Here is a 276,533-nt window from a genome sequence, read left to right as displayed (position 1 = left end):
TTTATATCTTTAAAAAACAAGGGAATTACCTTATAAACTATTACAATCAAATAGATACTTCAGTAAGATGGCTGAAATATTTATATACAACAATGATGGCCTTCCTATATAGAATTAACCACCAGTTAGAATTTAAAGTAGAAGTTGATCCATCTTACAGTAGTACCAGAATGAATTTTAATAGCTATGAATAAATTTAACAAGAAATGTACAAGAGTTCTATAAACAAAATATTAAAATGCTATTGTGAGAACCTAACCTTGGACAGAAACACTGAACATCATGATAATGTAAATTCTCTCTAAAGTAAGGGTATGCACTTATTATAATAATAACAAAATAACAGCATGTCAATTTTTGAAATAGACTAGGTAAATTGATGAAACGAAACAGACTCCAAACACAGAGAGCAATATGGGAGTAGTATATCATATTAAGGTAGTATTGCAGATCAGTGTGTAAGAACAGGTATTATTCAATAAATATTGTTGAAAAATTGGAATAGGCATTTAAAAAATAAACAACTTTACTTGCTTACTCTTCACACTAAAACAAGTTTTTAGATGGATCAAGCATTTACATTTTAAAATGAAGCTATGAAAGTATAAAAGTATTATGGAAAAGATGGTTGTATTCAACTACATGAAACATTGTAGGCATCAAAAAGCAGCATAAATAATTCAAAAGACAATATTTGCAAAGCATCTCTAAAGCAAAGAACATTCTTTTCTTTATATAAATGGTGCCTTATTTCTAACTAATGGCATGGGCCCTTGGGTTGATAAAGAAATGGAAATATTAACATTTTAAATACAGAAAAGAGACGTGTCTTTGAAACAGCAACCCCATGTTTAGGAACTAGCAGTCCTATTTCTAAGGACTTACCCTTATAGATATATTTTCATATCTGCAACCTGATGTACATGTAACAGTGTACTCCTGACAGTCTTGTTCGTTGTAATTAGAGACTGGAAGCAATGTAAATCTACCAAGTAAAGACCAATCAATTAATATGGTGCATGGAGCAAGGCAATACTATGCAAATCTAAAATAAATGATGCAGCCTGGATGCACTTGCATTAAAAAAACCTACAAAAATATAACATTAGGTAAAAAACAAAAGCTAGTGTATATAGTATAATAAAGTTTGGGGGCAAACAAGCTTATAAATGATTATATTAGTTTACGTATAGAATATCTCTGAAGTGGTACAAAATAATTGTTACCTCTGAAAACTGTAAGTGGTGGTTGAGAAACAATAACGGAAAAAATAATTACTAGTCTCAATTTTTTTTTAGTTCTCTATATCGTGTTTATATAAAACATTAAAAGTTGTTTTTTCAAAAGCTTAATCTGGAGAAATAAGCAAGAATAGCCAATACAATTTTGAAAAATCAGCTTTATAATGAGGTTCTAACTTTACCTGATCTTTAAGCATATTATATAGCTACAATTATTAAATATATGTGTTATACTGGTGCTAGAAGAGGAAAAGAGATCAAATGAAATAGAATTGTAGTTTGGAAATATAAATAAATATTAATTATATATATATATAATATATATAACTTTTGTATTATATACAATAACTTGATAAATGATGAAAGACTCATCACAAATTAGAAAAAGAACAACTAAGATTTTCAGCATTCTGTACAAAGAATCTCTAAAAATAAAAAGTTACTTCTTGTGTGAATGAGAAACTTTCTCAAGTGAAAACAACTTTAATGTAGAGAAGATCTTCAGATATGAAAAATCACATTTCAAGTTCCGTATTTCAAAGAGAAATATAGACAAAATAAAAATGGAAAACAACTTGGAATAAACGTTTGCAACCCAAATGATAAACGGTTAGTATTTGAACTTTTTTACATTTTCTATATGTCAATAAGAAACTGAAACAGCCTAATTAAAAAAAATGGGTTATGAAGATGAATAGGAATTTCACAAAAGTAGAATTACAAATGATCAGTAAACATATAAAAATATTCAGTCTTACTCGTAATGAAAAAAGCTAATTTTGTTCCAGCCTGAGATGGCAATTTCACTTCGTTTTTCCAGTCTATAATCTTGCAACATAGATATGAAGAAACAATTCTCATGAATGTTTCGATTTTATGACCAATATTTTTCGTGGTAAATTAGCTAGTTATTACACCCAGTGCATGCCTTGATGTAAATCACTCCCTCTGAACCCATTTCCTCTCTGAACAGCTTGGGCTCAGGGCTGCTCTCAAGCAGTGAATTTATGTCACATATCAGCAATTTAGGGTAGGCAGGGAAAGGAAGCTGGGCACATCCATGGTCACATAATCTGTGGAGGAAATTACTCAGATGGGTCAGGGTTTGCCTGCCCCAGTCCAGTTCCTGGTTTGGAATTGTTTATCTCTTCTTAGATACTGATTTTGGTAACCCAGCACATCACATATATAGCCTGGTATACCTCAGATTTTAATTTAATCTGTAATGTCTTTCACAACATTTTACCACTTGAGTAGATTTAATGAGATTCTTATTTGCAAAACCACCTCACCAGTTTTTGTGGGATTCTGTTTTCCTGTGTGTTTTCTTTTATTACTTGTAACCTCTACCTCTCTGTCAGGGAAATTGGCCGATTATTTTAATGTATTCTTTACTTTCACAGTAAAGTTCTCCTGTAATGGGAACTGAAATACTTTGAGTCTGCAGGATAAGTGTCTGAAGAGAGACAGAGCCCAGGGGTCCAAGTGAACTTGGCTACAACACTTACTAATTGTCCATTGTAGACAAATTACTTCATTTCACTGGGCCTCTAAGACCTCATCTTGTAAAACGGGGTAATAACTCATACTATTATTGTAAGAATTAAATGATTAATATATGTAAATCATTTAGAACAGAACCTAGCACAGATTGAATGCTCAGTAAATATTATATGTTGTAATTTCATGCAATATGCATTTCAGCAAGCATGTTCTACATCATTTCAAGTCTTTTTTTTCCTACAGTTGCAATTGTACTCTATGAATGTCTTTCATAGCAATAAGCTCACAACATGTCTGTCTCCAGGTATGAATGACTAAAATAATATACCACAAAATCTAACTTTAGATATGTTTTTCTATTTTTCAAAATTATTGATAAGTAGCAGTAAGAATATTGATTAAATATGAATTGTACCTGCATTCATAATAACACTAAGAGAAAATACCTTTTTAATGTTTGAAAAAATATATATAAATTCTTCTTAATTTTAATTTTTTTAAAGATTTATTAATTTTATTTATTTTTGGCTCAGTCAGGTCTTAGTTGTGGCACGCGGGATCTTTGTTGAGGCACGCAGGCTTCTCTCTAGTTGTGGCGTGCGGGTTTTTTCTCTAGTTCTGGCGCACAGGCTCCAGGGTGCATGGGCTCTGTAGTTTGTGGCACGTGGGCTCTAGTTGAGGCGCGAGAGCTCAGTACTTGTGATGCATGGGCTTAGTTGCCCCACGGCATTTGGGATCTTAGTTCCTTGACCAGGCATCAAACCCGTGTCCCTTGCATTGTAAGGCAGATTCTTTACCACCAGGGAAGTCCCCTTAATTTTAATTTAAAATAATTTTAGCTTCATCTGACTAAGATACTCAACTACCTGAAATCTTTTTCTGAAACAAGGTGCAGTTTAAATAAATTCTTAAAAACAGACTCTGAATTTCTTCAAGAAATAATAACCCTGTGATACTTTCTGAAATTAAAAAGTAGCCCCTGATGATTTGTTTCAAGTTTTCCTTATAAAAATTTGAAAATTGTCTCTGTTAGAACTACGTTACTTATGCTATACTTGTAAACGGGGAAACAAATACAGTGAACTTGCTTTGAAGCCCTTGTTCATTCATTCCTTCATTTGCAAGTATTTATTGAGGTCCTACTATTTGTACCAGGCACTGTTCTAGGTGTTGAGAAGAATCAGTGAAAAAAATAGACAAAACCCATATGCTCTGAATTTACAGTCTTGCAGAGGGAAAGATAAACAATAGACATCATAAATAATTAAATTGCATAGTATGTTTGAGTATTATAAACACTATGGAAAAAGAAAAAATATGATACAGGGTAAGGGTGATAGAGGGTGAAGACATGGGTTGAATTTTATGAATTTGAAGTGTGTTGTTGCATAACTTCCTCTGAATGAAGAGAATGGCCTGATACTTTCATTCAATTTAAGAGCAAAAGTTTTAAGAGACAGGTAACTATAATTGGACATTCCTAGGTGATTATTCTCCATTTGGCAATATTCTCCTTACAACTGTTACTTAATTATGTTAATATATTTGTATTTTATTTAAAGATAATCTGCATTTTACTAGACCTCAACAGATTTTAGGCTACAGGGAAAAGATTATCTCCTGTCTTTTGCTCCTTCTGCCTTGCCACCTGAAGTTTTCCTTTCCCATTTTTCCTAGTCCTGTTTTCATTCTTTCTTCCTTCCTTCCTTTCTTTCTCCCTTCCCTCTTCCCTTCTTCCCTTCCTTCCTTCCTACAATTTTTTAAAATAAACCTTAAAAATTTATTATTTTTCCCCATTTTTTTAACATCTTTATTAGAGTATAATTGCTTTACAATGGTGTGTCAGTTTCTGCTTTATAACAAATTGAATCAGTTATACATATACATATGTCCCCATATCTCTTCCCTCTTGCATCTCCCTCCCTCCCACCCTCCCTATCCCGCCCCTCTAGGTGGTCACAAAGAAGTGAACTGATCTCCCTGTGCTATGCGGCTGCTTCCCACTAGCTATCTATTTTACATTTGGTAGTGTATATATGTCCATGTCACTCTCTCACTTTGTCCCAGCTTACCCTTCCCCCTCCCTGAATCCTCATGTCCATTCTCTAGTAGGGCTGCATTTTTATTCCCGTCTGGCCCCTAGGTTCTTCTGACCATTTTCTTTCTTTTTTTTTTTTTTTTTTTTTTACATTCCGTATATATGTATTAGCACACGGTATTTGTTTTTCTGTTTCTGACTTACTTCACTTTGTATTGACAGTCTCTAGGACCATCCCCCTCACTACAAATAACTCAGTTTCTTTCCTTTTTATGGCTGAGTAATATTCCATTGTATATATGTGCCACATCTTCTTTATCCATGCATCTGTTGATGGACACTTAGGTTGCTTCCATGTCCTGGCTATTGTAAATAGAGCTGCAATGAACATTTTGGTACATGACTCTTTTTGACTTATGGTTTTCTCAGGGTATATGCCCAGTAGTGGGATTGCTGGGTCATATGGTAGTTCTATTTTTAGTTTTTTAAGGAACCTCCATTGTTCTCCATAGTGGCTGTATCAATTTACATTCCCGCCAACAGTGCAAGAGGGTTCCCTTTTCTCCACACCCTCTCCAGCATTTATTGGTAGATTTTTTGATGGTGGCCATTTTGACTGGTGTGAGATCATATCTCATTGTAGTTTTGATTTGCATTTCCCTAATGCTTAATGATGTTGAGCATTCTTACATGTGTTTATTGGCAGTCTGTATATCTTCTTTGGAGAAATGTCTGTTTAGGTCTTCTGCCCATTTTTGGATTGGGTTGTTTGTTTTTTAGATATTGAGCTGCATGAGTTGCTTGTAGGTTTTGGAGATTAATCCTTTGTCACTTGCTTCATCTGCAAATATTTTGTCCCATTCTGAGGGTTGTCTTTTCGTCTTGTTTATGGTTTCCTTTGCTGTGCAAAAGGTTTGGAGTTTCATTAGGTCCAATTTGTTTATTTTTGTTTTTATTTCCATTTCTCAAGGAGATGGGTCAAAAAGGATCTTGCTGTGATTTATGTCATGGAGTGTTTTGCCTATGTTTCCTGTAAGAGTTTGATGGTGTCTGGCCTTACATTTAGGTCTTTAATTCATTTTGAATCTATTTTTGTGTATGGTGTTTGTTAGGGAGTGTTCTAATTTCATTCTTTTACATGTAGCTGTCCAGTTCTCCAAGCAACATTTATTGAAGAGGCTCTCTTTTCTCCACTGTATATTCTTGCCTCCTTAATCAAAGATAAGGTGACCATATGTGCATTGGTTTATCTCTGGGCTTTCTATCCTGTTCCATTGATCTATATTTCTGTTTTTGTGCCAGTACCATATTGTCTTGATTACTGTACCTTTGTAGTATTGTCTGAACTCAGGGAGCCTGATTCCTCCAACTCTGTTTATTTTTCTCAAGATTGCTTTAGCTATTCAGCGTCTTTTGTGTTTCCATACAAATTGTGAAATTTTTTGTTCTAGTTCTGTGAAAAATGCCAGTGGTAGTTTGATAGGGATTGAATTGAATCTGTAGATTGCTTTGAGTAGTAGAGTCATTTTCACAATGTTGATTCTTCCAGTCCAAGAACATGGTATATCTCTCCAACTATTTGTATCATCTTTAATTTCTTTCATCAGTGTCTTATAATTTTCTGCATACAGGTCTTTTGTCTCCTTAGGTAGGTTTATTCCTAGATATATTATTCTTTTTGTAGCAGTGGTAAATGGGAGTGTTTTCTTAATTTCACTTTCAGATTTTTCATCATTAGTGTATAGGAATGCCAGAGATTTCTGTGCATTAATTTTGTATCCTGCTACTTTACCAAATATATTGATTAGCTCTGGTAGTTTTCTGGTAGCATCTTTAGGATTCTCTATGTATAGTATCATGTGATCTGCAAACAGTTACAGCTTTTCTTCTTCTTTTTCTCTTTGGATTCCTTTTATTTCTTTTTCTTCTCTGATTGCTGTGGCTAAAACTTCCAAAACAATGTTGAATAAGAGTGGTGAGAGTGGGCAACCTTGTCTTGTTCCTGATCTTAGTGGAAATAGTTTCAGTTTTTTCATTGAGGACGATGTTGGCTGTGGGTTTGTCTTTTTTTTTTTTCTTTTTTTCTGGTAGGCAGGCCTCTCACTGTTGTGGCCTCTCCCCTTGCGGAGCACAGGCTCCAGATGCGCAGGCTCAGTGGCCATGGCTCATGGGCCCAGCCGCTCCGAGGCATGTGGGATCTTCCCGGACCAGGGCACGAACCTGCGTCCCCTGCATCGGCAGGTGGACTCTCAACCACTGTGCTACCAGGGAAGCCCTGTGGCTTCCTGTGACTTCTCTATGCCTACTTTCTGGAGGTTTTATCATAAATGTGTGTTGAATTTTGTCAAAAGCATTCTCTGCATCTATTGAGATAATCATATAGTTTTTCTCCTTAAATTTGTTAATATTTTGTATCACATTGACTGATTGGCATATATTGAAGAATCCTTGTATTCCTGGGATAAATCTCACTTGATCATAGTCTATGATCCTTTTAATGTGTTGTTGGATTCTGTTCGCTAGTATTTTGTTGAGGATTTTTGCATCTATGTTCATCAGTGATATTGGCCTGTAGTTTTCTTTCTTTGTGATATCTTGGTTTTGATATCAGAGTGATGGTAGCCTTGTAGAATGAGTTGGGGAGTGTTCCTCCCTCTGCTATATTTTGGAAGAGTTTGAGAAGAATAGGTGTTAGCTCTTCTCTAAATGTTTGATAGAATTTGCCTGTGAAGCCATCTGGTCCTGGGTTTTTGTTTGTTGGAAGATTTTTAATCACAGTTTCAATTTCAGTGCTTGTGATTGGTCTGTTCATATTTTCTATTTCTTGTGGATTCAGTATCAGAAGGTTGTGTATTTCTACGAATGTGTCCATTTCTTCCAGGTTGTCCATTTTATTGGCATAGAGTTGCTTGTAGTAATCTCTCATGATCCTTTGTATTTCTGCAGTGTCAGTTGTTACTTCTTCTTTTTCATTTTAATTCTATTGATTTGAGTCTTTTCCCTTTTTTTCTTGATATGTCTGGCTTATGGTTTATCAATTTTGTTTATCTTCTCAAAGAATCAGCTTTTAGTTTTATTGATCTTTGCTATTGTTTCCTTCATTTCTTTTTCATTTATTTCTGATCTGATCTTTATGATTTCTTTCCTTCTGCTAACTTTGGGGGTTTTTTTGTTCTTCTTTCTCTAATTGCTTTAGGTGTAAGGTTAGGGTGTGTATTTGAGATGTTTCTTGTTTCTTGAGGTAGGATTGTATTGCTATAAACTTCCCTCTTAGAACTGCTTTTGCTGCATCCCATAGATTTTGGATTGCTGTGTTTTCATTTTCATTTCTGTATGGGCATTTTTTGATTTCCTCCTAGATTTCTTCAGTGACCTCTTGGTTATTAAGTAGTGTGTTGTTTAGCCTTCATGTGTTTATATTTCTTACAGATTTTTTTCCTGTAATTGATATCTAGTCTCATAGCATTGTGATTGGAAAAGATACTTGAAACGATTTCAATTTTCTTAAATTTACCAAGGCTTGATTTGTGACCCAAGATGTGATCTATCCTGGAGAATGTTCCTTGCACACTTGAGAAGAAAGTGTAATCTGCTGTTTCTGGATGGAATATCCTATAAATATCAACTAAATCTATCTGGTCTATTGTGTCATTTAAAGCTTCTGTTTCCTGATTTATTTTCATTTTTGATGATCTGTCCATTGGTGTAACTGAGTTGTTAAAATCCCCCACTATTGTGTTACTGTCAATTTCCTCTTTTAGAGCTGTTAGCAGTTGCCTTATGTATTGAGGTGCTCCTATGTTTGGTGCATATATATTTATAATAGTTATATCTTCTTCTTGGATAGATCTCTTGATCATTATGTAGTGTCCTTCCTTCTCTCTTGTAACATTCTTTATTTTGAAGTCTATTTTGTCTGATATGAGTATTGCTACTCCAGCTTTCTTTTGATTTCCATTTGCATGGAATATCTTTTTCCATCCCCTCACTTTCAGTCTGTATGTGTCCCTAGGTCTGAAGTGGGTCTCTTGTAGACAGCATATATATGGGTCTTGTTTTTGTATCCATTCAGCAAGCCTGTGTCTTTTGGTTGGAGCATTTAATCCATTCACGTTTAAGGTAATTGTTGATATGAATGTTCCTATGACCATTTTCTTAATTGTTTTGGGTTTGTTTTTGTAGGTCCTTTTCTTGTCTTGTGTTTCCCACTTTGAGAAGTTCCTTTAGCATTTGTTGTTGAGCTGGTTTGGTGGTGCTGACTTCTCTTAGCTTTTGCTTGTCTGCAACGCTTTTGATTTCTCTGTCAAATGTGAATGAGATCCTTGTAGAGTAATCTTGTTTTTAGGTTCTTCCCTTTCATCACTTTAAGTATATCATACCACTCCCTTCTGACTTGTAGCGTTTCTGCTGAGAAATCAGCTGTTAACCTTATGGGATTTCCCTTGTATGTTATTTGTAGTTTTTCCCTTGCTGCTTTCAATAAATTTTCTTTATCTTTAATTTTTGCTTATTTGATTACTGTGTGTCTCAGCATGTTTCTCCTTGGGTTTATCCCGTATTGGACTCTCTGCGCTTCCTTGACTTGGGTGGCTATTTCCTTTCTCATGTTAGGGAAATTTTCAACTATAATCTCTTCAAATATTTTCTCGGGTCCTTTCTCTCTCTCTTCTCCTTCTGGGATCCCTATAATGCGAATGTTGTTGCATTTAATGTTGTCCCAGAGGTCTCTTAGGATGTCTTCATTTCTTTTCATTCTTTTTTCTTTATTCTGTTCCACAGCAGTGAATTCCACCATTCTGTCTCTAGGTCACTTAGCCATTCTTCTGCCTCAGTTATTCTGCTATTGATTCCTTGTAGTGTATTTTTCATTTCAGTTATTGTATTGTTCATCTCTGTTTGTTTGTTTGTTTGTTCTTTAATTCTTATAGGTCTCTGTTAAACATTTCTTGCATCTTCTCGATCTTTGCCTCCATTCTTTTTCCACAGTCCTGGATCATCTTCACTTTCATTATTCTGAATTCTTTTTCTGGAAGGTTGCCTATCTCCACTTCATTTAGTTGTTTTTTCTGGGGTTTTATCTTATTCCTTCATCTGGTACATAGCCCTCTGTCTTTTCATCTTGTCTTTCTGTGAATGTGGTTTTTGTTCCACAGGCTGCAGGATTGTAGCTCTTCTTGCTGCTGCTGTCTGCCCTGTGGTCTGGAATTGCATATTTTTAGTATTTGCTACCAACTCTTCTTACTAAAATTAATAAGATATGATAGATAAAAATAGCTGACCTTGTTTAGCATTTCTTTTGTGTTAGATGCTGTTCAGTGTGCTTTCTGTATATTAACTCAGAATTTCTTATGTTAACTAATATGAACTCATCTGTTAACTAATCCTCACAACAATCCTATGAGTTAGCTTTTACTATTACTCCTATTTTACGGATGAAGAAACTGAGGTATAGAGGGATTACGTAGCCTGCCTAAGGTTACATAGCTGGTTACCTAAGTAACCCAGGGTGCCTGGCACTGGGGTTCATGCTCTTACCCCCAAAGCCATATGCTTTGTTTCATTCTCAGCTTTTTGCTGTTAATTTCTCATTCATTGCTTTTTAATCAAAGGACATTTGTATAATTTCCCTTTTAAGATTCTCATTGAGGAGTCCTGTTGTGGTGGACTCTTATAAACATTCCTAATGTGTTTGAAAAGAATGTCTGGACCTTCTTTATGGGATAGTGTGCATATCTTTTACATTGAATTTACTAATTGTGCTATTCAACTCTTCTTATTCATATTAAGTTTTCGTTTGCTTGTACAAGAAGTTGTTGAGAGACATTTTAAATTCTCCACCTATGAGCATATACTTGTCCATTTCTCCTGGTAATTCTGCCAACTTTCGTTTTATAGATTTCAGGTTATTATGTAGATACGTGTTCAGGATTATTACAGCGTTAAATGCATCATTATTTGTATCTATATCTCAATTCAAGCTTTTTGCCTTAAACTTTATTCCAATTAATATTTTATGTCAGCTCTCTTTTCATGAGAGGCTTCTGTCATTTGGTTTTATGTGTATCTTTTGAAAGTAACTGAATGCCTGCGTTTCATTTTTTATCCCAGTTTCAAAGTCTCCAACTGTTTACAATTATTATAATTCATAATATATTCCACCTTATCATTACTATCTCATTTTGTTTTCTATTTAGTATGATTTTTTCCATCTTTTACTTTTCCCTCTCTGACTTTTATTGGTGAAAGTTTTCTCTGGTATATTTTTATTTGTTCTCCTATTTTAAGAGTAATACATTGTGTTCATCCTTATGCTATAAATATTTAATATTATTAATGGTTTACCATATTCTTTTCCACTCATTTTTTTTGGATAGTATAATGATTCCATATATACTCATCATTCAGCTACAAAAATTACCACCATTATCAACATTTTGCCAGTATTGTTTTATCCATCCCCCCTGCTATTTGCACTGAATTCTTCTATTTTTTAACTTTTTTTAAAATTTCATTTTATTTTTTCCACTTATTCTTAATTTTTATAATTTTATAACATAGTCTCTTTTTAGTCAATATTTCTATCCTTGTTTGAACAGACGAGGACCTTAGTACAGTTTAACTTCTTTCTAAATTCCTTCTCCAATATCCTTGTTGTGCTCTAGTGTTGAAGTTTTACATCATTTTCTAACTGTTGCCCCAGGTTAATTGTAACCAGAACTCAACATTTATCTCTGTTTACCAAAACATATCTCTGATTTTCTTGCTCATCATTGCTACTTGCCTGACATTTTCTCCTGTGCGATCTTTTTTCATCTTGTTAAAATATATTCATTGGCAGTTCTTTCAGTGATAATTTAGAGATAGGAAACTCCTAGTATTTTGCAGAAATAGAAAATTCTAAGCCCAATTTCTTTAATTTAGACTTTCCTAAAAAGAATGGTCATAGGTTTTAAGCCTTTATTGAGTTTAATTAGAAATCTTGAGAATGAGAAGATAGTTACCATGGTCTTTAGAATGGTAGATCTCTGATTAAATCATAGATCGCAGAAATAACAGGTTAGCAAATAATAACTGGTGAGTTACTACAAAATTGCATTAAACTTCAGTTTTTTTATCTTATCATCATAAAGTTGAGTATCTCTTTAAGTTTGTTTGCTAAAGACAGAGAAACTTGCAGCTTGACTTGTAACCTAGAAACCAAACATGTTTGTTTTAAAAAACTGTATTTGTTAAAATATTTGCTTCATCAAACTGTTCACATGAAGTTGTAAACTATGTATGTAATAGGAAAAAAATGTGAAATGAAACCATTATGTAGGATTTCACTGAATTTCTGTAATCTCAATTATATATCAGTGGTTTGAGTACTTTTGTTGTAAAGTATTAATATCGTTTTTGACTGAATGTCTTTATTTTGTTTTGCTCTTAAATGGAGGTAGAATTCTATAGTAACATTGACTTTACTTAAATATTTTGAAAATTATTCGTTTGTATAATAATAATGTGTTTTTGCTAAGAGGAAATATGCTGTCATTCTGACTGATTTTTTTTAGAAGATATATATTTTTTTCTTGACAAATCTTAAACGTTTTTAATCCTTCATGTTCTTCAGTGTCATTGTGATTTATTTAGGTGTAGACTTCTTTTCACTCTCTTTCTCAACACTAAGTATATATCTTCAATTTGAAGATTCATGTCTTACTTCAGTTCTGAAAGTTCTTAGCTATTTTTTCTTGAATATTTCCTCTAACCTATTCTTTCCTTCTGGAACTCATATTACACTTATTTTGGAAGTTTTCATGCTTTACATCTCTTTATTTCTCTGAGCTACATTCTAGATGATTTCTTCAGATCTTCCTTTCATTTCTCTAATTCTCTCTTTGTTGTGCCTAAGCTACTGTTTAATCTATCTAGAGGATTTATTTAATCCTAAAGCCTGTCTATTTTCCAATTCACTGCTCTTATTTTATGATTCCTTCTCTTATCACTTTGAACATTTTAAGCTACATATTTTAAAAAGTGTTTTAGATCACACTTCCTCTAATTATTTAGGTGTCAATTCCACATTTCTTGGGTCTGTGGACTCTCTCCTATCTGAGATTCTTTATGTGTTTTATAATTTTTGTTTATGAGACCATCTTCAGTGGGAAATATGTTCTCTGGAAAGCTGTCACATGCCATTGGTTATGGAGACCTCTCTATAAGGCGTTATGATGAACTCTGTTTACGTACAATGAGGACCATAGGTTCTGAATCTTTCTTTTGTCTTACACTCAATTTGCCAGCTTGAGATGCTTATGCAATATGAATAATGTGATTTCAGGCCCCTACGTCTTTGCTTGGTATATCTTCAAGCTCTGCTTTCTTGAAGTTGATTGTGTTTCTATTCACAGCCTGGGTTGGGTATTTTTCCATCTACTGAGATCTTGACTATCTGGTGGAGATTTTCTAGTCCTTGTGCATAAATAGAGTAGAGCTTTCCTAGTTCAGGGCTCTAAACATGTGCCCATGAGATCTTAACATCCTAAGCCCTAAGACATACATCTATTACACATCCAACCACCTATCCCTTTCTTCTCATTATAGCTTCACCTTCTGCTCTATGACTCTGGGATCACTCTTTTTGATACCTGGTGAGATCCATTTCTTTCTTCTGAGTTTAGTCATGCAGTAGCAATTTGTGACACAAAAATCATTTTCCAAGTTAAATTGTACACATTAAATGGTGCAATTATGATGACATCAGAAAGCATAGGAAAAGAACTTTGCAAAGCTATGTTTTGAACCCCATCAGATGATGGCATCTGATTCTGCTGCTGTGCTAAGCAAATCTATAGTACATAGTTTTTCTGTGACAGAGTTGTGTTAGTGGTAAGTGAACATTCTCACTGATGTGATATTATTGAATTTCAACCTGTCTCACTTTGAACTTCAAAGTTTTCAAAGTATTTCAAAATAGAACTGATAGTTGAATAGTCATTTGTACTATTGAAGATACAGCTTGGATAGCATGATAGGCAATGAAAGGCAAATTACAGAAATAACTGTGTTGAAAAGGTACTAATGCAGCATGAATGAAAGTGTAGAACATTCCTAGTGCCAGCACAAAAGGATTTGACATCAGTTGACATGTCAAAACATTTTAGACCTATACTGAAACAGACTTTTTTTTCCTCATTTATTCTGGTGAGAGTGACTCTAATCACATTTTTACTTTTGCCTGACAGTTTCACGTTAATAAGAATTAACATATGAAAAACTTTACATGGATAACACATAAGAAAAGCCATGACACATGATTTAGCAGCAATTAGATTTGTGTTTCCTGTTTTATTCATGCTGCTGCTCAACAAGCTAGAACAAATGTACTCACATAATTTTGAAGCCAAAAAAAATCTTGTGGCTAAATCCTACATCAACATCTCTATCCATGTACTCTAAATAAGAGGTTTTAAAAGCAATCTGTTTGAATATCTCTGGTGCTGAATATTTCAGGGTTTTTTCCCCCATCTTTTAAAAGCATAAAGAAAACAAACAAACAAACAGCAGAGTTAGGAGCAATATTCTCCTTGCAGAGAAAATTATTGTATTGCTTACTTTTCATCTCTGCCAACAAAGATCTCCAATGGTGTGTTTCTATGACTTTGGGATTGGAGGAGGTGTATATTACTATTTAAAATATCAATTCCTATGCACTGACTCTTGGAATTCTGATTCTCTTGATCTGTGTTGGAGTCCAGTAATCTGCATTTTAATAAACACCCCCTCCACATGATTCCAATGCATACTAAATGTTGAGAACCATTGATACAGAGGCTAAATTAAGAGCATGGTAGTACATACACCAAGACAGGTATTCAGAGTACTGGATTTCTGTGGAAGTTGGTCATTTTCTTTGATTACTGCCAGGCCGTGCTAATTTATAGAAGAACTACTGATACTAACAACTCTGCAAACAGTTCATCCAAGCTACATATAGCAAAGGCAAGTGGAATTGAAAATATGTCATCCTGTGGTTTGGAATTCATACACTAGATCTGCTGGATTAAATTAAGAAAAGACCAAGAAGAGTTTTCAGAAAGAAATGGCACCAGAGGGAAGTGATTAAAATGTGAACAAATATAAAGAAGAATTTTCAACCCATAGGGATTTCGATAATGGAGCCACTCTAATATATCTGATGGGAATAACTTACAATTTTCTGAGGGATTAGGTAAGAAATACACAAATTACTAGAATTTGTAATTCAAGTAAACTGATCACTAGAATATCATTAGTAGAAATAAGCCATAAAATAATTGGCTAAAATTACACAAAATCAAATTTATTATTCCTGGCAGCATTTATATTAGTTGGTTGAGCAGTCTTAAAAATATTACTTGTTATAAGTAAGCCAACTTTTAAACTTTATGTTATTAAGATAAGCCATGGACTCATTTTCATTTTTTAATCGAAAAAAATCAGTGTTGCAATATTATTACTTTTTAATAATTATTTTTCATATAGAAAACAGTTATCCAGTTCTCGGTTTGAAGCTTGATGAGCACCTATGCTTCTCTGTACTATCATATCAGTAAAACAAGTTTTTAAAGTCTTCTTATTTTTTTACTTCTTAATTACTTGTTATTTTATCACACATTTGTCTAAAACAAAACATTTCAAACTACTGTAATTTTTATTTTGTTTTCTTTTAATAAATGTTAACATTTGTACCAACCCGTATGACAGACTGAGAAAATCATGAAGCAAATTTTTGAGGTAAGGAGAACCCAAATACAGCGCACAGTAGCTCTGATGTAGGCTACACCCATCAGAAATTTTGTGTCATAAATTTTACACATACATGTAAATATTGCACTTTAAAAAATATCAGTACCAAGGATACCAAAAACTCTTTAAAATGTCTTCAGTCGTTTTATCGTAAAGCAGTTCACAAATTTATGTTATCACAAACATTGTCTATAAATTCAATAAAAACAGAATATTCAACAACAAAATTCTCTACTTTCATCCAATTTTAAGGTTAAATAAAATTGAATTGAGTTCAATCTTTCAATCATTTGTTTAATATTAAAATGTAACTTGTTTTATAAAGACACATACTTCAGCTTGGCTTCAACTTGTGGTTGCATGAGCAATTCAGGACTTCATAAAATATTCTCTAGTTATATCCAGTTTACCCTCTAAGATGATTCTAAAATTGACTCTGAAGGAAACTTTGAACAATTTTAATTTGGTCCTGTGATTGGGTTCTCCATTCTACCTACTTAAGACATCTCTGTTTGAAGTTGCAAAATAGACTGGTGATTTTCTTTCAAATGTGTAAGATAGTTTTTAAATATACTTTAACACTGATGATTTCACGCTTTATATCTTGGCGGTTTCTCATCAATGAAACACCACTATTTTGGATCACTTGCAGCTTCACAACAATAAAACTGATCTTTAATTAAGCATCTAAGTATCTCTGAAAATTTGTAGATCTGCTGCTCCTGTTTGCCACTACTGGTCCACTATGTGTGGTTGAGAGCCTGCTCTCAACTGCTTTACTTTCAAGTTCAGTTCAGGGGACCTAAAGGACAATTACTTTATTTCAACACGCTTCATGATTTTAGGTTGTTCTGAATTTATCTCACCATGAACATTTTCTCTATAAGCATATGAGTAAGATTTCTTATTTTAAGTAAATGAAGAACAATATTTTTAAAAAATGGAATTTTCAATTATTTGTGTTATTTGGGAACTTATTGCAGAACAATGGAGCTGTGTATATAGAATAGGAGAATAGCTCAACTCTGACGGTGAAACTGATTTATGGAAGCCAGTGGTTTATGTAATCAAAAGAGTTAAATTTCCACGAATTTATGAAGTTATAAACTAATTTTTCAGAAAAGCTCTCTGTGCAGGACTCCTGAATACATCTAGGAAACACACTTTCCAGCATAGCCATATGGGTTACTGGCTGTAATGTTAAAATCCAGATCCTCCCAAGCTTTAAAAAAATGTCATATTTTTCTGTCTCTCTCTGCATGCACAAATTTTTGTCTTTGAACTTTCATTTCTTAAAGAATGAGTTGGTACTGTATGGAAAAGTGAGACAACATAATGTCTTATAAAAACCCTAAAGGAGAAAAAATTCAGAACTTTCTACTTTAATCTTGGAGTAAATTTCATAGTTTAGGAAGATGGTCAATAATGCTTAAGCTAGCAATGACATGTATTGATTAGCTTTATTTTAAAAAGTCTAGGGACAGAGTTGGAACTCCAAACATGGCTAAAATCAGGGCCTCAAAAACTGTCATCAGGAGTTAGAATCTCTTCCATGCTTCTCATGTTTTTCTCTGTTGTAATTTCATTCTCAGGCAGGCCATTGTCTTGTGGTGGCATTGATGACCTTTAGAAAAATCTAAGATTTCATTGTGCTAATTTAGCAAGGCAATCTGAAAAAGAGAACTTTTCCTCCCAGACAATTCCCATAAAAATCCCAGGGCTGATTTTTATTGGTCTGACTTAGATAGCATGCCTGCCTCTCAGTTAATAGCTAGTATTGGATGTGGAATGCTCTGATTGCCCCTGGGGTTAGAGGTGAGGTAAGTACACCTAAACCAGGTACAATGAAGGTGAAGGAGGATGATATTCCAAAGCAAAAGTGAAGTGCTATTTTCAGAAGGGGCATGGATGCTGGCAAGGCAAACAAATGAATTGTTACTGCATTTTACTACATACCATATATTTCCCTAGCCATGCAAACACAAACTGTCTGAAGGCTAAATCAATTTTGATCAGGTGTGAGAAGCACCTGAATGTGTGCTCACTCAGAGAAGGCTCCTTAGTCCCTCAAGCAAATGGACTTCAATCTATCCAAGGCACCAATCTGGAGACACACGTTTTTGTCCAGTCCACCTAGACAGGCCTGAACCCTGATGGTAACATGTGTTAGGCTCAAGCTGGGAACCCTAGTATATACCAAGTTTGACTCATCTTTCTTATTGACTTCTTTTTGCTTAATGGCCCATTTTTTCTATTAAATGCTTTGTTAATTCCTAAGTAAGTTCTTGCTGCTCAAAGGTCTGCAGTTTGGCATAATTTATTGCCTAATATAGACTGCTGAAGGAAGCCAAATTTTTTTTCTGCTGCACCACTTAAAGACTTTTGACCCTCAGAGAGTAAAAATAAGAGGAAGGGAATAAATCATGATGAAAGAAAGAAGAATTGGGACCCTTCACATTAGATGGTAAGTCGATAATATTTGGAAGAAATCCATCTTAGTGTGATTATGATTTAACAAGGAAAATATAATCATGAGGTTTTCTGTCCATTTATAGTTTGATAAAGAAAAGAACAAACACGATGATAACAAGTCTGCCTGAGAGAACTCGAAAGCCCAGTATCGTGGGTCCTTGGAAATATGTCCTTGACACCCCTGTTAAAATTTAGACTGAGAAATAAGGGTCGTCATAACCCCCAGCCCTCAAGGTCTTGAGTGTCTAATATAATCAGAATACTTCAAGTGCCTAATAATAATAATTAAGGTTTAGGTTGAGATACAAGGGTTATGATCATTTCAAGACACAGTCAGTTTTATTTGAATGCTTGTTTTGAAAATGTGCATTTATTCCAACATAAAGGAACAGTTTGAGCATAATAAGAATTCTGTTTCCTTACACATGATTTCACTCTAGAGAAGCACTAGATGAATGCACAAAGCTGTTGATCTGAACTTAGTAGACTACACCAAACACACACACATGCCCAAATCTCAAATGTGTAGCTACATTGGTTCAGGTTGGTGTTAAGAGCATCTGCTGTTACAACTTTCTATCCAGTTTCTATAATCCTTCCCCTATCATTTCACAAGCAAACTTCAGGTGTTTTTTGAGATAATGTACCCTACATACTGAACTATTTACATATTTAATTATTTCTTTGTGTATCTTTAATCATTTAAAATGTACAATAAGACTATGCTACTGTTTATATTGAAGTATAATTAACTTACAATATTATATTGGCTTCAGGTGTGCAACACAGTGATTTGATATTTTTGTACATTATGAGATGATCACTGTGATAAGTCTACTTACCATTTGTCACCATAAAAAGTAATTACAATATTATTAACTATATTCCCTATGCGCATTACATCTCTGTGACATTTATTTTGTAACTGGAGGTTTGTACCTCTTAGTTCCCTTCCCCCCCACAATGCCCATTCCCCCACCCACCTCCCCTCTGGAAACCACTCATTTGTTCTCTGTATCTATCAGTCTGTTTCTGTTTTGTTGTTTGTTGATTTCTTTTGTTTTTAAGATTCCACATAAAAGTGAAATCATATGGTGTTTGTCTTTCTCTATCTGACTTATTTCACTTAGCATAATACCCTCTAGGTCTATTCATGTTGTCACAGATGACAAAATTTCATTCTTATTTATGGCTGAGTAATATTCCATTGTATGTGTGTGTGTGTGTGTGTGTGTGTATATATATATATATATACCACATCTTCTTTATCCATTCATCTATCCATGATCACTTAGGTTACTTCTATATCTTGGCTCTTATACATAATGCTGCAGTGAACATCAGAGTTCATATATGATTTCCAATTAGTGTTTTCATTTTCTTTGGATAAATACCCAGAAGTGGAATTTCTGGATCATATCGTAGTTCTACTGTAAAATTTTGAGGAACCTCTATACTGTTTTCAATAGTGGCTGCACCAATTTACATTCCCACCGACAGTGCACAAGGGTACCCTTTTCTCCACTTCCTCACCAATACTTGTTATTTGTTTTCTTTTTGATGGTAGCTATTCTGACAGGTGTGAGGTGATATCTCATTGTGGTTTTGATTTGCTTTTCCCTGAAGATTAATGATGTTGAGCATCTTTTCATGTGCCTGTTTGGCCACCTGTGTGTCTTCTTTGGAAAAATGCCTATTTAGATCCTCTGCCCATTTTTAATCTAATTCTTTTTCTTTTTGCTATTGAGTTGTATGTGTTCTTTATATATGTTGGATATCAGACATATCATTTGCAAGTATCTTCTCCCCTTCAGTAGATTACCTTTTCGTTTTGTTAATGGTTTCCTTCCCTTTTAGTTTGATGTAGTCCCATTTGTTTATTTTTTCTTTTGTTGCTTTGCCTGAAGAGACAGATACAAAAAAAAAAAAAATACTGCCAAGATTGATGTCAAAGAGTGCCTATATTTTCTTCTAGGAGTTTTATGATTTTAGGTCTTACATTAAAGCATTTAATCCAGTTTTAGTTTATTTTTGTTTATGATGTAAGAAAAATTGTTTCATTCTTTTTCAGGTAATGGTCTAGTTTTCTCAACACCATTTATTGAAGAGACTGTCTTTTCCCCATAGTGTACTCTTGCCTCCTTTGTCATAGATTAACTGACCACATAAATGTGGGTTTATTTCTGGGTGCTCTATTCTGTTCCACTGATCTATGTGTCTGTTTTTGTGCCAGTACTATACTATTTTGATCACTATAGCTTTGTAGTATAGTTTGAAACCAGAGAATGTGATGCTTCAAGTCTTATTCTTCTTTCTCAAGAACACTTTGGCTATTTGGGGTCTTTTGTGGTTCATACAAATTTTAGGATTATTTGTTCTAGTTCTGTGAAAAATGCCATGGGTATTTTGATAGGGATTGCATTGAATCTGTAAATTGCTTTGGGTAGTATGGACATTTTAACCATAATTCTTCCAACCAATGAGCAAAAAATATCTTTCTGTTTGTTTGTATCTTATTCAATTTTTTTTCATTAGTGTCTTATAGTTTTCAGAGTACAAGTCTTTCAACTCTTTGGTTAAATTTCTTCCTAGGTATTTTGTTCTTCTTGAGGCAATTGTAAGTAGGATTGTTTTCCTAATTTGTCTTTCTGATAGTTTGTTATTAATGTATAGAAATGCAACAGATTTCTTCATATTAATTTTGTATCCTACAACTTTAGTGAATTCATTTATTATTGTTAATTGTTTTTTGGTGGAGTTTTTAGGTTTTCTATATAGAATATCATGCCATCTGCAAATAGTGACAGTTTTACTTCTTCCCTTCCATTTCAGATGGATTTATTTTGTTTTCTTGTCTGATTGTTATGGCTAGGAAATCCAGTACCACGTGAATAAAAGTGGTGAGAGTGGGCATCCTTGTCTTGTTCCTGATCTCAGAGGAAAAGATTTCAGCATTTCACCATTGAGTATGATGTTACTTGTGGGCTTGTCATATACAGTCTTTATTATGTTTAGTTGTGTTCCCTCTACACCAACTTTGTTGAGAGTTTTTATCACATCTTGATGTTGACTTTCGTCAAATGCTTTTTCTGCATCTATGGACATAATCATATGATTTTATCCTTTGTTTTGTTAATGTGGTGTTTCACAATAACTGATATGCAGATATTAAATCATCCTTGCATCCCTGGAATAAATTCCACTTGATCATGGTGTATGATCCTTTTTATATATTGTTGAATTCGGTTTGCTGATATTTTGTTGAGGGTTTTTGCATCTATGTTCACCAGGGATATTGGCCTGTAATTTTTCTTTTGAATTTTATTTACTTATTTTTTATACAGCAGGTTCTTATTAATTATCTATTTTATATATATTAGTGTATATATGTCAATCCCAATCTCCCAATTCATCCCACCACCACCACCCTGCCAGCCTGTAATGTTCTTTCTCTTTTTCTTTCTTTTTCTTTCCTCCTTTCTTTCTTTCCTCCTTTCTTTCCTCCTTTCTTTCTTTCTTTCTTTCTTTCTTTCTTTCTTTCTTTCTTTCTTTCTTTCTTTCTTTCTTTCTTTCTTTCCTTCCTTCCTTCCTTCCTTCCTTTCTTTCTTTCATCTTTCTTTCTTTCTTCATTTTTGTGTGTCTTTGATTTTTGTATCAGGGTAATTCTGGCCTCATAGAATGAGTTTGAAAGCACTCCCTCCTCTACAGTTTTTTGGAATAGTTGTAAAAGGGTAGATATTAACTTTTCTTTAAATGTGTGGTAGAATTTTCCTGTGAATCGATCTGATCCTAGACTTTTGTTGGGAGGTTTTGATTACTGATTCAGTATCATTACTACTAATCGTCTGTTCATATTTTCTATTTCTTCCTGATTTAATCTTTGAAAACTGTATGTTTCTAGGAATTTATTCATTTCTTCTAGCCTGTCCAATTTGTTGTTGTATAGTTGTTTGTAGTAGTCTCTTGTGATTGTTTATATTTTTGTGGTATAAGTTGTAACTTCTCTTTCATTTCTGATTTTATTTGTTTGGGCTCTTTTTTTTTCTTGATGAGTCTGGCTAAAGTCTGGCTAAAAATTTACCAATTTTGTTTATCTTTTCAAAAAACCAGCCCTTAATTTCGTTGATCTTTTCTACTGTTTTTTTATTGTCTCTATTTCTATTATCTTCACTTTGATCTTTATTATTCCATTCCTTATGCTAACTTTGGGCTTTGCTTGTTCTTCATTTTCTAGTTCCTTTAGGTGTAAAGTTAGACTGCTTGTTTGAAAATTTTCTTGTTTCTTGAGTAAACCTGTATTGCTCTGATATTGCCTCTTACAATTGCTTTTGCTGCATCCTGTAGATTTTGCAAAGTTGTATTTCCATTTTCATTTGTCTCAAAGTAGTTTTTAAATTTCTTATTTGGTTTCTTTGTTGACCCATTCGTTGTTTAGTAGCATGTGGTTTAATCTCCATGTGTTTGTGTTTTTTCCAGTTTTTTCTTGTAATTGATTTCTAGTTTCATAATGTTTTGGTTGGAAAAGAAGCTTGATATGATATTAATCTTCTTAAATTTATTGAGATTTATTTTGTGACCTAATGTGATCTATCCTGGAGAATGTTCCATGTGCACTTGAAAAGGAAGTGTATTCTGTAGTTTGCGGATGCAGTGTTCTGTATGCATCTATTAAGCTCGTCTGATCTAATATGTTATTTAAGGCCAGTGTTTCCTCATAGATTTTTTTGTCTGGTTTATCTATCCTTTGATGTAAGTGGGGCGTTAAAGTCCTTACTATCATTGCATTACTGTTGATTTTTCCTTTATATCTGTTAATATTTGCTTTATATATTTACATGCTCCTATGTTGGATGCATAATTATTTACAAATGTTACATCCTCTTCTTGGATTGATCCCTTTATGATTATGTAATGCCCTTCTTTGTCTTTTGCTGCAGCTTTTTTTTTAACTTTATCATATATGAGATTGCTGCCCCCGGCTCTCTTTTTGTTTTAATTTGCATGGAATATCTTTTTTTATCCCTTAACTTTAAGTCTGTGTGTATTTAGATCTCGTAGGCAGCATATAGATAGGTCTTGTTTTTTTATACATTCAGCCACTCTAAGATTTTTGATTGGAGAATTTAGTACATTTATATTTAAAGTGATCATTAATAGGTATGTTCTTATTGCCATTTTGTTAACTGCTTTCTGTTTTATAGTTTTTCTCTATTCCTTCTTCTTCTCTTTGTCTCTTCCCTTGTGGCTTGATGATTTTCTTTAGTGTTTCTTTTTTTTAATGCGTCACTGACAAAGTTTTTGAGTATTATACCCTTAGCCTTAGTTATCTCATAAGACTTGTGGTTTTTATTGCTTAAATTTGCAGTGTGATAACTTTTTTAGGAAGGCATATGTCATGTTATAAAAAAGAAAACTGTGACTGTATTAAGTATCGATAAGAATTTCAACAGGAGTTTCAAATGTTTAATAATTGTAAGTAAAATTTATTGAATGAGTACCGTGTTCTAAATATTTTACATACTTAGCTATCAAATTTAACTTAATCCTAAAATGACCATATGGGTTAGATGTAATTATTATCTCCATTTTATAAGGGAGGCAACTGAGATTTAGAGGGGTTAAATAATTTATTCTCCATCGCATAGCTAACAAACAGTTGGGACTCAAAACCCAGCCCTCTGAGATTTCAGATCCTGCTTTAGACATTAACCAAGTGACAGCCATGGTCAAAGTACTGTGCTAAGTGAAGTAGGCCTCAGAACTGGACAGCCTTGTGGAAAAATCCAGGTTCCACCACCTACTAGCTGCATATCACTGAACAAGTTACTTAAACTTTCTAAATTTCAGTTTCCTGATCTGAAAAATAATCATAAAATAGCTAATATTCATTAAACACTCACTATTACTCTCCAAACAGCTCTAGCAGATAAATATTATCCTTTTTCTACAAATGACAAAACTCAGGCTTAGAAAAGTTAAGAAACTTGGTCAAGGCAGCACAGCTGGTAGGGGGTGGAGCTGGGATCTAAGCCACAGACTTTTCAACTCCAAAGACTGGTATTTTTAACTGCTATTCATCACAGTTCCCAATAAAACCTTCCTCCAGGCTGTCTTTGAGGACTGAAAGAGATGCTGTATAGAAGTAACTTAGCACTGTGCCCAGTCTATGGTATGAACTTAATGAAGTCTATTATTATTATTATTATTATTACCACCACTGGAACTTAGCCAAGAACAAAAATCATTATAACACAAGGCAGAATGTAAGCACTATTTGAGAGGTTAAAGAAAATAATAATCAAGAAGTTCAAAGGAAAGGAGAGATATTTGTAAATAACATAATTCTTCAAGGAGAAGGCAGGATTTGAAAAAAATTGCATAGGATCTTGACACACAGAGATGGAGGAGGGTAATACATGTGGAGGGAAAAGCAGAGACCCTAACACAGAGATAGGAACTGTGAGGTCTGTTCAGAGAGCAGAGGGCAGCTGGTGGCTGCAGCTGATGGTCTGAGTAGGGAGCCCTTGGAGGGTACATGAGAGAGACCACCAGAGCCTCCCTGTGGAAGGCCTCACACTACTGGGAGGGGAGCCTTTGTTAAACATGGTGCGCAATGGGGAATCAGGTTTGTTTTTGAGCAGGGAGTTAACATAAGCAGGATTGAACACTGAGAAAACAAATCTGACAAAGATTGTAGCAGAGAGTGACTGAGGGCATGGGCAGGGCAGAGAGTCTGAGTCATTGGATGCTGCCCCTGCCAGCTTCCAGGTGAGTGTGGGTTCTCCTAAAGAATCTGAGATTCTTTTATGGCTTGAGTGGTTTTCAGTACAACAAGGCCCTCTGCAGGTTCTCTGATGACTAGACTCAGAGGAATTTAGATGAGGCAGGATCTTAAAATTAATCCAGTCAAAGAACCATGGAGGCAGACTTTAAGGTCTATAGGAACTCTGAATGGGAAGCATAGTGACAGAAGCAGGCTGCATGTCAAGGGCTCACTCCTTCTGATCAAAGCTATGTAAGAATACAGGGTCAGAGCTCTATCTCCTATTTTTCTAGGACATCCCCTATATCTCCTATTTTTCTAGAATCTAGAAAAGCTGGATTTTTATACTAAAACATCTTGATTTCTAAATATGGGCTTGATTTAAAACAAACATCATGAAAGCCAAAGGAAATATGCCTGTGGACTGGATCTGCCTTTTAGGCTGCACATTTTCAACATATGACTTTCGACTAGGAAGGGAGTGTGGAGGTCATCTCTAGAGTGTAACTTCTTCACTTAACAGACAAGGATAGCCTGTCCAAAGGGCCCCAGCAAAATTAGACAATCATACAGCCAGACTAGATCACAGGTCCTTGAAGTGTCCATCCATTGCAGATTTTTTTTAATGTTGCTTCCAGTTTTTGCCCCAAGCTGGACCACTACCATTGACTGTTTTTCTCTAAGGTATATATGGCACTAGGGTAGGATTGAGAGTGATGTGTTGGAAGGAGGTTGATGAGATTTTCCTATAGATGTGAAAAACACTCACTCGTCATCTCATTACCAAACTGAACCAAGAGTGTCCCAGTTAGGATAACACTGGTACCAGCAAACCCTTGTCCACAAACAGGGATCAAGTGTTCCCAAATGACCACCTCATTCTCTATGTCCTGAGGATAAACCAGGGTTCATTTACAGTCTAAAGTCTCTCCCCAGACTGTACATTCAACTGTCAACAGGTACTTGACGCTTGTTCTGGCCCCACCCTAAGGAAGATCTGCTGCATATTTTAATAATCTTCAGATGACAGCAGGGAATTTTTGTGGTTGATCCATGACAAAGGTCATTATTTTATATATTTTAAAGAAAAGAACTTTTTTTCATTTGTATACAAATCTCTTGGGTGTATCTCCAAGCTCATCAAGAAACCAACCCCCAACACTAGTATTTCTCATAAAATATTGGGAAGCATTATCATCTAGGGTTTAGATGAGGGACTTTGGCATTAGATCTATCTGGTTCATGTCTAGGCTCTGCCACTTAAAGGCTATGTGACCTTGAAAAAGTGAATTGCCTTCTCTAAGCCTCAATTACATATAGGTGTGGATTAATTAAAACAAAGCTAGGGCTTCCCTGGTGGCACAGTGGTTGAGAGTCCGCCTGCCGATGCAGGGGACGCGGGTTCGTGCCCCGGTCCGGGAGGATCCCACATGCCGCGGAGCGGCTGGGCCCGTGAGCCATGGCCGCTGGGCCTGCGCGTCTGGAGTCTGTGCTCCGCGGTGGGAGAGGCCACAATGGTGAGAGGCCAGCGTACCGCAAAAAAAAAAAAAAAAACCCAAAGCTAACAATGCTTTTCAAATATTATAAGTGTTTATAAATGATAGCCATATTACACTATTACTTTAACTTGCTTTGTGAAGGGACTTAATATTGAATCAATATTTTTGTGCAATTAAAAAAATCTGTATATGCCATTTTTTTCCAGAAAATGGGAAGCCTAATTAACACCCTCTTAACACTGCTAGTTTGATACCTGCTTGCTTATGGTCTTAACGGAATTTCAATCTAAATGACTTCTGCTCCAGTATTATCTGAGACATAAAAATTACCAAGAAAGGCCATGAAGTATAGAGATAAGACCCGATTAAACAACTGAAGTCTTCTTGTTACCATATCATCACATTCCTAATCTTTAGGAGATGCTTCTCTGGAAGCTGTGGGTGTTGTCCACAATCTATAACAGCCCTCGTGTTCAGTTTTGGCAGAGGAGTGAAATGTCCAGATGGGACACATTTATTCATGTGGGTATTCTCAAGGAGTCTAGCCTTTGAATTCTTAGGATATTGACTACTTAGGCCCTTGCACTCTGAGTCGTGCATTCATTGAACATCTCACAGAAATTTGGAGCTGAAGTTGGAAGATATGCTTCTGAATATGCTACTGACTAGAGCTGTGCCAAAAGGTTGGACAGAAATGTGGACTCATGCAGATTAGCAGCGCCAGGCTCACAAATTAAATTTCAACACTTCCAGCTCATCTTGGCAACTGCTAATATCCTGATGTCATGCAATCATGATGTAAGCCAGAAAGAGTGGTATTTTGCAACAGAGAGATTCTGGTAACCCTTCCCATGAGTATGAGTTGTAGGATATCAATATTTATATCATACCATAGAATGTGTTACAGTTTGTAAGACAGAGAAGTTAAATTGTTTACTCATGTCCTCTGTGGCAAATCATCCTATGTTCAACATCAAAAGGTTAAATTAGTCAGACTTTTTTTTTCAATTACGTGTAATGAATAGAAATCTTCTTGACATCATCAAAATAGATGTTTCATAATTAAGGGTTGTACTGTGCCAGGAAACACTAAAAGATGGAATGTGTTATGATTTCATCTACTTTCCAACATTATAAAAACATAATTATACAAAAAAGTAATTTGGAGAAAGAAGATACAATAACAAGCAGTTATAATTCCCTTTTTGTAAATTTACTCACTCAAGCACGACTGAAGTTATAGTGTTTGCTCCCACAGCCATTATGCTCCAAAAGGCTAACTAATGACTCACTCATGAATATCGATGACCTAAGAATGTGTTCTCAAGAACTGAAGGGCAGAAACAGGAAGGAGACAAAATGGGAAATAAAAGAAATTGATGAACCCCTTGGCCCGTTTGATTTAGTCAAAGATGGCAGAAACATGTTCTCATTTCTTTCCTAAATGACCCACCTCACCTAATAGCTGAAAATGTAGTTCTGATGCCAGGGCTTCACTAGTAGGCTTTTTTCAGGGTCTTATTGCATATAGGAAAAAATAGAAAATGAAAAATTTGCAGAACATCTTATACTTATGCATTTTCCTACTTAAGGCCTGCTTACATGTGTAAATATTACCATAGGAATGCCAGGGATTCCTTCCCGGAAAATGAACTCTAGGAGTTTATCACAAGATTCTTTTGTATGACGGACCATAAACAGATAGCTTCTCGTTAGCTACACTGTAAATTTCCGTATACTTAGGGACTTCCCTGGTGGCGCAGTGGTTAAGAATTTACCTGCCAATGCAGGGGACACTGGTTCGAGCCCTGGCCCAGGAAGATCCCACATGCCATGGATCAACTAAGCCCCTGAGCCACAAGTACTGAGCCTGCAGTCTAGAGCCCACGAGCCACAACTACTGAGCCCATGTGCCACAACTACTGAAGCCTGCACACCTAGAGCCTGTGCTCTGCAACAAGAGAAGCCACTGCAATGAGAAGCCCGTGCACCTCAATGAAGAGTAGCCCCTGCTCACTGCAACTGGAGAAAGCCCGTGGGCAGCAACGAAGACCCAACACAGCCAAAAATAAATAAATAAATTTATAAAAATAAATAGATAAATAAATAAATTTCCATATATGTGGTCTCACTGGGTGGATTTTATAATGTTAATGTATACTCTTCCACAGGTGAAAAAAATTGAATTTCTATTGGTTTTATGTTTTGGTTTGGCATTCTGGGAATTTTAATTTGTTGATTAATATCAATTCAATTAGTTTACATTTTAGAAATATTTATAGACAGCAAATGTTATAACTTTTTAGGTTATCACCTCCCCAGACTCTACCCTTACTTCCTCTTCTTTTCATCGGGAGGCAGTCCTTAATTAAGCTTTAGTGTTTCTTCTTGGACTCTACCCAGCTTTTTAACACCTTTTTGAAATGCTCAGGAAAAGCCCGGCTTTCTAGGTGCGGTCACTGGAGTCACTGGGAGGAACCTTCATCTCCCCACTCCTTGGTATGATGTAACCTCTGCATACTTTGAGAGGTCATGCAGAAAGTGCTGACATGCAATTCATCTGCATTAAATTCCTTCTGAAGGAAAAACAAAGCAAGTGAAATGCCTTCTATTCAAAGGAAAGCAGAATGTAGTTTTGTTTAGAAGTGAATGAAAAGTCACAACTTGATATAAGAGAAAGGCTTGCTACTAGGCTACCATTGTAAGAATATTCATGTTTGATCTTTTTTTAACCCATCTCATGATCAAAATTATTTTGCTTATCTACACCACAATAGAAAAAAAAGTCCATAGTCTTAGATTGAATCTAAAAGAAAAATGGTAGATATTATTATTTTTAATTTCATGTTTTACTTCCTTTAAAAACAAATTCTTAAATTATTATTTTACAAACCAAATAATAAAATATACACCTAAGATGATATCCAGTGGGGTGAGAGGTGAGATCAGGGACAGAGATGGAGTTGAGAGGTGGAAAATATTCTCTCTTCTGTCACAATCAAATTTTAGAGTTAGAAGGACATTGTACAAACTGATCAAAGCCCAAAGAAATTAAGGGACCTGAACAAGACTATTCGAATTAGGTGGAAGAAATATGATTAGAGAGGAAGGACCCTAATTCTCAAATTGTTATTTCTACCAATATTCCGTTTTCTCTCCCTCTGTGCAAATCTTCTCTCCGGTACCCAGAAATGGTAAAGAAAATGTCCTCCCGCTGTTGGCTGGTGAAAAATTCTTATGTCAAGTTCTTCAGTTTCTATTTCAGAGCCAATTGTAGAATTTTATTTGTTAGTAGAATTTTAGAATTTCAGTCCAAATAGATAATCACCAGGTAATTCCACTAACAATAGGAGAAAGTGATGAACATAAGCATTCGGGGACCAGTGAGTCCAACACAAAATTTTATAATCCATGCAGAAACAAAAGCTTTTTGCCTCCTCAGGGCTCAATATCCAGGTAGCTTTCAGTCATCAGAAACTCTTTAGCTTATTCCATATTTCACAGTGTTGTCACAAGTTGGGTATCATTATGTTTGCCTTGGATATTCCATTTCTTTTCTCTAGCTTAGACTTTAATCATAAGTTTGGTTCACTGGAGGTGCCATAATACGAATGTCGTCTGAATAGCTGACATCGCATTCTTTTAGACACCATGAAAGCATCATGTTTGGGATTTGGTCCGTAGAGCAGTGGTCCAGAATCCTGGTAGCAAGCATAGTGAAGGATCCAAGCTTGGCATTGCTTTGGCTGGCTGCAAGGTTGATAATTATTCCCATGAAAATTCACATCTGACGTAGTCAGAAGCACAAAACTCAGTCTCTCTGCAGTGAGAACAATAATCATGCAACAGCAACAAACCCAGAGTAGGACTGTGAACTTGACCTCTGTCACTGTACCTTGTTTCCTTGGCTCCCGTGGCACTTTAAAAATGGCAAAGCCAAAGGACCAATGTTGAAATTTATTCTCTTGTTTCATCGTGATCCCAACTTTCTAGTCAGCTTAGGAAGTTTTGTTGTTTCACTTGAAAATTTCAGTTTTGGGCCCACTGATTTTCACCAATGACTCATGAAAATTTCTTACAAAGGCCTCATAGTGGTCTTCCTCCGGAACAGACATTGTAAGGTGATTTCAGTTTTAGACACCTGAAACAGAGTATTGGTTTTCATATGAATTTGCTGTTTGTATAGCTTATTGAGGATTATATAAATGCTCTGGTGTAGCAATTGCTCTTGGTATCCCACCCATATCCTCTTTACCCACTGGTATACCCATCCCCCAGCAGTTGTGGGTGTTAGTTAATAAGGCTCACAGTACCATCCTTCTCTAGAAGATTGTCCTCAGCCAAGAGAGGACTTTGCCTGAAGATTCCTAGGAGATTCCAAGCCCCTGCCAGGAGCACTCTGACACCCATGCCTGATGATGCTGGGTACTACAACCAAGATCCCTCACCTTCTTGGGATGGGTCAGCGATGCCAGTCATGTTCTAGGTCTCCCTTTGGAATCAGGCTGAGGATAGACTTCAGCTAAACTACATCTTTGCTTACCTTCTTCCTCTGTTCTAGCTTTCCTACTTCATTACAGATTTCACCTTTGAGCATTCCCTTGACCAGTCATCACTCAGTCAGGAGTCTCTATCTTAGGTTCAGCTTTTAGGGAACCTGATCCCAGACAGCTATCTTGTTAATATTAAAAGGTCTTACTTCCTTTTTCATTTTCTTTCTTGGTCTCTTAGGCAACTGATATAACAGATTTTATATCAATTGATCCACAATTGATATTAACAGATTTTATTCTAAGATGCAATTTTTTTGTTGTTGTTGTTTTTTGTTTTTGCGGTACGCAGGCCTCACTGCTGTGGCCTCTCCCGTTGCGGAGCACAGATTCCGGACACGCAGGCTCAGCGGCCATGGCGCACAGGCTTAGTTGCTCCGCGGCGTGTGGGATCTTCCCGGACCGGGGCACGAACCCGTGTCCCCTGCATCGGCAGGCGGACTCTCAACCACTGCGCCACCAGGGAAGCCCTCTAAGATGCAATTATTAAGCAATTTTTTTTTAATGTTGTATAATAATTTTTGGTCATTTTAAAAATGACAACTTAGTTAATGGAGTACAGCAAGGGAAATGTATTTATACCTTTTCTTTAATGTATATCACATTATTTCTTGACTTTTCCCTATACATGGATTAAAGGAAAAATTGCCAGTGTGGAAAAGCCAGAAATAATGATAATAATTAATAATTAGTGCATGAGTAATTTATACTTAGTGGATCAAATTTATCTTGTTTAGCTTTTAACAGTAGACAGTATCTCCTGAATATACCCTCAACTAATGTCTGGGAAGAAGATGGCCCACATTTATCACACATTTTCATTAATTTAACACTCATGTTTTGATTTGTCCATTCAACAAATAATTACTGAGTGTCTATGGTGTGCCAGACATGGTATTCGACACTTCATATAATTGTGCACAAAACACATTAGTCTTTACCCTTGTGGGCCGACTGTCCTACACATTTGTAACTTTGATGTAGGCAGACAGAGTTGGGGATGAAGGGAAACTGTAAATTGGAACTATCCTATTGCAACTGTGGGTAAATTTTTACCTCTTGTCTGGGTTTATGAGAAAAGGCATCAAAACAGATATGCAGAAACTTGCCAGATTTACAGCCATATTTTCACTAAAAAATTACATATGTCGGGCTTCCCTGGTGGCGCAGTGGTTGGGGGTCCGCCTGCCGATGCAGGGGACGCGGGTTCGTGCCCCGGTCCGGGAGGATCCCACATGCCGCGGAGCGGCTGGGCCCGTGGGCCATGGCCGCTGAGCCTGCGCGTCCGGAGCCTGTTGCTCCGCGATGGGAGAGGCCACGGTGGTGAGAGGCCCACGTACTGCAAAAAAAAAAAAAAAATTACATATGTCAGTGCCTGGTACATTGTAGGGGCTCAGTGAATATTTCTCAAATGAATGAGTATCTAGTGACTTCATAATTTGTATTTTTTTCATACCTCTTTTTTATGTAGCAGTAAAAAATAACAAGAAAACCACTTAATAATAATCCAACGCCAATCCCAATTGCAATGTATTTTTCATAAGGATCCACAGCATATGAAGTTAAGGTCAAGTGCTCACACCTTTCTCCAGTATAACCAGCAAAACACCTTTAAAAAAAGAAAAGAATGTATAATTTTAAAACTCATGATAGAAACACAAATGACAAATTTCAAAGAATGAAAAAATTTAATAAAAAGTGATTTTAATTAAAGAGGCCAATACCAAATGAAAGCCAATCTATTAAATGTATTGAAGAAGCCATGTATTTTACAATAATCATTTGATTAAGACCCCATATTAATGCAACTTCCCTCATTGGTAGGAGGGAAAGGTAGGACCCTTGCATGAGCTGATCTAGAAAATTGTTAACCTACTCTTTCATAGGAGGATGCTGAGCCAGTCAACGATCATAAAAATGGTATCTCAGTTGATCTAGAACTTTATATTCCTGAAGTGTTTTTGCCATAGTCTGTTTCATTTTATCCTATAATCTATCCATAAAAACTTGGAAACTTCTTAGCATGTTGTTAAAAGTTGATTTGGATTCAGTAGTTTTGAGGTACGGTGTGAGCTTCTTCATTTTCAACAAGCTCCCAGGTTATACAGATGCTGCTAATCTAGGAACCATATTTTTGAGTAATGAAAACTAGGTAGGTTAGAAAAAGACCCCTTAGATATTCAAATACAAAGAGAATTGGTGAATCACGTTCAGATCATGTACCTTTTTTACTAGATAAGATGGAGGCGTGGGGAAATGTACTATGTGAAACACCATGTGAAACGAGGCATACCTTCTCCTTCTCCCATCTCTAGGGCTTGGGAAGTTCTTTGCAATTACCTGCAGATGGCTTTCTCCAGCTCATCGTGGAATGCACAAACACCATTGATGCAGTAACTATGGTGGTCTTCCAGGCAAGGATGTGAGACCCTCAACGCTATGGGTCCTTCTGTGTAGCCAGCTAGAAAAAGGAGATACAGTATTAACAGATGAGGTGGGTCACACTTCCACAGTAGATTTGTAACACATATACAGAAAGGCCTTTAATTTTAGGAATATTCTTTGAGTGCTCTGTCATTTGAACTATTGATTGATTCCTTTGACAGGTTATATTTACAAAGGTTGGGTTAATATCATCTAAGACATATTAATGAATTAGGGGCTGGAGGTAGATTGATGATCATTCCATTCTTTGGAAACTATGTAATAAGATATAGATACAAGTTTGCCAAAAGGTGGCAGCATTGATTCTAGTCTTAGCATGCTGTCCTGGGCAAGGCTTTCTAAATATATGCCTGGATACAAATATATGCCTGGAAACAAATGAAATAATACAATTTTTTTCATTCTCCCCTTTACACCTGAGAAGTAAGCACTTAGGAAGATTTGGATTTATGGTTGGGAGATAATGAACTTGATTTCTTTTCATTCCCCAGAGAAGAGTGAGATGAGAATCCCCCCTTCTTCTTATGCAGACTACCTTAAGTAGCTAATGGAAAAGGGATTGTTTTCCCTTGTTATGAAGAGGTATTGTTATGACCTATACAGAAGAGGTATTGTTATGACCTATACATGAAGCCAGAAACAACTTATGGCTCAGGCTTAACATAGCTAAGACAATAACTTCAGATGTTAATTAGAAAATTTACTCAGTTAAGAGGCATTATGAGATTGTGGGAAAAGCCATGGAGTTGGAATTAGAAAACCTGGGTTTTGATTTCTAGCTTTAACACTATGCAAATGACCACACTTGGCGAAACCTTTGTGGTCAAGTGTGCAGAAGCCTCTTTATGGGAAACTTCCCTTTGGGAAGCTGTACTGTGGCAAAATACTTAGATTTCAGGATGCTTATCCTTCATTCCTTGATGTACTAAAGACATATACCTATACTATCCTTGAGGTTTATGCAGTGGGAATGACAAAACAGCATAAATGAGTCCTTTTTAGTATACTTTAATTACTGATTCTTAAATTCTTCTCAAGAAGAATTAGTGGCATTTTATTTTTGTCACTGTTATGAATAAACATATCTCCTCAACCTTAGTTATCATATTATATTCACCTTGCTAAGTAGATTAAGAGAATCATACTTATTTGTTTTCAGGAGAAAAAGATCTAAAAAGGCATACTTATTTATATTGAAAATACTAAATCTTTAGGTACTAAGTCACCAACAACATACTGTTATATAACTTCATTTTGGCTGAGAAGACACAACATTACCTTAAAATTCATATTCATTTTGTTAACTGTGGTATGGTAAATCTAATTTCTCATCTTGATAATTAATTCTAAGGGAGTGGGAATTTCTCATTATAAACTGTGGTAGATTCTTCCTACTTCAAGATTAAATAAGTTCAATTAACCAAGCCTGAACCAGGACTTACTAGAAAATGTGAGAATTGAAAGAAGACATTTCCAAAGAAAGAATATACTAGAGACTCATCTTTCCTCTAAGGAGAAGAATATTAGTTATAACTTCATGAAACTTTCCTGAGATACTGGATTCAGATTTTTAAGTTAAATGAAAAGCAGGGAACTAAAATTCACCCATCAAGAAAGCAAAGAAAAAACTACTGAAGTGATATATTCAATCCCTTTTGTCCATAATTATTACCTGTAACTTGGAGAATTTGACTTGCAGTTCACTATTAGGGAAGAGAAAAGGTGGTGATGGACACACTGTTATGTCACTGAGAGGAAACTGTACTTCTTTAATTCTCTACAGTATTATCTCTCAACAAAGATGTTTCCTCTTTGTTTAAAGGCTCAAGACATGAAGAATTTGGCTAAAAGTTACTCTAAAAGCCTCACTAATTTTATTTTGCAAATTGATATATATGCAAAAACTCAAATGAGCAAAGTATTTTAAGCAAATTTTTTTTTTTTTGTGGTACGCGGGCCTCTCACTGTTGTGGCCTCTCCGGTTGCGGAGCACAGGCTCCGGACGCGCAGGCTCAGCGGCCATGGCTCACGGGCCCAGCCGCTCCGCGGCATGTGGGATCTTCCCGGACCGGGGCACGAACCCGTGTCCCCTGCATCGGCAGGCGGACTCTCAACCACTGCGCCACCAGGGAAGCCCCACCAATAATTTTAAATTAAAAAAAATTTGCTTAGGGCTTCTTGGGGCTTGATCCCACATGCCGCGGAGCGGCTGGGCCCGTGAGCCATGGCCGCTGAGCCTGCGCGTCCGGAGCCTGTGCTCCGCAACCGGAGAGGCCACAACAGTGAGAGGCCCGCGTACCACAAAAAAAAAAAAAAAAAAATTATTGGTGAAATGAAGAATACTTAAATATTACTACCTTTCATATTCAGAAACAAAATATTTAACTTGATCTTCTTTTACTTGCGTGGCTCTGAGAGCAAGATATGGTGTTTCTTTGGTCCTAAGTCACAAAGCCCATCTTCACATCAGGGGGTGGTATGTGATTTGTGTGAGAATCACAACCACCTGATACACAGGTCTTGGCAGGTAAGTTTCCCAAGGTCACCTCTAAGAGTTCAAAGAGTTTGGGAAAATGCTGATGCTCAACAGTGGCCAGAAGCTATTTTAATAACAATAATAAAATATATCATCACCATCAACAACAAAAATTGGATACAAGTGGTTGGGAGGTATAGCATATACTAAAGCAACAACAAAAGCTCCCAATGACAAGAAGAAAGATCTTTCCAAAAATGAGGGAAAGTGGATTAAGGCTTCATCTGGTAACCATAATTTATTTGGCTGCAAAGCTCACAGTCACAGATCAAACTATAACGTCACTCATCAAGAATGCCAAAATAGGGACAAACTGCCTCTGGAAGCACATGGGTTATTGGGAATCCAGCAGGAATCAAGCAGAAAGGGTGGCATGTTTCACATCCAGGACAGTAACTGAAAACAACGTTTTCTCATTTGCTTCACTTCCTCCTTTTAAAAAGAGAATTCTTTGCTGACACATTTACCCGTCACTTCCATTTAACAGCATCCTGATAAAAGATCGTCTAATAATAAAATATATATTTAAAAATTTCCAGTGTTGCTTTTATCACAATCCAAATTTCTCTCAAACATTAAAAAAAAAGTCACTTAAAAAAAAAAAGTCACTTGAAATACAAAAGTGTGAAGAAAATACCTTCTGTTTTGTTAATGGTCCAGTCACTTTGCTGGGTTGTGATTGGGGGTGTTACAGTCCTGGCTGCCTCTTCAGTCAATGCTGTCACAGCTGTGTGAAGGGGGGGGGGGAGGGAAGGCATCTTTAGCAGGTGAGCCTCCTTCTACATACCAGCAACAGATCAAAAGTTATTCTATCTAGTCCCACATCTGTTCTATTTTTAATTCATTTACATTTGAAATCCATAACCTGACAAGGGCAGTTTCTTGATAGTTTCTCTTGCATATCAATTCCACTCACTACATTATAGTTAGAGAAAGTAGAAACACATTAATTATTAAGAGGAAATAAATTTTATAAACTCAAAAGATAAATTTTATTACATTTTATAAACTCATTCAATCACAAGGACACTATCATATCATATGTATCAACTACTCTTCAATTGTGTACAACAAACAATATAAAGATCTCAGAAAAGGAGGTGTCAAAATATGTTAAAAGAGGAACATACATTACATAAGAAACTAAATTAATTCACAAATTCCTTGCTTGGATCTTTGTCATGAAGAACAACTGCTAAAAGCCAACTCCTCACTAATTCAGATAAAACAAATCCTATTCACATTTTACAATGACACAAAATTAACACAGCAAAAAGAAATGACCTACCATTGAATAAGATATAGACTGATATTGAAACTCCGAAAGCCATTTCCTGCACTTGTTAACAGTATCTTGCTGTTATCCTCCTAGAATGACGGGTGGAAGGCTTTTATTGAGCTCTCTCGGAGGCTTTCTTGCATTTATATTTCATGAAGCGTCATCTGGCAGTTCTTACCAATCAAAAAAATATGTCTTTCTGGCAGCAGCTTGAAGCCTTGAGGCATTCGTGTACTTGTTTAGGTTACCTGTGTTATCTAGCAGTGTGATCGAATTTTCTTTTGAAACACTGGTTTCCTGTTACCTGTGGGCATAATCGTGTCTGTAAACATACTGAAAACAACAAAAAAGAATCTGAATTCAGGAAAAGCCCCCTTGGTGTGAACAGAATTATCCCAGCTACAAAGTTGATAGTGACCTATAAATGATTCCAAGAAAGGGGAGTTTTGATATTTCCAAAGTCGGAAACATCTTAACCTGTTCGTAAAAGAAATATCCCTGAAGCTGCAGTCAGTTACACTACTTTTCAGTACAGATTGGGTTCCACTGCAAATCAAGATATTTTGTAATTTATGGGCAGGAGAGAACAATTAAATGTGTGTAAAAATAAAGGTTTAATATTCCATTTTGGGTTTTGCTACTTAGTTTTACTATTTCAATTTCTGTAAAAATAATTGTTTTTAAGAGCATAAGATTTACATTTATGTCATTCTTCCATTTATTATTTTTCTGAGTAAATGGAATAGGCTACCAAGTTCTAGGAACTACAGTTCTTAAGTATATGCCCTAATGATTAGGCTCTAGAGAGAACCAGTAAAGCACTAAAATAATGATGATGATAATGATAATAATAATAGTAATAATAATAATAATGTCATCTCCATTAAGATAAAATTAAAATATTTATGTTTGGTACACCTAATGAATAGAAAGCTTTTAGTTTAATACAACATTCAAATTTTTCTTACTATTAATCTACTTATGATTATTAAAGTACCACTTTTAAGGCCAAAATATATAATTATTGCTATTACTTTTTGTGACTATAGGAACTTCCATAAATTTTTCACTTGCCCCAAGTTATTATAAATAATTTATAAATATGTTTTGCTGAAGTATTGCAACTTTCGACCAGTAATTTCAATTGCTAATATTTTCTGTACCTTAAAAACCTGTTTAAGTCAAGATAGGTTGTCATTTGCATCATGTCCACCCAGAAAATTCAGTTTACCGGAAAGGATCCCTTTCACTATTCAAATATGAAGTTGGCTTTAGAAATCACACAAGAATGAGCTTGTTGAACTCATTATACCTTGGGCAATCACTTGCCACAGAGTCATCCTTTTAAAGTTAAAAGACTATCCTTGGCTTCCTTTAAATGTGCCTACAGTTCATATTCCTACTTTTGTAGAGTTTTAAACAACTATTTATTATTAAGACAAATTCTGGATACTGTTTTTCCCAAGCAAATCATATTTGAATTATAAGTCAAATAATCATCTCTGTATCACTGGTAAGAATTTAAGGAAAAATCATTTACAAAGGATTAGATAAACCACAGCCAACTGCAGTTTCAGGAGGAAGATGCTAGGTCTAATGTTAAATATGTTTATTTCTAAGACTGGGACATAGTACCACGACCATCTTTATAGTGACTGTTAACTGGCACTTGACAGTGCTTTGCATTTTGCAGAAGGTTTTCATACATATCTCAATTCTGTCTTCAGTAATCCCGGCCCCAACAAATCCAGTGCCTAATATATAGTGTAGAGTATACTCAATCAATCTGTCTTGAGTGAATAAAGAAATAAACAACAGGCCTTATTTTTATTTCCATATGACAAATAAAGAATGAAGACTCAAAAGAATTAAGTGACTTGCCAGAGGACACACCCTAGAGTCAGGACTTGAGCCCATGTTCAGATTCCAGATCATACGCCCTCTCCAGTTCCCCAGCTGTGTCCTCTGGTAGGAGTCAGTATACTGACCTTAGAGAAATTCAGATTATCTCCTAAGATCAAGATTTTAGTAAATTACCTTACCATAAGAATCTAAACAAATGAATTATGGCTTTTACACATGTTTGGGCTGAAAGAAGTGGACCACTGTCTCTCTAGATGTTTCTCCACTCTGGTGAATTAAGCCATATAATATAGAAACTCACCTACCACTTGAGCTTAAGAAAATAGCTCCAAGTCATCCCATATGTTTCTTTTCCTCTGGGACTCATCATGATGGATCCCACTTACACTCTATATAGGAAAACCTCCTATCTTCACATCTTCAATCCTCTCATCAGGGAGTCCTTCCGCAATCCTGAAGAATGGGAGAGGTGGGTACTGTAACATGGCCTCACGGATACTCGTATTCATTCTTGATACATGTTAGAGTCAAAAAGAAGGCTAAGAGCTGCAGCACCCCACTATCATTTTTCCCTCCGACCATTTTTCATCTTTTTAATTTATTCATCTCTCTATAGTTATAAGCATCTCTGGAAGTGTCTTCTCTTCCCTTCCCTTGCTGTTAAGTTTATTTTTTTCCTTCCCTTCTCCTACTTTCCCTTTCTTTCCCCTCCTTTCCTTTCTTCATCTCTCCTCTCTTTTCCTTCCTTTTTTCTTTTCTTTTTTTTTTTTTACTTATTTATTTTATTTATTTATTTTATTTTTGGCTGCATTGGGTCTTTGTTGCTGTGCGCAGGCTTTCTCTAGTTGCAGCGAGCGGGGGCTACTCTTCCTTGTGGTGCGCAGGCTTCTCATTGTGGTGGCTTTTCTTGTTACAGAGCATGGGCTCTGGGGCGCATGGGCTTCAGTAGTTGTGGCACGTGGGCTTAGTAGTTGTGCCTCTCGGGCTCTAGAGTGCAGGCTCAGTAGTTGTGATGCACAGGGTTAGCTGCTCTGCAGCATGTGGGATCTTCCCGGATCAGGGCTTGAACCCGTGTCCCCTGCATTGGCAGGCGGATTCTTAACCACTGCGCCACCAGGGAAGCCCCCTTTTTCTTTCTTGCTCTTTCACTAATAGCCAAAACTTGTTGCTGGACATTGGCAGGAAATGGTCATCAGCCCATTGCTTATCTCTCTCTAAACTTATTCTGTAATTCTCATGAATTCAGTTGCCTTTCATCCATTCATAAACCATTTTATGCCTGTAACATGTAATGTTTGTAAGACAAATAGAAAAGTCCTGCATAGACTCTGACCTCAAAGAACTAGAGGGGGCTAAGGAAAGTACATACATAACTACAGTGCTGGGTAGAGACGGATGACTGCCATGAATGTGTACATAAATGTGTATAAGAGTTCAGGGGTGGGACTTGGTCAAACTCTCACAGCATTTCTCATGGATGAGTTTCATTTGAAGTGAATCTTAAATAGCAAGTAGAATTTAGACATACAGTGATAAGAGAAAGGATTCTAGGTGGCAGGGGAGGTGGGCACTGAGGGGAGGTAGCGTGATAGAATGAAAAGAGAGTGGGTTCCAGTTCACATCATCCTAACAGAACTTTCTTTGAATTCCAGTTCTACCTTTGCTATCCATTTGGCCTTTGCTGAGACTTTTTAATAACCTCAAGGGTTGATTTCCTCATATATCAAATGTGGATCGTCAGTAACAACAATAACAAAAAAGTAAAGCATTTAGCACACGATAGGTGCTCAATTAAAGATAGCTGTTACTATCAAACAAGTGTAGAAAGATGCAGGGTGTATATAGTGGTCAATCAAGGTTAGGAATTTAGCGGTTAACACATGTTGATGCATCTTCAGTTTTCATCATTAGCCATGAATTATTCTCATACCAGACTGATACTATGTCAGGACTTTTATTTATGTATTATGCCATCATCACCTCAAACTCAACATGTCAAACTGAACATATTATCTCTTCTCCAAAATAAGCTCCTCTTTACAACTTCCTCATGATAATCAGTGATAACGTCTTCTAGGCTTTAACTACAACTCTCATCACTGACTAAATATCGTCTAAATTCTGATTTATCCAGGCTTTCTCTAATCTACTTCTGCTGTTTTCCAGCTGTATTTCCACCACTCTGCAACACACACTTTTCATTTCAGTCTGACTGTAGCCCTTGCTTTCATATATATATATATATATATGCTAAGCTCATTCTCACCTCCATATCTTCATGTTATTGTTCAGTCCTCATTAATTCTTCGGGGTCCTTTTTACAGATACGTGTAGAAGAGAACTTACTTCTCCAAACCTCCTCCACAAGACAATCATATGTCTTTTATAGACCCCAAATATGCATAAGTAAAGTCATGATAACAATGAACCAACTTTATTTCCTTTATGTGTTGACAAAGGCTCCCTTCTTGACCAAGCTTTAGACTTCTCCTACTCCTTTTCTCAACTAGGCATCAACTTAGCCTGTTGAGCCCAGTTTTAGCAAAGAAATCTGCTAAGTTTCTGGAGAATCCCCCTGCCCTGCTCCTTGCACCCTTGTCCCTGCCATATCTGATCAAGTTCCCTATCTCCCACCCTTGGTATCTGGCCTAACTGTAACAAGAATCCTGGTAAGCTAGTTTACAAGAATCCCTCTAGTCTTGTTATCTAATCAAGTTCCTCTCAGTAATTTTCTATCTACTGATCCCCTCACTCTCTTCATTGCCTATAAATCCATTGCTGTCTCAGCTATATTTAGAGTTTTCAATCTCTTCTATTGTGATAGTCTCGACCCCATTGCAATAGTCCTGAATAAAGTTGTCCTTATATTTTTAACAAATGTTAGATAATTTTTCCTTTATAGTGTTTTAATTGGTCTCTGGAAAGGCTCACTCCTGAATTTTAGCCTCATCAAAGGGGAAAAATATTTCCAAAAAATAACTCCTCCTGCATTTGGGGGTGGGGGAGGAGGAAGCTCAAAATTACAGACTTCACCTGTTCCATGTAAATGTATTTTGGGTCATTATGTTTGTTTTGCGAACGTGGGGCACTTAAATATTAAAAAGAGGGTCTTTCTGAAGTGTTTGCTTGGGAGCTTTAAATTTAAACTTTTATCAGGGTTATTAGACAAAGATTGATCTGGAATGGGCTATAGAACCTTTTCTTTCATGTTTGAGGAACTTGTACATTTCCCCAGCATGCTCTGAAGAAACAGATAACAAATATATGAACAAAGAAACTTACAGATAGCTTAAAGAAAAAGAAGACAGGTATTCCTTTCCAAACTGGTTTTATTATACAGTTGAAATATTAATTATAAACATCTAGTCTATTTTCACACAGATGATCAAGAGTATACACTAATAACAACATGCATTGGGTAAGAATCATTACTGGTACATAAACAGACTGGGATTTGGGCCTGAAAGCAATACAATTATATGCCCAGGGTAGTCTCAAAATAGCCTCCAACGGACAGTCACATGTTTTTTCTAATTTAAATTGTGTTAGAAACATGGCATCTACTTTGAGAACCAAATGCTATAAGAGAAGAAGGAAGAACTGTGAGTAACAAAGCAATAGATTTTTAGTCATATCCTAAGGCTTAGCTTGGGCACATTGTGTCATATTTTTCTATTAGATTTCTAGATTTGTGAACAAACATAACTTCTATTCTTTAATGAAGTCCTCATTCATACTATATTGTGTTTTCCTGATATTTGTGGGAAAATACAACCTTAGTTTTGTTTTGTATATTTGTTTGGTTTTGGAGTTTCCACTATTCTTCAAGGAAGGTATTATCCAAATATTTTTCTAGAAGAACAAAGAAATTGCATGTAAACCTAACACATTCTTATTGCATTTTTACTTGGCAAGTAGTAATTCACCATTTGAAATAATCAAAACCTTTCCAAGTAGCACTGCATTTTTTGCCTTCCTTGCATGTTTTTCTTTCTTCGAATGGAGCATCATTTCTCATTAGTATGCCTCGTAGGATGCATTTGGGAAGTGTATGAGATCAAAATTTTATTTTTAATATTTTATCTTTCCTTTAGCAAATAAACTCTTTTTCATCATATGATATAGTACATAAAATATATAAAAATTGGCCATAATTATGGCAAAACCTAAATTACATTTTACAAGGGAGCTTATTTGTCTGACAAAATGTTTGTTGAAAACACACTATTTGTGTCAAAAATATATGCATTTATTATGAGCCCTTTATTAGTTTTAACGTTATGAACAAATATCACAAAATAAACAATTGTTACCAAAGTTTTCATTGCAGTTGTTTTGTTTTCCTAAAACTCAATATCCATTCAAAATATTCAGTAAATTATTAGCAGGAAATGCATAAGATTGTGTGAATCATCTGATCCACAATGATTCCATCTGTGAAAAAATAAATACAATGTAGAAATCGCTTTGTAGTAAAATATAAAGGTTTTTGCCTTTTGTCAAATAGATACGTAGCATGACTTCAGTTTGCTTTATTCTTTCATGTGATCTAGTAAATGATTTTTTTAGCTGCCAGAAGGGTGTTCTTGAGAAGCATTGCCACTGTCATGGGTCCCACGCCTCCTGGAACTGGAGTGATAAAGCTAGCCTTCTTCTTAACAGCTGATGGAGGAAACAGAAAGGATTCTTTATTTTTTTCTGAGAATTTCATATTTTTAAACATACTGAACTGTTAAACCTGAAGCATTTTAAAAATTTAAGAGTTTATCTGAGCAAAAATGGAGTCTAATCGGGCAGTGCCAAACCTGAAGTATAGCTAGGAAGGCTTCCACCGACAGGAGAGACCTACAGAGAAAAGGTGGAAGCAAAGCAAGGAAATCATTGATTGGTTATAGCTTTAAGCCTAGTTGGCTGTTTGTGATTGGTTGTCCTTGGGTTTTGATTTTGTAACCTTGAGGCAAAATCTACAAGCCAGATTTTGGTTTGCTTACATAGGCAGCCAGGGCATTAGAGCCATCTCAGTCGAATGGCTCCCTTGTTTAATTAACAGAATACAGTGGATTTTTCTGCATTACACATATAACCCTAACATCCTCAAATCATTTTTAGAATGAAGTAGGCTATAACACACACACACACACACACACACACACACACACACACACACACACACATTTCTGTGTATGATATCTAATGTGTATAGAAAGAACACAAAGAGGCCAACGCTGTAGGATGAATCTCTACGCAGCTCAGTTAGTTTTACATAATGAAAATCTATAGCCCATGATTTATCCAACTACATGTAATTCCAGTTAACTACTTCTAAAATACATGATATTGGTCACAAAGGGGATACAGGATATAGATAGTTCAACACACATCATCCGTTAAATTAGAATAGTCCTGTTATAAAAGCAGTATCACGTATATGTGGATAATACATTCCACTGCAAGTCTAATAAAAATCATTAAACATATTAAAATTAACTGAGCAAATACACATAGTCCTGTTCTAAGGTATGAATGAAGACTTCGTATTCAGTGAATATACTCAAAGAAAATGGCAGAGAATTTTTATCAAGTTTTATTTAAGAATGTGCTCACACCCACAATATTACAGGTGAATGGTTTCATGAATTGACCTACTGGTTTAGTGTTTCACCGTGTGCTTAAGAATAATGAACTTTTCCCAGATAACTCTTTTAGTACAAAGTTAGCATAGACAATACTTCTTTAATGCATACTCTGACCTTATCAATCACATGCTATTTAGATGTATTGCCTTTACAAGTTTGCTCGTATATGCTTCTACATAAATGAAATCAGTAGATGTTCCCTAAATCTTAATTAAGCATTACTTTTGTACAATTTATATTGCCTTCTTGAAATATGGTTTGTAAAATTTACATTTACCTTATTTTAAGTGTATTGGTATAATGCAGTATTTTTTAATAATAGGAAAAGCAAAGGAATAATATTCTTTTACTTGAAGAAAACTCCAGATAAGCTTGAAGGCATCACACACACACAAAATCCAGCTAGTGTATATTCATGAATCTTCTCATGGCATATAACAAAGAAAAGATAAGAATGCTGTGATCTAGAAGGTAATATGTTAGTTTTCCAAAATGTGCCTCTATACATGAAGCATGTCCTTTTCCCGCCATACTTCTATCCAATGTACTCTATGCTGTAGAAACACTAGGCTAGGTCAACAGCTATTTCATAAATAGCTACAAATTATCATTCCTTTCTTCCTTTGCTCTCGTTATTCCTTCCACCTGGAATACGCTGCTACCTTATCCAAATAAGAAATTCCTTATTATTCTTTAAAAGCCAATAAAATGTTACCTGTCCATCATTTTTCTCAAAAATTCACCCCTCCAGCATTGAATTAAAAGTGCCACCATCTATGTTTCCAGTCATTTTGTACCAAACTCTGTTATGGAATTTACCACACTGTGCTGTTCCTTTAATTAGACACGGGCACCAAGAAGGCAGAAACTAAGTCTCGTGGTGATTATTGTTGTCATTTTTAATCTGAGAACTTCTCCATACACAGGTGAGGCATTCAGTAAATTATGATAATGTGAACTAAATAGCCCTTGAAATTTAAAATCTAAAATCAATTTGCAGGAATGTGTCAGTGCTTTTGACTAGATACAAACAACATCAAAACAATTTAGTTCAAGTTAATTTACTGAAATTCTCAAACTACATATTTTGCATGATGGTGACAAACTGCATTTTTCATTTTCCAATAAGCTGACTTGATGGCATGAACAATGCCTTCCAGAACCTTTTCTATAGGATTAGAGAAGTAATGCCTTTAAAAATTTCAGCAGATCTCTAGAAGAAATATACTATACTACTATTATTTACACTGATAGTATGTAAAATCATATATTTGTAGAGCACTTTGAAATATTAATAGATAAAAATAGAATACTACTGAATAATATGGCAAATTAAGAAGTACAAACTAAATCTTCAATGAAAAATAAAATGGTTTATTTCACAATCAAAAGTTAGATAAAATTGGGAATCCATTCTGGGTATACCATAATTTTTTCTATAATTTGGTTTTCAACTTTGAAAAATGAAGTGGCTTGGAATTATGTATATATGGAAAAATAGTCGTAACCATAGCCACTATCAGTTGACTACTTGCCACGAACTTTATACACATCATTTTAATAATATTTAATTATTATTTCATTTTAATAGCTGAAGAAAGTGGGGGGGGGAGTTCTAATATAGTAATTTTCCTACAATTTTACTGTGAGTACTCATAGTTCATCATCTTTGAATTATATCCAGCACTTCAAATTTCAGCTGGCTGAGCAGTTTTTTTTTCTGTTTGTTTGTTTTTTGCTGTACGCGGGCCTCTCACTGTTGTGGCCTCTCCCGTTGTGGAGCACAGGCTCCGGACGCGCGGGCCCAGCCGCTCCGCGGCACGCGGGATCCTCCCGGACCGGGCACGAACCCATGTCCCCTGCATCGGCAAGCGGACTCTCAACAACTGCGCCACCAGGGAAGCCCTGGATGAGCAGTTTGAGTTGCTTTCTTTTTTGGGTGAGATTCAGATCAGATAAACCACTGATCCGGTATTATACCCTCCTCTTTCAAATGATGTTTTTCACAACATGCTTACTATTGCATTCTTTTGCTCAAAAAGTGAGGTTTGAGGTGGAGGAATAGGGAATGAGAATAAGCTGTTGCATGAAATAATACCTACCCGAAATTTGTAGCTCTGTGTCTGTAGTTTTGCATACTTTACTGTGGAAGCTAACACACATTTATCCTGTCCTGTCTATCACTTCATAGAATTAGACTATGTGATAGTCTTTACCTGACCTGGGCGAGGACTTCTCTGGACATTCATAAGCATTTAGTTGCATCAACAGAGCCCTGTAAATTACTCACTAGGCAGAAGTTTATGACATCACTGTGAACACACCTGGTTATATAAATACTTGTTTCAAATATTTTTATCTTTGAAATAAACTGGGCAGATGTGAAGGAGAAGTTTGTACACAGTCATGAGAGGCAGGTTGTGATGAATCTGATTTAAAAAATATAAGATCTCTATTCCTTTTAATTTGATTTTCATTAGGTTCTACATCTGAGAAAGAAATGTTACATTTTTCTGCTGCTGGCTAGTGTTAAATGTATTCTTCGTCTATTTACATAAGGACCAAGATATGGAAGTGACTTCTCAAGAGAGATGAGAAATTATCATTGGCCAATACCAATGGGTACAGATGCCAATGCTTAAAAGAAATTCTCTAGTCTAAGGATTTTGCATAACTATTTGAAGGCTGTCCTAAGTGACATGTTTATGAAGTACCAGAAGTGGCTTATGAGCTAAACTCAGTCATGTGAGAGTTAAATTCAATACATGTTTGATGCTCTGAAGAGCATCTTCCCCAGTCATGTCCGAGAGATAGTTAACAAGCATTACATCACCAGAATAACTTCTCATTGGCTGGTCTTTCCCGAGGGCAGACAAGGGTTTGCACCTGTTTGTTGAAGATGATGCTATTAAAGATTAAACCTATTATGTGTGAGGAAAAGGTGTACTACATGCTCCACTGAAAACAATTACAGAAGAATTTTTAGGCAGTAGTTTCATTCAGAAATTTATTTACTGTGAGGGAGTGTGTGTGGGTTTTAAGGAAAATACTAACAATTCTGTATATATGAGAATCAGGTATTAGATCTTGATTGATATCAATGCTTTCAAGAGAGACTCATGAACAGGTATCTCAAAACCAGAGTTAGATTAAATTTCATAAAGTCCACATGATTTTAGAGTTACTGAAACTGACAATGGAGGCAAGTAAAATAATCACCAACTCCTATTGTTACCTGCGTGGAACTTACTCTAGGGAATGAGATTTAGATGGAAATGACTTGATAATGTTTAAAGCAGTTACCTGATAATAAGAATATTTTGAGGAAAGGTGACAATCATGATAATTTATCTGAATGACCTCTCTGTAAACTCTTGACCCTGCAAAGTATATTCTATAGATTTACTTAAAAATAATGCTCTACCAGCCAGATTTAGACATTAGAGAGTGTATGTTCAATTGTATAGAAAGGAAAGAAATTACCATTTAAAATCAGTCATTTTGGACACAAGATTTGCCTTTGTACATACTATTTTCTTTGACATATACTCCCTGCACTTCTCCATCTGATGAATACTTATTCTTCCTTTTCAGATCTGGCTAAATGTCACTTTCTGAGTGGTACTTGTTAGCTCCCCAGGCTGTGTAAACTGTTCATTCATTGATCCATGAAACTTGGTAGAGTGATTTTCACTTTGTAGTCATAGAGTATGTTGGAATCTCCTGAGAACTGTAGTCAAATTAGATATGCCCCCTCCCACCACATGATTCCAGTACACACCACTGAGAATCACTGCTGAAATGAGAGATGCTTCTAACTGGTGGGGGTAGGGGGGAGTATTATACATATAAACTGTGTAGAGTAGATTTAAAACAAGGTTAAAATTCACTGCTTCAGTGAAGGCTACTTCACATGGTGGCCTCAGTTTTCCCAGTCAGGTCCCAGGCAAACCCCAGTGTGCAATACTTGAATGCCCCATTGGTCAAAGCAAGTCACATGGTCAAGCTCAAATTTAAAGGCCTGGAATAGGAAGAATGGCAAAGTCACATTGCCAAGAGGATGTGCTTATGAGAACAGAAGATAGTATAGTCATTTTTTATAATCTACTATAATCACTCTCTTGGATTTCAGTCTCTACCTTATTAGCCATATAACCTGCTGCCAGATTTATTCTTTAAAACACAGATTAGATCATTTCAGCTTATAAACATTTGATGAATCTTGACTGTCATGGCAATTAGGACCTTTTATGATATGGCCCTACATCCACGTTTGCATTATTGCCTAACTCTGGCATATTTTCCTAACCTCATTATTCACTGTTCCCACACATGCTAAGAACTGCCCTGGATAAATTTACAGCAAAAGTTTCATGAGAAAGACAGCCATAGTCACTGTCCCTTGGAACTTACAGTCTAGTTGGGGGCTATATATTACAAATATGATTACCTAAGTAGTAACTGAGCTAAGGCTATGAAATATCCTACAAACAAAATGTTTCCTACAGTTGTGAACGTGTTGGGAGGACCTAACTGAGCCTGAGCACATGTGGTATATCTCTGCCAAGTCCAGAAATCAGAGGATGAACCAATCTTTTCCGCGTGAAATGGAGAGGTGAGGAGTAGACAGTGTTCTTGGCCGGGGAACAATGTTTGCAAGGAGGTGGAAATAACCTTTCCCCCAGGCAGAAAATGGCGTGAACTCCTGGAAACACTACAAGAAGGCCAGCAGGGCTGACATGTAGAAGTGAAGAGTGCAGAAGATGACGTGAGTCTAGCTCATGTAGAGCCCAGCAGACAATGCTAAAAATTTGGGGCATTTAACCTAAGAGCAATGGCTAAAGTATTTTTATTTTTATTTATTGAAGTATAGTTGATTTACAATGTTGTATTAATTACTGCTATACAGCAATACAAAAGTGATTCAGTTATACATATATACATACTTTTAAAAAATATATTCTTGGGGCTTCCCTCGTGGCGCAGTGGTTGGGAGTCTGCCTGCCAATGCAGGGGACATGGGTTCGCGCCCTGGTCTGGGAAAGACCCCACATGCCGCGGAGTGACTGGGCCCGTGAGCCACAACTACTGAGCCTGCGCGTCTGGAGCCTGTGCTCCGCAACAAGAGAGGCCGCGGTAGTGAGAGGCCCGCGCACCACGATGAAGAGTGGCCCCCACTTGCCACAACTAGAGAAAGCCCTCGCACAGAAACGAAGACCCAACACAGCCATAAATAAATAAAATTCTTTTCTATTATGGTTTATCATAGGATATTGAATATAGTTCTCTGTGCTTTACAGTAGGACCTTGTTTATAAAGTATTTTTAAAATTTGGAAAAAAAATATTCTGAGGCAGGATAAGTCAAATGGGGAAACTACCTATTCTGTGTACATTTTTCTAATGAGATCAGTTTATCACCTGGGACAGAGAAGGGAGAACACAAAAGTATCAATAGCAACATAAAGTGAGACGTGCTAAGATGGGAATAAATTCTGGTTCTTGTGGGAGCACCCCAAATCAAATGGGTGTCAGAGAAATATCTGTAAAGTGACAGAAAATCTTCAAGATTTTATGGATGTGTGAGGGGGTAAGAAAGAAGGAGAGAATGCAATGCAAACATCAGGAATAATAAAAGCAAAGGAACTTTGGATTTGACAATGAAGCTGATGCAATGGAGGAGCTCAAAGAAGTTCATTATGACCAAAGCACATGGTGGAAACAGAGAGTAGAAAGAGATGAGGATAGGAAGGTGGTCAGGGGCTGCATGACCCCGAAGTGAGGGGTCAGGAAACTTAGATTGGGTGATGGCAGCTGTAGTTACTGTGTTCAGGGTGAAAGAGCTTTTAAAAAAATATCTTTTGTGAATGAACCTAGGCATTTATATATTTAAGAATAACCAGTTTTGCAAGATAAGAAATTGGAGAGAAAAATGTATGCTACTAAATAATTTTCAGAAGGAAATATAAAGGAAAAATTTATGTTATATTTTCATAAAGTTTCAGGTTCTTGAATGCTATTAAATTATCATTAAAGAAATCCTTTTTCAGCCTGGAATATCTATCTAATCTGCTGTGCTCCCTTTTCTCCACTATAGAGACATCTACTTTTTATCATGTTATTGGCTTCAGATTCCTAAAGGGAAGAATTAACACAGGTTTCGCTTGACATAATTTCCAACATTTCTTACTTGAAGTCAACCATCTTTCAATGTCATGATAAGAAGAATAGGTATGGAGCAGAAGATATTCAAGTTTAAAATTTGAGGTGATGAGAGGGACGATGAAAGAAACTGTGTTCAGTGTATGTGTGTACCTCAAAAAAATCCAGGGGTCACACAAGGTATGGAAATATTACTAATGAAGGATACTTATAACAACATAAGACATTAAAATGCCTTTTAACAATTAAGGTAGGAATAAAGGAAGAAGTATGTGATCATTAACCTTTTGGCACCAGCAACCCATGCTTCACTACAGGATGTCTCTGGCTTGTGTGTTCTGTGTCATTATTTCCTCTGGAAAATTTACGTTCCCAGGTTCCCAGGGCCTGAGCTTAATAACTCTCATCTAAAATACTTTGTTAGGAAGACTCACTAATTCTTAGGCAGATAGTGAATTTCTGCTATCGTACATGATATACTACTCCAAAGTTCCCAAATAATGGAATCTCCATATGTACCTAAACAGAATTTAATTTTGCTAATACAGTTTGGAAATTGTATATTCTGGCAAAGTTAAAGAATATATTTGTGCTTTATAAATCTGTTTTTGGGTGGAAGAGGAGGAATTGCTATCTCAAGTTCCTGTAGTATTGTTTTATTTCCCTTTATATTTTGTCCATTTCTCTGTCTGTTTCAAGGAAGTACTCTATAGCCCATGTCAGATTTCCAACAATGCTACAACTAATTTTTAAAACCAACCCTCTTCTCCAAAAGGAAAAAGGGATGATTCCTTATCTGTGGCAACTGAGCAGCAGAGGAAAAACTCCTCATTCCTTTCATGTGAATTTCAGCCTCCTCCTATACATGTGCAATTGCCTAAATTAAATGCTTGGAGATTCCCCCTTGCGTCTAAATGCAATCCATTTAGGCATGACGTCTCAAACATATCCACTGTAATGAAGGGGAGACACGCTTCAGGAAAATGAAGCGCATGAATAACAACCAGAAAAACCTGACTGGCATAAGACTGGAGAAATAGTATGACTCAGGAGATAGTATGGAAAACACTCTACTTTCTCATATGGTTGATAAAAAAATGGCACTTGAGAGCATGATGAGCCAGACAGAGTAAAGGGCTCCTTGAGAAGTGAATGGCTCGCCACTGACTTCTTGCAAGGCAGCGAGGAATCAGGTGCCCCACAGACAATTTACTATGCTTTCTCTTGCAATTACCTAGCTGCCTGATTCCTGGGGTTTCTACGAGGTTTTTTTTTTTTTTTTTTTTACATATATTAAGATATTCATTATCATGGCACCCAGTGGGGGTGTTAATGGGACAGACAGGGTTAACGCCCTACTGGGGACAAGAATATGAGACTCTGGTCACATTTCTGTAAGTTGTACTTACAAAGACTTCCTTCACCTGTTTACTGTATTACCTGAATGGGTAAGGTGGCTAAGCCTTTTCTTTCTTTTTTGTTTTTGCTTTAGTTACTTTTCTCCTATGTTAAATCAAATCTACGTATATCCAGCTACTGTATCATAGATAGGAATATCCAAAACTGCCACTCATACAACTCGGAAGGCTTTCCATGGAGCCAAATAGCAAATCAATCACCCGATATGAAAATTTGAAATTGTTTTCTACAAACTCTGTCTATGACCCACCAGAGGAACCTCCTTTCTGACCATGAATGGTATCAGCCACCACTGCCAGTTTCTATTTTGGTGGGCAGGAGTAGGGAATCACTGCTAGGATATTTCTAGTACTCTATCAACATAACTAAAAATATCTTCCTTTCATGACTTCCTTTACAAAAGATTATCATTTACTCCTGTCATTCTCCCCAATCCTTTTACTTTCCTCCCCAATCCTTTTCCTCAAGCTTCTGAACATCTGTACAATAGAGTGGCAAATCTATAAACTAGATAGGCTGTTTGGAGTCTTCTCAAAATCTCTTGGCAGGGTCTTGATCCCAGTAGTCTGTCATGATCAACCCAAGACACTAGGAGATAAAATTTCCCTTCCATAGATACTTTTATTTTTAAAAGGTCCTGAGAAACAACTACAAAAAAAAAAAAAAAGAAGAAAGAAATCTCATCCTTCAGTATAAAAGAAGAAGAAAGACTTGCAGAGGCATCAGGCACTTCTCCTGTTCTGGTAGACGGCCTTTTTGTGCTTCAACTTTCACTCTTCTCTAAAAAGATAGATCATTCAATGTCAAATACGTTCTACTAAAAAGTATGTCTCTAAAGGTTGACCTGATTTCAAAGACATAGACTTCACAGTAAGCATCTTGCCCATGTTGTAAGTAACAAGGTGGCAACTGGCTCACTGGTAGGGGTTTCATAGTGACCATCAGTGGCTCTACCTGCTTTCTGAAATGACATATGTAGCACTATCACCACAGTATTAGTAATAGTCTCTCTAACAGAGGCTTTTGCCAATTTCCATCAGCTTTTTAAAAAATGACTGGAAGAGATCACCTCTGGGCTACAGTGTTAGATCTTCTTTTATACTAAAGCTGAACTTTTGAGCTACCTTGTAATCATTTACCACAAAAAGCTGATATTTTGAGTGGGACTGATCAACCGTATTGTTATTGACTGAATATTTGTGTTCCTCAAAATTCATATGTTGAAATCCTACCCTCCAGTGTGATGGTATTAGGAGGCGGGGCCTTTGGGAGATGATTAGGGGTCATGAGGGTTCCAACCTCATGAATGGAATTAATACTCTTTAGAAAAAAAGACCCCAGAGAACTCTAGCTTTTTGTGCCATGTGAAGATACAATGAGAAATTAGCTGTCTGTAATTCAGAAGGGTTCTCACCAGAACCTGACTGTGATGACACTCTGATCTTGGACTTCCAGTGTCCAGAAGTGTAAGAAATAAATGCTTGTTGGTTATGCCACCCAGTCTATGGTCATTTGTTATAGCAGCCCAAACTGACTAAGACACATATCATCAAATTAAAATGATTAACACAGAAGCTGAGTTGGTAGAGAGCCAGTCTAATTCTGGTTCTTTACAATGTCATCACAGATTAATAGTTCTCTAAAAGTGATGTCATTCCAAAACAGTCTTACTTCCTTAGAAACTGGTAACATGCTCTTACTTTCCCATCTTGTAGAACAGCGGTCCCCAATCTTTTTGGCACCAGGGACCAGTTTTGTGGAAGACAATTTTTCCACAGGGTGGGGGATGAGTGTGGGGGCGGGGAATGGTTCAGGTGGTAATGGGGGTGATGATTCAGGTGGTAATGTGAGCAATGGGGAGCGATGGGGAGCGGCAGATGAAGCTTCGCTCCCCCGCCCGCCGCTCACCTCCTGCTGTGAGGCCCGGTTCCTAACAGGCCGGAGGACTGCTACCAGTCCACAGCCCAGGGGTTGGGACCCCTGTTGTAGAACACACATTTGGAATAAGTGGTACCAAAACCACTTCCAAAAGAAGCTTACCTTGACATATAATCTAGAGAATATAAGTTCCGTGAGAGCAGGGACTTTGTCTCTCTGTGCATGGCTATATCCCTAGTACCTGGAAGGTGTGTTGAGTGAGAAATATGTGCTGACCAAATCAATGTATGACTCAATGGATGTATCACTACTGAATCTGGGTTGCTGTAGATTAATAATGTGTTGGATGCCACCTTGAGTGGGAGATTTTGTTCCCATTAGGGCAACTATAAGGAATTGCTTCTGTAATGTACGAGTGACACAAGAGATTTATAAGTATCGAGGATGATCATACAAATGACCAATGATATGACTAAGAAGGCTGAGACCTGGTATGGGATGGAGGAGACAAAAAGAAATGTAGGACAAGAAGCTTACGTTACAGAGGCATACAATTTAGTAGGGAACAACTAAATAAAAGTGCAAGGTAGTATAGGATTAAAAGCAAAAAGAATAGAGGCAGACTGAGATCTACTACAGGAGTTTGGAGAAGATGGGGATAAGCATGAGTGCTTTAAAGTTATTCATATGACTGCTGGGTGAAAACATACCTGATCAGAAGAGAGCTGAGGCCAGAAAAGTAATGAGGAGCTGGGTGGTAATTGAAATGTGAAGTTACATTTTTCTGGATTAGTGCTCTAGTGAAGGGGTCCCCAATCCCTGGGCCGCAGACCGGTCCATGGCCTGTTAGGAACCAGGCCGCACAGCAGGAGATGAGCGGTGGGCGAGTGAGTGAAGCTTCATCTGCCGCTCCCCATCGCTCGAGTTACCGCCTGAACCATCTTCCTCCCTTGTCCATGGAAAAACTGTCTTCCACAAAACTGGAACTGGTCCCTGGTGCCAAAAAAGTTGGGGACTGCTGCTCTAGTGGGAATGGAGAGAAAGGCTGAACAATGTGCATGTACACAAACACAAACATACACTGTTTTCTGCCAGGTATTATGCTCAGCAAGTCACATACATGAGCTCAGGTGAGGTGATTATTTCATTTGATCTTCATAACAACTCTATAAGATAGGTATTATTTATCTCAGTTTTTCAGATGATAAAATCAAGTCTCAGAGAGGTGAAGTGATTTGCCAAGATCATAATTGTTTTAAGCAACAGAGCTAGAATTCAAACCTAAATCACCCTAACTCCAAATCATAATCTTTTATGAAAGGTTGTATATAATATAAAAACAGCATGGAGTAAAAGGTAACTCTCAGGTTTTGAATGTACAGTACTGTGCATAAATAAGACATCTGCAAGCAAGTGTAGTAAAAGAAGCGAAAATACAGACGAAAAGCTGCTTTAAAAGCACTCTGGGAGGGCTTCCCTGGTGGCGCAGTGGTTGAGAGTCCGCCTGCCGATGCAGGGGACACGGGTTTCGTGCCCTGGTCCGGGAAGATCCCACATGCCACAGAGCGGCTGGGCCCGTGAGCCATGGCCGCTGAGCCTGCGCGTCCGGAGCCTGTGCTCCGCAGCGGGAGAGGCCACAACAGTGAGAGGCCCGCGTACCCCCCCCCCCCAAAAAAAAAAGCACTCTGGGAGTTTTATACTAGTTTCCTTTATAGTAGTTTCTCAGAAGAATGGTACCTTCTATGTAATTCTAGATCCTCTTCTGTCCTCATATTTGACTGTTGGGTTGGAATTTTGAGGAATAATTCTGACCAGATGGAAGTCCCAAATTATAAGGTTCTTTTTGCTCTAGGAGAGATTTGTCCAGTGGAGATTCTTTTGAAGAAATCATGGTAAAGCTACAGCTATTCGGGGCCAAATCACAGTTATTTAGAATATCATCCCCTTACTTTCAGTCTGTATGTGTCTCTAGGTCTGAATAGACATTTCTCCAAAGAAGATATACTGACTGCCAAAAAACACATGAAGAATGCTCAACATCATTAATCATTAGAGAAATGCAAATCAAAACTACAATGAGATATCATCTCACACCAGGTAAGAATGGCCATCATCCAAAAAATCTGGAAAGAATAAATGCTGGAGAGGGTGTGGAGAAAAGGGAACACTCCTGCACTGCTGGTGGGACTGTGAATTGGTAGAGCCACTATGGAGAACAGTATGTAGGTTCCTTAAAAAACTACAAATAGAACTACCATTTGACCCAGCAATCCCACTCCTGGGCATATACCCTGAGAAAACCATAATTCAAAAAGAGTCATGTACCAAAATGTTCATCGCAGCTCTATTTACGATAGCCCGGAGATGGAGACAACCTAAGTGCCCATCATCGGATAAATGGATAAAGAAGATGTGGTACATGTATACAATGGAATATTACTCAGCCATAAAAGGAAACGAAATTGAGCTATTTGTAATGAGGTGGATGGACCCAGAGTCTGTCATACACAGTGAAGTAAGTCAGAAAGAGAAAGACAGATACCGTATGCTAACACATATATATGGAATTTAAGAAAAAAAAATGTCATGAAGAACCTAGGGGTAAGACAGGAATAAAGACACAGACCTACTGGAGAACGGACTTGAGGATATGGGGAGAGGGAAGGGTGAGCTGTGACAAAGCGAGAGATAGGCATGGACATATATACACTACCAAAAGTAAGGTATATAGCTAGTGGGAAGCAGCCGCATAGCACAGGGATATCAGCTCGGTGCTTTGTGACTGCCTGGAGGGGTGGGATAGGGAGGGTGGGGGGGAGGGGAGACGCAAGAGGGAAGAGATATGGGAACATATGTATATGTATAACTGATTCACTTTGTTATAAAGCAGAAACTAACACACCATTGTAAAGCAATTATACCCCAATAAAGATGTTAAAAAAAAAAAAGAATATCATACTTTCCTCATTCAACAATGTTGGACCTATTATTGAGTACATAAGGCCTTTTGTAATTTTTCCTCCTTGCCTTTGATCTGCTGTTCCCTCCACGTGGAAAGAGCCCCTTTTTCTTCTCCCACTTTCTGCCCTATATACACATAAATAGATGAAATTCATTGATCCTTTCAGACTTATCTCAAAAGGATTCTAGAACAGGTACCTTCACTCTTACCTATTTGAAAACTCTTAGAGTCATAAATAATTCTCCTCTTCCTTTTATATCTAATCATTTAGCCAACCATTCTAACTCTCCTTTTAAATTTTATCCACGATCTAACTACCTCTTAATACTTTCACCCATTACCACCATGGGCCACACCCCATCTTGGATAATTTCTTACCTGGATAATTACAATGGGCTCTTAACAGGCACCCAATTTATATCCTCACTTCTCTAAGGTCTATTTGCCATTCAGAAAACCAGGGTTATCCTGTTAAAATGCAAAAATACCATGTCTTTGGCCCAAATCCTCCAATGGCTTTCCATTGCACTTAAAGTAAAATTCAAATTCCTTTCCATGGTCTGTAAGGCTGGTCATGATGTGGCACCCCTACTGCTACCTCGTTGAGTTTATATCTGAGCATTCTTCCCCCTATTTATTCTGTCCCAGTTACAGTGGCCTTCTTCAGCTTATTAAAACCAGCAGCCACACTGCACCTCAAGGTGTTCCATGCGTCTGGATTGTTTCTCCCCTATATATCCACATGGCTCTCTCCCTCACTTTGTCCAGGTCAGCAGTTAGCTTTCTCTGACGACCCTTTCTAAACAACCTCACTCCATAAATCTATAGCCCCCCTTTTCTTGTTTTATTTTTGTAACATTAAATGCTGCCTAATATAGTATATGTATAATTTGTTTATTATCTGTCTTCTCCAACCAGAATGTAAGCTACTTTTGGGGAAGGACTTGGCCTATTTCTGCCACTGTTGCATCCCAAGTGCCTATGACAATGCCTGACACATAGCATCTCCCACCCCCTCCTGTATCCCATCCCACAGTTCCTCTCTGGCCTCCAGGAATTCCTGAGAGGACCCTGAGCAGCCCCTCCTCTTCCCACTGTCCTCCTCAGCATTTTTTAGAAAGGGTCATTGTGAGGGGCCAGAGAACCCCTACGCCTCTACTGTGCAGGGAATTGTGGGCCAGAGAGAAATCACTGCCAGGGGTGGGCTCAGCTGTTGTCTCCCCTCCAAGGCTGGACGTGTCTCGTTCCTGGGGCAGTTTAAGAAACGAGTGGGTTATAGGCCTGGAGTAGATGGACAGGCCAGCTCAAGGTTTGGCCTTCTCTTTCTTCTTACTTTCCCAGGGTGGCTGGGCTAGATACCCCCTCTTCCCTCCCTCCCTAGGACCAACCACTCTTCATCCACAAATCCCTCCCCGAGTTCAAGCACAGACTCCATCATGAAAAATGTTTTCCTTGGTAGCTTAGTGAGCTGGTGCTGGTCCTGCCTCCCTGTGAAGCTAACCCAGCCGCAGGAGGGCACTTGGCCCCACTGCCTTCCCAGACTGTTCACAGGAGGGTGCCCAGCAGGGTAGCACACAGGACCCCAAAGGAGGATCCGAAGGGCGAGCAGCGCACTGAGGAGCAGAAGCCCAGGTATGAGAGTCCCTGTCCCCATCCCTGCCTGCACTGTGCCTCAGGCCGAACCTAAGATCCTGCATGCCGTGTTCTTTTAAACAAAAATGTATTGAGATATGGTTGACATTGTGTAAGTTTAATGTGTACAAACCTGTTAATTTGATACATTTATATATTGCAATATGATTACCACTGTAAGTTTAGTTAACACCTTTATCACGTCACAGAATTATAATTTCTTTTTTTGTGGCGAGAACAACTGGTCTTTTAGCAAGTTTGAAGTTTATAATGTAGTATTGTTGACTATATCATTATGCTGTGCATTAGATCTTCAGAACTTACTTATCTTCTAGTTGCAAGTTTGTATCCTTTAACATCTCCCCAATTCTCCCACCCAGCCCCTAGTAACCACCATCCAACTCTGTGTCTATAGTTCAGCTTTTTTAGATTCCACATATAAGTGAGAGCATAGAGTATTTTTCTTTCTCTGTCTGGCTTATCTCACTAGCATAACGCCTTCAAGATCTATCCATGTTGTTGCAAATGGCCGGATTTCCTTCTTATGGTTATATAATAATTCCATTGTATATATATCACATCTTCTTTATCCATTAACCTATTAAGGGACACAGGTTATTTCCATATCTTTTGTGAATAAAACTGCAATAAACATGACATATCTTTTTGATATCCTATTTTCATTTCCTTTGGATATATACCAGAAGTGGGATTGCTCATAAAATAAACATACAGAAATCAGTTATGTTTCTATACAATAACAATGAAATATCTTAAAATGAAATAATGAAACTATTCTGCTCACAATAGCTTCATAAAACAATAAAATACTTAGGAATAAACTTAACCAAGGAAATGAAAGATCTGTACAATGAAAACTGCAAGACTTTGAGGAAAGAAATTGAAGAAGACGCAAATAAACAGAAAGATATTCCATGTTCATGGACTGGAGGAATTAATATTTTTTAAATGTCCATACTACCCAAAGCCATTTATATATTTGGTTAAATCTCTACCAAAATTTCAATGGCATTTTTCACAGAAATAGAAAAAAAAATCCTAAAATTTGTATGAAAACACAGAAGACCCTGAATAGCTAAAGCAGTGCTGAGAACAAAGATGGGGGCATCACACGCCCTGACTTCACACTATATTACAAAGCTACAGTCATGAAAGCAGTACTGTACCAGCATAAAAATAGACACACAGACCAACGGAAGAGAATTGAGAAGTCGGAAATAAACCCCACATACAGGGTCAACTAATATTTGACAAGGGAGACAAGAATACTCAATGGGAAAAGGATAGTCTCTTCAACAAACAATGCTAGGAAAACGGGATAACCACATGAAGAAAAATGAAATTGGGGCCCTTTCTCGCAGCCTCACAAAAATTAACTTGAAATGGATTAAAGTCTATTTAAGACCTGATACCATAAAACTCCCAGAAGAAAACATAGGGAAGAAGCTCCTTAACATTGGTCTTAGCAAGAATTTTTTGGATATGACACCAAAGCACAAGCAACAAAAGTAAAAATCAACAAGTGGGACAACATTAAACTAAAAACCTCCAGTACAGAAAAAGTAACAACAAAATGAAAAGGCAGGGCTTCCCTGGTGGCGCAGTGGTTGAGAATCTGCCTGCTAATGCAGGGGACACGGATTCGAGCCCTGGTCTGGGAGGATCCCACATGCCGCGGAGCAACTGGGCCTGTAAGCCACAACTACTGAGCCTGCACATCTGGAGCCTGTGCTTCACAACAAGAGAGGCCGCGACAGTGAGAGGCCTGTGCACCGCGATGAAGAGTGGCCCCTGCTTGCCACAACTAGAGAAAGCCCTCACATAGAAACGAAGACCCAACACAGCAAAAATAAATAAAATGAAATTAATATACTCCTAACCCCACATCTTCTTTAAAAAAAAAAAATGAAAAGGCAACTTACAGAATAGGAGAAAATATTTGCAAACCACATATTGGATACGGGATTAATAACCAAAATATATAAAGAACTCATACACCTCAGTAGCAAAAAAAAACCCCAAACAACCCAATTAAAACAATGGGCCAAGGAACTGAATGGATATTTTCCCAAAGAAACCATACAAGTGGCCAAAGGTACATTAAATATTGCTGAACATCACTAATCATCAGTGAAATGCAAATCAAAACCACAGTGAGATACCACCTCACACTTGTTAGAATGGCTACTATCAAAAAGACAAGAAATAAGTTTTAGTGAAGATGAGGAGAAAAGGGAACACGTGCACTGTTAGAATGTAAATTGGTACAACCACTGTTGAAAACAGGATGGATTTCCTCAAAAAATTAAAAATAGAGGGCTTCCCTGGTGGTGCAGTGGTTGTGATTCCGCCTGCCGATGCAGGGGACACGGGTTCGTGCCCCGGTCCGGGAAGATCCCACGTGCCGCGGGGCGGCTAGGCCCGTGAGCCATGGCCGCTGAGCCTGCGCGTCCGGAGCCTGTGCTCCACAACGGGAGAGGCCACAACAGTGAGAGGCCCACGTACAGCAAAAAAAAAAAAAAAAAATTAAAAATAGATCCAACAATCCCACTTCTGGGTATATATGCACAGGCTGTGTTCTAACAGCAGGTATCTCACCTTGCCTGGCTGGGCATATGCAAAAAGTCTTAACACTTGAACCAGGAGAAACATGGGTCTTTGGGACCCTGTGCAGCCCTGGGCCCCAGGAACAGTAGCCAAGAGCTTTCTCATAGGCTTGTCCCCAGTTCCTACAAGTATGACCCAGGCCTTCTCGACTCGGGCTGCCTTAAAGTACCATTGCCCCCACGACTGGGGTCTCTGTAGGCTGTGCCCAGGCCTGGCCCTTGGTCTTCAGAAGAGCCTCGTGGCTATGGCAATAGCTCCATCTCCCGAGGCCGGGGGCCCTGAGTCTGAGTCAGGCCCCTACACTGTGGCCCCCTGCCCACCTCTTGGCTGACACGGCCCAATTCAGCCTTGGCTAACCAAATCTCTGTTGCTATCCCATTTATCTGGTGTCCCAGCTTTACCCTTAACCTGGCCTGGGACACTCTGGGAGCCCTTTCTCAGTTTGTGTGCCACTGTGAGACCAGCAGGGGTAGAGGGAAGCTTGTGGACCTGAGCCAGCTGGCTTTCCTCCCAGCATACCACCCTGAAGGCCTCCTGCTCTCCTGCCACATCTCACTTTGTAGGTTTCTCTTTCTTACCAGTCAAAATAAGTAGTAAGTCATGGGCCTTTCCTTCTCAGGACATGTTGGAGATGGTCCCTGGGCCAAGGACTGTCTCCTGACCTGCTCCCTTTGTTGTTTTTCCAACTTCTGGACATATTGCATGACATACACTTCAATAAAAAGTATAGCCTAGTGAATTAGAAGGGCTACTGAAAACATCAGTAATAATCAAGAGCCTGAAAATAAGGTCAGTAAAGGTGGAGTTATGAAAAATGGAAGCCCCAAAAGGTCTTGATATAATTTTTGACATTGCATGAAGTAGTCAAAAAGTGTCTAGTCTCTACCAATGATTGAATAATAAAAATGAGTGTAGTTAGAACCAGATAGTTTGATGAGGCTATCCTGACTATGCACATTCTGTTGCAAATCTACATATCCTTTACCTACAGAGAGATCAGAGTTAATCCTGTAAGAACTGAGTCAAGACATAACTTCGCTGACACTAGGCATCCACTAACCCCCTAGGGAAAAACCAAGCAGCTCATGCTTTGAAACTGACTGAAAAGCAAGCAGACGATGATGAGATTGTCCCTGAGGTTTTCATAACAGAATGAAGTTAGAATAGACTGAATGGTATATGGATGCTGGATGAAGAAATCTTTTTTTTTCCCAAGTAAGAGATTGGTCTTCAAGTTCTTATATACAGAATGGGTTGTTATTCACCCAATATGGTGCCCATCTAGAGACTATAAATTCCACATCTTTTTTACTCCCACATAGGAGCAGCCATGTGACTATGTTCAGGTCAATAGGATGCTAGCAGAAATGATACGTGCATCTTCCAGTTCAATTTTCTCAAAAGGGAAGTCACTTGCCTTCGTCTCTCTTTCACCTCCATGGAAGGAACCATGGATGAGGAGGCAGTTCAACTGTGTGGATAACAATGCTCAAGTGGAATAGTGTTACGGGCTGAATGGTGTCCCCCCAAAATTCATACGTTGAAGTCAACCTCAGTACCTCAGAATGTCACTGTATTTGGAGAGAGGGTCTTTCAAGAGGTAATTAAGTTAAAACAAGGCCATTGGTGTAGGCCTTCATCCAATATGACTGGTGTCCTTATAAGAAAGGAAATTTGGACATAGGCATGTACAGAAGGAAGATGATGTGAAGATACAGGGGGAAGATGACCACCTATAAGCCAAGGAGAGAGGCATTAGAAGAAATAACCCTGGCCACACCTTGATTTCTGACTTCTAGCCTCCCGAATTATGTGAAATAAATTTCTGTCGTTTAAGCCACGCAGTCTGTGGTACTTAGTTACGGCAGTTCTGTCAAACTGATATAAAAAGTAAGATGGATGAAACCAGTATCCCTGAGTGAAGCAGAGCTGATTGTCTGCCTAACTCTGGACTTTTATGAGAATGAACTAAACTATTCTGTTGAGTTCATGTATTTTGGTGTCCCTTTGCTATAGCAGCTTAAGCTATACTCTAGTATAATACTTAGAGGGGGAAAAAAGGGAAACAAGCATTTCACAAGAGAGAAGTGGCGAGGCAAACCATGATATATTCACTGAACATAACCATGAACTAGGACCTCAGCATGGAAAATGACTGATAAAAATTTAAGTGCATAAGTCATATATTCCTCAAAGTATGTAAAATAGGCATACACAAAATGTCTAGAAGCAACTGTAGTTATAAAAAAAAACTATTGGTTGTGTTAGAGGATTAGACACATCAAACGTGGCTTCTTTATTCTGATAATTTAAATCAGTTCCATTAACAATATATGTACCTTTAGACTTACCTCTATAATTTCTATTTACTATCCTATAAGTTTAAGTCAGCAAAGAGAATCATGCTTAGACATTAACCCCGCCTATTCTGATTCTGAGAAAAGCGCTACACACTGTTCCTCCTGCCCATCTCTTTGCTTTCTTCTCACCAGTTCTTCCCAGCATCGTCTTACTCCCTGCTTTCTTACAGACCAGTAAGTGGAGCAGAGCGGTCAGGGATGGAAGAATTGAAGACAAGGAATGTCTTGTCCTTGTCCACCTCAATCCCTGCAGAATTCATCACAAAACTGAAGCAAAGCTATTGAAGCTTCCACAGACGTATCTGTGTGTTATCTACAAGGTGTAAATGAGGCATATGACTGTTCACCAATGTGAACAAGCTTAGCTGAAGTAACAGCATAGGAAGTCATTAATTAGATTGTTCAGCTGACCAAATCCATTCAGTGAATGGCTGTTATAAAAGCATTGTAATTATGCGCTTCTGAGTCCTGGCCCATAGACTGTTTTCCAGCTCATTACTCAGAAGAAGCAGTTTACACCTCATACCACATCATCTCTTATTTCTGTTTCATGAGAATACAGCCTTCTTTGTTAGGAATGTATGAATTTCCTTTCAAAGCTACCAACCAAAACGATTAAAAGAAATTCCAAGTGAAAGTGGGTACGCCTCATTGTTTTGTTTTGTTTTAAATCTATATTAGCAAATTTAAGGTTTTCAGAAGATTATTTATTTTATGATTGTTTGTAATGAAAAACAATTTTTCGACATACCCAGTGATTTTATCACTGATGTTTTAAAATACCGTTTCTTCTTGTAATGTCTTAAATTGAAGAGGGGAGGCATGTTCAAGTAATTGAAAGGTAGCAGTAAGCACCTGTCAGATGCTGGAAGCAATGATGAGCTATCTTGAGTTCTATAACTGAGGTTCAATACAAAACAAGATAGCACTTTAGTCATAACTTTAAGGCTTTATTAATTCCTCAGAGCACCCAGAGAGGAATGGTGTTGCACAGAGGCCTAACTTGGATCTATTTTGAGCAAAAGCACGAGTGTGGATTTCCTAGAAAAGGTGCTAAGCAAACGATGCCTCCAACACTGCATAACCTCCATGGGTAGTAATACTGAGAAACTGTAATCAAACACAATTGAATAATCGTGTAGTAGAGGTGATTATGACAGTGGATATGAATTTGAACTATATGACCACTAATTTCATGAATTTTATTGAACATAGAGATAAATGCAGGGAGGGCTCACTTTTTACAGTAATGTAAGATCATAAAAATGACTGTGCAAGCTGAAACAGTGCCATGTAATCTTAATAATCAATGGGGGGATATTACATTTGCTCAACGACCTTTAAAAATTTTTTGTCAAAACACTAAAAACTCTCTTACTGTGGTTTATAAATGTGTAGAGAATTGAAAATTATAGTAAAACTAGTATTTATTTATTATACCATAATTTAAACATTAGAAACATTGAGAATCCAAGTGTTTTCTTTATCTGTAAAAATCTTATGCAGAATAGTTTGAATAGTGCTTTTCTTCCCCTGGTCGTATACCTTATAACACAGAGCTAGTACCTCTTTTATGACTTGATGAATTGTCAGATTCCTTTCTAAGTTTGGATCCACTTCCAACATTTTGTCTTTGCCCTTTCTCATGTCATGAAATATCTCTGAGAGTTCCTTTAATGTAGAGTTTTATGCCAGTGTCACTTCCTCTGGGACACTGTCATCCTTTCAGTAACAACCACTTTCCTCATTTATGTCGATAAGTTCATCTGGCTGTATATCTAGAGTCTCAAATGGCAAACAGTGGCACTGTCAACATCCCATGGTCAGCTATTTCAAATTTCACTTTCAGAATTATCACTTTTCATTTCTTTGCTGGCAGTTCTCTCTTTGCATGATCTATTTTTGCAAAATGTTACGTGGTTTACCACAGTCAACAGAACTACACACTTTGCTGTCTGAACTGAATAACAGATGTGCCATGACCAATCGCCCACAGACTTTGAAAGAAGTGGTATGATTGGTCACAAGATCATGATGCACATTTGTTACTGACATAATGATGTGTGCCCCAAAGAGCTAGCAGAGAAGTTTGCACTTGATGCAATTATTAACTGAAATTCACATCACTCTATTGGGGGACTGGTGTTATTTAGCTAATCCGTGGTAATTGAAATTTGTGTATATCAGAACCATGCAAAGTGAGGACTGTTGTACACCAATACTGTTGTTTAGGCACTTTAAAACCTGCTATTATACATAAGGTGGGCGGGGGATAAAAGAAATAATTCAACGTCCTGAAAGGAAAGTATTAACCAAGTGAAATATAGGATAGTCGAGAAAATAGAGGGTAAAAATGATGAGTGGCTACAAACCCACAGTGCCCCCTGTGCTATGTCCTCTCAGGCAAGATGCCCAGGCTTTGTGTGCCTCTGCAAAGTGCGGCATAATAACTGTCAACTGAAAAAAAAATAAACAACGTGAGAGTTGCGAGTTAAGTTTAATTTGGGGCAAAATGAGGACTATAGCCCAGGAGACAGAATTTTGGAAAGCTCTGAGAAACTGATTTAAAGATGCGGGGGGGGGGGGAGGTCAGTGATTCTGGTGAAGGGGGAGTACATGCAATCAAGCACATATTGTTTGCACAAGGTTGCTGCCAGTCTCGTGAAGGTTACTGCTAGTCACGAGCAGGCATCACCATGAAGGGTTTTAGTGCTTCTCTAGATACGAGGAGATGCAAGAATTGGGCTCATAAAATCTTCTCCTGCAAATCTCTATCTGAAGACCTGTTCTGCCAGTTTTTCCCAGAGTACAGAGTGCCTCATTCCTGATCTCCACCCTGAACTCCTCTCAGGGGGTGTTGAAGGTCAGCAACTGCAGCAGCTCTTGACTTAATCCTTTAGAGGCAGATGGCAAGCGCCAATTTGTAGTTGGCATAACAATACCTACCTTATAGGGTTGTCATAATAACTGAATCAAAATTAAACAATTATAGGGTTATCATATGTAAAATGATAGGGTTATCATAGGGTTATAGGGTTATCATATGTAAAAGCCTGAGAACAATACCTAGCACACTGTAAGCACTACAGAAACACTAGCTATGAGAGCAGGAAATAAGAGCAGGAAACCCTAGCAGATGAAGGAAGAGGTGGTCTAGAGGAAATTATATCTCAACCAAAACAAAAAACCTGTCCTTAAAGTCAAAAGGAAATATTTAGCGTGTTTTTTTATTTCCTTTTGTCAAGAACTATAGTAAGGGTGATGCAATCTTCATGTTGTATTTGATATAAAGTATCACTCTTCTTAGAGAGAAGACTGATTTAAAATTGAAGCTAAAATATCTAATAATGAAGAATACAAATAGGCATCTATATTTTCTTAGAAATAAAATAGATTAAATGACTCCTGGCTTTATAAATCATTGAATTTGTAAAATAATTTGCAGTTATTTACATATTTCCAACAGTGCCCAAATGAGGTCATGGATGAAATCTTTCTTTAAAAATCATTCCCATCCAAGTAATCTACTTGAAATAGGCCATGTTGTTTCCTTTATTAGTGAGCTAAAGATTTCTGCAAGGACAAGTTACTTCAGCACTGGATTTTACCTGTATCTGTTTTATCTGTCTTGGCTATGGTTATAGTGAAACTTTCACTGATACTCACAAAGCAGCCACACTCCCTGTGGCAATTTACAGCCAAACACTACCTGTAAGTTTTGCATCAGAACCCACGTGAAAGCTCCTCCCTCTCAGCTGCAGGATCATCCCACACCTCAAGTTAAGTCCTGATCAACGACCTGAAGAGCAGCATGTCAAAACCTATCACTTGCGTGCTCCTCTGGGTGGCTGAGTCATGGCCTCACCGACAAGGCTTTCTTTACCAAGTCCAGGTCTTCCTTAGGGCTCTGGTTCCATAAACCAGCAGGGCAACAAGAGTAATATTATCAGTCACATGGGCGTCATTTATGATAGGGTCAGAAAAACCGGACTTTCTGAAAGTTGCTGTGTTTTTACACAATCATGTGGTAACACTCAGCTGAATGTCCAAGATGCACCAAGTGTTAGAGCTGGAAGGAGCCGTTGCCAACACTGTTATCATTTAACTGATAACAACTCTGATGGCCAGAAAGGTTGCAAAATTATCAGGTTGCCATACTAGGTCTAAGAGCATCTCTTCAGTCTCCCAGCCCAATGCTCTTTCCTGCTCATCTTATATCTTTGTCTCTCATGGTCATTTCCTTTTTTGTTTCATTATATACTTAGATACACATAACTGAAATTTAATTGAATAGATACTACCAAGAGATTGCATATCCATGTGTGACTTAGCATGTGCACCCACCCCAAAATGCTCATTTTTAATGTTTTCATAATACCCTTACAAGCAAAAAAAAATTCTTAGCTAAACATAAGAATGCATGGAAATGATCTGAGACCAATGAAACATCATATAAGAGAAGGGTCTTATAAAACATTGCCAACTGCTGAGTGAGCGTGCCCCACAAGCACAGTCAAGGTTGAGAGCTGTTAACATCCCTGCTTTTCTTGCCTCGAGCTGGTTATTATGTGTTGTCTGTGCCACCTGGGTGCATCATAAGTGTGTGGCGATTTTGCAATAAACCTGGTAACTAAAATGTAATCATGAAGCAGAACGACAGTGCAAAAGAATAAGAAATAAGGTCAGAAATAAAATACATTTTAAAATGAAATGTACCCTTACTCTTTCAAGTTGAGAAATTCAAATATATTATTGACATCTGACATTAGTGATTGAACATGAAAAAATGAAATAAAGAAAAAAGGTCATTTCCTAAAGAGTTCAACACGTACACATAACACACACACATACAGACAGACACGCATGTTCACTTGGAGAGCCACCCTGCTAGGCTGGCAGCGCCCTGCGAATGACAGCCTATGAGGGCAGCAGATGATAAGGTCCATCTGTACTTTGCTCTCTTCACCATTCTGTCCCCAGAGTATTTTGTTCTCAGGTTTTCTTTTTTTTTTTCTTTTCTTTTTAGCACCAGGCTCACCTTGCCTACCTGGACCTGGTCCCTGATGCACCCTGGATTCTCACATACATGGGGCCAATACCTTACTCAGAAGGACACTTCTGAGTCCCTGCATATTCATTTGTATTCCACACCATGCTAGGACTCAGGCAAACCATCAGCTGATGACTAGATTCCAAGAGAAAATGTAAAATTTGAATTATTTTAGAAAGAGCACCATTGTTCCTTTCAATTTGTCTATAAAGACACACCTATAACTTAAGGAAGTTCTCGCATGGCCCTGATTTTTTGGCCAGAATGATCAATCGAATATATAAAATATTTCTAATATGAAAATATCTCCACTTTATTATATGCCTGTAGTATTAGACATCTAAGATTCCTAGACTATACTGAAAACCTGAATGCAGGTAAGTATCTGACAAAGATATTGGAAGTAAAATTGGATTGGGGGATCAGGCATCTAAAAATATATCTATCTTGCAGTTGGTTTCCTCATCTGTAGAGATACGGCATCGGGTTGGAAATTTTTTTATTACTACACAATGGGTGCTTTATCTCCTTCATTGGCCATGGAAATGTTAGCCTAGCTCCTTTTTCTTATCCTCTTTAAAACACAAGTGAAGAATGTTGACTTGAATTATCCAGGTAACTGTCTAGATCTGAAATATAGAGTTAGCAAACACACCCTAAGATGTCTTCTCGCTCCGAGAGTGAATGGCTGAGTATAGAGCATGGATGAGGAGGTATAGAGACACAATCCCAAAAGTCAAAATAATGCTCACTATAAAAGGCCGGCTGAATTGTTTCATTAAAAAAATGCACTATAAGGAATTTCATCTTAAAACTAAATAATAATGGTACAATTATATTTTTCTCCCAAGGAGGGAAAGAAGGAGGAAAGGAAGGATAGAAGGAAGGGCTGAAAGAAAGGGGGAAGGAAGATAGGAAGAAAGCAGTGAAGGAAGGAAGTCAGGCAGAAGGAAGGAAGGAAATATGTAATTGTCATTAAACTCTTTTCCCTCAGAGGAAAGGTTAATGTAATCGTTGATAATAATGCCGAAGGGAAAGTTTCTCTTTCTACTATCAAAACATGCAGCATAGAATCTTTGTTTTTCTTCACTTATCAAAAGAGATGTAGTTAAAAAAATAAAAAAAATAAATTAAAAAAAAAAGAGAGATATAGTTTACTACCTTCAAAGTCCACGTCTCCAACTAATTTTGTCTTTCCTGTCATTGGGTCATGGACATAGTTGATACCCACATCAATTACAGCAGCACCTTCTTTAACCATATCAGATGTAATCAACTTTGGAATACCTGAAAGCAAAACAGAGTGGTAAAACACTGGAAAATACTTGAGCTTTGTCCTTGAGTATAACAAAATTTATACATTAGTTTATACATCTAATGTTTTTACTGTCATGGAAAGGTAGCACATGGGGGCATCTCTGGGTGAAATCCTGCCAGGATTTACCCTGTCACCTTAGAGATTGCTTACCAAAGCAATTTCTTACCAAAGCATTTCTCCAAATGGACACCCACTTGAGCAGCATTTTGTATTTCACGTACTATAAATAGCATGGGAAGATTATGGAGATGAAACAGGCTCCTGCTGAGGGTGAGTGGAGTGAAAACAACTTGGAAGATGGAGGTGGAGAGAAGGAAGAGAGGGAGGGAGGAAGGATAAAAAGAAAAAAAGTGAAAATGCTAATAATTCATATTCCTCAGGGTTGTGGTAAACTGTAAAGTGCTGAATACAAAGTATTATCTCATCCACTCCAAACATGAAAGGCTATCTTGAGCTTTATATTTATTTTTTTCTTGGTTTCTTTGATTCATTATGTCTGTATATGACTTGGAATGGTGTAATAAACAGTTAGCTCTACTCACTATTTCTCCATTCAAGTTTGAAAGATAGCTCTACAGAGATGTTATGTCATCATCTATATTTTATAACTCTTTTCAAATTTTATTTCAGGCACAACAGTACCAGCTAACAATGGCTAGTGTTCCAATTTTTTGGTTATAAATTAACAAACCATTCCCAAACTTCGTGTCTTAAAACAACAACTAATTATTATGTTCCACAGCTGTGTGAGTTGACTGAGCTCAGCTGGATGGATCTTCTTGTGGCTGCGGCTGAAGTCATCTAAAGCTGTGATGCAGCTGGTTGTCCGAGGTGGCGCACTCACAGGGCTACGGCTGATGCTCATGGTGGCTGAGCTCAGCGGGGGCTGTCCAATGGAGCACGTGGGTGTGGCCTCTCCATGCAGCTTGGGCTTCTCACAACCTGGCAGCTGGCTTCCAAGAGTGAGTGTTCCAAGTGATAGGAAATAGCAGGCGCCCGTCACTTAAGACTGGAACCTGGAACAGTGTCACTTCTGTCATATTCTATTGGGCAGGCAGTGACAGAATCCACTTAGATTTAAAAGGAGGGATGGAGATGCCATTTCTCAGTGGGAGGAGAATCAAAGAATTTGAGTGTCCATCTTTACTCCACCAGAATGCCTCTGGTGGACATTTTGTCTGGTGGGTGATGTACTCACTTTCACTTGCTACATCCCTTGCTGGAAAAGGGTTACCTGTTGTTGTGTTGGCAGACGCTTTCTTCTAGCATCTGAATATTCATTTAAGCATTCCAGATGGTTTGAATGTCACCTTGTGGCATATGATTTTTACTACTAGTAAGAATTGAAAGGCTATAAAGAAACAGTGCCAAAACAGTTGTAGCTAGCTGATAGGTTCCGCAGCCACATAATGATACAACCAAGATGGCATCAATGTTTGAGATATATTTTTTCTCTTGCTTTCCTATCCTATCCCATAGAACTTCTTCCTTTTTACCAGTTCTAGCATCGATATTGAGTATTGCTCTAAAGATAGTCATAAAATCCTGTTTCTTCTTGGCATTCAATAGAAAAAGAAACCATAATTGATTATGACTGCAGGAAATATTTTTAAAATCAAAATGTTGATGAAATAGTTATTAAAATCCAGCTACTATGCTTTTGAGAAAGATCCAGATCTCCCTCCTAATTAGAATTGTTCAGTACAATATCTCAGAAAATATCAACTGGGAATGGTCAAGTGCACAATTTTCAGAAAAGAGGGGAATGTGAGCTTGATTTTAATTCCCAGGAAAATTACAAAATGGAAAAAACCTGAATGCATTTTTTTCTGATGATGATGTTACATATGTCCATTGCAGAAAATCTGAAAAATATTTAAAAGTTTAAGAGTAAAACAAAAATCATTATAATCTTGCCATCCAAAGACAAGAAGTATATTTTTATTGTATTTCTTTCTAGGATTTCAAAATACTTCTACATTAGATATAAAAGCCTGTAATTTTTTTGCACCATGCTTCATTGTATATCTTACCACTTTGCATTAAAATTAAACTGTGAACTTTTTCCTATTTTATCAATTATTTGAAATTTTAAAACTACATGAAATAATTTATTATATGAATTACCATAAGTCATTCATTCCTGCACACTCTTTCCAATATTTTGCTATTATAAATAATGCAGTGATGATCATTTATGTTCAGAAAACTATGATGATTTCTGAACTGCAGCATCACATTTGACAGAATTTTTCACTGAACCCTTATTAACATGACGGAAAAATGTGGGCTGTATAAAAGCTCTCATTGGTACAGTCATGACTGTTTAAATAACATATTCTGAAATGGTTTATCAATGCATTCGTTAAAAAGGTCTATTGAGGTCTTCCATGAAAACTATTTTTCAGTGCCATTTTCAAATTTTGTATGAAGAACTTCGAAGAACACACTGGCATTATAATGTTTGCTTTATCTTTGTCTTCCTCCAGGTCCATTTTCCACCTTTCCCTGCTCTACTTTATGGCAGAGATGGGACTGATCCTTACAGAGGTCTTGTGTGCTTCCTGTCTTTTTTGGAACCCTGTCATAGCCTTGAGAACAAGTACAAGCTAACCAACTGACAGGTTCAAATCCTGTGAAGAGAGCTGAGTTGTTTCAGTGGAGGCCATTTTCATCAGTCAACTAGCCAACACCAGCTGAAGGCAGATGCTTGAACAAGCCAAGTCAAGGTCAGAAGAAATGAGCCAAGGTCACCATAACTGACCAGCCGAACCAGACTCATGAGAAATTTTTTTTAAAAGGTGGTTGTTTAAAGTGACTGAGTTTGGGTTTTTTTTTGTTTTTTGTGTTTTACACAGCTAAAGCTGCATAGCCCATATTAGCAAATGACACAAAGTTGGGTAGAATAGCTAATAGGTAGCCACTTTGGAATAAAGGACTATAAACAGCAATAAGAATTAGAAAGGGGTTACATGTACAATTCTGATCAGTTGCTTTACTTGATTAAAAACTCATTAAAAACTATTAGGCTATGTTAAGACAAATAGTGTCCAGATACAGGGATGTAATGTTTTCCACTATATTTTCAGCAGATTCTCTCTGGAAATGTTGGTTGTATTCTAGAGGCTGGTCTAGAGAAGAACGATTAGAATGGATCAGAAATCATGTCATATGGAGCCAGTGCTATCAAATTAACTGGTTCAACTGTTTACCGTCAGTCTTTGATAAGATGAAAAAGCTTGTGCCACAATGTAAAGCAACTGTATCACTAAACAAGCTGTTGAATTCAGCTAGCTTTATTTCTTCATAGCAAGACTTTTTCAATGAAGAAAGCAGTATGTTGACTTATATTCTGCCACATTTCCTTATCTTGTTGTGGACCTATGATTATAGTTCCCAGAGGGTAAGAAACAGTATGGATCAGTACTGGTCCACACACCGAATATCTCTGAAATAGAGGAATGGTTGAATAAACTCAGGCTGCCTATCTCAGGGGAAGAAAACCAAAAAAACTAAAAACAATCAAAACCCAATAATTGCGACAGTGTCTCCAATATGTTAAACTGAATAGGGAGTAGATTTACTTTGTATATTTTCAGAAGGAAGAATGAAGGGACAAAGGAAGGGAATAGATTTTAGCTCAATATAGAGAATTTTAAGAGTAATAAAATAAGCCACAAAGAGAAATACTGTCCTTATTCTTCATTAGAAATATTCACAATAGGGTAAAGAAGAGATTGAATTGGTAAGGTTAATGAGGCTTTCCAGTTCTATGATTTAAACATTCTCTTTTGTCTAGAAAAATTTTTTAAAAATTTTTTCTTTCTTCTTTAACATTCATTTCTGAACCCTTGTAGACTTCTGACCTTTTATTCTACTAAAGAAAAGAAAGAAATAATGCAAATTGTACTTAGTTGAAATGATAACAAATAGGCATGTATGATGTCTACTTCAGATCTGTTAAATACTCTAAGTTGTCCACTTATATTGTTGTCTTCTAGAGACAAATGCTTGGACGTGTAAAGTTGCTCATTAATTGTGTCTTTAAGGACACTGAAAAGAAATTTCTTAGACATGATGTATTTATTTCCCCAAATATACAATTGCAACATATTTAAATTATCGTTTGATAAAAGTGAAATATCATTAAAAACTATTTATATATTTGGAAAAGAAAAGACATTAGATACCAGTAGAATGTGAAGTCAGAAAAAAAATTTTTTGCTTTTTGTTAAAGTTGAAAATGAATAGTACCTTCAAGTGAACATTTCCTATGAGCTTTTTTTTTTTGATGTGATAATTCCATAGAAACCTATCCTTAATTCTTATATAATTTGAAGGCTCAAGCATTATATGTGAGAACTGAAACCATCCACACCCACATAGCTTACTGTATACATTAGTATGATTTTACTATTTCACTGTCTTCATCAACATGACTTTATTATTCCAGGAAACTCTTGCTCAGAAAGATAAAAGTTTCAAGTAATTTTATTGTCTCAAGAACATATTGAAAGACTCATTTTAATTAACATCAAACTGTTTGACTTTTCAACAGATAGTATCAAAATTTTCAAGACTCTTGGAAATCCTTGCTTTAATTAAATTCTCTCCTTGTTGTGTCTGCCAATCCTAAACTTTTATATTATGATCCTTACCTAATCCTAATCAAACTTTCACATTAAGAGACTTGCCTTAAAACAAACTTCAACATCTCTTAAATATCTCAACTTTGCTTTCACACCCCGAGATGTTACTAAGGTAAAGTGGCTCCCTGGGGGGGGGGATCCCTGATTTGTGGAATTTGATGATTTCTGTGGTATACGTACTCCTACCATGGCTGACTTCAAGCTACCGAGGTGACATCACTGAACACAGAATTGGGAAGAGATGTTCAGGATCCTTCACAGGCTGATAGAAGCTAGCTCCAGCACACCACTGCTCCTATGTGACTGTCAAGACAGTGTTCTCCCATGCTTCTGTAACCTAAACTCAGATTTGTCTTATCAATGGATTGTTTGGGTGATATTTGGGAGAAGCCAAGTATTCAACAATACTGGGGACCTGTGAAAATCTAGTCAAGAACTTCTCTTGGCCATGGTCCAGGACCTCAACTTGGAAACCATGGTTGCCTCTGTGGTCCCTTGAGCCTCTTGCTGGTAAAGGGAGCTGCTGGCCTCTGTGACTGGGATGATGAGGTAAGTTTTGCATTGAGTCCAAACTCTGATTTCTTTTCATTAAAGCTCCTCAAATGCTGAGTTTATTTTGTCTTCTTTAAATAAGAAATTCATTTTAGGAATCCTTTGATTATTTGTTCAGTTAAATAACTTTTGTCCTTGGTGGAAATCAGTGTTATTACAGCACAATTTGTCTCTGTCGCTGTCATCTTTTTCTGTATATCTACAAGGGAAGAGTTCACAGGGAGGGGATGGGAGTAAGCTGGATAAATCCATTCCTCAAAATGACCCTGAGGACTGAAAAATTGAGAAAGTGTCTCTTGAATTTTGGAAAATCCTGTGGAAAATCTTTGCCTCAGGTCACTTAGCAACATTTTATGAGAACTTGGCCTCAGTCTTCTCTTGTTTTGTTGGTGAAATCTCTCCAAATCTTTCCATCTGCAGGGAACTGTAAATTAGTCAAGTTTGCAGCTGGAAACTGGCCAGCTACTAGGCCAAGGTGGGGGCAGGGTGCTGAGGGACCAGGGAAAGAAGCGGCACTTTCAACCTCTGATGTAGACTCCTGCTTCTTACATGTATTTGCACAATATCCCAAATTCTTATACTTACCTTTGTAAATGGCATCATTTAACCAAGGATAATTTAGAATTATAATAGACATTTTGAGGAACTTCTGATGTGAACAAGTGTTCTTTTGAGAGGTGCCATAGAACATAATGGAATATTATTCCAAACATCTAATGGTCTGCATTACATATATATATATATATATATATATATATATATATATATATTTTTTTTTTTTTTTTTTGAGGTACACAGGCCTCTCACTGTTGTGGCCTTTCCCGTTGCGGAGCACAGGCTCCAGACGCACAGGCTCAGTGGCCATGGCTCACGGGCCCAGCCGCTCCGCGGCACGTGGGATCTTCCCGGACCGGGGCGCAAACCCGTGTCCCCTGCATAGGCAGGCGGACTCTCAACCACTGTGCAATCAGGGAAGCCGCATTTTTTATATTTTTGAGGAAGTATCCAAAGGCATTTAGATTCCAAAATTGTTCCCTTAAAAGATGTCTTGGCCAAGGCAAGCAAAAGGTGAAAAACTAAAAATAGTCTCTCTTTTAGATTCCTCCAAATCTCAGTGCAAATCTAATAGCTTTTATCCTATTATTTCTCTTCCCCCAGCCTATGTTTCTCCATTTCCTCTGGCTTGTTCCTTTTACCTCCTGGCTGGCTAGAAAAATCCCCGAAATGCAATTACTTCATAAAATTAACTACGCCCCCCCCCCCCACCAGAAACATGGAAAGTTGAATTGGTTTTAAGATCTAGTCCCATACTGAGCTGAAAGCTGTGTTAGATTTTTTTCAAAGCCTAGAAAGATAAAATTTGCAGAGGAATTAGGAAATTTCTAGCTTACAAATAAAATTATATACTAAAGCCCAAGGCAGGTTTATAGAGGTAGCTTGTGGTTTTTTCCCCCAAGCCAATTAATCCATCTATGAAGTTATTTCTAGCAGAAGAAAAAGGTCTTTATTAATGCAGATTTTCAAAAATAATTGGGATAACTATTTTAGAGTGAAATATTCTCATCAGAAAATTTAGTAAGAAGATTTATGATTCATCTAAGATTTCTCTGTTGTGGGTGAAATCTCTTTGATAAGTAAACTAACCAATAGATGGTCTATACAGAATCACATTACTTCAAAGGTTATGACTTTCTTGTTAAGCGGATGCAAATCTGTTATTTTGTGATTACTTATATGACAAATATGAAATAAATCACCAAAGCTGTCTTAGCAAAATATACTGAATAGACATAATATTTAAAAAACAGTATCAATACTTAAAGTACAAACAGGACATTATTCTAGACCTTGGGAGCTAAGTTTACTTTTATATGAAGGTATAACCAATACCCCCGAGCACATAGAGGCTATATCCTTATTCTTATCATTTAGAACACCAACTAGGTATTTTCATATGCTTCTTTGACAATCTCAGAACTCAGTTCACATGAATTTTTTTTAAAAGTAATCCTTTCCCTATGAATCCTCCTATCATAGTCATCTTTCTTTATGAAATGGCTCAGTCAAGGCATCCTGATAAAAGGAAGCACCATATTTACACAACAATTTAATTAGTAGAGTTCAAAGGGCTGTGAAAACATCTAATTAAACTTCACAACAATTCAGTGAAGCAAGAGAAGGTTTACCCATTATCCTCGTTCACAGAAGGGAGATTCTGAGGTGCTGAGAGGCTAAATGATTTCTTGGTTTCACAATGATGAGTCAGAGGTGAGGCTGGGAACAAAACCAGAACTCTTGCTCAGATATAAAAGTAACACCATGGAAATGCTTTTTCAGGTGGATCACTCCTTCAGCTGGAAGTTGTCCTACTACATAAATAACAAGAGTAATTGCAATGGAATTTGTATGAATATATATGTTTCTGTCTAGATTAGAAAAACTTTCTTCAACAGTATTTACTTTGGAGACAGTCATATGATGGCTAAATGGATCCTAGCTAAATAGAACCAACATTAGTAGTAAGAGTACTTCAGTGTCTTCCCCAAAGTGTTCTCCTGTTACTTCTAGGAATCCTGAAGAAATGTTTATAAACCAGTGAGTCAGTGGCAATGACCACAGAACATACTCTCTTTTTTCTCTTTTTCTCTGGCTTCCTTGATTCCTATCTGATACGTGTTTGACTATGATGCCTGTCATGAGAGTAATGTCTATACGTAGGACAACCTCCAGCTGCTTCCAAAGCTTGTAATCCTTGGGGTGCCAGACCAGTACTAAGTTCCTTACAGAGCTGAGGGCCAGCAGGGCCCTGCTCTGTGCCCTACTTGATCATTTAGGGGTATGGAATCCTTTGTTTTCAGAAATTCATAGGATCACTCTTGAGTAGTTCTTTCAGTTTCTTCCTTGAACCTTTTCTCTGCAAAGTCCAGTGGACCTTTGGGGCAAGATGCATGTTTCTCTTTTCTTCCTCCCATTAACAAAACTATGTTCCCTTCAAATAGACACTGGTGCACTGGGGGCATCGGTGGAGGTTGGAGGCCAGTGGCGGTGATAGGTAAGGGTCTACATTATCAATCACCATGTTATATACAGAGCATATATATACAGCATACAAATGGAATGGGATTCAAACATTTTTTCACCCTTTCTTTAAAGGAAAAACGTTTACCAAGCTCAGTATGTAAAATGATCAAAGCAAGGACAGATGTATTAGTTGAAAAGAGAAGGTAGGGTTGGGGGAGCTCTGCAGGCAGTCAACAGCTCCTTAGGTTCCCAAGAGTCCAGTTTGAAAACCAGTGAGTCTAATTCCTTTTGCTTAAAAATATAGCTCCTGAAGGCCAGAGAGTCTAAATAATGTATGCAAATAAGGCCGATATTTAGGAAATACAAACTATTTTTTCATAATTCTCTTATTTCCTTTGTACTTATTCTTGGACCTTCTCTTCTTCCACCTTGTTGCCTGCTGGTCTCAGCCTATTAATAACCAATGCTGTGGCTGGACCTGCCCTGGTGATTCTTATTATGATTGCAAGATGCTCTCAGCAATAACAATCAAGAAACTTAAAAAAAAATCCTTATTGATTACAGGACCTAGAAATTAAATGGCAAACCTGGGGCCACAGAGCAAGGTCACAGGTAGAGAGTGAGAGAGAGAGAGTGAGAGAGCACGGGACTGGGGTTCTGCTTTTTATTGGGGTTGAGGGGTGTCTAGGGTTTCAAAGGCTCACTCCTTACTGGTGAATTTAAAACGTAAGAATGGGAATTAACAGCACAGGAAGAGAGAAAACAAGCAGCCCAAATCATCAGTTATCAAAATCAACCAAGATCTCTAAAACAGAGAAGTCTGTTTAGACTTCTCTAAAGTCTAAAGAGGGGATGGGTAGCTGGGGTCTTTACTGGCTGACAATGTGTTTATTCAAGATAGCCATCTTTGAAGTGGATGCCTCTTTGAAGTGGATGGTTCCACAATTTAGGCACTTGCATTATAAAAAGAAAAGCCAACTGTCAGGGCTTGCACTATGCACCTCCTTTAAGTATTCAAGCATCAGCTAAGACAACCTGTGTTTATTGACTTAGAGAAGTGACACAGACAAGAAAGAGAAGCCCAGAAGAAAGAATTTGCTCCCTGGCTCCTGGATTTCAAAAGACTAGCACTTTAGAAGTGGTGGGGAGGAAGAAATTTTCCTTTACCCTTCTAAGTTCATCTGGCTGGTCTAAGAATTAAATTTACATGAGACAGATTAGCAGAAGTAAATCACACAAAAGTTTAATAACTTGTATACATGGGAGAGACCCAGGAAAACTGAGTAACTCACGAAAATGGCAAAACCCCTCACTTAAATACCATCTTCAGCTAAAGACAAAAGTGGATGCTGGGAGTTTGGGACTTCAAAGAAAAGAAAGGCAATTCACATGGAGATGGAAAAACAAATGTTTGGTAAACAAATGTTTGCTGGGCCATGCACAGATGATGGGACAGAGTGGACTCTAATCTCTAGGTCCTGCCAAGTTTCCCCCATCACACCTAGCCCATTACTTTTTGCTGGTGATAGCTCTATTCTGGGAACAGGCCCTTCAACTAAATTCTTTTAGGCAGTTAAATAGGAGGTAACAAGAAAAACTTCTTGAATCTTCTGTTTCTTAAAAATAATCAACCTAAATGAATCCTCATGCCAGAGAAACACATTTTGGGGTGGCAAATTTTGCTCCCCTGCAGAAGAGTAGAGAGACTTAAACTAGAAAATCGGAGTGCTAAATATGAAGAGTCAGGAAATTTGGAAGAAGTGATGAGAGCTTAGACTTAAGAGGTTCCCAGGGACAGGTTGCTAGTCAAATTGCCTAGAGCTGTGTCTTGGAGAACTGGCAAAAAATCCAGCATTGGTTTGGGATATCCAAAAACAAAGGGACATTTTCCTCATAGCCTGTGTAGAAGTTGAGGAGGTGTCACGGCCCCAAATAATTAAATGGGTGCAAGGAGGGCCTAGGAAGATGCTTTAGACACTTTTTTAGAGTTTCCTGTAGCAGAGTGATAAAGCCACTAGAAAGAAATTGACCAGCATCTGTGCAGATAGCTGGCAAGGACCAAATAAGGTGAAGGACATCTTATTGGATACCAATTTAGAAACATAATATTGAGAACTAAATACCCCCACCATGCCTTGGTACTTACATGGCAACCTCAGGAAAGAGGGAAGTGTTTAATAGATGCTTAAGTATACGGTGGTTTGGATAACTGGCCACCAAATTACAGAAATGTTTTTAGAATTAAATCAGGTCTACAAATATCAGAATCTCAAGCATAAATAACTGACTTTAACATGTTTAAGTACTTTGGAAGAACAATTTAACAGTGCTTTGCTTGCTAAAAGAAAAACAAATAATGAAGGCTCCGTATGTGCAAATTAGGCAAACTGTATTTCTTCATCTACCACACAACGTATTGCTCTAGAAATCTCGCTGTACAAATCTGGATATAGAGAATATTAAACTTAGCAGATTGTACGATACACCAAATTACTATTTTACTAACTTATATATTTAGAATTATCCATAACAGAAATACTAGCCATGGAAAATTTTAAGTGCTTGTCTAGTGTCCTCTGTTCCCTGGCCAATATCTAAGACTCAGATTCAGACTCAGGCTTTATAGTTTAGTGCCTGGGTTACCTTGAAGAATTACCTGCCTAAGCCTTAGCTTTCTTACCTACATATTTAGAATAATTATAATAGTTACTTCATAAGAATGGCTAGAGAGGTGAACGAAATAATGTATATAAAGTGCTTAGCACATTGCCTGCTGCATAGAAAATATCCAATACATACTGAGGATATACCAGTTATTCATATATTATCCTGGACAAAACATTTGGAAAAAGAGAAAGTTACTGTACATGCATATATTATGTTATAATCTACTATTTTTCAAACTGTGTGGGTTTGAAACAATGCAGTAGCAATCAGCATTTTTTTCAAAGGAATAGCACAGCATAACGTCCATGGCATAAATCAAAGAGCAAGACATATGGTAAAGGTAAGTATTCTTCTGTAAAAATTTGTCCTAATTAAACTCAAAAGCTTTTGCACAGCAAAGGAAACCATAAACAAAACGAAAAGACAGGGAGTTCCCTGGTGGTCTACTGGTTAGGATTCAGCGCTTCCACTGCCGTGGCCTGCGTTCAATCCCTGGTCGGAGAACTGAGATCCCACAAGCTATATGGCATGGCCAAAATAAAAAACAAACAAAACTAAAAGACAGCCCACAGAATGGGAGAAAATATTTGCAAATGATGCAACTGACAAGGGACTAATCTCCAAAGTTTACAAACAGCTCATGCAGCTTAATATCAAAGAAACAAACAACCCAATCAAAAAATGGGCAGAAGACCTAAACAGATATTTCTCCAAAGAAGACATAGAGGTGGCCAAGAGGCAAACATGAAAAGATGCTCAACAGCGCTAATTATTAGAGAAATGCAAATCAAACCTACAATGAGGTATCTCCTCCCACCAGTCAGAATGGCCATCATCAATCAGAAAGTCTACAAAAAATAAATGCTGGAGAGGGTGTGGAGAAAAGGGAATCCTCCTACTGTGTTGGTGGGAATATAAATTGTTACAGCCACTATGGAGATCCCTTAAAAAACTAAAAATAGAGCTATTATATGATCCAGCAATCCCACTCCTGGGCATATATCTGGAGAAAAACATGGTTCAAAAGGATACATGCACCCCAATGTTCACTGCAGTGCTGTTTACAATGGCCAAGACATGGAAGCAATCTAAATGTCTATCGACAGATGAATGGATAAAGAAAATGTGGTACATCTATACAATGGAATATTACTCAGCCATTAAAAAGAATGAAATAATTCCATTTGCAGCAACATGGATGGACCTGGAGATTATCATACTAAGTGAAGTAAGTCTGACAGAGAAAGACAAATATTGTATGATATCCTCATATGTGGAATCTAAAAAAAATTATAAAATGAACTTATTTACAAAACAGAAACAGACTCACAGACTTAGAAAACAAACTTATGGATACCAAAGAGGAAAGGTGGGGGGAAGGAATAAATTGGGAGTTTGGTATTGACATATACACTATCATTTTTAAAAGAGATAACTAGCAAGGACATACTGTATAGCACAGGGAACTCTGTTCAATATTCTGTAATAACCTAAATGGGAAAAGAACTTGAGAAAGAATAGATATAAGTATATGAATAACTGAATCACTCTGCGGTACAACTGAAACTAACACAATACTGTAAGTCAACTATAGTCCAATATAAAATAATTTTTTTTAATTTTGTCTTATTTTATAAACATATATGTAAGTATATATAGCATTATGAAATATGTTATATAATGCATTAAAGGCTAATTTTTATCCCCATTCCCCTATATTCAAACTCCTTACCATGTGACTATAAAAAATTAATAAACAGAAACATTAAATAAATAGAGTCAGGAGACCAGAAAGGGGAGTTCCCATGCCCTATGCTGATAGCAGAGTCCAACAGGAAGGGGAAAGACCTCCTCTTCTTTCCTGGCAAGAGCTCAGCCAATGAGAGACTGTCACAAATCAGTCAATATAAAGCCATTTATATTACTCAGTCTTCCCAACTTCCTTTTCCCCTCTATAAAAGAGTTCTCTCTGTTTTTTTTGCTGGGGATTTGCACATGGCTCACCATGGTTGCAGACCCTGAATTGCAATTCTTTGCTGACCTGGAATAAATACATTTTTGCTGGAGAAATAACTGTCAGTCTATTTGTTTTAGGTCAAGGTGACCTTGTAGTTCTTTATTTAAGAGGTGGAGTCTTTTTTCCAGTGCTTTGAATCTGAGCCTGGCCATGGAAATCAATCTAACCAATAGAATAGGGCAAAAACGACAAGAGTGCCAGGAAAAATAGAAGAAATAGTTGTTTTCTATGTTTCATCCTTAAATTAAAGGGAATAATTCTAGTATTTAAAAATTGATTATATTTTTTCTATTTATTTTCAATTGATAACTTTCATTAGATTAAGAAAATTTCCTTTATTCCTAGCTTTTAGGATTATTCCTGATTTTTTAGAAATTTGTTTCTTTGTTGTTGTTTTATTAAATCATGAATAGGTGTTGACTACTATAAATTGCTTTCTCTGAATCCATTGAGGTTATAAGAGTAATAGTTATACAGTTTTAAAAATTTGAATTCTTGTCTTCTTTTAGTACTGTTGTTTTTAATTTACTAATATTCAGAAATAAGACTAGGCTGAAGGCTTTTTATTCCCCTGTCACCTTTGTCCTGTTGTGATATCATTATAATAATCTTATAAATTAAATTGGGTAATGTTTCTTCTTCCTTTCTGTCACCCTTCCCCTACCTATCCCTCTCCTTGCCATTCCATAACTAAGTCTGTATAAAGCATAATTATTTATGTTTTAAAGAATTAATAGAAATTATCTCCAAATCATCTATTACTTATGTCTTTTAATATGAAGAACTCTGTTTACCATTTCAATTTATTTTATACTTAGTAGCTTAATCAGATTTTCTATGTCTTGGGCCAATTTTGGTCATTTTTCCCCCCTGGGTTTTAAAATGTTATCCAGGTTTTAAGGTTCAATCTAGGTTTTAAAATTTAATGGCATAAAATTATTTATATAATTTTAAAGTGTTCCACTGTCTCAGTTATATTTTCTGATTTTACTTTTTGTGCCATCTCTTTTTCCTTTTTTCCCCTAATTTTGATCCTAATGACTACATACACCCATGAAAATTGTGGTGTATTCTAATACCGATTATGAATTTATCCTATTGAAAATATGAACTCCATCAAATGATTCATACCATTAACTGAGATATTCCAAATTTTAAGTATCGAATTTAAAAATTAGATGTGTATACAGCTTTTGATAGCTCACATTTAATTTTTTCTATTTATTCTTTGAGTCATAAAGGTATATTTCAATAAATTAAGGTTTGTAATAAATGCAAATAAGTGCAATAAAACCTGCAGAGTCTTGGTATTCCATTCATTGAATACTTAGATTTGAAATTTCCAATTGATTTTGAATAAAATGCAAATAAAATTTAGATGATTCATTTATAAAATTTCAACTCCACTCTAGTACACTTAGTTTGACTAAAATATTATTTAAAGGTTCAAAATTTCTATAATATCAATGATGAGCAGAAAAGAAATATATACACATATATGTATGTGTATTCATATTTTTAAAAACTGCAAATTTTGACAATGACTGCTTCTGATTCAACTGATACAATATCTCATTTGGAAGAAAGTCTGAATTATGCGTGTACCACAATTAATCCCAACTCATTTCTGTCCATAGCATTTTTTTTCTTAGCAGCTTTATTGATATATGATTCACCCATTTAAAATCTACAATTCAGTGGCTTTCAGTATTCATCACCACAATCACAAAGTTGTGCATTTATCACCACAATCAATTTTTTACTATTTTCGTCATCCTCAAAAGAAACCTCTTATCCATTAGCACTCCCCATTTCTCTCTTCCCCTAGTCCAAATCACTAATCTATACTTCTATATTTATGGATTTGTCAAGTCTGGTCATTTTATATAAATGGAATCATACTATGGTGCTATATTTGTGTAATAGCTTTGTGTGGGATTATGTGTTCTTTTTCTTGGGGTATATACCTAGGAATGGAATTATTGAGTCATATGGTAACTCCATGTTTAACATCCTGAACTGCAAAATAATTTTCTGAAGAAGCTGAACTATTTTATACTTCCATCAGAAATGTATGAAGATTCCAATTTTTCCACCTCCTTGCAAACACTTGATATTATTTGCAGTTTTGATTACAGCCATCCTAGTGGGTGTGAAGTGGTATCGTATTTGGTTTTGGTTTGCACTTCCCTAATGATAATGATGGTGAGAATCTTTTCATGTGATTTTATTGACTATTTGCATAACTTCTTAGAGGAACCTCTGTTCAAATCATTTGTCCATGTTTTAATTAGGTTGTTTTTTCACTGCTGAACTGTATGAGTTTTTTGTATATTCTGGATAAAAATCCCTTATCAGATAATTGATTTGCAAATATTTTCTCACATTCTTTGGGTTGTCTTTTTACTATCTTGATGATATATCCTTTGAAGCAGAGCGTTTTTAAAATTTTTTATGACCTTCAATTTATCTATTTTTTTCTTTTGTTGATTGTGCTTTTGGTGTCATAGTTAAGAAGGTTTTGCCTAGCCCAAGGTTATGAAGATTTACTGCTATATTTTCTTCAAAGAGTTTTATAACTTTAGTTCTTATGTTTGGTCTATGATCCATCTTGAGTTAAATTTTGTGTATGGTATGAGGAAGCAGTCCAACTTCATTCTTTTGCATATGTGGATATCCAGTTGTTCCAGAGCTATTGATTTAAAGAGACTTAATATCATTGAGATGGCAATACTCCTCACATGTTCTACAGATTCAGTGAAATTCTTGTCAAAACCCCAGCAGACTTTCTTCAGAAATTGACAACTTAATCCTAAAAATCATATGGAAAATTATGAACATGGGATGAATGAATATGGGACATCTTTCTTTTTAATTATGTTGCCTTTAATTTTCTTCGAAAATGTTTTGTTGTTTCTCAGAGTAGGATATTTTCTATTCTTTTTGTTAAATTTATTCCTGAGTATTTTATTATTTTTGGAATTGTTTCTTAATTGTGTTTTCAGATTATTCATTGCTAATGTATAGAAATACAATTGATTTTTATATATTGATCTTGTATCCTGAAACATTGCTGAACTCATTTATTAGTTCTAATAATTTTTAGATTCTTTAGGATTTTGTATATACAAGATAATGTCATCTGCAAATAGAGATCATTTTACTTTTTCCTTTCCATTATGAATGCTTTTTATTATTTCTTCTTGCCCTGGCTAGAACTTCCAGTATAATATTGCATAAAAGTGGTAAGAATGGTCATCTTTGTCTTGTTCTTCATCTAAGGGAAAAACATTCACTCTTTCACCAATAAGTATGATTTTAGCGATGAACTTTTTAAAAATGCCTATTATCAAACCGAGAAAGTTTCTTCTATTCCTAGTTTGTTGAGTGTTTTTATCTTGAAAGAATGTTGCATTTTGTTGAATGCTTCTTCTACATCTATGGAGATGATCACATAGCTTTTGCCCTTTATTCTCTTGATGGTGTGTATTACATTAATTGATTTTGTATGTTAATGCAACCATATATTTCTAGTATAAATCCCACTTGGTCTTGGTATGTTATCCTTTTTACTTATAGCTGGATTAAGCTTGCTAGTATTTTATTGAGGATTTTTGGATCTATATTTATAAGGAATATTGGTCTGTACTTTTTCTTTGTCTGTTTCAATATCAGAATAATATTGGCCTTGTAGAATAAGTAGGGAAATGCCCCCATCTCTTCTATTTTTGGAAAGGTTTCTGAGGAAGTGGTATGAATTTGCCTCTAAATATTTGGCAGAATTTATTAGTGAAGTTGTTTGGGCTTGGGCTTTTCTTTGTGAGAGGAAGCTTTTAAATTACTGATTCAATCTCCTTACTTGTTAAATGTCTACTCAGATTTTCTATTTCTTCTTGTGTCAGTTGTGGTAGTCTGTGTCTTTCTAGGAATTTGCCCATTATAGTTTTTATAGTATTCCCTTACAATTTCTTTTTATTTTGGTAAGGTTGGTAGTCATATCCTCTCTTTCATTTCTGATTTTAGTAATTTGATGTTTCCCCTTTTTTTTTTCCTGGTCATTCTAGGTATCAATTTAGTTGATCTTTTCAAAAAAACAAATTTTGGTGTTGTTTATAATCTTTATTGTTTTGTACTCTCTATTACTTTCATTTATGCTGTAAACTTTATTATTTCCTTCCTTCTGCTTCCTTTGAGTACAGCCAGCTCTTCTGTTTCTAGTGTTCCAAGTTGGAAGGCTAAGATGTTGATTTGATACATGTTTTCTTTTTTAAATACAGACATTTGCAGCTATAAATTTCTCTCTAAGCACTGCCTTAACTGCATTCCATAAGTTTTGCTGTGTTATGTTTTCATTTCCATTCAGTTTAAAGTAATTGCTAATTTTCCTTGTGATTCCTTTTTTGACCCATTAGTTATTGAGTGTGCTGCTTAATTTCCACACATATGTGAATTTCCCAAATTCCTTTCCATTATTGCTTTCTAGTTTCATTCCATCGTGGCCGGAGAACATACTTTATGTAATCTCAATCCTTTAAAATGTATTGAGGCTTTCTCTAAATCCTAGCATATAGTTTATCCTGGAGAATTTTCCATGTGTTCTTGAGAAGAATGTGTATTCTGTTGTTGAGTGGAGTGTTCTAAAGATGTCTGTAAAGCCTAATTAGTTTGTAGTGTTGTTCAAGTGTTATATTTTCTTGTTGCTCTTCTGACTAGTTCTGCTATCCATTGTTGAAAGTGGGATATTGAAGTCTTCAACTATTGTTGTTGAATGGTCTATTTCTCATTACAATTCCATCTGGTTTTGCTTTATAGATTTTGGGGTTCTGTTTTTAGGTACATAAATGTTTATAATTGCTGTATCTTCTAGATAGGTTGACAGTTTTTTCATTATAAAATGTCCCTCTTTATCTCTAGTAACATTTTTGTTTCTTAGTTTTAAAGTCTATTTTGTCTATTAGTATAGCCACTCTTGTTTTTTTATCATTGCTTTTTGCATTCTTTTTACTTTTTAAACTATTTGTATTTTTGAATCTAAAGTGTGTCTCCTATAGACAACATATAGTTAAATCTTGCTTTTACACCAGTCTGACAATCCCTGCCTTTTGACTGGATTGCTTAATCAATTCATATGTAGTGTTATATTGGTAGGGCTGGACTTATGTTTGTCATTTTACATGATTTTTTGTATATATTTCATGTGTTTTGTCTTCCTCTGTTTCTCCTTTACTGCTTTACTTTTTAATTAAGAGAATATTTTCTAGTGTAACATTTTAATTTCTCTATTTTTTTTCACTTTATTCTTTATTTTCTTAGTGGTTGCCCTAAAGTTTACATACTAACTTATCAGAATTGACTCTAGATTTATCTTAATTTAGTGCCAATGAGATATAGAAATATTAATCCTAGTATCTCTATTCCTTCCTCCATTTTTTGGTTTTTTCTTTCTTTCTTTTTTTTTTTTTTTGTGGTACGTGGGCCTCTCACTGTTGTGGCCTCTCCTGTTGCAGAGCACAGGCTCTGGACGCGCAGGCTCAGCGGCCATGGCCCACGGGCCCAGCTGCTCCGCAGCATGTGGGATCTTCCCGGACCGGGGCACGAACCCGTGTCCCCTGCATTGGCAGGCAGACTCTCAACCACTGCGCCACCAAGGAAGCCCCTCCGTTTTTTAGTTTATTATTATTATACATATTGTATCTTATTACATCTTTATATGTTACAAACTCAACAATATATTGTCATAAATATTATTTTATATAACTTTATGTCTTTTAGAATATATGAGAGAATATATTAGAGCAAGAACTAAATGTCACTTCTGTTTCTATTCATCTGTTCCTGTGGATTAAACTTACCACCTGGAGTCATTTCATTACAGTTTTGTTCTCATCTGCCTCCTTTGTATGCTATTATCAAATATATTACATTTGTATATGTTATAAGCCCATCAATACAATTATATACATATTTTGTATGTATTTACTATTTAAATAAGAGAAAAAAAAGAAATATACAGTTGTATGTCTTTTATAATTACCTATGTAATTACCTTATTGGAGCTCTTTGGTTTTTTGGCATGTGTGCATTTGAATTATTGTCTGGGGTCATTTGCTTTCAACCTAAAGAGGCTTCTTCAGTATTTCCTGTAAGGCAGGTCAGCTGGCAATTCTCTTAGTTTTTATTTATCTAGAAATGTTTTTTGCCTTCATTTTTGAGAGATAGTTTTACTAAATGTAAGATCCTTGTTTGACAGTTCTTCTTTCAGCACTGTAAATATGTTATCTCACTGTCATCTGGCCTCCATTGTTTCTGATGATAAATGAACTGTTAATTTTATTGAGGTTCCCTTATATGTGGTGAGTCATTTTTCTCTTGCTGTAAGGTTTTCTCTTTGCTTTTCAACATTTTAGGTGTGATATGTTTGAGGGTGTATCTATTTGGGTTTATTCTAGTTGGAGCTTGGTGAACTCCTTGCATTTGTACATCAATGTTTTTCATCAAATTTGGGGAATTTTCAGCCATTTTTTCTTCAAACATTTTTTTCTGCTCATTTCTTTCTCTCCTCTCATCCTGGTAACTCCATCACACATATCTTGGTGTGCTTAATAGTTTTCCACATTTCTCTGAGGCCCATTCATTTTTCTTTATTCTTTTTATTATCTATTCTTCAGATGGCACAACTTTATTGATCTGTTTTCAAGTTCCCTAATTGTTTCTTCTAACAGCTCAAATCTACTATTGAACCTCTGTAGAAAATTTTTTCATTTAGTTATTTCACTTTTCAACTTCAGAATTTTCATTTAGTTCTTCTAAATAATTTATATCTCTTAACTGATATTCTTTTTTACTAAGACACTGTTATCATGGCTTCCTTTACTTCTCTAAGCATGATTTCCTTTACTTCTTTGAATATACTTACAATCGCTGCTTTGAAGTCTTTGTCTGCTAAATTTGACATCTGGGCCCTCTCAAAGGCATTTTCTTTTGCCTGCTTTTTTTCTCCCTCTATATATATTGCTGTCACACTTTACTGTTTCTTTGCATGTCTCAATATTTTGTTGAAAACGAGACATTTAAGTAACATATTATAGCAAATCTGGATATTGATCTACTCTACTTGAATTTCTGTTGTTGTTTTTATTCTTTATTTGTTTAGTGACTTGGCTATACTACTTCAGTGAAATCTATTTTACCTGTAGTGTGCATCCTTTGATATCTCTCCTCAAAGAGCACAGCCTTGGGCATAAACACAGTCACCATGGGATGACAGTGGTTTTTAACAAAGTTCTCTTTAACGATATCTTTCTCTGATCCCTCTGGTAAGCTAGTCTCTCTCTTTTAGCTACTCTTCCTCTATTGGTATCACACCCAGCTTTTAGACTCCACTAATTGTCTATTGATTGCTCTATTATTTCAACAATACCTTGGGGAATAGACTGTTCTACAGTCTGATTCAGTTAGAGTCAAGCTTCTTTACAGGGGTAGTTTTCGAGGCCAGTCTTTTGTTCCAACCACACGAGGTGTTTTCTTAGCTTTATCTTTCCTTGTTTCTCTCTGTTAAACATATAGCTGATCTGTGATTTAGCTTGTAGCTTTCATGGACTACCAGCCTCTTCTTAATTGTCTGCCACCAAAATCTTCATTGTATTTGACAGTGCCTTTAGGCTCGAACTTCCCTATACTCTCTCCAAATAAAATCATTTCCCTTAGGAAGAGTTATGGGGCTTTCCATTCGTGCAGCCTGCCTGTCCCCCTGGGTAAGAACTCTGAGCAACCTCTCCAGATCATTATTCTGCACTGATATTTATGTTCATATTATCATCACAAAACTATTTCATTTCAATGATGAACTTTTAAACCAAATTTACTATAATATTCACTATAATGTCAGATGTTTAATATTTTATAGAATAAAACTCTAAAAGCTTTACATTGATTCCATGAATTCAATAAAAAAATCAAACCATTATTAAAATTAATTGAGTTTCTCTGCATGTCTGATATTTTTAAGCACACTTTTATTTTACTCAGCAGGTACCATGCATGCTGTTCAAAGGGAGGTGTCTTTGTGTCAGGAAAGAAGAGGGAAAAAAAGATGGCTTATCTCTGTCTTTCAAATTTAATCACGAATTAAAATAACCACTCTTTTCACTGCAAAGATGTGTCACATTATACTAGATGAGATGATGGTTAAGTCTGGAATTACAATATGGAAGTCACCGCGTCCATTCTGGATTTTCAATACAATAATAACAATGCATACTACTACTACTAAAAATAATAAAATACATGATATATATAACATTGTATATATAATGTTTTTTATATATATATATATATATACACATACATATATGTGTGTGTGTGTGTGTGTGCGTGTGTGTATATTCTAGCACTAAACTAAACGGAATTCCAGATATGGAATAAGCTGGAACTATTCTGGGAAAACTGGAACATACAGACAATACTCTCCATGTACTGATTTGATTAAAAAGTGACATATTCACATCGTATCTCTCTCTGTTTATTTGGGTCCTCTTTAATGAGTTTCAGAGAAGAGCCAGAACTCTTGAAAATTTCAACTGATGAGGTTTTCTTGTCCCACACTTTTACTCACTCTCCATGGTCTTCCTCCCCACAAATCCAATACTATTATTGACTGGAAATTTTATTCCCAACTTACCAAACATATTAAATTGAATTATTAATATTTTATATAGTCAGCACTCAGATGATGTATAATTTTTTTGGCAGGGGGACTTACCTTTAGATCTTGTCTTCTACTTCTGTTTTAGGGACTCATTTTAAAGGAGATAAACTTTATGAGTCCTTATGTATCTGGAAATTTCTTTGTTTCATCATCACTTCTGAGTGATAGTTCAGCTAGGTACAAATTTCTAAATCAAAATGTTTTTTTCTCAAAATTTTGATGATATGACTCCATTGTCTTCTGGCACCAAAACCATTGATAAGTAATTAATCTTCACTGCAGATTCTTATTTGTGTGTAGACACTCTCTTTTTCCATTGTATATTTTAGGATTGTCAGTGTCCTGAAGTTTTCATCTTATGTACCTAAGTATAATTATTTTATTGTAATATTTCTCAGCACGTGGTAAATTTTTTCAAACTCAGGACTCATATCTCTCTTTAGCTTCATAAAATTATCAGTGATCTTTCCTTAAAATGTTTTGTTTACATTTATCTTTAATATCTCCTTCTGGAGAAATTTCTTAATTTATCATCCATATCTCAAGCCATATATTCTAGCACTTTATCTCTTTGTGTTTAATTCTGGAATGAGTTCATTTTATTATTCCAGTGGATTTACTTTTCCTCTGTGTTAATTGTATTCAGCCTGCTTTAAAGTTTTATTTTTTTAAATTTCAATAACAATTCTTCATCTACAATGTTTCTAATTAATTATTTTTCATAATTATCTGTTCTTGCTGCATAACCCCCTTTTTCTTGTTTTTAAAATTTCATTCTTCTCTCATGGTTGTAATCCCTTCTTCATCTTGCTAATGAAATCAAAATAACTTTTTATAAAGTCCTTTCTGTTTGTACTAGTATGCTTATTTTCCTTAGTCAGCTTTTCTGTTTACCAAGTTTGTTGTTTGTCTTTTGTTAAGTGATTGTATAGTCATTTTCCACAAGATATCTCCTCCTAGAGCATCCTGGTCTCTTACAGCAAGTTTGTGGTGGCCTCAACACAGGCTCTGCTGGTGGTCTGGCTCCAGAGCAGGCCTGGCACTCAGGGTTGCACTCTTCACAGATCCACTTCCAGATTTGTTCCTGCTAAGGCACAGATCCAGACTCCCATAACTGTACAAGCTGTGCTGCAGGAACCCCAAGCTATATGGCAGGAGGTACTGCTGTTCTAAGCTCAGCCAGGAGAGTAGAACGCAGGTGGCACCTTTCCCAGAACCCAGTTTTACTCAAGCTGTGCAGATGTGATCCTGAGCTATGTGCACAACTTGTGTGGGCATAAAGATGCCAGGACTTTTTTCCAAGCATTCACCTGAGTCTCAGCCCTCTCCTAACCGTGGGCTACTTCACAGCTTCAGACTGTTCTGAATTTTACTTGTTCCTCATTGCTTTTTTCTTTTAGTGGAATATCCTTATTCTACTCTACAGAGACCTACCTTATTTTCTAGAATAACTATGTTTATTAATTTAAAAAATGTTTTGCCATATTGTCAAATGATATACAAAACATTTTATTTCCCACTATTCACTTAGGAGAAGAGAAAGGCTGATTCAATTTCAATTGATTAACATTCCAGTTCAGGTGTATCCTGAATTTTGAAACTTGGTTTCTCCACTGAAAAGGTCAGAAACATCTAGTTTTATATTACATTCAATTCTTGGAAACACTATGGCTGGGTGTACCCAATGATGTGGAGGGATGGGCATGAAAGAAGTACCTGTGGGGAGGACAGATCTTCCAAATGTCGTGACATATCATTTTACAGTATTAAAAAATCCTATTCATTAATATCACCACTGCTCTCATGAGAAAAAACATTAAGTATTTGGAAACTGTCAAGCTCACAGTGGGGACACTGCTTTTGCAAAATTCTAAGTTTGCTTGAAATCAAACTATAGCCTAGCTCACACATCTAGTACAAGTCCACCACAACTCGCCTGGGTGCCTTTTGTACCTGCTACCAGTCTTTGCTTTCATATTTTCCTTCCCACTGACAAAAACAGACCAGTGGGCACTCTGATCCATTTCCTTCAAGCCCAATAGAAGGATCTGTCTTTAGCGCCAAGCAAGATTTTTCCACCCCATTCACCTTTCTGATCTGAGGGTCATGCCACTTTCCAGCACATTGGAAAGACTGTGGTGATGAATATAATGAATGATTTCATTTGTCACTTGAGACCCCACCCTCCACAAACAGAGAGTGTCACAACCTTAGCATATAATCATCCCATGACAACAGTTGGGACAAATAGTAACAAGAGGATTGTTCTGTCACACCTATCAACAAACTGAAATGGTGTTAGTTCTAAGTTTGGTCCTCCATAAAGCGTAACAATAATGTTATTAAACAATGTTCGGAGCCAAACCTTACAGAGTCCACTACCATAGATGGGGTCAGTATGCAAGCCAAAGTCAGGAAAGAATGGGCACCTTGAAAGAACGAAAAAAACTCTCTGTTCTCTTAGGGATTTAATGGGTGGGTCTGTTACCTTGCCTACCAGCTTTGTTTTGGGAGAATAACTAGTTGTTTATATCATTATCTGTGATGCAAGGACCACAAAATTAAGGGCAACACATTCATATTCATTTGGAAACATTAAAACTATCCAGAGCATGGAACTCTGAAGAGGCTTGAGATGAAAGGCGGGAAATCAAGGGAATACGTTTTTGACGTTAAAAAAAAAAAGCTTATTAAAAACAAACAAATGAAACTAAATAATAAAACTAAATACCAAAAAAAAAAATCCAATGCTTGTTATAAAAAAATGAAGAAAATCCACACAAAGGTATTTGAGAAAGCTTCTCCATTAGGAACTAGTAGTTACCCAGTAGGGTAATCAGGTTTGTCACTTGGTCTGCACAAGCATGCAGTCTGAGTCATTGGAAAGAACCTGGGCTTTGGAGGCAAACAGATCTCCACCTTGACAATTATAAACTGTGTGTTCTTACACTAATGGTAAGATTATATTCCACATTTATAAAAATAAACACAATGACACTTCCCGAAGCCCTAAATTTCTTGTAAAAATAAAATTAAGTAGATGAAAGCACAGAGCATGGTGCTTGGCATACAGTAGCATTTGATGAATGACAATTGCCTTTGGTTTCTTAGTTTTCTAACTGAAATCTCAAACACAATATGAATATTGTGTTGTATATAGCTTTAATGACATTAAGTTACCATAAGTGACCTTATTCCTAGGTAACTAAAATGTCTTTCTTTATATAAGTTACTTTCTTTATAAGTTGCTTCAAACTTTTTTTTTTAAAAAGTCAAGGTATAATTAAATATCTTTAAATAAATGTCATTGTTAACTTCCTTTTGGCAATTTTAGCAATTCAGTTTATTTTGTGAATATCCCTAGTTATTTGTTTAGGGTAAAAAACAAATATAGCTTAAAGGACCACATATAAATAAACCAAAATTGCCCCAGTTTTACCTGTTTTAGCCGCTATTGTTATGTGACTATGACCTCCAGCTGATTCCAGGAAAGCAATGTCATAATCAGTGAGGCATTATTTTTGTCTCTTTGGTCAGGGGAGGGGAGGGGAGCCCTTCCCTTACATAATTATTCTAGGATTAGTGGTGCACCAACCATTTTCCATGTAGAGTTTACAGGCCAGAATCCCTAATGAGGCACATTGGATGATGAGAGAACATTTGATGAATATATAAGAATAAACAATAGGTAAAAAAAGATTTTGATTTGAGTTCTAAATTAATTCCTTGGCCATGAAAACACACAAAAAATGTACAAGGAGTTAAAACTTCTCCAGTTGGAGCACGTATTTTGCTAGAAACAAATATGGGTCTATGACAAAAAGAAACGGAGATGAATTTTTGCCCCCTCAACAGATTATTGATTCCTAAAGAATGTCAGCCTCACTCTATGAGATTATGCTCTTTAGCACTGCCATGCATTATGAATGGGACACATATGGCAGGCTGTTTTGTAAAAGCAGAACTGGAATAAAGATGTAGCAATACTCTACTCAAATAAGGAAAATGCCAAGTTTTTTGCTATTTGAATATATGAATGGGAAATAGTCTTAATTGGCAGAGAGTTACAGAAGTGTAGATATAACTCTGGAAGCTTTGCAAATTTAAACTCATGCTTGTTTTTTGTCTTCCTTAAATATGCCCCTTGGGTTCTATTAAAAAGTGTTACTAATAAAATGTGGAGTGTGACCAACATAGCTGTAAATTCTTGAGAAACAGTTATGCATGCTTGATGCCTGCTCCTTCAATTATTATAACACTGGCACTTAAGAAAAAACAAATAAACAAGGAAAATAAAAGCACATCCCCACTTTCCAAAATTATGGCAACAATAGCCAAAAGCAGAATGAAGAATCAAGATCAGCTACTTCATTATATGACCATGGCAAATCAATTCACTATAAGCCTCAACTTTTTGCATCTATAATGTAAGGATAATAAACTTACTAACCTCATAAGGGTGTTGTGAGATTTAAATAAGATGATGTTTCAGAAATGCTCAACAACTATTAGCCCTTATTACCATAATAGATAAACATTATGAACACTAATATTTAAATAAAATGATGAAAATCCTATACTGAAACTCTCTATTCAAAGATTATTTTCAAATCTGCTTGATAACAACCACTATGTTTTAAAAAATAATGTTCCCTAAAACCGCGGTGGGGTGGGGATGGTGGTGTGCTGAATTGGGCGATTGGGATTGACATGTATACACTGATGTGTATAAAACTGATGACTGATAAGAACCTGTAGTACAAACAAACAAACAAACAAACAACTAATACTAAACTTCCTTTGGGTTATTTGTATGGAAATATGTTAATATAAATGTTTCAGACATTACATGAAATTTCTAAAAATCTTATATGTTCTGGTATCATGTTGTAAGACATAATTCTAATTATTACTTTAAAATGTATATCTCAGAAATAACTAAATTTCCTTGTCAACAGCATTATTATGAACTTTCATCAAATCTTTAACCATGGTCATTTTTAAGTCTTTTGTCATTTACAGACAGTTCTGGGTGTACTCTGATGCTTTTGCAAAAATGTTCCTATAAAAGGGTTTCATCTTCAAGGAATTCATGGAAAAGACTCTGACAAGTACAGCTTTCTGGTAACTGACTATACTGCTGAACTGAATGAAGAAGCATTTTCAGAACTCTAATGGAAAACTGATGAATTCATAAAAGTGCTAACAAAAGATCACGATGAAAAAAAGAATTAATTACATGGGACTGAATGAACTGATGAGGATGATTATAATTTTTGTGACTTTCTGTTTCAATAAAAAAAAAAATCCCACAAGGACTCAGAGGCAAAAAATATACAAATCAATTTTCACTGCAAAGTAAAGAAGCTGTTACAGGGGAGGACTGAATGTCAATATCATGACATAGTATAAGTGTGTTTCGTGTTTGGTAATTGCAATCATTGTTGCTTTTGTCGTGGTCATCCATTTACAATGCTTGGTGTCAGTTTATCTCTTGTAAAAATGAGATACAGTGTGTGTGTGTGAAAACAAAAAAATAAAATGGTAAAAAAAAATAATGTTCCATGATACTCAAATATAAGAAGGTAATAATTATTTAATTATTTAATACCTCTCTTTTCTTCTAAGAGTTATTGTTTCAGCTAATACATTTAGGTGTTTAATGCATTTTAATTTAGTTTCTCTATATGATGTGAAGAAGGGATCCAATTTTATTTACTTGTATGTGGATATTTGCTTGTCCAAGTAAAATTTTTCAAAAACACTGTTCTTTCCCTATTGAATTATCTTAGTACATTTCTTCAAAATCAATTGACTATAAATGTAAAGGCTCATTTCTAAACTCTCAATTCTATTCCACTGAGGGAAATACACACACACACACCCCTATCTTTATGCTTGTACCACATAAACTATTGTACTATGGATACCATAGTTCTGTAGTAAGTTTTGAAATCATGAGTTGTAAGTCCTCCAACTTTCTTTTTGTTCTAAGATAGTTTTGGCAATTCTGGGTTTGCTGCATTTCTGTATGAATTTTAAGATAAACTTGTCAAGGTCTACAAAAAAGGCAACTGCAATATTGATAAGAATTGCATTGAATCTGTATAACAGTTTGGACAGTGTTTCCATCTTAACAATGTTAAGTCTTCTGATTTATGACTATAGGATATTTTCCCATTTATGTTGGTCTTCTTTAATTTAATACAAGTTATATCGTTATTTTGTTAGATTTATTCATAAGCATTTTATTCTTTGTTGGTGTTACTGGAAATGAAATTGCTTTCTGATTTTATTTCAGATTTTCCATGCTAATACATAGAAATAAAATTGGTAATGTGTATTGATTTTTGTATTCTGCAAAAAAACCCCAATAATAATGTCCCATGATACTCAAATATAAGAAGGTATTAATTATTTAATCACATAGAAAAAAACTTAATGTCCCTATACATGCTTTTTTTCAGAAATGTCAAGGGCTAGCTAGTGCTGGAGATGAAGCAGATAAATTTGAAACTAAATATGTTTTTCTAAGGTTTAAAATAACACAGGGGCAAAAATTGACTGTGCCTCTATTCATCGCAAAGCTTGCTTCACTTAAAATCTGGATTTGTCTGTGACTGACTATAGTAGAATGAGGTATTAATGACATCTGGATAGCTCTAGGAGCTTGAGGCAAGAGGAAAGACCTTCAGCAGCAAGGAACATTCAAGACAGAATGGCAAAGGTAGAAAAAAGGAACCCAAATAAGAGCAGGTACAGGTTATCCTTCCCTACCTCTTTCCCTCATATTCTTGCCCCACTCCTTCCTCTTGGTGCTAATTGAAAACTAGATGACTTCTTTCTACTTCTTTCTACTAAATTAATTTAAAAGCCAAAATTACCCTCAATTTCAGCATCCCTAGGCCTTTCAGTTTTCCATCTGTTTTGATAAGCTTCATTGAGATATAATTTATATCCCATATAATTTAATTATCCATTTAATTCACATGTCTTTTCATTTCTTCTTTTCTCCCAAGAAGAGTCATTTAATTAGCACTCTTGGTACTTTGCAGGAGACAAGCCATTTCAGCTTAGTATACCACTCCCACGCTCTTCTACCTTAAAAGGTTAACAGTCCCAGAAGACAACATGGACCACAGGCAGAATCTTGCCACAGACTGGGAATGGATCATCTTAATATTTTTTATTTCATTTTATAATTGTGAAATCAGTACATCTTGAAGAATTTATTTGGAGAAATCAGAGAAAGATAAAGAATCAATATTTATCTATCACCTATTAGCCATTAGCCTGAGGTAACAACTCTTCTCAAGTTGTATTTTTTCATCTTTATTTTCTGTTGTCAATGTGTGTGTGTGTGTGGTTTTATTTAGATTTCTAGCATGTCTATAACCTAATATAATTATTTTTCAAAATATAATTGGTCGTAAGAATTCCTTCTTATAGCTACACCATCATTTATCAAATATTCCCATGTTGTTGGATGTTTAGGCTGTTTCCAACTTTTTGCTATGATAAATAAATCTGTGATGGATATCTTTGAATATTTCTCTGAAAGCCTCCTTGTATTGCTCTTTAGGATAAACTCCTGGATGTAGTATTTTGAGACCTAAGATAATGTCTGTTCACAAGCTTATATCTGAAACAAGTTTTAAAGTCTATTTATTTGTGTTTGAGGAAATGTACTCAGGCTTACGATCTCATCTAATGCCCACAGTAAACTAATGCCATTTTCTGAGTTCTTTTCAAGCCATACAGAGCTTCCACTAAAAAGTCAGAAAATGTATCATAAAGTAGAAGAGGGGGAAACTCCTTCAAGTAGTTTTTTATTCAAAAAAAAAGTAAATTTGGGGTGACATCTTAATGACCTAAAAGAACTTATGTTACTCTTAATGTACAAAGAGGAATTCTCGTTCACTGTGACATGGTGTATCACATTATTTTTATGACTATCCTAAGTATCCTGTGAAAGATGTATGTTATGTGTCCTTTGGGTTTTGTGTGTGTGTGTTTTACAGAGACAGGGAGTCTTCCTGCCTATCTTTAAAATAACTGTAAGTATGAATTATGAGACACATACAACAGAAACATGATGGAAATACAACTGTCCTTTTTTTGCAACGTAATATGTGATCCCTGATATTGATTTCTATCTTGATTGAAAGGGCACACACTAGGAAGATACTAAGAGTAGACTGGCTGCAATCTGCACACTTAGAGAAGACCTATGACTTATTTAAATTTGTTCCAACCACAGTCATAAAGCCCAGATCCATGCATAGTTACTCATTAATGCTCAAGTTTTGTAACAAAGGTACGTCATTCTAAAATAATCAATTATTAAGTAACCAAATCAGAAATAAATTAGGGAGGAAACGGAGGAAACGCACTTAGGTGAAAGATGGAGAGCCAGAGCCTGAAACATTTCTCTGAATATATACGTGGGTGAGAAGAAAGGACTTTCACAGAAACCTGCCTGAGGAGATCTATGGCAACACAGTGATTCCTTCCTTCTCGTTGCCCTCCTTCAGAACCAAAGCCACACCTAAAGCAGGTAGCTAGGTGCACAGTCAGATTCTCCATAGCCTATTTCAAACACCACCTCTGTATAGATTATTACACAAGCGTTGATGTGTGATATTTCATCCCTGAATTTTTTTTAAAAAATAGCTTCCTGAATTTTAATTAGATGTGCGGTGTTATTGCAAAGCCACAACTAGTAATGACTGACTCTAGCTCTAATGAAATAATTTCACTTTCTGCCAGTCATCACACATTTGGGAGAGACATTCATCAATACCACAAATCTGAATGTACCGCAGGAATGATGACTTCACCAAAGAAGGGCTCATACTGCTACCCACACGAGAAAGTAAAGCAATGGTATTTTCTCGTTCTTTCACTGAGGACAGTCATCACCTCTCAGCCGTTTCTCTGCCTTCTCCCTACCTTACCTTTGAATTCCGCACCTGTAAGCTCAGAGTCAATGGTGTTGATGCAATGCTATATTAAGCTTTCGGGAAGTGGAACAGCCCTAAATAAGGTGTTAAGGAGAATCTAAGTTTGAATGGATCCTGAAGAGATCATCTGCCCCGATGAAAGCTTTTTTCAAGTTTTAGGAAAAAACCTTAAACCAAGATAAGCACCTGACTTCTAAAGAAGGAAGTTTATTCATTTAACAGTGAGTTTTCTAGTTTCCAATGTAAGGTTCTTCACGAGGTACAAGAAATACAACGATAAATAAGACATGGTCCTCTGGCCACTGGAGGTCACAATGCAGTAGGAGTAACATCAATACTATCCCCTAATGTGGTCACCTTCAGTGCTGTCCCACTTGCAATCCGTACTGTTCTTTTTTTTTTTTTTTTTTTATAAACCGTACTGTTCTTTACTCATCACATATCTCATCTAGGTCCTCTGTATTGCCATTCTCCTTTTCCTCTGTCACTATCTTGTTACACTTCAAAATTTGCAATGTGATGCTTGAAAGAAGACTTTACTACTTTAAATAAAGGCACCCACTGTCACCCCATGTTAGCATCATGTATTTAAATTTTACATAACATTAAGGCATATTTTATGCCTTACATGTGTCTTGTTAAACAGCTTTGTTACAGCTATAAACAATGACTTGATACAGTCTCATATAAAGTAAGGGCTACTAAAAAATTAATAAACTAGAAAGAGGTAAGTCCATTGAAGGCATGGTAAAAAGAAAATGCCTTAAATCTCCTCTTCAGTGTAGTCCAGATAGCATTTATCGGAGTCACTTGTTGAAGTGAGTCATAATATTCAAGGGACATATTCAAAAGGGCACAGAAGCTGTAGAGTAGATTTTAAATCATCTGCTGATAACCAAGGAAAATATCATGGCTTTAGGTACCACTCTTTATTCAATAGGGATTAGATACCCTAGAACCTATTGGGTTTTAGTGCAGAGAGAATAATTTGCTAACAGAGGGGTAGAGGGCTTTTAATCCCTACTAGCATGTAGACTCTGAATGTCATACCCATATCTGCCTTGACCAGACCCTCCAGAGAGTTGAATAGACAGCATAGGGGTAATAATAAATAGAAAAAAATAGACTGGATGACCAGGAAAAAAATAGCCTAAATGGCCAGGAAAAACTAGAGAGCATATCCAAAGTCTGTAGAACTTTTGTTTCAGGTCCTAGTTTTTAAAAAGCAAGAATGAATTTAAGTCAATAGATGGTTCAAGCAAAAATTAAGCAGCCCAGCCTCAGAAATCAGATAATCAGACCATAAAGAACTGAAAAACTAATTTGTTCTCATTTTACAAAGCATTAAAATAATTATATAATAAGCATGAGAAATACATGGTTACTATAAGCAGGCTCTCTGGTGAAAAAAATTATATGAAGATACAATAGTCTGTGAGAATTGAGGCCGGAAAAAGCAAGTCAACTGGGAAACCTAGCCAAGCCATATAATGGAAATCAAATGCATTAAAGGATAAAGGATGATCATGACAAGTCCACTAGGCACATACCAGAAACACAAGCTCAAACAGAAAATACAAGCTGTGAGAAACATTTATTAATGATGCTTAAGTTTATATGTGGAAAAATTCAACATTTATGAAGTTAAGACAATCATTCTATTTTTAGAGCATAATTTTGCCTCTACTATATGGTGTATTTTGTTTTCCCAAAGATGTTTTCTCATGTTACTCAAAAAGTACTTTCAAAGATGATAAAGAGTGGAGTTACAAGGGAACAACAAGTATGAAACAGCAAAGCTTCAGGAAAAAAACCCACAATATTTTTCCTACACAATTATTCAAAGTGAATGCTGCAGCAAGAATAGGCCATCCTTCATTAGCACTGGTTATGCAGAGGCAAAAAGGAAACATATGGAACTTACACCAACCAATAAGCCTCAGACATGACAGGACTGCTCAATCCACACAGCTTCATTCTTAAAAAAGCTATTTAACAACACTCATGTGAGGCATAAAATATACCTTAATATTATGTAAAATTTAAATACATCATGCTTACATGGGACAATATTGGGTATCTTTATTTAAAGTAGAAAAGTCCTCTCAAGCACCACATTGTGAATTTTGAAGTGTAACAAAATAATAAAAGAGGAGGCGAATGGCATTGATTGTATAAACAATTGTTTTGTATAAACAAACTCACTCTCATGGTTCTATCCATGCCTCAGTGTCCGGTACCATTGATGCTAATGACTTCCAAACCTATCACTCCAGATTAGAGCTTTCTCCCTCACCCCAAATCCATATATCTCAATCCTCTACTGGACTTCTCCACCTGAATATACCATGAGTGTTTCAAATTTAACAAGTTCAAATGGGATTCATCATCATCTCCCACCCTCTCATCTTCTTCCCCCACCCCCCAAACCTTGCTTCCTTTCTGTATGCTCTTCCTTGTTACTGGTAACACCATCTGCCCAGGATCCAAAGCCAGAAAGTCTTTCTAGTCTACTTTCTGTTTCTCTGTTTGATTTTCAACTATTCCTGTATTAGTTTTAGAACCACATCAATGCTACTTCCAGTCTCATCCTTGCCCAGGGGCTACCAGAGTAACCGTTCTAAAATTTAAATATTATCATGTTATTCCAACGTTTACAACTATTTAAAGGTTACCCATAACCTACAGGATAAAATCCAAATCTTTTCATTTATTTTGCTGTCTGGTCCTTCTCAGATGCTCAAATTCATTTTTCACCACTCGCAGACAGGCATCTATCATTTTGAAATAGTTAAAAAAATTTTGATATATGCATAGTGTTTTATAGCTTTAATCTACCAAAAGTCCTCTTCCCTTTCATTTTTCCCAGGGAGTTTCTGTTCATTCTGTGGGATGGGACCCACTCAATCATTTCATCTTCAGAGTCAGTGAAACACAGCTGTTACTCCTCCTCAGTGGCTCTTTCTCTCTGTCTCTGTCTGTCTCTGTCTTTCTGTCTCTGTCTCTCTTGGACTCTGCCTCTGTCTCTTCTCTTTGTATTGTCTCTGTTTCTCTCTTCCTAGATGATAGATAGCCAGACATATATATATCTACACACACAAACCTCTAATACTATGTCAGTGAACTGTATTACCCTAATTTGTTTGTACTTCTTTCTCCTCTGCTAGGCTCTAAATTTCCCAAGAGCTGAAGCTATAATTTATGTATCTTTGTTTTCCAGAACCTGATGTAGGCCCTAATATACGTAGTGGCAAAATTAGTATCTGTTCAAAAAATGAATGAACCCAAGGAAATGTGTACAGACTTCTACACTACAGCACTGTTTATAATAGCAATAAATTGGAAATAACATTCATATCCATCAACAGAAAATGGATACTTAGTCAACTGTGTATTATACAACTAGTGCTACATGTATTTACATGAGCAAATCTCCAAAACGTAATGCTAATCAGAACAAGTTGCAGAAATGTACAGCACGTAGAATTGAAAACATACATAATATTCAGATCTAACAAATCTGGTTGATGGTTGTACAGGTGTTAACATTGTTTTCTTGCTATTTTTAGGCATATTTTAAATATTTCACAATATAAATTTCTTAAAGACTTGGCCATAAAAACATAACAGAGTAATAATAACAATGGCCAGAGACATTTCTTGAAAGGGCCTTTCCCCTTTGTGATATACATATATGTAACCAAGTAAAATTAAGTATAAACAACATATCATTTAACAATATAAAACACGGTTCAAAGGAAATCTGTATTTCTTCATAATAAAGAAAGGTCTTTGATTTAATTGCTCTTTACCTAAGAAGTTCTTTCAGATACTGCTATGGACACTTATTCATGAAAATTAGGAAGTATATATATGTGTAAGAAAAGAATCTCCAAAGAAAAAAAATCAGTCTCTGCTTATCATGTACTGATACTATCAAATGAAAACACTTGGAGATGAAAGATTGCATAAGTCCATGCAATTACAACAAGCTGAAATATATATATATATATATATGGGTCTCAAGTAAATGAAGAAAAAGAAATTAAACCTTGGGATGCTTCCAGATGCTCATTCTGGGGGGACTGTTTTTGATTAGGATAACATGGGTCAAGGAAAAGTATAAGAGTAAAAGTTTATATACACCTTTCACAGCATGTATATCAAGGTACCAGCAACTTAAATAAGCCCTTTAGTGCCAGATGATAAATATTTGTATATTTTCATTTAAAGCATACTGTAGTATTAGTCATAGAGTCATAACATGACAAACTGAAGGGAAGAGAAACTACATTCATTTAGTACCAATCATGTGCTAGGCACTTAATTCTTATAGCAGACTATACCACTAGTATTATTACCTCCATTTTATAATAGTTGAAAATGAAGTCCAGAGAGTTAAATCTGATTTTTAAGGTTAAAACTGAAATTGAACCCAGATCCTCCTTACTTTAAAGGCAAGCTTCTTCTACTACAATACCCTGCCTCATATTTACCCCACAGAATACCATCTTCTTGTATGTGTATCCTTAAAGCCTCATAGTATACCTATTTGTAATAATAACAGGCCTAGCGAATGGGTTACAAATGATACTCATATATCAATTTTGTATATGTTAAAGCTGTTTAATTATACACATGTAAGGCATGAAATATTATATACACATATATGAATACTATATACAGCTTTTGTTATTCACAAAGGTTTAAATGTTAATTTTGGTTTTGAGAATACAAGTAACCATTCATAAGCAAAGAAAAAACTTAACACCAATAAAATAAATATTAAAGGTTCCTTTTGCAAATAATCTTAGGTATTTACAAAGATGATTACAGTTGTTTACTGCAATATTCATAATAGTAAAAAACTGGGAACAATCTAAAAGTCCAACAATCAAGAGCTGAATAAATAAATTACAGTATGCTCATCATATAGAATACTATGGAGTCATTAGAAATCATGTTTTGGGGACTTCCCTGGTGATGCAGTGGTTAAGAATCTGCCTGCCAATGCAGGGGACATGGGTTTGAGCCCTCATCCGGGAAGATCCCACATGCCGCGGAGCAGCTAAGCCCGTGTGCCACAACTACTGAGCCTGTGCTCTAGAGCCTGTGAGCCACAACTACTGAGCCCGTGAGCCTAGAGCCCATGCTCCGCAACAAAACAAGCCACCACAATGAGAAGCCTGCACAGCACAATGAAGAGTAGCCTCTGCCCGCCGCAACTAGAGAAAACCCGTTCGCAGCAACGAAGACCCAACGCAGCCAAAAAGAAAGAAAGAAATCATGTTTTAGAATAATGCATTTTATGAGAAAACACAGTGTGGAGCCCTAAAATACAAACTGTACACACCAGGTGAAAGAACTCTTGTAAATATTTAGATTTCCATACGAATACAAAATAGCGGAAGGCCAAACAGCAAATTGTTAGCTGTGGCTGGCTTTGGCTGGGATTATGGGTCTTTCCCCTCTTATTGTCCATGCTTCCTAGGTTTTTACCTTAGGGATATGTTACTGACATCAAGGGAAAAAATCAATAAGCAAGCGCCCTCTTATACATTGATGAAGCTTACTTATTGTAGACCAGGGAGGCTTTGCCTATGTGGTATCTCATTTGGGGATGGATTGTGGGGACTGGAGTGGGGACGGGGAGGAGGCAGAAGGAGAGAGAGAGAGACTGGGAGTGTGGGTAAAGGCCTGAGATAACAAACCCCTTAGCCGAAGTGCCTCCACCTCCCCCAGCTCCTTGCAAAGTCAGACTCTTCCAAAAGAGAGAGAGGCAACAAGGGACTCATCCAGGGACAACAGAGTACACAGCTATGAGCAAAGGCTCATGGTATCATGAGAAGCCACAAATCTTAAGTGAAAATAAAGCTTTTATGAAGTTGGTCTCATGCATAAGTCACATCTTAGATTAATTTATTTACATTTATGATGACTAGTAAACATTGATACTATGTTAGTATCAAAAGTAACCAAAAAGTACATTGATTTAGTTATATAAAAGTTGTAGCTTAGGGCTTCCCTGGTGGCACAGTGGTTGAGAGTCCGCCTGCCGATGCAGGGGACACGGGTTCGTGCCCCGGTCCGGGAAGATCCCACATGCCGCGGAGCGGCCGGGCCCGTGAGCCATGGCCGCTGAGCCTGCGCGTCCGGAGCCTGTGCTCCACAATGGGAGAGGCCACGACAGTGAGAGCCCCGCGTACCGCAAAAAAAAAAGTTGTAGCTCAATAATCAACTGATTTATTATTTCTAAATTATTGTTCATATATATATATGTAATGGCCTGAGAAGGACTAGCATATAAAAATTAGCATATAACATTTATTGAGTATTTGTAATTTGCGAGTCACTGTGCTATGTTCTTTACACAGACTGGCTGGCTTAACAACACTATTGCTAGAGGTTATCATATTTTTCACACTGAAGAGATTGAGGCTCAGAGAGATGGGATAACTTGACAAGGTTATACGATTAGCAAGTGGCAAAACTGGGAGTTAAATTCTGGAATTCTTACTCTAGCAAGGCCTGTGCTTTCACACTACTCTATACCATTGAAAATAATTGACAAAAGTAAGATAAATGACAAATTTGGGAAGGCAGGAAGGAATTCTAAATGGAGAAGCAGAGGCTAAAGGTGAGAAGACGGAGAATGAGAAATAGGATATGGGAGGAACAATAGCTTTAGTGAGACCATGAAATGTGCTGGCATCCACTCAGGAAGCACCCAGGGCTGTAAGTGAGCAAGTTCCACTCCCGAGTTGCGTGAGCTGCCTATGGTGGAGTTGAGTATTTCCACGCCCCGCCCCTTGGAACTTCTCAGTGTCCTGGCATCCTGAAAATTACTAACCTGGCTCCAAGAGGAGGAAATTGATCAGAGGGAAAACTCCGAGTAGGATGATGTGTAATGGGAGTGCGTCTAAAACTTGATAATGTGATGGGAGAAGCAGTGAAAAGAAGTCGGTTGGTCACCTTGCATTTTATGACAAGTAAGTATGAATATCCCACATTACTGAATTACCCATTTATCCTGTTTTATATTACAATGTCTATCATTAAAAGTGTTGCAATAGAGACGCTTCAGTTATGATTGTGAAGGTTCATTCATCATGCTGGTAGGGAGAGCTTAGTGGACAAAACATCACCTATCACTATGACATTCTGCATTCAGAAGTTAATATGCTAGTGGCATTGACTCAGCAGCTTATCTTCTGAATGAAGCCAATTCCACAGAGTTTACTCAGATGGGTGGAGGGTCCTTTGGACAATGTCGGGGAAAAAAGTGCCTATCCTGCCTGGATAATCAAGATTCCTAGAAGTTTTACAAACTGAAGATTTCCCCCAGTTTCCTGGAAGCATGAGATATAGGCCAACCAAAGGTCTTCCACCACACGCTCAGAATTAGTGCCTTATTCTGGCTAGTTTCCCCTGCTTTACCACTAGCCTTACACAAAGCCAATTTAGCCTTCCCCTATTTTATTTTTTTAATTTTTATTTTAAATTGGAGTATAGTTGATTTCCAATGTCGTGTTAGTTCCAGGTGTACAGCAAAGTGATTCAGTTTTATATATATATTTTTTTTTTTTCAGATTCTTTTCCCATATAGGTTATTGCAGTGTATTGAGTAGAGTTCTCTGTGCTATACAGTAGGTCCTTGTTGATTACCTATTTTATATATAGTAGTGTATATATGTTAATTCCAACCTCCTAATTTATCCCTCCCCCCACCTTTCCCCTTTCTTACTATATTTTAGATGTCTGTAATAGTCTCTTTACTTTCTTCATCCTGCTCATAATTTCTTAATCTTCCAAATCAAATCAGTCCATTCATCCACTTAATGATAAGAACTATTCTTTTATAAATAAATCTTTCACTTTTATGGCTTTATCAATTTACTTTACAATGACAAAGTAGGTATGCTTAGTAGTCATAAAAATAATGCTGTCACTAAGTGAATCAACCAATATCTCAGACGAATGATTCCGTCTTTATAAAATTATTCTTAAAGATTTATCATCTAAGTTTATATCAATTTGAAGAAATCCTTGCTCCAGTCGTAATCTCAAAATGAACACAGCGCACATTTATTGAGCACCCACTGGGTGTCAGATATTGTTCTAAGCACTTGGCTTAGAAAAAAAGCTAAAACAAAACAAACAGTCCTGTTCCTGCTATAATCTAGTGAAGGTGACCAACAACCATAAACAGGTGTTAAGTGCTATAACCGTGATCCAGGAAAATGTCCTAGAAACAGATTCATGCTCTCTGTGAACTCAGAAGTAGCTATAAGTAGAGACTTGAAGCTCCTTATTTCTAAATACAGTTTGATAATTTGATTTTCAGATTCAAGCTTCTAAATAAGCCCAATTTTTGATTTTTGAAAGTAGATGCTTGGAAAGTAAGTGATACATAGTTAAATCTATAAGCATAGGACTATGGGAATTTGAGAAACTGAAGGGGTGAGATTAATATTAATATAAGTTAATTTTATTAATGCCCCAGGATCTTCACACAATGATTTCCTCTTTTACATCTTTCTTCTTCAAGCCCATTCTGAGATTTCGTCATTACATTCTGTACTGTCATCTATCAGACATCATTAATCTTTCTGATACATCACGCACTGCTCCTCCTCTACTCTTCCTGACTTCTAGATGGGACTGCTTCCATATATGCTGACATCCTAGTTATGACAATGATCCAGCCCTCCCTGTTCCAGCTACCTCTGCCATTAGATCGCTATCTCCTCCTTTTTTTTTTTTTTTTTTGCGTTACGCGGGCCTGTCACAGCTGTGGCCTCTCCCGTGGCGAAGCACAGGCTCCAGACGCGCAGGCTCAGCGGCCATGGCTCACGGGCCCAGCCGTTCCGCGACACACGGGATCCTCCCGGACCGGGGAACGAACCCGCGTCCCCTCCATTGGCAGGCAGACTCCCACCCACTGCGCCGCCAGGGAAGCCCCCTCTTTCTCCTTCTTTAATACCCACTGCTAATTGTATTTGTTATTTCCCACACATAATGCACGATGTGATCATTTTAGTAATATGTCATTCCTATTGTCTGGTTATATAGAATTCCTTTTTTACATTAACTCCTGCTTTCTATATAATTTCACTGTAATTTACCTTTACGTATTTTACGCTTAAATTCTCCAGGTGATTATTAAGGAAGTGGAAATGTAGCAATCTTTAGTTATTTCTTATGAATTCTCAATTTTCTACCCTGAAATTTCCCATTATCCAAATACATATTCCTTCAGCATGACAGCAGGGCTCTGTGCAGGGCTGTCTTCCAGCATTCAGAATACCTTTGTATCTAGTTAGAGGCTTTAGAGCTAGAATACAAGATGGGAGGAAGACCTGTTTGCACTACTTTTGTTCAAAATGTCTTCCAGGTCAGGATTAGGATGGTGTGCAGCCAACTGGCTGTCTGAAGTAGCTACACACCTGACTGGCGCACTCTGGTGGTAAGAGGATACTCTGAGCAGGATGGCTGCTGTACAGAGCCTCCATGCTGTCTCTACCCCTAGGGGCCTGAGTACCTCCTGACTCATTTTCTGTTCATTTTATATAGCCTTGGTCCTTCCTTTCCCTTCTCTTCCTTTATTGTCCTTTTTCTTTTCCCTGTCTTATTTTTAACACCTTGTATCCAGTGCTGATATAGGCCTTTACAAAGGAGCACACAATGAGTCTATAGGAGGAACTCAAGGATGATGATAGTATTCGCATGCATACTTGGGACCTGAGGTTTGATTTAGTCACAAAAAAATGTCATTGGTTCTTGAAAGAGGATTTTAATCACCCATTTGTCATTTGTCAAAGAAAATAACATGAGCATGAATGTACACTGAGGGATTTTTCCCCACTAAAAGAAAATATTCATTCAATGTTATAATTGATAAATGGGAACTAAGGTCAATTGTGAAATAGTCCTTACAAGTTGGTAACATTGAAGTCAAGTAGCACCTTTTAAAGACAGTGTAAATTTCATTCTGTCTAAAGTTAGAGATGAACAAGGACGACCACTCAAATTCCTCTCTACTCATCAAATACTGAGACGGGTGTGTGAATCCAAGTGTTTCTAAAAAGAAGTCAACAGAGGGCAGACAGCAGAAGCAGGAAGAACTACAATCCTGCAGCCTGTGGAACAAAAACCACATTCACAGAAACATAGACAAGATGAAAAGGCAGAGGGCTATGTATCAGATGAAAGAACAAGACAGAACCTCAGAAAAACAACTAAATGAAAAGGACATAGGCAATCTTCCAGAAAAAGAATTCAGAATAATGATAGTGAAGATGAACCAGCACTTCGGAAAATGAATGGAAGCAAAGATCGAGAAGATGCAAGAAATGTTTAACAAAGATCTAGAAGAATTAAAGAACAAACAGAGATGAACAATACAATAACTGAAATGCAAACTACACGAGAAGGAATCAATAGCAGAATAACTGAGGCAGAAGAACAGATAAGTGACCTGGAAGACAGAATGGTGGAATTCACTGCTGTGGAACAGAATAAAGAAAAAAGAATGAAAAGAAATGAAGACAGCCTAAGAGACCTCTGGGACAACATTAAACACAACCACATTCGCATTATAGGGGTTCCAGAAGGAGAAGACAGAGAGAAAGGACCCGAGAAAATATCTGAAGAGATAATAGTCAAAAACTTCCCTAACATGGGAAAGTAAAGAGCCACCCAAGTCCAGGAAGCACAGAGAGTCCCATACAGGATAAACCCAAGGAGAAACATGCTGAGACACATAGTAATCAAATTAGCAAAAATTAAAGACAAAGAAAACTTATTGAAAGCAGCAAGGGAAAAACTACAAATAACTTACAAGGGAACTCCCATAAGGTTAACAGCTGATTTCTCAGTAGAAACTCTACAAGCCAGAAGGGAGAGCCATGATATACTTAAAGTGATGAAAGGGAAGAACCTACAACCAAGATTACTCTACCCAGCAAGGATCTCATTCACATTCGATGGAGAAATCAAAAGCTTTAGAGACAAGCAAAAGCTAAGAGAAGTCAGCACCACCAAACCAGCTCTACAACAAATGTAAGGAACTTCTCTAAGTGGGAAACACAAGACAAGAAAAGGACCTACAAAAACAAACCCAAAACAATTAAGAAAATGGTCACAGGAACATACATATGGATAATTACCTTAAACGTGAATGGATTAAGGGCTCCAACCAAAAGACACAGGCTTCATGAATGGATACAAAAACAAGGCTGTATGTATGCTGTCTACAAGAGACCCACTTCAGACCTAGGGACACATACAGACTGAAAGTGAGGGGATGGAAAAAGATATTCCATGCAAAAGGAAATCAAAAGAAAGCTGGAGTAGCAATACTCATATCAGATAAAATAGACTTTCCAATAAAGAATGTTACAAGAGACAAGGAAGGACACTACATAATGATCAAGGGATCAATCCAAGAAGAAGATATAACAATTACAAATACATATGCACCCAACATAGGAGCACCTCAATACATAAGGCAACTGCTAACAGCTCTAAAAGAGGAAATCGACAGTAACACAATAATAGTGGGGGACTTTAACACCTCACTTACACCAATGGACAGATCATCCAAACAGAAAATTAATAAGGAAACACAAGCTTTAAATGACACAATAGACCACATAGATTTAATTGATATTTATACGACATTCCACCCCAAAACAGCAGATTACACTTTCTCTCAAGTGCACATGGAACATTCTCCAGGATAGATCACATCTTGGGTCACAAATCAAGCCTCAGTAAATTTAAGAAAATTGAAATCATATCAAGCATCTTTTCTGACCACTACGCTATGAGATTAGAAATCAATTACAGGGAAAAAAATATGAAAAACACAAACACATGGAGGCTAAACAATACATTACTAAATAACCAAGAGATCACTAAACAAGTCAAACAGGAAATCAAAAAATACCTAGAGACAAATGACAATAAAAACACGATGATCCAAAACCTATGGGATGCAGCAAAAGCAGTTCTAAGAGGGAAGTTTATAGCTATACAAGCCTACCTCAAGAAACAAGAAATATCTCAAATAAACAATCTAACGTTACACCTAAAGGATCTAGAGAAAGAAGAACAAACAAAACGCAAAGTAAGCAGAAGGAAAGAAATCATAAAGATCAGAGCAGAAATAAATGAACTACAAACAAAGAAAACAATAGCAAAGATCAATAAAACTAAAAGCTGGTTCTCTGAGAAGATAAACAAAATTGATAAACCATTAGCCAGACTCATCAAAAAAAAGAGGGAGGGCTTCCCTGGTGGTGCAGTGGTTGAGAGTCTGCTTGCCGATGCAGGGGACACGGGTTCGTGCCCCAGTCCGGGAAGATCCCATATGCCACGGAGTGGCTAGGCCCGTGAGCCATGGCTGCTGAGCCTGCACGTCCGGAGCCTGTGCTCCACAACGGGAGAGGCCACAAGAGTGAGAGGCTGGCGTACAGCAAAAAAAAAAAAAGAAAAGAAAAAGAGGGAGAGGAGTCAAATCAATAAAATTTGACATGCAAAAGGAGAAGTTACAACAGACAACACAGAAATACAAAGCATCCTAAGAGACTACTACAAGCACTCTATGGAAATAAAACGGACAACCTGGAAGAAATGTACAAATTCTTAGAATGATATAACCTTCCAAGAGTGAACCAGGAAGAAATAGAAAATATGAACAGAGGCAATCACAAGTGATGAAATTGAAACTGTGATTAAAAATCTTCCAACAAACAAAAGTCCAGGACCAGATGGCTACACAGGTGAATTCTATCAGAAATGTAAAGAAGAGATAACACCCATCCTTCTCAAACTCTTCCAAAAAATTGCAGAGGAAGGAACACTCCCAAACTCATTCTATGAGGTCACCATCACCCTGATACCAAAACCAGACAAAGATACTACAAAAAAAGAAAATTACAGACCAATATCACTGATGAATATAGATGCAAAAATCCTCAACAAAATACTAGCAAACAGAATCCAACTACACGTTAAAAGGATCATACTCCATGATCATCATCCCAGGGATGCAAGGATTCTTCAATATATGCAAATCACTCAATGTGATACACCATATTGACAAACTGAAGAATAAAAACCATATGATCATCTCAATAGATGCACAGAAAGCTCTGGACAAAATTCAACACCCATTTATGATAAAAACTCTCCAAAAAGTGGGTATAGAGGGAACCTACCTCAACATAATAAAGGCCATTTATGACAAGCACACAGCAAACATCATTCTCAAGGGGGAAAAACTGAAAGCATTTCCTCCAAGATCAGGAACAAGACAAGGATGTCCACTCTCCCCACTATTATTCAACATAGTTTTGGAAGCCCTAGCCACAGCAATCAGAGAAGAAAAAGAAATAAAAGGAATAAAAATTGGAAAAGAAGATGTAAAACTGTCACTGTTTGCAGATGACATGACTCCATACATTAGAGAATCCTAAAAATTCCACCAGAAAACTACTAGAGCTAATCAATGAATTTGGTAAAGTTGCAGGATACAAAATTAATGCACAGAAATCTCTTGAATTCCTATGCACTAATGATGAAAAATCTGAAAGAGAAATTAAGGAAACAGTCCCATTTACCACTGCAACAAAAAGAATAAAATACCTAGGAATAAACCTACCTAGGGAGACAAAAGACCTGTATGCAGAAAACTATAAGACAGTGATGAAAGAAATTAAAGATGATACAAACAGATGGAGAGATATAACATGTTCTTAGATTGGAAGAATCAATACTGTGAAAATGACTATACTACCCAAAGCAATCTACATATTCAGTGCAATCCCTATCAAATTACCAATGGCATTTTTTACAGAACTAGAACAAAAAAATCTTAAAATTTGTATGGAGACACAAAAGACCCCGAATATACAAAGCAGTCTTGAGGGAAAAAAATGGAGCTGGAGGAATCAGACTCCCTGACTTCAGACTATACTACAAAGCTACAGTAATCAAGACAATATGGTACTGGCACAAAAGCACTAACATAGATCAATGGAACAAGATAGAAAGCCCAGAGATAAACCCACACACCTATGGTCAACTAATCTATGACAGAGGAGGCAAGGATATACAGTGGAGAAAAAACAGTCTCTTCAATAAGTGGTGCTGGGAAAACTGGATGGGTACATGTAAAAGAATGAAATTAGAACACCTCCTAACACCATACACAAAAATAAACTCAAAATGGATTAGAGACCTAAATGTACAACCGGACGCTATAAAACTCTTAGAGGAAAACATAGGAAGAACACTCTTTGACATAAATCACAGCAAGATCTTTTTTGATCCACCTCCTAGAGTAATGGAAATAAAAACAAAAATAAACAAATGGGACCTAGTGAAACTTCAAAGCTTTTGCACAGCAAAGAAACCATAAACAAGACCAAAAGACAACCCTCAGAATGGGAGAGAATATTTGTGAACGAATCTACGGACAAAGGATTAATCTCCAAAATATATAAACAGCTTATGCAGCTCAATATTAAAGAAACAAACAACCCAATCCAAAAATGGGCAGAAGACCTAAATAGAGATTTCTCCAAAGAAGACATACAGATGGCCAAGAAGCACATGAAAAGCTGCTCAACATCACTAATTATTAGAGAAATGGAAATCAAAACTACAATGAGGTATCACCTCACACCAGTTAGAATGGGTATCATCAGAAAGTCTACAAACAACAAGTGCTGGGGAGGGTGTGGAGAAAAGGAAACCCTCCTGCACTGTTGGTGGGAATGTAAATTGATACAGCCACTATGGAGGTTCCTTAAAGAACTAAAAATAGAACTACTGTATGACCCAGCAATCCCACTACTGGGCATATACCCTGAGAAAACCGTAATTCAAAGAAATACATGCACCCCAATGTTCATTGCAGCACTATTTACAATAGCCAGGTCATGGAAGCAACCTAAATGCCCATCAAGAGACGAATAGATGAAGAAGATGTGGTATATATATATGTAATGGAATATTACTCTGCCCTAAAAAGGAATGAAGTCAGGTCATTTGTAGAGACAGGGATGCATCTAGAGACTGTCATACAGAGTGAAGTAATTCAGAAAGGGAAAAAAAATATCGTATATTAACACATATATGTGGAACCTAGAAAATGGTACAGATGAACCGGTTTGCAGGGCAGAAATTGAGACACAGATGTAGAGAACAAACGTATGGACACCAAGGGGGGAAAGCAGCAGTGGGTTGGGGGAGTTGGTGTGATGAATTGGGCGATTGGAATTGACATGTATACACTGATGTGTGTAAAATGGATGACTAATAAGAAAATAAATAAATAAACATTAAAAAATAATATAATACATAAATAAATAAATAAAAAGAAGTCAACATAACATTGGGTTTGCCAAAATGTTCATTAGGCTTTGCCATAATGAACTTTTTGGCCAACCCAATATTTGTCTTCTGTGAATATTTCAGCTGCTGCAGCAGTATTTTACTTAATGTTGACCTGTGGTCTGAAAAATTGTATTGCCTCTCTAAACATCTGATGTCTTACTTATGTCAACCCGGTTCAAAAATTTGCACTTGATATCATCTGAATATAATTGCTCAGAAAAATGGGAAATGTGCTTAGCCTTACCAGCTTACTGGTGATTCTTGAAAAGGGAATATTTCTAGTTTTACTCTATGAAGAGGCAAATGACTCCACCTGAAATCATCACATATCTATTCTGACTTTCAGAGAAGGGCCTATATTATAATAAAAAGTGAATTAAACTTGGTTGAAACTAATTTAAACTATTATTATTCTCTTCATCAAACTCAATTTCTTCTGGAACTTTTACCCTCCCTTCATAGTTTGTAAATACTCACCAAATCAAGTGTAAAGCCTAGAAATTACCAATAACATCTAATTGATAAACAAAATGAAAAACGCTCCCATTCTAGTCTTGGATAAAACAAGAAGAGTCACAATTGTCTGCAATGTAGAAATGCTATGTGGCAAGAGTAAAGATAGAAATGAAGGGTAGAATTACTTTGTATGTTTGATTGTAAAACAAATTAAGGAGAAACCTAGATCCATTAAGTAGAAGTGCAATAACTGTTCTCTCTGTTTCTACTCCTGCTCTTCTAGACTCAATTCCCCTTGACACAGTATGAATAATATTTTAAAAACATAAGCCAGATCATGTCAATCTCCTGCTCACAGCCATCTTTGGCTTATATGAAAGTCCTTACAGGGTCTACAAGGTCCTATGTGAGCTAGCCCTGGCTACTCTTTCAACAGCATTTCCTATCAGCTCCCCATAACTTATTCATGTTTAGAACCAATCATGTCTGTCAAAGTAATTGTAAAAGTACACATTTATTCTTGTGCTTAATCTGTCATTCCAAAGGCTGTTTTGTTTTTCCACAATGAAGTGATGAATGCTAACATAGGTATAATGGACCAATATGATGACTGCCAAGAGACAGAATGGAAGTCAGTCCTACGTATACCTAAGTCTCCCAAGAAGCTGTTCTTATAGACATGTCAGCAATTAGGGCAGGAATTAGTCTGCTGATGACATTTCACCAAACAACAGCCACTAAAGACTTACCTGCAGCTACTACGATAACATCTGCCAGCAGAGTATGGATCTTCAGTTGTTCTTTGGGAGTATATCTGTGAGCTATTGTCACAGTTGCATCACCTGGAATGCAGAATAACTTCCATTAATGATTACTGAAGTTTTTGTTTTTTTTTTTAATTTGTGAATGCTCCAATTCTAGAGGACTTCCAGTTACATCCTAAGAATAGGAGAACTGCTTTGAAATTATCAAGTCACTTAGCAAGCAAAAGCTAGATAATCTAGATGACTCAAAATATTGTACCCCTCAATTGAACAGTGGAAAATCAAATGAGATAAATGAAGGTATGTGCTGACCATCATAGGAGAGTTTTAAGTAGAGTCCTAGAAACCCAGGATTTGAAAGTTCTGTATTGACAGGTCAATACATAGATGCAGGGGATACTCACTGGCTTGATAATATGTAAATATTGAAAACAACAAAATAAGTGCACTAAAAATGGCACAATGTACTGTGGAAGCATAGGTGAGAGATTAATTCTGCTTCATCCTGAGGAGGTGTCAAGGAAGGTTTCCTGAAGGAGTTAATATACATTTTTAGGTCATAAAGTATGAACAAGACTATACTAATCAGGGAAAGAATAAAAGAGCATTCCAAGCCAAAAGGATAGCAGGAAAAAATGGACCAACTTTGAAATTATATGTTTAGAAAATGATGACGAGGTCTAGGATATAACAGGAAGTATTCATACATGATTTAATTAAGAGATGTAGGAATAAGAGAGGTTAGCAGTATGAGGGATTCCAGTGCTTAATGTGTGAGCCAAGGAAGGGGAATAAGGGAAAGGCAGTGATGAGGGAAGTCAAAGGAAGGACTTGCAGTAAGAACAGGGCCATGTAGGACAGTGTTGTCTCTCTTCTCCTCCCAGATAACATGCAAATGCTACACAGTTAACAACAAAAACTGCACAATTTTTAGCAAAACTAGAAGACATATTGTACACAGACTCCAAAAACATGGAAGAGTTACCCAGGATCAGCAGAGTTAGTAGATACCACATAGGGAGAAAGGCAGAAAGAAGTTCAGAGAATAACAAGATGGCCAGCAGTGGCAGATCTCTGGAAATGACTACAAAAATATACATCCTGAAGGTGAAGGGATCACATAAAATGCAATATATATCCCTCTTATTTGTAGCAGAAAATGTGGGAATAAGGGCAGAAGAAGCCCTCTTGGACCTAGCATAGTTCACAGTGGGTAGTAACACAAAGACTCAGAGGAGCCATTCAAACAGGAAGCAGTTTGACTCTGTGAAAGTGGTGAAGGAAGAATCTGAAGGCTGCTCAGCATGTCCTCCCCAAACCCTAACAGAAGCACCCTGCAAAGATAAGATCCAAGAAAATCCAGCTCATTCCATGATAAGTAATTTTAAAAAGGATTTTACACAGCATCAATAAAAGGATACTATATAAGAATCAGCCCAGGGGAACCTTGATTCTAGTGGTAGTTACATGACTATATGCATTTGTCTAAAGTTATGGAACTATACACCAAAAAAGAGTAAATTTTACTATATGCAAATTTTTAAGTAAATAAAAGGATACATTTTAAAAGTGGCAGACCCAAGGAAAAAAAACAAAGAAAATTTTAAATTTAACAACAAAGTAATAAACTCAACAGAAAAATGTTGTTATGGAAAAGTTGAACATTATGGCCAAACACTATGCCAAACACTTTAAAAATAAGAACTTAGAGTCATACAAAATGGAGAAAAAAGACTTGAGTCCATACAAATTGACCTATAATAGTCAACAGTGAGACACATATCAGTAAAGTTGCTGGATTTTAAAGACTAAAACAGGAATCCTATGAGCAACCAGGCAAAAATTCAGATTTTTACATTCAATTCCAGAAAACAGCAGAGCAATACCTACAAGAGACCCATGTAAAGAAACTGGGAGCAAGGATTTCATATCCAGTCAAATTGTCTTCCAAGATTAAAGTTTGCAAACAATTTTGAAATTGTAAGAACACAGGAAATATTGTTCCCATGAGTTTTTCCGGAGGAATGAGCTAAAAGATGAACTTTAATGAATCAAAATGTATCTGAAGAAACTGGCAAAAGGACTATTGGAGTGTTTTGAATATATTTAATAACAAAATTAAGGCAAAAAAGTGTGAGGATTGGGGTGACAGACAAAATGTTAAATGCTATTTGCTCTGATTAGGTAGAATTAGTGCAACTAACAAAATTAGAGTAGGAAGGACAAAATTGAGAAAGTTTGCTGATTGCCTTATATTTAATGACTAGAATGAACAGATATAATTTAAAGCTGACCAATCAAATAATAGAAATACGAGAATATTTAAAAGTATAAGGCAAACACACTACAAAGATAATTTTTATTGGCAAATATCAGGTAGGAGACAAAAGAAATGGAATCATGGAAGGAAAAGGAAACATTTTATCATTTCTTCTAATAGAGTATCAACAGATACCGTATAAAGAAATAGAGAACTAAGAGTACTGTATAAAGTTATAATTATTAACTTCCTAAATCTTCCTAAATAATAAAACAACTATATACAAAAAAGAAAAAATATAAAAAGTAAACAAAAACCATAAAAACAACAAAACAGAAGATAATATGACATTTCAGACTGCATGTATTTACCATAATAAATATAAATTTTTCTGTTATCTATTAAAAGAATAATATATTAAAATTGACTCACAAAGTAAAGTCTAGTTCTACACTTTATATAAAACACATCTAAAACAAAGCTGTTCAGAAATGTTGAAAATAAAAGGTGGGCAAACATATAACAGGAAAATGACTAATCAAAAAAAAATGATGTTCTTATTATCAAATAAGGAGAAGTTCAGTAAATTTATCAAATAGGATAAAAAGGTACATATTATAATGCAAAGGTGTGATTTAAATGAAGACACGACAATGATAAATATATAAGTAACAAATAAGAAAGAAATCAGTTCATAAAACAGAAATTACAGGAGATACACAGAGAAATAGAAACACATTGAATTTGTTGAATTCAATTAACCCTTCTCAATCCATTACAGGTCAAAGGTATAGAAAATATAAGCAACATAATTAATGATATATATCTGATTACAATATATTAAACTCTGAAAGTAGATCATATATTTTCCTTTCAGGTGCCCAAAGAATATATTTTTAATGATATGACTTTGGCAACAGCAAAAAAGTAATTAATACCAAAAAGTAGATAACTAGATAAACTATAGATATTTTCTCTGATCACAAATCAATAAAGTGATAAGTATTGACAAAATCAGAAATTGAAAAACACTTCCATTGGAAAAAATTTTTAATACTGTTTTGAACAATCCTTGAGGCAAAAGGAAAACACAAAACAACATTGCAGAATTTCTAGAAACATTTATAATAATAGTACTACAGATTAGATCCTATAAAATATAAATAAAACAAAGCTTAGAGGAAAATTCACACTTAAATTATTATATAAATAAAATAGAAATTAAAAAATGAGTGAATCAATCATTTAACTTAAAATGTTAGATAAAGAACAATAAAATAAATAAAAGATATTAGAAAAAATTAATAAACATAAATGTTAAAATGTTTATAATAACTAAGCCTAAAAACTGTAACATTATAAGCAAGGAGAGAATTCAATAAATTAGCCAAGTAAAAATGAATATATAGAAATAAATATGAAAATTAAAGAAAACCTCAACTAAAATTGGAGTTGAGGAGCACCTGTAGAAGGTGCTCTCACTACTATCACTTTCCATTGTTTGCATGCACTGGCCTCTATTTTCATGCCGCGTGGGAAGAACTGTATCTTGCTTTACCAAACAAGAGGAAGTCTTCTATTTCAGGAAGGAAGATTTTCCTTGCCCAGCAACAGACCAGCCAATGAGAAGCCATTGCCACCCTGAACTCTTACTTTCCTCCAGTAAACTTTTGTTTAGAACAGTCCCTCCAAACTATCCCCCCACTTTTCTCTATAAAAGTAAGCTCCCCTCCTTTGTTCTCTGGATTTGCCTATGGTCCACCATAGCTTGCATCTCCCAAACTGTAATTCCTCTGGCTATTCCCAAATAAACTCATCTTGCAGGTATGGTAACTGGCTATTTTATTTTTAAAGTTGATATAAATACTATCATATACAACAACATGTAAGATGATATAATGAAAGAAAAGACCCCATTATAATAGCAATACAAAAATAAAATACTCAGAAGTAAACTTAACAAGAAGTGTGTAAAATCTATATGGTAAAAGAAAATCTCTAGAACACACCAAAAGATTTAAGTAAGACTGAGGAACTAGTCATGGTTTTAAGACAAACCATATTCTTGAGTAGGATTCAACATCATAAAGATGACAGTTCCCCCTATATTCATTATACATTGAATACAACTACAAAAAAAATGGTATTTTGCATTTTTCTAGATGAATATAATTTTATTCTAAAGTTAATATGGACAAATAAAAGAGAAAACCAGGAAATCTTTGAATAGGAAGAACAATGAGAGGGAACTCTTTGTACTTGATACAGCAGTCTTTTTCATTTCAGATAATGGTACCACCTTCTGCCCAGATACTTAGAGTAAAAGTCTGAGTTCCCCTTGTTTTTTCTCTTTCTTTCATTTGCTATAAACAATCAACAAACGTAGAGTATATGTTTAGAACCATCCCAAGCCACCAAAATTATGAAGCATCCTCCCATCTCTATCTTAATACAATTCTCCTATATTTAGAAGGTTCCCCTTATACATTAGCAGCCCACTCAAGCATTCTCTTGTTCCAAATAAGAGCCTCCCAAATCCCTGCAAAAACCAAAATTAAAACCAAACCTTCCCACTTCATCATTACTGATGATTTCATCAGGGAACTGAGCGATACATAATCCAGTGAGTTATATACACATATAATTAACAATCTGTAAAGCTTCAAGCAAAAGAAAAAATATTGAGATGAATTTCAATCAGCATGGAAAGATCTTTTAGATAACTCCACTCCTTCAATAATAATATCTAGTTAAATTGTTTTTACTCCTAAGTGAGTTTGGCTAGGAATACCCATGGAAATATCAAAGTCTTATTTAGACTTGATTGATCAGTTTCTGACTATTGTGCTATCAAACAGTGGGAAGGTTTTTAGCCTGCTATTCATTAAAATGGATGACGACAGCAAAAGAGCGTTGAGTCATGGGAGTTAAGAGCAAATGTGTTCAAATAATGCCTCAGACGCTTCTGCCTTTTCCCCTTGATACCTGTTCCTGGTTCTGAGAACTAGATATCCTAACTGTCTTACTTGGCGTTGTGAAAATTGTCATTTCTGTTTTCAGTTCTGGCGCCCCATTACTTTTGTTCAATGAATCCTATGACTTGTTGCACCTAGTCATTTCTAGCACCTCAAATTTTTCCCTAGGGTAATCAGAACCAACAGGTTACAGCAGCTACTCCATAAAATGATGTATATCTCTGACCCTCAGATGACTTTTTCCCTCACTCAGTTTTATCCTCATATTGTGAGTATGAAAAGAGCCTGGGCTCAGGCTTAATTTTTCTATCACACAAACCCAGATAAAAATGCTTTGTGACCACCTACAAGGGTGGGATAGGGAGGGAGACGCAAGAGGGAGGAGATATGGGGATATACGTATATGTATAGCTGATTCACTTTGTTATAAAGCAGAAACTAACACACCACTGTAAAGCGATTATACCCTGATAAAGATGTTAAGAAAATGTTTTATAAGAAGTATTAAGCAACTTCACTGTGCCCAGTGCTTTACATCATGTTTGTAAGATATAATAAGAATAAAAGACTTAGAACCTATCTCCCAGAATCATAGAGTTCTGTTAGAACTTAATAAATTAGCTGCTGGGCAAGATATGCTTCTTACTATATAAAAGTCCACAGTCAATCAAGACTTGTTCACTGGGAGCCACCTGCACAGTTTTCTAGGCTATCATTACCTCTGTAATTTATGCAAAACTGCAGATTGTAGCAAAGAGTTGTTGGCAATTAAAATTTGAGGAAATTAATATTTTCTATTTAAAAATGTTAAGACAAACAACACAATATGATTCATTTTAGAGTATCCTTTTTTTGTTAAAATTACCTAAATGAGGAATTTACTTTTGTCAGACATTTCCAGCCATTCCCTACATTCATTTATTCGACCATCAAGAAATAATCCCAGGACCATGCCAAGTGATGGAGATACACAATTCCCTCCTCTCATATGGAAAACAGATCTGTGAATCAGAATTATAATACAATGTGATGACTCCACACTAAAAGGAGGTATAAGTTACAGTGTTGGCACAGAGAACCATTATCTACTCTAGCTAAGAACAGCACAGGGGCACTTAAAGGTCTAAGAGAGAGGTTCTTGATGGGAGTAGGAATTTGGTTTGCTTCTGCTTCAATTCCCTTATGCTTTTCCTATCCCTTCCAACTGATAAATCATTTTCCATAAAAATAATTACAGGCATATTATTTCGCCCAGACTTTTGGAAAGTTCTTTCTTACAAGAGCTAAAGTCTCCCTTTTGGCAAATTTTACTAGGATCCTAGATCTATCTTCCACAGCAACGCAGGACAAGTCTCATCTTCCTTTGCCATGAGGCAAATCTTCAAATACATACTTGCTCGTGCCTGTATAAGCAGATGAAGCCAAATGGCAAATCCAACAGGAGCTAGAATCTCACATGTAGGGTTTTGCTTTGTTACTTTTTAAGGGAAAAATGAGTCACTCCCAATATATTAACTCATACCATGGTCTGTTTGAAAGGGAAAATCACCAGGGAAATCGCAAGAAGGAAAACTCAGTATTTGTCAACAGAATAGCACTAGCTGGATAAGAGAAGCCTGAGTTCTATTTTCGGACAAATGCCTCGAGAGGCCTAAAGATTCTGAACTTGAACATGTATTTCTTTCTCTCTCCATAAGCTGCAATTACATCTTTAAGCATAAAACAGACAAAAAACAAAATGCACAGAGCCAAAACATATGTGATGAAAATAGCTCTTATATAAGAACTTACTACACGTCTAGCACTGTTCTAGTACTTTACACGTATTAACTCACACAATCTTCACCAAACACTGTAAGTGTATTTTTTATGAGGTAGAAACTAATATTATTTACATTTTTATAAATAAGAAAACCGAGAAAATACAAAAAGCCCATAATTTGTCCAAGGTCATAAAACTATATAAGAGTCAGAATTCAAATTTATTTAGTTCAGCTCTAGTGGCCAAGCTGCTAGTCACTTCACTACACAGCCTCCGCCCTAAGCAGAAAGGAAAGGAACCATTGGAGTTCACAGTTGTAAAATCAGAGCTGAGAAACACTATGTGTTCACTTTGGTCAGCAGAATAGCATTTCTGGGATTATCATCCTGACTCTTTCAGGAGGCCAGTGGGGGATCTTGGATGACACTTCTTTTTCCTTAGGGATAAAGTCTGCCTTTAGATCTCACCTGGAACATACTGGTAGTACTAATAAGACAGCATCTGACAGAAAACACATGTGTCTCTAACACAAAAAGGACATTTTCAGCTTTAATTTTTACCACTTGTAAAATAATCAAGAGCTAATTTCCCCAGATCTTAAAACAATACTGTACTCTCTTGGCTCCTGAATTCCATCTACTATAAGTTTTCTGTTTCAACTTCAGCTGTTTTTTCTTTGTTTAAATAACTTTAGATACAGTTACAGAGTACTCAGATCTAAGCCTTCTTTTCATGCTTAAAATGGGCCAGACTTTAATCTGGTATCTGGTCAAGACCTGGCTGGTTTGATTTGCTGTTTATCAGTCTTTCAGTTATCTTCCACACACCTTGGGTCACTAGGTGGATGACAACTAAGGAATATGGTTTCACGTTTAGTTACTCAAATACCGTTTCAATTCCACTCCTTTTAAACATCTATCTCAATCTATCTCTTTTGTGAGAAAGAGTATTAGGAAGGACTTACTGAATCTTGACCACCATTGTCTCTAGATAGTTAAAAGATCTTCCCCTGGTTTCAGCCAGAAATTATTGAATCGAAATCATGGATTCATTCATTTAACATAGACAATATATAAATGAGCAAATGCATATATAATAAAAAGTTTGCATAGAAATAAGTGCTATGAAGAAAAAAGCACAGAGTAAGTAAACAGAGTAATAGCATAGGTGCTACTTTGATAAGGTGGTCAGGGACAGCCTGGGGAGGTAACATTTGGACAGAAACCCGAAGGAAGTGAGGAAATAATTATGTAAATAACTTCCAAAAAGAGCATGCTAGGCCGAAGGAAAACCAAGGGCAAAGATCCTGACACGTGAGCATGTATGACATGTTCTAGGAAAGCAAAATGCAGGTGTGGCTTGGAGGGCAGTGATGAAGGTGAGAATGGTAAAAATTGAGTAAGGAGAGGCAGCCCAGGTAGGATCATGTAAGATCTTGCATATCATAGTAAGGAATTTGGATGTTATTCTGGTGTTTTATTGTTTTGAGTGTTATGGGAAGCCACAGATGATTGAGACACACCAGTTAGAAAACAGACTGCACGCGGGAGATGAGACAAGGGTGGAGGCGGGAAACTGGTTTGTAAATTTTATAGTGTGAGATAATGGCTGTCTGAACTAAGGTCTTATTAGTGAAGATGGTGAGATCATGGGTATATTTGACACAGACTGTTAATGGATAAGACATGGGGTGTGAGAGAGAGAAGTCAAGGATGGCCTGAGGAACTGGGTGAATTGATGGCGACATTTACTAAGACAGGGAAGACTAAGGGAGTAAAATTAAGAGTGAAGGTTTGTATATGGTAATTTTGAGATGCCTACTGACCATCCAAGTGGAGTTGTCAAGTGGACAGTGGTTATATGGGTCCAGAGTAAGAGGTGACACAGGCGGTATTTAAAGCTATGAGGTCGGAAAAGATTGACTAGGGAATGACTCTGGAACAGGAAGTGAAGCCCTGGGCTCATTCCCATGCTTTGAGTAGTCTTCCTCAGTTACCCTCCCTGTATACATTCTTCTGTGGAGCTTCCTAAAAAATACCGATATTCAGATCCAACTCATAAAGACTCTGATATGATTGTTCTGTGTTGGGCTTAGGTGGCTACATTTTTAAAAGCCCCCAGATGATTACAGTGGACAGCTAAGTTTGAGAAACACTGGTTTAGAATTTGGGAAGAAGGCAATGACTCAAAAACTGAGAATGAGAAGAAACGTCTAAGTGAGGTCAGAGAAATGTATGCCAATGGTAGCTTTGATCTATGCTAAACAATAAGAGAAACAACCCTATAAAATATGGCTGTTTCATTAAATTAAAAAGCATGTTATAAATATTACTCAGTCCATTACATAGTTCCCTGCTTATAAGTAATTTTAGGAGAAAATATTTTTTGGTCTTAATATCAGAAAATATTTTATTTATCCTGAGCATGTGTTTCCTTTTTATTAATCTTTATTGGAGTGTAGTTGATTTACAACATTGTAGTTATAGTTTCAGGTGTACAGCAAAGTGAATCAATTATACATATACATATACCTACTCTTTTTTTTTAGATTCTTTTCCACATAGGCCATTACAGAGTACTGAGTAGAGTTCCCTGTGCTAGCAGGTTCTTACTAGTTATCTATTTTATATATAGTAGTATGTATATGTCAGTCCCAATCTCCCAATTTATCCCTCCCCATCTTATCCCCTGGTAACCATAAGTTTGTTTTCTACATCCATGACTCTATTTCTGTTTTGTAGCATGTGTTTATTTTTAACTCTAAAGATACTTACTTGGGTCATCTTTCTTTCCTGCCTAAAAGCTCACAGGATGAAATTAGTAACCCTATCACAGAAAGTATAGTTTAGACTCAATTAAATAAATGTACCAAACACATATTCAGTGTGCTTGGCAGGGGAAAATATCCATGAAGATTTAATGATATGCCTATTTTTAATAGTAGCTTTATTCTTGGCTCCATTTTAGTTCCAGGCCTTGCTTCCCCTTTTTCTTAACTAGTTCTCATTTGCATTGTGCTTCATATATTGTTGTGGACCACCTTAAATACTTTTTAGAATAAATGCAGTATAATAGCTTATATGAACTGAACACTGAGTTCTAGGGAAATGCAGGAACAGAGTGTGCACTCGGGCAATATGATAAAGAGCCTATTCTCATTAACACTGGGCTCTCCTGCTCCAGCAGTCAATCTTCACCCATCAAGACTCCAACTATGGTGTAAACAAGTTGCCAGTTATAAAGGAAAATATTGGCTTTGGAGTCTTATATTTTTAGGATTATTTTCCTATTAATAGTGATAAAATGTGTTAAATCATCCACATGAATCAATTCCCAGGTGACGAAATTCCTCATGGTACCAAACAGCTAGGTCAGTATTCCTGACTGTGAAACAGATTTTAAGCTATATATATATATATATATATATATATATATATATATATATATATATAAAACTAACTAAATTTTAAAGCGATCAGACCCTCCCAAATCTTAGCCAAAATAAGGTAGTCAGCTCAGTCATGGGATAAGGGGCATGAGCCAAAGTATTGCCCTTTCCTTTCTAGTTGTTTTGGCTGGGAGATGTATGTATGAGATCTATTTGTTAAAGCTTTATATAATTTTTACATTTATTTTCTTCTTTCCAAGATTAACAGATGAAAAGAAACTCAGGAATCTTATTACAAAGTCTTATTCTGCAAACTTGCTTAAAAGACCATAGACTAAGGCTAAATAAGTATTCTCAAGGCTCTGAATTCATTCTCTGTGTGGAAAAAGGCTAGACCTCTGGGGTGTATTAGTACAAATTTAGCAAATATATAGATACAAATATGGCAACTATAAATACAAATATATATACACACACACACATATATATGTATATGTGTGTGTGTGTGTGTGTGTGTGTATATGTATATAATAGTTTTAGGGGGGATAAAAACAACTTTCAGGGTTAAAGACTTTTACTCTCACAGATTCACAGTACTTACTATATTAAAGGTTATATTATATTACTATATTCACAGTCAAGATATATGTTTGATTTTGTTTAACCCAGATTTCCCAGACTTATTTGACTAATTTTTGTCCCTTTAAAAAAAAAACTAAACCCATTTAGAGAAACACACTCCACAGGGTGTGGGTCATCTTACAAGAGGTGAGAGGCCCCAAAATACGGGGTGGTTAGTTTTTATGGGCTGGGTAATTTCATAGGCTAATGAGTGGGAGGATTATTCCAACTATTTTGGGGAAGGGGTGGAGATTTCCAGAAATTGGGCCACCTCCCACTTTTTGGCCTTTTTAGCTGGCCTCAGAACCATTTAAAATCTTGTGGTACATCCGTGCTCCTAAGAATACAGCTTATGAATAGCCATATTAAAACTTACATGATACTCTTGGTCTACAAATAAAGAGAATTTATTCATTCATTTATTGAACAAAGACTTTTTGGAGAGCTATTATGCTAGATGCTGGAAATAAAATGGGAAGATAAAGAGATATGGTTTTCGCTCTTGTGGAGTTAATAGTCCAGTGAGTATGATGAAAATTAATCAGATAGTGACACAACTAAATGACAATCACAAACTGATAAATGTTGTGAAGGAAAAGTTCTTCAGTGTGTCTATGGTGGTGTGTGTGAGGGGGTGGGAGAGATTTTCAGAAGTTCTATCTGATGTACTTACTATATATGTATAATAACACTGCTTGGCATTGACCTGATTTTTTTTTTAAATCATCAAATCATCATTTACCATTATGGTATGAATGATTTATTTTGTACAGAGTGAACTTTTTCCTTCTAGAGATTTTAGAAATTTTTAATAACTTCAAGTAAATATAGTTTTAGTTTTGTCTGTGAGGTGGGATTTTTTAGTTTGAAGTGAAGAACAGTGACAGAAGGTAGACAATAAAAACATTCCATTGCAATAGTACAAAAGATAGGCATAAAAAGGTATAACATTAATGTATAACTATAGCTAGAAATCATCCACTCCTTCCCACAACCAAGCTTTTTATTATAGAAAGCTCTCCTCCTTTGCAGCATTTTGCACAATTATAATGATTAATCATTCATACCTAATTGTTTGATCACTGTCTTTCCTACTAAACTGTAAGCTCAAGAGGACAGGGCAATATCTGATTTATTCACTATCATATTCCCATGCTTAGTGACAAAGAAATCAACTCCTCTGTAAGAAGGCAGCATTACATGCCAGCAGCTCAAGAAAAAAAAAAAAAGTCTAAACAAAATGATAGATTTTAAATGTTTTACTGGAAAAATGCTGTGACCTCTTTCAATTAATGCTGTCAGCAATAATTTTCCTTCCCTTCCCAGTATCCTTAGGTCTCCTCTCCCCTTCCTGATGGTCGTGAGGCATTCTCCTCTACTGTGATCTGACTCTTGGGCAAAAGGGGAGGCATAAGTTATACTTTTATGTAAATGCCTATAATGTTAAAATATGAAGGAGTTAGTTTATAGTAAGTACCTAGCTACTTCTGTTCCCTCCTCCCCACTATATAGGGATTTTTTTTTCCATAAACGGCAGTATTTTATTTTAACTCCCTAGCCTGCAGTCTTATTTTCTACAATACAGGCACACAGGAAACACTAAATAAACTGTTATTGATTCACTGACTAGTTGCATTATTACATGCCAAGCCCTGTGCTAAATTTCAGAGATACAAAAAGCCTAAGACAAAATATTTGTCATTGAGTAGTTCATATTTACTATGTCTGTGTAGAAAAGGGGACCAGGTAGACAATCAATATGCAACAGGATTAGTACTGGGATGGCAGCACATATAACATGTAAAAGTTAGATTTGCTGCACATCTTGAAAGGTGGGCTGGAGGTGAGAGGAAAGCAGGCGAGTGAGGGGAAACAGCATTCCCTGCAGAGGGAACAGGGTATGTAATGGAAAGGAGGCCTGGAAGAGATGGTGTGTTTGGGGAACAATGTGCAGTTCTATGAAGCTTCAGCATAAGGTACCAGGGGGAACTCGATGGGATGAATGGCTGAAAAGGCTGGTGGAGCAGAAATGAATATCCTAACAAGTGATGCTTTGAATAATCGGGCTTATAGACATCAGAAAAGGGATGCTTTGTGCTAATAATTATGAAAAAAAATGCCTGGTACTTTGAGGTCATGAGGAAAGAGGGAAAATGAAAGGGGAAAAAAAAAGATTTGGACTTCACTTTATATTTTAAATAGTGTTTAATGTTATTTTCAACAGGGCAACTAATAGTTCCAGCTGCCTGATGTGAGAATATGTGACATTTTTCCAAGTACATTGCTTTCCAGATACTAGCTGGCTGAATTTCAGAGATGTTGAAAATGAAACAGTACTCCGACTATTCAACTTAGAAAATGAGACTACAGCAAGCATTTGTTCTTTTCTATTGCTTTCCACTATGCAAACTCAAAGCTGTAATTCAGTAAAGTTTAGTCAACACAGAGGCGTCATAAAACATAATACCCCCAATATCTTACCACGAGTACTTCTACCTTAGGAATAGCGGAATGGGAGGAGAAAAGACTATAAATGCCTGCCGTCCCCCTGCCCCCATTTGACAATGGTTCATTCCACAGCGGCAGCAAAAGTCCCACTCCATTCCACTGGCAACAAGACTAAGAATCTCCGTCCGGGAGGCGTGATTGCTTCGCGTGACTCCTCTCTCCTAGGTGTTCCTTTTTGTCTCCTCTCTTTGAAACTTGAGAGCACCTGGTCCAACCTGGCACTGCGTTGAGCTTAATCACACATAACCACTCATATTACACTGCACTGCCTGGAACATCCATTCCTGTGTTACTACCTGAAGGCCCCTCCTGTAGGTGAGAGAGAATGCTCCCAGGCTAGCAAAAATGTTCATTTTCACAACTGGAGCCAATTTTCACAAAGGAAAGGCATCACACTGACAAAATATCTTGTGGTTTTCCATTTAGATAGGATGTCCCCTTGAATGAAAAATACCTGATATATAGAAGTTGCAGCAGGTGGGCAGCTTGAGTGCAAAAGCTGAACACCAATGCGGAAGCTGTGCTTTGAGAAACAGTGTCCTGAAGATGCAGTCTGTCATCTTCTGGAAACAGGGGGCCAAGTCTTCTTCACCCCTGTACCACACCCCCACCCCAGTGTTTCACAGAGAATACGCACTGAACGCCTATTACCTGAATGAAGTCAAGAATATCCCGAAGGACTCTAAGCAAAATCAGCTTAGTTGCTGACTCTTCCAAAATGCTCTTTTAAAAAGTCCCAGCAACCAATGCCACTGCAATAGTACCCCAACCTTTTAGTTAAAAGGAGGAGCATGTTGTGGCCATTTAGGGGGATCTATTTAGATGACATGCCCTATGTAAGAATATAAAATAGGCAGAAATGAATTTACTCTAAAAGAATTTGAAATAAAATCAGACTATGTATTCCTCTGGTTATAATTAATACACATAATGCCTGGTCATTATGGCACTTTGTTATCTTAAAGGAAAAAAAAAAAACTGTTTCAGAGAAATTGGAGAACTCTGTTTTACTCCATCAGGGTAAGCTAAACATAAAGACATTGTGCTAAAGCCAACAGTATTCAGTTTTCATTCTGAAAACTGAAAGGTTAAGTTACCTGGGTAGGTTACTACACACAAAGACGTTAAAAGAATACCAGTGAATTATAGGTGATCACAATGATATTAAAACATCCTAACAAGTAGTGGGGCTCATGAGAAGAGACTCCACTGTCAATCTCTTTACGTTTCCTCAATTAACCAAGGGTTTCCCTTAGCAAATTCAATGCTTTCTTAGGGATGCTGAATTTTATTTTGTGCCACTAAATATTTATCATTTAAATCACCCATACTTGCATATCATGCCCTCTCTGTACCCTGTCCCCCCACCCTACCACCACCAAGACTATAAGCTCTTGGAAGACAGGAACTATCTCTCACTCTCTATAAAGTACACAGTGGCTTGAATGTCATGTCATCTTTAAAGCCTCCTGTGATGACATGTCCTCAGCAGAAGGTTATCTCCCTGCAGCATCCTGCTGTGTTGAGTATCAGCACTAATTCTTTACCTCAAGATTTTAGCACATTCTCAGTCCTCTAAATATTTTAAGCCCTTGAAGAATTAAAAGAAGCTCTTTCTCACAAAACAGCCGGGATCCATGTCCTAAATAATCAAGACTAAAAGCCAGCCCTGTGTAGACACATATTAATCAAGCTAAATTTCAGTATCGCCATTTTTCTTCTAGTGCAATTATCTTTGGCTTTAAGACACAAATGAATCATTTGGGCTCTGAATCTTTTCTTGCAAAGAAGTACAGTGTGAGCTAAATGCTCAACATTCTGAGTGTCATCAGAACAAGTTCTATAGATATGAATTTGCCCAGTTAATCCTCCTTCATTATGTCCATAAGCTAACAATGCACATGTAGTCACTGCACATCATTACTGCTCTAGCAGACATGGACATTTGAAATATTAACTTTTCCACAGACTGCAAATCTCCGGTAAGCAGCTCTCAACAATTCATTATACTAATCATATATGTCACCATACTCCTATTAAATATGCATGAGATTAATAAACACCACCCATGTTGCGAACTATCCAACATCATTTTTAATACAATTTATTACCTTTTAGATACTGTAATTATAACGGCACCTGTATGCCACTATAACTGTAAATTTAACCACCTGGCATTTAAGTAACTAGTACTATATCTAATTCCAATTTTGTTCAATTTCTAACATGCATTCAAGTGAAAATATTTTGTAACACAAAGTATAAAATATTTATAAAGTAAATGTGTTTTATGACATAGGACTATCTAATTTAAAATTGCATAAATAAGAGGTAAATTAACTTACTTAGACTTAGGTATTTTATAGACAAATAATTCAAAATTGAAATTTATCAAGAAATTAGCACACAATATATTAATATCCACAAGAAAAAGTGCAATGTAAAGTAAACTTTGGAATATTATGATGTCATATTTATAATCTAATATTTTATTAACTTTATAAATTCTATGTTTATGCAAATTATTACAACAAAGATTAGATTTGATCCAAATAAAAGTAAATATAAAACCTACAGAAGAAGAAAATAAAATTTCAAATGAAGGTGAAAAATACATCATTGACCTTGGATTATGTTATTCTAAACTTTTTAGTTAGTATGGCCACAGATTATTATTTAAGCATAATAATGGAAATAACAGTAATAGTCACAGTTCACATGTACCAAGGGCTTACTTAACTTACTGTGTCAGGCACTGTGAAGAGTGCTTTACATACAAGTCTCATTCAATTTTCATAATAACCCAATGAAGGAGATATTAATATTATCTGCACTTTACAAATGAGGGAAGTGGAGACTTACACAGATTAAATGACTTACCCAAGGATACAGGGCTTGGCAGGGGAGGGGTCTGACTTCAAGTCTATCCTCCTAACCAGACAGTCAGCACCCAGCTCCCAGCTTTGTACACCACCTCCTTGAATGGCCTTGGGTAAGTCACTGAAGTCTCTAAAGCTCACTTCCTTTAGCTGCAAAATGTGAATATGAATATATTCCAGAATTACTGAGAATGAAATAAGATAGTTCATGAGAAAGTGCTGTGCAATTAATAGAGCTGCATAGTGCTGCTTGTTATGTTATTGATGAAATAAGAAAATAATATGTTGAAAATGAAGAAAAAACTGCCTATTTTGGCTCTTGGTCAAAATCTTCCAACAAAAATGGTACACCTAGGTAAATTTTCCTGGTTGTTTTTCCTTGCTTAACAGAAACTATTAAATAAAGGTAAATATGAATCAATATCTTTATTATACCCTAAGAGATAGATGAGCATTAACAGATTAAGTTAGAAGTGAATAGGTAAGCTAGAGATGCAACTTTGTAGATGGTTACCATGAAAACTATGTTGATATTACCAGATTTGGCCTTTCAAAAAGCTCTTCAAAGCTAAGGCTTTTTAAAGTTTCTTTGAGTCATTATCAGGCCCTAGTTTACTATGATCCACATACACATTTTGATTTGTTGCAATATTTAAGTCCTTAAGTCCAGGCAGGCACAAACAATTCAAACTCTAATAATTTATAATTTTATATAAGTGATATGTTATCATTGGGCTTCTTTTTCCTAAGGGCTTCATGGCTTAAAAAAATATTTCATATGCATTACGTCAACCAAGATCATAAAATTAGTACAGTTGACCCTTGAAAAATGCCGAGGTCTGGGACACCCACCCTCTGCACAGTCAAAAATCCTCCTGTAACTTTACAGTCAGCCCCTGGATTTATGATTCCACATCCATTGATTCAACTAACCACAGATTATATAGTACTGTAGTATGTATTTAGTGAAAAAAAAAATCTATGTATATGTGGACTTGTGCAGTTCAAACCCGTGTTGTTCAACAGTCAACTGTATTTGAAAATTTGAGATCAGGAAACTGGAATTCACCAAGGTTAATAATGGTAAAAAAAAAAAAAAAAACACCAAACATATCTATATATTGGTGGTGTGTTTTAGGGGGGTAGTGTGTATGGGTATACAGATATCTATCAACATGTGATTTTTATGTATCTAGTATGTATCTAGCCTTGCTACCCTTCTTAATGTCTATATTTTTAATGATATAAAGGAAGTATATATAGCCAAAGGATAAAGTAGGAACAAAGGGGCCACATTTTTCCAGTAATTCTTCTATTCATTGTCAAGGTGCTCATGTCATTAGATAGGGAATAAAGGGAAATTTGCAGAAGCCCATAAATATTCTATTTTTTTTTTGCAGAAGCCCATAAATATTTGCAGAAGCCCATAAATATTTGCAGAAGCCCATAAATATTCTATGGGCTTCTTTATTTGCAGAAGTCCATAAATATTCTATGTCACATTTTCAAACACATTTATTTGATGATTGTAAGTGAGAAAACTGTAAGAGTACATAGAATCTCCAGGTTGCCCCTACCTCCTGGCCGTTCGTGCTCTCCATCAGTGTGTAAGAGCATGGCGATGGGCATCCCTGCATTCTTGGATCTTCCAGCCACAACCACATTTTTTCCAAATGTTTCAATTCCTTAAAACACAGAGTTTGGTTTAAATGAAGAATAAGCAACAAGAAGCAAAGTAAACATCTCAACAGCCAACTGCAGTATTCTTTAAAAACTTCTAATTTAATTTGAATTATTTTGTGGCTTGTCTATAATGTTCCCACATTCACTATTTATAAATATTTCTTTTTATAATTCTTGGATCTGTCATGTTCCCTCTCATTATGGCCTCATTAAAAAACCACAGACATTTTCAAGCTTCCATTAAATTAGTTTTAAACATTAAAATTCATATGAAGTGTTAGAAGAGTGGAGACAAAATATTAACTACTAATCACAAAGCAAGCAAAGTGCAAGGTCAAGATTAATTGGCAATCAAACTTGGAGCAAATCTAGGACAAAATGAAGTGGGGGAAAAAGTATTTTTCACAAAACTCATGCACTTTATTCTATAGGAGAGAAGCACTAAATTTATGGACTTAGAAAGGTCTGAAAGATAAAGCTTACAGATTTAACACACTTAATCTCTTTGGGGCATAGTATCTTCATAAGTAAAATGAAAAAATTAGAATTAAGGCTTTTCTAAGTACTAACATTCTAAGAGTATAATTCTAGGATCTGCTTGCCCTTGGAAGTTCTCTCCCTCAGTTAGAAAAGAGAAGATTAGCAGGAGGAGATGCTGCCAAAAATGTAAGAGACAGTGATGAAGGCAGGAGAACTATCGAGGGTCTTTGAGAGCATTATTGAATTTAGAGCACAATTCAAGGGCAAGTGTTTATAATGAAAACCTAGCTCATTAGAGATGGTGCAAAATGTTCGGCACATTTTTTTAAAAATAAACTTATTTTATTTATTTGTTTATAAATTTATTTGGTTGCGTTGGATCTTCGTTGTGGTGCAGGGGCTTCTCATTGCAGTGGCTTCTCTTGTTGCGGAGCACGGGCTCTTAGAGCACGGGCTTCAGTAGTTGTGGCTCGTGGGCTATAGAGCGCAGGCTCAGTAGTTGTGGTGCACAGGCTTAGTTGCTCCACGGCATGTGGGATCTTCCCGGACCAGGGCTCGAACCCGAGTCGCCTGCATTGGCAGGCGGATTCTTAACCATTGCACCACCAAGGAAGCCCAGCATATTTTGTTTTTAAAGGTAAGGAAAAACATAATACATTTTGAAAAATGTATATGAAAATACCTTCAGCTTATAGTTTTAGAGTAGGGAGATAAACTTTCTATTTGGAAAATTCACTCCCTGAAAGGTGAAACAGCAGTTTCTTGTAACCTGGCATGTGTTCTTCATTTTATCTTATTTCAGATTATTCTTTGACTTCTGTAACTTTGTATATTCCTGTAGATTGAAGTTTAATGCTTATTTTCTTTCACTCTCTTTCAAGACAACGTGAAAATGCTCATTTTGGTACTTAGCACCCATGTCCCACAGACCAACCTGTTCGTTTGATAATTTCCCAAACAGCACTAGCAGTGGCAGGTATGAGAGAATGCTGATCCAGGCATAGTCTTCCAATGTTAATAATATGAAATCCATCTACGTCTTTTTCCGGGGCAATTCCATTGCATACTGTCCGCTCATCCACGTGGTCTGAAAAGTAAATAAAATTGATTTAGTTTTACAATTGTTATCTATTTGCAAGTCTGGAAAATTAAATTGGAGGGCCTACAGTCACATCACTTATGGTTCAGCTTTAGTTAAGATATAGAATCATTACTCTATTCCTTTTATTGCCATGAAAATAGTAAGCCAAACTGCTCTTGACCAATGGCTGTAATTAACTGCTGTAAGAGTATATGCAAGTACAGGGCCAGAAGTGGCTGGCCTGGTAAAAGGGAAAAATCTGTGAAATCAAACAATACCAATGAGATCTGGGAACAGTCAGATGATAAGGCTTTGCCTCTATAAGTTTGCATATTTAAATGTATGTTTTTCCTATACAAGATAGTTCCACGAATAGGCTTCTGTTGAATATTGTTAGCATTACAGATTAAAAGGGCTTTGTTAGTGTTAAAAATAGCCATGACATCATTAATGCCTAGCTGCCTCCCAAATGACATAATAGAAAAGCAAACACACACACACACACACACACACACACACACACACACACGTACCACACACATCATTTCCCTGAAGCATTATTACATTGAAATCCAAAATATCATTATGGTTTCCTTTATGAAAGGAAAAGAACATAACTTGAGTAATGAACTAATCAAATGAGATACGAGATGCCAATCATCTCATTTTGAAAAGTAATAAGTATAGAAATATAAAATAGGCTCTTAATACTACTCTATGCAGAGTAGCTTAGGGTATCCTAAATCCAACAATTAACCCACATTCCTAAAATACTAAAATAAAGGTATATTTGCTACAGAAAAGTTTCCTTATGTATTACACAATGAATGCCATTTAGAAATAATTTTTTAAAACATTATCAAAGCCCAAGTTCAAACAGTTTTCAAAAGAGACATGTCTTATGTCTCAGATATTTTATATCCTAAAAGTGACACTACTGCCGTCTTACTTTCAATAGATCCAATTTGCCATTACTAGGCTACCAAGTCATTTACATATATAAAAGTCATAATATGAATCATATTCAATTAGAAATTGGGCCTTTGGAATATCTCTCCAATGACTAGTTTGTCACTTTCAATAATTGTATTCATTCTATAATGTCCTACCAGAGTAAGCCTCCATCTGTTTTCTCTGAAGATAGAAGATGATTATACAAGTTCTAGCAAAATTTATTTTTAGAATTACATATTTAACTTACTATTTGAGGACAAAAATAGTGGTTCCTTTTTAAATCTGGTTGATTATGATGATGATGATGGTGATGATTCAGTTTTTAGACACCTACCACTCATGCAGACGCTTCATGCCATGGATATTTCTTACAACAAAATCAAAAGCTTTGTAAATAAAAAAAGAAATAACTGTAATTGAACACTCCATTATTGAGTTATGGCTTAAATTAGTTCATTTCTAAATTCAAAATTGGCTACTGTATGTATGGGCCAATAATGTATTGAAAGAATTCAACAAAGGTTCTTTTGTAGATTTTGAGAGCCATCCTCTTACCAAATAAGTCTGAACTATACTGAATTTCGCAGTCTACTGGTCTGTGCTGTTTTACTCACTAAAAATAACATTAACTTGTAATGAACAATTCATCTCACACAATAGCTGAAATACTCAGGAAGAAATGTAAGCATCTGAAAATTTGGGGGCAAGCACTAGAAACTGGCAACTATAGACCTGTCCTCTAATGTATTTCTTAAAACTTCAACCCAGATCTTCATTTCGGAACAATTTTATCTTAAGTTAATTACGTAATTTTTGTTTAAAAGACAGATGTGTGGACATATAAAAGGTGTGATGTAGTGAACACATGAAAACTGATTATTAATGTGCTTACTATTTAATCTAAAAGGAAAAAACCTATATGAGTAGATTAAAAATGTTAGGATCATAAAAATCAAGGACACCAATTCATACATCACTTTTATGTAACTCTATGTTATCTCAGGAGTGGATTAAATCTCACATACATCCTTTGCCAGGAAAGATGTACCTTTCATTATGTAATCTACAGTGTATGGAAGTAACAGGAGTTAGTATATCTTACATTCAAAGAGTGCTTTATAATGTTCATGTTACCATCACATAGGTTTCCCCTTTGGTCTTCATAGTTACTGAGGGCTAAGATAGAAAAGGTATTATCTTCATTTTAAAGATGAAACTGAAAGATTTTGAGACTCAGCCAATCTCAAACTACTACTTAGAAGAGGGATCCAGAATTAAAATCCACATCTGTTTGTCCTAAAACCAGTTTTTCCTTCTGTGTTATACAGAAATCATAAATATTAATCAATCTTAAATACCACTCAACAATTAATATCAGCAAGGGCCCCTGCCTCTTCTAATCAAGACATTTTGATCATCCTAAAATATCCCAAGGAATGCACTGTTTCTTCTAGACCTCCAAAAACAACAGTATTTTTGGATTAACTAACATGTATCTAAATACATGCAAAACAGCATCAAACGTTTTATAGCACCTTTTGTTAAATGAGTAAGAGAAATAAATACATTTCATGCTTTTAACTGACTGCTACTGAAAGTCCCCTGATGTCTCATCCCTGGGGCCCATGACTTGAAAAGAAGAAACAATCATGAGCCTCAAAAGCATTAATTTTTTTACAATGGTTATAAAACATTTTTGATTCATAGAATACATTGGCAAACAACTAATCACTTAATACCTTACCCAAATGAATGGGAAAACTGGCATTATTCACTTTGTGAGTGTGTGTTTTTCCCATCTATTTAATATTATGAGAAGTCATTAAATCATGCCAGGAAAAAAAATCATCAAATTGAATTCATAATAATGCAATAGAACAGCTCAGGGAATGTCTTTAGGTACCGCACTTTAGAACTACAACGTTGAATATATATTTCTGTGATTTATTTATAATATGTTTAATTGTCTTTGGATAAGTAACAACAACAACAAAAAGAAAACAAACAAATTACTGGTTTATTGTCCATCCAAGGATTTTCACGTTACTGTTCAAAAGTACCTCTTTCCACTTCCCCAATGCCTGTTGGGTAAGGGCAAGCTCATGAGCAAATATGTTCTTTAGCTTGATTATATCTTTTGTCCTATACTTCCCTCCCTCCAAGTGCCCCATCCCTTTCCCTACCATCATTATGACACATCCTTACCTCAATTCACACCAATCTGTCCCATTCCCAAGCCCTTAACATTAATTTTTGCATTTCTACGTTCTTGCTCATGATTATTTTTCCATTACTAATTCCTTCCTCCCTGTTGTTTCACATCCTATTTATTCTTCAATATATTGATCCCTTCTCAGCTGTTCCCTCATCACAAAGTGAAATGATAATTTTTATCTCTTCTGGTCCCCATAGAACTACTGTAAAAAGCACTTACCACATTACTTCAGTTAGTTGATCACGTTGGTTAAGTATCTCTCTTACTTACGAGTGTGAGCCTTTTAGGGCACAGACTTTGTCTTATTAAACTGATTCACCCATAGCCTTCTCCAACTCAGTTGATGGCAATTCCATCCTTCTGTGTTATACAGAAATCATCCTTACTTGCCAGAAAAACGTGGAGACATTCTGAACACCTCACTTTCTTTCACACGCAACATCCAATCAATTGAAAAATCTTTTGGTTCTTCCTTCATAACATATCTAGCCCTTCACTATCCTCACCATGTCCACTCTGGTCTGAGTGGCCATTATCTCTCCCGTGAACTCTTGCAACAACTAATTCTCCTAGCTAATTATTTGCTTCTATGTTTGTATCCATATAATCTATTCACAAAATAGCAGAGGTTATTTTTTTCCCACATCTTTATTGGTGTATAATTGCTTTACAATGTTGTGTTAGTTTCTGCTGTACAACAAAGTGAATCAGCTATATGTATACACATATCCCCATATCTCCTCCCTCTTGAGCCTCCCTCCCACCCTCCCTATTCCATCCCTCTGGGTCATCACAAAGCATCGAGTTGATCTCCCTGTGCTCTGCAGCAGCTTCCCACTAGCCATCCATTTTACAGCTGGTAGTGTATATATGTCCATGCCACCCTCTCACCTCATCCCAGCTTCCCCTTCCCCGCTCCCCCCGCCCATGTCTTCAAGTCTGTGTTCTCTACATCTGTGTCTTTATTCCTGTCCTGCCACTAGGCTCATCAGTACCACTTTTTTAGATTCCATATATATGCATCAGCATACGGTATTTGTTTTTCTCTTTCTGACTTACTTCACTCTGTATGACATAAGCTAGGTCCATCCAACTCACTACAAATAACTCAATTTCATTCCTTTTTATGGCTGAATAATATTCCATTGAATATGTGTACCACATCTTCTTTATCCATACATCTGTTGATGGACATTTAGGTTGATTCCATGTCCTGGCTATTGTAAACAGTGCTGCAATGAACATTGGGGTACACGTCTCTTTTTGAATTATGGTTTTCTCAGGGTATATGCCCAGTAGTGGGATTGCTGGGTCATATGGTAGTTCTATTTTTAGGGTTTTTTTTTTTTTTTTTTTTTTGTGGTACGCGGGCCTCTCACTGTTGTGGCCTCTCCCGTTGCGGAGCACAGGCTCCGGATGCGCAGGCTCAGTGGCCATGGCTCACGAGCCCAGCCGCTCCGCGGCATGTGGGATCCTCCCAGACCGGGGCACAAACCCGCATCCCCTGCATCGGCAGGTGGACTCTCAACCACTGCGCCACCAGGGAAGCCCAATTTTTAGTTTTTTAAGGAACCTCCATACTGTTCTCAAATGCATGTCTGCTTACACCACTCTTTTCCTGAAAACCCTGCTCTTCTTGCTATTCCTCTAACATATCAGGTATTTCCCACCTTGGTTATTGCTCTTGTGTCTGCCTGGAGGCTTTTCAAAAAAACCTGCCACTTTGGCTAAATCCCTCTCTTCTTTGAAATCTTTGCTTAATTTCCACATTCTCTGTAAGGACTATTTCGACCACATTATTTTAAAATGTAAGTTCCATGTCTGATAATGTTGAAGTTGTTTACATTGGACCAAACTTCTCACAGGAAACAACTGTAAACATTGGAGAAATTATATTAAAATAGAAGTATCAAGGATGTATCATACAATACAGAGAATATAGCCAATATTTTGTAATAACTGTAAATGGAATGTAAAATTTTTAAATTAAAAAATAAAAACACAGCTATCTGACACTGGAGAGTTACTAGAAGCAGAGAGATTTGGAAGAGAATGGACATCTGAAAGGAATATCACTGTAAGTGTTTCCATTTTGGAGGTTTTTCTAGACAAAGGACAGTTAGAATTTGGATAGAAATCTGCAGTCTTACTTGCTTGAGGAATCAAAGGACAAAGTTTGGGGCTACTACAGAAACTGGAAATTGAAGGGATATACCCAGGAAAAGAGAAAACCACAGAGGGGAGACTCAACTTGTGTCTATAAATTCTTCCCAAATCTCTGACTGACCCCTGAACAACACACACAAGAGGCAAACTCCAAGCAGCCCATCTAACACTAAGAGAACTAAACAGAATGCAGTTGTGGCTCACCAAGGGCAAAGCAAAGCTTGAAGTCCTCAATATGACACATTCACACACACAAAAAAAATTTACAGTTAACATTATACTTAATAATGGAATACTGAACCTTTTTCCCAAGATCAGAAGGTGGCAAGGGTGTCCACCCCCACCATTTCTATTCAGCATTTTATTGGAGATCCTAGCTGGTGTAATAAGGAAAATAAAGAGTTCTAAAGATCAGAAAGGAAGAAGTAAAACTCTCTAGCCACTCTAATGGTTGTTTATGCAGAATATTCTAAAGAATATACAAAACAACAAAACAAAAAATAAATAAAGTGAATTTAGCAAGATCACAGAATACCAAGTCAATATACAAAAGAAATCAATTGTATTTCCGTATAGAAGCAGCAAATACTAAAAAATGAAATTTAAATAATTCTATTTACAAAAACTCACAGATCAGAAAATTCTTAGGAGTAAATTTTAAAATTGGGGGCATGATTTTTATAATGAAAACTACAAAATGTTGCTGACAGATGACCTAAATAAATGGAGGGTGTACCATATTCATGGATTGGAAGACTCAATAATATTAAGATGTCAATTCTTCCAATTTGACCTATAGATTCAATGTAATCTCAACCACAGTCCTATGAGGTATTTTTGGTAGAAGTTGACAAACTGATTCTAAAATTTGTATGGCTATGCAAAGGACTTAGAATATCTAAAGAAATCTTGAAAATGAGCAAAAAGGACTTACAATACTTGACTTTAAGACTTGCTACAAAGCTACAGTAATCAAGACAGTGTAGTGCTAGTGTAGGGATAGACAAGTAGATCAATGGAACAGAATAGAAAGCCCAACTTTAGACTAACACTTATACAGTTATTTGACTTTTTACAAAGTTGCCAAAAGCAATTCAATGGGAAAAAGAAAGTCTTTTCAGCAATTAATACTTGAACAATTTGATAGCCATATAGAAAAAAACCAAACTGAGCCACAATCCCTACTTCATACTGTGAAGGAGAAAATTTGCCACACAAAAATGTGTCTCTTTGGCATGGATTTCATTTTACCTCCCCCTTAGCTGCCTAAAGAATTTAGATAAAAGAACTGTTCCCAGAATAGAGATATCACCAGAGATAATCTGCAAAGAATATGCGCTAGGTTGCTGGGGGAAACTCTAGGCAGGACCTAGAAATCAGAATCCACTCTGTGCCCCATTATCTCTTCATGGCCCAGCAAATATTTGTCTACTAAACATTTGCTTTTCCATCTCCAGGTGAATTGCCTGCCCCCCCTTTGAAGTCCGAAGCCTAGCTGCTAAGAGAAGATGGGGAATGTAAGGAAAAATGTGCATGTTTGGAGTACTTTATTTGTCTGTCACAGAAAAAAGCAGATCTAAAATAGGGATTAACAGAATTTTAAAAATTTCAGAAGGGCTGCGAAGGGCTCTCTGAGCCAGTGGCATTTAAGCTAAGACATGAAGGTTGGGAAGAAGTCAGCCCCCGGATGTTTGAAAGATAACCAATGTAGTTAAGAGGTCAAAGGCTAAACCCTATTCAAGTGATAAAATGTGCATTATTCTAGCATGTCCTTTGTAAAATAAATACTATAAAATAAAAATATAACATCCCTGAACATCCCCCGAACATCCCAATCCTCTTTACCATGCTCTACTTTTTCTTTTTTCCCATAGCATATCAACTTCTAATAGATATACAGTAATTACTTACTTATTGTGCTTATTTTTTTGTTGTCTGTCTCTCCTACTACTCAGCAAGGGCAGAACTTTCCGTCTTCTTTTTTTTTTCATTGATGTATTCCTAGCACAAAGCACAGTGCTTGGAAATTTGTTGAATAAATGACTACAATTACCCTTGATTTATAAATGAAGAAGCTGAGACAAATTAGTGGAAATCTGCAGACAATTAGAATAGCCTAATATGAGGAAAAGATGTCTGATCTTTCTACAACCGCTGACATCCATCTTTTTCAAATACAATGAAAACCAAAATGGCTTTCATTAAAATTTTGATTTGTCAATAGCTGCATCTACATTATTAGATATTTGGCACTTTTATATCCTCCGATATAAATTTAATGTAAAAGATTCATGTCTGTTTTTCATTTATTTCTTCCTTTCAAGACTTGAAAAATAAGAAATCTCAGGCAAAGCTTTATGCTGATACATTAAAGTCCACACTCTGAACAAGTGTAGACAAGGCCTCTGAAAATTCACTCATTTATTCACTCAGTAAATATTTATGTATTTATAATATTTAAATATTTATTGTCTACCATGTGCTTTGCACTGTTCTAAGGATTTAGGATATATAAGCTAACCAAACAAACAAAACTATTAACCTCTGGAGCTTACATTCTAAAGAAATAAAGATCTGCCTAATCAAATTATTTAGCTGCAGCCTCTTAATGAGTTAATTATTTTCTAGGAGTAAATGAGAGATATACTTTTGGAAGCTGTGTTCACTGTTCTCAACTCAATACATAAGTTACACCCTCTGGGTTCTACATCAATGTTTCAAGACAGAAAATACTTATCAGGTCTTACCACTTACCCAATATCATTTTAGAACTGTTTCATCACCAAGGACAAAAAGGGAATGGGAAGTGACTATTACCTCACTGTATTACTCTACTCCCAAACCTGAGAAAATAGAGCTTGGAGGTGGAGTGGGAGGTGTTCTCTAGGTCAGAAAGGGGTGGATCTGGCCCTTTACCCTTCCTTAGCCTCTTTCTCCTATAGCCACGAAACTACAAGGACATCCCTAGGCAGGCTTACTTCATAGGCTATTAAAAAAAGTTAATGAAGTGCGAACCTACACATCACGCGAAGGTTGCTACCTTTGGCCCTTAGAGTTTCTTGAGTCATATGAAGAGTACATGGAGATCCAAAAATTGCCTTATTTTTCAGAAGTAGTGTTGAAGACACCCTGTTTATTAAGCCCTTGGATTCCCAGACACTATATACTGTGACTTCTGTCAAATACATTGTACTAAACTTGAAGCAGTGTCTATTCCACAGAGGAAACAGTTGGATAAGTGAGCATGTCTATTCTGATGAGCTTCTTTTACACAAAAGGGAAAAGAAGAGATGCTGTGTTTTAGGGACTTGCTTGCAAACTTCTCAAGGACAGTGAGTCTCAAATTGTTTTCTAACTACCCCTTTCCCCTAGTGACTATCACAGACACATATATAGGAATAGATTGGATTCTAGGTAAATATTTTTTGAACTGGTAAATGAACAAAGAGCGTCAGAGAGCAATAATACAAATACTTCTCTTGAAAGACTTTCTACAAATACCCAGATGTTTCAAAGGGCCTTTTGATTTTGGTAAATTCTTTATCAAAGCTGAACGCACTCAAAAATACATGAAGATATCATGATAAAGAAAAGAGAAAAATATGAAAAAGAAAAGAAGTAACTATTGTTGATCCAAGAAATTCCAGATTTTGAAGATACTTTGAAAAGTAAATAATCTCAAGTTACATGATATAGTATGTTTATGATAGCAACTGCTCAAAAAGACGTAATTATATAGATCTGAGTGACTAAAATAACTCTTGGGATGGTTTCCATCTGGAAATGAATAGGAAGAGACACATATGGCTACAGGGACCTACCAATCCCACTGATAGGTAAATCATATCAAAATGATTTACTCAGCTTTCAGTATAAATCATTAAACTTTTTTTTTTTTTTTAAATCACTGCTTGCCTGATGCTGCCATCATGTGGTTTTCATAAACCACAGCAGGAGAATTTTCCATTTTGTTCCCCCACATCCCCACATAAATTCTCTGATAGAAATGTTACCTATGAGAAAAATTTTTTAAGTAGATAAATGATATTGTGGGGATGCCTTTGTATCTATGTTAACACTAAAATCATGTTAGAAAGGATTTGAATAAAATATTGTTTAAAATCTGGACCTTTTTCTCTGCATAAACCCTAAATGCATAAATTGGTTGAATGGATTGTGACACAATCTCAATATTAGTCCAAGCACAATCGAATTTTAAATTATTAATTAGTTATTTTTCATAATAAGCTAGATATATGCAAATCCACCACCCCAAACAAAAGTTATGGACTTGACAATAGTCTATATTTAATCATATATTTCGCCCATGAACCCACCTCATTTCCTGCTCCAGCCTTAGGTAAACTTCATCCTGCATCCTGTGCTTATCATTCCCTTGAATTCCTTTCTATATAGTTTTATTGAATTTATTTGTATTCCTAATAGATTTTTTAAAACAGCTTTATTTAAGAATATTTGAATATAATAGACTGCACGTATTTAAAGTGTACAATTTGATAGGCTTTGACATATGTATATACTTGTGAAACCATCACCACAATCAACATAATGAACATATACACCACCCTGAAAAGTTTCCACAGGCCCCTTTTCCTCATCCCTTCCTCTCTCCCTTTCCTGTCCCCTCACCTCCAACTACTTGTAACCACTTGCTATGGGCTGAATTGTGTCCCTCCAAAATTCATATGTTGAATCCCCCAACCCCTAATGTAATGATATGTAATTAGGTTTACATGAAGTCATAAGGGTGGGGCCCTCATGATGGGATTAGTGCCCTTATAAGAAGAGACACCAGAGAGCTTGCTCTCTTTGCCATGTGCAGACACAGAAAGAAGGGGTTGTCTGTCTGAAAGCCAGGAAGAAAGCTCTCACCAATCCGACCATGCTGGCACCCTGATCTCAGACAGGCTCCAGAACTATGAGAAAATAAATTTTTGTTATTTAAGGCAGCCAGTCTATGATATTTTGGTATAGCAGCCCAAGCAGACTAATAACCACTGATCTGCTTTCTGTCGCTATACATCGGTTTGTATTACATAAAATTTTATATAAATAGAACCACAGAGTACGTACTCTTATTTGTATGGATAATTTCACTCAGCATAATTATCTTGATATTCACCCAAGCTGGAGTTCACATCAATATTTCATTCCTTTTTTTACTGCTGGGTAATAGTCCATTGTATAGATAAACCACAGTTAATATCTATTCACCTGTTGATGCCTATTTGAGTTGTTTATAGCTTTTGGCTATTGCAAATCATACTTCTATGAACATGCATATACAAGTCTTTATATTGACACATATATCTTTTTTCTTTAAGTAAATACATAGACATGGAATGGATGGACCATATAATAAATATATATATGTAAATTTTTAGGACACTGCCAAACTATTTTTCAAAGTGTACCACTTTGCATTCCTACCGGCAACACATCCTCACCAATATATGGTATTGTCAGTTGTAGTTCTAATATCAGCCATTCTAATAGGTGTGTAGTAGTATCTTATTATAGTTTCCATTCAAGTTTCTCTAATGACTACAGATGTTGAGTATCTACTTATGTCCTTATTTATCATTTGTATTTCTTCTTTGGTTAAGTATCTGTTCAAATCTTTTAATGATTTTTGGTATTTATCCTGTTTGGTATTCTTTATGGTTTGGTGTCTGTTATTAATTTTGAAAAGTTTTAGCCATTATTACTTCAAATATCTCTTCTGCCCTGTTCTCTCTTCTCCTGGTATTCCAACTGTGTGTATGTTATACCTTTTGAAAATGTCCTATAGTTCTTGGAAGTTTTCTTCTGTCTTTTTTGTTTTCCTCTCTGCATTTCAATTTGAGAAGTTTCTACTTATATATTCTCAAGCTTACTGATTCTTTTCTTGGCCATGTCCAGTCTACAATTGAGACCATCAATGCAATTTCCATTTTTGTTAAAGTGCTTTTGATTTCAGCATTTTTTTGAATCTTTCTTAGCGTTTCCATCTCTCTGCTTTCATTACCCATCTGTTCTTGCATATTGTCTACTTTTTCCACCAGAGGCCTTAATATATTAATCATAGTTATCTTAAATTTCCTAATAACTCCAAAATCTGTGTCAGATATGAATCTGCTTCTGATGCTTTTTGGTTTCTTCAGACTGTTTTTCTTTGCCTTTTGGCATGTCTTGTCATTTTTTTGTTGAAAGCTACATCCAAGACTAGCGCCCCCAGGAGTTTCTCATTCTTATGCTAGTACACACTTTACTTCCAGAAATTCATCAAAATTCCCAATTACGTTGTTTCCATCAGTTTATGGTTCCAGTAGCTTCTGTACAGGTAAATAGATCTTGGTTGCAACTTTCTGGATTTTCTTATCTCTCCAGATTTTGGTATGGTGGTTTGCCCTGCAACCTCAGTTCTCTGATGGGTCAAGAAAAGTATTGATTTTGTTCGTTCAGTTTTTTCTTGCTTTAAGGACAAGAGGATTTATGTTATTCTGGCTAGAGTTGGGCTTTGTTTAATTGGGTTGTTTTCATTTTCTTGATCTTGATTTTTGAGAGTGCTTCATATATTCCACATATACATATGTTATCAATATATGCTCTGCAAATATTTTCTTGTCTGCCTTATCTTCTCATTCTTTTAATAGTATCTTTTGAAGAGCAGAAGTTGTATTTTATTTTTTTTAACATCTTTATTGAAGTATAATGCCTTTACAATGGTGTGTTAGTTTCTGCTTTATAACAAAGTGAATCAGCTATATATATACATATATCCCCATATCCCCTCCCTCTTGCGTCTCCCTCCCACCTTCCCTATCCCACCCCTCTAGGTGGTCACAAAGCACCCAGCTGATCTCCCTGTGCTATGCGGCTGCTTCCCACTAGCTATTTTACATTTGGTAGTGTACATATGTCCATGCCACTCTCTCACTTCTTCCCAGCTTACCCTTCCCCCTCCCCGTGTCCTCAAGACCGTTCTCCACCTCTGTGTCTTTATTCCTGTCCTGCCCCTAGGTTCTTCAGAACCTTTTTTTTTTTTTTTAGATTCCATATATGTGTGTTAGCATACAGTATTTGTTTTTCTCCTTCTGACTTACTTCACTTTGTATAATAGTTTCTAGGTCCATCCACCTCACTACAAATAACTCAATTTCATTTCTTCTTATGGTTGAGTAATATTCCATTGTATACATGTGCCATATCTTCTTTAGTCATTCATTTGTCAATGGATGCTTAGGTTGCTTCCATGTCCTGGCTATTGTAAATAGTGCTGCAATGAACATTGTGGTACATGACTCTTTTTGAGCTATCGTTTTCTTAGGGTATATGCCCAGTAGTGGGATTGCTGTGTCATGTGGTTTTAAATTTTGATGAAATCTAATTTATCAAGTTCTTGTTTCGTATCCATATGCAATCCAATTGTTCCAGCACCATTATTGAAAAGCACATCATTTCTGCACTAATTTGTCTTTCCAGCTTTGTCAAAAATTAGTTGTTAATATAGGTGTGGATCTATTTGTGGACCTCCAATTTTTGCCCATTGATGTTTCTCTATCCTGATTCCAATACCACTCTGTCTTAATTACTGTAGCTTTATAATTAGTCTTTTTAACAAATTTTAATTGAGGTATAAATGACATATAACATTATATTAGTTTTAGATGTACAACATAATGATTCAATATTTACATATATTACAAAATAATCACCACAATAAGTCTAGTTAACATCCCTCACACATATAGTCACAATTTTTTTTTCTTATGATGAGGACTTTTAAGATGTACTTTCTTAAGAACTTTCAAATATGCCATACAGTATTATTAATCTTAGTCACTGTGCTATGCATTACATTGCCATGACATTTATTTGATAACTGAAAGTTTGTATCCTTTGATTTTGAGACGTTTGATTAGTCTTAAAATCAGGAAGTATTACTCTTTCAACAATATTACTCATTTTCAAAGCTGTTTTAATTATTCTAGGTACTTTGCATTTCTATAGGAATTTGACAATCAGTTTATCAACTGCTACAAAAAAGTATGCTGGGATTTTAATTGGGACTGCCTTGAATCTACAAGTTAATTTGAAGATAACTGACATCTTAACAATATTTAGTCTTCCAACCCATGAACATAATATATTGATTTATTTAGGTCTTCTTTAATTTCTCTCAGGAATGTTCTGTAGTTTTCAATGCACAGGTTCTCACATCTTTTGTCAAATTTATGCCTGATGATTTCACATTTTTGATGCTATTTTAAAAGTCTCTTTTCATCTTAGTATCTGATATTTGATGCTAATACATAGAATGGAGATTGATATTTGCATATTAATCTTGTATCTTCCAACCTTGTTAAACTCATTTATTAGTATTAGTAGCTTTTTATTTTTCTAGATTCCATTGGATTTTCTACATAGACAATCATGTTATCTGCTTTTTATTTTCTTTTCCTTGCCTTGCCTTCTGTGTTGGTTAAAATCTCCAAGAATAGACATGATAAGAATGGACATTCTTGATTTCTTCCTGATCATAAGAGGAAAATATTGTCTTTCATAATGAACTATGATGTTATCTGTGAATTTTTTATATGTGTCCCTTATCAGCTTGAGGAAGTTCCCTTTTATTATTATTATATGACAGCTTTTTATCAGGAATCAATGAACTTTACCAAAAAATTAATCTATTTATTGAGATAATCATATGATTTTCCATTTTTAGTTTGTTAATGTGGTGAAATTGTTTGATTGATTGTTTGATTTTCTAATGTTAAACCAATGTTGCATTCCTGTAATAAAAGTCATGATGAATTTTGGTCATGATGAATGATACTTTTTATATATTGTTGGATTTTATTCGTTAAATTTTGTTAATACCTTTTTAATTTATGTTCATGAAAGGTTCTGTTCTGTGGTTTTCCTTTCTTGTAATGTCTTTGCCTGTTTTTTGGTATCAGAGTAATGGTGGTCTCATATAATGACTTAGGAAGTATTTCCTCCTCTTTAATATTATTTTTTCTTTAAATATTTGGTAGACTTCACTAGTAAAGCCATCTGAACATGGAGCTTTGTTTGTGGAATAGATTTTCACTACAAAGTCAATTTTTTAATAAGAGTTATTCAGGTTATCTATTTCTTTTCTTCCTTTTTTTTTTGTGGTACACAGGCCTCTCACTGTTGTGGCTTCTCCCGTAGTGGAACACAGGCTCCGGATGCATAGGCTCAGCAGCCATGGCTCACGGGCCTAGCTGCTCCGCGGCATGTGGGATCTTCCCAGACTGGGGCACGAACCTGTGTCCCCTGCATCAGCAGGCAGACTCCCAACCACTGCACCACCAGGGAAGCCCCCTATTTCTTTTTGAGTGCACTTTGGCAGTGTGTATCTTTCAAGAAAGTAGTCCATTTCCTCTAATTTGCCAAATTAACTGGCATAAAGTTGTCTGACATATTCCCTTTTATCCTGTAATATCTGTAATATCTGTAAAGTATCTGTAAAATCTATAGTGATGTTATTTTTCTCATTCCTGATATTGGTAATTTGTATCTGTAAAATCTATAGTGATGTTATTTTTATAATATCTGTAAAATCTATATCTGTAAAATCTATAGTGATGTTATTATCACTATATCTGTATAATCTATACAGATATCTGTAAAATCTATAGTGATGTTATTTTTCTCATTCCTGATATTGGTAATTTGTATCTTCCATTTTCCCGATAGTCTAGCTTTCATTTCATTATTTTCTTCATTATTTTTTTGTTTTCTATTTCATTAATTTCTGCCCTGATCTTTATTATTTCCTTTCTTGTCCTTACTTTGTCTTTAACTTGCTCTTCTTTTTCTAGTATCTTAAGGTGGGAGCTGAGGTTACTGATGTGGGACCTTTCTTCTTTTCTAAGATAGGTGTTTAGTGCTATATATTTCCTCCTAAGTAATTTTTAGTGGCATACCATAAATTTTGGTATGTTGTATTTTCATTGAAAAGTTAAAAGTGATTTCTAACTTCCCTTTTATTTTCTTACTTGACACATGGGTTATTTAGATGTTCTTTAGTTTCCAAATATTTGGGAATTTTCCAGATATTTTTCTGCTAGTGATTTTTAATCTAACTCCATTGTGGTGAGGGAAAATGCTTTAGGTAATGTAAATCCTTCTATATTTGAGATTTGTTTTATAGCCTAGAATATGTTATCTCTTGGTAAATGTTCTATGTGAACTTGAAAAAAAATGTGTATTCTGTTGTTTGTAGGGAGAGTGTTCTGTAAATGTCGATTAGATCAAATTGGATGATATTCTACTTCAAATCTTTGTTCTTACTGATTTTCTCTCCACTTGTTCTCTCAGTTATTGAGAAAGAGGTACTAAAATCTATTATTATAATTTTGGATTTGTCTATTTTCCTTACAATTCTATTAGTTTTTGTTAATGCTTTCTTCTTAGGTATATAAACAATTGAGGTTGCTATTTCTGTTTGATAAACTGACTCCTTTATTGCTGTGGAATGACCTTCTTTATTCCTGGTAGTATCCATTGCTCTGAAATATACTTTGCCTGCTATTAACATAACCACTCCAGCTTTCTTTTGATTTATGTTAATATAGTGTGTCTTTTACATCCTTTTTCTTTTAACCTCTCTGGATCCTGATACTTAAAATTTATTTTCTGTAGGCACCATATAGTTGGGTCTTGTTTTTTATTCAATCTGACAACCTCTGACATCTAATTGGATTATATACAACGTTACATTTATGTGATTAAATCTATCATTCCCCCATTTTCTTTCTTCCTTTAGAATAATTTGAACATTTTTAATTATTGGATGTTATCTCTTTTACTGGCTTATTATCTATAACTCTTTGCTGTGTGGGGTTTTTTTAGCAGTTGCTTGTGATTTTATAGTACGCAGCTTTAACTTATTTCAGTCTACCCTCAAGTGATATATCACTTCACATACAGCATAAGAATCTAACAATGATGTCCTATCACTTCTTCCTTCCTGACTTTTGTGCTATTGTTGTACATGTTGCAAACCACACATTAAATTGTTTTTTATTTGGGGATAAGTACCAATTATATTCTAAAATTATATGACTAATAAGAAAAATGTCAGATATACTTACTCATGTAGCTACCATTTCCATTGTTCTTCATTCCTTTGGCTAGATACATATTTTCATTTGGTATCATTTCTTTCGGCCTGAAGGACTTCCATTTTTTATAGTGTGGGTGTGCTGTTGATTGTTTTCAGCTCTGTCTGGATTCTACTCTTCCTAAATGTCTAAAAAATGCTTTTTTGCCTTTGGTTTTTAAAGATATTTTCACTGAGTATAGAATTCATGATCAATAGTTTTTTTTTCTTTCAGTACTTTAAAAATCAAGGTGTTCCACTGTCTTCTTGCTTACATTGTTTTTGACAAGAATTCTATTTCCTTCCTTTTGTTTCTCTGTATATAATGTGACATTTTCCCCCCTCTTGTTGCTTGAAAACTTTTTTCTATCACACTGCATTTGAACAATTTGTTTTTTGTGTTTTAGGTATAGTTTTTTCATATTTTATGGGCTTGGAGTTCGTTGAGCTTCTTAGATCTGTGTGTTTATGGTTTTCATCACATTTGTGTTTGTGTGTGTGTGTGTGTTTTAATCTGAAATCCCAATCATTTATGAAAGGATACTTATTTCTTACTCACGTAAGCCTCTGTTAAGAATCCCACTTCCTTTCTTCTCATAACTGGCAATCATCTATAACACGTAGCTTTCATGATAACTGCAACAAAAGGGGGAGAGGGGATGGGGGCCACATAGCTTTTAACCATCTCAGTCCAGAAGTGGCTCAAAAAAGTCACTTTCCCTCACAGTCCAGTAACCAGAAGTGACATGGCCCCAACCTAGGAGAAGTTGGGAAATGTAAGGGAATATGTGGATATTTGGAGTACTTTGTTTGTCTGCCATAGAAAAAAGCAGATCTAACATAGGAATTGACAGGATTAAAGTAATTTTAGAAGGTATGGGCTGGGAAAGGCTCTCTGAGCCAGTGGCATTTAAGCTAAGGCCTAAAAGTTGGAAAGAAGTCAGTCCCAGTATGTTTGAAAGATAATCAATGTAGTTAAGAGGTCAGAGGCTAAAGTCCTATTCAAGTAATAAAATGTACATTATCCTAGCATGTCCTTTGTATAGTAAATACTATCACTTAGGAAGCCTTCAAGGGTATGGGGGTATAAGATCCTCACCAAATCCTGATCAGTGACAGAACTTACACACTACTCTCTTAGATGTAGAAGAATAGGTAGAAGGATGAACCTTCAATGACACACATACACACAAAGCAATAGCTGTGAAACTATAGGGTTCATTCATTCCAGCAATAACATTCACTAAGAGTCTACCATGATGCAAGGTGGAATAAAAATGTTGACTCCAATTCCCCCTCCTTTGATGTAACTCATAGTCTAGTGGAAGAAACATATTACTAAAAAGCAATGAAATACTCTATGTGGAATCATTTTTCTCCATAAAGAAAGGGGGAGAGCTATAACAAAGGTCAAGTCTAATTTAGAAATTATTTAGAAATAAACAGAAAAGAAGCTCTACAAAAACTGAGGAGTCCAGAGTGATGAAAATTTCCCATTCTGGTCAAGAACATTAAAAACAGAGTAAAAAGTATTCTGCATACATAAATTCCATAAGCTCTCAAGAAGAGCAATTATAGCAAGACCTTTTTTCTTCAAATGAAGAATCAAGTTTTAGACAAATATACATATCTACATGCACTAATTAGGTCAATACCCACATTTTTATGCCTAATAAATTCTAGAAAATTTTGTCTTTGTTATATCTACACCGTGAATTCTCACTTTTCTTACTCGCCCTCTCCATATTTAATCCTTTAATCCTATATTTCATTCTGATTTCTCTGTTCAATCCTCTTACATAAATTGGAAGATGTTAATCCTCAAAGGCTTCAAACTAGATAAATGAAGGGAAATATTTGAAAAACTATTTTAGAAAAAGATAGATAAGATAGAATAAGTTTTCCCATTCTACCTAATAATTTTGTTCCCAGAAACAGACGAGAGGTCGATTTCTTAGAAAGCAAGAAAATACAAAAAGGTGATTAAGCACCTCTCTTGGTGCTTGACTTGCAGTCTCAGTTGTGGGACTGTGATTATGATTGAAAGAATACTATAATTGGGTCTCCTGGTTTTTCTCTGCTACTCACTTGTTGTGACCTTACACAAGTTTCTCAGTTCAGTTTCCTTAACTATAAACCACAGATCAAAAAAAAAATGTACCTACTGTTAAGGGTTGTTCTGAGTGTTAAATGATTTCTTGTATATAAAGCACTTTATAACAATGTCTGGCAATAATACATGATAAAAATCGCCATTACTAATACTAGTAATAGTTATCATGGAGCAGTTGTAAAACACCACATTAAAATTTAATTGAATGATTGCTGTTTCCTAGACTTACATCTGAATGCTTTCATATAATTCATATAATTTAAACCCTTTTAAACCAAATTCACCCTGTACCAAGTACCACCCGACAACAAACATTTATAGCAAATTTCCAGTGTGCTTCAAGCTTGTGGACATTATCATTTCCCTTTCATTGCTTTAGTCCAAAAAGAATGTCACTGGTTCCCAAGTTTTAAAGACCATTATTCCACCTTATGTTTAACACTACAAACTGACACATACTTGTGGAAAGGGAATGTTGCCTGCCATTCCAGTCAACAACAAATGTTGCCCACCATCAAGCTATCAACCACTGTAGTCACCCCAGCCCCTGCCTAACAGTGTACCCTGAGGGTAATTCAGGATGGAGAAAACCAGGAAACATTCTGTGTTCTGGATACTGACCCTAGATAGTTAAGATGCATATCTAAGGAATAATTTCAATGAGCCCAGACTCTTGCATCTTCCCATACATAGAAAATCACTAAAATCATTAACTTGAGATGTCTGTTTTTTGTGATTAGTAGTAATCTTCTGATGTTCAACTACCTTTTTTTTTTTTTTTTTCAGAAAAAACTCCTAGATATCCTAGCTCCTTCCTTACTTCTTTGGAGTAGTTTCTCAGAGCTACCTGAGAGGCTGTCTCCCAGGCTACAGTCCTCAGTAATGTCCCCAAATAAAACTTAACTCTCAACTTCTAGAGTGTGCATTTTTCTTCAGTTGACATACTCTACAAATGATATTTAATGTAAGTTTAATAGATGTAACTCAATAAAAGCTAAGAGCAAATAATACGTAATTAGGAGAAAAATATATACAACACAAATAGCAGACATCATTCTGGCCTTGACAAAACGATCACTTATTGATACTGATAGAATCTATGCACAGTTAGGAAAGGAGTAGGGAAGCATCCACATATGATTGTTTCATCTCTCCCTAGATGTAGGACCAGTTACAGGACAAACAGTCAGACCATGTGACTGTGGACACACAATTTTATCCTGAGTACTTTCAATCCAGACCAAAGTCACACAGCTCCTGAACAAAAGCATGGGCTTAAGCCTGTGATAGATTCATTACCTTCAAATAGGACAGAATTCTCTCTCATTTCTTTGGTTTCTTACCCAAATGAGATGCATGAAAACTGCTTGCACATTCTGTTTAATCCTTATGCAAGCTTGTATTCCAACACCAGAATTATAATTCTAATTTGGAATTTCTTTTGCTCAACATAGTGCCCTAATTGTGAAAAATAATTTCCGACTTCGAATCATGAAATAACTTGGAATCCAGATTATTAACAAAATGATGGAAAATTGGAGATGTAATTGACTAGAATCATTTCATTTGTTCATTTGCTCATTGTTTCATTATAACAATCTTATAAGACATGTACCGGAGAGAGGCTACTTCACTCCACTTGCACATAGCCAACTGTTGGGGCTCAGGGCAGGCCATGCCAAAATACGCTTCAATGGCATACTAGTTATTTTGAATTGGTTACTTAAGAAAGAGCCATTGTAAGAGGGACACTCTGACCCTCCTCTCTGTCTCCTTGAAAGTAGGAAATAAATCTCTCATGAAAGGTGCACTCCTTGCATCTGAAGGTAGAACACCCTGATTTCCAGAGATAGGGAATTTGGGGCGAGAAACTTATATAAACAAAACTTGTTACTCCTTTAGTTTACCATCCCAAACTCAAACTCTGCTTAGATTCTTCACTAATTAAGCACCCAAAGCCTAATTTTCTTTGTCCTGTGAATTCCTCACAAATTTATTGTTTGTTTGTCTAAAAAGTATAAAAGCTTCCTGCTTTGGCCACTTCCTAGGTCCCATGACTGTGGGACCTCCATGTGCATAAGTTAAAGTTTGTTTCTTTTTCTCCTGTTAATCTGTCTTGTGTAGTAGTCCAGCCACAGAACTCAAGAGAGACAGAGGGGAAATTTGCCCTTCCCCAACACAACCTATCAAAAGGACTAATGATTTCCACGTCTTCTTAAAGCATGCAGTTTGATGCCCAGGGCTTGCTGAAAGAATATCAGAATGTAATCAATAAACAACTCCTGCACCTACCAGTAGAGTTTCATGATAATCAAGAGACAAGTGTGTGTATTTCTCAACCTGTTTTTGCCAGTTCTTTCACAGTAAATTATGTGATTTAATTAAAACAGTACAAACAAACAGTTGTTATGTCTATGAAGACTAAGTTGAATGTTCTCAAAAGACTCGAGAATTAAAAAGAATTAGTAATGACTTAGATAAGGACAAGACAACCATGAACACTGGGAAACACTTTAAAAATATAGATGGGGGGCTTCCTTGGTGGTGCAGTGGTTAAGAATCCGCCTGCCAATGCAGGGGACACGGGTTCAAGCCCTGGTCCGGGAAGATCCCACATGCCGCGGAGCAACTACGCCCGTGAGCCGCAACTACTGAAGCCCATGCGCCTAGAGCCCTTGCTCCGCAACAAGAGAAGCCACTGCAATGAGAAGTCTGCATACTGCAACAAAGAGTAGCCCCCGCTCGCTGCAATTAGAGAAAGCCTGCGCTCAGCAGTGAAGACCCAATGCAGCCAAAAATAAATAAAAATAAATTTAAAAATATACATAGATAGATGAATTTTCACTTAGTTTTATCTCAAACTGAAAATTATAGGCAGTGATTCATAGGTATTATTAATGCCAGAAGATAACACAAAATTCCAAACAGTAGGTTCCATAGAGACTTGGATCTTGTAGGGAAGCACAATTTGCCACCCCAAAATTTCTCTTTGGCATGAAGATTATTTTAGGCTGATTATTTTTAAGAAACAGAAGACTCAGTAAGTCTGTGTTTTTACCTCCCCATTAGCTGCCTGAAGAATTTAGATAAAGGACCTATTCCTAGAATAGAGGTATCTCCAGAAATATCTGCAAAGAAAATGGACTAGTTGTGTTGGGGGAAACCCAGCAGCACCTAGACATCAAAGCCCACTCTGTGTCCCAATGCCCCTGCATGGCCCAGCAAACATCTGCTTTTGCATCTCCAGGTGAATTGCTTTCCTCCCCTTTGAAGTCCCAAACCACTACGCCCAACATCTTCTTTTGTCTTTAGCTGAATCTTTTGTCTTTAGCTGAAGATCGTATTTAAGGTGAAAGCTTCAGCCATTTTGGCGAGTCACTCAGTTTTCCTGGGTCTCTCCCAAGTACACATGTTATTAAACTTTTGTTTGTTTTTCTCCTGTGAATCTATCTCAGGTCACCAGCCAGAAGAACCTAGAAGGGAAGAGGAAACTTTCCTCCCCAACAACCTACATCAAAAGATTGATGAATTAATATATAAATACTTTATGTCATAATACAATGTTTAAGGTAAAACGCATTGTTTTATGATTTCCTACTTTATCCAACTTTTTCTAGTAACCAACAAACTATATGACCCAGTATAATGTAGGTTAAGGAAAATAGAGTCTCCTGACCTGTAAAATGAAGAAGGTAATTCTTACTCATAAGGCTGTTTTGAGGACTAAATAAAATCATCCATATAAAAGAACACCTGTCACCTAGTAAGCACACATTACCCACTAGCTAACACGGCATGCTGGTGGGGGTGGTAACATAACGGTAATGGCATGAGGGACCAGTCTGCCTGGACTCACATCCCAGCTCAATTACCAGCTCTGTGATCTTAGAGGAAGTTACCTAACCTCTCTGTACCTTAAATCCACCATCCATCCACTCTGTACCTTAAATCCACCATCACCATCAGTATATAATAATAGCTCCACCACCATTGGGTTATTGTGAGGATCCAACCAATCAACTAATGTGAAGTGCCTAAGACATAATACATGCTTAACGTAACACATTTTAGTCACTGTTATTTTGTATATTATTGGCTTTTCTTTTCAGCTAGATAGAAAATTGCCCTCTCTCAAAGCATCCAAATATTTGTTATCATTCCTTTGGCTCTAGGCTTCTCACCTTCTAAAATGAACACAGGACTCAATTTATTTTAGTACAGACAGATCACTAGTGCCATCTAGTGGCAAACTGCTAATAAATTTAACAAAAAGGAATATTGCCCATTAAGGGGTAAAATTTCTACAGACACGAATTTAATTTTTGAAGACAAACTAGATATTTGGAAATGTGATATGTTTTCTATAATGATTTGAATGTAATACAAATATAAGCGGGGGAAATTTAAAAACTGCACACCACAAGAAGATTGCTTGGCAAACACAGTACAAAAAAAAAAAAAAAAGATTCTTGCTTTGCATGAGCCAAACAACTGGGTTTAAACCCAATGTCAAAATTTTTGGACAGAGCTTCCCTGGTGGCGCAGTGGTTGAGAGTCCGCCTGCCGATGCAGGGGACACGGGTTCGTGCCCCGGTCCGGGAAGATCCCACATGCCGCAGAGTGGCTGGCCCCGTGGGCCATGGCCGCTGAGCCTGCGCATCCGGAGCCTGTGCTCCGCAACGGGAGAGGCCACAACAGTGAGAGGCCCGCGTACGGCAAAAAAACAAACAAACAAAAAAAACAGATTTGTGATGTTAATATACCCCTGATATTTTCTAGACCTTAATTTCCTATGATATCAAATGAGTACGCTATATGTGTTGAATTCGTTTTGTAGTTATAAAAGTAAGGGATAAATCACTATGCTAATTTTAACATGATGAATCTATAGTATTATCTGTCAGAAGCATTTTGAGGGGAACCTTGATAGCTTCTAACATCCTTTCCAACATTCTGATTTTTTTTTAAATGCAGCCATATTGGAAGAAAAGAATTAGAAATGTGAATTTTGGGTGTAATTTAAACAGCATAAATGTTATAACATATACTAAGATATTAAGTTATATCATTGGATAAATTAAAAATTAATACCATACAAAGATCCCAGGTGATAGCATCATACAGCTTTACTTTCTGCAAGTCAGAACTTACAGAAGAACTCAAAACTGCACAAAACTACTGTAATCTATAATATTCAGGCAGTCCTTGCCTTGCTCATTGAAATATGTACAAATTTCAGAGCCACAATTCAGTCAAATAACAGCAGCCTTCCAACAACACAGTTCAAATTTCAGTTATCATGGCATATTAACTGTGACTAATTATATAAGAGCTGCTAGCTCTTTGGTCCAAAAATCACTATGTAAATAACAGATGAGCATCATGATCAGTGACTAACATGTCACTTCTTTCAAAGTCTGTCAGTGCTTGGTCACTGCACATCTGTTATTCAGTTCAAACGCAGACAGCAAATCATGTTGCTTCCTTGTGTTCCAGTGATAAACTCACTTGACATTTCACAAAAGTGAGTAATCAAAAGAGGCTATTAGGGCTTCCCTGGTGGCGCAGTGGTTGAGAGTCCGCCTGCCGATACAGGGGACGCGGGTTCGTGCCCCGGTCCGGGAAGATCCCACATGCCGCGGAGTGGCTGGCCCCGTGGGCCATGGCCGCTGAGCCTGTGCGTCCAGAGCCTGTGCTCCGCAACGGAAGAGGCCACAACAGTGAGAGGCCCATGTACCGCAAAAAAAAAAAAAAAAGAGGCTATTAGCCCATAAAGATGAAAGTGCAACAAAGAAATAAAACGTGATGATGCTGGAAATGAAATTGGATGTGAATAGAAGATCTGAAGATGATGACAGCAAAGTAAGGATAGAAGAGACCTAGGCCAGCAAGAAGGTAAGAGCCATGAATGTAAAAAACAAGATAAAGTCACTTCAACAGGATTCTAACTGAATGTAAATGGGTTGTACGAGAAATAGGGGATGACCCAGGAATGTTGACACCGTGCCCTTTGGAGCAATGTAACTATGCAGCCATAAGAACTTAGTGAAGGCAAACTGATCAAAATAAATGAGGAATGTGACTGTGACAAAAAGGATGACAACGCCCCAGAGGAAGTGACACCAGAACAAAACTTCACATTAAAGAAACTCTCAGAGATATCTCATGACTTTGAAAGGACAAAGGACAAGATGGAAGTTGATCCAAACTTAAAAAGAATTTGACAGTTCAATTCACCAAGGCATAGAAAAGATGCCTGCTCCATATAATAAGTCGTATGATGAGAAGAAGGCAAGTAACTGTTCAAACTCCTCTTGACAAGATTTTGGCAATGAAGTAATACTTTAATTCTCAATGTTTCTAATGTTTTAAATTACAGTGTACTGAATAAATATTAATTTTACTATTTTTCATTTCCTTATATATTTATAAACCACAGTAAGAGAGTTTTTAGTGTTTTGAGAAAACATTTTAAAGGTCACAGAACAATTGTTATTCTCTTATTGATTTGCTTTGTCCAGTTTCAACTTAGCCATTTTCATGGTTTTGCACTATTGTGCAAAACAAGAACTGGATGTATTGCCAAAGCCTAAATTTTTCTTTCACAGTTTTCAGTCATTGTAAACATCATTCAGAAATTGCCACCTACTGCATGCTAATATAATAGCTAGTCCCCTTCTGAACATATTTTATAAATTATTTGCAGTGTCATGATGTAATGTTGAAAAGATGTCCTTGCTCCTAACCAAACCAGGCATATAGAAGAGCATTATGTACCTGGCAGTGGCAACTGAACTAATATACCACTGACTCTTGGGTCCATGTTCAATTGATTGGTTATATCCAAAAGTTCTTCCTGAGAAACATCCTTAGGTTTTAGAATGATCTCACTACAGATACCTGGAAGAAAAACAAGTACAGAAAGTCACTTTAACAAAGATGTGTTTTTTCATTGATGGTGTCTTACACAATGTGTGATTGGTTCCCTCTGCTCCTATCCCACTGGAAGAAAAGGCCCTTCTACAAAAATGATGTTCTAAGCACCATCAGGAGGGAATTTTCAAATGGTACAGATGCTTTCTCGTGATTCACATGCATTCTTTGGCCCAGTAACCCATTTAGCAAATCACGCTCATCTGTGATAAGCTACTGTTAGTGGATTTGAAGAGAGTAAGAATACCAATGCCACCACCACCACTATTAGGCCAAGTTCAGCAGAGTGAACTAGCCAGGTTTATCATGTGATTAAAGCAAAAAAACAGGCCCTTTAAATGTAACATGTTGCTCTCACATCTCACCATAAGATCTGAAATCACACTGAATTGATTCAATAAGAAATTTGAAGAAAAAGAGTAAGAAATGAATATAAACTTCGGTAACTAAATAATCTATAATAAATAATAATAATAATACATGTCATTCAAATAGCACTTAGTTGACAATTATCATTCATAATTATCACACTTTGAAGTAAAACCAGAAAACGTTATCTAGTAACAAGTACAACTAACACACGTCCCCACCTACGGCAGCAGCAGCTTTGATCTTCTTCCTGACGTATGTGTGGCTTGCTGGGTTATCACCCACTAAAATGATACTGAGGTGAGGTCTTCCATTCCCAAGAGAAATCCAAGATTCCACACCTCGCTGTATTTCTTTCTGGATTTGTTTGGCCATTTCAGTTCCTGAGATAATAATTGCATCATGTCTGTGGAAAACAAAGGAATAAAGGTAGTACTAAAAAGGCAATAAGGAATATTCAACCACATAAATTTAAAGTACAAGAGAGAACAAAACACTTATGATTCCCCAAGTGAGCAACCAAAATTTGATTTCTTTCAGGTATATTTGACACTCATTCTTCAGGTTCAAAAATATATTTATAATTTTTTAAAGGAGTCCAACTCTGCTTTTTAGTTCTGCATTACAATCTATAGTATACATAACTTTTACATATATATATTTCAATTATCAAACCACATACTAAAGTTCTAGAATATTGGCTCTATAATATTGGCTGTATTAAAAGCTCTGCTATTTTTTTCAGAAGAGACAGATCAGCACAGTCTAGTTAAAACTAGCACCCATCTTCAAAGCTCCAGGCCATGGTGTATATACGTGGCCCCATAGCCTTTTGACCCAAAGGCAAAGTCAGTTCACTCTTAATAGAATATCCTGTACAAGACCCTGAAGTCATGAGCTCCGTACTACACAACTCTTCTCACTTACCAAAGGAAAAATTTTATCCCTCAGCTCCAGGACAAGGACAACTGTGATGACAGCTGCCAGTCTTGCCATGCTTGTCATTGATTACTGTGGGGACCAGGCCAGTAAGTAAGGCTCAGTTGCCCCCCTACCCAAACACCCACACCATGGCATCATTTCTAATAGAAAAACTGCACAAAACATTACTTCCTGGCAGTTTTTAAGTGCTTAAGTAGGTAAGAAGTACTATACTTTGATAGATGACATAAATCTCTCTCTGGAAAGGCACAAAAAATGCCTTATGGGAAGGTTTTCCTGCTCTCCATGATCTCAAACTTAAAAGTGGTGAATTAATATTGCTCCTACTGCATGTTTAGTTTTTAAAGGTACCTGATAAAGTAAAAGATGGCTCCTTCTTCCTGGGGCCCCTGTCCTTTCACTATTGAAAGGCCTGGTGAACGCATGATCTATAGCACATGAATATTACACAAAATATCAAAAGCAGGTCAATGAATATTGTGAAGGAGAAGAAAAGGAGCAAAGAAAAACCTTACAGCAACTTAATTTTTTCAAGCACCTGTACATTTTCTATGTTCTAGTGAGAGCCGTCATCATGAATATCAGCCAGCACAAACAAAATGCAAACTTGCTGCCCCTTCCAAATAAGTCAACCCCCTCTCCAATAGGTTGATGTACACATACATAGACCAGATCAAGAATATTCCATATCAACCTGGCACCAGTGGTCCACAGAGTTCATCCAGATTCAAACAATTTTGATGTAAACAATATTCTGCTAAGAAGTGATTCTGAAATATGGTCTATGGATACATACGTCAAAACTGCCTGGGAACCTTACTGAACTTGCATATTCCTAGACCCCAAGACCACACCCATGATTTGGAATCCCTGGGAGAGGGGAGAGAGCCTGGGAATCTGCACATCTAACGGGTCCCCACAGGTATTCTTGCGCATGATCGTGTTTGAAAACCACTTCTTCAGTTCAACACAAAAGTATATTTCAATAATAATCATAACCATGGGTAAACAATTAACTGAGCAAATACACACTGGTTAGATAATACAATTATAAGTAAACTCTACTTTTGATTCTAATTTTGTCTACTTTCCACTTTCAAGACATGGAAGGTCATGGTAAATGCAGTGTATCAATCTTGCTCCACTGTCTTAATTTTGTAATAATTTTATTACAGTATAATTGATATACAATAAACTGCATATATTTAAAGCGAAAAGTTTGATGTTTTAGTATATATCTGAGAAACCATCACCACATTCAAGAAAATGAAAATATCCATCCCCCTCAGAAGTTTCCTGGTAACCCTTTGTAATCTCACCATTCTATCTGTCCCTGCCATGCCTCCAGACAACACTGGTCTGCTTTCCGTCACTATATATTAGTTGGCATTATCACGAGTTTTATAAAAATGGAATCACGCACTACATGCTCCTTCTCATCTGGCTACTTTCACTTAGCATAATTACAATTCATTCATGCTGTTGTATGTATCAACAGTGCATCTCCTTTTATTGCTGAGAAGTTTTCCATTGTAAGGATATATCAAATTGTGTATATCCATTTAATTGTTGATGGATATACGTGTGTTGTTTCCAGTTTTTAGTCATGACAAATAAAGCTGCTACAATCATTCATGTACAAGTCACTGTATGCACATATACTTTCATGTCTCGAGCAAATATCTAGGACTAGAATGGCTGGATCATATGGTATATGTTTAAATGTGTAAGAAACTGTCAATCCGCTTTCCAAACTGGTTGTACCATTCTACATTTATGCAAGAAGTATATGTGAGTTCCAGTTGTTCCACATACTTGCTATCCCTTGATATGGTCGGTCTTTTAAATTTTAGATATTCTAGTGGATATATGATAGTATCTGACTGTGCTTTTAATTTGCATTCCCCTAATGAATGATGATGTTGAGCATTTTTTTTTCATGTGCATATTTTTTTCATATGCCTATCTTCTTTGGTGAATTGTGTAATTTAATTTTTTGCCCTTTGTTTAATAGGTCATTTCCTTATTGAGTTTTGAGAGTTCTTCATATATCCTAGATTCAAGTCCTTTATCAGATATATAATTTGAAATACTTTCTCCAAGTCTATGCTTTGCCTTTTCATTCTCTTAACTGTGTCTTTGTATGATAAGTTCTCAATGTTGATGTATTTTAATCAATTTTCCATTTATGGATCATGCTTGTGGTATTGTGCGTAAGAAATATTTGTTTAACTCAAGGTAACAAAGGTTTTCTCCCATGTTTCCTTCTAGAAGTCTTATGGGTTTGGGTTATGCATTTAGTTTTATGGCTTAGTTCTATCTTAGTTTGAAGAGACTTTATATCAGGATACTGCTGAATGCTTTTTCTGTGTCAATGGAGATGATCATATGATCAAATGGTTTTTTTGGTTTTAGACTCTTAATATGGTAAATAACATGAATTTTCAAATGTTAAACCAACCTTGCATTCCTGGGATAAACCTCCCACATATCCTTTCCAGATAGTGTGGATTTCATCAATTTTTTAAAAAATTTTTTGCAGCTATGTACCTGGCAGATATTTGTCGTTTTCTTTTCTTGTACTGTCTTTGTATGGTTTTGGTATATGGTTACTGCCCTCATAGAATGAGTTAGGAAGTATCCCATCCTCTTCACATTGCCAGAAGAGTTTGTATAGAATCGGTATTATTTCTTCCTTAAATGTTCGTAGAATTCACTTGTGAAGCCATCTGATCCTGGAGCTTTCTTTGTGGTGAGGTTTAAAACTCCAAATTTAATTTTTTTTTAATACAAAGAGGGCTCTTCAGGTTACCTAGCATTTCTTGAGTGAGCTTTTGTAATTTGTGTCTTTGTACATTCTAATGATTAGTACATAATTATTAGACTAAATCAAGTTAAGATAAAATACATTCACTTTTGAGTTTAAATTTTATTTTTCAGGATTAAATAATGAACTGTTTTCACTATCTACTTTGAATTCCTGTTGCTCATTTGTTATTGATTCATTTAAGTGGACTTTTAATACTAAGAAAACAAGGACCTCCTATGTTAACAAGTACTAAGGGCTGCAGATATGGCAAACAATTTCAGGTAGTAAAAAAAAAAATACTTTCCAAAAATTAAATTGTGTCAGCAATATTCAGATAGGTAAAATACTCTGCTATAGAAGCAAGTTTATCTGCTAACAGACTAGAAGTCACTCTTATAGTAAAGAACATACATTTGTATTTTAAAATATAAAACCATCTGAGCTCCATGTTGCATTCTATAGCATATGAATAGCAATGCAGCTGCTTACATGTTTTATTAGCTGATTCTCTGTTAAACACAATGATTTAGTCATAAGTTATTGTGAAACTGGCAACAACTGAACATAATCCAGGATAATTATGGCCTAGACACTACAAGCTGTGTGACCCTGAGAATGTCAGATGACAATGGCGTAAACTGATTCCTGACTCCCAAAAAGACAATCTACCTACAGATTAAACCTGACTGCACATTTTTTGTTGGGGTCTGAGGTGACAGGGCTTACTTTACATTATAGTACCGATGTGCTAATTCAGCTTGCTAATTATAGCTGACATGATATGGCCTGGCCTAGTTGGTATTTATGGGTAAACACCCAAAAGACTGCCACCCAATTATGAATAGGGACTTAGAGCATTTTCAGTAGCAGCTGGCCCATCCCACTGATTCCCTCAGTCACTGCAGAGCCTCAGCAAGCCCGGCTCTATGAGAGACACAATATAAGGATAAATGAAGCAACCCGGACTTAGTGGAGGCCCAATGGGAGAATGCCTGTATCAGTCCATATGCTGGAAGAAATGGTAAACACACACATTAGTAGCTCATATAGACTTCAGTGAATAAAGAAATGAGGTTTTTTTCAACATGCATATTGTTGAAAAATGTTACATATCAGCAACCACTCAAATGTTCAGCCACGGAAGCACACAACTCCTAAGAATTCACCCTGGCTCAAGTCTCAATCTCTGCCAGTCCATTTTCCACACTGCAGCCAGAGTGATTTTCCAAATGGAATCATATCAGTTCCCTTGTTAAAACTGCACTACATGTCCAGTTTTTATTAATTTGATAAATACATATTGAAAACCATTTATGTGCCAGGCAGTATTCTATGATATTTAACATATCATGTGTGAAACATGGGGAAAAAAAAAAGGCACATCTGGAGGCCACAGTTACCATTTTACATAGGTTGGTTAAGGTGTCACTTCTCTGATTAATCGAGTAACATCTGAGCATAAATGAAGGAAATGAAGGAATATGTTATGTGGTTATCTGGAGAAAAGAATTTAGGCTAAGGAAAATACACCGCAAGTACAAAGAACGTTAGGCAAGAATGTGCCTGGTATGTTTGATGAATAGAAAGGCCAGTGGCTACAGTAGAAAGAACAAATGGACCAGAACAGGACATAAAGTCAGAGAAGTAGTGTGACATCAGATCACATAGGGTCCTACAGGCATTCAGAAGGACGTTGGCTTTTATTACGAGAAAGAAAGCCATTTAGAAATTTTGACCTGATTTTCATGACCTGATTTTCATTATTCAGTGATAACTGGTTAAAATGTGGAGGAGAGACTATGGGAGGAAGGGGCAAGTGGGGACACCAGTTAAGAGGCTAGTGTGGTATCCCAGGCAAGAGATGAGGGTGGCTTGGGCAAGGGGGGTAGCAGTGGAGATGCTTAGTCTGATTCTGAATCTATCTGGAGGGTGGAGCCACTGGAATTTACTGAGATTGGGTATAGGGTGTGAGAAAAAGAAGTCAAATATGACTCCCAAATTTTTGACATGAAAAACTAAGGAAAGGAAGTTTTAACTCAAATCCAAACATCCTGCAGCTTACACGCCCCTGCATGAGCTTTCTTTAGCTTCCCTGTGCTCACCAAGTCCCACACTACACATAGCTGCATTTAAATTTATCACCTGTGCTAGGTTCTCACTTCTGGGCCTTCACATACACTATTCCCTCGATCTGAAACACTCTTCATCCTCCTTCTCACTTCTCTAACATCCCTACCAAATCTGTTCCTCCTTCACTCCCACACAGTCCTCAAGTCTCAGCTTGGAAAGGACTCTGGGAAATGTTCTCTGACCCCTTCAACCTGGGGATCTGCCTCTTATATGAGTGCCCACAGCACCCAGCTTTTACCCTCATGTAGTATCTTAAGGCCTTGTTAAAATTACTGTCTCCCCCACTATACTCTAAGCTGTGTAGGACAGGAAGCTTATATTTATGATGACATCCTTAATACCTAAGAGTATTTTGCATATTGTGTTTATCAAATATTTGTGGAATTATCAGAGTTAAACTGTTTATTGTATTATAATTTGTTGGAGTTACTATGCAGCCACTGAAAATAATAATTATAAAAATAGCAATATGTGAAAATGCTCATTGCATAAAATTAAGTGAAGAAATTAAATGAAAAATTGTAGGTACATAACTGTAACTTAAAATGTGCATGCATATGGCTAAAGATTAAAAAGAAATATAAATAAAATAAAATAAAATGGTGAGATAGGTTAGTATTCTGGATATTTGTCTTTCTATCTTAGAATATTTTAAAGCGCTATCAAAACAGATCTTGAATTATATGAAAAGTGAGTAGATGCAAAATATGTATAAAACACATGAAAAGAAAAAATAATAGTAAAATTAACAAACTTACCATCCAGTTTAAGAAAGATATTACCATTGTCATTGAAATTGTCTTTGTAATCCTCCTCTACCAAAATCTGATCCTCTCCCATAAAGTTAAACACAATCCTGAAATTTGGGTTTATAATTGCATTGCTTTCCTTTCCATTCCTTTATCATTTAACCTAATGTTTATATCTATAAATATTAAAAATATAATAATATACATTATTTATAATATAATGTAATATAATAATATACATATGTATACTATATATAGTAATGTATAATATAGATGATATATATCACATTTACATATGATATAAATATAAAATAACATGCAATATTATAATATTTCTCTAAGGTTTACACCCAAGGATGGAATTGCTATATTATAAGATACATTTATGTGTGTTCAATTTATGCCAACCTGTTTCCAAAGTGGTTGCACTAATTTATAAGTCCACCAGTAGTGTTTAAGAATTTCTATTGCTCTACTTCCTTGATATTGTCAAAGTTTTTAAATTAACCAATTAGCTAAACGTCATTTGTTGTGGTTTTACTATGCATTTCCCTAATTACTAGAGGTTGGATGTCTTATAGGTTAATTGGCCATTTGGAGTTCCTCTTCTATGGGATGCCTGTTCCTCTTCATTGACCATTTTTCTAATGGATTATTAGCTTGTGCCTAATTTTTAGTAGTTATTTATGCATTCTGAACACTAATCTTGTATCAAGTATACCTATGTATCAAGTATCACCTGTATGTGGCTTGTGTTTTCACTTATTATATGGTTACTTTTGATGAAAAGTTCTTAATTCTAATGTGAAAACCATCTTTGCCTCTAGAGTTTGTACTTTTGTCTCTTAAGAAAACCTTCATCTCTGACAAAATTTCTTTTACAGAACACAACAGTACTCACAGTTGATGAGACAGACTGGCTAAGGAACTGCCAGGAACTTTTTGAGGCTCTCTACAGGCTAGATCTAAAAATCTCACAGGGTTTAACAAAAAGATCTAAAAAGCAGTTCTGCCAAGCCTCAGTTAAGAACCACTGATCTATGCCCCCATCATTCTCAAAGCACGAATCCCCACTCTAGTATTTTTTTTTTTTTTTTTTTTTTTTTGCGGTACGCGGGCCTCTCACCGTTGCGGCCTGTCCCGTCGCGGAGCACAGGCTCCGGATGTGCAGGCTGAGCGGCCATGGCCCACAGGCCCAGCTGCCCCGCGGCATGTGGGATCCTCCCGGACCGGGGCACGAACCCGCGTCCCCTGCATCGGCAGGCGGACTCTCAACCACTGCGCCACCAGGGAAGCCCCACACTCTAGTATTCTTGATAGGTGGTCAGCTACTTTCAATATAAAGAAACCTATGAAGCATATGTGCTTGAAACTGGTCATGGAGCAAGATATCCATAATTGTATGCAAACAAGCTATAATCTACCAACTAAAGTATAAATTGATAAATTAAAAAATATTGTACACATAAACTCACTTATTGTAACTAAATTACAAAGCTATTGTGAAGTTTATATTGAACACAAAAACTTGAATGTACTCTCTCTTCATTGCCTACATCAGATTTTAGAAATAAGTGTTTAAAAATCTATTTTGTAAATGAGCCAAAAAGACCTAAAAGTGTTGCATTTTTTTCAAACTCTGTTGGAAATTGTTAACATATTCAAAAAATAGGCCAAGACATGGTGGGGGGGGCTTCAGATTTGAAACTTTTAGTGAATTGCAAATACTGAAACCAAAGCTTACAAACAGAAATGCACCCCTTCAAAAGCAAGGGAAGTACTGAGCTAATTAAACAATGATGCCTCAAACAATATACAAGCAATTTTGAAGTTCTATTGTTGTGGGTTGAATTGTGTCCCCAAAAAGATATGTTCAAATCCTAATCCTTGGTACCTGTGGCTGTGACCTTATTTGGAAATAAGGTATTTGCTGATGTAATTATGATATAGATAAAGTCATACTGGAGTGGAGTGGACCATAAATCCAATATGACTGCTGTCCTTAGAAGAAGAGAAGACAGAACTCCACGTGAAGACACAGAGGCAAGATGGCCATATGACCACAGAGGCAGAATTGGGGTTATGCAGCTATAAGTGAAGGAAAACCAAGGATTGCCAGCAACAAGACGCTAGGAGAGCATGGCTCTGCAGATTCCTTGATTTCAGGCTTCTAGCCTCCACGGGTGTGAGGATAAGTTTCTGTTGCTTTAAACTGATGGGGTCGCGAGCCACAACTACTGAGCCCGCGGCGCCTAGAGCCCGTGCTCCACAACAAGAGAAGCCACTGCAATGAGAAGCCCACGCACCACAACGAAGAGTAGCCCCCACTCGCAGCAACCAGAGAAAGCCCGCACACAGCAATGAAGACCCAATGCAGCCAAAAAATAAATTTAATTAATTAATTAAACTGATGGGGTTCAGGGCAAGCTGCCCCAAGTTGTGCCACTCTGGCATGCAGATTATTTCCAGCTGAAAATAACCAAGGCCTAATACACTCCAGAAGAAACCTCTGAACTTCCCCCTAAATGCCCAAAAGAACTTAAGATAGAAGGCTCGTTCCAGGAAGGAGCTATCACAACAGATAACCATTCCAAAGTATGAACTAGGTGTGGCAGACAAGCAGGAACCTAGCAAGGCCTGTTTTTGATCAAAGTCCTCTCTGAGTCCCACTGTCTCTAGATGATCCAGCAAACGTTTGTTCACCGAACATTAACTCTTTTCATCTTCCTGTGAATTACCTTACTTTTTTTTTTTGAATTACCTTACTTTTAAGTCCCAGACCCTTACCTTCTTCTCCTTAGTCCAGAATAACATATATACCTCATCTTGCCTTACCATCTTTGGAATTCTTCATGTTTATGTGAATTCCCTTATGTACTTAATAAATTTGGTTTTCTCTGGTTAATCTGCTTATGTCATTTTAATTGCCAGCTAAAAGAACCAAGAGGAAAAAAAGGGGAGTATCCCCTCCTTCACAAAGCCATCTAGTTTGTGGTACTTTATGACAGACTCAGTAAACAAATACATCTATAATCCCAATTTAAAATATCCCAATTTGTGGGAAGAATTTTTGATGACTCTCCTATTTTTCACTGAATAAATTTTATATTTTGTAATGTAATGGAACATAATTGAGAAGACCTATCATTTTACTGCATCTAAATATGGCAAAATATTTTAAAAATCATAAATAGATACAACTTATTTGATGACTTTTATCTTAAATATTTGTCAAAAGGTACTTTGAAATGAGACATGAAAATAGCACTTGTGAAAATATTTAGGCTGAAACATCTTCATGAAAAAAACTAGAACTGAGACTATGTTCAATTTAGAAGAGTTTGCTCTGAGTTTACCAGGTGCTTTAGCATCTGTAGAGAAAGTATTTTTAAAACTAAAAATACTACTGTCTAAAGAAAAGAGTAATTTGCAACTTATAAGAAAACAGCAAATTTAATTTTTAAATTAAGCATAAGTTCGGGGTTTTTTCCAGAAAATTATCAGTATCAAGGCATTAAATGAAGATATGGCTAAGAAACTGATTCAAGTTCAGCTGCCCTTGAACAACATGGGTTTGAACAGTATGGGTCCACTTATACATAGATTTTTCTTATTAACTGGGTACCGTAGTACAACACGATTCTCAGTTGGTTGAAACTGAGAAGGCAGAACTGCAAATACAGAGGGCCACCTGTGAAGATTTTTAACTCTCTGGAGGGTCAGCATCCCGAACCCCTGCATTGTTCAAGGGTCAACTGTATGTATATGTACCAAGAATGGGTCATATGTTAAAAGTTAACAGTCGCATAATTAACATAAAAATGTAAATGTGTTAATATAAAATTAATATTAAAATTTAAATTGTTTTAATGTATAAGGGTATAAATTATATTTTAAAATGTTAATTTTGAAAATAGTTTTCAATAGAACTCTTATAGGTCGATAATATAAGTCAATAAATAATCTAAATATGTAATTTTCATTACTTTAATGGGGTTTTTCTACTCTTAAAAATGTGGTTTCATCAAAAAATTATATACTGACATTGCCATTAATACACATCAAAAGTGAAGTCAATTTGACCCCTTAGATATCTTTCACACAATGCACCCTGTCATTACTTGCCCAGGTGACATCTCTTGCAAAGGCAGAAATGTTGCAAGTCACCCCCAAAGAAGGCAGAACAAGGAGCTCTCCCTTTCAGCACTTTATTCTCCCCTCCATTTCTGGGCTAGCACTAAATATGGCTTCATTAGGAAAGAATAAATCATAATGAAGGGGCTAGGGAGGAGAGTTAGCAGTAGAGCAGCACAATGCAGTACAAATTACTCACCCAAAGACAGTAGTACTGAGTGTCAGCCCTGGTTCACCCTTAGCAGCTATAATGAAGTTGGACAAGTCTCGTAACTGCTTTCAAAGGCATGCAATTTCCTCATCTATATAATGGGAATGGTTGGCTAAGAGTTGATTGGCTGATTTGTAAAAATGGCTCTCCTAGTTTCTGTTAAGTAACAGATGGAGACATATTCAGAGAACCAGAAGTAATATGCGACTAAAAAGCCATCAACATTTAGTGCTGTTTCTATGAGCTTATTTACCTATTTACTTTCCAGAAAATAAACTGCAACCATCCAACTGGAATCTACAGTTCCAAGAATTAATTAAATTTGTAATTCCTAGAATTAAATGAAGTTAATTTAACTAACTAAAACAAAGTAGTAAACAGGAGGAAAAAAATCAGTACTTTTCTTGTGTATCTAAACACTCCTTCACAAAACAGTAAAATAACAAAATCTGCTCAAGATCAACAGTGTATTTAATTTGTATACTTCACATCTTGCTTCTGCATCTGTTTCAATCTCATTTTCAACCACAACTTTAATTAGAGATGCAATAAACTGTTTTATGATCTATAAAGATGAAAAAGCCAAATACAGTCATTAGGAATTCAAATATCTCTGCAAGTCCTTAGCATAGTTTAATCGCTTTGTATCTTAGAGCATAATTTTAAGATTTTGAGTTCAAATTAACTATACAATAGAAATGAAACAAACTCAAGGGAACCAGGGCAAAATTACATATGGAATAAAACCAACCAATCAGTAGTACTAGGGAGCTATTCGAAGTAAGTGAATTTTTTTTAAAGTAAATTAATACTTAGAAGTGTTAAGTTTATGGCCTTTTAAAAACATTTCATTTCACATCCTAGATACTATCTTACACCGTGAAGTAATTTTATCAGAAATTATACTTTTATAAGTCAAAAAAAGTAAAGCAAGTTCTTTTCATGATGTGTGATTCTGTTATTCAATTATGTAAGTTAACTCTTTCAGGACCCTAACCTGTAACTTAGAACATAAGCAGCAACCTAAACATCCATGATTTTTGCAGAAAACATCTTAGATGCTAAAGTTTGTACCACGAGAACCCTTGGGCAGTCTGTTGCATCCGATGTACATCTTCTCAGAACAATCTTTTTTAAATGTTTATCATAAAATACACAGGTTTACAAGGAAACCAATTTTATTAAAATATTGTTATCACTTTTTTTTAAAGTGTTAAATAAAAGGATCTAGTGGCAAGTCTAATTACTACCATAATATCAAAGTAGTGGTGAGTGTATATGATGTTTTGAGATCTCTGCATCAACTGTTATCAAAATATCTATGTTTTCACTGGTAATATCATAAGTACTACTAATATTACTGTGGTTTAAGGCCAACATTCAACATTGAAGAAAATGCTAAGTTTATTAGAGGTCAGTGACCTCCCATCTAAGTTTAGGGATCCCCTAAATTCTATCCATTAAGTCCCAGGCTAAGAGACACCCTGTATTAAGGAAATCTAACTAGATAATTTTTAAGATTTATATGCAAAATCAGTTTTCTTGATTCACAAAAGTTCTACAGGATTTAATAAGTTTTCAGAAAGAGGAAAAGCAAGAGGGAGATATGTCAACAATTATAAATTGCTTGTAGAGTAAAGCACTGGATAGATCATGCAGGTTCAAATCCTGTCTTCACCATTTATTTATTGTGTTATCTTGGACAAGTTATTTAATGTTCCCTTAAATATTAATAAGAATTTATTTTTCAACAATACAACTGGATTATTCAAAGGCAAGATGATATTCATTGCAGAGTTAATGATAAAGAGCTGAAGTGGGAAGAGGAAACATATATTTTAAACTATAATATGCCCTCACTTTAGAATTATGAATCTTTGAATAGTCTCTTGGCTCTAGGCACATTCTTTAATGAAAGTAATTATAGAAACCCAAGTAGAGTTCAGATCATTAAGTGAACAAACCTGACTGGTATGATGTTGACAAGAACATGACCTGAATCTGAGAGTAAATTATTTCATGTTTCAAGGACTAGACAGTAAACAACAGCAAGATGGTTAGGTAAGTTAATGGCCACTTGACTTAATATGATGCAGTCAATAAAATGTTAACAGAAACAATGGTAAGGGCTTCCCTGGTGGCGCACTGGTTGAGAGTCCGCCTGCCGACGCAGGGGACACGGGTTCGTGCCCCGGTCTGGGAAGATCCCACATGCCGCAAAGAGGCTGGTCCCGTGAGCCACGGCCGCTGAGCCTGCGCGTCCGGAGCCTGTGCTCCGCAACGGGAGAGGCCACAACAGTGAGAGGCCCGCGTACCGCAAAAAAAAAAAAAAAAAAAAAATGGCAAAACAGAAAATGCATATGATGTAATATTAAGTGGAAGAGCTGGATAAGCTTTCTTGGATACTATCCAACCCTGGGTTCTCCTTTGACGCTAATTTAGGTTTGGATTATATTCCATACACAAATTAGGTGGGGTTTTTCTGGTCCAAATTGCACTTCTTAATAGTAAATCTCACTTATTACTAATCATTGATTTATCCTAAATTAATCATTGAGAGTTCAGATTTCACCCAAGCTCCTATGTCTTTAAGCATCCTTTCACAACTTAATCGCCCCTAAGCCAAACTATTTTAAAAAATCTTCATTGAGCTCCACTGAATTCCATTAACAGTATGTAACCATGGAAGATAATCTGGTGGGTTTCTTTCCTGCTATTTTTATCATCCCATCAGGGTACTAACATGAAAGGATAATATAACTTTAAAACATGTGAAAAACAAAGATATGGGTCATTAAAGAAACTGCTAAATTACTACTAAAACCATGACTGAGTAACAAGATCTGAGATTAGTATTAGTCTCCTTTGTTCATCTATTGATCCATTTTAATCAGAAAACTTGATTTTGGAGACATTATGTTAGAACACATTATCTCTGAACAGCTGGGACACAGACATAAAACTAATATATAAGACACTAAATGGTGAAACTTTTAGTTCTAAATTTAAAATGACAAAAGAACTGCTTAGAAATAAAAACTATCATATGTCATTTTCATTAGAATAGGTAAGGCATTAAGATAGGAAAATCACACTATATTTGCCAGCAAAATAAAATATGCCTTTGAGAAACTGCCTTTGCTAGTCACTGGGACTAACTCTATCTTCGTTGATATAATGCTAAAGAAAATCAGCTTTACTAATGGTCCTAACTGGAGTCTGGGTCCTTCGAGCTTCACATGAGGATAAAAGGATCTTTAAACCAAATAATTATATAGCAGAGAGAGAAACTGAGTAAGTACTAGAGGAGAGAGTCTGAAGAAAAATGAATAGCCTTATAAATAAAATTTGTCTTTTTAAAATTATTAAACTATCCACTCTACAAGACATTATTATTTAAATAACATAAACCGCTTATCTCTTACTAGCTCCAAAAATTTAGTTTTTTAAAATGCTGGCCTAGCTGCAAAAATGATAAAGCCATTGGCAGTGAGACACGAAGAACAGGTGAGGCTTCCAAAAACAGCTGTAGGTCAGTACACAAAATTTTGCAAATGCTGAAAGGAATCATAGTAAGACAGGGAAAAAAGGGGAAATCTGCCAAGTTAATTTTTTTTGGAATACTGAGCAATAGCATAAATATGGAACAAATGCTTGGGATATCCATTTAGTTACTAAAAATGAGTTCAGGCAGTAAAGCAGCATTTAGGGAAGTCCCCGCTGTAGAACCCCTGCAAATCTGATTTGAGCATAGCATTAATGTACAAAGTTTGTTAACCTTGCCTCCAAAAGGGACAGACTGCTGCCCAGCTCAAAACACTGAAAAACACAGGGCCGGACTCATGCGATGTTTACAACCCAAGTACATTTTGATTTGTAAACTCCTCACACAGTGAGGCAAAATTGGAAAATTTAATCACCAAGAATTTTTTATTTGTAACTTTTTGGCTGTTTAGTAATGCATTTTAAGAAACAATAAGCTGCAACAAATAGAAGGGCTATTTATTTGACATTAAATATATTTTCTTCCAATTAATAAATCTGCTTTCATGAGTAAATGGGAAAAAAAACTCACGGCAAATTTTAAAGGGAAACCATTGAGATATAAATATTCTCAAGGTTTTGTAACTTTCAAATTCTGTCAAACATTATTTCTTGAAATTCTGCTTATTTAAAAAGAAACTTCTCTACTAAAATAGTATTTATATATTCCATTACTACAGGTGTCTAATTAGCCAAAAATATAAAAAATAATCAAAAATACTTTTTCATTTTTCATTTAAGGCTCTGTACCAGAAACTGGTAATAAATCTGTTAATTGAGAACAGTCAATATCATTGTGGAAAGAGTTTATCAAACTCAAAGACACTTTTCAGAAAGAATAACACTAAGGCTCAAATTTTAAGTCAATAGGATGATGTCAGACTTAAACCACATTCACTAGGAAGAACTAGACAACTAATGAGTCACTACATATTAAAAGAGATGACTGAGGATGGGGACAAGTGGGGAGGCAGACAGTGGCGACCTCTGGAACATGGAATCTCTTCTCTCTGCTGGTCCTAGAAGAGAAAAGAGACACCAATGAGCATCGACACACTGTCTGCATTCCTCCCCACCCGAGACCCACCAGTCCACAGGTGTTTCTCAACCTTACAGCCAACCTCACCTTCATATATGGTACTCAGTGCCAAGAGGATGTCAAAAACACCACCCTATCCTAACCTAATTAGTACTGCCTTGAAAAAATTGAAACCTATCAAAGGTATTATTTATTTTTATACAGATATAATCTGCATCAAATGGAGCTGAAAGCAGCTGGGTTGAAAGCAATACTTCTTTATATTAAAATAGCTTTCCAAAATTATTGCACTCAATTACTTTAAATGATAGAGGTCATTAATTCAATTTTAAAAGATCTCAGTTATCCGTATGTGTGGCACATGTGTGTAGCAAGTGGCTTCAATAAGATGCTGGGGTTTTAACTGTCGTGGCTCTCATTCAATGTCCTTGGAGAAGATAGGGTGATGAGGTTGTCTATTTACATCAGCTGACAAAGGGAAATTAACCAAGTCATACAATTTGTAAAAGGTTACCTTCACTCTGGAAAGAAGCCGTAAAATAACTGAAATTCCAAAAATAATTATCTAAAAAAGGTGACTAGAGTGCATAATTCCTTCAAACCTGTAATACATATAGGATTCTACAGAATCTGCTTTTCCTAGGTTGTAGAGTCGATAATTCCAAACCAACTGGCAACTTTTTTCAGACACCATGAGAGCTTCCACAATCAGAACTCTTTGAGTCACTGTTATTTTTTCACATATCCTCGTGGAGGACAAGTAGTCCACAGAAACCTCGTCCAAAGTAAACCCGATAGGGAATATTTTTTTAAATTTCAGCCACTCAAGACTAAGGTCCAAATATACAATGAAGAGTTAATCAATTCAAGTTAAAACAGCAGTAGCTATGTTTCCACATTGCCGATCTTTACTTTCTTCCAGGTACAGTGCTGGGCATTGGGGATACAAAAGACGAGTAAGACACAATCTCTGGTCACATGAAACCACAGTGAAAGCACGTTACTGGAAGCCCTTAAAGTCTGAAAACAGAATCTCTTCTGGACTCACTGGCTCTGGGTCAAGGGAATATATTTTTAGCTTCTTAGATTTGAGTTTGTAGCTACAAGTAGATGACGGACGGGTGAAGGGTTCCTGGGCACTATTTGTGCAGAAGAGTTAAACCCATACTCACAATCTGCCAGCCAGCAACAAGGTCCAAAGAGATGCAGTGAATCTAAGACTGAGCACGTCAATCTAAGACTACAGAGATTCGAGAAGCGCCATACAGAAAAAGACTGAGAAGTCAAGATTAATGCCTTATTTTGTGAAATCATTAAGAATTTTAGAGCTGGAAAAGACCTCCGTATTACCACCAACAAAGAAAGTCAGAAACTCAAACACTACTAAACCATCTGGTCATCGCCCACTCCTTTGTTTACGAAACACAACAATAACCCAAACCAAAACAAATGCTTCAAACAAGCAGACCACGTGTTTCTAGGGCCTCTCTCCTCTGGGCCTCAAAGGTCTTCCTCAGTCACTCAACCGCACCTGCTGCAGTTCCAGGGAGCGCAGAGCACGTCCAAGTTGCCTGACTTGAGGACGACGCTACCCGCCCGCAGCCAAGTTCGGGGCCAAGGCCGGCCTAGCCCCCAGCCCCGCCGCGCCGCACGGCTGCCCGGAGCCCCCGGCCTCACGCGTTAGGGCCTCGCCCGCGCCAGCGGCCGCCGCCCCTCCCACAGCCAGCGGCTTCGCACCCGGGAGCGCCCTGACCCGAGGAGGTCGAGCGTCCGGGAGCGCTCGTACCTCAAGCCGCTGCTCCGAAAGCCCCGGAACGCGCGCCCGGCCGTTCCCGGCGCCGCCAAGAGCGACGCCGCGCTCCGGCCCAACGCCGACACTCGGCCCAGGCCGCCGCGGAGCAGCCAGAAGGCGCGGGCCGACACTGTCATGGCCGCGAATCCCGGCTCCAGAACAGAGGCGCCACCTCCCGCCGCTCCGGTCCTCGCAGCTGCAGGCCGGGCTCTGCCCCGACCGGGCTCGGCGGGAGAGCGAGTCCCTCCTGCCGAGGGTTCCCGAGGGCACCACGCACGGGTGGGGCCAGGAGCCGAGTGAGGGCTGGAGGCGGGGCCGAAGGAACCCCTGGACCGTCAGGAGGCGGGGCCGAAGGACCCCTGGACCGTGAGGGGGCGGGGCCGGGACGCAAACCCTAAGCTGAGAAGAGTACTGGCAGGTGGGTGTAGAGACTGTTGGCTTGCGATGTCGCCTAGCGGCGACTAGGCTTCTCACCCACTGGGCACGCTGCTGATGTGCCCATAGCGAGGACACAGGGAAAGCGTCTAATCAGTTCAAGCAGCATTCCCCCTTTCTCCCAAACCAGAGCTCCGCCCCACAATCGGCTACCTGGAATTTCATTAAAAGCAAGAAGGGTGTTACAGGTTCTCTGTTTCCCTTGGTGAGACCTTGGGATACCTTGAGAGCAGGAGAAAGAAAGAAAAGTGTGTGTGTGGAGGGAGAAGGAGGACCTAGCTGAGCAAGGCCTGCACCTAAGGATTTCTGTAGCTCTACCTTATCATCTCCACTTTGGAGGGGAAAAATTGGCCAATGTCTATTATTTTCTAGAGTCTATGATCAAGGTTACACAACCTAGGAACCTGTGTTATGTGGTGAATTTGTAGTGAGAAAACAGAACATCGGCTCCCTTTGAAAAAGTAAGAATCAGAATGGCCATTCATTATGCTGGGATATGTTAAGAGATGAAGTGAGGCATGCTTTCAAATTTTAAGAGTTTATTTGAGCAAAACTCAATTTGAATCAGGCAGCATCCAACCTAGCAGATAGAAAGGAGTTCTAAGGAGCATGTCTTTCACAAAATGAAAGACTTGTAGGCAGAAGGGAGCAGGAACAAGGAAGTTATACTAGACAAATAAGCGGTTTGGGCATTGCAAGGTTACTTTCCTTTAGGGATGGCAGGGGTCAATCAAACATCTTATCTAACTAGTGATAATAATGAAGAAGGAAACAGACAGAAGTATCTTTATGCCCTTGAATTAAGTATTGTTTTTTTAATTTTTCCTGTAGTCCAGCCTAAAGGGGTAATGCAAAATATAGAAAAAAGTGTGCACAAAATACATAATTGAGAAAATTAAAAATAATTTACATGTTAAAAATACAGGATTATTGGGACTTCCCTGGCGGTCCAGTGGTTAAGACTTTGCCTTCCAATGCAGTGGGTGTGGGTTCAATCCCTAGTCAGGGAGGTAAGATCCCACATGCCTCGTGGCCAAAACACCAAAACATAAAACAGAAGCAATATTGTAACAAATTCAATAAAGACTCTAAAAATGGTCCACATCAAAAAAATCTTAAAAAAAAATACAGGAGTATTTTTGTGAACTGTTCTATTCATTAAATTAAAAGTTATAAAAATATCAATAGTAATAGCTAGCAGTTTCTGTAGGCTTATTCTGTTCCAGGCACTCTTCTATGTCCTTTACATAGATTGCTTCATTTAATCTTCACAATAGTTCTGGGAGGTAGAGTCTCTTATTGTTCCCATTTTACATATTATAAATTTGAATTTCAAAGAAATTAAGGAACGTGCACAAAGCTACAAGTCTAGTAAGTGGTACATCCAGGAATCAAAGAAAATCACTTTAATTCTGTAGGTAAAAAGATAAACTTCTAATAATCCATGGGACAAAGAAAACATGAAAAGGAAAATGAAAAGAGAACATATCAAAATTGAGCAATGTAGCTAAAGCAGTGCTTTTGGAGAAATTGGAAGCCTTAAATGCTTATTTTAGAAAAAAGTAAAGGTCTAAAATCAATGGTCTAATAATCTCTAGGTCCATCCATGTTGCTACAAATGGCATTATTTCATTCTTTTTTTATGGCTGAGTAATATTCCATTGTATATACGTACCACATCTTCTTTATTCATTCACCTGTCGATGGACATTTAGGTTGCTTCCACATCTTGGCTATTGTAAACAACACTGCAATGAATGTTGAGGTGCATGTATCTTTTCCAATTATGGTTTTCTCTGGATATATGTCCAGGAGTGGGATTGCTGGATTATATGGTAGTCCTATTTCTAGTTTTTTAAGGAACCTGTTCTCCATAGGGGTTGTACCAATCTACATTCCCACCAACAGTGTAGGAGGGTTCCATTTTCTCCACACCCTCTCTGGCACTAATTTGTAGAGTTTTTGATGATGGCCATTCTGACTGGTGTGAGGAGATACCTAGACTCACCGACTCCGAAAACAAACTTATGGTTACCAAAGGGGAAAGTTGGTGGGGGAAGACAAATTAGGAGTTTGGGATTAATATATAAATACTACTATATATAAAATAGATAATCAACAAGGACCTATGTATAGCACAGGGAACTCTAATCAATATTCTGTAATAATCTATATGGAAAAGAATCTGAAAAAGAATGGATATATGTATAACTTTGCTTTACACCTGAAACTAACACAATATTGTAAATCAACTATACTCCAATATAAAAAAAATTACATTAAAAATAAAATAAAATCAATGGCCTAAGCTTCTATCTTAACAAATTAGAAAAATAAGAACAGTTGAACTAAAGATAAGAGCTAAATTATAGAAAACAGAAAAACAGCAGAGAAAGTTAATGAAATAAAAAGCAAATTTTTGTTAAAGATCAATACAATTGATAAACTTTCAGTTAGACTAATTAGAGAAAAAGAGACTGTAGGGAGGCAGTGCATTCCTACATGTATTCGCATTCCTACTTGTCTTGCTGAGTGTTAAGACTAGACCTTGACCACTTTTTACCTGGGCCATTTCTCAGGGGTCTTCAAGTTAATTCTGAGAGATGAGGTAAATTCTCTCTGTGTACAAAGAGAATATTTGCTTACTGCTTACCAAAAAAATTGATGGGCTCCTTAAGCTCAGAGTTCCTCTTCTGTGGTACAACCCACTACCCATGCAGGCTTCATCTGGTCTTCCACATCACCCTGTGGTATGTGGGGCTTGGGAAAATGGAACGATGATGTTAATACTCCAGCAACTATGTTTTTTGGTCAATATCATTTGATCACACATGTAAGGGTTTATTCCCGAGCTCTCTATTCTATTCCATTTCTCTATATGTCTGCTTTTTGCCAGCACCATATCTTTTGATAAATGTGGCTCTGTAATAAAATTTTTAAATCAGAGAGTGTGAGACCTCCAACTTTGTTCTTCTTTTTCAAGATTGTTTTGAGTATTCGAGGCCCCTTAAGATTCCATATTAATTTTAGAATGGATTTTTCTACTTCTTCCAAAAATGGCATTGGGACTTTGATAGGTATTTCATTAAATCTGTAGATTGCTTTGAGTTATATTGGCATTTTAGCAATAATACGTCTTCCAATCCATGATCACAGAATGTCTTTCCATCTATTTATGTCTCCTCTGATTTCTTTCAACAACATTTTTCAAATTTCAGTGTAAAAGTCCTCCTTGGTTAAGTTTGTTTTTAAGAATTTTATACTTTTTGGTGCTATTGTAAATGGAAATATTTTCTTCATTTTCTTTTTGGAATGGTCATTTTTGGCAACTACTTTTGCTGTAACAAATTTCTTTGTCTCCATCCAGAAGTCTCATGTCTTCTGTAAGTCTTCATAAAACTGTAGAGGGCTAACTTATTAGACTGTAGATAGGGCACAGTTAATTCCCTCATAAAGACACAAATTATCAACATAGGGAGTGAAAGAGGAGATATCACTACAGATATAAAGGCATTAAAATGTTAATAAAGTAATAATATAAAAATATTTAATGAGACGGCGGTGTGGGAAGATACGGAGCTACTGTCTCCCCACAACTAGGGCGCCTGCCAGCCGCTGGTGGGGAACTTTCACCCCCAAGGAGACGGGAGGAACCCCAGAGTGAACCAGTAGGATGTAGGGGGACCAAGGGGGTAGGAGAAGTGGAGCCCAGACAAGATTGGCTCCCCTGAGACAGGGAGATCAGGAGAGGCAGGTGAGAGGGACTCTCTGGGAAGAGAGGGAGAGAAGTGGCGGATAATTGCCTGGACCACTTGGGCTGGGGAGCCTGCTGAGCTCCCAGGTGGGTCCCCTGCCCTCCAAGCCCCCCCTTCCTCTCCTCTGCCCACATTGGTCCTGGGGCATAGGAGGGAGGCCGGGGAGATCAGGAGAGGCAGGTGGAAGGGGCCCTCCCAGACCCCAGGAGCAGGAGAGGAGAGGAGGGCATTTGCCCCACCCACTCGAGTCCAGGAAGCCTGCTGGGCTCCCAGGTGAAGTCCCCTGCCTTCTGAGACAGGGGTGGGGGCAGGCCTGGGCCCCTTCTGTTTCTTGAGCCTAAGCCCCACCCTCCACAGCCCCCAGGGTCTTTTTCAGCCCTGTGGATATTGAGCATTGGCCCCACCCACTGCCCAAACCTTGCCCTTGTTTAGGCCCCACTATCCACAGCCAAGGCCTTCCCCCGCTACATTTTTTTTTTCTCTTCCCTCCACTTTTTTTACTGTTGTGGTACTGATGTACTTTCCAGTTGTTGATTCATCTATATTTTTATTTTTACATTCTTTCTAACATACCTGTTAGTTTCCTAGTCTAATTTTATTTTTTACTTTATTGTCCTCTCTTTTTTTTTTTTTTTCTGCCCCCAGCAGCTTGCAGAATCTTAATTCACGAGCCCAGGGTTGGGCAGAAGCTCCTGTGGTGAGAGCTCCAAGTCCAACCCACTGGACTAAGAGAGAACTTCAGACCCCAGGATATATTCATTGGAATGAGGTCTCACAGAGCTCCTCATCTCAACACCAAGGTCCAGCTCTGCCCAATAGCCGACAAACTCCAGTGTTGGAAGTCTCAGGCCAAACAACCAGTAAAAGAGGAACACGATCTCACTCAAAAATTTAAAAAAAGGACACAGCAAAAAAACATGTCACAGATGAAGGAGCAAGGTAAAAACCTACAGGACCAAATAAATGAAGAGGAAATAGGCAATCTACCTGAAAAAGAATTCAGAGTAATTATAGTAAAGATGATCCAGAATCTTGGAAATAGAATGGAAGCATGGATTGAGCAAATACAAGAAATGTTTAACAAAGATCTAGAAGAACTAAAGAACAAACAAACAGAGATGAACAACACAATCACTGAAATGATAAATACACTAGAAGGAATCAATAACAGAATAACTGAGGCAGAAGAACGAATAAGTGAGCTGGAAGACAAAATGGTGGAAATAACTGCTGAGGAGCAGAATAAAGAAAAAAGAATGAAAAGAATTTAAGACAATCTCAGAGACCTCTGGGACAACACTAAATGCACCAACATTTGAATTATAGGGGTCCCAGAAGAAGAAGAGAAAAGGAAAGGGTCTGAGAAAATATTTAAAGAGATTATAGTGGAAACCTTCCCTAACATGGGAAAGGAAATAGTCACCCAAGCCCAGGAAGCACAGAGAGTCCCATACAGGATAAACCCTAGGAAAAAAACACCAAGACACATATTAATCAAACTAACAAAAATTAAATTCAAAGAAAAAATATTAAAAGCTGCAAGGGAAAAACAAAAAATAACATACAAAGGAATCCCCATAATGTTATCAGCTGGTTTTTCAGTGGAAACTCTGCAGGCCAGAAGGGAGTTGCAGGATATACTTAAAGTGATGAAAGACAAAAACCTACAACCAAGATTACTCTACCCAGCAAGGATCTCCTTCAGATTTGATGGAGAAGTCAAAAGCTTTTCAGACAAGCAAAAGCTAAGAGAATTCAGCACCACCAAACCAGCTTTACAACAAATGCTAAAGAAACTTCTCTAGGCGGGACACACAAGAGAAGAAAAAGACCCACAAAAACAAACCCAAAACAATTAAGAAAATGGTAATAGGAACATACATATCAATAATAACCTTGAATGTAAATGGATTAAATGCCCCAACCAAAGGACACAGACTGGCTGAAGGGATGCAAAAATAAGACCCATATATATGCTGTCTACAACAGACACACTTCAGACCTAGGGACACATACAAACTGAAAGTGAAGGGATGGAAAAAGATATTCCATGCAAATGGAAATCAAAAGAAAGCTGGAGTAGCAATACTTGTATCACGTAAAGTAGACTTTAAAATAAAGACTGTTATAAGAGATAAGGAGGGACACTACATAGTGATCAAAGGATCAATCCAAGAAGATATAACAATTATAAATGTTTAGGCATGCAACATAGGAACACCTCAATACATAAGGCAAATGCTAACAACCATGAAATGAGAAATTGACAATAACACAATAATAGTAGGGGACTTTGACACCCCACTTACACCAATGGACAGATCATCCAAACAGAAAGTAAATAAGGAAACACAAGCTTTAAATGACACAATAGACCAGATAGATCTAATTGATATTTATAGAACATTCCACCCCAAAGTGGCAGAATACACTTTCTTCTCAAGTGCACATGGAACATTCTCCAGGATAGATCACATCTTGAGTCACAAATCAAGCCTTGGAAAATTTAAGAAAATTGAAATCGTATCAAGCATCTTTTCTGACTTCAATGCTATGAGACTGGAAATCAATTATAGGAAAAAAACTGTAAAAAGCACAAATACATGGAGGCTAAGCAGTGTGCTACTAAGTAACCAAGAGATCACTGAAGAAATCAAAGAAGAAATAAAAAATTACATAGAAACAAATGACAACGAAAACACGATGACCACCCAAAACCTATGGGACACAGCAAAAGCAGTTCTAAGAGGGAAGTTTATAGCAATTCAATCTCACCTCAAGAAACAAGAAAAGTCTCAAATAAACAATCTAACCCTATACTTAAAACAACTAGAGAAAGAAGAACAAAGAAAACCCAAAGTCAGTAGAAGGAAAGAAATCATAAATATCAGAGCAGAAATAAATGAAATAGAAACAAAGAAAACAATAGCAAAGATCAATAAAACTTAAAGCTGGTTCTTTGAGAAGATAAACAAAATTGATAAACCACACTCATCAAGAAAAAAAGGGAGAGGATGCAAATCAATACAATTAGAAATGAAAAAGGAGAAATCACAACTGACACCACAGAAATACAAAGGATTATAAGAGACTACTACAAACAACTATATACCAATAAAATGGACAACATTGAAGAAATGGACAAATTTTTGGAAAGGTACAATTTTCCAAGATTGACCAGGAAGAACTGGAAAATATAAATAGATCTATCACAAGTAATGAAGTTGAAACCGTAATTAAAACTCTTCCAACAAACAGAAGTCCAGGACCAGATGGCTTCACAGGCAAATTCTATCAAACATTTAGAGAAGAGCTAACACTGATCCTTCTTAAACTCTTCCAAAAAATTGCGAGGGAGAAACACTCCCAAATTCATTCTATGAAGCCACCATCACCCTGATACCAAAACCAGAAAAAGATATCACAAAAAAAGAATATTATAGACCAATATCACTGATCAACATAGATGCAATAATCCTGAAAAAAATACTAGCAAACAGAATCCAACAGCACATTAAAAGGATTATACACCATGATCAAGTGGGATTTATCCCAGAGATGCAAGGATTCTTAAATATATGCAAATCAATCAGTGTGATACACCACATTAACAGATTAAGGAATAAAAACCATATGATCATCTCAATAGATGCAGGAAAAGCTTTCAACAAAATTCAACACCAATTTTATGATAAAAACTCTCCAGAAAATGGGCATAGAGGGAACCTGCCTCAACATAAATAAAGGCCATATATGACAAGCCCACAGCAAGCATCATACTCATTGGTGAAAAACTGAAAGCATTTCCGCTAGGGTCAGGAACAAGACAAAGATGTCCACTCTCACCACTCTTATTCAACATAGTTTTGGAAGTCCTAGCCACAGCAATAGGAGAAGAAAAAGAAATAAAAGGAATACAAATTGGAAAAGAAGAAGTAAAAATGTCACTATTTGCTGATGACATGATATTATACATAGAAAATTCTAAAGATGCCACCAGAAAACTACTAGAACTAATCAATGAATTTGGTAAGGTTGCAGGACACAAAACTAATGCACAGAAATCTCTGGCATTCCTAGACACCAACAACAAGAAATCAGAAAGAAATTAAGGAAACACTACCATTTACCTTGCAACAAAAAGAATAAAATACCTAGAAATCAAACTGCCTAAGGAGGTGAAAGACTTGTACTCAGAAAACTATAAAACACTGATAAATGAAATGAAAGATGACATAAACAGATGGAGAAATATACCAAGTTCTTGGATTGGAAGAATCAATGTTGTGAAAAAGACTATACTACCCAAAGCAATCTACAGATTCAGTGCAATCCCTTTCAAACTACCAATGGCATTCTTCACAGAATTAGAACAAAAAATCTTACAGTTTGTATGGAAACACAAAAGACCCTGAATAGCCAAAGCAATCTTGAGAAAGAAAAACGGAGCTGGAGGAATCAGACTCCCTGACTTCAAACTATACCACAAAGCTACAGTAATCAAGACAGTATGGTACTGACACAAAAACAGAAATATAGATCAATGGTACAGGATAGAATGTCCAGGGCAAAATCCACACACATATGGGCACCTAATTTATGACAAAGGAGTCAAGAACAAGAACATACAATGGAGAAAAGACAGCCTCTTCAACAAATGGTACTGGGAAACCAGGACAGCTACATGTAAAAGAATGAAATTAGAACACTCCCTAACACCATACACAGAAATAAACTCCAAATGGATTATAGACTTAAATGTAAGACCAGACTCTATAAAACTTTTAGAGGAAAATATAGGAAAAACACTCTTTTTCATAAACCACAGCAAGATCTTTTTTGACCCACCTCCTAGAGTAGCAGAAATAAAAACAAAAATAAACAAATGGGACTTAAAAGCTTTTTCACAGCAAAGGAAACCATAAACAAGACAAAAAGACAACCCGCAGAATGGGAGAAAATATTTACCAATGAAACAACAGACAAAGGATCAATCTCCAAAATATACAAACAGCTCATGGAGCTCATATCATAAAAACAAACAATCCAGTTAAAAAAGACATGGGCCAGCCATGTGCCCAGGGCAGAAGACCTAAATAGACATTTCACCAAGGAAGACATACAGATGGCCAAGAGGCACATGAAAAGATGCTCAACATCACTAGTTATTAGAGAAATGCAAATCAAAACTACAATGAGGTATCACCTCACGCTGATCAGAATGGCCATTAACAAAAAAACTAGAAACAATAAATGCTGGAAAGGGTGTGGAGAAAAGGGAACCCTCCTACACTGTTGGTGGGAATGTAAATTGATACAAGCACTATGGAAAAAAGTATGGAGGTTCCTTAAAAAACTAAAAATAGAATTACCATATCACCCAGCAATCTCACTACTGCACGTATACCCTGAGAAAACCATAATTCATAAAGAGACATGCACCACAATGTTCATTGCAGCACTATTTACAATAGCCAGCATATGGAACCAACCTAAGTGTCCATTGACAGATGAATGGATAAAGTAGATGTGACACGTATATACAGTGGAATATTACCCAGCCCTAAAAAAAACGAAATTGAATTAGTTAAAGTAAGGTGGATGGACCTAGAGTCTGTCATACAGAGTGAAGTAAGTCAGAAAGAGAAAAACAAATACTGTATACTAACGTATATATATGGAATCTTAAAAAAAAATGGTACTGATGGCATAGAGAATGGACTTGATGACATGGGGTGGGAGGGAGAAGCCGGGGTCAAGTGAGAGTAGCATTGACATATATACACTACCGAATGTAAAATAGTTGGCTGGTGGGAAGCAGCAGCATGGCACAGGGAGATCAGCTTGGTGCTTTCTGATGTCCTAGAGGGGTGGGATAGTGAGGATAGGAGGGATGCTCAAGAGAGAGGGGATATGGGGACATGTGTATGCATATGGCTGATTCACTTTGTTGTGCAACAGAAACTAACACAATACTGTGAAGTAATTATACTCCAATAAAGATCTATTTTAAAAAAAAGGCGGGATGGAGACACGGGCCAGCCATGTGCCCAGGGCAGCCATCTGCCAGCCTCCACCAGGGGCACGCACTCCACATGAGGTGAGCAGGGCTGTAGTACAGGAACACTGTTCAAGAGGAAGCAGGTAGCCTTTTGAGTAGAAAGCCTGGAAACTCCAAAAGCATATCAGGTATTGTAACGAGGAGAAAGGGATGTGTCACTCTGAGGAGAACATGTTTTAGTTCTTGCTGCCCTTTGCACTTATAGGCTTTGTTACCCACTAGTTAGTTCATTTTAAAACAATGTAGTGGGAGGGGGTGGGAGGCACAAACTATTAAGATAAGCTCAGAGATGTATTGCACAACACAGGGAATATAGCCAGTATTTTGTAATAACTGTAAATGGAAAGTAACCTTTAAACATGGTATAAAAATTAACCAAAAAATTAAATTTAAAAAATAAAAAATGAAAAAGTACAGTGAAAAAAATTTTAATAAAATATATTTGGCAACCTAAATAAAACAGACAAATTTACTTAAAAACACAAATCATCAAAAGTTGACCCAAAAAGAAATTTAAAAATTGAATAATTCCATGAAAGTTTTAAAAATCAAATTATTAATTATCTTCTGACCAAGAATCTCCAGGTTTAGTGGGCTTCAGAGATGATTTCTCTCAAACATTTAATAAAGCAATAATAACAATATTATGTGAATCTCTCAGAAAATAGAAGAGGCAGGAACCTTCCCAACTCATTTATAAGGCCACTATTGTCCTGATACAAAAGCATTACAAGAAAAGACACTATAGACCAATATCCCTCAAAAACAAAGTAACAGAAATCTTCAAAAAAACTAGCAAATTTAATAAAACAATATATAAAAAGGGCAATATATCATGATCAACTGAGGTTTATCCTGGGAATGTAAATCTGGTTCAACATTCAAAAATCAATCAATGTAATTCACCATAGCAAGAGATCGAAGACGAAAAAAACAATGATGATCTCAATAGATGTAGAAAAAGTATTTGACATAATTCAACATTCATCCATGAAAAAAATTTAAAACTTGCAGAAAACTATAAGTAGAGGAATATTCATCAAGCTTATAAAGGACGTCTATGAAAACCCACAGCTAACGATGGGTTCACTTCGTGGTGAAAGATGCCTAAGATTAACAGAAGACAAGGATGTCTGTTTCCACCATTACTATTCCATACTCCTTGCCTGGAGCTGACTCCAAAAGGGTACAAAAGAACTTTTGGGGGTGATGAAAATTTTCTATATTTTGCTTGTGGAATTGTACATGGTCTATACACTTGTCAAAACTCAACAAGTTACACACTTAAAATGGAAAATTTCATTGCATGTAAATTTTACCTCAATTAAAATTGATTAAATACAGGGCTTAAGCATTTGTTGATTCTCCTCAGAAGTAATCCACACATGTAAGGGTTTATATATCTTTTCTAGATATCTAGAAAAGAGGTCTCAATAAGAAGCCTCTCTTCTAGCTAGCTAGCTAGCTAGCTAGATATGGATAAATAGATAGATCTACTAGATAGATCCATAGTATAGTCTATCTATATATGTCTATCTGTCTATCTATCTATATCTATCATCTATCTATCCATCTCACGTTGATTTTCCATAATTAATTTGGCCACTAGAGGGAGCCCATATTTCATGAGCACAAAAGTTTGGCAATGATTTTATAAAGCACTGGATGTAAATGCATAGAAAAGAATAATGATATAAAAAGTTTTCATGAGCATATTTGTAAGAAATTTTAATAAAACTTGGTAAAACCTTTTCTGGCCATAATAATAAAGAAAATTAAAATGTTACTTGTGGAAGAGATGAAGCTTCTTTCGCTAGTATGTTTAAATAGTAGACCTGATCTTGACTTTCATCTAGATGTTGTGGGTCGTTTAAACATAACCTTGGAATTTTTTTTTAAATAAAGGTTATGAAGTTATACATGTTCATTACAGAAAATTTGAAAGTTACAGAAAATCTGAATGAAAGGAGAGAAAGAGGAAGAGAAAAATCAAAAGTACGGTTGTCACTATAGTCACAATCTGAAAATAAGAATGCTAACAAAATTTGAGTGTATTGCCCCAGAGGTTTTAGTGTACATATTACTTTTACTTGATTGTAATCACAAATAACACAAAGTTAAAATTTAACCACTATTTGGTATCTTAACCATGAAAATGAAGTATAAATGAAATAATTGTACAGAATGTAGAATGCTCATAATTACATTAACTAATGCTCTTTGAAGTGTTTTTAAACAGTACTCAATTCAAAAAGTCATAATAAAGGCTTATTAATATTTAGTAGTCACATTAAAATGTCCTTTGGTTTCTCTAACTTTCTTATACAGGAAATCTGAGTCATTACAACAGGAAAGGGGCAAGTAGTGGAGGACAAAATCCTTTTTCCTTATCCTAAATAATCTCCACTTAACTTGTTAGAGGGAAAAAAATGTAATTTATGAGCAAGGAAAAGTCTCAGATAAAAAGCACATTTTTTGACTTATTTACATATTGGTCATATGGTGCATTGCCAAAGAAAAGGAAACTGTACATGCATTCCAACTCAGCTTTACCTTGCCACATAACAATAATTTATTCATGCTTAAGTAGAGGGGACGATGAAATGGATGATTAAACAATAGGTTTTGAGCTTTGTTGGAACTACCTGTAATTTTATTAAGATGCATTTGTCACAAAAGAGTTATATGTAGATTTTCAGTGATGGAGGGGATAAAAGGAAGAGAACTAATATAAATATTAACAATTATATTAAAATAAACAGTATCTACTAATGTTTATTGTAAACTTAATATATTCCTGGTATGTTAGGTACTGTGTTACATGCATTACCTTTTCTTCGTTTAATACTTACAACAGCTCTATAAGGGTTTAAGTGGAACTCCTATTTTCCTTCTCATTTTACAAATATAGAATCTGAGGTTCTGAGAGGGTAAGTAACTGTTTCAAAGTCACAACTAGCATGTGCTAAAGTTGGGGTTCACACGTAAGTCAGGTCTGGCTATAACAGAAATACCTTTAACCTACACATTCCTATTTCCAGGAACTTTACACATAAAGCCCTTTCAAAACAGAACTTTTTGCCACTTTAATGTGTATCACCATCAACATGTTGTATTCAAAGAAACCTAAAGAAATAATTTAAAATAATTGATATTTACTTCAGTCCTTGAAAACAAACCCAAACTACAATTTCTTTCCTAACACAAAAGAAAGATGAGGGTCTTGGTTTAAATCTACTACTTTATCAAATAACGATATAGGGAATGATTTACTCTTGTAATTATGATTGTTATTGTCTCCATTGCCCAGAGGCTATTATATTTTGGTAGCTATAACATTATATATATACACAGATAATTGTAGTATATTAATTTGTTCTATAAGACACCTTTCTGGTACCATATCTGAGTGGAAATGAAACTCTTTCTTCGCCTCTAAAATTAGAAAAGAATAAAACACATCCCCATGGTATTCTTTATTGATGGTTTTTAACTGATATGGTGTGAAAATGAGTAAATTCAGGAATCATACCTTAAAGCACAAAACTGTAAAGGCTGTGTTGTATTTATTTATGAATATACAAATACAGTGATTTAAAATTTTATTTGATAACTATTCAGCTCATACTATGTGCCTATATTAACAAACTGACAATGAATTAAATTATCTGTAGTTATTGCTAAAGATGGATTAAACACCCATTCTAGATTTTTAAAGCTCTTAAAAAAATAAGATTGCAGGGGCTTCCCTGGTGGCGCAGTGGTTGAGAGTTCGCCTGCCGATGCAGGGGACACAGGTTCGTGCCCTGGTCCGGGAAGATCCCACGTGCTGCAGAGTGGCTGGGCCCGTGAGCCATGGCCGCTGAGCCTGCGCGTCCAGAGCCTGTGCTCTGCAACGGGAGAGGCCACAACAGTGAGAGGCCCGTGTACCACAAAAAAAAAAAAAAAAAAGAAGAAGAAGTTGAGTAAGCCACTTATTTATATACTGGAGTTGTCCCCCCTAAAATTCAGATGTTGAAACCCTAATCCTCATTACCTCAGAATGTGACCTTATTTGAAGATAGCCTATTTTAAAAGGTAATTAAGACAAAATGAGGTCATTAGGGTGGGACTTGATGCACTGTGACTGGTGTTCTTATAAGAAAAGGAGATTAGGACACAGATGCATACAGAGAGAAGACCATGTGAACATACAAGGAGAAGAAGAGAGTCTGCAAGCCAAGGAGAAAGGCTTTAGAGGAAATCAGTCCTAATGACACTTTGATCTTGGACTTCGAGCCTCCAGAACTATGAGAAAATATATTTCTGTTGTTTAAGCCACTCAGTCTATGGTATGGTACTTTGTTACGGCAGCCTGAGGAAATTAATACACAACTAAGCCCAGCGATATTGGTTGCAGGTGATAGGCAGCCACTGAAGAATTTCAGATAAAAGAATGACCAGAAGAGACCTGCTCTTTTGAACAATCACTTTGCAGTCAATAAGACTGACTGGACAGGCCAGCCTGGGAGACCAATTAGGAAGTTACGTCAACGGTCCAGTGAAAGTGGATGAAAGGCATAATTAAGGCAATTTCACAAGGAAGGGAGAGGAGGAGTTTCATATAAGAGTTGTTAAGGGGATGGAAATGGCAGGGCCTAGAGCCCAGTCGGATGCAAAGCAAAAGCAGAGAGTCAGTCTGTGACGAAACCAGGGCCCCCGGTTTCAACAACTGAGTGAATTGTTTATAAAGCAAAATGGACAAACAGAGGAGCAGTGGGTTCCCCATGTAAAATCTCAGAAGAGCTAAGTAAATTGCCGTGGTTACATGTTAACACTGGCAGCAAGGAGGAAATGCAGGAGATAGGCCTCGGTCCAGATTAAGATCATAGCACCTGATGATCCAGTGAAGGGAGGCTGGTAGAGCTGGCAAGGAGTAGCAGTCAGGATGTCTTAGACAGTCTGATGAATTACCATCTCATGGGAAAGAAATGTGCCTCACCCAGAAATACACAGAGGGTCTCTTTCTGGAAGTTTTTTCTCAGCATTCCATAGAATCTGGGTGCAACCATGGTGAAGCTGACCTCCTTAAGGCAGAAGTAATGAAAGAAAAGGGAGATAATGATCCTGGCATCATGCTTTGCGTCTGCCCTTAACAGGCTTTATAACCTTGAGCAAGTCAGTTGACTTCCCTTTGCCTCACTTCCTTTCACTAGCAAATCAGGGTGAAAATAAAATGATTGGCAACTTCACTAACTAATTAACACTTGAAGAGCTCAGGAAGAGCCTCCTCCAGAACGTGATTTATAAACTAAGAGCTGAAAAATAAGTAAAAATTAACCAGATGAACAAGCTAGGAGGTGGGGAGGAGATGAAAGATGTTTCAGTTAGAACGGCATTTGTAAGACCCTGACCCAAACAGAAATGGTGTTTTCAGAGAACCAAGAAGTGATCTGATACACTAGAGCATAGAGTTTCAAAGGGATGAAGTGAGAAAACCTAAACTGTAAGCAGTTAATAATTTGTTCAAGGTCACATAGCTAGTTAAGAGTCTGATCTCTGAATTGAGCATGTCTGCACCAGGACTTGCATTTAAACTATGAATCGTGTACAACCTCCCTACAGCACCATACGAACAGGAGAAGACCACGACTGAGGGTAATACAGGCCTAATATTTCCCAGTGTGTCTAAGAGATTATAGAGTGAATAGTCACATGAGATTAAATAGAAAAATAAAGGTGAGAATGTTAGAGAAACCATCTCAAAGTGAATTTTCTGACTAACAAAAAATGAAATTTTATTTTATTTATTTTTGATTTACAATGTTGTGTTAATTTCTGCTGTACAGAAAAGTGATTCAGTTATATACATATACATTCTTTTAAAAATTCTCTTGTATTATGGTTAATCACAGGATATTGAATATAGTTCCCTGTGCTATACAGTAGGACCTTGTTGTTTATCCATTCTATATATAATGGTTTGCATCTGCTAACCCCAAACTCCCAATCCATCCCTCCCCCACAAAAAAATTTTCATAATTAGTTTTCTATTGTAAACTTGCTTACCACTCACTAAACATTCACTAAACTCTGAAAATCCATGGTAATTGCATTTATTTTACAAACAAAACAAAACCCAGATCCAGATCAATTCAGTTTCATATGGACTTAGCAGCAGGGTGAACTGTGTTATATACTACCCAGAAACTGGATAACCTGGTCTGTCTATGCCTCTTCCCTGGAGCACTGACCCATGAAGATTACACTGATTTATTATAAAATCTTCTTTTTGTCCTCTGTGTTCTATTGTTTTACTGTGACGTGACAAGGTGTGGAATTATTTCTGTTCATCCTGCATGTACTTTGTTGGGTTCCTGAATCTGAGGCTTATTGTCTCTGATGGCCATGGAGGTGCATCACTCAGACCCTCCTCCAATAGAACCTGCTGCAGGAGCTCAGCTGATGTGCCGGTGTGGCAGCTGGCTTAACACTGCCCCCTTTACTGGTGTTGCTCCCATTTGGATATTGTTTCTGTACACTTCTCTGCTGGCCTTCCCTGCACCTCACCAATGCATACTTGCTCTTCAATCCTTGTCTCAAAATTTGTTCTCATTATTCCATTTCTACCCAGTGATTTGTCAAGTGTGCTGGAAGTTGAACCTTTAGCAACACTGTGTTGGAGTTCAAGGACTTCCTCCAAAGGGAGAAGAGAAGGGAGGAAGTTTTGCTCAAAATGTTTCCTAGTCAATATACCTATGTTTTGATCTGCATAAGACAACTTACAACCATTGTAATCACTTGGCAGGGATAACAGGTCCCACACTCCATAACATGTAGAGTTGTAATTCGAATCTATAGCATAACTTTTGTTTAAATATCAATCTATTTAAGAAGAAAAGGTTTTGCCTCAAGACACCTTGGCATGTACTGTACCTGTCTTTCTCTTTTTGATAATGATCATCCCCCATACACCCTCAGGAACCAAGCAAATTTTCTATCTTTCACTGTGACTCTAAAATGAGACTATTTGGATTACTAAAACTGGGAGCACTGCCTTTAAAAAATGGTTTATTTAAAATTCTAAGGTATATTAATGTTATTTATTGAGCTTTCAAAAACAACTACAAAATATATGTATTTCAAAACAAATTTGTCTCAGATATCACACTAACCACATATTTAAGATAGTGTTCCGTATGTACTACCACAGTTTTCTACCACTGACTAGAAATAATGTCAGTCAAAATGTAATGTAGGGGCTTCCCTGGTGGTGCAGTGGTTGAGAATCCACCTGCCAATGCAGAGGACATGGGTTCGAGTCCTGGTCTGGGAATATCCCACATGCCGCGGAGCAACTAGGTCCGTGAGCCACAACTACTGAGCCTGCGTGTCTGGAGCCTGTGCTCCGCAACAAGAGAGGCCGTGATAGTGAGAGGCCCGTGCACCGCGATGAAGAGTGGCCCCCACTTGCCACAACTAGAGAAAGCCCTCGCACAGAAGACCCAACACAGCCAAAAATAAATAAATAAATAAATAATTTTTTAAAAAATGTAACAAATGTTCAAGAACAACTGGTGTCTTTAAAAAAAAATGTAATGTAGACTTTTTCAACAATAAGCAAGTCAGAAAGCATTTATTATTATGTAGGTAATATGTACATAATACAAGTAATTCTATGTACAAAGTTCTGTGTTAAGTTTGGTAATCTACACATGTATCTTCCAAGCTGCCACGATAGAATATTTACCATATATAATTTAGCATTGTATTTCTGGCAGTCTCTCTGGTCTATATTTGTTTGTTTGTTTGTTCTGCTTTTAAAATCTAAGATCTCACTTATTATTGGGAAGGGAGAGTATACGTTGCCCAGATCACAAGAAAGTATTCTGTGTCCTATTTAAGTTCCCATTAAATTAATTCTGAAGTTGTCAACTGCCGTTCATAGGACCACAGGTCTCTACCTGCATCTCTAGGCGTCCTCAGAGTTCATTAGGTTCAGATGTGACCATGTCACCATAGTTTGAACTCAGAGTAGAAATTCCAGGATTTGAAGATAATATAATTCAATATTAACTTGTGACTTAAAAATAAACTCTTAAGAAATCATTAATAGCAGGTTGATTCTTTAACCTCATAAAGCTATAAAACATCTATAATAAATATTATACTTAGTGATGTAAGAGGTTTACTGAGAACAAAGCATGAGAACCTGCCATAATCACTTACATTCAAGCTTGTGTGGAAAATTTTAACCTGTGCAGGAAGGCTAGAAAAAGACAAAACTGCCATTAGTAGCAGATGACATAATTGTCTATATAGAAAATGCAAAATAATTTACAGATATATAAGTAGAAGGCTGATGGATACAAAAATAATAAACAAACATCAGCAAATGCAGTTTTAAAGGCACCATTTACAATAGCACCTATATTTAAAAAAGTCTCTAGAAAGAAGTTTAACAAATAATGTGCAAGAAGAAAAAAAATTTAAATGTTGTTTTATCGACCATATTAAGGTCACAAAACATAAGATTTACTGTTTTAAATGTGCATCAATTACCCCTACCCAAACTGATCTATTAATTCAATGTACTTTTTTTTTTCTTTTTTCCTATTTGCGGCACGCGGGCCTCTCACTGTTGTGGCCTCTCCCATTGCGGAGCACAGGCTCCGGACGCGCAGGCTCAGCGGCCATGGCTCATGGGCCCAGCCGCTCCATGGCATGTGGGATCTTCCCGGACCGGGCACGAACCCGTGTCCCCTGCATCGGCAGGCGGACTCTCAACCACTGCACCACCAGGGAAGCCCAATTCAGTGTACTTTTATTCAAAATTCCCATATTGACAAGCTGACTCTAAGATGTATATGAAAGAACTAAGAGGAGCTAAGATATTCCTAAAGAAGAACAATAATGTTGGGGGCTTGCCTTTCCACTTATCAAGAATTTTTATAATGCTATAGTCATTACAATGGTATGGCACTTGTGTACGTATAAACATATTGACCCATGAGGAAAACAACAGGGTCTGGAAACAAACCCTTACATGTACTTATCTTGATTTATGACAGAGACTGGAAAATGGTGGACTTTTCTATAAATGATGCTGGGCAATTGGTTATCTATATGTGAAAAGTAAAATTGAATTTCTACTTCACATTGTAGAGGATAATCAATTCTGAGTTCTAAATATAAAAGACAAAACTACCCAATTTTTAGAAGGTAACACAAAAGAATATTTTTTACGATTTTAAGAAGAGACTAGCCATAAGAAAGAAAGTTGCATTATAAAAAAATTATTTAAAAAAACCCACAGATACACCTTTTTGCCACACATATGAGGGACAAATGGTTAGTACACAAAAATGTATGTTTTTTCAAAATGTTGTGTGAAATAGCAAAGGGAATAACAGAAAAAAATGGGCAAAAGAAATAAAATTTCACAGAGGATCAAATGCAAATAACCTGTAAACATGAGAAAAGACATTCAATTTCATTTGTAATAAGAGAAATGCAAATTGAAACCACAATAAGAAACCATTATATAATAATTTGATTGTCAATGGTTTAAGAAGTCTGACAATTCCAAGTGCTGGCCAGTAGGTAGAGGAAGAGGAGCTTTCATGAATTGCTTGTGGGTGGAATAAATCAGTACAACCATTAGGAAAAATGGTTTTGGGGTTGGCCGAAAAGTCCGTTTGGGTTTTTCTGTAACATCTTACAGAAAAACCCGAACGGATTGTTTGGCCAACCCAATAGTATTATTTGGTGAAGCTGAAGATGTGTATACTTTCTGGGCCAGTAATCTCCCTCCTACATATATATCCTAGAGCATCTCTTACACATGTGTAGCTAGAGACCAGCACAAAAATGTTGAGAGCTGCGTTGTTCATAATAGCAAAACTGTAAGCAACCCAAATTTGATATTGTCATGAAGTGCATCAGCAGTCATCTGTAAAAATAAATTAACCTGGATTAAACTCACAAACATATTGCCAAGTGAGAGAATTAAGTCATATTTACACATTATCTCATTTATTAAAAGTTCAAAACCCAACAAATCTAAAGAATTGTTTAGGATTTCACTCATAGGTGGTAAACTTATAAAAATAAGTGACGAATTATTGACGCTGAGCTCAAGACGAGGGTTACAGTGTGTCTGAGGGGCAGAGCAAACACAGAGGGAGAGGGATGAGATTTGAGGTGGGTACACAGAGGGCTTCCAGTATCCTGGTAACGTTTCATGTCTTGGACTTGGAAATGAGCACCGTTGTTCATTTTGTTACTCTTCCTAAAGCTGTACATGTATGTATGTATACACAAACACACTGATACATATGGATACACTTATATTATTTTATATAATCTTTTATATTGTATATATAAAAATGTATAGATATGTTTTATAAAATGTTTTTATACAACCTTTTTTATCTACAATATATTGTACAATTTAAAAAAACTTATAAAACCTGTTAAGTCATACTGCATCTTTTGAATGTCCCAAATATGTAAGGCACTTCCAAATTATCTAGAATTATCCATGTATCCTTTACTACTAACTATGTATCTTTGCTTAATGAGGATATTCTTCCCTTTCAAAATTAAATCTACACACCCTAGTTCATACCTTACTCATGTTCCCATGTTAGATATTTGGGGTTTTTGGAGAAGGTACATGGCAATTTCTAGAATGGGACCTTAAATGACTGAGCAGTTTCTTCCTGCACCTTATATGAATAATGCCCAAAGCTCTGATCGCCTATATTCTCAGTCTAGCTCATTTTGTAAGCATTTCAGCTCTGAAAATCCCACTCTCAGAGGTTCTTATTTTCCCCCTCATGATTCCTACTTATATGATTTCTTTTTAGCTACAGCAAGAGGCTTCAGGTATTAACTGGACATGTTCAACAACTTCAGGAGAAATTCCTGAATGTCAATATATGACATTGCAACTTGGCTTTCACAGGCATTAGCTATGTGAGATAAGTATAGCAAAACTCTGAGTGAAGATAAAGGCAGTCATGCTTCCTAACTCTTGGTTTAATATTTTAAATCAATGTAGCAGGCGACAATATTGGATTAAGAATTCAACATTGATAGAAATAATTAAGGAGAAATAAAAAAAACCCAATCATTTGTCAATATCATAATAAACATTGCATTATTGAGCAGCTACTATGGAACTGTGTTAGGCAGAATAGATCAAAAATCCATTCCTTAGGCCTTTATTATCATCGCGATAACCAATATAAGCAGAAAATGAACTTTTTCACTCAATGAAAATTTATTAACGTGATAATTAGATGTGAGATAGTTGAATGTAGTAACTCCATTTGCTAACCAACATTAAAATAAACATCCTAGATTGATTTGCAGTAATATTACTACTATCACCCCTTATAAGAGAAGTACAGACCATTGTAGTCAGTATGTCAAGGTAATTAACAGATTTTGTTCTGCCTCTACATGGATTTCTTTGACATGACAACCTGCATGTACGTCTAGTTTAATTTTAGATATGTCACAGTTTTTGTTTTGCTGAAAGCCAAAAGAAAAATCTCTTTAGATCTAGTTTCTCTTTTGCGAAACTTTCCAATAGATAAAAGGATAAGATAAAAATGTTTATGAGATCACAGTAGAAACCTCTGATTTCAGACCTTGGTGGACTTAACACTATAGTGTTCTTTATGCACCACGGTCTTGAGATTAATTTTTATTGCTTTCTCTCTCCTTGCTGAAGTATGAAAGGAGAAGCTTATCAAAGGGGTATTTATCAGTCACAAGCCAATAAGGAAGTGAAATTTATTTTTCCAGTTTATTTTATTCGGGAAGGTTGGGGAGTTCAGAATATAGTAGATTTGTTAAAAGAGATATGAATTTTTTGCCTTGTTATTTCCTGGAGGTGGAACTATGCTACTCTGAAGGATCCAATGTTGTTTTCGGTTAATGATGATTTAAAGAATACTGTCATGAAAAAATCTGTGCATCTTTTTAAAAACCATGTTTGTACAAAGCATAAAATTAAAATGTTTTAATGTGTCTTTGCCTTTTATGTCTGTGTGCATGATCATATTTAAAGTCTTAATTAAATCTGTCATCTATTGATAAATTAATAATTCTTGTGCTGTCAAGAGTATGCTAAGGTTCAAAGCTCCAAAAACTGAATTACTAACAGTGAATTATGAGCTCAAGTTCTGTTAACTGTTCTATTAAAAGGCCTTGGTTATATCATATTTAACACATTTTTTCTGCATCAATAAATCAAACCATTTAACTATGAATAATTAATATAATTATTGATACACTGCCACTTTACACATGACCTCAATAGAATATCTCATTTGCCTTCACCAGGGGAGAAATCATTGAATTGTGTCTAGAAAGATGAAGAAAAGCTCAGCACACAGAGAAAGCACTGATAAACATTGTAGACAGAATCATGCTCCACGAGGCACAGCCTTGTGACAGGGAATGGCATATTAGGAATTAAGTTCCACACGCAAGAATATTGAATGACTTTGTAACATTCAACTGATTGATGGGTTCTTGACCTTCATGCCAGGCAAAAAGCTTCCACAATGAATCAGAAACCCTATTCAGACACAATCTTAAATTCCTTGAGTCTCAATTCTCTATGTTCCAAGTGGAGGTGATCAAACTATATATTATCAGTGTTTGTAGCCAACGATGATAATAAAGAAATACATATACAAACATAAGATTAAAATGTTTGAAGAATCAAAACAAAGGAGGAGCTTCTAACTTGGAATTACAGTTTAGGATTTAATGGGATGTAAATGTTATTATGGAATTTGTCAAAGCAATTGTTTAGGTCTTCAGGGAGCTTCACTTTCAAATATGGGTCTGTAATTTGAGAGCTTTGACTCAATGCCAGATTGATAGCATATTTAATTTGTAGTAATTTCTAAATTCTTAATGTTCTAAGATGATCAAATTCTCAGGTTTCTAAGATAATCTATTATAATACCATGACCTTCCAGCTGCTCTGAGGGCTGTATGTATAAGTTTGTAAGTCACATTAAATACTCCAATTTGAATTGTGTCCTGTATTTCTCTCCTCAAAAATAATTGTTTATTCTGACACAGATACCATATACTGTACTAAAAATAACAACCATTAGTTGAGTATTGCTTTATGCCAGTACTACTCTACATGCTTTTGGTGTATATTCTTGAAACCTTACAACGATGTTACAAGGCTTGTTTTTATTTTATGGATGAGGAAATTGAAACTCAGAGAAGGTAAGTAATTTGGCAAGGTCACAGAAAGAGGAAGATTATTATTTTTCTTTCAAGTGTGTTTGGCCACAATGCCTATAACTTTATTTTGGTCCACCCTGCGGTGGCTCATAGTGAGAAGAAGCTTGAGAAGCAGAGGGAAACGGTGATCCCACAACTTGTTCCAGACAATGCTAGGGTCAGAGGTCAAACCACAGGCCTTTGAAGGTGTGTGAACTGGGCTAACGTTCAAAAGCCTTGGTTCTCTCTCTTGTTCTGTGTTTAAGCAGCTCTACAAGGGCACTGGCTGGGTGGTTCTATGCACTCCTTGCTGGTTTTGTGGCCCATTGAGCAGATTTCTCTGAGCTTTAACCCACTGCTATGGGTGCAGGTCCACTTCATCTGTTCACAGTTGCCCAGACCATCTCATTTTCTTTTCACGGGACTGCTAAAAGTAAAAGGCACAATTCAAGAGTCCTGCTGCTATCACTCTGAAAGCAGAGGATAAAATGTTTCCACGGGATCCCACACACATAGATGAAGATTAGTCCCAAATGTGAGCTGGTGAACTTAACAAGGCACTAGCCTTTACCTCCGACTGCTTTATGGGAAACTTAGCATAAAACAAGACCCTTACCTTCTAATTTTCCTGTTGCAGCATAGAAAACATTGCCCCATCTTGCTTTCTAAAATCTCTTTCTCTCCTATCTCTCACATCCTGTCAATTTTTGAAAGTCTCCTGAGGATATCTCAAGAGAACTCTCAAGTAAGTAGTCATAATCAGTGAGTGGGATCACTCGTCATTCCTCTTCTTCTGCTCTGGCTTCTTTGCCCAGGAAACCTCAGGCAGTGCTGCCATTACTGTTTCCTGGTGGCTTCTCAAGGTTACATGGTCCTACTGTGTCATACTGTTCTAAGACTGATACGCTCATGCAGCGAACATTTCTTTCCTGAGCTCATCAATCTTTGACCATCCTCTCAAATACCCCTGTTCTCCACTTCCTAGCTTGATATTCCCAGTGGAGGGCTGCCTTGTACTCCAAACTCTCCCAGACAATTTAATGGGATACCCACTCTTGCCATTTCTGCTTGCTCTAGGATATGTGTTGATATCTGCGAGAGCAAGCCAGAAGACCAATGATAAATGTAGACCCAGAATTTCCTCCTGCTCTTCCAGTCATTCACATCTTCCCTCCAGATATATGATAAATATATTTTGGTTCACTCTGAAGCTTTGCAGTAGCAGCCTGGAGAAAATACCTATGTCTGCTTCTCCTTAACTTATAGACATGAACAGTAGTTGCATTTATTGAACATTAGCCAGTGCTGATACCATTCTGGTTTCTCCCAGAATCTCCAACACCGCTCCTATAATATGTATAAATACATTTTATTAAACAAATCAAAAATACTTTTAACACTGAAATTCAAGCACCCTGAGTTCAGAAGGCTGAATAGTAAGTCCCCAAATACATCCTTGTCCGAATCTGCAGAACCTGTGAACATGTTACCTTACATTGTTAAAGCAACTTTGCAGATGGGATTAAATTAAGGATCTTGCAATGGAAAGATGATCTTGTATTATCCTGGGTGGCCTGATATAATCACACAGATTCTTATAACAAGGATGTAGGAAGAGTCAGAATCAGACAGAAGATAATGTGACAGAGCAGGTGGACAGAAAGAAAATGTCAGGGAGGAAGAAATTTTCCTCTGCCCTTCTAAATTCTTCTGGCTGGTCTAATAATTAAATTGATGTGAGATAGATTAAGAGGAGAAAGTCAAACAAAAGTTTAATTAGCATTTCTACATGGGAGAGACCCAGGAAAACTGAATTATTTCACCAAAATAGCCAAAGCCCTCACCTTAAATACCACCTTCAGCTAAAGACAAGAGAGGATGTTGGGGGTAATGGTAATGGGACTTCATAGGGGAGGAAAGCAATTTACCTGGAGATGGAAAAGCAAATGTTTGGCAAACAATATTTGCTGGCCCAGGCAGAGACAATTGGGCACAAAGTAGACTCTGATTTTTAGGCCCTGCTTAAAGAGTTTCCCTCACCACCCCTGGCTCACATTGTTTATAGATATCTCTGGTGATACCTCTATTCTAGGAGCAGGTCCTTTATCTAAATTCTTTTAGGCAGTTAAGAGAGAGGTTACAAGAAAAACTTTTTGAATCTTCTGTTTGTTAAAAATAATCAGCAAAGAGACACATTTGTTGGGGTAGGGACAAAATTTGCTGCCCTAGAAAGAGCTCTGAAGAGGTTAGGTTGATGGCTTTGCTATGTTGATGGCTTTGAAGACACAGGAAGATGGCCATGAGCTATGATATACAGATGCCCTCCGGAAGCTAAAAGGATCAAGGCAATGGCTTCTCCATTGACTCCAGAAGAACCTCCTAGGGCGTCCAGAAGGAGACAGCTCTGCGGACACCTTGACCTTAGTCCAGTGGAACTAATTTTGGTCTTCTGACTTCCAGAACCGTGAGAGAATAAGTTTGTATGCTTTTAAATTACTGAATTTGTAATAATTTGTTACAGCAGCAATAGAAAATCCAAGTGCTGGGTACGCAGGAGGGGAATAAAAGTTCAAGAAGTACAAAAGAGAGCTTCCCTGGTGGCGCAGTGGTTGAGAGTCCGCCTGCCGATGCAGGGGACACGGGTTCGTGCCCCGGTCCGGGAGGATCCCACATGCCGCAGAGCGGCTGGGTCCGTGAACCATGGCCGCTGGGCCTGTGCGTCTGGAGCCTATGCTCCGCAATGGGAGAGGCCACAGCAGTGAGAGGTCTGCGTACCGCAGGAAAAAAAAAAAAAAAGAAGTACAAAAGAAACCTAAGCAAAAAATTTTTGTAAAGGGCTTTATTTTCATGATATTTATAAAAATACGTTAATAAATATTTAAACTTCTCTATTCCAAGACAAAGAAAAATACTGCATAATTAACACGAAACAAGGCATTATGCCTAACAAGGAAGACATAAAATGTCCAAGGGATATTTAGAACATTGTCATTTTTAAAGTTTCAGCATCAGAAATGTTGACCACAGATGGTGAAACGATTTCCGTAAATAGATCGTCAGCAACTGACCATCTTCTCATCAGTGCACAAAGTAAATGTACACATTCATTCCCCTACCTTAACAGTGATCTATTTATTTGGATCCCCCGCTACTGTCTCCAGCTTTTATCACCATGGATGGTACAGTGTGGTATCCGGCCCAAAATAAACCACAATAGTTTTATGAATGAAAAACATTTAAAACACATCACCTTCAAATAAATAATAGTCAGCACTGAATTAACTTTGATTTAATGTAAAAATGACCTTTTAAAATAACAGTACAGAGAATTGCCAAACACATTCATACCTTTTAGATAGAACAGTAATATACAGGCTTTGAAAAATAGATAAATAAATAAATACATATGTAAATAAATAGAAGAACTCTCATAAGAAACAGGCAGAAACATTAGACGCAGTCCAGGTGGCCCCAGGAGCTATTTGTTTCTCTTCTTTCACTTTGATTCCACTAAGGCTGCAGTAGTAGCCAGTAAGCTCTCTCCAGCTCTCTAGATCAGTTGGCACTGTCCCTGTGATGAGAAAATGGGTAGTTAGTAGGACCCAAAACGTTGACCTCACAGCCCTGCACCAAGTGGTTGCTACCTAAACCACTGCTGCCCTGTGTGGCAGAAAATGCCAGGCTCTTAGATGCTGTTTAATTAGGAATAAGGAGCCTGTGGTCACAATCTTATTATTATCTTCAAAACGCCACAACATAATGCCGCATTGGGCTGAAAAAAGTACATGCATGACATCACTTAAGCCTCATAGCAAACTCCATGAAGTAGCTATTATTATTTTCCCCATGTTATTGAGACTTAAAGAGATTAAGTACTTTCCCCGAGGTTATAGGAATATAAAGGGTGGAATCTAGATTCGCATTGGGGAGGAAGGGGTTGGTCTCACTACAAATTCCCTGCTCTTCACCACTAAGCCTCAGAGGCGCGCATTGTCCAAAACCAAGGGTTCTATTTTCAGGGCTGAAGGCCATGAGAGACTGAGGTAAACAATACCTGTTCCTTAACAGGTAGGAAGCTTTTTCGCATCGTTGGCTAAATCTACTTCATCTTTCAGGAACATACATTTACCCAGACTCATGACAGGCGGATGAGGATGGAAGGCACTAGAAATATCCTTCTGACCTTAACAGCAAATTTAATGGTGAAATTATAATGACTTTCAGTCCTGCAGCTAAACCGTGGGTTTCTCTGATAGAAAAAAAAAGAGGCAGATGACTGACTCTAGTCACACGTGTGAATAAAACCCATAACTCACTTGTTTAGCATCTTGTTGATGATTTTTTTAACCATGGGAGCTTCAGGGTTGAGACAAACTTCCTGACCAGCCTTGAGAGTGGCTCTGCAGAGAGAAGGGAGAATCCACGTGAGGTCGGGCTGGGGGTCGGGGTGGGGTCGTCGGGAAGGCGGGGGTGACAAGCACAGCAACAGCGGCGGCACTTACACGACTTCCGTTTGGCCGCAGTGGGGTCCCGGGGGCGTCACCTTCACGCTCTGGATGTTCTTGAAGTGAATCCCCTGCACGGTCTGCAGGCACCGGCAGCGCAGTTCGGTGACCACAGGCGCCCCTGCGGGGAGGACAGACTCGGTCAGGGGGCTGTCCCGTGATGGGCCCCCACCCGCCCCCGTCCCGCCCTGGGGGTGCCGGGCGCCGGGTCGCACCTGCTGCGCGCCGGCCGGCGGCCACCAGGACCAGAAGCAGTAGCGCGGCGCGGAGGAGCCGGGCGGCGGCGGGGGTCGCGGCGCGGGCCATGGGGTTCAGCTCGGAGGGTCGCTGCCTGCGGCGGGAAGGCGGGCTGGAGGGCTGGCGGAGCGGATTCTGTGGCTCCCCGAGCCGGGCGAAGCCCTTTTATGCCGATCGGACAGGGGCTGGCAGCCCAGGGCCAGGGAAATTCCCCGACGCACTGGCGTTCCCGGGTCCGGAAGGAGGGTGCGGCCCCGCGGGCCTCCCGCGTAATCCGCGCCCTCGAGGAGGACGTGGGGTGTCGTCTCTGCGCCGAAATCCCTGCAGGGGGAGTGAGTCGCCTTGCAGGTGGTGGTGTCACATCTTAGAGGAGAACAGGCATCATGAGGGAAGGTAGTTAAGACTGAGGGGATTAAGGCGACGGAGGAGGGAAGCAGAGAGAACTGGTTTTTCTTTTTTTTTTTTTAAGTTATTTCTGAGATATACATTTCAAAGTCAGAACTGATTTTTCATGTGTTACGCATACGTATCTTGGGGCTTGATGATTTTATTTACGTCTGCATAAATACACTCTGTTAAAACACGTCATCTCAAATTATTCATAAGAATGTTCCCTTATTTCCTGGTATTTACACACAAATCAATCAAACTTGGTGTCATATCATCCCGCAGTGGTGAGGGGATGACCAGGATCAAAAGTTTAATTCAGTGTTTAAATTAGAACAAAGTGTCACAATGCTACAAAGCTGCTTTCCCCTGTGAAATTTTGGAACTTCCAGAGCTCGAGGAAATCCATGAATACCACCTTTTTTTGTGTAGAGGGTGTTAATTAATCCATGAAATAAGGAGCGGGTGGTCATTTGGAGCTGTGGCAGGGAGGGAAAGCTGCGTGGGGCTCACAGGTACACAGTTTCTAGTTTTATCCAAGAACAAAATAGGTCATAGGAATCAGGAGGGGATGCCTAGTGTGAGTCGCACCCTTTGCTCATCTAAGCACCAAAAAACATGTGTTCCTGTGAAGTATCTAAGAGCTAGATCGTGCATTTAATACCATTTACTTGTTTTACGATCACAAATCTCATTTCATTTCCATGTTATATGGACTTTTCTGCTTCCAGCGATTTGATTTCCCTCTAGAGAAGTAATTGCTGTCATATTTTATTTTTTTCTAATTTCTAATAAGACATTTCAACCTGTTAACTGGAGAGTTTATTATTGTGTAGTTTATTTTTCACCCTTAGTTTTAATGCCCTTAGTTGGATTATACTCAGGTAGGTTTCATATGTGAGAGGTGTGGGGATACCCAGTGGGAAGCAAGAGCAGGGAGGGGATGCTCCAGGGGTGGGTAGAGGCACAGAGCAGAACTCTGCTCCAGACTGCCTGGTGCATGACATTTAAACTGCCTGTGCCTCAGTTTCTCATCTGTAAAATGGAGATTAAGGGTAGTATCTACTTCAGCGGGTTGTTATGAATAAATGTGTTATCATTTGAACACACCAGTACATATTAAATGCTATAAATAATTTTTAAATAAATAAAATAGAAATTGCTTTTTCTGTATTACTAAGCTGAAACTAACCTAGGGATAAAATCTTTGTACAAAGAGAAAAGAATTATTGAAAAAAACAAAACAAAACAAAAACTCCTCCAATATAAAAGGTTGTTTTTTTCTTTTTGTTTTTCTTAAGAGAAAACTTAGAATGAATTTTTTTGTGTCATCTAGTTTAATTGCTGGGTAATTTCATAATTCTAGTTTTAGTCATTTCAACTACAAAATGTGAATAAAAGTAAAGATGTCCCATCTTGATTATTAGAAAAGAATATGAACAAGTAGATTATAAATAAAGATTTGTCTTTACATTTATTTTTTGTCAGTAATCATCTGTACAGTCCTGAGAAAAAGGACAGGAAATTAAAAAAAATTTTTTTAAAGAGTAGGGAATGAAAGATGATCTAAAGTTTATAAAATATGAGTAACTCAACAATAATTGAGAATCTGTTTAGATATTATTGTTATTTTTTATTTTCTGGGATTCTAATTGGAATACAGTTGACGCTTGAACAACATGGGCTTGAACTGCACAGGTCCACTTATATGCAGATGTTTTTCAATAAATATATTGGAAACATTTTTGGAGATTTGTGACAATTTGAAAAAAACTTGCAGGCTAACCGCATAGCCTAGAAATGTCAAAAAAATTAAGAAAAAGTTTGGTATGTCAAGAAAGCATAGAATATATGTACATGTTAGTCTATTCCTACATAGGCATAAGGTGAGTGATATTTAATATAAAGTTAATGTGTTAGTTTTCTTCCTGTTTTATAACTTTGCTTTCATTACATTACCTTCATTGCATTACCATACAGTATGTCTTTCTCTTTCTTAACTGGGGAAACTATGTATAAGGCTATCATCACAGGTAAATTTTTTTTAATTTAACAATATTTCTAATACTATGTTATGAATGTGACTGTAATACTGTAGGCCATAAGATTGTTATAATGGTTCATTCATTAGTGTATAGGCTAGGCAACTGTGAAGCAATTGTAACAATTACACTAGGCTACCACAAAGCAATCACATTGCTTCTTCATTATTAGTGAATTAATTATTATATCTGAAATAAATATGAATTTCTTTTTTACATTATCTTTCATTTTTGATGAATCATGTTAGTAATACGTATAACATCTACAGTGTTTTGTATTAAATAAGACAATATTGATGGAGGTACTGACAGATGATTCATCTTACAAACATGACTTAAACTTACAGTATCAATAAATACAGTACAATAATGTAAATGTATTTTCTCTTCATTACGATTTTCCTAGTAATATTTTCTTTACGGTAGCTTACTTTATTTTAAGATACAGTATATAATACATATACAAAATATGTGTTAATTGACTGTTACACACTTTCCGCACTTTCACTGCCAAGGGCGCGGGTTTGATCTCTGCTTGGGGAATTAAGATCCCACAAACAGCAGGGTGTGGCCAAAACAAAACAAAACAAAATTTAAAAATTAAAAAGCAATAGTGTTCTGAAACCTACTAAAATAATCCAGTTCTTTCTTGTTTTAACAAGCATCTTCCCTAACTACTTGTTTTATAAGCTGAATGGCAGATGTATATGCCCAAACTTTCAACTAATACAATCACCAATTTAAAAAATATAGAGCCAACCCTAAAATAAAAACACAGGTTGCTAAATTTTATTTTGAGCTACCGTATTTACCGCATCTTGCAGATTTGATTGGCAGTATATAATCTGCCTTTAAAATCCAGAGTTGCTGCTGTATCCCGAGATGATGGAGCAGCAGGAATGGGCAGTACCGTCCTGCTCTCCCCACGCTGGCCTTGGGAAGTTGTGCCTACAACTGCTAACGCTATTTTGTCACAATTACTACTTTGAGTAGAATGAGTCTGGCTCCGAGGGGAGAAGAGGGAAGATGTTGGAGCAGTAAATCCCTGGATCCATCCCTTCTTCACTCCAGAGCGTTTCACCCAATGTCAATGTCATCCACCTGGTCCAGTCTCTAGTGCATTTGTCACTTCTGCCTGCCTTGAGCCCCTTCCCACTGCTCCTGGTTACAAAACCTTGGCTTTCCTGTGGGAAACATCTTTTCTTCCTCCCAATCTGGGTAGCTCAGGTAGGGTGACCCTGCTCCAAAGCTCCAGAAGTGAGCTGATGACTGAAAGTAGTATTGGTCAGTCCTTCCAGTTTGGGTCCAGCCCCCAGCCACTCTATAGGTGCAGGGGTGGGTGAGTGACCTAAGCCTAGTCAAGTCGGAAAAATCACTGGGGGACTTCCCTGGTGACACAGTGGTTAAGAATCTGCCTGCCAATGCAGGGGACACGGGTTCGAACCCTGGTCTGGAAAGATCCCACATGCCACAGAGCAATTAAGCCCGTGCGCCACAACTACTGAGCCTGTGCTCTAGAGCCCGCGAGCCACAACTACTGAGCCCATGTGCTGCAACTACCGAAGCCCCCACACCTAGAGCCCATGCTCCGCAACAAAGAGAAGCCAACGTAATGAGAAGCCCGCGCACCACAACGAAGAGTAGCCCCTGCTCGCCGCAACTAGAGAAAGCCCGTGCGCAGCAATGAAAACTCAACGCAGCCATAAATAAATAAATAAATTAGAAAAATCCCTGGGGTCCTTTTTGTCAAGAAATTGCTTTAAAAAAAAAAAAAGCACTTGCTTCCTGTTGGGTTATATCTAGTGGAACAGAAGCTTAGAGCTTTGCCAGTGGTTGAGAACAGGTTGCCTAAAATGAAGCCAGCATAGAGAAAAGCATCCTGATCTGGAGTGAGATTGTTACTGAAGAGAATTTTTGAACTGCAACACCAAGCTTTATCGCATCTACTCATCAGTCTTTTAGTTTCATAGGTCAAATGCTTCTCCTCTTCATTAAGCTAATTTGAGTTAGGTTTTTGTTACTGACTCCACTTATGCTAGTTATCTTACTTATCTTACACCTAGGAGGGTGTTTCAACTCACATTTAATGTCTTTCTTTCTCCATTTGTTTCAGCATTTTCAACGATAATTTTCTCAGCATTTATAAGGTGGGAATGAAGTTTGGTGCTGGGGATATAAAGAGGAATAGGAGACTCTGCCACCCTCTAACTCTCAATGCAATAAGGGAAATGAATGTACAAATAGAATTTTTTTTTTTTGGCCCCGCAGCTTAGTTCCCTGGGAGAGGGATTGAATTCGTGCCCCCTGCAGTGGAAGTGCAGAGTCCTAACCACTGGACCACCAGGGAAGTCCCAACAGATAGAAAATTTTTAGGAACGCTTGATAAATACCATGGCAAACCATTCCCAAGGTATCAGGAGTGAGGAGGGGCACCCAGTGCAACTCTTATATAGAGTGGCTTTATGAGAGACATCAGACAAGTTTTCCTAAAAGAAGTGCTCACTCACATTAGTCTTAAGGATAAGGAGTTTTCCAGGTAAAGGGGGAACACTGAGGGGTGGAAAACATTCCAGGACAGGGCCAAATGGGCAAAGGCATGGCTATTAAAAAGAGCATGGGAATACTGGGAGAGCAAGTGGCTCATGCAGATGGAGCTCACTCTGCGAGCAAGGAGAGGGGAGAGACTGAGGCAGGAGCAGGTGGGAGGGCTCAGACACTGGAGGCCACGTGCCCATAGGATTCTGCTTGTCCATCAAGACCCAGTTTGGTGTTGCCTCCATCGGAAAGTCTCTACATGCACCTCAAGGTGTTTCCATAGCCCTCTTGCACGGACTACACCATGACCTTTATCAGCTCTCTACCACGGGGAGGGGGAAAGGCTAGGGTAACCTAAAGCTTCACAGAGTGTGTGGAAAGTGAGGGGTGGTAGATACTGGAAAAGATTAATAAGCAGAAACCTCAGTTAAATAGAGTTGAGAGACCAGAAGGGGGAGCTCTCACACCCTGGGACAAGAGCAGAGCCCAAGAGGAAGAAGAAAGACTCCTTTCCTGGCAAGGACATGATCAATGACAATCCGTGGACTCTGTTTACCATAGCCCCCCAACTTCCTTCTCCTATCTATAAAAGTGTTCCTTTTTTTTTTTTTTTTTTTTTTTTTTTTTTTTGCCATACGCGGGCCTCTCACTGTTGCGGCCTCTCCCGTTGCGGAGCACAGGCTCCGGACGCGCAGGCTCAGCGGCCATGGCCCACGGGCCCAGCCGCTCCGCGGCATGTGGGATCCTCCTGGACCGGGGCACGAACCGTGTCACCTGCATCGGCAGGTGGACTCTCAACCACTGCGCCACCAGGGAAGCCCAAAAGTGTTCTTCTTTTGCCACGTGGGGACTTGCACGCAGCTTGCCGTGGTTACAGATCCCCAATTTGCAGTTCTCTGCTAATCTCAAGTAAACCCATCTTAGCTGAAGAAATATCTGACAGTCTATTTGTGACGTCAAACATATTAAATCAAAAGACATTTATGAAGCACACACAATATATAAGAGACTGTGGTCAGTTTTGCAAAAGACATGTAGTGGATAAAGCTGAAATATGAACTTCACGCATACTTTCTTCTGCAATAGAGCTAGTCTTACCGTCTGTTCCTATAGTAAAGACAGCCTGGTGGTTTCAAAGTCTATGATTATTTAAATTCATTTCAACTAACTCTGAATACCAACTAATATATTAGATTTGGGCGTTATTCCAAGACTTCTAAAGAATCAATTTCAATATAAGCTTTGTATTTCCATTTTCTTAAGATTGCTTTTGAAACTTTTAGAGAAGTAATTAAATTCCATTACATATAGTATAAGCCAAAGAAAGACAGAAATGCCAAAATTACCAAAGAATACGTCAAGAAATAGATATAGGAAATGAGGAAATGTCTCTGTGGAAATGTTTTTTATCACACTTGGCTGTGATGGGCATGAAACAGCATGATGACCCTGCTTTGATTCTTCCTGTATTGTGGAAGCAAAATTTAGGAAGTTGAGAAATTAGTTATAAACCACAGCACGCACATCAAGTACAGTGATATGTTACATATTTCAGCTAGGAAAGTTACAGTCTTCATAAAAATCTTGATGATCGGAGAATATCTTCTGTAACCTTTCAGAATTTAAAAATCTGTTGATACATTCTTTATGGCTCATATATGCGCCCTTTTAGAAAATGTTATCTGGTTGTTGGAAAAACAAATGTGATTTATGCAATTGTTAGGTGAAGCATTCCTATGTGTTTTCTTCAGGCCAATTTGGTTGGTCATGTTGTTTAACTCTTCTATACTGTTACTGATTCTTTACTGCTTTGTCTATTAAGTACTGACAGAGATTTGTTAGAATTTTTAACTATGACTGTGGTTTCATCTATTGCTTCTTTTAGTGTTTCTCTATTTTGCTTTATATATTTTGATAATATGATATTAAGTTCATAAAATTTTAGAATTATTTTTGTCCCTTGTAAAATTGCCACCTTTTTATTTTATATTTTTGGCCATGCCACAAGGCATGTGGGATCTTACTTCCCCAACCAGGGATCAAACCTGTGTCCCCTGCTTTGGAAGCACACAGTCTTAACCACTGGACCACCAGAGAAGTCCCACCATCTTTTTATTTTAAATCAACCTTCTTTGTCTCTGACTACCTCTTTCCTTAAGTCTTAACGTATTAATTTGGTCTTAAGTATTCATTCATTAAGTATGTATTCATGCCAAGTTTCTTTCAGTTGGTTTTTACATGATATAATACTTTCAATTATTTTCATTTCAAGCAATCTGGGTCTTGATATTTAAAGTATGCCTCTTTTAAGCAACATAGATTTTTTTTGTCTTAATTACACAGCCTGGTAATTTTTGACTTTTAATTGGAGTGTTTATTCCATTTAAATTTACTATAATTCTTAATATAGTTGGATTTAAGTCTACTATCTTGCTATTCTAGTTGTCCTATCTTTTTAAAAATAAACTTTCAATTTGGAATAATTTTAGATTTACAAAATATTTGTACGGATAGTACAAGGAGTTCCTGTGGACCTTTTGCCCAGTATTTCCTAATGTTGATATCTTACATGATTATAGTACACTTGTCAAAACTAAGAAATTAACATTGGTACATTACTGTTGACTAAACTCCAGTCTTCCTTCAAATCTCATCAATTTCCATTAGTGTCTTTTTCCTATTCCTGGATCCAGTCCAGCACACCACATTGCATTTAGTCCTCATGTCTCTTTTTTCTCCTCTGACCTGTGGCAGATTCTCAGTCTTGTCTTGTCTTTCATGACTTTTGACGGTTTTGAAGAATACTCATTAGTTATTTTGTAGAATGTTCCTCATTTGGATTTTTAGGATGATTTTTTTCACGATTATACTGGGATTGTGGGTTTGGGGTGAGAATATCATGGAGATGAAGTGCCCTTCTCATCAAATCATATGGGGGAGGGGTAACATGATATTCATATGATGTAAGCGGTCATAATAACCTTGAGCTCTTGGTTAAGGTCTGTCTGCCAGATTCTCCACTGAAAGGATATTGTTTTTCCCATTTCCTTATCTCTTTTTTGGAGGTAAGTCACAAAGTCCAGCCCAAACTCACGTGGGGAGGGGAATTAAACCCCACCTTCAAGAGACTTTACTTATATTATTAGGCATTCTTCTGAAAGGAAGCCATCTCTCCCTGTGCCATCTGTTGTTTTGTTCCTTTATTCCTTAATTTTTGTCTACTTTTGTATTATTCAGGTATTTTCTTTTATCCCATTTTATCCCCTTTTCAGAGTTTTAATCCAAAATTTTGCATTCCCTTTTAATGGTTGCCCTAAAAAATTACTATATGCTTGCCACAGTATAATTTTCCTTAATACTTTCTCTAACAGTTGAAGAGATATATCATATTCTAATTCCATTTATCTCCCTACCTATCATTTGTTATTTTTGTCATGTATTTTACTGTACAGTATGTATTTATCTCCATTGGTCATTATTATTGTTCTATAGCACAAATTGTTTGAGTTCTTAGGAAGAATCCATTTTTCTATCCTTTGCTCCCAGCTTCATTAAAAGGAAAAGAATTGCATAATTGTTTGAAAAACCACTACCATAACCATTTAATAGGAGCTCTTGTTGAAATATTGATAAAAATTCAACAGTTTATGAAGAAGTAGTTTTGAATAACAAATTGGTCAGTGTGAAAAACAGCAATATTTTATATAAAACTAGGATTCTCAAGGTGGTTGGGGAGGGTAGAGTGCCAAATACTCTTTCCTGAGTAACAGAAAAGTAAGGGAAGTAACAGCCAGAAGCAGGCATAAAGTTAGGTAGAACCTAAGTCTAACTGTATAATACCTTGGGGGCACCTAGGAGGAACCAAAGATCAAGATGAATAAAACAAAACCTAAGCATGTTATTTGTTTTTGCAAAACCTTTATTTTCGTGGCATTTTAAAAAATGTAACAATAGTTTTAACTTCTCTGTTCCAAAACAAAGAGAAACACTATATAATGAACATTAAACAAGGCATTATGCCCTACAAGAAGGACATAAAATGTCCAAGGGAAGCTTCAACATAAAAATGTTGACCACATAAAGTGAGATCATTTCAATAAATAATAACTGACATTGTTTTAAACAAGTACAAACATAGATCTGCACACACTTTCCCTGATTCTCATAGTGATCTCACTGTCCAATTGCGTGGATCCCCTCTCCCACCCACCCCCTCCACCTCTATCACAGTGCCTGGCACTTTATCGTCTCCCAATAAATATCAGTTTAATGAGGCATTTAGAACCCGTCATCCTCATATTAAATAACAATCAGGACTGAGTTAAGTTTGATTAAACACATTGAAATCTTTAAATACTAACATGTAAAATATTAAAATATGAGCTATAAAAATAAATAAATACATGTATAAATAAATAGAACTCATAAAAAATAGTCCAGCACAGCAAGTCCCTTCTTGGTGTCCCCAGAAGCCAGCTGTTCTCTTCTTCATTTTCAGTTCATACAAGAGCAGAGACCGCTCTTCAGGAAATGCCCTATGAGCTTCTTACTTCTCTCTAGGTCAGTTGGTGCTGCCCCTGTGATGAGAAAAGGGTTAGTGTTCAGGTGCTGAAGAAAGCTGCTTTTCTCTTTCAGGCCCTTGAGGCTCGAGGGACTTCTGCATGTAGACCCTGGCCCAGCTCTGCACTCAGAAAAGGTTCCTGCTCAAAGGGGTTAAAGACCTTTCACAGGTATCCTAGACTTGACCTCAGGGAGGTCTCACTGAAAAGTCCCTGCTCTTCACTAGTAAGCTTCAGAGGCCCATGTTGCCCAAAACCAGAGGTTCCACATTCAGGTAGAAAACATTGAGGAATGGAGGTAAACAATGTTTGTTCCTTAATGGGTCAGAAGCATTTTACCATCCCTGGCTAAATCTACTTTATCTTTTAGGAACATACCCACGATCATTTGAATAGGGATGGAGAGGGGGATAAGGACAGAGAGCCCTGGAAATACCCTTCTGACACAGAGCAGATCAAATTTAATGGGGAAATAATAATGATTTAGTCCTGCAACTAAACCATAGGTTATCTAATAATATTTTCAGGAGGTAGATGCCAGTATTTGTGACCAATGGCTCTAGTTGCAAGTGGGAATAAAATCCATAACTCACTTGTTTAGCATCTTGTTGATGATTTTTTTAACCATGGGAGCTTCAGGGTTGAGGCAAACTTCCTGACCAGCCTTGAGAGTGGCTCTGCAGAGAGAAGGGAGAATCCACGTGAGGTCGGGCTGGGGGTCGGGGTGAGGTCGTCGGGAAGGCGGGGGTGACAAGCACAGCAACAGCGGCGGCACTTACACGACTTCCGTTTGGCCGCAGTGGGGTCCCGGGGGCGTCATCTTCACGCTCTGGATGTTCTTGAGGTGAATCCCCTGCACGGTCTGCAGGCACTGGCAGCGCAGTTCGGTGACCACAGGCGCCCCTGCGGGGAGGACAGACTCGGTCAGGGGGCTGTCCCGGGATGGGCCCCCACCCGCCCCCGTCCCGCCCTGGGGATGCCGGGCGCCGGGTCGCACCTGCTGCGCGCCGGCCGGCGGCCACCAGGATCAGGAGCAGTAGCGCGGCGCGGAGGAGCCGGGCGGCGGCGGGGGTCGCGGCGCGGGCCATGGGGTTCAGCTCGGAGGGTCGCTGCCTGCGGCGGGAAGGCGGGCTGGAGGGCTGGCGGAGCGGATTCTGTGGCTCCCCGAGCCGGGCGAAGCCCTTTTATGCCGATCGGACAGGGGCTGGCAGCCCAGGGCCAGAGAAATTCCCCGACGCACGTGGAGTTCCCGGGTCCGGAAGGAGGGCGCGGCCCCGCGGGCCTCCCGCGTAATCCATGCCCTCGGGGAGGGGGTGGGGTGTCGTCTCTGCGCCGAAATCCCCGCAGGGGGAGTGAGTCGCCGGCATCCCTGGGGTACCGCCTGCGAGGGCGGCCGTGGGCTCCTGGCCCCCCCTGGTCGCGGGCGGTGAGTGTCAGACTGGTTAGACCAATATAGGGACTGCAGCACAACTTTAGGGCGAGAGTTAACTTCTTTTTTTTTTTCTTCTAAATTTATTTATTTATGGCTGTGTTGGGTCTTGGTTGCTGTGCACGGGCTTTCCCTAGTTGCGGCCAGCGGGGGCTACTCTTTGTTGCGGTGCGTGGGTTTCTCATTGCGGTGGCTTCTCTTGTTGAGGAGCATGGGCTCTAGGTGCGCGGGCTTCAGTGGTTGTGGCATGTGGGCTCAGTAGTTGTGGCTCACGGGCTGTAGAGCGCAGGCTCAGTAGTTGTGGCGCACGGGCTTAGTTGCTCCGCGGCATGTGAGATCTTCCCGGACCAGGGCTCGAACCTGTGGTCCCTGCATCCGCAGGCAGATTCTTAACCACTGTGCCACCAGGGAAGTCCAAGAGTTAACTTCTTCTAAAGACACTTCTGTTTTGGAGAGTGGAAGAGTTGACGCTGGAATGGCAGCCTTGTTTTGTCTCTCTTCTTCCTCTTTAAGTTGGGTTTTGTAGATTTTATTTATCCCTGGAATAAACGCACTCTTTAAAATTACATCTGTCATCTCAGTTTGTGTGTAAGAACGTTTGTCGAATTCTCGGTGTTTTAGGATCTCAAATAAATCACACTTAATGCCATTGTTTTTACCAGGTTGGGCCTGGGGGTAGGCCATTGAACAGGTTAATTCACTGTTTATTTTAAGATACAGTGTTGTAATCTCTTATCTGCCCTCTCTTTGAATTTCTGGAATTTAGTCATTACAGGAGCACCACTTTTTGTTCTAAAGGAGGCTGTGTTTTCACTCATGACAGTTACTCGGGTGTTGAAAGGAGCCGTGCGGGGCTCAGGAGGTCCATTCCCCTTTTCTAGGCTTGTCCATGGACAGAAAAGATCATAAACATCAGAAAGCTAGTACCTAGTGATTCCTGACTTTACTATTGATACAAGCAGCAAACAGATATGGTTTTCGACATACATAAGCACTAGCTTACTAGTATATTTCACTCCAGGTTGCCTGAATTTGCCTGTTTCCTGGGATTGATTCTCTCTTGAGTATCAGCTATCAATGTACTTACATTTCAGATTCTATGTAACTGAGGCCTTCTCACTTTCACCATCAGTTCCAATATCCCTTTTGGATTAAACAGCAGATGGTTTAAGTTGATCCTCCTGGATCGATTAGGACCTCGGGGATGTGTGTGACATTCTGTGGTTGCTGTGAGAAGGACTGGGGAGCTGAGGGAGTGGGTCTGCCTCAGGAAGAGCTGAGAGTTTGTCAGGCAGTCAGGGCTGAAGTCTCAGCTGCACACTTACTTGCCACATGGCCATGGGACCACAGGGAATTATTTAATCTCTCTCTGCTCTCGCTTTCCCTCTGTTTAAGAGAGCTAATGATAGTGCCTGCCTCACAGAGTTGTTATGAGTATTAAATGTGTTAACGTTTGTAGAAGAGTAGCACATACTAAATGCTGTATAAATATTTATTAAATAAACAAAATAGAAGTGTTTTACAACCTTAATGTTATAGACTAGATGTTTGGGTCCTCCAAAATTCATATGCTGAAGCACTATATTTCATTGTGATGGTACAAGAAGTTGGGGCCTTTGGGAGGTAATTCAGTTTATATGAGGCCATCAGGGTGGGGTTCTTATGATGGGATTAGTGCCTTTATAAGAAAAGACACCTGGAGAGCTTATCGTCTCTTTCTCTCTGCAATGTGAGGCTACAGCAAGAAGGCAACTATCACTATGTGCAAACCAGGAAGAGGGTTCTCACCAGATACTGAATCTGCAGACACTTTGATCTTGTTTCCCAGCCTCCAGAACTGTGAGAAATAAGTGCTTGTTATTTCAGTCACCTAGTGTATGATATTTTGTTATAGCACCCGACCTGATTAAGATACCTACATGAACAGCAGTGGTCTATGATGAATCCTTATGTAAGCAGAAAAAATAATTTTTTTTCAAAGAAACATCTGTTAATTTATCTTTAAAATTTTTCAGCATTAGAAATTTTGTAAGAGGGATGCATCTGTATTCTTTGGGAATCTTGGAATAGATTTTTAAAATCCATTGTTTGAAATTTTGCTTTCAATTACTTCCCACATAAAATAGGAATAAGAGTAAAATTCTTCCCAATTCATTTACGGGAAAATATTTAAGAAATGACTCTCTGCCTTGGGCATTAATAGCTAGCTCCTCAAACAATGAAAAGTATTAGCTGTAATGATTCCCAGACCCAACCCAAAGACGTGAGTAAACACCCAGGAAGAGTAGAATTTCAGCTTATTTACAGTAGCAGCCAAAATGATGAGATACTTCAACTCACTATCTGTAGAATTATCTATAATGTGACTCCTAGAACTTGTTAAATTAAAATCATTTGCTTTCAGGAAGGAATAAGAAAGACTTTTTTTTCTTTTATAATGTACCTCTTTCCATTATTTAATTCATGACAGCCCCATAGTAAGTTTCAGAAAATTTTAAGAGCCCCAGTGTTATGAAGTCTATCATGATAAGCAAATTTCTTCTTGTGTTAACATGTCCCGAATGCCTCTTTTATAGGCACAAGCTATAAACCAATGCAATCACTAACTCAATGAAGTCATCTCTGAGATAGGAGCTCAGCTTCCTAAATTCCATTCTACCCTGTAATTTTTATTGTATCCTTGAGATTTGACTAATACAATGTACTATGCCTGCAAAATCTGGGGTCGTTGTTCCATGCTGAAAACTGACCTTGCTAATTGGCCAGCAAGAATGAGTGGTGTGGCTCTGCTTTATCCTAGCTTGCCTTGAGAGCTTTGCCATTGACACTACCACCCCTCCCATTTCCTAACAGCTATAGTTTGTGTATAACGTTTCTGGTTCTACACTGAAGGGAGAAAATGAAGATGACTGAACATGCTACTATTGATAGATCCCAAGATTTCCCATCCCTCTAAGAGCACTTAGTTGAACATCATTGTTAACCTCCCCTTCCAAGCTCTACTACAACTGCTATTTCTATCTGTCTCCTTCCCGGCACCGACCTTCCTTTTTTTTTTTTTTTTTTTTTTTTGGCCACTCCGGAGCAGTGTGTATCTTAGTTCACTGACCAAAGGTCCAACCGGCACCCTAGGGAGTGAAACCGTAGTCCTAATCACTGGACTGCCAGGGAATTCCCCTTCCTTCTTCTTAAAACAGAGCCCTCGTTTTCCTTTGGAAATCCTCACCTCTGCCCTTGTCAGTCCATGTGATTAAGGTGTGGTGACTTCAATTCTGAGCTGAAGACGGGGAGCTTGTGACCCTACGGCAGTGTTGTTCCCTGCTTCCTACCTATGCCCTTGCCCAAGCCAATATGGGTTCACAATGGAGCCAATGAGTTAAGATTGACCAATGAGACAATGCCACTTGTGCAGGAACAGAGGGAACTGAGATGCTCTTGCTTCTTGCTGGGATTGCTAAACTGGTAAAATGGAAACCCAAGGTCTTGCCATGACTTGGGGAAAGCTTGCCTGAGAGTAGACTGCCACAGAGGAAAACACAGACCTGGCCTGCACAGACAAGATTTTTGAAGATGCTTGAGCACCTAAGTCTAGCATTGTCCTATCTAATCCTTTGACTTTCACTGTTATATAGCAATAGATTCTCTTCTCTTGTTCAGCCAGTTTGAGTTGTAATTCCATCACTCGCAGTGAAAGAGTTCTGAAAGATACCTCCGTCTTTCATATTGCTTCTAAAGTTATCTTTCTAACAGACTGATTTCTTCACTATTTAAATCCTTCCTTCCCTTCTTTTCTCCATCTATTCATTTTAAAGTTAGCACTTATGAGTTTGGAAACACGCTATGTTCAAGGACTACAAAAAGTTTAAGATTCATTCCATTATCACAAAACTTTCAGTCTAACAGGAGAAGCAGACATACATACAGAAAATTATGAAGCAGCCTGGTAAATCCCATGAAGAGTATGCCCAGGATATGATAGGAGCATAGCGGTGGGATACCTGACCTTTTTTCTGAAGGGGGTGGGCCAAACTCTCAGAGAAGAACTTCAGAGAACCTTCTCTGGAGGGAAGGTGCCTCTTGAGTTGAGTCTTAAAGGATGGATGAATTTTTCCCAGGTGAACTGGGAGATCAAAGGATAGAGGATACATTCCAGAAAGAGATGACCAGATGAACAAAGCCATCAAGGCTAGAATGAGTATCATGTCTACTGGGAGCAGCCAGCAATTCATGTATCTGGAGCTAAACCTGTGAGGCAGGGAGAGGGGGGAGAGATGGAGGCAAGACCTGGTCACTGAAGGCTGTGTGTAGCCCCTATCTGTTGTTCAGAAACCAGTTCATATGTTACCTCCATTAGAATGCTCTTAAATCCATCTCAAGGTGTTTCCATGACCTATGTGCACAAATTCACCAAGTACTAAGTGGTGTGTGGGAAGGTCAGAGTAAATAAAAGGTTCAGGATAAGACAGAAAATGAGGAGATAGTTGATATTCAATTCAGTAGACCTTTATTAACACCTACTGTCTATAAGGTGCTAGGACAGGATTTATAAGAGATGCAAACTTGGATAGACTCCAAACTCTTAACTTGACATTCATTAATATCTATCCAATATACTCCCCTCTGCATGTTAGGTAACTTCAGTTGTTGTTATATTTATAGTAAAGATTTGGATGATTTGAGCAATTTGCAACAATTTAAAATGATTTCAAGTTACACTAAGTACCCTTCAAAAATATTGGCTTTGGGCAATTTTTTAAAGATTTTAAAAAATTTCTTCAAATTAGGTTTTCATCTTTATTTTCTTAAAATTGTTTCCTAAATGTTTATGGAAGTAGTCCTGATTAAATAAATGCTACCATGTTCAGATAACGTAACATGAAGAAACAGTGCTATGACAACTTTAGAAAAGGGAACTCAGCACAGAGAAAAGGGAAACTTCTCCATGGAAATACATAGTTTACGTTATAAGATGTTTTTGGAGAATAAAATCATGATGACTATGGTTTTATGGAAGCAAAATTTAGGAAGTCAATAGATGAGTGTATAAATCACAAATGAAAGTATCACACACGTGGTGTCACAATATGGGTTTTAGCCAGAAGAATTATGAATAAAGAATCAAAAACTTGATTTTTAAATGTTGTCAATAGTATATTTTCCAATGATTTTTTTACTGCATTCCACATATTTTTTTCATCAGAAATACTTTTATTTTTGATTTTAGTCTTCTTGACTCTGTCCATTTGTACATGCATTGTTTTTAAAGAGGCACACAGAACATATGTCACAAGTAACTGAAGCCTTATAAAAAAAAAATAAGCAAAATAAAAGCTCTGTGTGAGGGGATGGCAATGGTATTAGCATTTATTTGGTACTTGCAGAAGCCCAGGAAAGAAGACAATACATGGCCAGGGCAGGAAATAGCCACACTTATTACTTGAGGCTGGAATGGATAAATAGAAAATCAGGAATAGATCTTATTCTCTGTTTTTCCTGTACCATGAGATCTCTTGTTACACCTTTTCTCATGGTATCTGCTTCATTTTTATCCATTCTGCATTCCACCAGCTTATAGCCAACCTAAACATTTTTACTTCTTTCAAAGTCCTGAAAACAGTTCTCATATGATTATTATGAAAATCAAGTAAGTTCACATTTGCAAAATGTGCTTGAAAGTAAATTCTATATAAAATATTGTTAAATAAAGGAAAATAATAAAATGACAAAAATTAAGAATAGATTTTAAAAGCAAACGGAAAATAAGTCATGCATGAATTTCTACTTCCATAGTTGAGGTTAAGTGATCAGTTTTATTGATTGCTTAAATTTAGCAAATGCGATCAGGCTGGGGTAATTATTTCTCAATATCAACAAAGTAAAAGGAGAAAAAGGGGAAGATACAGAGATTTTGAGGATGAAGGGAGATGAGTTTAGATGTCATCACAGTAAAGTAGGAGGACAGAGCAGGCTGAGTGATCAGGGCTAACAACAGAGCTGGGTGTTTGAGGGAAATTGTGAGGATTTGGAACAACAGTTTCTGAAAGTGCAAAGGTAGTTGATCTTTTAATTTTTTTCCATTTTTGACCACTATTTTATGTTTTTTTTTCTTTAACATCTTTATTGGAGCATAATTGCTTTACAATGGTGTGTTACTTTCTGCTTTATAACAAAGTGAATCAACTATACATATACATATTTCCCCATATCTCCTCCCTCTTGCGTCTCCCTCCCACCCTCCCTATCCCACCCCTCTAGGTGGTCACAAAGCACAGAGCTGATCTCCCTGTGCTATGCGGCTGCTTCCCACTAGCTATCTATTTTACATTTGGTAGTGTATATATGTCCATGCCACTCTCTCACTTCGTCCCAGTTTACCCCTCCCTCTCCCCGTGTCCTCAAGCCCATTTTCTACGTCTGCGACTTTATTCCTGTCCTGCCCCTAGGTTCTTCAGAACCTTTTTTTTTTTTTTTTTGGCTCCATGTATATCTGTTAGCATAGGTATTTGTTTTTCTCTTTCTCACTTACTTCACTCTGTAGGACAGACTCCAGGTCCATCCACCTCAGTACAAATAACTCAATTTCATTTCTTTTTATGGCTGAGTAATATTCCATTGTATATATGTGCCACATCTTCTTTATCCATTCATCTGTTGATGGACACGTAGGTTGATTCCATGTCCTGGCTATTGTAAACAGAGTTGCAAAGAACATTGTGGTACATGACACTTTTTGAATTATGGTTTTCTCAGGGTATATGCCCAGTAGTGGGATTGCTGGGTAATATGGTCGTTTTATTTTTAGTTTTTTAAGGAACCTCCATACTGTTCTCCATAGTGGCTGTATCAATTTACATCCCCACCAACAGTGCAAGAGGGTTCCCTTTTCTCCACACCCTCTCCAGCATTTATTGTTTGTAGACTTTTTGATGATGGCCATTCTGACTGGTGTGAGGTGACACCTCATTGCAGTTTTGATTTGCATTTCTCTAATAATTAGTGATGTTGAGCATCATTTCATGGGTTTGTTGGCAATCTGTATATCTTCTTTGGAGAAATGTCTATTTAGGTCTTCTGCCCATTTTTGGATTGAGTTGTTTGTTTTTTTGATATTGAGCTGCATGAGCTGCTTGTAAATTTTGGAGATTAATCCTTTGTCAGTTGCTTCATTTGAAAATATTTTGTCCCATTCTGAGAGTTGTCTTTTCATCTTGTTTATGTTTTCCTTTGCTGTGCAAAAGCTTTTAAGTTTCATTAGGTCCCATTTGTTTATTTTTGTTTTCATTTCCATTTCTGTAAGAGGTAGGTCAAAAAGGATCTTGCTGTGACTTATGTCATAGAGTGTTCTGACTGTGTTTTCCTCTAAGAGTTTTATATAGTGTCTGGCCTTCAACTTAGGTCTTTAATCAACTTTGAGTTTATTTTTGTGTATGGTGTGAGGGAGTGTTCTAATTTCCTTCTTTTACATGTAGCTGTCCAGTTTTCCCAGCACCACTTATTGAAGAGGCTGTCTTTTCTCCACTGTATATTCTTGTCTCCTTTATCAAAGATAAGGTGACCATATATGTGTGGGTTTATCTCTGCGTTCTCTATCCTGTTTCATTGATCTATATTTGTTTTTGTGCCAGTACCATACTGTCTTGATTACTGTAGCTTTGTAGTATAGCCTGAAGTCAGGGAGCCTGATTCCTTCAGCTCCGTTTTTCTTTCTTAAGATTGCTTTGGCTTTTCGGGATCTTTTGTGTTTCCATACAAATTGTGAAATTTTTTGTTCTAGTTCTGTGAAAAATGCCATTGGTAGTTTGATAGGGATTGCATTGAATCTATAGATTGCTTTGGGTAGTAGAGTCCTTTTCACAATGTTGATTCTTCCAATCCAAGAACATGGTATATCTCTCCATCTGTTTGTATCATCTTTAATTTGTTTCATCACTGTCTTATAGTTTTCTGCATACAGGTTTTGTGTCTCCTTAAGTAGGTTTATTCCTAGGTATTTTTTTCTTTTTGTTGCAGTGGTAAATGGGACTGTTTCCTTAATTTCTCGTTCAGATTTTTCATCATTAGTGTATGGGAATGCAAGAGATTTCTGTGCATTACTTTTGTATCCTGCTACTTTATCAGATTCATTGATTAGATCTAGTAGTTTTCTGGTAGCATCTTTAGGATTCTCTATGTATAGTATCATGTCAAACAGTGACAACTTTACTTCTTCTTTTCCAATTTGGATTCCTTTTGTTTCTTTTTCTTCTCTAATTGCTGTGGCTAGGGCTTCCAAAACTATGTTGAGTAATAGTGGTGAGAGTAGACAACCTTGTCTTGTTCCTGATCTTAGAGGAAATGTTTTCAGTTTTTCACCATTGAGAACCATGTTGGCTGTGGATTTGTCCTATATGGCCTTTATTATGTTGAGGTAAGTTCCCTCTATGCCTACTTTCTGGAGAGTTTTTATCATAAATGGGTGTTGAATTTTTTTGAAAGCGTTTTCTGCTTCAATTGAGATGACCATATGGTTTTCTCCTTCAATTTGTTAATATAATGTATCACCTTGACTGATTTGCATATATTGAAGAATCCTTGCATTCCTGTGATAAACCCCACTTGATCATGGTATATGATCCTTTTTAATGTGCTGTTCTATTATTTTTGCTAGTATTTGGTTGAGGATTTTTGCATCTATATTGGCCTGTAGTTTTCTTTTTGTGACACCTTTGTCTGGTTTTGGTATCAGGGTGATGGTGGCCTCATAGAATGAGTTTGGGAGTGTTCCTCCCTCTGCTATATTTTGGAAGAGTTTGAGAAGTATAGGGGTTAGCTCTTCTCTAAATGTTTGATAGAATTTGCCTGTGAAGCCATCTGGTCCTGGGCTTTTGTTTGTTGGAAGATTTGGAATCACAGTCTCAATTTCAGTGCTTGTGATTGGTTCATATTTTCTATTTCTTCCTGGTTCAGTCTCAGAAAGTTGTGCTTTTCTAAGAATTTGTCCATCTCTTCCATTTTGTCCATTTTATTGCCATATACTTGTTTGTAGTAATCTCTCATGATCCTTTGTATTTCTGCAGTGTCAGTTGTTACTTCTCCTTTTTCATTTCTAATTCTATTGATATGAGTCTTCTCCTTTTTTTTCTTGAAGAATCTGGCTAATGGTTTATCAATTTTGTTTATCTTCTCAAAGAACCAGCCTTTAGTTTTATTGATCTTTGCTATCGTTTCCTTCATTTCTTTTTCATTTTTTCCTGATCTGATCTTTATGATTCCTTTCCTTCTGCTAACTTTGGGATCTTTTGTTCTTTCTCTAGTTCCTTTAGGTGTAAGGTTAGGTTGTTTATTTGAGATGTTTCTTGTTTCTTGAGGTAGGATTGTATTGCTATAAACTTCCCTCTTAGAACTGCTTTTGCTGCATCCCATAGGTTTTGGGTCATCGTGTATTCATTGTCATTCGTTTCTAGGTATTTTTTTATTTCCTCTTTGATTTCTTCAGTGATCTCTTGGTTATTTAGAACTGTATTGTTTAGCTTCCATGTGTTTGTATTTTTTACAGATTTTTTCCTGTAATTGATACCTAGTCTCATAGCATTGTGGTCAGAAAAGACACTTGATATGATTTCAATTTTCCTAACTTTACCAAGGCTTGATTTGTGACCCAAGATATGGTCTATCTTGGAAAACGTTCCATAAGCACTCGAAAAGAAAGTGTATTCTGTTGTTTTTGGATGGAATGTCCTATAAATATCAATTAAGTTCATCTTGTTTAACGTATCATTTAAAGCTTGTGTTTCCTTATTTATTTTCCTTTCGGATGATGTGTGCATTGGTGAAAGTGGGGTGTTAACGTCCCCTACTATGATTGTGTTACTGTCAATTTCCCCTTTTATGGCTGTTAGCATTTGCCTTATGTACTGAGGTGCTCCTATGTTGGGTGCATAAATATTTACAATTTTTATATCTTCTTCTTGGATTGATCCGTACTCTCCAAGTACCTTGAAAGGCACTAATAAGGACATAGACTCTATCATGGACTGTCAAAGCTTGGCTCTGTCATGAGACACTAGAGCAATGCTTTTAGACTACAAGTTGTGATGCATTAGTAGATCATAAAAGCAATTTTGTGGGTTATAACTATTATTTTATTATATAACAGAATCGAATACAATAGGATAGAATTAAAAAAGGAAAATACTATAATACATCACATATAATTAGTTATCTTGTGAAAAAAATTTTCTTATACACATGAGTAACCGTGTGAAATTAAGCCCTTGATGCACAAAATGTAGAAAACGAATTTCCATGGGCCAAAATATTCTTTCAGTGATTTTGTTTCATTGATCAAAGTTGTGACTATAAGTTCCTGGTTTGTAGACATTACCTGCTGAGAATTTCCAGTCAGAAAAAAACCTTGAAGTAATGCCATTTCAATTTCATCACTCCTTTAAACTTTGCACAACAGGTAACCACAGTGAATTACCGTACAACCTGTGCTTTTCCTGACAGGAATGCCTGCTTCTAATGTTATTGCAGATAAGGGTGACAGCTTCACAATGTTCTCAGCAAAGTTAATCTAAAAGGTTAACATGGAGCAAAATTTGTTTTGGTTCTTTGGCCTGTTGGGTCATATTTGCTAATTATTATATCCAACTAAGGAAATTGTTTGTGGCTGGCATAAAAAGGGAAATAAAGAAAAAAGTAAAACAATAAGATCTTACCACCTGCACTCCACTTTCTAATGTGTTAATTTTTCAAAAAAAAATTGAAGTACTTGTATTTCAGTTTCAACATTCTTTTTTTTCACCAAAACATTTCTGCTAAATGTCTGATTTGACTCACTATACTATGATAGCACAAAGAATAGCAATAATAATTATCATTATTATTAATAATCACTAACATTTAGTAAAAACATACCATTTTATATGTTATAAAAAACAGGGCTGAGACTGTATGTGTGTGTGTATAAAATCTCCTTATAGTAACTGAGGAAATAGATATTCAAAACATACCCATTTCAAAGATTAGAAAAACAAGGCGCATGTGCCATCAGTGCTAAGAAATATGGACCTTAAGCTGGAGAAAAAAAGAGAAACCTTAAATGCTTATACATAGGTGACTGACATCATTCTATTTTAGCAGGATAATTCTTCTGGCATTGAAGGTGAAATATGAGGGCGAAATTCAAAAAGGGAGCAAAACTCTTTGAGAAATGACTATCTACTCTCTGTCCAATGTATCTCTGCCCCACCCTTCTGTATTCTACTTGTTTAGAACAATAAACTCTTCTCTAAATGTGCAATGATCATTCTGGTTTTAATGTTTTTGTACCCATTTTTCCTTCTTTTTTCAGTTTAGTTCCTCCCTTGACCATTAGTAAATTCTCTTTTTTATTTTTCAAGATCAAGCTCATCTATTGGTACCTCCAGAAAACAATTACTTACATGTTATTTCCCTTTGAAAATAGCATGATATGGTAGAAAAATCAAGGGGTTGGGAATCAGCCAGGTTTTCTCTGCCTCTTAACCTTGAGCAAGTTCCTTAAGGTTTTTGAGATTGTTTCAGTTGTAAAATGGGAATATTACCTGCCTTGAAGAGTTACTGGGAGGATTAGAAATGATCCTTGACATTTAGTAGGGACCTATGAGATGGTACCATTTAGAATTATGTTTTTTCCACAGTCCCCCAGACATTCTTTTCTACATCTTCTTATGGTACTTCATTTAATCTGTATAAACATTTGCTACATTAGATTGGAATTATCTTAGTTTCTGAGCAAGGGCAGAGACTCATTTTTGAATCCCAATAAATAACACAATTTCTGGCCCAAAGCAAGATGCCCTTCATAGAATATTTGTTGACATGAAGGATGTGGGGCTATCCTGGGGGTAATGATAGAGAGAATATATATCTGAAAGTTATACAGGGAGAACTATGGGAGTTGATGATTGCAACACTCATTATCCAATCAGCAGTAAGTAGTCTGATGCTCAGAATGAAAATCAAACTGATGAGACGCAGTACTGAGATGGAGTGCCTATATTTAGTAATTGTTGATTGGATGTCAAATATTATGAATTTCATGTTGGTTATAAATGTAATTATATATTTTATATCACTTTAAATATTTTTTCATTTTTTTCTGGAATGCAGTTAGGTTATTTGGAATCAATTTGACTTTCGAGGCTTGATTTTAAACTTTCTTAGTGTGTGTTCAAAATACCCTTTAGGGGAATTCTCTGGCGGTCCAGTGGTTAGGACTGTGCTTTCACTGCAGTGGGCCTGGGTTCAATCCCTGGTAGAGGAACTAAGACGCCACAAGCCATGCGGTTCAGCCAAAAACAAACAAACAAAAAACAAAAAAACAAAATTCCCTTTAGGCAAGGATTAATTTGACCCCACTACTGACACAATACCCTCCTGAGAATTCTACCTTTTCGCTTGAAGTGTGCTTTGAATCAGGACAATTTTCAATCCCATAACAGATTGATGATACTCTTTATTTTTGTAATAGAATTTGGTTAAATCCAATATAATTATACATTAGCTGGTCATTAAACAAATTGAAAAATCTTTAAATTGCAAAGGAATTTATATTTCTTAAATTGCAAAGAAATTTAAATTTATAAACATATATAGTAATATATTTATCTAGGGTATAATCGTTTTGTCATAGTCTTTTTTTCTCTATCTTGCATAAATATCCATTATAAAAATAGATAAAAATAGGCAGAGCTTTATGAAAGAGGCAGTCAGCTCTGTTGTATGCCTTCTAATGGTTACAGTTAAAAGAAAAGCAAAGTCAGTGGCTATATTTTAAATTCTGAGCTTTCAACCTGCCCTTATAAAAGTTCAATCTCTACTGTCCTCCAGATCACTGTTTTGAGTCTTCCAACATTGGGTGGTGAGTCTGAATTTGCTCCATACACTTGAGTGTGCAGGAAATTTTAAATTTCTCTGTTTTCTTTAAAACAGATTAAAGTTTGCTCCTATTTCACCAAAAAGAAAATTATTCAATCTCAGTCATTATTGTGGTTCCCTGATCACACCCCTTGGCACTGCAAAGGTCCCAAGCGATTTATGCAGAGTGAAACATTCAGGAATGTCCCTCTGGACTTTGGCTTAAGCTTGTCTTCCTTAAAAGGATAAACATCGGCCCGGTCATTTGAAATGCAGCACTGTGCAGATTTTCCCATTCTGCAGCACAGAAATCATTTCTATTGTTGGTAATACCAGTGCTTACGAGTCTTCTAAGTACAGAATGCAGGCTTTCTTCCATAGTCATGTTACTTCCCTGGAAGGAGAGAGCTGAGGACAAAACCAAAATTGTTCATCTTGGCAGTATGTATAACTCTGTGACAGCCCCCTTTCCCTTCCTACTTTTCCATCTCTGTGGTATCCAACAGGGAACTAGGTGAAGATAAAGGGATGATCATGAGTTCCAAAAAAAGGGGAGACCAAGAGAGCCATGCGAAAAAGGGAATGAAAGAATGAAAGATCCTTGAGAGAGGGAAAAGAGAAGTAAGTCCAAGGGATATGAAGTTCTTTGGTCAACCTTGAGGCTTTGGCCAAATGGTGGTCCAAGATTCAGGACTCTTTGGAACAGAAAGTAAAATTAAGCGTAGCCAAAAGGACACAATGGAGGCAAGAGCCACTTCTGTGTTCTAATGCCATTCTTGTTCTATTATTCTCTTCTTGCTTCTTTTGGATGTTTACCAAACTGACATTAGGACCATGTGGGCCATGGATTACACTGTTTCTTCTTTTCCACAGTAGGAGTAGAGTTCTAAGGATACACATACATTAACCAATGAACTCATTGATTAAACAATGACCATGCTTCCAAGATTGGGCGAGGCACTGAGATCCACAAACCAAAATATCTATTCCTTCCTCCACAAGAGTCACAATTTGGTTGAGCAGACAGGGTTGTCAACAGCTAATCCTAACACAGTATTTATGCCAGACTTTATCTACATAAGGAACTGGGAATAAAAATAGCAAGAGTGTGCCTGTTCTTGCAGGGCTTAAATTCTAAAAGATAGAATAGACGAATAAAGGGGGGAAAAAAGTGTATCGTGTTATGGCCAATTTCACATGGGGTCCAGTACTGACCTTAGTCTCAGAAAATAATGGCCCCCTGTTCTTAACCAGAGGCTCAGAAGGCCTTCCTCTCAGAAACAGGAAAAAGCAACGTACCAGAGAACACACTGACAACTCTGCCACATAAGGAACCAGAGCCCAGTATGGGCATTGAATCACCTTTAACATCCTAAAAATCCTTAACCTTAAATGTCCACTCTTTTGACTAACAGACTTTAGTCCCAAAGCTGTGTTATCCCAGGATAGCACAGTGGGGAAGCTAATGAATAATAAAGGTGAGGGTCGGACCCCCTTCCATTTTCTTCTGCCCTGGAATGCCCATGAAGAGCTGGAGGTACGTTTGAAAAGACAGAATTTTCACAGAGGACTTGACCTAAAAATCTTGCGGGAACTCAAAAGGGCCATGTACCCTTATGACCAACAATTTCCCCATACTCTCAATAAACACAACCTGAAGGAATCTGTTCATTGTGTGTTTTCTCATTTATTCTGGAAGCTCAGTGTCTAGGTAATTTATTGTAAGCAACCCATTACAATGTGTGAACATGATATAAAATTCACAGTTCAGGGCTTCCCTGGTGGCACAGTGGTTGGGGGTCCGCCTGCCGATGCGGGGGACGCGGGTTCGTGCCCCGGTCCAGGAAGATCCCACATGCCGCGGAGCGGCTGGGCCCGTGAGCCATGCCTGCTGAGCCTGTGCGTCCAGAGCCTGTGCCCCGCAACGGGAGAGGCCACAACAGTGAGAGGCCCGCGTATGGCAAAAAAAAAAAAAAAAAAAAAAAATCATGGTTCATTTTTGAATCCAAGTAATACTTTAGAAATCTAATTGACCATTCAAGTCACTGCATTAGCAGAGTGAAACCTCTAATTAAAATTAATAACAAAGCTATCTAAAGATTATTAATTCAAGTAACATCTAATTTGGCATGACTGGGAACAGAAACTATGTGAAAATTTCAATTATAAAAAGTTAAGAATTAATTTTGCTGAAATGTAACCAAGAAAAATAAATTTTAAACCATTAATATAGCATAACTCATAAATTATGTATCTCTTTACTTTGCATTCATCCAAACATGGCCGTACAACAGAACACCCAGATTTGTGAAATAATTAAATCTGTTATCTTTGCTATTTTACTGACTCTCATCATGTAAAGTCCATAAGCTTTATTTATTTTTAAAATGTTTTTGATATATATTTGTCAAAGTATATTTGTCAAGGTAGGAGGATCGAACTATTTCATTTAACATTCTGTTAGCTTGTTTAGAAAGTTTCAAATATTTAGGCAGGGGAATATGGGCCTCTCTTTGAACCTTCCCCCAAGACCCCACTATTATTAGAGATGGGCCTGAGGGCATAGATATTGGAGAAGTGTTTTTGAGGATGGATTTCTGGAAAGCATCCTAGGACAAATGACTGAGGAGATGACTTTTGGAAAAAGTTGAGTAATATAATAATGTATTTAAATTTCTGCTCATTTTGATACCCCCTCAGAGAACATATTGCTTTTTGGAAACAATAATTATTTATTTTCTACTTATGTTTTTATCTACACACAGGGTTCATGTTACAGTGCTTGGAATGCAACAGTGCTTAATGACTTGAAATAGGACATTCTTGGGAAGGAAGAGGAATGTAGAGTAGATAATAAGTTTTAATGGTTAAGACCTCAGATGGGAAAGCTATACTAAGGGATATAATAAGTGTTTTTCTTTCAAGTATAGTTTCTTGGCTAATTAACAAATGCTATTTTAATTATAATCAATTCTTGATGACATAATGCAATAAGGCAGTATTAGGAAAAACAGAATTACTGTCTTACTTTCAATGATTCCTCGAAGTATCCTTGAAAACTTGTGCAACGGGAGACAGGCCTATTTTTTAGTGGTTTAGAATATAACCTACTCTACACACTTATTCTAAGTTAATTTGGTCTGGTTTTAAGCAAATCTCTTTCATAATTAAATTTAACACGCTAATTTGTTCCATTTATTGAAGTACTCCAGGATGTAGAAATTTCAACCGCAGGAAGGAAGTTTATTTCTCAACTTGCACTTATTACACAAGAGGCATCAAATTGCTCATGAATTAACAGCAGGACAGCAATTGTCATTTCCTGGTGTGAGACTATCACAGTTAAGGCAGAAGTCTGACCTGGTCATCATGTGTCTTGGGATATGTTCTCAGAAGGCTAAGCCTCATGTTCAGTTTATACAAACAATGTGACTATTAAGTAGAGGGGAATCCAGATCTTAGAGCAAGAATGGTAAAGTCAGACGGCTTTGCCAAGTCCATCTTTGAGCTTAACTTTGGACTACCGCTTCTCACGTACTGGCATTGCCACAGGAAGTGCTGCTTTGTGGTTCAAAGAACTTGTTGGACTCATGACTCAACAAACTAACATATCAGCAGAAGGAAATAGTATTGTGCAATATGCATTACTTAGAGCACACAATATTGGGGGAAAAAAGTCAGCAGGACTCAGCCTGCAGCCTCAGATCTGCCAAACTTGAGTCCACTGAAAGAAGCAGAAATGAAACAAGAGGAGGAACAGTCTGATCTTGGTGGGAAAGGCAACAGGTTGCCAGCAGACTCAAGGTCTTGCTGTTTTCCCTCTTCTATTGTAATGGTGAAACCAAGCATGACCCTGTGGGGCCCCTGGGCCTGGAAGTCTTTCTGTGTCCCCCATGGAGGCTGAAATAGACTTCAGCCGCCATGACTTTCCCTGAATTCCAAAGGGCAGGTTCAAACAGTTGCTAATCCGGGAAGGCAGGAGATGCAGAGATAAGGGAGAAGCAGTCAAGAAACAATAGTGCAGAATTCCCTAGAGGTCCAGCAGTTAGAACTCTGTGCTTTCACTACCCGAGGGCCTGGGTTCAATCCCTGGTCAGGGAACTAAGATCCCACAAGCTGTGAGGTGTGGCCAGAAAAAACAAACAAAACAAACAAACAAAACATTAGTGCAGCCTTGAGACAGGATCCTGGTTCTGCCTCAAGAGATACACATAACAATATCTCTGAGCTCTTCTGCAAAACTAAAACCCCCAACAAACGGAAGATGCTAACTACTTGATGAAGCATTCTTCATTCCAGAGAGAAGGTCACAATTTGACAACCTCAAGAACCACAGAAGCTCATCAGGAGACCACGTGAGGCCAGATTAAAGGAATGCAGGCCCTGCACACACCCTGGTCTTATCAGAAGCCCTGCCCTTGAACCATTGCGATAAAACTCCTCACCAAATCCCCCCTGGGTTGGACACACAGTTTTGAGGGCATTAGCCCACTGTGTCCCTCTTTGCCTGGCAAAGCAATAAAGCTATTTTTTCTACCCTGTCTCCAAGATTCAATTTGGCTGTGGTGCACAGAGGCTGAGTTTCGGTATAATAGCAGGCCCATGACAAATGTATGCAAATGTAACATGGAAGATAGTTTCTCGAAGATGACTTCTTTGTGCCAAATGTTTCCCTGGTTTTCTTTGGCCTAGACTATGGATGATAATTAGCTTATTTTAGAGTTTAGCCCTTCCAGTTTTCCTCCAAGCTAGGGCCAAGGGTGTTTATCTCACAGAAAGATCAGGGCCTTACATGCAGGGCTAGGAGTGAGAGAGGCCAGAGGGCAGGGTGAGAACACAGGGACGTGTCCCTAATACTCCATTCCTTTCTCCCACTCCTCCTAGCATCTCAGAGTGGCTAGAGTTCACTCAAGGAATAGTGATTGTCATCTAAACTGGGGAGCAGAGATGCCTGTCATTTGTAAAACCACTTTACTTTATATAAGCCCCTGCTCAAAAATCTCCTCTTGAAGAACAGGACATGCACACTGACACCCTAGAGTAAAATACGGTCATAGTTTCATTAAAAGAAAAACTCAGAAGAAGTAACTTTTTGTAACTGGAAAGTCATCATCCCAAGGAGACTGTAGGAGCTTATCCTTCGGTCAGTGAGTGTTTCCTGGCATTGCTTACAGTCATAGCTGAGCTCAAACCAGCTCATTTCACTCCAAGAGCTGAGTGTTAGGTTAATAATTCTGTCAGCCAGTTAATAATTCTCGGCAGCATAAATTTGGCCATGGGGAGAATGCTTATACCATGGAAATCAGCAAATGCTATAAATCTGGGCTTTTCCTTTTTTTTTTTTTTTCTTGAGAGTTGCGTTACCAACATGCTACTAATACATATAATCTCTCTCAGATCTGCATGAACGTGATCCCCTATTCCCTCTCCCTTCTATAGCCTCTGTCATCTGCCCCACTGTCCTCTGCTCCGATCCTTTGGACATTTTTTCTTTCCCTTAGCTGTCCTTTTCTCTTTCATTTTTTATTTTTTTCCTGGGGTTTACCATTCAGGCAGCTTTCATGCATGGAAGATGCTTGGGAGTTTGTTCTCCTTGGACTGATCAGAGAAAACAACTTTGTCTGGGGGGGGGGTGGTTTGGTGGGCACAAGCAAAACTCTAGAAATGAAATTCTAGAAGATGAAGGATTTATTCCACTGAGATCATTAACCCGAGCACCCCTGCCTGCATGTCCTGGGGCTGGTGAGGCATTCTGTTATCCCCAAATTACTATTAACAGACACCAAGTGGCAATTCTCAATGACTAGCTCCCCTAATCAGCCTCAATCCCAGAACATACTGTTTTATTCTAAGCAACAACTGAAGTCTGTATGCCCTAGGAATGAAGTGTGTATTTGTGGGTGGTTTAAACATTCCAAAATGAATGTGGAAAGAGATAGTGTGTTAGAATTGAAGGAACCTTAGAAATAATCTGGGCCAACTTGCTTTTTAATATGGTGAGTAAACAGAGGCACAGAGAGGTAGTGGTAGAGATCGTGGTAGAACCGAGACTGGGATTCAGAACCCTGACTCCTACTTCTGGGAACTTTCAAATTTGCAACCATGTCTATTTTTTTTTTTTTTAATATTATAACTGGGGCCAAGATAACGTTCATTCAAATCAACAAATACTTTTTTGGACTATCAGATTTATATCTATGTGCACTTACCTATCCTAGGCACTGTACTAGGAGTTGAGGCTATAGACAAGTTCCCCACTTTCCTAGAGCTTTCTTTTGAGAACAAAGATTATTTGTGTTAGCATGACTTAATAACTCTGTGTTCCAAGAACTTCTAACCTGGAAAATAAAACTGTCATCCAACTGAGAACTTTATTGTTTGCTTCAGGAAATGTTTATAAGTCAGTTTATCTGGATCTGCAATCTGATCATCTTGGCTAACAGCCCTTGTATTAGACAATAGGCTGCTTATCGAGATTCCCATCCAGACACTTGTCATTCCTCATCTCACTTGTCGACCGATCCGAAATTATCGTGTCAGCTAACTTTGTCCAATTTCAGGCAATTTCCTGCCCTGAATGTCCTGTTTTAAATTTTTGATCCCAGTCCCCCTAATATCCTCTCTTCTGAGAAACTATGATTCTGTCAAAAATGCTCTTCGCCACGTTAAATAAATCTAACACCTACCTTCTCCTGATCAAAAGATTTTTGTTGTTGGTATTTCTGAAGAGGTAACAGTGGATACATTCTACAGGAGAACTGGATGTAAGAATGAGGAATATATATTTATCATGACCTGTCTGGGTGTAGTAGGACCTTCACTTGCCGCATTCTGTAGTGAGGTAATTTGCCCTGGAAATGTTTGGCTGTATGTTGCTTTACAAACTTGGTAAGTACACAGAGGTTTTCTGTGAAATTCCAATTTAAAAAGTTCTACTACTCTTCAGTGCATACTTAGGATTGGAAATTCTGCTCTCTGATTCTGGAAGTTTGGTGCCAAAATTCATAGGAGAATGCAGGAGTGGGTGACTGAATACAAGTCAAAGAAAGGCATCATGGGAGGAGCAACTCCAGGAAGCCACAGAACATTATCCCAAACTAGATGGGAAAGTTCTTGATTTAATGTAATTTTAAACATTATTGTTTTTATTTATTTTCCTTAGGGTTTAAGTCACTGTGTTCTCTAATTAGCCTTTTGTGTAAAATTCTCCGCCCCCTCCCCCATTGGAAATACTATACAGCATGAAATACAGTAACCACAAGCACCTAAATGACAAGGGCGGGACTGGGGGGGACCCTAAACTGGTCACAAGGAGGTGATCTCTGGGAGGCCTCATCATGGCCTGGACGGCACAGGCCTCAAAGCTACCTCCTTTGCCTTTAATCCCATCCAGTCTTTGATTATTCAGGCATTTAGCAGAAAGAACCTTCTGGTTAGAGGATAGCAACATACAGGTTAGGTTAAGACTAGGATTACAATTTGCAGAAATATCAATTTCTCAAAGAGGAATTATTTATTTGTTTGCTTATTTATTTATTATGCACCTGCTGAGATTTATCACTGTGCTATGTACTCTTGTCCTCAGACACAAGGTCCAGCTTTTCTTCCAGAAGAGTTTACAGTGTAGGTGGGAGAGCACCTGACACCTCACCTGACACCTGACAGCAGTTCCAGGTAAACTGCCCTAAGTGCTTTAAGAATTCAGACTAAGGGCCACCTTACAGCTGCCCAAAGTTCCCTTGTGAGGTCAGAAGTCAGAATCTCATTCTTGTTGAGTAGAATTCACTCATTCAACAAATATATATTGAGCACCTACTATGTTCCGGGTAGTATTATAGGAAGTTTGGACCCATGAGTGAATAAAATGGACAAGAATCCCTGCCTCATGGAGCTTTCATTCTGGTAGGAGCTTGGTTTATCTGCTTCTGTACTGGGTGTGTTTTACCATGCATGACCATGTCCCATGATGCTTTGCAGCACTCAAGATAAGCAGGATGGTTGAAGTTAACAAGATGATTCACCAGAACCCATTCTGAGAAAGTAAGGGACAGAACAAGGAAGCAGAAATGACTTCCTCATGTAATTTTAAACCTTGCCTTAAGCATGTCCTTGAAAATTTCCAGTCCAAAGTAATAATTCATGGACCCAGCACACTTTCCTTTTCTATAAAGTCCTGCCTATTGGACGTACCAGCCTGAAAGCTGTGTAAGACTCTCTGTGGGGAGAGTGGAGAATGAAGGGTTCTGCTGGACCTGGAGTCTGGAAAACTGGTTCCACAGTCTCTGCTCTGTAACTAACTAGCTGTGTAACCACAGGAAGTGGGTTATTATCTCTGTTACCCATGACAGATCATTCCAAAAACTCCAAAGTGTTTCACAAATGCATGAGCTCATTAGTAGACATGTTAATGTCTAGGTTTATGGGGCTTGAGGCTATCGTAGAGGTCACAATAAAGAACAACAGCTGGGCAACGCTGCCAAGAGAGCGAGGGTTAAAATATGTTAAGTATCTGCTCAATACAGTGTGCCCCAGGATACTGGTTTATTCGTTGGATTAGTTTGATTCTCACACCAACCTTGAAGCTGAATCGGCCTCTCTACCCCAACACCGAATTAAATCTTGGAGACAGAGTTTTGGGTGAAGTAGAAAAGAATAGCTTTATTGCTTTGCCAGGCAAAGGGGGCCACAGCAGGATAATGCCCTCAAGGCTGTGTGACCCAACTGAGTGGGTAGTGAGGAGTTTTATAATAATGGTTCAAAGAGGGTGTGATCAGCTTGTGAAACTTCTTCAATTGGTTGGTGGAGAGGTAAGTGGGAGCCAGCATCATCAACCTTCTGGTTCCAGCAGGTCTGGGGTCTATGTGTTTGTGGGTAGCATACTGTTAACTTCTCCCACCTGCTGGGGGTTTCAGCATCTGCAAAACAGCTCAAAGACATTGTTGTGTATATGCCTTGAGGGGGAACCAGGACCGTGCCCCAAGGCTGCACTGTTGTTTCTCCTGACTGTTCCTCCCTTGTCTCAGCATCCCCTCCCTTCCCTAATTAGCAACTGTTTGATCCCTTCCCTTGGAGCTCAAGGAAGGTCCTGGAGGCTGAATGAAGCCTATTTCCTGTAATCAAGAAATGGGGGGCACAGAAAGGTTTTTGTGCTCAGGAGCCCCTCCTGCTTGGCATTAGCCTCACCAGGAAGGATTATCAGTCCTTCACCCACGAGTTGACTGGAACTCAGAGAGGTTGTCCTTAGTCACACAGGCAGCAAGTGGGAGAGCTGGGATTCTAGGTTAGAGCAATATGACTGGACCAGGCAGCTGCCTTTTCCCAGTAAGTGGTACTATCACAGTGTTTGATTAAAATACCGTTTCCCTGAAACAAAGAAATAATGGCTTAAAAATTTTTTTTGACCAGGGAAGACATTTTGAGCATATTTAAATATATGAGGACCATTTCTTTTCTTTAAAAAAATTTTAAAGCAATTTATTAGATTATGAGTATAATGACTTTTTTGCTTGTTTTTTCAGCTTTATTGAGGTATAATTGACATATAAAATTGACATATAAAAAATTGACATATAAAATAACATGTAAGATATTTAAAGTATACATGGTGATGATTTGATATATGTATACATTGTGAAAGGATTCCTCCCATCTAGTTAATTAACACATCCATAACTTTACACACTTTTCCCTTTTTTTGTGTGTGAGAACATTTAAGTTCTACTCTCCTAGCAAATTTCAGTTACACAAAACAGTATTATCAACTACAGTCACCACGTTATACATTAGATTCTCTGGACCATTTTTTTCTTTAAATATGCATCTGGTATGAAATGTCTGATATTTATCTGGTTCAGTTAGTTGAATTATTTTCTAACATTAAGAGAGACTACAGTAGCAATTTCATTAGTGGATTTGAGATTGAGTTTAGAGTATTACTTTAAATAGATCTAAGTCTTTCAAAAATAATAAAGAACTCATGTAAGAAATAGAATTGAATTTCTGTGACACCTTGATAATGATACCTATCACTTATTGAGTATATATTCTGTGTTAGACACTGGTTGACAAAAATGTACCTTAATTGGCCCTCACCCGCTTCTGAGTTCCTTGGATCACCCTTGTATTAGAGGTAAGGAAATGGAGACCGAGAGAAAGAGCAGCAAAGTGACACAGAGAGTAAGTAAATTGTAGTGGTGGATTCAAACCCAGGGTGGACCGCCTTTTACAGATACTGCTCTTGAATGCCATGTGAATTCAAGTGAGGGGACAAAGGCCCCTCTGCTGAAGACACCAACAGAGCAGTATACACATGAAACTTTAAAAATATCTTAAGTTATGCATATCCTGACTTTGTAGGGTCATACAATTATGGGGCCACTCTAAACGAAAGAATACAAATTACAATGAAAAAGCGAACATTAATTTTAAATAAGAAAAAATGTATAGCAAATTACAAATTCATAAAGCTGAAAAACACCATAAACAGAAAAAAAAATAGTATGTGCTTATTAAATAACTGCTTGCAATATCTCTAAAATACTCTTACTCTTTGGTTTTGGTTACATACCGTTGATCTCCTCTTCACATAACAATGATTTTTTAAGATGATCTTCTATGCATAGAAAGATAGTTTATTCTTTCTGTTAGGATGGTTGATCAAAATTTGTTTTTATTATAGATAGCTGGATGCATAAAGCATAACATTTCATATACAGATGTACTTATTTGTTGTGCTATTGCAGGTGCATGCTCCACCAACATAGGCTTCCAGTCAAATAGCAAAAAGAGTATGAAACAATCGTAGTTGTATTCCCTGAATTATTAACTATATTCCTGAAATGAGAAGGTTTGTTTTGTTGAGGGTTGATGTGAACTGAATCCTCTGCTCTTGACTTTACATTTTGATAACTGAAAGAGTTTTCCCCAGACTAGCTTCTGGCTCTGTGTATTTCAATCTTGTTTCTCCCATACCTACCTCATTTTATTGTTGTCCACCTTAAGACCCATTCTAATCCTCGTATCAGGAAGGTGGGTGAGTAGGCACAGTAAGTAGAGGGATATTCCTAGCAACTAGTCTCACACCAGGATGGCTAGTAAAAACAGAACCATCATAACATGACTGAACCAGTAAAATATATATCATTAAATCTACATTTAAACATCTTCAACTCAACTTCTCCTCAACCAGATCTCAAAAGCACAGCTAGATTGACATCATCCAGTATAAGCAGAAGTGTAAGGAAGGAAAGTGAGAGGGAGAAAAATAAGCAGTCATAACAAATTTGGTTAAAATATGTGACTTCAGCAAATTTTATAAAAATATATGCTCTTGTTAGTAAACTAGTGAGGGTCCTGGAGCTTAAACTAATTAGCTTCGTGATATATCCACCTATGGCTGTGATGAAGTTCTCATCTATCTGAGAGGCATCATTGCTTAAAACATGAAAAATGTTCATCCTTATGTTTAGGTTAGTAAATATGGCCCTAGTAACTGGTAACAGTGACAAATATAAGAGGATTCTGTTGTATGGTCAAAACGGTGAATCAGATCTAGGTCACTGAAATATTTTTATGAAAAACTTACATTAGGGTAGGTTCAAAAAGCTTTTTCTTTCCTTGGTTTAGTATTTTGAACTAGCCACAAGGATTTCTTTCTGCCTTTCTGATGTCCACCCAAACCACTCTCACATCTGCTATATTAAAGGTTGCATGTTAGGGCTTCCCTGGTGGCGCAGTGGTTGAGAGTCCGCCTGCCGATGCAGGGAACACGGGGTTCGTGCCCCGGTCTGGGAAGATCCCACATGCCATGGAGCGGCTGGGCCCATGAGCCATGGCCGCTGAGCCTGCGCGTCCGGAGCCTGTGCTCCGCAATGGGAGAGGCCACAGCAGTGAGAGGTCCGCGTACTGCAAAAAAAAAAAAAAGAAAAAAAATTTGCACGTTAAATTTTAATTCATCAAATTTATAAACTAACTCTCACATGGTTTCCTCTTGTAACTCCTAAAAGCAAAGTTAATGTGGGAGATTTTTTCAGTGGTTGATTTATCCTCAGGGTAACAATGCCCTGTTACTCTTTTTCTTTGGGGGCACCTATGATAGAAATGTTGGGGGAAAGGGACTTTAGAGGGAGATTCTGAAATCGTTGGGAAATTCCACAACTGTTCTTCATAGCCATGTCAACAAATGACTTCATCCAGGATCCATGATTCATACATCAGGCATGCCAATGTTGGAATAGGGTCAACAGAAGGAAGCTGACCTCAGACACAGGGACTCACAGCTGCTGAGCCAGAAAAACTTTGAAAGATGTCTTCTTTTTCGCAGATTTTTCTTGAATGTTCGCTCTGTGTGATGTGCTAGGGACTCAAATTCAACTCCTGTTGTTAAGGGAAAAGAAACCAAGAAGTCACTTAGGAAAGGGTACAGTGGGCTAGAGGAAGGCTCACAGACAGGAGAGGGCAAACCTTGAGATCCTCACTCTTATGGTGAGGTGGAGGCTGAAAGAATGAACTTTCAGGAAATGCCCACACCGTGTTGCGACCTGGGCTGAATTTTAAAAGTTGCATTGGTTTTGTCATGTAGAAAAGAGGAAAGATACTCCAGACAGAGAAAATAGCATGAGAAAAAATTCAGAGGTGCAAGAATGTAAAAGACTAAAACTGAGGGTGGGAGGAGAGAGACATCTAGAGAGGAGGTTAGAGAGAACAGAAGGGGCCAAGCAGAGAAAAACTTTTATCAGGGCAAGAATGTAAACTATCCTGAAGGCCATGGCAAGGGGGTAGACACTGATGATTAAGGCTGGGAAAAGACATGGCCAGGTTCCTATTTTAGAGAGTTCACTTGGCAGACGTGAGTGAACGGTGGAGGGTGAAAGCTTGGGGTTAGACCATTTAGGAGATATTCTGTGGTGGTCTGGGGGAGAGAAAGGGGAGCTCAGTCCAGTGTAGTGGAGCTAGGAAGGGAGAAGAAATTCGCTAAGAAATTATTTTAAAAGACTAGGTAGTGTTACATGTTGGAATACTTCACAGATGCAAGTAGAAGTAGAAATACTGGCCAGACAATTGTGAACTAGAAGTACTGATTGATATTAAGAAATGCTAACAACACAATAGCAGCTGAAATAACCAAGACCTAAAGTTGTGGCATACACACAGCACACAAGATTGAAAGGAAATATATCAAAGCCTTAATAGCCATCATCTCTGGATAGTGAGATGACAGATAACTTTTATTTTTTTTTATATTTTTATATAGTCAGAATGAATCATATTTGTAATGCAGAACTATGACGAAAGTTAAGGAGAAGAGAAGGATGAAAGGAAGTGAAAAAAAGGAGGAAGGCCGAAAGGAGACATTTCAGAGATGTTAAGGAGATACACTCAGTGGTGTGTGGGAAGTGGAAATGGTTTCATAAAGAGAGAGAGAGACTTATGATTCCTACAGAGGCCTCTTTAACTTAACCTATTCTAGAAGTTTCTACAAAGCAAGCATTATAGGCTATAGGACCCAGGTTGGCTATATAGTAGGTTGGGGAGTAAACATGAGATTGGAGCCAGGGTGGGAAAGTACTTAAGTTGTGTTCTTCTGACTGTCCATTAGTTTAGCTATGGCTGCTGAGGTATCTGGAGGGGAATGTGTAATGTGTTTTGTAGGAAAGCAGCAGACTTTGATTCTGGTTTCTTGAATAGAGGCTGCCCTGCTGAAGTCGGATCCCTGACTGGCTACGCAACTCTGCCCGGTCCCTGTCCAGCCCTAGGCTCTACTTTCCTGACTCAGAGCATTCAATGCCTTGGTGGTTTGTATATATTGAGAATTTGAATGTGTTGGAGCAGAATATTGTGGTAAGTACCCAGTCGTTATCTGCCCTGTCAGCTGCTTTTTCTTTTCTGAGCCCTTGGAAAATGAACCATAATACTCATAACTATATTAATAACAATAGTCACAATGATGACTAAAAAATAGGGACAATACAATACAATATATTTGACAAAAGACTTAGGAATAATAACAGCAGCTTCACTGAGTGTTCAAAGGTTCAAATTTGGGGGGGTCATTTTTTTTCCAAGAAGAGTCATCAAGTGGCCTGAAATTCTGCGCAATATCTTCCCTTATTAGAGCTGTCTCTATGAGCAAGCTCAGTGTCGCTGAAGGAGAGACCATGTAGGTGCTCCTTTCTTCCTAGGAGTGCCACTTCTCTCTCTGCGTACCACCTTGACCTTAAGAACTCTATGCTCAAACGCAGAGTTCAGTTCATAAATACATTCCCCCAACATGACTAAAATGTCCTATCCATGTGCTCCCATGGCTTCTGCACTTATCTATATTATGACACTCCACCCATTGCATTTTTTTTTTTTTTTTTTTTTTGCGGTACGCGGGCCTCTCACTGCTGTGGCCTCTCCCTTTGCGGAGCACAGGCTCCGGACGTGCAGGCTCAGCGGCCATAGCTCACGGGCCCAGCCGCTCCACGGCACATGGGATCCTCCCGGACCGGGGCACGAACCTGTGTCCCCTGCATCGGCAGGCGGACTCTCAACCACTGCGCCACCACGGAAGCCCCACCCATTGCATTTTACTTACCTGTCTGTACTCTCACTAGATTTTAACATCTATAAAGAAATTATGTCTTATTCACTGTTGTATGCACAGCACCCACCACAAAGCCTGGCACATAACACGCTGAAGAGGTTTTGCTAAATAATTAATAACAGATTTTGTTAAGTGACATTGTTAAATTAATAAACAAAGGATTAAGTTCAGAAAAAATACAAAAGTTAAAAACAAGAAGACCCAAATACTTCTAACATTTGCTCCCATTCACTAGCCAGCACTTTAATGTAGATTTCACCCCTCCCTCCCCCAAGACACACACATGTGCCTTACTGTTGCTTTAAGCTCCTGAAAAGAGGAAAGGTGCTAGATCAAAATATTTACTAGTTGTAACTACTGCAAGACTCTTGGACAGTGCTTATTATAGCCAGAAACTGAAACTATTCTTACAAAACGAGAGGAAGAACAGTGGGAACAGAGCAAGGGAGTTTCACTAAGCAAGTCTTTTTTTCTAGGGCACAAACTGATACTTTAATGTCTATTTTGAGGGGGTGCAAAATTATTTTAACTATTATTTGTGCATATGGAAATAGGGATATATATTCTTATATGAGGCAGCAAGAAGTACAAAACATCACCTTGGATATCGCTGCCCCAAATGAATCTAATCATGAAGAAATATGAGCCAAAACCAAGTTGAGGAAATTTTGTTTCGGAATAAAGAAAACTAAAGACATATGACAACTAAATGCAATATGTAATCCTAGATTTGGATCCTAGAATAGTTGTATCTTTCTCTGTCTCTGTCCACCAATCCATTTATCATTCATCTATGTATCCATCCATGTATCCATCTATCTATCCAACTATTCATCTATGTAAAGAATATCATTGGGACAATTGTCATAAACTGGATAAAGTTTGCAGATTAAATTGTATCACTCTTAATTTCCTAGCTTTGATCATTGTAACGCATTAGAGGAGAATTTTCTTGTTCTTAGGAAATACTGGGAAATCTGAGTGAAGTGTATTCTAGAATTCTTTATACTCTTCTTACAGCTTTTCTGTAAGTTTAAAGTTATTTCATATATAAAATAGATAACCAACAAGGACCTACTGTGTAGCACAGGGAACTATATTCAGTATTTTGTAATAACCTATATGGGAAAAGAATCTGAAAAAGAATACACACACACACACACACACTCATATATATATGTAAAACCGAATCACTTTGCTGTACACCTGAAACTAACACAACATTTAAAGCAACTATACTTCAATTAAAAAATAAATGAATTAATTAAAAAAAAATCCTGCACGGGTTCCACGAGCTGCAGCATTTGATTAATGTGTGAACATATTTCTAAAAAGAAACTTGAATGAAATTTTCAAGACTGTGAAAAAGTTTTCAAGAATGGAAAAAGAAATTAAAAAAACAACAAAACAAGTGGTAGTTTCTTAAAATTTGTGCCTAAATAAACCATATAAATAAATTTTTCATACTCTGTTCCATTAAAAAAAGTTATTTCAAAATAAAAATATTATTTCAAAGTAAAAAAAGTTATTTCAAAAAAAAATATTTCATACTCTGTTCCATTAAAAAAAGTTATTTCAAAAATAAAAATATAAATGCAAATAATCAGATTGAGAGATACGTACTGTGATGGACTGAATGTTTGTGTTCTCCCCCCAAAACTCATATGCTGAAACCTAATCCCCAATGTAATGGTATTTGGAGGTGGGGCCTTTGAGAGGTGATTAGGTCATGAGGGTGGAGCCTTCATGAATGGGATTACAGGCGTACCTTGGAGATATGTGAGTTCTGTTCAAGAAACTCCCAATAAAGTGAATATCTCAACAAAGCAATTCACACACTATTTTTGGTTTCCTAGTGCATATAAAAAGTATGTTCACACTGTACTGTAGTCTATTAAGTGTACAACAGCATTATGTCTAAAAAAACAATGTACATACCTTATATTAAAAACACTTTATTGCTAAAAATGCTAATCTGAGCCTTCAGTGAGTCCTAATCTTTTTGCTGGTGGAGGGCCTTGCCTCGATGCTGATGGCTGCTCACTAATGAGGGTGGTGGTTGCTGAAGGTTGGGGTGGCCATGACAGCTTCATAAAATAACAATGAAGTCTGCATCATGAATTGACTCTTCCTTTAACAAACAATTTCTCTGTAGCATACAATGCTAGTTGACAGCATTTTACCCACAGTAGAACTTCTTTTCAAAATAGAAGTCAGTCTTTTCAAACCCTGTAGCTGCTTTATCAACTGAGTTTACATAATATTCTAAATGCTTAGTTGTCATTTCAACAATTTTCAGTGCATCTTCAGCAGGAGTAGATTCCATCTCAAGAAGCCATTTTCTTTGTTCATTCATAAGAAGCAACTCCTCATTCATTAAAATTTTATCATGCAATTGCAGCGATTTAGTCACGTCTTCAGGCTTTGCTTCTTATTCTAGTTCTCTTGCTATTTCCATCACACCTCCACTGAAGTCTTGAGCTCTTCGAAGTCATCCATGAGGGTTGGAATCAACTTCTAAACTTCTGTTAATGTTGATAGTTTGATCTCTTCCCATGAATTGTGAAAATTCTTAATGGCATCTAGAATGGTGAATTTTTTCCAGAAGGTTTTCAATTGACTTTGCACAAATCCACCAGAGGAATCACTGTCTATGACAGCTATAGCCTTATGAAATATATTTCTTATAGAATAAGACTTGAAAGTTGAAATAACTCCTTGATCCACGGGCTGCAGAATGTATGTTGTGTTTGCAGGCATGAAAAACAACCTTAATCGTAATCATACATGTCCATCAGAGCTCTCAGGTGACTGGGTGCATTGTTGATGAGCATTAATATTTTGAAAAGAATCTTGTTTCCTGAACAGTGTGTCTCAACAGTGGGCTTAAAATATTCAGTAAACCATGTTGGTAAATGGATGTGTTGTCATCCAGGCTTTCTTGTTCCATTTATAGAGCATAGGCAGAGTAGATTTAGCATAATTCTTAAGGGCCCTAGGATTTTCAGAATGGTACCTGAGCATTGGCTTCAAGTTAGAGTCACCAGCTGATTAGCCCTGAGAGTCAAAAGAGTCAGCCTGTCCTTTGAAACTTTGAAGCCAGGCATTGACTTCTCTCTAGCTGTAAAGGTCTTAGATGGCATCTTCTTCCAATAGAAGGCTGTCACATCTACTTTGAAAAATCTGTTGTTTAGTGTAACCACCTTCGTTAATTATCTTAGATGGATCTTCTGGATAAGTTGCTGCAGCTTCTACATCAGCACTTGCTGCTTTACTTTGCAATTTTATCCTATGGAGATGACTTCTTTCGTTAGACTTCATGAACAAACCTCTGCTAGCTTCAGACCTTTCCTCTGTAGCTTCTTCACCTCTCTCAGCTTTCACAGAAGTGAGGAGAGTTAGAGCCTTGCTCTGTATAAGCTTTGGCTTAAGGGAATGTTGCAGCAGGTTTGATCATCTATCCAGACCACTAAAACTTTCTCCATATCAGCAACAAAGCTGTTTCGCTTTCTTATCATTTGTGTGTTCACTGGAGGAGCACTTTTCATTTCCTTCAAGAACTTTTTCTTTATGTTCACAATTGGGCTAAGTGTTTGGCACAAGAGGCCCAGCTTTCAAGCTACCTGGGCTTTCAACATGCCCTCTTCACTAAGCTAAATCATGCCTAGTTTATGATTTAAAGTAAGAGATGTGAGACTCTTCACTTGACGGCTTAGAGGTCATTGCAGGATTATTAAGTGACATAATTTCAAAGTTGTTGTGTCTCAGGGAATAGGGAGGCCCAGCTCTCCATGCTGAAAATTTTTTGAGACCTAGGAGTGTTTGTTTGGGTTAGTTTCAAAGTGCAGGGGGACATACTGGATTTTGTGTGATTTCCAGTGACATAGTGCAAAGATGAGGTCCCACACACCTTTAGTGTTGCAATAATATAAAAAACCTCAGGAGCACTCCAGCCAACACAATTCCTCAGAGACAGCCAAGCACACCAGTGTCTGGGGCTGCAGGACGCTGGAAAGAAAGGATCCAGGGTAAACATGACTTCCAAGCTGACCATAGCTCTATTGCTTTCTTGGCAGTTCCATGCTTTCTGTAGCACCGTGTGAAGGTAGGCACATTCTTCTGATCACCAGAGCTTTCTTTTGTATAACTATGATCGTCAGAAAGCAAGGGGCTTTAAATCTGATCAAAATTGCTTTAAGAACAAACATTTATTTTTATTCAAACAAACAAAAAAAATCTTTTAACGTTGACAGGGCTGCAAAATGACTTCCATGGACCCTAGACAATTTTACCTTTGTGGGGTTCTCCCATCATAATATCAATATTAAAAATTGCTTTTGACATAACTTTAAACACTTCACCTTTTTTTCTGCTTCAGGGAAAATTTAGTAGATTTTTGTGGGTCCAAAAAATTTCACCTTTTTCTGTTGTGAGAAAAAAATAACACTTTTTTTGACTCTAAATCTTTGTTTCTTTTTTGATTTTAAAAGAAATCAAAATATTTTCAAAGGACCCTAAAATTATTGTGGGCCCTAGGCACTGTGTCTACTATGCTTAATGTACAAGTCAGCTCTGATTGAATTAGATTTTGACATATTTAGGCTGTATCTCTATTCTTCTAAGGAAGGTGTAATATTTGAATTGATATAAGCATTTGGTTGCTAAAAATATATGTCTGAATATTAGTTGAATTTTATAGACCTATGTATCACTATATATACCTAAATCCATTTATAATTTATATTATATTCCACTGGGAGCCAGAGTTGATAAATATTGTCCATTAACATCAAACCAGGTAACCCATATATTTTTACTTAGCATTCTGTTAACAAAGGTTCAGACAACTATCATTTCCTATCTGTTTTGAAGACCCCATGATGGATCCTAGACCCTTCTGAGATCCTGTTCTATAACAAATAATATCTTGTTTTTAACATGTGGTTTCTGCACTTGAATTTTTTCTTTTATTAGCATTAAAGAATTTTTCTTAAGCATAACACATCTCTGTGAAATAGTATATGCTTCTATTAATTCTTTCTAAAGGTGATTTCTTTGTTGATGAGATCATAGCTGACCTCCTGTAAATACCATTATGGTGTCACAGAGGATTCTGCAAAATCAAGTAGAAGAAAAATTGTCATATGGAGGTTCAACATTAATTTTGAAAACTACAAATATTAGTCTTCACATAGAAAGTTATTCAAAGTAGTCAGTGAAAATCGTTTTTTAAAAAAGGAAATGGATGTCAAGGCCTGGCCAAAAAGTAATCTTTTATTTGTAGCAATCTGTTTCTTAAAATTAAGACTTTTTTTGTGGACCTCGAAATCATTATATTAGAGTTTAAAGAGTGTGTAGCAGAGTTATGACTTTTAATGAAACCGGTACCTGTTTCCTTATTGTTTTCACTGCTTCCATTGTGTCAAGTATGAGTGCAGTGTTTCAGTGCCAGTGGGTGATGACACATTCCACTCCTTTCTATCCAAAATGTATCAAAGAATGAAGAATGATTCAGAATAGATCACACTATAAAAGTTGAGAAATCATGTATTTAAAAGTGCTGAGTTATTTTGCATCTGCAAATGTAGAATATCTAGGTGCTGGGTGTTCAGTGGTAAACAAAAATGAGAAATATCTCTGTCCTGATGACACTTAATGTGGTACTGATGTCTGTTTGGTTTTGGCTCCAGTGTTGCCTTACTTCTGAATCCTAGAGCAGTAGTTTCATTTATTTGATATAAGCAGATTCCAAAACACAGCCTGGGGAGCAGGTTAACCTCCATCCTGTAGAGTTAAAGTAATTGGAGAAGCAGGACAAAATTTCTGAAATAATTATTAAGTTTGAATTGGGAATTAGTGTGATCAAAGCAACTCTAGGTGCATGCTGGCTAACCCTAGCGATCTGACTCCGGGTAATCCGGGAATTCCTTTCCCTGTGACTGCTGGGTCCAATGGCCTTTGGCAATGTAAGTGAAGTGCTGCCGTGGCTTCCAGAAAATTGTGAAGAAATCCTGTTGGCACCATTTCAGTTCACCGCTGAACTCAAAGGACCGTGATTTCAATAACAAAGGAATATCTAAACCAGGTAAATAATTCATCCTCCAAATCTTTTTTTTTTAAGCTCATTCACAAAGACCTGTATCTCTGCCTAAACCTTCAGCAAAAGTGGGTGCAGACAGTTATACAGATAGTTTTGAGGAGGTGAGCTGATTTTTCTCAATTAAAATTCTTTATCATGCAACTAATAAGGAAAATTCAGAAAACTCAGCTCCTCAATTACCTGATGGAATCTTACTAACTCCACCCCCCCCCTTTTTTTGCTGCTGCTTAAAAGTTTTCTTTCATGTATTTGCCTCTTCAATAATAGGAAAAAAATAGCAGCAATAGCAATTTTGCTTTTTTAATAACTGAAAATGTAGAGCAAATCAGTAAACCTAAAACTATTTATTTCTCAAAATAAAGAAAAAAGCACAACAAAAAATTCCTTTACCCTTTTTAAAAAATTAATTAACTTATTTATATATTTTTGGCTGTGTTGGGTCTTCGTTGCTGCGCGTGGACTTTCTCTAGTTACAGGGAGCGGAGGCTACTCTTTGTTGCGGTGCACGGGCTTCTCATTGCGGTGGCTTCTCTGTTGCGGAGCACAGGCTCTAGGCGCGCGGGCTTCAGTAGTTGTGGCACGCGGACTCAGTAGTTGTGGCGCACAGGCTTAGTTGCCCTGAGGCATGTGGGATCTTCCCAGACCAGGGCTCGAACTCGTGTCCCCTCCATTGGCAGGAGGATTCTTGACCACTGCGCCACCAGGCAAGTCTAAGTTCCTTTACTCTTAATTCATTGTTTGCTGTTGATAGCTTTGAGGAATGAGAAAAAAATGATTAAAAAAATAAGGATAATTCTTCCATGGTTTCCAAAAATTTCTCAGTGAATATGCTCATGAAATTCAAGTAAATAAAATCAGAGCTCTAGCTAATTCTGTTCAATCCCCACCCATATCACCCTATCCTCACTACTTCAGTACTCACTGTATTTAGTCCTTCAGGGCTTTCTCTGGCCACTGGAGTCCGCTATAACAGCAGAACCAAAGGCTGGAAATATTGGGAAATTAATGCCCCTGGAAGCAGCCTTTAACTAATGACTCACTAGAGTAGTGTGTAAATAGCCCAGCTCCCTCACTCCTCAGGTGGGATAACTCTGAAACATGCTGTACGTGGTTTCCAGTGAAGTTCCAATTAACCCATAGCAGTAACTGACACTTTATTGGTTGCCTTCTCTTTCCTTTGCTATTATCCCCCTCACCCACCGCTCTTGTTTACTGGGATCACTTCCAAAATAAACTTGATTGATTTTTGATACTTGAATCCATACCTGAGTGACAGCTTTTAGGGATAACCAGACTGAGACAGTAGCTTTCAATGCTCTGCAGGGCTGGAAACCAACCACTGTGTTTAGTTTCTTCTGAATTTCTAAAGTGGGATAAAAATATGCCACTTTGTATCACACAAGAGAATTGTGAGGACGTGTAAAAATTCTTTAAGTTTTTAAATAGTCATATAAAATATTATTTTCAAATGTAACTTAGTTCAAATATAATATAACATATGTACTTAGATTGTAGGGTTAACCAAAGGTAATATAGACAATTATAAAGAAAAAATATTAGTAGGATAATATAATGGCCTAGAAGAACATTTATATTTCTTTTAGATTCTTAATGATGTTCCATTAGAGAGCTTTTGAGGCTGCTGCTCTCATCTTTTCTCTGCTGGTACCCTGCTTATCCTGCTTTCATTTTTACTCAGTTATAGCTTGAACCATGAGACTCTTGTTTTAGAGCAGTACCCCTATAATAGTTTCATTATATTGAAACACAAAATAGCAAGGATTCACTTGACATTGTGTTCAGTGTCATTGTTTATTGGTCAAAATTATTTATTCTCTACCATAGGTTGTCATTATTTTATTCAGATAAATGTCATTTGTCAACATCAAGTTTTATTTTTTTATTACCATTTTTTTTTTTTTTTTTTTTTTTTTTTTTGCGGTACGCGGGTCTCTCACTGCTGTGGCCTCTCCCGTTGCGGAGCACAGGCTCCGGACTCGCAGGCTCAGCGGCCATGGCTCATGGGCCCAGTCGCTCCGTGTCATGTGGGATCCTCCCGGACCGGGGCAGGAACCCGTGTCCCCTGCATCGGCAGGCGGACTCTCGACCATTGCGCCACCAGGGAAGCCCCAAGTATTCTTATATATCTACAGACATACAGATATATAGAACTACATGTATATCAAGGCATATTAGAGTTGATGGGAGTAGTTTGGTGCAACAGTTAGGAGAAAGACTGGAAACTGTGAATAAAGGTAAAGCAGATTGAAAAGTATATCTGTTAAGACTTAGTACAGTCAGAGATACTTTGAGTACATCTGAAATGTGTCTCCAACAGGTTAATTTAAAACCCTATGAAAATTTCATTTTTCCACAATGAGTTTTCAGCTTATTCAGTTAATAACGATAACAAAGCAAGAAGAAAAAGACAATCTACTACAAAATGTGGGAGAACAAATATTGGCAATTCACAGGGAAGTAAAACTTAATGTAAGCCAATATGCATGTGAGAAGATGTTAAAGCTCATTGCCCATCATGGAAATGCAAATTAAACCACAATGAAGTACTAAAAAATAATATATCGAATAACTCAGAGCATTAGTATATGGAGAAATGGGAACTCATACATTGCCCAAAGGGGAGTGTAACGTTATATAACCACTTTGGAGATGATGAAGTAGCTTTCTAAATTACTTTCTATCTGCAACAGAGCATCTGGATATATAGACAGGCTACAGCTGATGGAGAGTGAGGTGTACTGGGTTTCAGGGGAACTGTCCAAGGCGGTAAGAAGGGGGTCATCGGAACTAATCTGTAAGTAAGTGCCTATGAATACCTACTTTCAAAGCACTTTTAAAAAGATTGTATTATCCTGAGGCTAGAAGCTAGAACTTGCAATTGGGAGTGTGATAATGTCCCTGGTAGAAGTTTTGAGGTCTCCAAAACAAGGTATACTTTGGAGAAGATAAAATTCCTTGAATAAATTGTAGGATTAAAGAAAGAGATAGACTTGGTTACTCTGGTCATATAGATCTAAAATTTATAGTAGGAAGAAGGGGCATTGACAAGACTATTTTTATTCTCTTTAAAGTCCAGGTATATTAGTGCCACAGCATGCCAATTAAAACTAATTACGTCATAGAATATAGAGATGGGGAAAAAAACAAAGCATACTCCTTTTCTCTCCTGGGCATCATTATAGAAAACCCCATGAGTTGGATCTAAATAGCTTTTATTTAAGAGAAGCTCAAGTAATTGGGAAATAGAAGGATAAACTAGAGGGGAAGAGTTGTGCTAGGGTTGAGGTATATTCTCTAGATGGAAAGAATACTGGATATATATATATATGGGAAGCAAGAAACGGTGACATTGAGTAACTGAAGGCTATTAAACAATCTTGGAGAATCATTTTTGGTAGAGACCAATGGTCTAAGAACATCTATTAATGAACAGTTGACCAATATAATTATTACGGTATCTCATCATGAGAATACCTTTCAAGTTGTCATAGTGCAAAAGAATCCTGGGAAAAAATGTGGCTGACTGTGGGTGTCCATACTTCTATTGGTCAGCTAAGGCTGGCTGACAAGTACTTAGTTTCCATATCCTGTTATGAACTCTTCAGCTTGTTGTGAAGCCAGGGTTTCACAGTTAGATTGCAAGATGATAATACCAGGTACCAAAAGCTGTTAAAAATAAGAAAGAAACCACTTTTTCCCTTTCAAAAAGATTTTTATGAATTTTAATAGATGCTTCTGGGCTTATCTGAGAAGTCCCAGTAGGATTCAGTACCTAAAGAGAAGATGGTCTGTGTTGAAACTCACCGGGAAGAGCTAGCTTAACTCTGGCATTGGGTGGTAGCAGAGGCAGCTGATGCCTTCCTTTTCAGATGCAGCACCAGAAACAAACACTTTCATGAAAGCAATCACTTTTTAGGAGTCCAGGGGTCAATGATGCAATCTGTGGTGTCCCTGTCCAATAAGGAAGAGCTGTATTTTCTTTGTCAGCCTCATTCTGTTGTGGAATTCAGGTGAGTTTTGTTTCCAGCTATGGGTCCTCTGGACCAGACTTTCTGGCATCTGAGGAAATTCTCTGAGCTAATCAATCTCTCTCTCTCTCTTTCTCCAGCTTTGATGAGGCATACTTTTCCTACAAAAACTGCACATATTTAAAACATATAATTTGATGATCTTTGATATACATGTATGTCTATGAAACCAGATTGTTGCATTACCAGAAACCATTCATCTTGGTAATAAATATATCCATTAACCCTCAAAAGTTTCATCACCCTCCTGCCACTTGTAATCTCTCCCTCCAATCCTACCTCTCAAGTCCCCGGGAAAACACTGGTCTGTTCAGAGACTCCCAGGAAGAGTGGTCCTAGGGATTAAGGTGAAGCTGCAAGCCTTTATCTGTTCTAGCTCAAAAGTCATGTCATATCACTTGTACCACATCCTATGTGTTAAGCAAGTCACTAACATCAACTCAGTTTCAGAGGAGGGCAATTAGATTCTACCTTTCAATGGAAGGAGTAGCAAAAAATTCTCAGCCATCTTTAAATTATCACCATAGGATTGAAAACCACTGTGAATAACCTAGCCTTCTCATTTTATAGATAGAGATACCGAAGCATGGAGTTTTGATGTGACATCAATTTTGAGTAAACACAATTAACTCTAAAACTCGAATTTTGAGTGAACACAATTAACTCTAAAACCCCAAATGTGATTCTCAGGACTGAAAACTTTATGTAAAAACTTTGTTAGATATCTGCCACATTGCTTTTGGCCTCTCAATAAAAAATACCTTTAGCTGTCTGCTTACAACTTCTCAGGAGAAAGCCTTCCAATTCCTATCTACTTCTCATGTGGGCTAGAAAAAAGAATGTGAATGAAAAACATTCACAGACCACATTTTAAAAAAATGAGGTGTGATCATTGCAAATACTCTGCATTCGGTGGTTTCTGCCATCTTTCAATCTCACAATTTCATATTGCAAAACTGTTCAGGGTATTACCAAGAAAGAAGAGCTGCACTTCAAAACATCCGAAAAAGATTTAGATCAGTAGAGAAAGTGTGATCACAGACTGACTTTTCAGGAAGCAGATTCTGATGAAAAAGTTTTGGAGATCTATTGAACAGCAAAACACATACAGTTAACACTACTGTAAGGTACACTTAAACATGGTTAAGGTAGTAAATTTGATGTCATGTGCTTTTTATCACAATTAAAAAAAAACAGGAGGCAAATTCTGAGATGATTTTGGAGTTCAAGACATTTATTAAAGATCAAAACCTAAGAAAAGAAGTGTGAGGAAGTGGAATTGGGCAGAGGAGAATAGTCGAATTGCTTTGCAAACCTTACATAGACTTAGATAACTCAGCCGGGCAAGCCCCAGAGCAAATATTGTCATCCCACCTAGAACTGAAATGACCCACCTTTGCACTCTCAGTGAGCTACTGGATGCAGGCTGCTCCAGGAAGGCCACGACCTTGGTCAAAGCAGCTCCCTGCAACAGAAACAGCAAGTTCTTTTATGAAGGGGCATCTGAGCAGTGGAATTCCATGTCTACTGCCATCGCTGGAGATAGGAAGTTCAGACAACATAGGGGGAAATTAATAATTCTACTTTTGAAGATGTTGTCTGCAATTCCTGAAGAAAAAATATAGGACACATGATTCAATGACAATTCCAGTACACTGAAAATAGAATTCAAGAGTATTTAGTACTAATTTTAACTAGAAAATATGTGCTCCTTTGTTTCACACACACACACAGACACACACACACATAGACACACAAATCATCTTTTAGCATGACAGGAAGGGCAAAAATAGGATCATAGGGGTATAAGTATAGGACATGTAATTATTTATGCTTTTTAATTTCTATTCTGTTGAGTTTATTCATAATATTATCAGTTCTTTGGTTTTCTTCCAGGAGTTTTGCATTTTTCTGTTATTTTGTGCATTTATAAATACAGAGCCTGTAATCCAAAATATGCTAATTAAATGCAATTTGAAGCTTTAAAACGTTCCTAAAGGGTACTATGTTGATTTACCTCTTAATATTTTTATGTCATTTTTGCACTTTCATACAGTACAACTTTTTTTCCCACATCTTCAGCCAGAGCATTTTGAGGCTTCCTAAGATCTCTCTTGCTCTCCGCAAGAACTTACGCAAATTATTTATTCTCTCTAAACCTCAGTTGCATCAGCTGTAAGATGGAGATACGACGGCGCTTACTTCATACGATTGTTGTGAGCATAAAATGATATAATATATGTAGATGGCTTATGGCAGTGGCTGGCACATAGAAACAAGTCAATATGTGTAACTGACTATAGCATAACACTGGTAATCATCCTTTCATTAGTAAAAATCAGGCATTACCATGCGAAACCCTTTTGCAAAATATATTTGTTGAAAGGTAACAATTTAGTAATAGAAACCAAAATTCCGATCCCAGGGTTCGGTCTCCGGGACTTTTCTAAATCTGTCACAAGGTGGCCCCAAATCCATATCCTTCATGGCTCTGCGTTCATGGAACATGAATCAAACAGCAAGAAAATATTGCAGCAAAAATCCGTGGTAATAATAGTCCAAAGTGTAGGTGGCCCACCTAATAATCAATTGTCCATTGTCTGGAAGAAGATAGAAAAGCAAGCCTTATATGTTTGAAATGAGCAAGAAGGTTGTTAAATGTGTCTAGATGATTTTTTTCAAGATTAGTCTCAATAAAAGTGGTTAATATATCATCCTTGACATTGAACACTTCAAGTAGTATATGGCCTAGTATGCTTGGTTGAGAAAAATCTCTAATCTTTACCTTTTTCCTCTTTTATAAATTGGTTAGTTAGCAATTATTTTTTTTTTATCTGAACACTTGTAAAGCAGTTTCAGAACCATTTCCTCTTTATTTTCTTCTACCTGAAACAGAGAGAAAACTGTAAATCATATAAGATCCTGTCAGGAAAGCCTCAGATTAAATGTTTTATAAGATCATGACTAATTCATTACTTCTTCCTCTTATTTCCAAATCCTTGAAGTCTCAAAACCTTCCTTCCAGGCAGTGAAAAATGCTTTCCAGGCTAGGTAATGTAATTCTAGAAGAAATGCTTGGCAATTGATTGCAACTGGTAGATAATACTTGAATAAATGGTAAAAGTATTAATACCATGGAACTGAGCATTTAAGAACTGCCATATTGTAGTATAGTGGTTACGAGTCTTAGCATAAGAGTCAGAAGTTTGGTATTCCAGTTTAACTTAATAGTGGAGTAGCTTGGATAAGTCACTTCAAGATTATCAAACTTTTTTCATGGAGGTTTTTGTGAGAATTGAATGTGTGTGTAAATTGCTGAATATTCGGCTTGGAGCACAGTAAGGACATAATAGTACCTTTTATTACCATCACTGCTTTCGCTCATGATACCATCGGATAAAGGAAAGAATTAATTTAATCTTCAATGGAAAGATCCAAACACATCCCTGCTGACATTTTCTAGCTGATTCTGAACTGAGCTTCAAAACCCAGCTCTAACTGACACACCATCTTCCATGTTGGTTGGTTTGTTTTTGCAGAGCAAGAGGGGGTCAGCACTAGGGGCAGCCCAGCATTGCTTGGAAGACTGCAGCCTGGAATTTAGTAAGGTCTTCTGAGTATACACTTTAGCCAAAAATACAGAAAATTATATTTTTTGAGTGAGCTCATAGACTTTTCAAAGTAACTGAGAGAGACTTGACTTGATGTGCACACTCTACTACATATTTGATTTTTATCTCAGGAAAAGAAGCAGAAATAAGATAAAATTGTTGAACTTAGTAATCTACAGACGTCTTTCCTGCATCTGTCTTTGTAAGTAAGAAGATAATTTAGACAGTCTAATTATAGTGTAGATAAATTACAATTCGTAATCAAACGTGACTCACTGTATGCCCAGAATTTCCAACTAAATGTTTTATGTGAATTGTTAAAATTCTATTTTTACTTGCCTTCTGGCAAGGGCTTGCAGGTAGCCATCAATACCAAGACCTTAGACAGCATTTGTAACACCAGATGGAGGACACACGTTTGATATTCTTCCTACACTTTAGAGAAAGCTGTTCAGCGCTTGTTTCCCAAGATAAATGTGTTAAGACATGGCCACTTTCATCAAGAATGTACTTGTAATAGATAATTAATAAGATCCTGCTGTATAGCACAGGGAACTCTACTTCACTGTACAGTAGAAACTAACACAACATTGTAAAACAACTATACCCCAATTAAAAAAAAAAGAAAACAATGCAAATTCATTCTTCATTGTGCATTGTATTAAATTAAAAGCAAATCAAGAAAAAAAAACTGTACTCCTAAAACATTTCAAGATGGATTCAAATGCAATATTCATACATAATCTTTTGAAACTTACCAAAAATTAAATTACACTTTTGAAGACCAATTTAAAAATTGGAACAAAGATTAGCATAACTAGCTATATAAAGTATACACACACATCAGGCACTCTGTTGCATATTTCATCCAATTTTAACAACAATTTTATAAGTATTATCCCCATTTGTTCTGAACCATCAGTTTCTTCTGTGCATTTCTTAATGTATTGCATGATAATTACAAAAGATTAATATTTGGGGATATGTATCCTAATGTTTTTAATATACTGGTAATTAAGGATGGGAAGAGGGATATGCTTAAACACTCGTGTGTGTGCGTGCGTCGTAATATATAGAGTTTTATTTTTACAGCTCTTTTTAATTAACCTCTTTCTCTCTTTTTGCAGGTGGGGACCAAACTCGACGGGGAAAAGTGGGATGAGTTGATAGGGAGGAGTTTTGTTGCCTTCGTACTAACCTGGACATATTGTAAGTTCACTAGGCAAAATTACCAAGGCATGATTGTTAAACAATTTTTCTTTTTGTCACCTTCCTATCTTCATTCCCAAACCTTTTTGCTTCCTCCTTCTCCTTGCATCTTGGCACCTAGAACTTTGTCAGAGCTCTCCGGCAAACCAGAGCCTGCTCTCCAGAGCCTCTGCCTCTCCTTCCAAATAAAGATAACCCCTGCCACCACCCTTCCCCATTTCCACCCCCGCCTCAGTGTTGCAGATAAAATAAGTCACTGATGTGGTTATAGTGCTTGATCCTAAGATAACTGAACGGGCCATAGCCTTTATCAACGAGCTTTGAAGAATCTGCAGAACTAAAAGCCATCTCTAATAGAAAAATACATGGGGGTTAATTTTCATTGCAGACTACCTCTTTTTTTTTTTTAATTTTTGGCTGCGGTGGGTCTTCATTGCTGCGCGTGGGTTTTCTCTAGTTGCGGCGAGTGGGGGGTGGGGGCTACTCTTAATTGTGGTGCGCCAGCTTCTCGTTACGGTGGTTGCGGAGCACGGGCGCTAGCATGAGCTTCAGTAGTTGTAGCACGTGGTCTCAGTAGTTGTGGCACATAGGCTTAGCTGCTCCACGGCATGTGAGATCTTCCCCGACCAGGGCTCGAACCCGTGTCCCCTGCATTGGCAGGTGGATTCTTAACCACTACACCACCAGGGAACTCCCTGCAGACTACCTCTTAAGAACAACTTAACAATGCACAAACAGAAGCCGTCTCCCACCCCACACGCACACTCCCTTGCTGAGAGTAAAATGACAGGAAAGGAACTTTTCCAACACGTACAATCCTTTGCTTCCACACGTCTACTCTCTTGCCCACTCTATATTTTCATACGCAGAGCTTTAGTGCTGGAGAGGTTTATATGTATGTTCTAACAGTGCACTCTTTTTTTTTTATTGTTAAGAAGATGTTGGGGGTAGGAGTTTATTAATTAATTAATTTTTGCCGTGTTGGGTCTTCATTTCTGTGCGAGGGCTTTCTCTAGTGTGGCAAGCGGGGGCCACTTTTCATCACGGTTCGTAGGCCTCTCACTATCGCGGCCTCTGTTGTTGCAGAGCACAGGCTCCAGACGCGCAGGCTCAGTAGTTGTGGCTCACGGGCCTGGTTGCTCCGCGGCATGTGGGATCCTCCCAGACCAGGGCTCGAACCCGTGTCCCCTGCATTAGCAGACAGATTCTCAACCACTGCGCCACCAGGGAAGCCCTAACAGTGCACTCTTGAATACCATGCTTCACTTCCTAGAAATGTCCTGTAGATTGATGCATTGTTTTATCCAAAGGAATGCATCCTTGCTGTTAGAAAGCAATCTGGTGTTGATTTGGTCAGGATGAGGTTCAGAAAGCCGTGTAAAGAGCTAACATGCTATTCAGTATTTTAAATGATTTTGTTTCTCTCAGTTATAAATAATTTAATCTCCCTACATCAGAATTCAACTGTTAATAGAAGGATGAAAGATCACTCTTACTTCTTTTGTAGCCAAAGTATATTTCCAACCACATCAAATTAAAACAACTAATAGAAACACTTTAGATTTTAAACACAGGAAAGTGCGGTGGAATTAGGGCCATTTCTAATTTAAGCTTCTAAGAGGCTCCTAGAACTACTATTAATTCTGTTTCTTTTAGTCTGAGATACAGGTAAGAGCTGGGTAGCTCCATTACAGATGGAAAAACGGCCCAGAGAGGGTAGGAGGTTTCTCAACATAATAAATAGAATCATAAAAAGGAATCAAGGCCCTCTGACTCAACAGTCCAGTGTTTTCTAAAGGCAGACCACACTTAGATGTTTAGATTCATTGCCAAATACATACAAACACAACTAACCACAGGGACTGTGAGATCAGGCCACTTGGGAAAAATACATCAGTACTGTAACCTCTTGAGCAAGTGTAAAACATAGCCCAGAAGTATGCTGGTGTCTCAGCTTTGTTCACTGTAACATAAAATCAGGGGAGGTGAGGGACAGAACATCGGGGGCTGCCCTATCACCATCCTGTGACCAAACTAGGATCAGTGTCTGGGGGTAACTGGCTATTTCCAAAAAGAGAAGACAACATAGGATCAAAGAAAGGCAAACCAAAGAACTTTAATGTGGATAACTGGGTAATGGAAAGCTAAATGATTTTACAATCCATAGAACTCCCAGAAAGAGATGTATTTCTGTAGACAAAAGAATTTTTTTGCGTCTCTCTTTTTTTTTTTAAAAAAAAAGGATTGCCATAATTTTTGTTTTCCTAAAATCAGAATCTGAGACGAGGCCTTGGGTGCTGGTAGTTCACCTATGAAGGGATCCAGGACACCAGAATAAGGAAGTAGAGAAGTGGAACAGGGAATGGTGGAAAGCCAGTGTAAGTAAGTATGCCTCACTGAATTGCTGCTATGGGCAACAGGGAGGGTCTCCATTCCGCTGGAACTTCCAGGAAGTAGACAGAATGCCTCCTAGAATATTCTCCCTTAAAGGCGTGGAGTCTGGAGTATGTAACATCAGTTCTCCTCACCTAGTGGTTGAGGATAGCCCTCAGGGGCATTAACTCCTACCCCCTACTTGTAGCTCTTCTTGCGCACTAGTCAGGCACACTCCCACTACCTTGGGGAAAGCTGTGAAAGCAGAATGCAGAAAGATGCCTGCTCTTCAGGTGGGAAGCTACCAGTGCAAGGTGCAGCTGAGATTATTGTATAGAACTCTTCCCCACTGTTGTGACTGAAATCAGAAGAACTTTCAGGGGTATGTGATGTGGAGAACAATAAATGCATGTTGAAGGCTGCCTCTTGCACTACTCAGATGCAGTGGAGCTCCAAACTGAGTTCACTTGGTCAACTGAGTCTTACTGGAATAAGCTACACTCCCCATGACTGCCCCTGGTCCTAGGTAATTATCGATATTAGTCATCTCCTTCCTTCACATTCATTCTAGATTTTCATTATCCTTGGTCTGAAATTGAGCTGATTTCATTTGCTTACCTGGTGGAGGAAACTAGGCCTTCATCCCTGAGGAGTTTGAGCTTTTGGTTGCCTTTGCCTTATCTGGCCAGTTTTTGAAATTGCCCATTTCCCATTTTCCCATGGCATAGAGACACCACAAGTCCCCATAAGTGTCCTAACTCCTCATGATAATCAGGGTCAATTATTTCAATCAGGAAGGTAACCCCTCTATTTATCTGCTGGTCCACAAGCCCAAAGTGACCAGGCAGCAGTTGTAGTTTTAGATTCAGTGGAACACAATTTTTGTGCCTTGGTACCAACATGTTTCTCCTTGGAAGCAGAACCTTTGAGTTGTCAGAGTTTAGCATCATGAGTTCTGGAAGCACAAAACCTGCAAGTGGGTAGCTGAGCATGGTGGTTAGAGAGGTCGGTACTACTGCTACCCTTTGTTTCCCGATCTGCATATATATTCTAGCACCATTTATAATGGCCATTATTTGATCCTTTTCTGAACGTTCTGAGTTGCTTCTGTCCCACAATGTCTTTGCAGAAATGTCTATTTCCTGTTTTGGACCCCATATTATTAAACCATGATAATTCTTATACTAGAGCTTACACATTTATTTTTAAAAAAATCAAACTTCAATTATTGAGTTGTCTTTATTCCATATCCTTTGAAGGTTTTGCTGTCCTTCGTTATGATCTGCAAAATACTGCACAATGCCTATTATCTTGGAAAACAGTTGTGATTTTGCATCTCTTTCTCTAACACAAGCTCTCTGTGTTCTCTTTGGAGAAGGCGGCCTCTGCCCCAGGGAGAATTCTCAGCATTGTGTGACAATGTAAGGAATGCCAACAGTAAGTGTCAATTCCTATTTGGAGTACAAGCTGGAAGCACATCTTCATTTCACAGTGTCACATTCTTTCTGTGGGTTACCATTAAACACCCCCTCAAAGCATTACTTAGGGTTGTTACTATTTGATCTCTTTCCTGTCTCAAAAAACGTGGGCTACACTAGCGCAGATTCTGTGCATTTATATTCTTCAGAAACTTATCACTTTACTGACAGCAGATAAAAACATGTAATTATTATTTGACAGTATTTCTTATCTTATAAAAACATGTATGGGACTGACTATTTATAAATTTATAGACAGCACATTTAAGCTTAGTTTAAAGCCATGATATGAAGAAGTTTTTGTATTTTATTACAAAGAACAAAGTGATTGATATTGTGGGAAAGCAATGGGAAGGGAGAAAGTAGAGACAGAATTGAAGGTATGTGCCCCTCGGCTCTCCACCTAAGAGGTTTTGTTCCTTCTGAGGGGCAGCTGGAATAATGGGGGAAAGAGGTTGTAAACAAGATCAGGAGAATGGGACTGAGATTGACTTGATCTCAAAGAAACGTCTGGCTATTTGAGCAGCTATTTTCATTTGTTATTCTCTGTTTTATCAGAACATTACTAGATTTTCACTTTGAACAAGCCAAAGCTCATTATCCTAATTCTCTCTGAACATTTTTTCTATTTTGCAAATTTCTACTGCCAGTAGCCAGGTTCAAAGCATTGAATATTGGAGTAGCTCTATAGGTCACCATGTTTGTCCAACAGAAAGAACTTCCATGTGATTGTATACCTTTCATCATCAAATTCAAAATAAGGGTTACCTCTGGAGGTGCAATCAGGGAGAGTCCACAGGGGCTTCAACTACAGTAGTAATTTTTTAGTTCTCAAAGGGGAACAACTATTTACTAGATTATTTTTACACTGTTCTTAATTTCCAAGCTATTTTACAATAGCAATTTTTAAGGTACTCAATTAAAAAAAAGGATTATATGCTTCTTCATGGGTATTTACCTGTCAATACTGAGAATGTCTTATTAGCGCTACATCCACCGATAAATGGTAATCAGTAAAATGATACAATAGTTCTTGCAGAGATTTCATGCAAGTTCTTTTGTTTATTTACTTAACAGGAAAGAATAACTACATGATCGAGAACAGGTGATGAATATTCTTCCAAAAGAAGCTTTTGCAGAATATATGACCTCTCTTTAAGCTTCTGCCTGGCTAAGACGCTACACCATATTTTTCTTCACAGAATAGATGTACACATCTTCCTTCCAGAGTATGTCATTAACCTACCTTTGGCTTACTCTCAGTATTTTACTTTTTTCTTCTCCTTATTTATTAGTAGTTGGATTTGTATTTTTAGATTGCCAGGAAACTGGTGTTTATATTCAATATGATATTGTCTTTATTAATATACTTATAAACTTAACAGTCAATTTGACTTGCCACCAGTCATGTCCTATAAATCATAATCCTTTGCTCAAATGTGTAGGACTGTCTAATTCCATTATCTCTGAGCGTTCACTTTAGAAAGTGAAACTGATGCTCTATAATGTGTACTATTCCTTCCTACCTACTTAGCTTCTTCTTTTGAAGTTCTCAGGAGGGTGATGCATTAATTTTGGAGCATTCTAACATACACTGTGTAACAGATATGTTATATAATATCACTCCCAGCATCCTCAATCTTTCTATTATAGTGTTGAAATCAATATTTGACTAACATTTATTTAAAAGTTACGTAAGGCCCTTAAAACAGTTAAAGAGATAAAAACATTAACAGTTCCTGCAAACAGCAATCAAAATTGCTCTCTAAAAAAGGTTGCATGATTATTTCCAAGGACATGTTTATTAGTAACCATTAGCATAGGTAGTTGCATCTTTAAATAAGTGTCATCTTGTATTACTGGAGAGTAAAATGTAAAGGAAATTATGGGCTTTTCAAACTACTTCATGTCCCTGTTGGAATATAAAAACACATTCCTGAACAACCATAGCATTTCCATAAGCCAATAAAATGATGACTCAGAAGGCGAAATACTCTAGACCACAAACCACTTACATATGAATATTTTAAAATTATGTAAAAGTCCTATTTTAAAAGCATTCATATAATCAAGAAAATAAATGTATTGTGCAAAAGTCATTTAACCCCTGACTCTTCCCTGAAATGTCTGAAGGCAATTCATTGATTTCATGAAATACTGTGCTAAAGGAAATTTTTAGTTTTCCGACAGATTTATTATAATGACTTTAAACATTCTTTGGGGTTCACTTTCTTTGATGTCTTAATGCAGAAAAGAATTATATATAAGGACTTTTTGCTAGTATGCGTTCTATGACATTGCTTGCAGTTCTCTGATGAGCAAATAGTGTATCTCACTTCAGCCATGTTAGTGGCCACTTAACAAGGCTCTGAAGATTGTGGCCTGGTCCCCAGTTATTTCTATGGTCTAATATCTGGTCCAAATTTTTATACATTTGATTCTGTTAATTACGTGGACAGAGGACTTGAGTGAAGAGCAACACCAGATGAAAAGAATGGACTATGTTGCGGTTGATTCGGTGGACTCAGCAGAAGGTGATGAAAACACTGAAATGGCAGCAGAGGTCCAAAAACAGCAATCTACAGCACTCCATGTAACTATCTCTATTGAGTTGTTACTCAATACAAACTGATGAATGATCTTGGTAATTACAATAAAACTGTGATCTTCAAGTGTGAAAATATGTATTGTGGATGACAAAGATACACTTAGTTCATTCTTTTGTAGCCACTGAAATCTTAAATAAAATTAATTTCTGCACTGAACACGGTACTGATTTTCATCCATGGAGGAAGATAGATTCACTTTAGAATATATATATTTTATGTTTTCTATAAACCAGGCAAAAACTGGGAATACAAAGATCTAGTTTTTGTCCTTGAAGAGTTCACAGTCTAGAGCGAGAGAAACACTTTATAAGACAAATACTAATAGAGTTGCATGGAGCTCCAAAGCATATTTCATACTTCAAACTACATTTTATACTTAGTAACCTCACTATCTAAAACAGAGAAAAGTTAATATTGTGTAAACTAATTTTGGGTAAAATAATATTATCCAACTCTAAAGGCTGTTGTGAGGATTGACTGTGTTATTGTAGGTAAAGTGCTCAAAATAGTACTCGGCACCTGTTAAATATTGGCAATTATTTGTACTTGTTGTCATTATGGAAACTCCACATTTCCTTTTGTTCTTCAGTTCCTGTACAGTAGTAGCTACCACTTAATGCATGCCTACTATATACCACATATCTTACCCCAAGTAATTTTTTTTTTTTGCTGTACACGGGCCTCTCACTGTTGTGAGCACAGGCTCTCACCGTTGCGGAGCACAGGCTCCGGACGCACAGGATCAGCGGCCATGGCTTACGGGCCTAGCCGCTCCGCGGCATGTGGGATCTTCCCGGACCGGGGCACGAACCTGTGTCCCCTGCATCGGCAGGCAGACTCTCAACCACTGCGCCACCAGGGAAGCCTCCCCAAGTAATATTTTGTTAATCCTTTCAATAACTCTCTGAAATAACTGCTATAGCTTCTCATTTATAAATGGAAAATTCAACATTCAGAAATTAAATAATTTTCCCAATTTCAGCTCTAGTAAGTCCAGAGCTAAAATTCAGTCTATAATTTTCTATTAAACCACACAGTCCCATGGATAGAGATCGTTAATGAAGAATTGGGATTAAATTGCTTAGTTCTCTGAGAGATTGGCTCTTTCAATCCACCCTTTGTTCCCTTTGGAGCAAAGACAGACACTGAGAGAACTATTATAACTTATAGGGAACTAGAAAAATATACAAAGTCAATCCAATGCATTTTTCTAACGTTTCCTCCCTTTTTACAGCTGGCCTGTAGAGAAGATGGAGTTTGTGGTCCTTGATGAGGGGAGAAAAAGTGTTTGAGCATTATACTTCCCACATTCAATGGTTTGTAGAAAAATCTATATTTCTAGGTCTATCATGTCATATTCATAAAACATTATTAATAATCCCAAATCACTCCAAAGCAGTGAGCAATCAGGAGAGAACTGGACGAATATGATCCATGAGGAACGGGGATGAATGAAGCTATAGGGAAGAGGCATGCTTTGCTTCGGCAGGACCTACACCTACGGCCCTGACCAGCCTAGTCTTTGCCTGGTTCCTCCCTATGTCCTTCTCAAAGTAAACTAAGTAAGCAAGGTAACTAAGTGTGCTTAAATTGGGTTTTTAACAGTACTCAACTGTCTTATTGAATGGGCATCTTGATTATTTTCTTTGTTTTAAAACTTAAATATGTGTGTGTGCATATGGACATACTCTTTTTTTTTTTAAGGTAATAAATGGTTAAAATTTATTAGATGGTTAATTATGTGCCCAGACTGTTCTATGCACTTTACACTATTTCATTTAATCCTTAAAACATTTCTATGAGTTAGGTATTATTATTAACCCATTTTCACAGATGAGGAAACTGAGGCCCAGGATAACAAGGCTGGTAGAATATACAAGATCATAAAGCTGGTAAAAATCAGAAGCCAGACAGCCAAATGCAGACCTTGAGTTTTTATGTGTTATGTTAGACTGCTTTCCATGTTCCTTAGAAAATTTGGAAAATAATTGAGAAATAAATGTCACTCATAATTGTATTGCCAAAAGATAGCCATTATCTATATTTTTAGTTTTGTGCACATAAAAATATTATGCCAAAGGTTTCATATTTTCACTTGATGTATCATAATGCACAACTTAAGATATTTTAAATTGTTTGAACATTATGACTTTTTTATTTTCCATGGTATATCATCATTTAGTTAACAATTTCCATGTTTTTAAGAATTTATATGGCTCTTTTTTTTTTTTTTTTTTTTTGCGGTACGCGGGCCTCTCACTGCTGTGGCCTCTCCCGTTGTGGAGCACAGGCTCCGGACGCGCAGGCTTAGCGGCCATGGCTCATGGGCCCAGCCTCTCGGCGGCATGTGGGATCCTCCCAGCCCGGGGCACGAACCCATGTCTCCTGCATCGGCAGGTGGACTCTCAACCACTGCGCCACCAGGGAAGCCCTATATGGCTCATTTTTAATCATAAAAGTATTACATTGACATCTTTGTGTTTAAAGTTTTTTTATGTAATTATTTAAGATTATCTTTTAGGATACATTCCTAGAAGTCTAATTCCTATTCCAAAGACACAATTTTGTTTTAATGCTCGAGATTTTTTTTGAATAAAAATTTATTTAGAACTTCCCATGAGACTTTCTGTCTATTCTTTCTGTTGAGCCCTTATTTGCCCCTTTGTAATGGCTTCAACTCCCAAAGAATTCCAAATTTCCAATCATTTAGAGTTAGAGGACAAGTTAATTTTTAAATGGAGGTCACTATTTACTTTAGCTAATATTAGTATAACAAGTTAGTGTTTTCAATTCTCCCACTGTGCTTTCTCCCAAGTCATTTTGCTCCTTTAAGGCAGGCTTTGGATTCTTGAGTGCTTCTGGATTGAGTTCTGTCTGTGCTGCCACTTACCCAGAAAGTCTGGCTCTTCTTGAATTCTTTCCAGTCTCTCCCTTCCAGGCTTTCACATTCTGCCTGTCTCACAATATTATTGAAATGTGTCTTCAACCTCCAGGTTCAAGCTAGATCTACTGCTTTCCTAGCTTCTTCAGTGGCTGAAGGCCTGCTTTTTTGGGGGGGCGGGGGGTCTGGGCAAACAGACCTTCCATCTGAGGACACCTGCTTGTCTTCCCAAGTCTCCCGACTTCTGCTGGAGGCTGGGCTCTATGGCCAGGTTTTTACTTGGAGTTGTTGTGGAACATACATGTCTAGGAGGGAGGGAAAGGAAAACATGTTTCAACCGACAAAATGTCTCATAAACATGACCTGAGAATAATTCAGAATCCTGGAGATAAGTGGGACTGTAATTATTCTCGACACCATAACTCAATACTTTAAAAATTCACCATGAAGAGAGAAGCTTTTCAATTGCACACTTAGTGCTAAATCCACATTGCAAACAAAAGGTAGAATAACACCAATTAGTTAGCGGGCAAATAAATTTCAACTTCTTTTTTTTTTTTTTTTTTTGCGGTACGCGGGGCTTTCACTGCTGTGGCCTCTCCCGTTGCGGAGCACAGGCTCCGGACGCACAGGCTCAGCGGCCATGGTTCACAGGCCCAGCTGCTCGGCGGCATGTGGGATCTTCCCGGACCGGAACACGAACCCGTGTCCCTTGCATCGGCAGGCGGACTCCCAACCACTGCGCCACCAGGGAAGCCCAAATTTCAACTTTTAATGAACGGACTGGGAAGAGCTTTGCAATGAGTTGCAAAGATGATGGCCATGGGAGCCTGCAGAAGATCATTAGCGACCAATTGTATTGTCCATGACAGCTTTCTGTTTAGATGAGATATTAGTACCAGCCTTATAGAAATAGAGATCAGAAGGAGAGAATCCTGTGAATCAAGCTGAGGACTAGGAGATAAGAACCAGAAAACCTGGGGTCTAATCCTAGCCTTGACAGTGACTTTATATATTTGGACAAGTTACTTTAACTTTTGTTTCTTAATAGTAAGTGCTAACTATGAGGGAACTTACATTGCAATAACAAATACTAACTACAAGAAAAATGACAAAGCAATGCATTCAGGTAAAATTCTTTATCTGAAGAAGATGTGGGAATAGAAGTCACTGTTCACCTTGCAGTCCATATCATCTTTTAAGTGTGTGTGTGTTTTAGTATTAATATTTACAATTTTTTATGAAATAATGGAAAAATAGTTGCTATATTCCAGCATGTAACAATTGAAATCATTCTAAAATGCTGGCCAAGTGGTGGCAGCATTAACAGAGATCAAAGCCTCATAAAGATATTAATTGGCCAGATTGCATCTCTTAGATTATTCATTTCCCAAAAGAAGGAAAATGCAGACTCATTTTGTTAATCACACGTTGAGAGATTTTTGGAACCATAGGAAAGGGAATAGCCAGTCTTATTCAAAACACTTTTAAATATTTATCTCTAATCCTGAGAGACATTTCTTAACAAAGAAAGTATACTGGCTGAGGCACAAGTGGTCAGGGAACACAGTAGAGAAGTAATGGGATATTCTAGGGACAGACAGCCAAGAGCTTAGAAGATTTACAAATTCACTGAAACAAATATGGCTTGATTGTCTATGACTAAAAACTTGAACTTAGATAGGAAAAACTAGAAAATAAAATGGAATAAAGTGTGGAATGTATTTTAAAGCCACACAGACTAAATAAAATATAAACCCCATTTCGTAATGAGATTTGATAGCAGGAAGTTCCTTGGAAACTACTGCATTATGCAACTTGCCAAAGAAACATGTTATTATTGATAGAGGGGATCTGCTCACTTCTAGCATGGTAATTAATTATTTATTCTAATGTGAGAGAGAAAAATAGACCTATGTTAATAGATTTCCAGGGATCTAGTAAATCAGTACTTGAAAAACTATACGGAAAAGGAAATCTACATCTTTTTGCTTGGCAGAAAAACAAGGTAATAAAATATTAGGCGGCGGGCCCAGATTTGCATTTTCTGTCGTCAGTTTAAAATTTGTAAGTGGGTTATATTCTAAAATTTTTAATCCAAGTTAGTTGGTTAGTATTTGAAACGTTTTTCCTCTAGAAATAAGGTTCTGGATGATAGATTACTTCACAGAATTACCCTGGTCCTGACACACCCTCAACACACACACACACAAACACACACACACACACACACACACACTTCTATCAATTTCATTTTACTCATTTGAAGATGGAAATAATAACTTCCCATTAGGGTAGTTTGTTGTCAGCCTTAAGTAAGGTAAGCTAAAATTCTTTTGCATTGCAAAATCCTACAAAATATTAATTATTAATATACTCTAGTACTATATGTTTAGCTTCTCTTTGGATTAAATCACCCTTTGTAAACAAGGTCGATAACTAAATGCTACTTATAAGGTTTCTCTAGAGGAAAGTGCATTGTGTGTCAAGAAGAGGCTGCAGCAGATCAAGAAATATGGAGTCCCCAGCTGTGGTGCTGCCAGCCAGCCATCTGGCCAACAGAAATACTTCTTCACTGCTTCCCCTCCCTTTCCCAGCCGTAGTGATAGCTATTTCCCAGAAAGCAAGGAACAGCTATTCTCATTCCTCTGGTGGGCCCATATCCTCTGTTTACCATATTATCCTCCCTTTTTTCATAACTGCCTTGCCTCTATTCTCTGGTTGTTTCATGCATAAGAGATTTGTTTCTTTTATTAGATTCTAAACTGTTGGGAAGCCAGACCTGTATTTTGCACCTGTAGACTCAGGGCACGTAGCACAACTATAGGCACAAAATTGGCACTTGACAAATGCTAAGTAGAGAACAGGAGGGCACTTTTCCAGGTAAAGTTAATGCTATTACAAAGCTAGAAGGTGAAAATAGCCCTGTTGCCTCCAAGAAGTATTATATAGATTGAAGGAAAGGCAGTAAGATCCAAACCACACGGAGGAGTGGTAATGACCACATAAAAGATTTATGAGCCATGGCCAAGCCTGAAGATATTTGAGAAGAAAATCACTTGATAAAAATGTTTAATAAAAGCAGTTTCTCAAGAAACAGAGAAGTTCTATATATCAGAAGTTTCGAAACATAATTTTATTTATTTATTTGGTTGTGCTGGGTCTTAGTTGCTGCATGGGGGCTCCTTAGTTGGGGCATGCGAACTCTTAGTTGCAGCATGCACGTGGGATCTAGTTCACTGACCAAGGATCGAACCCTGACCCCCTGCATTGGGAACGCGGAGTCTTAGCCACTGTGCCACTAGGGAAGCCTCTAGAAAAACAATTTTTTAACAGGAAAAGAAGATGGCATCTATTAGGAAAGGCATTTTCAGGAGAGTAAATTTAGGTTAATGCTATACTGAGTAAATCTAAGAAATTATATTATTCAGGCTGCAAGGTAGATGTCTAACTCATCTTCCTTGTCATCTGCACCACCTACAATAGATAGATAATTACCTCTACTTTCCTTATTTTGAGCTGTGTTGACTTAGCTAAAAGCTGAAATCACAATTACAATAGTTAACCTTTTAAACACTCACTATGTGCCAAGACTATTTCACCTGCTTTGGATGGATTATAACATTGAATCATTGCATTAATGTGATGATTTAGGAACCACTGAGGAAACTGCTGCTCAGAAATTTTAATCACCTTGCCAAGGCTATACTGCTCACAAGTGGTGGAGCCAGGGTTGGAACTCAACAATCATTATTTCTAAACCACATTTCTCAACCAATATGCCATAACACCTTCCAAATATGAAGAAAACTTATTCACTTAGGTGGTCTAAATCTGTGTTTTGATGTGAAAACAAAAACCCCACCTCCCTCTAAGTTAATGTATATGCTGTCCTGTGCTCTAGATCCATTATAATCATTGCTTATGCTTTCGATCCCCAACTGCCCTGTCTGTTGGCCCTTCCTTCTTTCCTTATTTTCCACACTTTATCCAGTTGAAAACACTGCACAATGGCTAACCCACTCATTGGCGGTCTGTGGCTAACTTTGGTTATGTGTTAGTGGGAGACAGACAGCAAGAGGGCTGGCAAGTGAAGGGGTTGGGTTGGTTTCATCCTTCTTTTGTCCTTCTCTGAAACCCGTAACTCATTATGATCCCAAACAGTGTCTATCTTCTGCCTGGCTTCTCACCAAGACTGGCTTTGAGGCTAGACATACCTAGGTTGAGGTCAGGGTGTGTGATTTTTCATCTTTTGCAGCAGATGTAAGAAGAAGCTCAAAAACAATGGGGAATGCAACTTCTACTATGTGCTTACTCTGCACCAGTCTCGCTACTCTATGTAAATTGTTTCCTATGATCTTCACAACAACCTTTGGAGGAGGAAAGTACTCTAATTATTTCAGGAGGAAACAGGGTGGTCCTAGTTTTAGAAAAATGCCCACATTCACACCACTTTAAATGGCAGAACAAGCATCAGGTTTAACTGATTCCAAAGCCTGTGCTCTTTGCATCCCAGGGGCTGGGAGTTATCCAAGAGTAAAGAGTTATGGGGTTACCAGCTCCCTGCATGAATACTTCTTGATAATAAAAACTATCCTTTTGGGAGACCTTCAAGATGGCGGAGGAGTAAGACATGGAGATCACCTTCCTCCCCACAAATACATCAGGAATACATCTACGTGTGGAACGACTCCTAAAGAACACCTACTGAATGCTGGCAGAAGACCTCAGACTTCCAAAAAGGCAAGAAAATCCCCATGTACCTGGGTAGGGAAAGAGAAAAAAGAAAAAAAGAGTCAAAGGAATAGGAATGGGTCCTGTGCCTCTGGGAGGGAGCTGTGAAGGAGGAAAAGTTTCCACACGGTAGGAAGTCCCCTCACTGGTGGGGACGGGGGGTGGGGAGCCTCAGAGCCATGGAGGAGGGCGCAGCAACAGGGATGCAGAGGTCAAAGTGCAGAGATTCCCGCACAGAGGATCGGTGCCGACCAGCACTCACCAGGCTGAGATGCTTGTCTGCTCACCCGCCAGGGTGGGCGGGGCTGGGAGCTGAGTCTCGGGCTTTGGAGGTCAGACCCCAGGGAGAGGACTGGGGTTGGCTGCATGAACACAGCCTGAAGGGGGCTAGTGTGACACAGCTAGCTGGGAGGTAGTCCAGGAAAAAGTCTGGACCTTCCAGAGAGACAAGAGACCATTGTTTCAGGGTGAGTGAAGAGAGCAGCTTCCTGCTCCGTGTACCCACAGACAGCAGAGCACTGCCTGAGCGAGCTCCAGATATGGGGGTGAGCTGCAGCTATCATCTTGGACCCCAGAGGCAGACACGGCCCGCTACCACTGCTGCCTCTGCCACCAAGGGTCCTGTGTGCAAACACGGGTCAATACCCACACCCTCCCGGGAGCCTGTGCAGCATGCCACTGCCAGGATCCCATGACCCAGGGCCAACTTCCTTGGGAGAATGCATGACGTGTCTCAGGCTGTTGCAACTACACG

The 276,533-nt window shown here is 37.2% G+C and overlaps 4 protein-coding genes and 1 long non-coding RNA gene across 16 annotated transcripts; 1 reads left to right on the top strand and 4 right to left on the bottom strand.

The window, feature by feature from the left end:
• Positions 1-29,086: 29,086 nt before the first annotated feature.
• On the bottom strand, positions 29,087-37,313 carry EPGN (epithelial mitogen). 5 transcript variants are annotated; one of them, XM_073805333.1, is made up of 6 exons: positions 37,106-37,313; positions 36,455-36,544; positions 33,177-33,297; positions 32,293-32,445; positions 31,980-32,175; positions 29,087-30,427 (listed from the first exon to the last, which is right to left on the bottom strand). In XM_073805333.1, the coding sequence occupies exons 1-6, from the start codon at positions 37,146-37,148 to the stop codon at positions 30,362-30,364; spliced, it is 669 nt and encodes a 222-aa protein (XP_073661434.1). In that variant the 5' UTR covers positions 37,149-37,313; the 3' UTR covers positions 29,087-30,361. The 5 variants fall into 5 exon arrangements, with proteins under 5 accessions (XP_073661434.1, XP_073661435.1, XP_073661437.1 ...); XM_073805334.1 differs by having other exon boundaries at positions 31,946-32,175; positions 37,106-37,310; XM_073805336.1 differs by lacking the exon at positions 31,980-32,175 and adding an exon at positions 30,986-31,077 and having other exon boundaries at positions 37,106-37,299.
• Positions 37,314-42,253: 4,940 nt separating this feature from the next.
• Positions 42,254-180,451, bottom strand: MTHFD2L (methylenetetrahydrofolate dehydrogenase (NADP+ dependent) 2 like). Of its 5 annotated transcripts, none has more exons than XR_012332033.1 (9): positions 180,074-180,450; positions 162,952-163,136; positions 162,206-162,328; positions 136,694-136,846; positions 135,174-135,281; positions 117,189-117,281; positions 69,846-69,971; positions 54,763-55,075; positions 43,489-43,621 (listed from the first exon to the last, which is right to left on the bottom strand). XR_012332033.1 is itself a non-coding variant. In XM_019932716.3 (8 exons), exons 1-8 carry the CDS (start codon positions 180,214-180,216, stop codon positions 43,509-43,511), a joined length of 1,044 nt encoding a protein of 347 aa, XP_019788275.2. In that variant the 5' UTR covers positions 180,217-180,440; the 3' UTR covers positions 42,254-43,508. The 5 variants fall into 5 exon arrangements, 2 of the variants coding, with proteins under 2 accessions (XP_019788275.2, XP_033713027.1); XR_012332032.1 differs by having other exon boundaries at positions 54,763-55,070; XM_019932716.3 differs by lacking the exon at positions 54,763-55,075 and having other exon boundaries at positions 42,254-43,621; positions 180,074-180,440.
• A 26,395-nt stretch (positions 180,452-206,846) lies between these two features.
• LOC101324400 (growth-regulated protein homolog beta-like) lies at positions 206,847-208,580 on the bottom strand. The gene is made up of 4 exons (XM_004331629.4): positions 208,293-208,580; positions 208,075-208,198; positions 207,889-207,972; positions 206,847-207,143 (listed from the first exon to the last, which is right to left on the bottom strand). Exons 1-4 carry the CDS (start codon positions 208,381-208,383, stop codon positions 207,128-207,130), a joined length of 315 nt encoding a protein of 104 aa, XP_004331677.2. The 5' UTR covers positions 208,384-208,580; the 3' UTR covers positions 206,847-207,127.
• An 8,580-nt stretch (positions 208,581-217,160) lies between these two features.
• Positions 217,161-219,021, bottom strand: LOC101324089 (growth-regulated alpha protein-like). The gene is made up of 4 exons (XM_004331628.4): positions 218,835-219,021; positions 218,617-218,740; positions 218,431-218,514; positions 217,161-217,855 (listed from the first exon to the last, which is right to left on the bottom strand). The coding sequence occupies exons 1-4, from the start codon at positions 218,923-218,925 to the stop codon at positions 217,840-217,842; spliced, it is 315 nt and encodes a 104-aa protein (XP_004331676.2). The 5' UTR covers positions 218,926-219,021; the 3' UTR covers positions 217,161-217,839.
• Positions 219,022-239,706: 20,685 nt separating this feature from the next.
• LOC109549566 (uncharacterized) lies at positions 239,707-268,320 on the top strand. 4 transcript variants are annotated; one of them, XR_002175880.2, is made up of 7 exons: positions 239,707-239,822; positions 245,835-245,987; positions 261,623-261,704; positions 263,979-264,086; positions 265,453-265,514; positions 266,633-266,784; positions 268,015-268,320. It is a non-coding gene; the product is annotated as an uncharacterized lncRNA (long non-coding RNA). The 4 variants fall into 4 exon arrangements; XR_012332031.1 differs by adding an exon at positions 264,517-264,603 and having other exon boundaries at positions 265,456-265,514; positions 266,633-268,320; XR_004526689.1 differs by having other exon boundaries at positions 263,979-264,082; positions 265,456-265,514; positions 266,633-268,320.
• Positions 268,321-276,533: the final 8,213 nt, after the last annotated feature.

The sequence above is a fragment of the Tursiops truncatus genome, chromosome 5 (assembly GCF_011762595.2).
Source record: "Tursiops truncatus isolate mTurTru1 chromosome 5, mTurTru1.mat.Y, whole genome shotgun sequence".
Taxonomy (NCBI): Eukaryota; Metazoa; Chordata; class Mammalia; order Artiodactyla; family Delphinidae; genus Tursiops; species Tursiops truncatus.
This window is presented reverse-complemented; position numbering and strand designations above follow the sequence as displayed.

What these genes read in the sequence shown, in the direction of transcription:
- EPGN (XM_073805333.1), bottom strand. Translation starts at nt 37,148, where the DNA reads ATGGCTTTCGGAGTTTCAATATCAGTCTATATCTTATTCAATG. An exon ending in AGTCTATATCTTATTCAATG is followed by an intron (nt 36,545 to 37,105) that starts GTAGGTCATTTC and finishes CCCTTCACACAG; the next exon opens with CTGTGACAGCATTGACTGAA. An exon ending in TACTGCTACATAAAAAAGAG is followed by an intron (nt 32,176 to 32,292) that starts GTATGAAAAAAA and finishes TTTTTTTTGCAG; the next exon opens with TACGTGGGCCTCTCACCACC.
- MTHFD2L (XM_019932716.3), bottom strand. Translation starts at nt 180,216, where the DNA reads ATGACAGTGTCGGCCCGCGCCTTCTGGCTGCTCCGCGGCGGCCTGGGC. An exon ending in AGAGCACGAACGGCCAGGAG is followed by an intron (nt 117,282 to 135,173) that starts GTAGGGGCAACC and finishes TCTGCATTCCAG; the next exon opens with GTGATGCAACTGTGACAATA. An exon ending in TGGAGACGTGGACTTTGAAG is followed by an intron (nt 43,622 to 69,845) that starts GTAGTAAACTAT and finishes TTCCTCCATCAG; the next exon opens with CTGTTAAGAAGAAGGCTAGC.
- LOC101324400 (XM_004331629.4), bottom strand. Translation starts at nt 208,383, where the DNA reads ATGGCCCGCGCCGCGACCCCCGCCGCCGCCCGGCTCCTCCGCGCCGCG. An exon ending in CGCCGGCCGGCGCGCAGCAG is followed by an intron (nt 208,199 to 208,292) that starts GTGCGACCCGGC and finishes TCCTCCCCGCAG; the next exon opens with GGGCGCCTGTGGTCACCGAA. An exon ending in TGCGGCCAAACGGAAGTCGT is followed by an intron (nt 207,973 to 208,074) that starts GTAAGTGCCGCC and finishes TTCTCTCTGCAG; the next exon opens with AGCCACTCTCAAGGCTGGTC.
- LOC101324089 (XM_004331628.4), bottom strand. Translation starts at nt 218,925, where the DNA reads ATGGCCCGCGCCGCGACCCCCGCCGCCGCCCGGCTCCTCCGCGCCGCG. An exon ending in CGCCGGCCGGCGCGCAGCAG is followed by an intron (nt 218,741 to 218,834) that starts GTGCGACCCGGC and finishes TCCTCCCCGCAG; the next exon opens with GGGCGCCTGTGGTCACCGAA. An exon ending in TGCGGCCAAACGGAAGTCGT is followed by an intron (nt 218,515 to 218,616) that starts GTAAGTGCCGCC and finishes TTCTCTCTGCAG; the next exon opens with AGCCACTCTCAAGGCTGGTC.